This window comes from Cyclopterus lumpus, chromosome 4, assembly GCF_009769545.1.
Source record: "Cyclopterus lumpus isolate fCycLum1 chromosome 4, fCycLum1.pri, whole genome shotgun sequence".
Classification (NCBI taxonomy): Eukaryota; Metazoa; Chordata; class Actinopteri; order Perciformes; family Cyclopteridae; genus Cyclopterus; species Cyclopterus lumpus.
This window is the reverse complement of record NC_046969.1, coordinates 17,581,675-17,870,032: the sequence shown is the minus strand read 5'-3', so window position 1 is coordinate 17,870,032 and position 288,358 is coordinate 17,581,675. Positions and strand designations below refer to the sequence as shown.

The 288,358-nt window shown below is 40.5% G+C and overlaps 15 protein-coding genes across 27 annotated transcripts in view; 8 read left to right on the top strand and 7 right to left on the bottom strand.

Annotated features, from left to right (window-relative positions):
- Nucleotides 1–9,236, top strand: part of mcoln2 (mucolipin 2) — a 12,506-nt gene extending 3,270 nt beyond the window's left edge. For both annotated transcript variants that reach the window (XM_034530235.1, XM_034530236.1), the window contains 8 exons: nt 146–245; nt 734–846; nt 1,084–1,233; nt 2,174–2,275; nt 2,396–2,518; nt 4,462–4,668; nt 4,896–5,029; nt 8,779–9,236. In XM_034530235.1, the coding sequence (XP_034386126.1) occupies nt 146–245; nt 734–846; nt 1,084–1,233; nt 2,174–2,275; nt 2,396–2,518; nt 4,462–4,668; nt 4,896–5,029; nt 8,779–8,815 (966 nt within the window). In that variant the 3' untranslated portion in view covers nt 8,816–9,236. The remainder of the gene's footprint in view (nt 1–145; nt 246–733; nt 847–1,083; nt 1,234–2,173; nt 2,276–2,395; nt 2,519–4,461; nt 4,669–4,895; nt 5,030–8,778) is intronic.
- A 1,088-nt stretch (nt 9,237–10,324) lies between these two features.
- On the top strand, nt 10,325–16,492 carry lpar3 (lysophosphatidic acid receptor 3). 2 transcript variants are annotated; one of them, XM_034530238.1, is made up of 3 exons: nt 10,325–10,566; nt 11,223–11,977; nt 14,950–16,492. In XM_034530238.1, the coding sequence occupies exons 1-3, from the start codon at nt 10,340–10,342 to the stop codon at nt 15,276–15,278; spliced, it is 1,311 nt and encodes a 436-aa protein (XP_034386129.1). In that variant the 5' UTR covers nt 10,325–10,339; the 3' UTR covers nt 15,279–16,492. The 2 variants fall into 2 exon arrangements, with proteins under 2 accessions (XP_034386129.1, XP_034386130.1); XM_034530239.1 differs by lacking the exon at nt 10,325–10,566 and adding an exon at nt 10,642–10,748.
- A 2,222-nt stretch (nt 16,493–18,714) lies between these two features.
- LOC117729402 (atrial natriuretic peptide receptor 2-like) lies at nt 18,715–31,651 on the top strand. The gene is given in 24 exon segments (XM_034530413.1): nt 18,715–18,726; nt 18,841–18,886; nt 19,771–19,932; nt 20,244–20,382; nt 20,866–20,989; nt 21,775–21,879; nt 22,529–22,631; nt 23,179–23,324; nt 23,514–23,586; nt 23,890–24,022; nt 24,694–24,780; nt 24,859–25,002; nt 25,329–25,450; nt 25,637–25,781; nt 25,988–26,036; nt 26,121–26,228; nt 26,381–26,500; nt 26,703–26,796; nt 27,234–27,321; nt 27,482–27,621; nt 27,937–28,089; nt 28,489–28,587; nt 29,626–29,717; nt 30,583–31,651. Coding segments are annotated over 24 exon segments (2,595 nt in total). The 3' UTR covers nt 30,694–31,651.
- Nucleotides 31,652–31,872: 221 nt separating this feature from the next.
- Nucleotides 31,873–38,302, top strand: LOC117729594 (afadin- and alpha-actinin-binding protein-like). The gene is made up of 14 exons (XM_034530821.1): nt 31,873–31,946; nt 33,543–33,659; nt 34,033–34,199; nt 34,354–34,557; nt 34,709–34,819; nt 34,934–35,069; nt 35,207–35,282; nt 35,504–35,684; nt 35,962–36,109; nt 36,426–36,562; nt 36,891–37,064; nt 37,367–37,484; nt 37,776–37,923; nt 38,021–38,302. Exons 2-14 carry the CDS (start codon nt 33,641–33,643, stop codon nt 38,166–38,168), a joined length of 1,767 nt encoding a protein of 588 aa, XP_034386712.1. The 5' UTR covers nt 31,873–31,946; nt 33,543–33,640; the 3' UTR covers nt 38,169–38,302.
- Nucleotides 38,303–42,873: 4,571 nt separating this feature from the next.
- LOC117729203 (vitellogenin-2-like) lies at nt 42,874–49,795 on the bottom strand. Its single transcript, XM_034530061.1, is given in 26 exon segments — nt 42,874–43,020; nt 43,104–43,310; nt 43,396–43,542; nt 43,545–43,589; nt 43,674–44,146; nt 44,300–44,516; nt 44,604–44,754; nt 44,839–45,024; nt 45,126–45,219; nt 45,294–45,480; nt 45,583–45,702; nt 45,826–45,927; nt 46,240–46,364; nt 46,448–46,545; nt 46,638–46,855; nt 46,948–47,166; nt 47,261–47,386; nt 47,478–47,643; nt 47,720–47,877; nt 47,964–48,114; nt 48,217–48,365; nt 48,458–48,619; nt 48,708–48,959; nt 49,078–49,229; nt 49,349–49,369; nt 49,756–49,795. Coding segments are annotated over 26 exon segments (4,113 nt in total).
- A 6,870-nt stretch (nt 49,796–56,665) lies between these two features.
- Nucleotides 56,666–65,568, bottom strand: LOC117729202 (vitellogenin-2-like). Its single transcript, XM_034530060.1, is given in 38 exon segments — nt 56,666–56,814; nt 56,915–57,076; nt 57,233–57,398; nt 57,499–57,593; nt 57,694–57,788; nt 57,913–58,096; nt 58,188–58,317; nt 58,421–58,559; nt 58,691–58,833; nt 58,915–59,121; nt 59,207–59,275; nt 59,356–59,400; nt 59,485–59,921; nt 60,075–60,291; nt 60,374–60,524; nt 60,609–60,794; nt 60,896–60,989; nt 61,064–61,210; nt 61,213–61,249; nt 61,352–61,471; nt 61,594–61,695; nt 62,006–62,041; nt 62,043–62,131; nt 62,215–62,312; nt 62,405–62,622; nt 62,715–62,855; nt 62,857–62,934; nt 63,028–63,139; nt 63,232–63,414; nt 63,491–63,648; nt 63,733–63,883; nt 63,985–64,030; nt 64,033–64,132; nt 64,225–64,386; nt 64,475–64,726; nt 64,845–64,996; nt 65,116–65,136; nt 65,529–65,568. Coding segments are annotated over 38 exon segments (5,073 nt in total). The 3' UTR covers nt 56,666–56,704.
- A 5,021-nt stretch (nt 65,569–70,589) lies between these two features.
- Nucleotides 70,590–77,097, top strand: ctbs (chitobiase, di-N-acetyl-). The gene is made up of 7 exons (XM_034530066.1): nt 70,590–71,035; nt 72,438–72,576; nt 72,754–72,962; nt 73,164–73,335; nt 73,432–73,529; nt 74,432–74,593; nt 76,576–77,097. Exons 1-7 carry the CDS (start codon nt 70,922–70,924, stop codon nt 76,777–76,779), a joined length of 1,098 nt encoding a protein of 365 aa, XP_034385957.1. The 5' UTR covers nt 70,590–70,921; the 3' UTR covers nt 76,780–77,097.
- Nucleotides 77,098–78,140: 1,043 nt separating this feature from the next.
- spata1 (spermatogenesis associated 1) lies at nt 78,141–85,527 on the bottom strand. Its single transcript, XM_034530069.1, is given in 14 exon segments — nt 78,141–78,862; nt 80,347–80,445; nt 80,849–81,024; nt 81,331–81,456; nt 81,543–81,660; nt 81,787–81,847; nt 81,935–82,066; nt 82,454–82,763; nt 82,766–82,853; nt 83,217–83,273; nt 83,584–83,701; nt 84,143–84,249; nt 84,358–84,517; nt 85,413–85,527. Coding segments are annotated over 13 exon segments (1,602 nt in total). The 5' UTR covers nt 84,418–84,517; nt 85,413–85,527; the 3' UTR covers nt 78,141–78,712.
- Nucleotides 85,449–87,107, top strand: LOC117729206 (guanine nucleotide-binding protein G(I)/G(S)/G(O) subunit gamma-5-like). Its single transcript, XM_034530068.1, has 3 exons — nt 85,449–85,566; nt 85,709–85,888; nt 86,845–87,107. The coding sequence occupies exons 1-2, from the start codon at nt 85,486–85,488 to the stop codon at nt 85,832–85,834; spliced, it is 207 nt and encodes a 68-aa protein (XP_034385959.1). The 5' UTR covers nt 85,449–85,485; the 3' UTR covers nt 85,835–85,888; nt 86,845–87,107.
- Nucleotides 87,067–96,291, bottom strand: rpf1 (ribosome production factor 1 homolog). 4 transcript variants are annotated; one of them, XM_034530062.1, is made up of 15 exons: nt 96,114–96,291; nt 94,841–94,938; nt 94,585–94,744; nt 94,407–94,503; nt 94,147–94,305; nt 93,886–94,077; nt 90,921–91,297; nt 89,982–90,038; nt 89,747–89,827; nt 89,564–89,659; nt 89,105–89,258; nt 88,699–88,781; nt 88,204–88,385; nt 87,966–88,092; nt 87,067–87,751 (listed from the first exon to the last, which is right to left on the bottom strand). In XM_034530062.1, exons 1-15 carry the CDS (start codon nt 96,129–96,131, stop codon nt 87,710–87,712), a joined length of 1,923 nt encoding a protein of 640 aa, XP_034385953.1. In that variant the 5' UTR covers nt 96,132–96,291; the 3' UTR covers nt 87,067–87,709. The 4 variants fall into 4 exon arrangements, with proteins under 4 accessions (XP_034385953.1, XP_034385954.1, XP_034385955.1 ...); XM_034530063.1 differs by lacking the exons at nt 94,407–94,503; nt 94,841–94,938; nt 96,114–96,291 and having other exon boundaries at nt 94,585–94,701; XM_034530064.1 differs by lacking the exons at nt 94,147–94,305; nt 94,407–94,503; nt 94,841–94,938; nt 96,114–96,291 and having other exon boundaries at nt 94,585–94,690.
- A 1,207-nt stretch (nt 96,292–97,498) lies between these two features.
- On the bottom strand, nt 97,499–101,719 carry dnase2b (deoxyribonuclease II beta). The gene is made up of 6 exons (XM_034531628.1): nt 101,533–101,719; nt 101,187–101,361; nt 100,244–100,322; nt 99,768–99,929; nt 98,798–98,995; nt 97,499–98,128 (listed from the first exon to the last, which is right to left on the bottom strand). The coding sequence occupies exons 1-6, from the start codon at nt 101,640–101,642 to the stop codon at nt 97,794–97,796; spliced, it is 1,059 nt and encodes a 352-aa protein (XP_034387519.1). The 5' UTR covers nt 101,643–101,719; the 3' UTR covers nt 97,499–97,793.
- Nucleotides 101,720–102,962: 1,243 nt separating this feature from the next.
- uox (urate oxidase) lies at nt 102,963–106,935 on the top strand. The gene is made up of 8 exons (XM_034530949.1): nt 102,963–103,042; nt 103,473–103,685; nt 104,793–104,909; nt 105,105–105,183; nt 105,899–106,085; nt 106,322–106,445; nt 106,540–106,623; nt 106,703–106,935. The coding sequence occupies exons 1-8, from the start codon at nt 103,022–103,024 to the stop codon at nt 106,775–106,777; spliced, it is 900 nt and encodes a 299-aa protein (XP_034386840.1). The 5' UTR covers nt 102,963–103,021; the 3' UTR covers nt 106,778–106,935.
- Nucleotides 106,936–106,991: 56 nt separating this feature from the next.
- samd13 (sterile alpha motif domain containing 13) lies at nt 106,992–110,524 on the bottom strand. 3 transcript variants are annotated; one of them, XM_034531093.1, is made up of 5 exons: nt 109,481–110,524; nt 108,977–109,100; nt 108,192–108,234; nt 107,967–108,078; nt 106,992–107,892 (listed from the first exon to the last, which is right to left on the bottom strand). In XM_034531093.1, exons 2-5 carry the CDS (start codon nt 109,002–109,004, stop codon nt 107,749–107,751), a joined length of 327 nt encoding a protein of 108 aa, XP_034386984.1. In that variant the 5' UTR covers nt 109,005–109,100; nt 109,481–110,524; the 3' UTR covers nt 106,992–107,748. The 3 variants fall into 3 exon arrangements, with proteins under 3 accessions (XP_034386984.1, XP_034386985.1, XP_034386986.1); XM_034531094.1 differs by having other exon boundaries at nt 108,192–109,100; XM_034531095.1 differs by lacking the exon at nt 108,977–109,100.
- A 125-nt stretch (nt 110,525–110,649) lies between these two features.
- On the bottom strand, nt 110,650–124,424 carry prkacba (protein kinase, cAMP-dependent, catalytic, beta a). 4 transcript variants are annotated; one of them, XM_034531091.1, is made up of 11 exons: nt 124,305–124,424; nt 121,794–122,060; nt 118,333–118,394; nt 117,993–118,121; nt 116,692–116,790; nt 116,280–116,362; nt 115,913–116,039; nt 115,460–115,555; nt 114,542–114,664; nt 114,216–114,380; nt 110,650–113,134 (listed from the first exon to the last, which is right to left on the bottom strand). In XM_034531091.1, exons 2-11 carry the CDS (start codon nt 121,837–121,839, stop codon nt 113,009–113,011), a joined length of 1,056 nt encoding a protein of 351 aa, XP_034386982.1. In that variant the 5' UTR covers nt 121,840–122,060; nt 124,305–124,424; the 3' UTR covers nt 110,650–113,008. The 4 variants fall into 4 exon arrangements, with proteins under 4 accessions (XP_034386982.1, XP_034386983.1, XP_034386981.1 ...); XM_034531092.1 differs by lacking the exons at nt 121,794–122,060; nt 124,305–124,424 and adding exons at nt 119,096–119,104; nt 119,754–119,902; XM_034531090.1 differs by lacking the exon at nt 124,305–124,424 and having other exon boundaries at nt 121,794–122,200.
- On the top strand, nt 123,663–191,665 carry ttll7 (tubulin tyrosine ligase-like family, member 7). Of its 3 annotated transcripts, XM_034531086.1 has the most exons (22): nt 123,663–123,985; nt 129,836–130,208; nt 130,691–130,822; nt 132,813–132,934; nt 135,357–135,424; nt 135,693–135,851; nt 139,709–139,925; nt 141,717–141,881; nt 145,642–145,800; nt 155,341–155,435; nt 157,165–157,312; nt 158,441–158,514; nt 161,484–161,619; nt 169,146–169,232; nt 171,623–171,848; nt 173,703–173,998; nt 175,104–175,238; nt 178,913–178,993; nt 180,800–180,960; nt 183,232–183,405; nt 188,908–189,012; nt 189,865–191,665. In XM_034531086.1, the coding sequence occupies exons 2-21, from the start codon at nt 130,184–130,186 to the stop codon at nt 188,966–188,968; spliced, it is 2,721 nt and encodes a 906-aa protein (XP_034386977.1). In that variant the 5' UTR covers nt 123,663–123,985; nt 129,836–130,183; the 3' UTR covers nt 188,969–189,012; nt 189,865–191,665. The 3 variants fall into 3 exon arrangements, with proteins under 3 accessions (XP_034386977.1, XP_034386976.1, XP_034386978.1); XM_034531085.1 differs by lacking the exon at nt 188,908–189,012; XM_034531087.1 differs by lacking the exons at nt 183,232–183,405; nt 188,908–189,012; nt 189,865–191,665 and adding an exon at nt 181,438–181,893.
- The last annotated feature ends 96,693 nt before the right edge of the window (nt 191,666–288,358 follow it).

Sequence of the window (288,358 nt, the reverse complement as noted above, 5' to 3'; positions counted from 1 at the left end):
ATTCTAAATATGTTGAACATTTATAACCACCGATGTGGTGGGGGGGGGACAAAAAGTGACCCAAATAGTTATTGTTGAAACTCGACTGAAAAGACATTCTGTCATCATTTTACTAATCTTTTTTTCCTTCGGCCTTGTCTTCTAGATAACGTTTGACAACCAGTGTCACAGTGGGAAGGTGAAAATATTCCTGGACATAGACGCTCAGAGCTGTCCATGTCAAGACTGGAAGATATCTGGGACGGGTAAGGTGTAGTTGTCTAACTAATAAATATCTATTTAATAAATAAATAAATGCAAAATAATTAAAAACAACAAGAAGGAAAAAAGTTATTGTGGTCCAACCAGATTGACCTCAATGGGCCCTTTTATAAAACACAAGACCTATGTTAACATTGTTGGAGAGCAGGACCAGAGAAGGTGACTTTCTGACTATGCAGCTAATCCCCAAGTGTCAAAATATCTCAAGACTGCGTAGCGACCTGACGGTTTGGGGGCACTCTCTTAACCAATTTTGATTCATGATCCTTTGTGTAAAATTGAGTTTAAAGACACGGATCCAAAAAAGGTAAACATTTAAAATGTATCGTCGTATCTGTAATTCCGTGAGAACTTTTTCTAATAAACGTATAAACAAAAGTATGCTGTCAGCGAGGCGTCTTGCTGCAAACTGGTTATTGGTAATGTGAGTGTGAGGGAGTTGCGTAAAAGAAACACTTTGTTTCTGTTTCAGCTCAGAAGAACACACACTACCTGCTGGTGTTTGACAGCTTTGTCATTGCCGTTTGCCTCACATCGGCTGTGCTGTGCAGCCGCTCCATCGTACTGGCGGTCAGGCTACTTCAGGTCAGCTGCTCAGTCTCTGCTCGCACTGTATCAAATCATACTGGGAATTACATTTTTCTGCTCCCATCACTTTCCTTTTCTTCAGCCAAATATCACAATGATTACAATTTACTTTTTTATTGCAACATCTAGAATACTATCTATCTATCTGAGAGACCAGTATAATCATGTCTCAGTTGATCTGATACTGTGTTCATCTTTTTCTGTAAGAGACTGAATTTGAATTTGTATTTTTAGAGATTTTCCAGATTCTTCCATGAGAACTACAGTCGTAAAGTGGGTGAGGATGACCAGAATGAGTTTCTGAATGGCTGGTATGTGCTGGTCATTGTCAGCGATCTCTTGGCCATTATTGGCTCTATACTGAAGATGGAAATACAAGCGAAGGTAAACTAATCATGTTCTTCTTTCTTGGGGAGAAGGTTACTCTTTAGGACTCAACAAAATAGCATATGTCCGCATATATATATATAAAAAAAAATCACCTTTTTGATTTTATGTTCTGATTAATGAAGCAATTAAGAAAGTGTCTCCCAGTATGCTGCACTTTGGAATGAAAAGATTCAATGTAGTCGCTGTAAAGACTCGTTTATTTTTACCCTGCCTGAATGTCCTTTTTATAGCCACCATGTTGAGTGTTTACCCCAAGCTCAAGAATTTTTGTTCCAGAACAAACGAAGCTGGTCTCCTGTTGTTGAGGATAGCTTGTGGCTGTGATTTGGAAATGCACGTCATTAATGTCACTCATTCAACCTGTTCTTTTCCCACTTTAACCAGTCAACATGTTTGCTGCTGTTTGGAGTCTCTTCAGTCTTTTTTACATTCTTAAATGATAGCAAAATGTCCAAGTCCTTAATTTGTCAACTCAAACAGGGAAATTAAGAAATAAGTAATCCAACAACTCTGACTCCTTGCGAGGAAAAATTTACAATAAATAATCTTATTGGGTTGGTACTATATAGCAGATGCGGGGAACAAGATGTTTACACCAGTTTCCTACCTGAAATCTGGCGGAAGAGGGAAATAATTTTACTAAATGTATCTGCAGTGGAGGAAAGCTTAGATTGACTTACTTACTTGGTTTATGAGACAAAACCTTTCCATTGTCATTGTGTTTATAACCATAAACAACATAAAATGATCTACACAGTTCATGTCATGGTTCACCACAAACATTGTGCCTGTTACGATAAAATCCTTTTTATAATCATGTAGCTTTTAAGTTAACTTAAAACAACTTTTCCTGACTTATCTTAGTGAACCACATTCACGACTAGATACAAACTAATTTTAGTCGGGCTTGTGATTTTTCTCTCCCTTCCTGTAGAGTCTGACCAATTATGATGTGTGCAGTATCTTTCTGGGAACATCTACTTTATTGGTGTGGGTCGGCGTGATCAGGTACCTGGGATACTTCCAGAAATACAATGTGAGTCTATGAACGTTTTGGCTTTTTTTTTTTTTCAATGAAATGTCCTCACACATTCTTTCATGATTTGCTTGTGGCTTCACAATACTTTGTTTCCATACTTCCTGTTTGTGTTTTTAGGTATTGATTTTAACCATGAAAGCAGCCTTCCCCAAGGTCCTGCGTTTTTGCTGCTGTGCCGGTATGATCTACCTCGGCTACACCTTCTGCGGATGGATTGTACTGGGGCCATACCATGAGAAGGTAACCCTCTTAACTGGTTTGAGGAAGTGGAGGCCCAAGGGCCAGATATTAGAGAAGTGAGTTTATGGTGTGACAGTTGCTGCTGTGAAAATCTGACTATTGCTGTCAGAATTGTGGGAAATTAGGGGAACTATCGAGGCTCATTTCAGTGGCTTCGTCCCTTCCTGCAGAACTGCTGAAGTCGAGATAAAACTGTTCCTAAACATCATTACATTAGCTGAAACAGCATTTTGTGATTGAATACAACCTATGCTGTCTGACTCCAGTGAGAAATCTGGTAATTGCACAGACCTTTTTAAAAAAAAAAAGAAAAAGTTTTTATTAAATGTGTGGATTCATACTAGGAAATGTTGTATTTTTGTGTACTGTGTTAATGTAAATAAATATGTGGCATATGTGAAGAAATTATAGTTGATTATTTGCTATGATTCATATCAGCAACTTATCAGACTTGCTCCCATGGTTAATTAGCTTTTGAATTTCTGTCTCAATTTTAGGAATCTGATAAAATAGCTTCCTTTGTGCACAAACAACTTCATATCTTTGGTCCTTTTATCTTTTTGAACACACTGAAAATACAACCACTAGATGTCAGTAGATGTCATGTCAATGAACACATTCAGCTTCAATCAGACCAGCGTTCTGTCCTTGGGAACAAATGTTAACTTTGACACTTTCCCCACACAGACCCAATACTCACAGCCTTGTCTCTAATTGGGAAAGAAAACGCACTTTAAAGTGGATTTAGTTCCCTTTTTTTATCGGACAGTGTAAAGGTGATTGAAAAGGGGGATGACATGCGACAAAAGTCCTCAAGTAGAACACAAAACATTCCGGTGTTTTAACTGAAGTGGAGAATGTTTTATGCACTTTAAAAGAAGATAAACGGATGGTAATTGTTTTGTATGCTCTAGTCAACATATTTAAACTGGCGGCATTTGGAAAGTAGAGGCCTATAGCTTCAACTCTGACTATCACCGTAACTGGGATATCCTTAGATGGCAAGTGCCATCAGGGAAAATATGTGTTTAGCTGTCCTCGCCCGTTAAGATAAATTATTTACGGAAGTCCGAGCAGCAGTGGGCGTCTAAACAAGTCGGTGCTCGTACTGTAGTAGAGACAGATGTGAGATAGACTATCAGCCGCCCCCGAGCTAAGTAATGTCTTACTTACCAAATGGACATTTTTTTTAAGTTGATCTTAAAACTAAAAGTTCAAACTGTAAATAAGTAGTTGACTGATTTTAATTTTGTTAGGTCGGTTTACTTAAGGACCACATGCTTTTGACCAAATCGTATAATGCTTTAAAAAAAACAACTTTTGATTTGTCGCATTAATTGCACTTTCAGTGAAAGTGACTTGACTCGCAGAGCTGCTATACCGATACAGTTGAGGTAAACGTGTTTCAGGTCCTTGTTTTTCCAACGTTGCCGTCAAATGAGACTTGATCACAATATTTACGTTGCGGTGACGGGGGAGTCCCCCGTCGTGTGCCGTCAGCCCGTCCAGGATCCCTTGGTATTTACTGAAGGAATAAACAGAGTGTTTGTGTACTTAACATCCCACACGTCTCCGAGTGCTGGAATCCATATGGTCGCAGTGGGATCAGGATGTTGTATTTAGATAACATCACATTCTGGATGTTGCTCTCCCTTTTCAGCCATCTGTCTCTTTGCTCGTCTTTCCATCTTTGTCGGTCCACCTCCATCAAGAGTCACGCTTCATTTGGTCTTTTGCACCTCACTCTCCTTCGTTGTAACTCTGTAATGATCAAGATTTGTGTTGTGCTTCAGAACTACGGACAAAACATGCTCGTCCTAATATTCCTCAGATTTATCTTTTGTGTTATCTGTTATTAGTACGTACAACTTTACATTTATTTTACTTAACATTAGTATGTACAACTTTGCTCCAAACCAACGTCCCGTCTTCCATCTCCCTAGTTTGAGGGCCTGAGTCGTGTAGCGGAGTGCCTGTTCTCCCTCTTGAACGGCGACGACATGTTCACCACCTTCGCCCAGCTGAAGGACAAAAACACTTTGGTGTGGCTCTTTAGCCGGGCCTACCTCTACTCCTTTATCTCCCTGTTCGTCTACATGGTGCTGTCGCTCTTCATCGCCCTCATCACCGACGCCTATGAGACCATCAAGGTACATCTTGCTACGATGTAAAAGGGAGTTCAGTAACAGGAAATCCATGAGAAATATTTCACACTACTCTCCTCACAACAATGTAATTGTTTACAAGACCTAAACCTTCCCATGTGACAAATGCATAGGTAAATAAAGTATTAAGTGCTAAAATGTTCAACTCCGATGAGTGCCGTTTGGATGGTGTTTTTTTTATTGTTTGCATTTCAATGTGTTTTCACCAACAGAGGTTCCAAAGAGACGGCTTCCCGCTGACGGACCTGCAAAAGTTCCTCAGAGAGCAAAAAGATTTTCCTGTTGCAGAGGAGAGCAGTCAGACAGACGTCCACATCAGATACTCTGTGTTGTGCTGCTGCCAACGGTATGACGGTGTTACTGGGCTTTAATGATATTTATTCTTTACTCGCGCACATGCATTCACACCTGGAAGCAGCTTCTGTACAAATATGACTTCTCATCAAAGAAACATGAGCAATGTTATAGTTTATTTTTCAATAATGCCAATCGAACCGCATGGGTTAGAATTATTTAATTATAATGGTTACCTTTAGTTCCTTTTTTATGCTGCTGCAGGAACTTTTTTTAAATGTAACCATGCTTTTCATTATTAGATTTTGCTGGAAAAATATTTAGGGATGCTATTAATGTTGATTGTTGTTTTTGTCTGAGTAGTCCACAATGTCGAGGAGCAAAACCAAAAAATCTTCTGACTGATGGACTTGTTTGCTTGTGTAGGTCATATGGAGGCATCAGTATTACATTGAGACGTTTCACAACCAGTTAAAAGTTCCTTGTAGTAACTTTAAGTAAATCACTCACACTCAAACATTACACGTCACAAACATTTTTTAGCAGTTTGCTGACACCTTGTTGCTACAGCAAGACACCGTATTTGTCTAAACTTCCCTGTTTTCTGCTCATTCCTTTTCTATGAGCCAATCTCTATCATCAGCAGACTGGAGTTTCCTCCATGCTGTGGTTTGGCTCTGTCTTACGTGGTCTGAGAGCAATGAAATTAGTGGTGGGAGCTATGCGGACACACCCAATGATGGGCTGATTACAGGGAAACTGAGGTATTGCACTGGGAAGAACCCCCCACTCCACCCTCATCCACTCCCTTTCACCCCCCCCCCAGTCATCCCTCCCTTCTTGCTGTGTTGCCTCCCAGATAAACAGGCCACAGTTAGCAGTCAGTCAACTGAGCTGGAAAAGCTGGTTTTGTTAAAACACGCTGCTTAGTTTGAAAGAGTTATTTGGTGTGAGCATGATGTGTGGCGCAAGTTTAACTGCAACAAAACTGGTATATGCGTGTGTGTGGTTTTATTTTGTCATGCTGTGTCCTCTCTTTCTTCATCACTTCGGGTACTCCTTTCGTAAACGGATGATAAGTCTGAATATTGAGTTTCATTGTCACGTTTCATTTCACCATGTCCATTTTGAAGCTGCGGTGTAGAATTTATGCACAACTAAGTGCTTGTTGAAAAGTTGTTGCTTCCTGTTTCTACCAAGCTGAATGGTTAAAAGATGTACTACGCTGGTGTCTGTCTTGTGGTTCTGCATCCTTAGAGTTTCTAAATGTTTTTCCACATTTTAATAGATCACTCAATTCTCTGTTTTGGATTTGGGAAAGGCTTAACTTTTAAACAGACACCAGGTTTGATTTCTGTAGCCGTCGCCATCCTTCTACTTAAAAAAGCACAAGTCCATTTTATGACTGGGCAAAAAGAAAATGACACAAAAGCAACTACTGTAGTAATTTTGTACTACGATTACTTGCATACTGTAAGGAATGGTATACATGTTCCTCAAGGAAGACATTAATTAACATTCTGACAACATGATCTTTCCTGCATTCTCCACTGTCTGTCACTGAGCCGTCCGGATTTCCTGCTCTGATTGTACAATGACTCTGTAACTGAAACGTCCTTTAACACAGACAATGTGTAATCGTGCAAACGTAATGCTAGATTGACAGATTAATGTGCATCTTCTCTGTGGAGTTGAGCTTAAAACTACCAGAGTGGGCTGACTTGTCATTAGGAGAACTCTTGTCAAGTTACACACACTCTGTAAATGCACTCATTTGCAGCCTCTGAAATGGCCACTTTTTTTTTAGCCTCTTTCTCTCTCTGCTCGCAAAAATTAGATCAGCGTTCTCGGCTAACATGGTAATGCCTTTAGTGGATGAAATTTCATCTGCGTGCAATTAGCCTCTTCCTATACTGTTATCTTCTGCTGTGGTAAGTTATCTTGTTTGAAAAGCAAGGAGTCGCCCTTCGTTTGGATTTAAAACTTATTTGGAACCAATATATCCAGTTTGACATTGTGGCTCAAGAGTGTCTCAGCTTGCCACGAAGAGAGCGGACGCAGCTGTGGCTTGTACTTCTCTGCAGTGAGGTGGATAGGCCTGTCAACGGAGGCCAGCGCCACGGTGTCTTGTGCAAGTATAAACAAAGCTTTAGACCCAGATGAGGCTTTAGGCCGCTAGTTGGATAGCTCGCTCTTTAATCCCACCATGCTTTAACGCTACACTGGTTCCAGAAAATAAACCAAACAACGTTGTCAACAACCCGGCAATGTGCTTTCCTACCCTGTGGCAGGAGTGTGTAAATGAAGCACTATGTTGTTAAATGTGACTTATCGGACATTAATGTAGTGACGATGAGGCATGCAAAACGTCCTGAGCAAGCAGAAAGGGCATTAATCGCTGTTTTGACCTGTGGTTACACCAACCCTGAGAACCTTCTCATCGCAGTTGTGGACACTATGCGAGCCCATTATCTCTTTGAACCCACTGTTACAAAACCGGAGCTTCCACACTGGATTGATTGTGCAGGAGTTGGGTGTCTCGCTCCTTGACATGACTTTAGTTGTACTTTGTAGATCCTGGTGTTGCTGTAATCCTGCACAGCCACTTTCTAAGACAAGTACTTGTATTCAGAATTACCACTGTGCAATTTAGGAAAGCGTTCCCTGTGTTAGGATGGTAGTTGGACTCGGCAGGTTCATTGAGGAGTCAGGAGTATCCGCGTACTCCTGGATTAGGGATCCAGGCATCTGCTGCCATGCTGGTCTTTGGTGTATTTTCTTATCTGCTCGCCTTTTGATCTTGCAACCCGCACAGGCCAGAAGCTGCCCACCTTAAGGCAAGGAACAGATGATGAAGCTCAGGCTTTAGATGAGCTATGTGGAGACGCATAGGAGAGAAGGATGATGAAACCCGCACAGATGGACAGGGTTGCCACCTGAGTGGGTTCAAGAAATGAGCTGGGAATAAAGGAGGCCAAGTTTGTATACGGAAATTTGTTTACTAACTATGATGAGCAAGTTTGAAACCAATCCATCATAAAACAATTGAAGATTGTTGCTTTGACTGGCAATTTTTACTCTACTCCTATTTTATTTCTGTGTGTTGGACACATCTTCCTTGCTCTCTGTGAAATTCATTCACATCCTCAATGACTGCAACAGTTTGTGGAATGAGACTGGGGTCTGCAAACTCGGCAGTAAAATGTGCAGGTCATGAAAAAGGAAAAGAAATGTCTGATCTTTTACAGATCGGATGAAATGGGAACACATTTTGTCGTTTTCTCTTGAGGCAAACGGCTAAACACAAAAATGGTGACACGGCTGTCATTTTCAGTGTGCTTGTTTTGGGGGATTTATTCTCAGAATGGGTACAAGCACCAGAAAGTCTAACCTCCTCCTGCATCTCTTAGTTGTCTCTGTGTAACGGCCAGAGAATTTATTTTTTACTTTACTAGTGTGAATCATAGGACTCTACTATGATTATCTGTGGAGGAGATTATCTCAACAACAGTTTCAACATGTAGTAAATGTTTAGAAAAATATCACTGGTCTGAACAAGCAGCTGTGGGTCTCTAAATCTAACTTCCGGTGACCCTTGGATGCAACATCTCAAAGAAACGGGACCTTGAAGGTTCTACTATATAGGTCAATGTCACTGATGTGCAACTTACAAACTGTTGCGATATTTGCTTAAGAAGCCGTATTAATGGCCTTAAGTAGAAATAGCGTGTTTTGTTGTTGTTGTATATGTTGATGAGACAGTGGGTGTCTCACACTACTTTTTGGATCATCATGTTGCAGAATTCCAGAAATTGACGATGTTGTACTGATCAGCTGACAGCTGTTCCACCGCCAGAGAACCTTGATCAGGAAGGAGGATGCTGAAAACATGACCTTGCACCTCTGATGCCGACTTCGAGATCAAACCATCCATTGCAAAATCCTCAAAAGAGCAGCGTTACTGATTCTGAAGTGCAATATGAGAGAAACGCCTATCAAGGTCTCTCCCTAACATGAAACTGGAGCTGGAAATAACTGTTTCATAACTGTATCAACTGAAGCTCAGGATGCTGTTGACGTTTACTGGGCCTTCTGTAGCTTCTGTACATGCATTTATTTGCCAAATAACTGAATTCAGTGTGTTTTCTGCAATTGACTGGCTGCAAACACTGGTGCTATGCCACATTATGCCGTGCTAGATGTCATTTATTTGTCAAGTGTTGTCGTACAGATTGCAGTAAAGCTAATCTTTTCATTTGCCCATTGTGACTGTCTCCTTTCTATCCTGCAAGTGTACACATTCGGCTTTCCTTTTTTAACTTGAGTAAACAGCAGATCACAATATTAAATCGGCAGAACTTGATTGTTAAATTAACACATTTCTCATGAGCTCTGTAAAATATTTAGTGCTCTAAAGGTTTCTGCAAAACGCATTCACAGCTGAGAGTGAGTAAGATGACCAAACCACAACTACGGTGAGTCAGCTTTATGCGCAAATCTACAACAATTGTTGAAGTTGCGACAAGTCAGAGCACAACTGAGCACTGCTTTAATTTGATCCAATCAAAGGTGTTTTCTTAAATTGCACAACACGCTGGACAAAATTCAAGGAGTTGCCAACAAACAGTGGGCTACTTTTATTCTGTCATCCAAAACATCTTGATTGATTTCAGCCTGGCTATGACAAAATGCCTGAAGTAATGGTTGTTATATTTGTCCTATATAGCATTACGTGTGTGTGTGTGTGTATACTTTGTGTGTCTATAAATATATATCTCTTACTATTTATTTTTTTGTTATTTGATTATTTCAAGAGCAGCATTGTCACTCTATTTCCTTTCAACAGATCTGTTTAATGTAGATCAACAAATATTGCTTTCAACAGGACATGAGTTACAAATATAAATATGCTGTGTGCCATCTCAAACAAAACGCAAAGTTTTTTTTAAATCTTTTTTTAATGTACTATTGGAAGATCTGACCTTTGAGCCTTGAGAGGTTTAGAGGGTAAATCTCAGTTTGAACTCCTCACAACTCCATCTGAAACGTAACAAGACGAATTTAATTATTAAATCGTAAACCACAGGTTTAATATTTAACTGATACAATTTACGAGCGTATTTTAAAAAAAAAAGTAAATTATGTGGAATCAAAAATGAAAATAGCCAAATAAAGTCCAGATTTAACCACCCGGGTGAAGTAATAGTCTCCAGGTGACCGACATTGTGGCCTTCACGGTCTCCACAAAGTGCAGGAAACGGCCCGCGCGTTTCGATGTCGCCTCTTCACAGCCGCAGCCATGCAGTGTTTCGATCGGACGGGGAGCTCGCGGGGCCTCGTGCGGTCAAGCGGAGGAATTCGCATGCGAGACTGGGTGGCACACGCCCTCTACGTCACCGAGCCGAGGAGTCAAAGTGAAGACGCTCCACTTTTCTTCCTCCACTTCGTCCTACAGCCCTGCGCCGTCACCTCCCTCCCTCCACAGCTGCGGAGGCGCAATGTTGCAGCGGGGACATGCTCATTAACTCGGCACGGAAGATTTCGCAACTCGGAGCTCACTGACTCACCGCCGACAGCGCTTCGCCACAGGTAAGCTCACCTGGCCCGGTTGTTCTCTCAGGGAGCTCTTTGTCGGTCTTTTGTGATTCAACTTTGACTGTCGGGCGGAAGGATTTGCTTCTTCAGCTAGTGTTTGTGTCTCTTATCGGTCCCTCTCTGGGAATTTCTCATCCCTCCATTCTTCGCGTTTGTTGACTTCCCAACTCCGACAGGTAATAAAGGCTCCTCTCCTTGTCGAGGCATGGAGGAAACTACTTCAGCATGAATTGGCCAACGTTGGAGTCTTGTTTTACTGCGTGTCTGTAAAGTGTTTACCCAAATAAACGTTTGTAAAGGTAGAACATTCCCTTTTTTAACGTCACGATGGTCTTGTAAAACTTTAGTCACGGAGCTTACTGTGATTTCCGTTTTATTGCAAGTGAATGACTTTTGCCATGTGTACTTCTCCCTTTGGACTGGAGTCATTCAATATTGATCGGCTTTGGAAAAATGGGCACTTAAGGGCCAAATAAAGCATAGCAGTTTAGACTTTTAACCAATACAACTGGATATAAAATAAAATAAAAGGAGCATAGCCTCACATTCGAGAAGCAGGAAATGGGAACGTTTGTTGGAATAACCATTTATCAATACATTTTAGCTGTACAATCAATAAATAATTATGTTCTCTCATTGTCTTCCCACAGACTGGCCTCTAAAATGGACCAACAGAACTACAGCTGCCATTATAATGAGTCCATGGGCTTTTTCTACAACAACAGCGGCGCCAATGACAAATGGGACACAGCCCAGCTCATCCTGGTGCAGGTGGTGGGCTCTCTTTTCTGCTGTTTCATCCTGGTCTCCAACGCCATGGTCATAGCTGCTGTCATCACCAATAAGAGGTTTCACTACCCTTTCTACTATCTCCTTGCCAACCTCGCCGCCTCAGACTTCCTGGCGGGCATAGCGTACGTGTACCTGATGTTTAACACGGGTGAGGTGTCGCGGAAACTTACAGTTAAAGAATACTTCATCCGTCAAGGTATTCTGGACATCAGTCTTTCAGCCTCGCTGTCTAACCTGCTGGTAATAGCTCTGGAGCGCTACATCTCCGTCATGAACTGGAAAGTCCACAGCAACCTGACGAAGAGGAGGGTGACCCTGCTGATCGTGCTGGTGTGGGCCATCTCCATCTTCATGGGGGCCGTGCCGAGTCTGGGCTGGAACTGCATCTGCAACCTGAGTGACTGCTCCCAGCTGGCTCCTATCTTCAGCAGGAGCTACCTGATCTTCTGGTCCGTGTCTAACCTGGTGGTGTTCCTGGTGATGGTGGTCATCTACACAAGGATCTACACCTACGTCAAGAAGAAGACGGCGGTGCTCTCGCCACACACCAGCGGTTCCATTAACCGCAAGAGAACGCCCATCAAACTCATCAAGACGGTCATGGTTGTGCTCGGTAGGTGCTAACTATAGAAATTGTGTCTGTGCAGCATTATTAATATAGTGACTCAAAAGTGTTCCTGCGTTAGTCAGGTGTAAATGGGTCTGGTGTGCAGCTGTGTGTCCTTCGTTCAGGGTCACAAAGTCCAGGCAATTCACTGCTGAATACTGGACTGTAATCTGGTTTCCTGATATGAAGGAAAACCTTGAGCATAATAACACACACTCACACTTTCGGTAAATGTTTTGAGTGCTTGTGAGTGATATGAGGGAGTCTAATGAAAGAAAAGAGGAGTCGGCTATTATTTGCTACTATTTGCCTCCTTTAAGTCAACTTTTTCTATTGTCTAATTATTTGCTTAATAAACAATTTAGTTCAAATAATATGTATTGGGAGAGAAAATCAGTTAACATGATGTAAAGCGGGAAAATCAAATCCTCACATTTAAGATGCCCAAATCAAAGAATGTTTGGCATTGTTTGGCTAAAGGATTCCTTTAACAATTTAATAATTAATTATGAAGTTTTAGGGAATTTGTTTTCTGTTCATTGGCGAGACGATTAATTGACTTATTGTTGCAGCATACTCAGATCTTTCCCCAGAGTAAGGCAAGCTCAAAAAGGCTGACATTTCCTTCTTATGCATTTTCATCCCAGATGAGGCAGTCCGATATCCTAGCCTGGCTCTCTTTGTTTAGGTGTTGCAACAGGATACCCTGCAATAGAGGGACTGAACTCAAATACTCGTCGTCCCAGCAATTTTCCTATGAGAACAGAACAAAAGGACCAGAAAAGGGTGTTGGATGCATATTCTCATGCGAGTATAACAACAACCATCAAACTCTGAAACGGATGCGTTTTGGAAAGCACTGCAGGTCAGATGAGTTTAACGTCCTCAGGTTTTGTTTTTATACACTCTTCACACAGCCATCCAGATAGAAACTTGCATGAGATAGTTGTCGGGCCTTAGTCTGTCATTGTTCTTTGTTTCTTTGGGCACCCGGCTTGTTGCCTGGCCAGATGGTTTGATACAGTTTGCAGAGTAGGAGCTACTGTCCGCCTTTGCACACAGTGTGTTTCAGACTGCTGTGTAATTATCTCTCCCTGCAAGGACACTGCTCCTGAGCCTGTGTGACATACCATCCACACCACACTGGCCTTCAATGAACATCCCCTCCTCCTCCCCACCCATCCAGAAACAAGGAGGAAGAAAAATAACCTATACTTGAAGACTATCAATTGCTTTCAGATGCTTTGCAGAGTTTGTGTGCGCTTGTGGAAGTGTCGGCATACAAGTGTCATTCCCTGTTGAGATTGCTGTGACTTTGGAGTGAAACGTAAAACAAGGTGCTGCAAACATCACTCCTGCAACACCTGAGAGAGAGAGAGAGAGAGAAAGGAAGAGACTTTGAAGCCCTCTGAGGCATGTGGTCAGGTCCACGCGATATTTTATTCAGGAAAAGAACAGTAACTTCTGTAACTGAAAAGTAGTCTGCTCCGGTGGAACTGGTAACAGGACAAACCAGTTTAAAGAAGCTTATCCCACACATGCTTTGTCATACCAAGAGACAAATGAATAAGGGCATAAGTGTTGGAACGGTCGGACATTGTCACCGACACCTAAGAAGTTTACATTTGCACTTATTTAGTTTTTAGTTACATTTGTATTTCACTCTTCATACCACTAGTTTGGTCAAATATTATTTGTAGTATGTCTAACAACATTTGGGACCTGTTTAAGTGGAGCATTCAGATTTTGTTTTTCATTCTTTAATTGCAATCACCATCATCAAATGAACTTAGAAAAAGAACACATGCTTGAAATGTGTGTTTTTCCTCTCTGTCGTAGATTAAAGGGAAAGAAAGTCCACTTCAATACATGAAAAACTGCCAATAGGAGGTCATTAAAAAGGCCATTTAAATTCGGTTCACTTAATGTTAAACATGTGGAATATCAAAGATGAAGAAAAAGAGGAATGAGTTTGAATAGAAAAAAAATTTAATCTTTTGACTTTCGGGCATTTGAGCAATGACGAGCATAAAAACACTACCACCAGACCCTCTCTGTCTGTACATGTGAGAGGGAGCGAGAGCAGTACAGAACGGTGTTTGTTTTTGTTCTGCAGATTTATTGAGGTCGTAGAGATGCAGGTTGTGCAAACAAGTTGCTGCTTGTGGCGTCCTTTCAGATCCAGACATTTCTTCGCAGCTCTGTTTTGTGCCCAAACATGTTTGAAATGAGTGCTAATTGGCTGCTGCAGTGGCCCTGTGACCATCCGTATTATTTACCAAATGCACAGCATTTAGTATTCAACACTATAATGGCGTTGTTCTCCCAACCTGTTTCTACTTGTTGTGATGGTATTAGGTCAGTATTACTTTGCTGAAATGGAGCATTTTTAGGTATTTTAGCTTTATCAGTAGAAGTATATGAAACCATCAAATACACTTATTTAGTTTTGAATAGATTTGCATTTTTAATACCCATCTGAACAATCAGAAATCTCTTAGCAGCTCATCATTATCATTCAGATGCTGTAAAACGAATGCTGACTCAATTAAAAAAAATTGTCAGTCAACATATGTATTCAGCAACAATTTTGATGATAGATTCCTCTTTTTTTTTAATAAATTGTCATTTATCAAGGATAAACTGCCCACAATTCTCAGTTTCCAGATATCAAATATTATGGATTTCTGCACTGGAAATTGAATACTGATGATTCAATAATGATGATAATCATTAGTTCCTGCAAAAAAAAAAAAAACTTGCCCCAAGTAAGACATATTATCTCCATCATACAGACAGTTACTTAGCTTAGCATAAAGACAGGAAACGGCTAACCTGGCTCTTTCTAAAAATCTGCACCATTAAAGATCTAATTAACGCATTTAATCTTTCGTTATATATTTTTCCAGCAAATAAGATGCATTTGAGAAATGCATTCAAAAGCCTAAATGTGATTTGCTGTGTTTTTTTCCCTGAAGGGGCCTTTGTAATCTGCTGGACTCCTGGCCTGGTGGTTCTGCTCCTGGACGGCCTCAACTGTACGAGTTGTAACGTCATGAAATCAAAACGCTTGCTGCTGCTTCTGGCTGTACTCAACTCCGTCATGAACCCTTGCATCTACTCGTATAAGGACGAGGAAATGTGGACAACGTTAAAGAACCTCATGCGCTGCATCGGTAACGGCACACGACGGCAGCGGTCGACAAGGGCCAACGCCCGGCCGCTCAGCTCTGCTCAGGATACGGGCAACAGTCAGCCTCCCTCGGAGGAGACAAAACATGACGATCAGGACATAAACAAGACTTGAAAGTGGAACTTGTTCAGAAATTTTACCAGAACTTGTGTCCAGCTCTGACTGGAAGTTCCTTTTTATGAAGATGCAGATTGGTGTTGACTTCAAAGAGAAACCACACCAGTTGGTCTCCGGGCGGTGGCGGCGTCCGCTGATTTAAAGTACATTCTTGAAGAGACACTGCAGGCCGGCCTCTCCAGTGTAGAGCTGGTGAGATGGAGATAAGAGACTTTTATGCACGACTAATTCCCCTAATGGATGAAAATATGTTTTATTCAGGATTTTACAGTTTTTGGACAACACTCCGGAATTGTGCGATCCCTGTTGCCGTTTCATCCTGTTGTCTTCCTCATCACATCCCTGTGGGTTATTTAAACTTGGACAATTCTGTAAAGCAAGACAATAATCCTGTATGAAGTGCAGAGCAGTACATTTTTACTTTTACTTCCAAAAAAGGTAGAATCATGCTAAAGGTGGCTTAACTTTCTCCCGTTTATATACATTTGTGTACATCTTATTGTCTTTAGGTTTTCTTCCTTGTGTATCTTCTCAGGAAGTGAGTCTGTACTGGATAATCTACTGTAGTTAGGACATGTAAAGTGTTTGTAGTCGGGTACAATAAAACTGTAGGTTTGCTTGGGCAGGGCACAGTTTTTAAGACGGCCATTGAAAAATACTGTAAACTTCTGTAATGTATCTATGTACATCCTGTAAAAAGCTTATAAGAAGAGATGAGGTCATTTTAACTGTATAACAGCCATTGTGCGCAGCATGACCTGATTGTTTTGGCTATTTGCTATTTGCCATTTGTATTTCATTTGCAAAGCAGTTGGGCCTTGGGAACAGGGAACAGATGAAAGTATCCCTCCTTTCGTGTGCGATCCGTCATCTTTTATCAGTTCACCTTAAACAGCCTGCAGAACCTCATGGCGGTAAACTTGTTCTTCCTGTAGCATTTTTACACTTCCACTCGCTGAATGGCTGCTCACCTGAGCAGGGGTAGTAAAATGTTGCAACACACTGGATTCCTGTTGGAGTCTAAGCAATAGCCTGCATACCTGCAGGAATCAAAGGGGATATGACTGAATGACTGTAACTAGACACACACACACAGCACCCCCACCACCACCAACTCAGTTCAAATGACTCATATTCAACCTGCTGTAAAGTATTTATGACACTCCTGCTGTAAAAGACTTGACATCATTAAAGCTATTTTGTGTATTTTATGTTTTATCAAACCAAGATTATGCAACGCCATCACAGTTGAGTTGGACTTTCAAACTGTACATTTGTTTTGATTGTACATTACTTTTGTTAAGTAACAGCTTTTTGGAGTTAGTTTTTTTTCAAACATAATGCTCATGTCTGTTTTCTTAATTTCAGGGACATAATATAGAAACTGAACACAGGTTGATTTCACTAAAGAGCTTGCAACATTAGCCAAAAAAATAACCTTCAACACAATCGATCCTGATCCGATGTGAGGTCCTGGGACAGGGATGTCGTATGTGTACAGATTGTAAAGCCCCGTGAGGCAAATTTGTAATTTTTAATTTGCGAAATGTCAATTTCGCCACCACGAAGTTGAGGCGAAATTTTACAAACTTTCTTTACAAACATTCATGTTCCCCTCATCTTCTCACTTTTTCTCCAGTGCCATTATGAGCTCAAAACTTTACTTACTCCAATACTTTGGTTTATGTCAAAATATCTGCAAACTAATGCCATTTTGTCAGCTTCAGCTGTACATTGTGTCAATTAGCAAAGGTTAGCATGCTAACATGCTAAACCAAGAGGGTGAATATGGAATCACTTACACCTGCTTAACATTGGCACGCTAGTACACCTTATTACCACGCTAGAGAGGCTGCATGCTTTTTGAACGTCGCAAACCAAACCATGAGATTACTTGTAAATAACTTTCACTAACTGATAATACCTAGAGGTCTAAAAATAACATATTTTAGCGTAGGCCTACTAACAAAACAAAAACACAAAGGATTATGTGACGGCCCTTTTGCATGACTTGTACTGCAGTCAATCATTGATGAAGTACCGTTGCTTGAGATTTGTGGTGCTCAAGAGCTGCCACTTGAGAATGATTTCCTCTATTCAGGCCAATTAGTGGGTGACCTTTAGTTTCCATCAAGTCAGTTACATTATTGGCAAAAGAGCCGGAGATAAAGAGAATTTACTCTTAAGTGGGAGGAACAATATTGTCCTATTAATTAGACTGCAAAGTGTTTGCCGCAGTTAAAAATAACCACATTACAGCTTTTTAGGATTAATAGTAACCTGCCACTATTTAAAATGTCTGAAAGTCAACCATCAACATCTGTAAAATTGTTAAATGTTGAAGGCAAAATGAAGCTAAATACATTGAAACTTGAAAGCATGTTCAATAGGTTATAAACTGCACATTATGTGTATCAAGATGTCTTTTCAACATTTCTAATCACATGTTTAACTCCTTTTATGGTATAAAGTCCCACTCAGGATTTAATCCCCTGAACACAACCGGCCTCTTTTGACAGCAGAGGAACAGGTCCAACACTGTACACATGGCTCATAGAAAACTACTCAGGATACAAATGACATTTGTTTTTTGTTTTGGGTTGAGCTTCAACTTGATTAAAGTCGTGTCATTTCCATTAAGAACATGTTGTATTGTAGCGTGTACAACATGTTCTCAGTAGAGCCCTCTGCAGACCTGTCGTGACTGCTGCCTGCCCAAAAACATGAACTGTAAACTTGTGTGGTGTGGCAAGCCATTTTCTACAGCTGTGCTGTAATTATGCATTCTTGAAAAGCCAATTAAATTTCACAGATGTTCAAAAATGCTGTCTTTTGGTTTGGTCTTAATCTCAATGTAAACAGATATAGCCAGAGAAGGAACATTCTCATCAGTACACAGGGTATGCTGCTAAATAAATATCCTTTCGTAAAGTTTGAAGTTAATTCATTCATCGTTTCTCCGACAGTGTTCCCAGCTCAGTTTCAGCTGAACACAATGACACACTATTCTACCTGATAAATGGCAGCAAGGAGTTTGACTTCAGAAAAGAAAGGACAATGTTGACAGTTTAAGATATTGATATAAAGTGCTCCATCATTGTATTATATCTCAATTATAAATGGACAGCATTGGCATAGCACTATCACCCAATGTGTTTATTTCCCTCTCACTTACCAAATTACGCATGTGTTGAGTACTTATTCTTTGATCAGTTCCTGTTTGAAATCCTAAATATGATTTTTTGTTGTGGCTGCTTGTGTGAAGACAACATTTAACAAACACCTTTAAGGTAAGAAAATCAAAAGGTGATTTCTCTGCCACCTGTCACAGTCTACCTTTTAACACCACCTCAACAAAGACAATAAAACCCTTCCTGCATTGTAAGCGTATGCCTAAAATATAAAGTGTTTTAACATTGAAGCACCTACAGCCATGTCGGCCAGGGTTGAATGTTCAAATTAAATTGGAAAATTAAAAAAAGTAAATGCTACTAATTTAAGACAGTATAAATGCAGAATACTTCAAAAGTAGAAACAATGCTCGTTGTGGTGAGTTCAGGTGGATCAGAAACCTCTGGGGCCTTCTGAACTGTCGGACAGTGAAGGTGAGCTGAAGCATCTCGTGAACGATTATATGATCAAACTGTGATTGGAGAGCCTCTTCTGCTGATTGGGCAATTATGGACAAAGGAGAGGAGGTGGGCCTCAGGGATGATTAAAAAAAAAAAACATTTAGAGAAGGGTACTTCATTCGGTTGTGGGGTCTGCACACACACACACACACACACGCACACACACACACACACACAGATTTGGTCATTCACTCAGTCAGTTCAGAATAGGTCCAGTCACAACAGCAAACCTCCTCATGGCTCTACGGACAGCGGCATCTCTTTACCTGTGTTTCCTGCTGGTAAGTTCTCGCATGGTTTTAGGAAATATAACCCGACAACAGAATTAATTGCAGAGAGGAAATGTGGACAAAGAGCTGCAGTCGTTAAAGTTGACCCGTTGATGGACTGCACAATGATGTGAAATGAGAGCGGGGTTATACATTTTTCTTTTGACTGTATTTGATGCAGGAATACTGTGTAAACTGAGTGTGTGATGTTCACATTTCCCTTTACTGCGGGGGTACCCAGCTAGCTTTTGTTGTCTTGTCAGAAACACTTGTTGCTTTGGGCATGTGGTGGTGTGGTGTTTCTGTGTACTGCTGGGCTACTAGCTTTTTCTGGGCCTGAATTCCTTGATTATAGAATATTCTGTAATCAATCACGAATGAAAGATAATACTGTGACTTTTTTTTACATTTATTTTCCATAGTGCTTTTGCTCGTGATATTGATGTCAGCTGCTGTTTGATTTTTGCTCTTTATCATTTTGGTTAAAACAACAACAAAGCTTTGCAGAGCTGCGTTGTGTATTTAATTCATTAACATACTCACTTGAAGAGTCCCGCTTCACTGATCAAACACTTAACACACATTAAGCTTTTCAAACTTGTTTATACACACCAAAACATGCCACTACATTAAAAAAAACATCCTGTCTCTGCCTGCAGGGAGTACATTGCTGGCATGATCTGGACAACACTGAGTACGACTGTTGGCCGATCAACAGTCCAAATGATTTCAACATGATAAGCTGTGGCGGTACGTTTTTATGCATTTATATGTCTGTTTGGTTGAGTGGATCATTGCAGTTGAAACAGCTGATCTGTAGTTGCTTCGGGTGGTTTACGTGTGAGTATTTACTGTAAAATCAGATGCTTTTCCTCTTATGTCTGAGAAGGAAAGAGAACACATTTACTGTATTTGTCTGGAATTAATTACAGTGACTTAGTAGGTGGGGCTCAATAGAATGATGCAAACAAAGCACACAGTATCCTTTGGTATCCGCATGCATATGGACAGTGTTTGTTGAATATGTATGTTTAAGGTGACGAGCATGTGTGTTGTCGCAGGTCTGGAAATGGCCTGGGTGCAGCGACCTCCAGAGAAAGTAACCAACGGGGAAGAGTTCAACGTCTCGTACACGGTGACGGCCTCAGATTCATTCTACGAGTACGCAGTCAAGAACCAGATTTTCCAGTTCGGGTGAGTGTATTACATAAACACCTGGCATCCTAAAAGTCTGCCATGCCCTGAATGCACACACACACACACACACACGCACACACACACACACACACACACACACACACACACACACACACACACACACACACACAGTTGTTCAGACAATGCAGATATTGTATTACCTATTCCTGACTGTATCTGTGTAGGTCAATGTATTTTATCTTAATTGAGGCTACTTTCAATTTCACGTTTAAAGGGACAATTCACCCCAAAATTGTGGTGCTCAAACTCAACAGCAATATCTCTTTTCAGAAATCATGACCCTGTTAAGCAAGATAATCCACACTTTAAAGAAAGTAGTTCCGCCGTGTGTAGATTATCTTGAGTAACCGAATCATGATTTATGGTAAGAGATATTTCTGTTGAGTTTTTCAAATGTATTTCTTGAAGCACCATCTATTTGTGCTAGTTCATCTTTATTGTGTACCATCCCTTGTTCCCTCCCAGTAATGCGTCAGAGGCAAAGAGGTTCTGTCATGAACACGAGTGCCCGACAAACTGGAACAACGCCAATGAAATAAACTGCTGCGTGTACCACGCCAACGTCCACTCCTGTCCTCTCGGGCTCATGGTGGGTTCTTTGTAGTGGTTCCTGTAGTATAACACTGGTTTCATTTTTACCATCCACACTGTCATCACCTTCTCCTGTTCTCAACGTTATTCTAGCTTTAGTATTAAATGCAATGTATTTATCAGGAGTCTCAATTATTTTACATGGTATCTAATTATGTTGTATACTTTTTATTTAAGCATTTTACATTCTGTCAGACCCGTGTACCCAGACTTTCCTCACAATGTTATTACAATGTATTACAACAATGTATTACAATATAACTTGTATGTATCTTCTCATTGCGGCTCTTCATTGTACATATTGTGTATGATACTTTGGTGGAAATATAAAAACTCAAGAGACCATGTTTATTATTGCTGCATCAATTAAATAATTAATAATGTCATGCATCAGAGGATTAATTTGTCTCTCTGACTCAGCTTCCATCACAAACGTAGATATCATACCTTGTTTGATGCTTCTTCTAGATTTTCTTTCACGGCCCCCTGACTTCCAAATCTTGGTAAAGCTGCAACTTTTGTGTTGAATAAATTGAGATGTTTTCCCGAACATTGCCCATCCACCTTGCATGAAAGACATATAGCTAGAATTTTTAAAAAAAGCATGTAATTGAATGGTTTAAACGTTCCCAGAGCAGCAGAGACTCATGAGCTCTTTTAGTGAGCACACAATTTGTTAAATCAAATAACAGTTAAAATATCAGTACCTACACGTGAATGAACTGTCTGTAGGACGAGTTTTGGAATAAAACTTCTACAAACTGTTGTGTCGTCTCTTCACAGAAACAAGGGGGAATCTGTGGCCCGTGGATTCCTGACGACGGTAAAATTGTGACTCACACTGTCTCCAAGGCAGGAAAGATGTCCCAGAAATACTGGACTTCAAAGGTGAACCAACACAAACAAAAAGTATAGAGGCATTTTTTAACAAGTGTTCAGGTTTGGAGAACATTTCAAGTATTTTTTAGAGCCTCATGTCCTGTAATTACTTGCATATATTTAGTTATACATATTGGTTTTAACACACAGTCGCACAAAGAAAAGCCTCCTTTACTTTTTGCAATTCACTTCATTCAACTGCATTTTTTCACTGACAATAAAGTTTGCTCAACTTTGTTGTCTGATGGAGAATTCATCTTGGCAAAACATAAAAGACATGAGATCAAAAGGGACATATGCTTTGTGAAACCTGATGTCTGTTATGTCACGATACAACATAGCAGCCAGTTGTAACTACTTGTCAGTAGGAAATTAAAGAGTATAGAATTAAATCATATCATTAGAATATTATTGTAAACAATTCTTTGTACTGTTTACACATGCATCGACAGCTCTAATTGAAGTTCAGTTTGAAAGTTTAGTGTTTTCTATGTATGCATTTCATTTGATTTAGTGAGGGACGGTCAACCATCATTTTGTTGTTTAACAACCTAATAAAACAATCAATGTAAATTATATTGTGGAGACTTATTTTCATACTTACCAATATACAACCTAACACAGTACACTATTTATCGTGGTGTTTTCTCATATATAGGTGGTGCTGGTACATTTGGGAGTCACCTCCATCATTGCTCATATCAAAATGGGAAAAATGCATGCAGCACTGGAGTCCAAGGTGCTTGTTGTCAGTGCTCAAGGTCAGTCTGCTAAGTAGGCATTTGTTAATATGCTGAATCCTACACTGCGTGCTATAGTAAAACTATAGTAAAACTATATTGGTGGCAAATTACAATCTCCGGGATGTTGAGCAATATAAGTCACGTGAGTAAGAGCACGCCCTTGTTTACATCCTGAACTTCTACAGACACATGGGAAAATCTTGTGGTTGTGTGTGGTGTTGCAGTAAGAATACGCATAATGTCAAAAGAACCACTTCACTATCAGCTGAGTTACAATAATACACTTTTACACACATGTATCTGTATTCTTCCTGAAAACATCATGACCATCTGTACATTATAATTCAGTTAGTGGTAGAAGGTAACATTTAGCAGGAGACTAATTTAAGGACCGTTTTAAAGTACTTTCTATTTTTTTATTCTTAATTCTTCCACTACATTTTTCTGATATAGTAAGTTACTTTTCAAATTCAGACTGTGGTTTTCTGAATAACCAGAGCACATAATCTGCCGCTGAAATCAGTGGATGGACACCTCAAATATAAAACGTGTGATTGTGTTTCAGTGTGCGGGGACGACGTCTGCGAGCTGGAGGAGAACTGCCTGAACTGTCCTGCAGACTGCGGCATCTGCCCGATGTCCATCACCATCAAAGTGGCCATCGGGCTTCCAGTTGCTCTTTTCAGCAGCGGCTTCATCCTAACCATAGTGGTCAGTCCGTGCAACACACACACACTCTCACACACACACACACACACACACACACTCACACACACACACACACACACACACACACACACGCACGCGCACACACACACACGCACACACACACACACACACACACACACACAGGAGATGTTTCATGCACTAATGTTTATTATCTTAATGTCCTCTCTGCAGTGGCTCCAGTACCAGAAACAGAGGATGCTTTGGGATGAAAGCTGGATAATCACCTATAAGAGCATAATATTTGGTAAAAAGTGTATTGTTGTAGACATGAAACTTTGCTTGCATGAAAGCTTTAGATTTTCACTTTCATGTAAGACTTTAATATCCCTTTCTTTTTTCTTTAAAGCATAAAGAATATGTTTAATATGTTTGTGATGTCTGTTTTTTTTGGTGGGATTTTTATCCTCAAATTAAATGTTAATGTAAGTAAGAATGGGTCAGGCCTGGAGGTTATTTTGCCCTCCAATAAAGCATTTCTATACATTACCAAGAAAACAGTTTTACTCCTGACCTTGACCCTGAGTCTCTAACTGTCTGATGTGTGCAGGTAAAGTGTGCTGCACGGGCCTCTGCAGCACCATCAGTATGGAGCGCGTCAAAAGTATGTCGACCATCAGTCAAACAACTGATATGAGCGTGTTCACCAGAATCAACACTTCCTTCATCCAACCAGGCATCTAGTGAGAAACAGTTTATATAAATGTTCAGAAACATTCAACTAACAGAAATTGAATGTTCATTTTTAGACACACTGCCTCATTGTGTTACTCTTTTTCTGTACCGATCAATAAAATACAGGCTATACCATATGGATTAGCACTGCACAGTTCGGAGCTGTGTCTATTGTGTGATCAGATTAGACGTTATTGATCCCAGAAGGGACATTCACAGTCTGAAAGGTATTAAAACAGATAAAGTGAATATTTGTAAAAAAGAAGCCCAGTAGTGCAACTCAGCCACGATGTGTGAACTACAGTATATGGTATAAGTAAGAGTAATGTACATTTATATATATATGTATATATATATATATATATATATATATATATATATATATATATATATATACATATATATATATATAATAATAATATATAGGCACAATAATTACAATAGTGTTAATGTAGTATTGTCATATAAGTATGTAAAGTTAAACGGTAATATAGATATTGGACTTTTTTCTTCATTTCATTTATTGATCGTCAGTTCACTTCACACTATAATATGATATTCCTTCAAAGTTCATTATATTACTTTAATCTGTTGTTGACAAAATGCAAACGTTTATGACTGGTTCCTCTGTATGTCTCAAATATATGAGGTTCTAGTTGACTTGATGGTCTTCTTGCAGTGACGGGAGGACGGTGGCAGTGAAACACATCCAGAATAAACATTTTGCCCTCTCTAAAACCATAAGGAAGGAGGTGAAAGAAGTTAGGTAAGGAAAATATTTTTTTCTGACATAATACAATCTTGTCTCTCAAACTCCTTCAGCTTTATGTAATTGTTCATTTAGGCAACTGGATCACCCCAATCTATGCAAGTTCATTGGTGGTTCCATCGAGGTCCCCTACATCTGCATCATCACAGAGCACTGCCCAAAGGGAAGCCTGTCAGATGTCCTGCTGAATGAGGAAGTCCCCATCAACTGGGGCTTCAGGTGAGAATTTTTATACGTTCAACATTTTGCAGTATAGCAGTGGTGAAATGTAACTAAGTACCATTTGCTTTACAAGCACTGTACTGAAGTTCAAACTTTCTTTTCATTGTTATTTAAATAGTTCCACCTCCATCATCTACATCCTTCTTTTACATTTATGCCTAATAGTAGCCTAATAATTATATATTTTTGTTTTTTACTGAGTCAGACTCAACATTTCACACCACAATCACATAAAGGAAAACTTAAATATATAATTCCCCAATAGACCACAATGAAAAATACAAGTAAACAGTAACATCTGGAGTGTTTCTTTCCCCATGCAGACTTTCCTTTGCCACGGACATCACTCGCGGAATGTCGTACCTCCACCAGCACAGGATGTTTCATGGGAGACTTCACTCCAGAAACTGTGTTATTGATGACCGCTGGGTGTGCAAAATCTCAGGTAACAAAAGAAAAAACACAACTTTCACTCAACATCCACAGTTTAAATAACACTATGAAACAAAACATCTCCTTATCATTGCACTGCTTAGCACCTCCTACACCAGCAGCAATGTTGTTATCAAGGCAAAGTGAAAAACGATATTCTGCGTCACTGTACTCTCTGTTTTTCTGTATTTGGGGTCAGATTATGGGCTCACAGCCTACAGAAGAGAGGACTTTGAGGCCGTCAGTAATGGCTTCAATTGTGGGGATGTAAATCGTATATACTGTGCACCAGAGGTCCTGCTGGGAAACAGCTCCAATATGACGCCGGCAGCAGATGTCTACAGGTGTGTCTTGAGTGTCACAGTATAAGCAGTTCATTTAGAAGCAAACAGGAAAATGTGATACAGTTATCAAATGTGTGGAAATGTAGTTATGTTGGACATGCAACCATCTTCAAATATACATGAACAGTGTTGAATCTTTGCACAGGAAAATACACAGAAAATAATATCCACAATATCCTTTCTCCACTTTTCCCTCCTCTCCTCAGCTACTCCATGATCATGGTTGAGATTGCAACTCGCACCAACCTCATTTTAGTAAGCATGACGGCTTTCTGTTTAGATTAAAACCTTCAGCTTCCTTTTGATCTTAGTTTGGTAACCAGCAGATTTCTCTAACAGGACCAGGCTGAGGGAGTCAGGATGGATATTATGTGGCGCCCCCCTCTACCTGAAGTCAAAGCAGGGAAGGCAGACACTGACTGTCCCATTCAAGGAGATTACTGTGAGGTCGGTCTCATGTGCAGATGTTGCTTGAACTGTCTATCTCGAATAACTAGAAACACTTGGTAATGTTATATTGATATTATATGTCATAGGCATATGACTGTAAACACATTGGACAATGAGGTGTTGCTCTCTTCTCTTGAACACCTGAACAGCTTATTAAGAAGTGCTGGACTCATAACGCCACAATGAGGCCCACGTTTGAGCAGGTGAAGAAGATGCTCGATAAAATGAACCCACACAAAGTCAGCCCTGTTGACATGATGATGAACCTGGTAATAACCCACTGAAATATGGTAAAATAAATTGGAATAATGTTTAAAGATACATAGAATACCTTTACTAAATATAATGTGACATTATTTGGATTAACAGTAGAACTTCAAAGAGAAATGCTATGGAAAGAAATGTAAATGCCATTTGTGCCATCTGGATTGTTTTGAATTTCAGACACAAATAGAGTTTGTTTTATTGCAGATGGAGAATTACAGCAAACATCTGGAGGCCATAGTTGCCGAGAGAACACAGGACCTTCTTCAAGAGAAACAGAAGACGGATCAGCTGTTGTACAGTAAGTCAGGATAACAGTGAGGAGTGATTGGAAAGAGTTGCAAGGCTTCAATGATCCCAAAAAGAATCATACTATTGACTAAGTGTAGCTTTAAATCATCTCTTTGCAAAGATTACACTATATAGTACAAGCAGGATTAGATGTGTAGTTCACTATGTAAAGATGTAAAGGCTGATGAACAGTTAACTGAAATGTGCACATATACATTTATTATCTTCAACATATACAGTACATGCAGAAATGTAGCATATGGAAAGTCCCCTATAAGGCAAAGTTGTTAGGTTTAGTTGATCATTCATATGCGACGCAGTCAAATTTGGAAAGTGCCCGCTGCCATCTAGTGGTGCAGAAGCAGCACCTTCATCATTCCTACCCATTGTCTCAAAGACTATATTAGGGCATATTTTTACATATTAATTGGTGAAGTTCCTGTGTAGGTATGTTACCAAAACCGGTGGCTGATGACCTTCGCCAGGGTCGAACAACAGAGGCTCAGAGCTTCGCCAACGCCACCGTCTACTTCAGGTTTGTGTTGGGTACTTTAAACATGTTTCATTGAAGGTGATCTATTTAAATATATTTAATATTCTACATTGTTATGTACATTGTCATATGCATGCAACTTGTTCTGTTGTATACAGGTAGAACTGGAGATAACCAACATTGTCTTACTCCTCTGTGACAGCGATATTGTGGGCTTTACTCAGCTGTCTGGTGCCAGCACTCCCTACCAGGTGGTTGACTTCCTCAACAAGCTCTACACCACCTTTGATGACATCATTGACATTTACGACGTCTACAAAGTCGAAACAATTGGTGATGCTTGTAAGTACAGACAATAAACAGATGTTGAACTCCTAACAAAAAGTGATACATAATTTTAATAAAGAACTACCATTAATATACTACATATATATATATATATATATATATATATATATATAATATATAAATGATCTCAGCTTGAACATATGGAAAAATCTTTGTTAAAAGGCAGATACACAACTAACATTTATGATGTAGAAGGCAAAAAACAACAAGTGATCTACCATCTAATGTGTGTTTTGACATTTTATCAGTAATCTCTCTCTTCCTCTTCCTGTATTGTTTCTTGACATGGAATACTGGCTTATCTTCCAGACATGGTGGTGTCGGGGGTCCCTGAAGAAAATGGCATCAATCATGCCGGTGAGATAGCCAGCATGGCTCTTGATCTGGTCACTGTCTGCCACTCTTTCAAGATCCCTCATAAACCCAACACACAGCTGAAGATCCGTGCTGGCATCCACTCAGGTACTGTGGACATCTCACTTGTATTCAGCATCCGTTTATCCGACCGGTGCTTTGCTTTTCCCAGACGTTAACGTTTCAGATTGCTTTCGAAAGACACATTCACAGTTTTACAATGGTCCAAGGTCAGGTTGCAGAATGTGAGGGTAACCGTAAACATCTTTTGCATATTTGAGAAGCTAAATGTTAATTCAATTAAATGTAAATGCTGCTTGAATTGTTATACACGTTTTACTTTAAAAAGGTTTATTATTTCACAGCCAAAACCAAAGATATTATATTCCATTCGATAAGGTTTTTACACATCTGGTCAGAATAAAAAGGATAATGCATAATGCATTATTTTTGCAATACTTTTCCATTCTATGTCTCCTCAACTCTGACCCATCCATTTTCTGCCAGGACCTGTTGTGGCCGGTGTGGTTGGCACCAAAATGCCGCGCTACTGCCTGTTTGGGGACACTGTCAACACAGCATCACGCATGGAATCAACAAGTGAAGGTGAGGCTCAGATACACTGCTTTTCATCCAATTAATGTCTCAACATGGTATGGTTTGTCTCTGAGAAATAAATATCATGTATGTGCTGAACAACTGTGCTACATTACCCCGGCATGCTCTCTTAATATTGTGTCTCTAATATTGCTCTCACTGTGTCTGCAGTGTTGCTGCAACTGGCTTCAATAGCAGTTCAGGATGAGCTTTGGTCCGGTGGCCTTTGGCCTGCTGCTATCATGCCAAACACGGTTGTCTCTGTTAGCTCACCAGCACAGATTGGATAGTGTGACCTCGTAGCACCTGATCCTCTGCATTAAACTAGTGGGATCATGGCTAAGTACTGAGTGATAGGATCAGAAGTCAAAAACAAAAGTCTTAACTTCATAATACAAGCTCAAACTTAACCTGAAGAGCTTTTTGAGGAAAATTCAACTCAATTGGGTGAGGTTTGTGCACAGAGTGAAAGATGCTCTTTGCCTTTCACAATTTGCAGTCACAATTTAAGTCACCGTGTGAAAACATGGTCATATCTATGTTTTACTATGTTTACTCCTACTTCCATTTGCTGCTGTAATCCTTTACATTTCCCCACCGCAGGACTAATAAAGGAATATATTATCTTATATTATCTTATCTTTTATTTATCCTATGATTTACAAATTATGCCTGTGCAGTTTGTCGTACATAATTACAGACATGACTTCCAGATCTCATAGCCCTTTGTACTTATTTGTAGGTATATATTCTGTATATGCCAATCAAAACTACATTTTTATTATGGCATATGCCTTGCACACCAGAACATATGAGATACATAGATACAAAATATCCACTATATTCCATTAAATGTGTATGAATATGACTATAGTGATGACACAACATATAATACTGTAAATTGTATAGGATAGATAACCATAAATCCCATATTTCACAAAACACTTTCCAACACATTAATTGGTTGTGTAATACAAAACTATACAAACTATATAGATTTTTATAGATAAAAACTATTTAACTGGTTCTTAATAATTATGTCCATAGCTCTGAAGATCCAGGTGAGTGGTGCCACAGCTGACCTGCTTCACATGCTAAGAGGTTACATTCTGACATGCAGAGGAGCACTTGATGTGAAGGTAAGATTATATTTATTATATCTACACAGCATATTCTTCCTGTAGCTGTTGTATTGCTTTTATTTTTATTAGGAAGGAAGGCTGTAGTCATTGAACCTTGAATACTGACAGCTATTTATATTATTGTGTCCACTCCATTAGTATCAATCAGGGTAGGCTTGATGACAGAAACACTTCTCCGTATAATGCAATACAGTTCAAAAGCACCGCAAACAGAAGCCTCCAAAAGGACCATGAAGTTGAATCAACACCTTTGTAAAATAGTTTAAACAAAGACTGAACCTGTTAACCTTCATGCGAGCAGGAGCTGTTGCAGGACTGCTGTATCAGAGTGCTGTAGTTTTAGGTGCATGTGCAACCCACAGCATCTCTCTAATTAAACCTCACTATGATAATAAGCTTTGCTGCATAAAATGCTATTTCTAACTTCTTTGTGCTGTCATGGAGGTAACTGTTTCTTTTAAAAAGCCTAATTGATGCACCACCTTTAAAAAACGACAAGGGGCTGAGATTTGAAAAGATGACATGAAAGTTCCCTCCAGATGAAACATAAACTGGGTGTGTCTGGTATTTGCTTTGTTTTCGAGGAACCATCATTCAGTTCTACTGGCTTCTTTTCACATTGTAACCTAAGACCTCTTTTGGGGTGGTGCCAGTGTTATTATGTGGGAGGGGTTTACTTCATAGTCCCAAAGGAGAGGGTTGGCTGACACTTGTGATGACTTGCTAAGAGATGGCCTCAGCTGCTGCTCTCTGCCCCCCTTGAAACCCTAATGGCTTTATTTAAAATTCAAAGGCACACATGCTTTGCAATATGACTCTCTTCTCTTTCTCATTCACTCTCTCGTTTTTCTTGACCAAACAGGGAAAGGGAGAGATGACAACATGGTGGCTTGAAGCAAAGAGAGACGATTACACAGACCCACTGCTCAGAACTTCTGAATCCATAGGAGTCCTAGTGCCAGTTAGTGACTAGTTCAGAGCCTAAACCTTCCGTGTATGGAAACTAGTCAGGCTTTGTGTTGTGCAATTTAATTGTATCCAGTGAAGTATGTTTTGGTTAAATGTGCATATACAATTATAGGATGAACTAATAGTTTATCATTAATTTTAAATACCATAGTGCACTGTAAATCCAAAACAATATGCAGATAAACATGCCAGAGTTATGGAAATGCTATTTTTTATCACATAAGTTTTCTCTCAAATATAGCTTTCTTTTGATTAATTTAAAGTTAAGGAGATATTCACTGCCTGAAAATTAAGAAAAACCTTTCTTGCAATAGATAAATAAAAATATTTTTAGATAAAGATCTTAGATAAAGTAAATTTTAACATTTAAAACATTCTGACTAAGAACTGACATCTGAACAGTCCTTTTTCACAGGGAAATCAGAGGTGTAATTGATGCTATTTTTGTTTTGTTTTTGACAATTAGGGCCCCAGTATTGCACATGATTGCTCACTCACTTCTAAATTAAAATACTGAGCCATTGTTAATTGTATTAGTTTACATGTGCTGCAATTAAATATATAAATGTCTGTTGAGAGAAAAGGTCAATTGTCCCCATAATGGGTGTACCAGCACTTTGGAATCAAATCACAAGTGCATTCAAGCTACTTGTGATTTCCAAATAATGTTGTTTGCCTTGTTGATGCAGAATAGATTTGATACTATTATCTAAATAACAACCCTTTTACTTTTGTAAAATAAGAATGTGCAGTTGTCTGTACTAGTTTTTGTAAGGGGGTTGCTTACTGTGCCTGGCAATGAGTTATTTTACTGTGTTGTTCTTAAATTCAGTGATGTATAACTTTCACCGCTTAATGTGAGTTAATTAATTGAAACAATTAACATTTTTGAAGTCTTGCTCCGTACACATTCAAGTGACTGGTGTTTATTTTTACAGCATGATACATAGATCCTCTGCTTATTTCATCATACTGTCAAAAATTGAAAAATGTCATAATAAAAAAAAGTTTTGAAAAAAACAAAGATTTCTAGGCGTTCTTCATTAGTGTCAGTGTGTTTTAAACAATATAATTAGCATGATTAAATTGCCCTTAAAGTACTGGACAGACAAGAGCCAATCACGATGAACTGTGCTCGGTTGCTAGACAACGATCCGACCAATCAGCGTGCTGCTTGGTTTGCTTGCAGTCGCGTGTACTGTCGTTTGGACAGACTGGGTTAGGAACTGCTGAGCAATAATGAAAATGCAACGTTGAGTGAGTACTTAAAAATATGTTGGTCTTTACTTCTTCATGAATTTTAAACTTCTGCTTTCGTAACTAGTGAAGTTGTTTGGCTGAGAACGAGCCGCTCTTCTTCAATGCCACATTGGGCAGTTCACGTTTGGCGTTAGTTTAACACACACTGCTGCGTAAGGGACCTGCACGACCTTTATTTTGTTTTATATTATTAACGTTTACAAAATACGATTTGTTGACTGAATGGTGTCCTGGAAATAGCCAGTAACACATTATTATCCACATAACTTAGCTACGTTGTTTCATATTGTAGTGCCAATGTGTTACATAGGAAAGAAGAACAATAAACATATTTATAAAGGGTGGAGGAGGAATTAGGACAGCCAGAGGACAGACGCTGTTTTTAATTCTAGGTGGTTCGGTGGATGATACTCTTTCCAGACAACGACAGCAGGGTAAACAGGTTGTGGTCTATGGTGCTTATTTTCTTTTAATAAGCAAGGTAATATTCTCTGGCCACCGAAGTCTGTTTGTGCAACCTTGCAGGACTGTTGTATTAGATTGCATACGTTTCAGCTAGTTCTACATAAATACTGAGTCTAGGCAGATCAGTTCCTTGAGATCCCATCAAGTATGGTTCAGAAACTGGTCTTGAAATTAAACTCACTAAAATAAAAGGCATATTCTTATCTAAATGGCCCAGTGGGATCGCATACCTTAAATACATTCTGTAAATGATACTTAAATGTTTTCTTTGGGAGATTGTAGACTGGAAAATAGTTTGATCCAGGTAAAGGTTAACACTTGTTGAGTTGTCAGTCTAAGCAGCTCATAGGTTTGTTAAGCTGTGTGGCTCAAGGCTTGCCATCTGTCTGGCCAGGCTGATTAAGTATCACTAAAACCAAAGGGTAGGTCCCCGGAGTTAATGATGAGTCACAGCCTCCTACTGACTAAAATGTATGAAAAATCTAACTCTTAAAATATATATATATATATATATATATATATATATATATATATATATATATATATATATATATATAAATGTGTATGTTTTATTAATGCAGTTTCTGCTTCCACATAATTGTCCCTAAGAATGAGTTGTAGTAAATCATAGTAGTTTCCAGTAATATTGATATACTATTTGTAGAAAACGTAGGCATTCATACAGGAGGAGAATGTTTCTGATTGTGTAGTTCTGAAGAAAAATTGACATTATGTCTGTCTTGGATTAGTCTGATCAGCTGACGATAAGCACATGGAGCTAAGATGCTGTCCTGGTCCGCCTGTAACCTGTTAAATACTCCTGCAGTGACAATGGTGTAATGCAAAACATGCAACAAAAACATCAAGGTCAACATCACAATCATAATCCGCTTAAGACCTTCCAAATAAACACACATTTAAATATTTTAAATGTATCCATTGGGTGGCTACAAGTACACTACGTGATAACTGATTAACTCGTGGAGTTAGCTCTTGTGAATCTGCGGTCCTCACACTGTTATTTAGGTTGCAGTGTGTTTCCAGCCCTTATTGCTGCATGTATACTTCCATAGCCTTGTAATCTAGATTTTGTTGAATGGGCACTGCTAATCTGACCCTCTATTTCAGGAGCACAGACTGCGTAGGTCGATCTTGAGGCAAGCTTTGTGTATCATTCACATGCAGTAGACGATCCAGACACGGAGCCTGAAGGCTGCACTGCAACAATGCCAGAGTCCTCCCTTGGTGAGTTAAGATTTTGATCTTTATAACCCAGCAAATATGCACTGTGAATGAGACTGTTAAACAGTCGACTATTGTACTCAGAAGTTGTTCATTAACCCCTTCTACGTGTCTCAGAAACTGCACAATATTGTATAATGTCATTTGGACTTTCGTTCAGCATCCTCATTAGTTAGACTGAACTGAAGTACTGCAGTGTTCTGCCTTCAGCAGCTGTGTGCACGTTACTGTATCATTTTCTTTATCTTGTGCTCTGTATCAAACAGGTCAGACAAATGCTATTCTTGGTTTTTGTAACATCAATTCCTGTAATATTTTATTTTTCTTGTCCAGCATTAATAAATGAGCAAAACATCGTACTGCGCTTATTTGACAGGGTTTATTTCCCCAGAAGTCAAGGACACTTGCAGCAGCTCTGTTGAATGTAGATCGCCTCCCTTGATACAGTTTAGCCAATCATCGGTGCCGCTGCACAGAAACTACATTCTCAGTACCTTCTGCACAGAGCACAATGTGCAGGAATGTCTATCACACATCAATCAGGTTGGTAACCATACATGTCCCACTGACCTATTATGAGCATAGTTATTGCTATGTACATGCTTGCGGTTTAAGGCATACATTATGGCTGCAACATTCCTGGTTTGAGTTTAGTTGGTTTGGCTATTTTTCTTTTTTTCCTTCTCCCTTTTTACAGGAGGTGTCATCTCTTGGCCTCCCACCGGTTTGGACGGAGTCGAGCGGCAGCTCAGAGATGAATGTTATGGCTGTACTAAATTGCATGTACGACCTGATTCAGCTGCACCACAGGGGCCTCCGGACCCTGGAAAACATGGAAGTGGAACAGCTGAAGTCCAGCAGCAATGTGGATCACCTGCAGCGCACGAGCACTCAACTAAAAGTACAGTAACAATTAAACCCATCCCTCCTTATCAATATTGTATTGAAAAATATCAATAACATGTTTAACTAAAACTGAGGACCTCAACAGTTGCTTGTCATTACTGAAACTCATATTAAATGCCCATGTCCATGTTGTTCTGTTATCATAGGAGCAACTTGAACTGTCCAAAAGAGGGAACACAGGACTTCTTGAGAGAGAACGACAGCTGCATTTGAAAGTAAAGAGTTTGCAGAACTGCCTGAAAAATGAAAAAGATGAGGTACTTTCTCTGAACTTACTGGCACAGATAATGTTAAGTGAATTCACTCGCAGGTTTTTTGGTCTCAGGGGGATGAACATGACAATTCAAACTGTAAAAATGTCTTCCTGCAAGGTGCAAAAACTTCAGAACATAATTGCAAGTCGGGCCAGCCAGTACAATCATGAGATGAAAAGGAAAGAGAGAGAATTTACCAAACTGAAGGAGCGCTTGAATCAACTTCTGGTTGACAAAAAGGAGAAGAAGCAAGGTCAAAGAGAAAACCTCTCATCCTTTGCCCAAACATTTACCATTTAAAAAAATGTAACCAGCATCTTAACACAAAAGATTATAATGAATATGCCCTTTGAGACTCTTTTTTTCTACATTTGTCTTTCTTGCTTCCAGCTATTGATGTATTAAACAACATTGGAAGAGCTGATGGGAAGAGAAGCCTTTGGAAAACTCAAAAGACAGAAGCAAAGTAAGTTATTGTATAATATCTATTACCCCTGTCTCAAAAGACGTATGTGTATGTGTGTCAGCTATTTGATCTTTGTGACATAAATATTTAAGGATCATGGGCTTCAAACATGGTGGCACTGCTAAATACTGGATTTAACTGTAGCTTCAATTAATTTCCTCTGATGAGGTGTTCTGTTTATAACAAACATAAACGTAGATTGTTGTCTTTGTCATCTCAAGGCATGAGGGGGAGATGTATAAGACCCTGCTGAGCGACTATGACACCCGACAAAGGGAGATGCTGCTGGAAAATGCAGAGTTGAAGAAAGTGTTGCAGCAGATAAAAAAAGAAATGGTGTCCATTCTGAGTTTAAGGAAACCAATTCGGAAAGATGACAAACATCCAGATGCTGGCATTCAGGTAGGGAGAGTTGTTTTTCTCTTTTCTCTGATGCAACAGGCAGTTGTTTCTAAGTCATCTTTCTCAATTTGAATGATCTCTGATTCACTGTATTAAGACATTATACAATAGATCACTTACCAGGGTTATTAAACCACCTTTTCCCGTTTGCTCCCAGTATTTTAACATTAAATTCGGTGCAAAGTCATTGATTAAGCAGATAAACTAAATAACCACGGCAATGTGCAATACATTTGAAAGATGTGCTATTTAAAATGTGTTTTCATTTTATTGCCAGGCTGACTCGGAGGATGAAGAGCAAGTGTTTGATTCCAGTAAAGAAAGTGTCGGGCTGTTTAGTGTTCACGCCCGCGAGAAGCTGACCAACAGTATTCGCCTCCAGTGGAGAAGACTCAAGAGCCACGTTGAACGATTGGACAGCCAAGGTAGTCTATATGCAGCATGATGTCCCTGTTTGATCCTTATGCATGAAGGAATGTAAGGATTCCTCTATAACGCCATGAATGAGCTTCTGTACCGTTGATGTGGCAAAATAGAGTAAAGTCAGACAAGAACCTTGTGAGAAACTGGCCAAAGCTTACACAAATATGTATTTATACCAATATAGAAGCAACCAAAATACATGGACTTATTTTCCAATGACATTCCTCTCTGGATCAGTACTGTCTCTTAAAAACAATACATAGTTTTCCGAATATCATTTTTTAAAAATGTTTTGGACTCTCTGGGTTGTTTGTTGAGCCTCTTTAGCTCAGATGGGCGAGAACAAAACCGATGATGCCATATCCCGAGAGACTCATGAGGAGGAGATGGACAGACTGAAGCTGGAGATCCAGCCGTGCAAAGACTTCATTCAAACACAACAGCAGCTCCTGCAGGTCAGACTGACATTTGCCCTCCCGCTCATTTTAGAGTTCATTAGTTCAAGTGGCCAATGTTAGAAGTCCATGTCCCATTGCTGAGTGTCATATAATCAATAATCAATTTGAGTTAAAGATGATGAAACACCTGCTGGTTTTAAATATAAGTTGACCTCTAACATGGTAGCTTTAACTCGGGGTAACTCTTTCTCTCTTTTAGTTTTAACCAAGGATTGAATCCTTTGCATGTTAGAGGAAATATATTGTATTCCGTTTGTTGCAATCGTTAACACCTCTTTGGTTCAATTCTGGCGAAACAAATCATCCATATAATGTTTGCTTGTAGCAGCAGCTGAGCTCTCCATGTGATGAGGAGACCACATCCCTGTTGAGCAACTGCTACATGCTGCAGGAGAGAGAGCGCTTCAGAGAGGAGTGGAAGACCCTCGAGAAACAGAGGAATCTCTTCGAGAGGGAGAGGAGGAACTGCACTGAAGCAGCTATAAGGCTTAGCCATGAGGTGATTGATTAAACACATTTTTCCAGAATTGGTCTGAGATAGATATTAGGGAATACAACGCATTTTGCTCTTTGTGTAGAACAGCAGTGTGCCAAAATGACCAGTTTATATCCGTATGCTGATTTACTCCAACACATGAGAGACTTCACCAATTTCCCCTTCCCGCCTCAGTATCCATCTCTCCTCCACTTAAAGCGACTTTGAATTCTTGAAAAGCGCTATACAAATATTATCATCTCGTTTATTATTATTACTGTTTGACGATTGTTTTTGAGGTAACTTGTATCTGGTTTAACTTGCAGAGGAAGGCCTTTGAGGACGATCGAGCAGTGTGGCTCAAACACCAGTTTTTAAACTTGAGTCCATTTGCTGACTTAAGGAAACCACAGATGTCAAAGTCTAAAAGTTGTTTTTTAATATGTGAGTGTCTACCCAATTACATTGTACTGGCCTGGTTCACCTTTTGTCTTGATATTATTGATAATAATACTTTTAGGTTATCAATAGATTGAACAATGGGCTGATCCGATTCCTTTATACCACAACATTGATGCAGTTATGTTTAACTAAATACCTTCTCTTTTGACTTTGACTTTTGACTTACAGAATGGTTTTGTGTTATAACTTGTGTTTCCTACTTGTTTTTATTTATAACTATCAATAAGTCACTTTCCTGACAAGGATCAATACATTTTCATCTTATATTTGCAGCTGAAACAGAGTCAAGTGCATCGTCGGCTCCAGAGAAGCTCATCAAATGCCGGTCTGACACAACCTCCCCCACACCCAGATGTGTCCCCCTCACATCAGCATCAACAGCAGACATGCATCGCACAGTTTGCCTTGTGCCAGAAAAAAGGTATGTTGTCTTTATTTGCACAAACCATGACATGCCTGTAACGAATGCAGCTCTTGTTGTGTGTTACGAACTGTTTATGCTGATATTTTATTTCCAGATCAACCAAACCAAATGGAAAGACTGACCATGTTGAAGAATCAAGGCTTTTTTGTAATGGAAATGTTCCAGAGCAGCACGAACAGTGGAACAACCGTGAAGACCACAGCAGCCAAACACTCTTAATGGAAAGCACCTGCTCTATATGAAGCCAACATCTATAATAATTATTTTTAAACATTGGAAGATGTACTGTAAAATGAGTGAATAACTATTAACAGTTGAAGCTAAGCAAGAGTTCTGGTTGACTGATGGTTTGCTGTGCTGTGTGTGACTGAGAGAACATTTCATTGTTGTTTTTATTATCTTACGGTTTTATTTTTAGATTATGTGATACATTTATTTATGGGTTACTATAATTGTTGGTTTGGCAGTCATGTCTTATGTCTAGGATCTTAATCTGAGGCTAGTCATTTTTTGGCAATGAGGGTGCGCCAGAAAAGATTATGCATCCCCAATAATTTATGTTGCTTGGCAATCATGGTCGTTGTTGCACCTCAACTTATGTGGCTATTTATATCTCAACTTTTCAACTTTAGCTATCATATTAAACTTGTCCCCTGGCACAATGTTTTAGATTTTAATGGAGATTTAATGCTGCTATTACACTAAACGTAATAAGAAACTGGGTAAATAATGAAGTATTGTTCTGTAGTCTGATAACTGTTGCAGATACATTAGTGATGATTGATGTATGATGTTGCAGTTAAATGTGAAGAAAGGCTACAAACACAAGATCAATTAAATAATGTTTTATATTGACAACAATATCATTGATCATTATTCTCACAATTTTCTTTAAATTAATGTGTTTATTTTAGTGGCTTTATTTTGACAGATTATCCAAATTCCTAACACATTCATTATACAGTACATTCTTGAAACTCTCGCCATTTGACCTTTTATTGGCCTCTATTGGGAACAATTATTAGTTATTGATCAACAGAACCTGTCCCTGGCCTGTAACTGTCGACAGGACTGTTGAGTAAAGAGGTAAGTGCTGTAATAAATGTCTTTGTCATTTACTTTTGTGGTCTTGCAGTATTGGCAAATATTGTTGAAATTAGACATGGACATAATCACGATCATCATGAACAAGAATACAGTGAATGTTTACGATAACTTGTAATATATCATATTTGAGCTTTCCAGACCCCTTTTTTAAATTAATTTCAGATTTCATTACAGTTGGATTTCATAAAATGTACAACATAATGTTTTGACTCTTTTTATGGACAAAATATTGCTTAAAGAAGGAAGGGAATATTTTGTCCATAAATATGGTCTAAATATGAACGTTCAATCAACGTCTTCCAATGGTCGGTGAAAAACCATTCCCTTTTGAACCAATTTTAAATGGCTTTCACCGGTTGCAATAGTCATATTTTCAAGTGAGCTGTATCATTGAGGCTCATTTGAGGTCTAGGCCACATCATTACTTATGGATGAATTTACTTCTCTCCATTGCACCTTACTAATAACTCTGCTTCCTCCCCGGAGTCTTTGTGACTTCACGTCTCATAGGGTCCATTGGACCTGGCGGTGTCTGATGCTTCCTGCCTGGTGAGCCGGCCTCCCGCGTTGGCCCTGCTGATCGCCCCGCCCCCCCTTCTCTCTACCTCCTTCTGTTTCATTGATTGTGGAGGTCCATTCATACATTGTCATATTCATTGAATGTGTTTATGTAACTTTGTAATGCTGTTCATTCTGTACACATGACATCTATTGTATCTGTCCATCGGGGAGAGGGATCCTCCTCTGTTGCTCTCAGGAAGGTTTCTTCCCTTTTTTCCCAGTGAAAGGTTATTTTGGGGGAGTTTTTCCTGATCCGATGTGAGGTCCTGGGACAGGGATGTTGTTTGTGTACAGATTGTAAAGCCCTCTGAGGCAAATTTGTAATTTGTGATATTGGGCTATAAAAAATATACTGAATTTAATTGAATTGCATAATGTATGTCCGCAGCTATTACTTCTCTAATTTCAGTATTTGAGATTCATACCCTTGGAAAGTGTACAGAAATATGCATTTGAGATTCAAAGGTGACACGCACACACACACATACGCGCTGTGTGCATGTGTCATGGATACCATGGTGATTGGGGCACCAGGGTGAAGGGGCAGACTTGATCTTAAGACTGTGAGTAGATTTTGTCTAAAACTACATGTCAAAGCCCTGCTTTCCAGGTAAAACCGTGAGTCCAATCGGCAAAATATTATTATCATCAGAGACTCTGCCAAACTCCTTAATGTAATTTGTGTTGGCAAAAATGTGACCACGAGGGCACTTAACAACGTGGAGTTGTCGCTCCCCCACTTTTAGATGGTATTAGGTACTATGTCCCATCAGTGCTTCTGTGTTGTTGTTTTTTTTAAAGCCAAGCACACTGTCTCCTTTTTTCTTTGGAAGAGCAATGTGAAAGTGATAAGCAAGTCAAGACTTATTGTGGCTGCATCAGGAATAAGTACTTCAAAGAGTCAGCACCTTTGTTGATTAGCATCAAGTAATCTAGATTAGTGGGAAAGGTGGGACCTGTATCAAGTGAAACTGTGGATGCTTTTTAGCTTCTGCTTACCATGAACAGCTGTGGTAGCCACAGCAGCAGTGTACAGACTGAGCTCCATTGCAGCAGCAGTTGGCAGGATACGCCTCACTTCAGTGGCAAGCAATGGCCTAGCAAAGTGGAAGGAAGCAGCAGCAGGGCCTTGATGGCGTTCCAAACCATTACCTGAACAGAGGGACCAGTGACAAGCTATAGGGAAGAATTTATTACAACTATGTGTGAAGTTGTACTGAACAATTTGTTTTTAAATTTGTCTTGAGGTTGACAGATAGTGACTTGAATGTTATCACAATGGCCTGGTCCATCAAGACTTTGTCAATGTTAGCAAAGGCAATTTCTTAGACAGAGGCCAGAGGTGTGCTGGTGGGTAGAGCCTTCCACTGAGAGAGCCGTGGAAAAAGGCAACATACAATCCAACTTACTCGCCTGATGTGTTTTTTTCATGTGCCGTTGTATGCTATTCTATCCTGGTGTTTGCAACTTCTTTCTGTGTTATACTTACAGCCTTAATGACACGCTTCTACTTGGTGATCCGCTCAACATTGTCAATGAGTGCAGGGTTTTTCAGAAAAACCTCCTGGAGTCCCTCAGTTCTTACTCCAACCTGGAGAAAAGGTACAACGTACAACGATTATATACCTTAGAGTTGTCTTCCTTTTACCTCCAGAACATCAGCAGCAGCTCCAGCAAGGTATGCATGGGTCTTAGCAACAATAGATCTGGGCAGACTGGTGGCAGCATCATTGATGTAGAAAGCTTCTCTGCATCTGACATGGTTAAAGCGGGGCGGAGTTTGGAGATGTTTTTGAGATGATATAAGGAGATTTTGCACAGGTATTTTATATGGTCATTAAAGGCCAGGTGAGGGTCAAACCTAAATCCCAGATTAGTGACTGTGAAGGAAAAGGGTATGACTTGATCGTCAAAGGTGAGATGAGTTATGGAGGATGAAAGGTGTGGAAAGCCAACAAAGAGGACTTAGGTTTGCTACTGTCTAACTGGAGAAAGTTGTTGCTCATCCATGCCTTTATCTCCCCAAGACAGGCGGTGAAACATGACATGGCTGCAGTGGGGTTTGGGGCAGTTTTGATGTAAAGCTGTGTGTCGTCAGTATAACAGTGGAAGGACATCCTATGTTTGCTGATGACACGACTGAGGGGGAGCATGTAAATAATGAAGAGGATGGGACCGAGGACTGACCCTTGTGGAACACCGCAGGAGACCACTGTAACATGAACAGCACTGTAGCAGAGGTAGACTACCGAGACATTCAAAGTACATGGGGAAAGAAAGGGGCTGGTTATTTTGGGGGGATTTATCATCTTATAAAGCCATATTCTTCATAACTTTACAGTTTAGAGGTTTGCAACTTTTTGCCACCAAAAATGTTAAGAAATTTCAAAAAGTTTGTCAATGGAGAGATTGTGGAAGAAGAGGAACAATATGCTGGAAAGACACATTTAGGGTAGTATTGACAAGCTTGAATGGCTCAACCTGTTGGTTTTGGTTATTTCTTATTCATTTGTTTGACCTATGTTTCATTTCAACATGAATAAAAAAACCGACCTTAGTATAAATGATTTTTCAATTTGCTTTATTAACATTTAGTAACTGCCAATGTAAATAATACACAAGCAAACAGTTAAATGTACAGTTCAAAGAGGTAATCACAAAGACTTTGAATGAAACTAAAGGTACAACATAAATTGACTGAAGCCAGTGAGATTAAGCGCATTTAGTGGTACAGCGACAAGCCAGATGGGCGTCGGCTGTTTCTCTGAGGTCAATGCTCTTCTCAAAGATGCTGCTTAGTGTAGGAGATCTGGTCGGCCAAGTTGTCCCTGTACGGTTCCAGCTCAGTGGCAGTGTCTCCAAATGGCAAAGAAACAGGGATACTCACGCCAAGTTTAAACATTGTCCTCTGTAATATTGAAATAACAAAAGGATTAGTGTATATGCAAACGGTGTGACAAAGTATTATGCAGACATTTTCTGTGTGTAAATAATGGGCAATAAAACTGCACCTTTGGTGTCTTCAGAACAATATTCAGGGTTGTATCAGAAGCAGCAGCCACAGACAGTTGGATCTGCCTAGGAATATTTTTGGCCTTTGACAGGCTTACTCCCAATGACTTAGTGATGCGGGAAATGTGCTTAGAGATCCTAGGAATGCAAAAAACATTGTGTTTAGGGTTTTTTTTTATTTAAAAAAGGTGTGCTGAATATAAAAACGAAATCATGCCAAAAAGGTAATGTAGACACAAATGTTGCAATCAGCATAAGTTTGGCACATTACTCTTTTGCAATGCGCATCATGCTCTTTGGAAGTCTGTCCCAGGTAAGCTTCAGGCGGATTGCAGGATCTTTACTCACAAGACCAGTCTCAGCTGTGATCTCAGTATCGTATTCTTTGCACTCAATGCCCCAGGCAATCTTAGCCTAAGAGAAATTAAAATTAGAATTAAAATCTCAAGCGTCAGACAAATTTCTAACAACTGTTTCATCAAATCTTTTTTTTTTACCATCGCTTTGTGATCGCTCAGAATCACACCATCGGCACAGATTCTCCAGTTGTCATTCTCTTCCAGGTTGGCAAAAATGACCTGCACTCTGGCATCAGTTGTGTTAACGTAAGCTGCAATCTGGTATCCCTGGACCTTGCGGTCGACTCTCAGAGCACGTATGAGAATGGTCACAGCAGGAGCGACGGTATCAGAGAGGTACTTGGCCTTTAGTGAAAACCAGAGATTGATATTAATGAAAGTTTAAATTTCAAATACAACAGTTTGTAAATGTCTTGGTCTGATGACTGACCTTATTGTAGATTTTCTCGAAACTTTGGCGACTGCGACTGCTGGTGGAACGTTCTTTGGAGCGATTATTCTGCAAACATAGAAACCATACATTTAGCCTGCTTAAACATGTCATACACACTGTGGTTGTCTCATCAACTATATGATTACCTGCTTGATGTGGTTCTTGATGAACTTCATTTCATAGAGTTGTTGCTGCAATAGAAAAAATAGTAGATTAATTCGTACATTTTGGATTCTACAGTTTTGAAACAATATGTTCAGTTATAGCTGACTTACCTTGGACTTGGAGCTGGATGAGCTGGAGCTGGAGCTGGAGCTGGATGAGCTGGAGTTGGAAGATTTGCTGCTGGTTAATTGAGATGAACGGCTGCTTGAAGAACTGCTTGAAGAACTGCTTGAAGAACTGCTTGAAGTGTTAGCATTGACCTGCTTGCTATTACGGTGAGAGGAGGAGCTGGAGGAGGAGCTGGAGGAGGAGCTGGAGGAGGAGCTGGAGGAGGACTTGGATGAGGATGATCTAGAAGAAGAGCTGCTGGAGCCAGAGCTGAGAGAATGAGAGCTGCTGGAGCTGGATGAAGATGATGTGGTGTTCCTCGGACCAGATACCAGGATTTTCTTTAGTTTCATCAGCACGCTCTTGTCGTCAAGACGTTCTTCCTCACTCATGGTAATCACTTTGATGATCTTATCTGCTGCCTTTTCTCCAACCTGAAGCTCAATTTGAATATTCTCGATAGCTGGCCCATCAGCTGCAACCAAAGAGATTAAAAGATATGTTACTTTTTAGCATATTACAAAGGTACTTATAGAAGTAATTTAATGCCGTCTAATTTCTACAAGGCATCTGACGTGGCTTTTGAAAGGCAGTTAAAAGGAAGCCGCAACATCATCCATTAACTTGCCTGGTGAAACATCAATCATGATGGAATGTTTTCCAATCATGTGGTAGAGTGTGCAGTTTCTGATGAAAGCGATGTTGCTAGACTTAAGCTCAGTGCATGACTTGATACCAAAAGCTTTGCTTTCTGAACATATTTTCTTCTTGAGGTCTGAGGGACGTCTCAGTTCGCTGGAATTGTTACTTGACTGGCCAGCGGGAATGATTTCAGATGATGCTGACTGTAAAACAACAACAGAGATCACAACATTAATTTAGAAAAGGGTAAATGCTAATGTTGGAAAAAGTGGTCAGTGAATCAAACTCACCATGCTATTAGACAGAGAGGATGCCATCCTTGAAAACTTTGAGGTGATGGTCTCCCTTAACGCCTGTGATTCCAGTGCAGCTGGGATTATTGGTGTGTATTTGGCATTTGAGAGGTTTTCTACATTTCTTGCAACAGCAAAAGTATCAACACTGTTGGAAAAAGAAAAAGAATTAAAGAACAACATAATTTCAAACAAAATAGGTGATACATGTTACTTGTTGGCAAGTACATACAGTGCAGATACGATCTTTGTGACACCCGTAATAGGAAGGATCTGAAGCTTGAAGTTTCCCTTCATAATGTCAATTCTTGCTTCTAACTTTGCAGGCGTAGTTGAGTGAACTCTGGCTCTTAACATCAGAGAAGCCTGGATGAGAGCAGTATTCACTCCCATAACTGCGTAGGTATGCATGGAAACACTGCAAAGGACAAAACATATCAATTTGAAGGGTGATCTCCCCGAATACATTTCTGATGAGAAGAAACTTATTAATTGTCAAGTAAGCTACACCTGTATTACCTGGGGTTAATGGCAGCCTTAATGCTTATCTCAGACTTCAGAAGCTGGGCAACACGTGTGTCGGCAGACAGAGGTGGTGTTACACTTGCAGACACTGTGAAAACACATTATTAGCATTGGTATAAATCCTTTTGTCAGCAACATTTAAGCTACACAAGTGCAACTTACATTCAAGAGATGCAGCAACCACAGCAGCAGTATAGAAACTGAGCTCCATGGGCAGACCAACGGTGGTGGGAAGGATGCGACGAACCTCAGCCATCAAGAATGGATTAGAGTAATGGCTTTTGAAACCAGTCAGCACAGCATCTAAAGCCTCCTGGCCAAGAGTGCGAATTGCTGGTCCAGAGGCAAGCTGTAAGTACAAAATATCTTATAAGACATCAGATATTTAGTTTATAATACATGTATTTATTAGCAGTCACTTATACTAGAGTATAAAATGACATGGGTGTACCTGAAGAATATGGTTAATAAGGGTTTTGTCAATGTTGGCAAATGCAACTTCCTGTCCGAAGAACTTCATATATGCAGAGGCCAGGGGCTGGCTGGAAGGTTGAGCACTCCACTGAGAAAGCTGTGCGAAGAAGAAAAGCAATCGGAAACCTGCATTAAACTTCTATAAATAAAGAGTGCTTTGACCACATATTTTTTAAAGATTACAAATCTTTTCAGCATCAGAGTGATGCCTTATACTTACAGCCTTCATAACTTGTTTCATCTTGGTCAGCCTGTCAGCATTATCTGGACCCTCTTGGACTTTCAGAATGGCCTCCTGTATTCCCTCAGTTCTCACTCCAACCTGGAAAATGGAAAAACAAGTAAGTACTTTTAAAATTATTATGATGTTAAAGGTTTATATAGCCATAAGCTTGTGGCATTTATTGAAGGTGAATTTGAAATCATATCTAATGTTAAGATAACATTATGATTATTGCTTGGCATTGGTAAGCAGCCTGAGATGTGGACATTAACTCCAATGGCTAGCTAAATGTCCTTTTTGCTATTATGATTTGACACAGTGCATTCTGCAAAGGTGTAGAAGAATGTAAGGCACATGCCAGATATACAATAGCCTTTCATTGTGTTAGCTAGCTATGTAAGACATGATTACCTCAACAACATCAGCAAAAGTTCCTGCCAGATAGGTGCGAGCTTTGAGCACAATGGCTCTTGGCAAAACAGTTGCAACATCATTAATATAGAAGGCGGTGGCAGCAGCACCCGCCATCCAGGCATCTGCAGGGCAAAAAACAAGAACCGTCAAACCACATATTTTGATCCAAAATCTTTGATGATAAATGATCTTATGATGCTTTTACCGTGGTAGGAATCAAGATAGAGAGTTCTGCTGAAGCGATAGCTGAGTCTGTCCAATTTGGGACTGAGTAGCTTCATAGCAACGTTACAGGCAGCAGCACTGAAAGTAGGACATAAAAACATATTTGATTATTCGTGCTTGGATGTTTAAATGGCAAAATAATAATATTTGCAAAATGTTATAGTTCTTACACTGAGGCAAAGTAAGGAGTTGTGTTCCTGGTCATAGACTTCATGTAAGAGTAGACAAAGCTAGCGATCTGCAGATTGTTTTCATTCAAGGCGGCATTGGCAAGAGTAATCACCAGACCCATGGGCAGCTTGGTCTCAAACAATACAAGAGCAGCAACCATACGGAGTTCCGGGTTGAGAGTCTTGTCCATGAACAGCTGAATAGCCATAGTCTGGATCTAATTCACAAAAGATTGGATGTAAATAAAACTGCCCAAAATCCACCCATTCATTCTTAGTAATGTAAGGAATTCTAAAAATGTAGTCTCACCATCTTGGGCTCCCTCTTAGCAATGTTCCTCAGGGCCATAACAGCTTCAATCTGAACTCTGAGTGGCAGAACAGCAGTAGCACTTCCAGAGAGAGGCAGGAGCTTTGTGATTGGCTTCAGGCTGGAAGGATGTCCAGCATTTCCTATGACTTTGAGAGTGGCAATGAGCTTCTCGATGTCATTGCTGCTAGCAGCCTGGACAGCAAGTTCATGGAGAGGCTGTGGAAGGGAAAGAAAAACATTCATGTCACATGTCTCGGATGTTATAACTGAATTTAAAATATATAAAACACATGTAAAAAATGATACATACCCTCACAAGCTCAGCGGGGCAGGATGGGTTCTCTACACAGTATTTAGCAACCAGGGTGCCGTATCCTAGCATGACAATCTCACGCAGAATTGGGCTGTCTTGGATCTTTTGCTCCTTAGACAGGGTCTGAAAAGTGATCAAATAAATTCAGAATTGATGAGTATGCATCCCAGTTCTTACAACCTTACAAATGAAAAGAAAATTAATGCTGACTTGCCTCTACTAGCTTGATGGCCTCGAGGTCAACTGTCAGCTTGTGTAGAGATGCCAGCAGCGTTTTAGAAGATTCTGCAAGACTCAGCTCACCAGAAAGGAACTTCTCCTTTAGGAACCTCAGAGCAGTAGTAGTACCAATGGCAGGGACAATATTCAGGATCCAGCGTCTGGGAAGAAAATATTATTATATAATTGTATTATCCATGGCACATATTTTCCATAGCTCTTGAAAGTCGCAGTTACCTGAAATGGACTCTATTTTTGTACTGAGTCCAGAGGGTCTCCAAAATATCACATTTTGCCACACGCAGTAGCTGGAGGAGCTCAATGAACTTCAGAGGGGCATGTTTGTGGACTACGTCCACGTTGTGGGTCACCATGTGCTCCAGAAGCTCAACAACCTGTCAGGACAAAATATTCTTCAGCCTAAAGTTTGTTGGTACAAGATGAATTCAACAACAATCCGAGGGGTCATTTCATGAAGTACCTGAGCCTTGATATTGGTGATCTTCAGAAGCTGGATGGGTGTCTGGAGAAGCTCGCTGCCAAACTCGTACTGCACGGATCCACGGTGAAGATATTCACCTTTGACGGGATCCAATGGGGCTTTCTGAATATCCAGGAAGGTAAGGGATTGCCTGCAAATATACATAAGTGCTATCAATCTGCACAGTGACACTTGTGACAATTGTGCTGGTGATACTGGTATTGCACTCTTCTTTTAAATTTAAACTACATACTTAGACTCCATCTGGGCAGCACCATTCAAGATGTTGAAAGGTGAAACCTGCATGATCTCTGTACCAGATGCCTCCAAGATCAGAGCACCGGTGGCTGTTGGCTTGATGATGTAGTTAAAAGCAGCAGCTCCCTTCAGGCTCTGTCCTCTCTGCATTGAGAAGACCCAGTATCAACACACCAGCAGTGTCAAGGAGTATACTGTATTAGAGATTACAAAGCAAGAGGGGACTATGCACTTACAGCCTCACATTCAACGCATCTCTCTCCGTGAACCATGCCAATATCCTTCATGATTTTCTCCTGGCACTGGTTGAGGTCCTTACTCTTGGTCAACAGGATGCGGTCATCCTTTGCGTCCTCACTCATGGCATAGTGGGTCTTGCACACACCCTGTACTCCAGGCTAGTTCAGATAAATCCAAACACAGTTTGTCAGTTTAAGTATTGTGGCATTTTGTGAGTGGAACTCTAAGAATATGAGTTATTTGTACCTCTTGCAGATCATAGACATTTTGAGTCGTCTTGATGTTCAGCTGGAAAATGTTGAGGATTGCTCTTTGGAGATTCAGCACAGTTTCAGAGAGGCCAACCGGAGCAAACACCTTTCCAACAACACCGTTAGCATACTCAAACTTGATGGGTGTCAAGAGCTGAGCAGTCAGGGTTGTAGTAAGATTGGTAGCTGGGACGAAATCCTCTTTGGGCCAGATGCCACTGAACTCAAGGATTTCTGGGTCTACAAGCTATAAGGAAGAATGATACTTTGAATGAATTGAACGCTTGATTGTTTATACGCCACTCGTTATTCCAGTTCACTTAATATTAATTATAAGTAAGTTAAAACATTTAAATGGTCTTTACCTTCAGGATGAAGGTGTTACCAGAATCCGCACTGATCATGACTTTGCAACGGATTTTTACTCCAGCCCGTGCCAGACCCATCTCAGGCAGGCCACCCATAACAGTGGCCTCATATTTGTAGACATAGGTCTGTCCATTGGCAAACTCTGGAGCTACAATAATAGACAAAAAAACAAACTAGTTAATGCATTTACATTTCAATAACATTTTTAACAAAGACACTTTTTATATCTATATACCAGAATTATATTTTAACAGAATGACAACTTACCGAGGTTTACCTTGTGACACGCTACAAAATAGAAATAAAACGTTATTTCGGTGTTGATAAAGAACCAACAAGATATGTAGAAAACAAAGTTAAATGTTATCTTTTAAAGGCATCTTTTTTGTCAGACTGTATTTAACTGGAAAGACAGTTGGTGAGATTGAAAAACTCAATATTCTGTTCTATCATTGGTTGTATATATATCAACAGCATTATACTGCCAGCAAGTGCAGAAATAGTTTTCATAATAATAAAATATATTTTTGTCCTAATAAAACAATAACAGTAGATTGCAACCATGCACTAATGTTCTTCTGCTATTATCTCATTCTACAAAAAGTAAAGTTTCAGAACTTTAATTCAATTTTAGGTTAAGCTGATTTAGTTTAAATGCATAAAGATGTACTCACCCGCAAGGGTCAATGTGAGAGCTAGCAAAGGCACCCACATAGCTGCTGAATGTGAATAATGACAAGAAGAGGTCTCTATTTAAAGGGAAAACATTCTGGTGGAAAATGTATCATTAACTAAGTATCAGCCTTCATTGTCATGTATGTTACCTTGCCTGACCATGCAGATTAGACAAACAAAGTAAAACATGAAGGAAAAATGTCAGACAAGTTGTCTTAACCTGACTGCCTGACACAAACAGCTTGGTGTCCAAAATCCATAGTTTTCTCTTGTAGCGAAACCCATTTTGAAAGAAATAAAATGCTATTTTAAACTGTATTATTACCAACATGCTGTCAAAATGCACTTTCAAGTTCACATGGGAGGGCACAATGACTATGGCTGTTTGCTCACTATATTTGTTGTGGTCAGGGTGACCACTGACATCCATTTCAGCAGGTCCTGTGGGCTTTGTGCTCAACAGCTTTTAAACTGTAAAATGGTCTGAAAGTGTTATTGTATCAACCCAAGCTGTTTCTTTGATAATTTTCTAGTTAGTGTGGCTCTGTCTATTTCTTCAAAAATCCCACTTAAAAAGGTGCAATATGTGATGATTGTCCAGTACTCTAGTTTAAAACATTATCCAAACAAACTAATATTATAAACATAATATGAAAAGGTTACAGTGCTGACGTGTGTTGCAGAGGCCAGGGAGGACAGGGACTCAGTGGGAGAGCGGGTCGTTCCATCCACGGCCACGCTCGTTCACATGCGTTGTGCCATATGGTAAGACACCAAACGGCTCCTGTAGGCTGTATTAATTGGTATGTATGAAGGCAAGTCAATGTCAAAATCCGCGAGAATTAATGAGATCCACGCGCGCCTGTGTGTGTGTATAGAAGCAGGCCCGTAGAGATCACCCCCGCAGCCCCCGCACTGCGGGGGGGCCTCGCAGTGACAGGGGGCCTCGCATGGCAATTTTTTTTTTTAATCCAACACTAGCCAGCGCACTCGGCCGTAATTGCAGCTAAGTGTCGGCTGACTCGGCTGTGTTCCGGCTCGATGCGGCCAAATGTGAGCCACCTTTGGCACATTTCACTGTTGCCATGTCTGGCCCAGGTGTAGCTGTTACGGACATGGGCAGATTCTGTCTGAGACATGGCAACCGGTTTATTCGGTAATATTACATTACGTAATAACATTAAGATATCCCTCAAAGTTGTCTCTCTCATATAAAGCTACACAATAAAAAAAAGTATTTTAAACTGGCTTTATAAGTTTTAAATAATAGTTTGTAAAGGCAATAGTAACAGGCAACCACTAGGGCCTCCTGCTACACGGACTGGTGTTATTGTTGGGCCGCGGTGTATTCTGGGAGAACTACGAGGAAATTTCTCTTGAGGAAAAATGAAACGCACATTTAAAGTGGTGCCCAAAAGCGGCATTCAAAACAGAACATTTCTGAATTAAATGCCAAACTTCCCAAATTACAAGTCTTTTTCGACCAGCTGGTGAAGGATGCACTCATCTGCCAGAAGAGACAGGTATTGTACTGTTTGCTATAGCTAACATTACCACGTAGCTAACGTTATACTTTGACAGCTGTACTGCTCTGTCTATGTGTTGTGCTTGAAAATACATTAACCTTATTAAACCTATGCTCTCACTATACCCCCTGCGCCCATTATCGGACACGTTTCCTTAATTATCTCCACAACCACATCGTTGTTTACTTCATTTCACGTTGTACAACACTGCAACCCTTTTCAGAAGACAACGCCTCTGTACAAAATAATAAAAGTAACCGTTAAGTAAGAAAGGTAATTTTCCAAGCTAAAACTGATCAAAACATATCTCAGAAGCTCCATGTCACAAGAGAGGCTGTCAGGTCTGGCCATCCTTAGCATAGAGAATAAACGTGCGTGCAGTTTAGATGTAAAGAGCGTGGTTAAAGACTTTGCACACAGATTTGCTAAAAGACGCGCACATGTGTATTCAAATGCAAACCTGTAGAAAGTAGCCTACCGGTGTATCGACTATATGTAGGCATATTTGTTATGTTGTTGTAACATATGTTCTGTTTGAGCTGTTTGATAGCCTAGCATATGTTTTTGTTTCTGTTGGAATACATTTGTTCTCTGTTTGAGCTGTTTTTTCTGATTGAATAAATTTCCCTCAAAAGAAAAGCTTGGGTTCCTGTTTGTTTATCTTTGGATAATGACCGCCGGACAATACATTATCCCTTACATATGGGGGGGAGGGGGGGGGGGGGGGGGGGGGGGGGGCTCTCAGGGTTATTCTGCAGGGGGGCCTCATGTGTTACGGCACTGTATAGAAGTACCGCGCATGCAACTCAAACATGCGCGTGAAGTCCACGAGGAGAAAACACATGCTTTGAGGGTGAGCGGCGTCGCTGGTGCGACGACCTCTATTGCTGCTCTTCTGCTCGCAAGACGTTCACCCTTTTTCTTGTTGACAGTAAGTGTGCGGATCCAGTCAATCAATCAGCTTGCTGGACCATTTGATGCAGAGAGTTTATGTTCCTTAAAGACAGGTTTCCAAACCATGACACCAAAGAAAAAGATCAAATTGATTCAATAAAAGCCCGATAAAATAAGGTCATCGTGATTTTGTTGATGTGGAAGTGGGACAGTTTCCTTAAACAAAACAAACGCTGGTGCCCCGTCTTGCACACGACTTCACTGTTTGCTCTCGAAGTTCAGTTGGAGTCGATAATTGTCCAAGATATTTATAAGATTGTACACATTCCACAGTCTGACCCTTAATGCATATTACTTCATGTGTGTGGGCATGTCTTCTAAAATCAATGATCATATCTTTGGTTTTTGATATGTTTAATTGAAGATATGACTCCTCACACCACTTCACAAAGTCGTGGATGACCGGACCGTGGCTGGTCTCATTGTCCTGGAGCCGACTGACAATAACAGAATCATCTGCATACTTTAAAATGGTCCTATTATCATACATACTCTGTATCATACTCTTAGTTAAAAAGTCAAGAATCCAACCTACTAGACTATGACTTAATTGTTCTAAAAGCCTACTGGTTAAAATATGGGGTTGGATTGAGTTAAAAGCAGAGGAGAAATCAACAAATAAAAGTCTAACATGAGATCCATTTCCCTGCAGATGTTTAAAAATTAAATTAAACAAAGTGACTGCGGCATCCTCTACTCCTCTGTGTGGCCTATAAGCAAACTGCAGCGGATCAAGTGCTTGCTCAGTTTTCCTTAAAATTTCTGACTGCAGGATATGATGGATATCACTGCCGACGACTAGAATAGATTGATGGATTTTAAACCGCCACTAAACACTCCTTTTGCATATCTCAGTGGTAAATAATGTTCTTTTTACTCTACTACATCTCAGAGATAAATAATGTATGTTTTACTTCACTATATCTCAGAGGTAAATAATAACTGTATCGACACTAGAAACATACAATGATCTTATAGAATATGATGCACTGCTGTAGATTAAACTGAATAGTATGTAACGGAGTTAAAAACATGCAGCATACATGCAGTAATAATATGTATCCTAAAACATCAGATATCATAGTAAGACACTGACAGGGAACATTTTACTGCACGGGTAGTATTACGTTTGTCATGTCCAGAAAAGGTTTTGTGTCTTGTGTCCATGTTGTCTAGTGATTTCCTGTTTTATTTTGAAGATCAACTCTCCTCTTGTTTCAGGCAACTTGTTCCTTCCCCTGTGTGTTTCTCCTCTGGTCTGATTGTCTTCCTCGCTCCTGATTGTTTCCATCTGTGCCCTCACCCTGTGTATATATTGTCTGCGTCTCCCTTTGTCCTGTGCCAGTTCGTCTTGTTTCTTGTTCCCTAGAGTACCAGCCATGTCCATGGGTTTCCTCAGTCTCCAGGTCACGATTTTAAGTTACTTTTTTTCATGAAGATTTTCTGTTGGTTGGTTTTCCAGTTAATTAAAACTGAGATTTTTTGTTACCTTGCTTTTGAGTCGTGCATTTGGGTTCTGATCTTTGTTCGGTCGTGACAACGTTAAAGTCCTTAAAGTACATTTAGCTGATAATAACATACTTAATAAGGTTTGGAATGCAGGACTTTTACTAATTGGATAATTCCATTAGTATCGTATTACTACTTTTTACTGCAGTGAATGATCTAAATAACTTTTCATCCACTAATTACTTGTCAGTGATTTACTGTAAGTAAATTCTTGATCGTAGTGTATATAAAACGAAATGTTATCTTTTAACTTCTGTACACAAAACAGTAGGATTAAATATTATTTTAATTTAAATCAATCTGTGCAACTTGACTCCAGTTTTTATACAAAAGAAACTCACTCTGTATTTCAAAACACTATTACATGCTTTGTATTTCAATCAGCCTCTAAAACCATATCTAATTACAGCAATTAGCCACTCGGTTGGATGCGAGAAAAGACCATGTTATTTACATGTTTCAATGAGGAGAGGAGAGGCAGATTCACTGTTGAGTGAGGTTCCCGTATGTTCATGTGGCACCCTGGATATGTTAAGGGATAACATTGTTGTCAGAATTGTTGTTTTATATTGTGTTAGTACCTTGCCCATGCCATCCTTATTTTATGGTTATTATAACTTAAAAAACGCTTTGTGTTCCAATTTAGAACTAACCTGTTTCACCCAACTGCAGCTGCAGGGCGATGCTCATGTTCGCCAAACAGGTGGCAGTAGCGGGTTTTAGCATGACTGGCGCGGTAATTCTTGTCTAAAAGCAAGCAAGTTAGACCAGCGGCACACAGACAGTTAAGTTGTGACGCAGTTGTTAATAGACTGTCTTGGTGTGTTCACAGGTGAGAGAAGTACACACGCGCCATATAGATTCATGTTTCGCTTGCTTTTGCAGTGCTATGTTGTGATAGTTATTAGCTAAGTGTTTAGGACTGAAAGAGAAGACGGCTAACTAAGGCTAGCGCAATTAGCTAAATGATGCTAATCGCGAGCTAGCGTTTTAGCGCCATTGTAGCATCAGTAACCTGGCATTGCATTGTCCCATGTAATATTCCATACATGTTGTGTCCAGTGACAGATGTAAACAGTTGTGTGTGTGTGTGTGTGTGTGAGTGAGTGAGCATGTATAGTTTCAGGTTGTCTGTTCAAAATTAATGTAATTCTTGTCTAAAAGCAAGCAAGTTAGACCAGCGGCACACAGACAGTTAAGTTGTGACGCAGTTGTTAATAGACTGTCTTGGTGTGTTCACAGGCAATACAAGCATCTGAAATACTGAATAGCAACTGTCATCCTTCCGTGTGCAACATTCATTGTATGTACGTAGTGTCAGTTCACGACATTATGTACCTCCTGAGATGGAGTGGAGTACAAATAACATTATTAACCACCGAGGTGTAGTGGAGTAAATAGTACATTATTTACCACTGAGATACAGAGGAGTATAGTGTTTAGTGGCATATTGAAAATCACCTTTATATTGCCTACTACTAGCGTGATATCCAGCCAATCCAAAGATGTAGTGATATAATGGTGACTGGAATAAAAAGGCTAGTTTTAGGCCAATCTTAATAGAGTCCAGTGTCTGTGTTGGCCTCACGTCGTCAGGGAGACTGTTCCATAAACGCGGCGCTGCCGAGCAAAAGGCCTGGTCGCCCATGGTGCGGAGCTTGGTGTTGGGGACCCAGAGGAGCGAGCTGTTTGTGGATCTGAGGATGCGGGTGGAGGTTTGTGGAGTAATGAGTTCTTGTTGATACAGAGGTGCATTTCCATTTCTGCATTTATGGGTGAGTAGTAGGACTTTATAGTCAATCCGGAATGAGACAGGGAGCCAGTGGAGAATGGGTGTTATGTGCTCATATTTCCGGACTCATCAGAATCCAGGCAACGCTGTTTTGAATGCAATTGCAGTTTCTGGATGTTCTTGCCAGTGATTCCAGTGAAGAGGGAATTACAGTACTCCAGTCTAGAGGAGATAAAGGCGTGGACAAGCTTCTCTGCATCTAACATGGTTAAAGTGGGGCGGAGTTTTGAAATGTTTTTGAGATGATATAAGGAGGTTTTGCACAGGTATTTTATATGGTCATTGAAGGCCAGGTGAGGGTCAAACCTAAATCCCAGATTAGTGACTGTGAAGGAAAAGGGTATGACTTGATTGTCAAAGGTGAGATGAGTTATGGAAGATGACTGAACCTGGTGTGGAGTGCCAACAAGGAGGACTTAGGTTTGCTACTGTCTAACTGGAGAAAGTTGTTGCTCATCCATGCCTTTATCTCCCCAAGACAGGCGGTGAAACATGACATGGCTGCAGTGGGGTTTGGGGTAGTTTTGATGTAAAGCTATGTGTCGTCAGTATAACAGTGGAAGGACATCCTATGTTTGCTGATGACACGACTGAGGGGGAGCATGTAAATAATGAAGAGGATGGGACCGAGGACCGACCCTTGTGGAACACCGCAGGAGACCACTGTAACATGAACAGCACTGTAGCAGAGGTAGACTACCGAGACATTCAAAGTACATGGGGAAAGAAAGGGGCTGGTTATTTGGGGGGGATTTATCATCTTATAAAGCCATATTCTTCATAACATTACAGTTTAGAGGTTTGCACTTTTTGCCACCAAAAATGTTAAATTTCAAAAAGTTTGTCAATGGAGAGATTGTGGAAGAAGAGGAACAATATGCTGGAAAGACACATTTAGGGTAGTATTGACAAGCTTGAATGGCTCAACCTGTTGGTTTTGGTTATTTCTTATTCATTTGTTTGACCTATGTTTCATTTCAACATGAATAAAAAAAACAACCTCTTAGTATAAATGATTTTTTTTTTTTCAATTTGCTTTATTAACATTTAGTAACTGCCAATGTAAATAATACGCAAGCAAGCAGTTAAATGTACAGTTCAACAAGGTAATCACAAATACTTTGATGAAACTAAAGGTACAACATAAATTGACTGAAGCCAGTGAGATTAAGCGCATTGAGGGGTACAGCGACAAGCCAGATGGGCGTCGGCTGTTTCTCTGAGGTCAATGCTCTTCTCAAAGATGCTGCTTAGTTGTCTGCGGTTCAGGTTAGAATCTGAATAAATGGAGGGAGTAAAGCGATTAGGCACTGCTTAAGATAATAAGGTATTGGAAAATTCAGTTTTGTGAACCGGCTGTGATGTTTTGAGACTCACCAGCGGGCAGGCAGTGGTAGCCAACATTGACGGCGGTGGTCCTCACTGGCACGCAGCCGGGCAAGCAGCGCAGCACAGGTTCAACAGAGAAGCATTTAGACTTTTGGCCATAAACGATCACCTGCCTCTCCAGCTTCACAGATTCAAGCCTCATGTAACACTCTAAAAAAAGGGTGAAAAGTGAAGGTAGGCAGTGTAATTATACATATATTTACCTACTGCAGCAGTCTTTTATTAGTTTCTTGATATGATGCATTTTGCCATTCTGGATTGAAAATGATATTCTTATAGCAAAAGATGAAGCAGCTATTGTATTACCAGAGGCATCACGGCAGCTCGTTCCAGGCAGAACCCAGGAATGAGCGAAGCTGACGGCGTTATCGACCAGGCGTGTGTTGGGTGTTTGGAACTCCTGTCTGATTTCGCCATCAGCCTTTCCACAGAGTCCACAAATTTTTCCTCTCATCCAGTCCACAACACTAACCTGCAAAAACCTCAAACAGTTCAGCGTTTGCTCTATTTCCCGGAAGGAGATTAATAAATCTAAATAATCTAAAAGATAGTATTTGGATTTATTGTATTACCCTCAGTGTTTTCAGATCAATGTAGACCTCCTGGAGACCATAACAGGGAGCAAAGAGAGCGATACCGTCACCAAGCTTTTGAATGCTAATCTTGCCTAAAATGAATGAAAATACACAATTATGTTATTTGTTATCTTCAAAATATTGAAAAATTTGAGCATGAAAGTTAAATTTGAATTAGTAGAATAAAAAAACCTTGGGGATGGAGATATGGCAGGTTTCTGTATGGGATTACTAGACTGTTGAGCCTGACTATGATAGCATTATTCTGGGGATACAACTCCACTACACTGTTGGAAAACACAATTAAAATACATGTATTAAGATTCATTTCTAGATTTTTTTGTATTTCTTTCGAGGACAGTTCCTACAATTTACTTATAAATACTATTGTTATAAATGTATTGTTCTTACAGGTTTTCAATCTCGACATGGATCTGGTTCTGTTTCTTTACTTCATCCCTCTTCAGCATAACAATAAATTTAAGTTGTTCGGTGCAATCCTGAGCCAACACCTGGAAGCAAGACTGGGGCACCTCAACCCTTAATTCATTGTTGTTGAATGTGGTCAGCTTGTCTTTGACCATGGAGCACACAGCTGAAGTGGGAGAAAAATAAAAATCAGTAAGTTAACTATTTACTAATCCGCCTGACCATTTAGTAAAACCTGTTCCTTGAAATGTTTTCACCTGAATTAGCCTTGGTGAGCATGTAGGAGATCTGGTCGGCCAAGTTGTCCCTGTACGGTTCCAGCTCAGTGGCAGTGTCTCCAAATGGCAAAGAAACAGGGATACTCACGCCAAGTTTAAACATTGTCCTCTGTAATATTGAAAAAACAAAAGGATGAGTGTATATGCAAACGGTAAGACAAAGTATTATGCAGACATTTTCTGTGTGTAAATAATGGGCAATAAAACTGCACCTTTGGTGTCTTCAGAACAATATTCAGGGTTGTATCAGAAGCAGCAGCCACAGACAGTTGGATCTGCCTAGGAATATTTTTGGCCTTTGACAGGCTTACTCCCAATGACTTTGTGATGCGGGAAATGTACTTAGAGATCCTAGGAATGCAAAAAACATTGTGTTTAGGGTTTTTTTTTATTTCAAAAAGGTGTGCTGAATATAAAAACGAAATCATGCCAAAAAGGTAATGTAGACAAATGTTGCAATCAGCATAAGTTTGGCACATTACTCTTTTGCAATGCGCATCATGCTCTTTGGAAGTCTGTCCCAGGTAAGCTTCAGGCGGATTGCAGGATCTTTACTCACAAGACCAGTCTCAGCTGTGATCTCAGTATCGTATTCTTTGCACTCAATGCCCCAGGCAATCTTAGCCTAAGAGAAATTAAAATTAGAATTAAAATCTCAAGCGTCAGACAAATTTCTAACAACTTTCATCAAATCTTTTTTTTTTACCATCGCTTTGTGATCGCTCAGAATCACACCATCGGCACAGATTCTCCAGTTGTCATTCTCTTCCAGGTTGGCAAAAATGACCTGCACTCTGGCATCAGTTGTGTTAACGTAAGCTGCAATCTGGTATCCCTGGACCTTGCGGTCGACTCTCAGAGCACGTATGAGAATGGTCACAGCAGGAGCGACGGTATCAGAGAGGTACTTGGTCTTTAGTGAAAACCAGAGATTGATATTAATGAAAGTTTAAATTTCAAATACAACAGTTTGTAAATGTCTTGGTCTGATGACTGACCTTATTGTAGATTTTCTCGAAACTTTGGCGACTGCGACTGCTGGTGGAACGTTCTTTGGAGCGATTATTCTGCAAACATAGAAACCATACATTTAGCCTGCTTAAACATGTCATACACACTGTGGTTGTCTCATCAACTATATGATTACCTGCTTGATGTGGTTCTTGATGAACTTCATTTCAGAGAGTTGTTGCTGCAATAGAAAAAATAGTAGATTAATTCGTACATTTTGGATTCTACAGTTTTTAAACAATATGTTCAGTTATAGCTGACTTACCCTGGAGCTGGATGAGCTGGAGCTGGAGCTGGATGAGCTGGAGTTGGAAGATTTGCTGCTGGTTAATTGAGATGAACGGCTGCTTGAAGAACTGCTTGAAGAACTGCTTGAAGAACTGCTTGAAGTGTTAGCATTGACCTGCTTGCTATTACGGTGAGAGGAGGAGCTGGAGGAGGAGCTGGAGGAGGACTTGGATGAGGATGATCTAGAAGAAGAGCTGCTGGAGCCAGAGCTGAGAGAATGAGAGCTGCTGGAGCTGGATGAAGATGATGTGGTGTTCCTCGGACCAGATACCAGGATTTTCTTTAGTTTCATCAGCACGCTCTTGTCGTCAAGACGTTCTTCCTCACTCATGGTAATCACTTTGATGATCTTATCTGCTGCCTTTTCTCCAACCTGAAGCTCAATTTGAATATTCTCGATAGCTGGCCCATCAGCTGCAACCAAAGAGATTAAAAGATATGTTACTTTTTAGCATATTACAAAGGTACTTATAGAAGTAATTTAATGCCGTCTAATTTCTACAAGGCATCTGACGTGGCTTTTGAAAGGCAGTTAAAAGGAAGCCGCAACATCATCCATTAACTTGCCTGGTGAAACATCAATCATGATGGAATGTTTTCCAATCATGTGGTAGAGTGTGCAGTTTCTGATGAAAGCGATGTTGCTAGACTTAAGCTCAGTGCATGTCTTGATACCAAAAGCTTTGCTTTCTGAACATATTTTCTTCTTGAGGTCTGAGGGACGTCTCAGTTCGCTGGAATTGTTACTTGACTGGCCAGCGGGAATGATTTCAGATGATGCTGACTGTAAAACAACAGATCACAACATTAATTTAGAAAAGGGTAAATGCTAATGTTGGAAAAAGTGGTCAGTGAATCAAACTCACCATGCTATTAGACAGAGAGGATGCCATCCTTGAAAACTTTGAGGTGATGGTCTCCCTTAACGCCTGTGATTCCAGTGCAGCTGGGATTATTGGTGTGTATTTGGCATTTGAGAGGTTTTCTACATTTCTTGCAACAGCAAAAGTATCAACACTGTTGGAAAAAGAAAAAGAATTAAAGAACAACATAATTTCAAACAAAATAGGTGATACATGTTACTTGTTGGCAAGTACATACAGTGCAGATACGATCTTTGTGACACCCGTAATAGGAAGGATCTGAAGCTTGAAGTTTCCCTTCATAATGTCAATTCTTGCTTCTAACTTTGCAGGCGCAGTTGCGTGAACTCTGGCTCTTAACATCAGAGAAGCCTGGATGAGAGCAGTATTCACTCCCATAACTGCGTAGGTATGCATGGAAACACTGCAAAGGACAAAACATATCAATTTTAAGGGTGATCTCCCCGAATACATTTCTGATGAGAAGAAACTTATTAATTGTCAAGTAAGCTACACCTGTATTACCTGGGGTTAATGGCAGCCTTAATGCTTATCTCAGACTTCAGAAGCTGGGCAACACGTGTGTCGGCAGACAGAGGTGGTGTTACACTTGCAGACACTGTGAAAACACATTATTAGCATTGGTATAAATCCTTTTGTCAGCAACATTTAAGCTACACAAGTGCAACTTGCATTCAAGAGATGCAGCAACCACAGCAGCAGTATAGAAACTGAGCTCCATGGGCAGACCAACGGTGGTGGGAAGGATGCGACGAACCTCAGCCATCAAGAATGGATTAGAGTAATGGCTTTTGAAACCAGTCAGCACAGCATCTAAAGCTCCTGGCCAAGAGTGCGAATTGCTGGTCCAGAGGCAAGCTGTAAGTACAAAATATCTTATAAGACATCAGATATTTAGTTTATAATACATGTATTTATTAGCAGTCACTTATACTAGAGTAGAAAATGACATGGGTGTACCTGAAGAATATGGTTAATAAGGGTTTTGTCAATGTTGGCAAATGCAACTTCCTGTCCGAAGAACTTCATATATGCAGAGGCCAGGGGCTGGCTGGAAGGTTGAGCACTCCACTGAGAAAGCTGTGCGAAGAAGAAAAGCAATCGGAAACCTGCATTAAACTTCTATAAATAAAGAGTGCTTTGACCACATTTTTTTAAAGATTACAAATCTTTTCAGCATCAGAGTGATGCCTTATACTTACAGCCTTCATAACTTGTTTCATCTTGGTCAGCCTGTCAGCATTATCTGGACCCTCTTGGACTTTCAGAATGGCCTCCTGTATTCCCTCAGTTCTCACTCCAACCTGGAAAATGGAAAAACAAGTAAGTACTTTTAAAATTATTATGATAAAGGTTTATATAGCCATAAGCTTGTGGCATTTATTGAAGGTGAATTTGAAATCATATCTAATGTTAAGATAACATTATGATTATTGCTTGGCATTGGTAAGCAGCCTGAGATGTGGACATTAACTCCAATGGCTAGCTAAATGTCCTTTTTGCTATTATGATTTGACACAGTGCATTCTGCAAAAGGTGTAGAAGAATGTAAGGCACATGCCAGATATACAATAGCCTTTCATTGTGTTAGCTAGCTATGTAAGACATGATTACCTCAACAACATCAGCAAAAGTTCCTGCCAGATAGGTTGCGAGCTTTGAGCACAATGGCTCTTGGCAAAACAGTTGCAACATCATTAATATAGAAGGCGGTGGCAGCAGCACCCGCCATCCAGGCATCTGCAGGGCAAAAAACAAGAACCGTCAAACCACATATTTTGATCCAAAATCTTTGATGATAAATGATCTTATGATGCTTTTACCGTGGTAGGAATCAAGATAGAGAGTTCTGCTGAAGCGATAGCTGAGTCTGTCCAATTTGGGACTGAGTAGCTTCATAGCAACGTTACAGGCAGCAGCACTGAAAGTAGGACATAAAAACATATTTGATTATTCGTGCTTGGATGTTTAAATGGCAAAATAATAATATTTGCAAAATGTTATAGTTCTTACACTGAGGCAAAGTAAGGAGTTGTGTTCCTGGTCATAGACTTCATGTAAGAGTAGACAAAGCTAGCGATCTGCAGATTGTTTTCATTCAAGGCGGCATTGGCAAGAGTAATCACCAGACCCATGGGCAGCTTGGTCTCAAACAATACAAGAGCAGCAACCATACGGAGTTCCGGGTTGAGAGTCTTGTCCATGAACAGCTGAATAGCCATAGTCTGGATCTAATTCACAAAAGATTGGATGTAAATAAAACTGCCCAAAATCCACCCATTCATTCTTAGTAATGTAAGGAATTCTAAAAATGTAGTCTCACCATCTTGGGCTCCCTCTTAGCAATGTTCCTCAGGGCCATAACAGCTTCAATCTGAACTCTGAGTGGCAGAACAGCAGTAGCACTTCCAGAGAGAGGCAGGAGCTTTGTGATTGGCTTCAGGCTGGAAGGATGTCCAGCATTTTCCTATGACTTTGAGAGTGGCAATGAGCTTCTCGATGTCATTGCTGCTAGCAGCCTGGACAGCAAGTTCATGGAGAGGCTGTGGAAGGGAAAGAAAAACATTCATGTCACATGTCTCGGATGTTATAACTGAATTTAAAATATATAAAACACATGTAAAAATGATACATACCCTCACAAGCTCAGCGGGGCAGGATGGGTTCTCTACACAGTATTTAGCAACCAGGGTGCCGTATCCTAGCATGACAATCTCACGCAGAATTGGGCTGTCCTTGGATCTTTTGCTCCTTAGACAGGGTCTGAAAAGTGGTCAAATAAATTCAATTCAATTGATAAGTATGCATCCCAGTTCTTACAACCTTACAAATGAAAAGACAATTTATGCTGACTTGCCTCTACTAGCTTGATGGCCTCGAGGTCAACTGTCAGCTTGTGTAGAGATGCCAGCAGCGTTTTAGAAGATTCTGCAAGACTCAGCTCACCAGAAAGGAACTTCTCCTTTAGGAACCTCAGAGCAGTAGTAGTACCAATGGCAGGGACAATATTCAGGATCCAGCGTCTGGGAAGAAAATATTATTATATAATTGTATTATCCATGGCACATATTTTCCATAGCTCTTGAAAGTCGCAGTTACCTGAAATGGACTCTATTTTTGTACTGAGTCCAGAGGGTCTCCAAAATATCACATTTTGCCACACGCAGTAGCTGGAGGAGCTCAATGAACTTCAGAGGGGCATGTTTGTGGACTACGTCCACGTTGTGGGTCACCATGTGCTCCAGAAGCTCAACAACCTGTCAGGACAAATATTCTTCAGCCTAAAGTTTGTTGCTACAAGATGAATTCAACAACAATCCGAGGGTCATTTCATGAAGTACCTGAGCCTTGATATTGGTGATCTTCAGAAGCTGGATGGGTGTCTGGAGAAGCTCGCTGCCAAACTCGTACTGCACGGATCCACGGTGAAGATATTCACCTTTGACGGGATCCAATGGGGCTTTCTGAATATCCAGGAAGGTAAGGGATTGCCTGCAAATATACATAAGTGCTATCAATCTGCACAGTGACACTTGTGACAATTGTGCTGGTGATACTGTATTGCACTCTTCTTTTAAATTTAAACTACATACTTAGACTCCATCTGGGCAGCACCATTCAAGATGTTGAAAGGTGAACCTGCATGATCTCTGTACCAGATGCCTCCAAGATCAGAGCACCGGTGGCTGCTGGCTTGATGATGTAGTTAAAAGCAGCAGCTCCCTTCAGGCTCTGTCCTCTCTGCATTGAGAAAACCCAGTATCAACACACCAGCAGTGTCAAGGAGTATACTGTATTAGAGATTACAAAGCAAGAGGGGACTTTGCACTTACAGCCTCACATTCAACGCATCTCTCTCCGTGAACCATGCCAATATCCTTCATGATTTTCTCCTGGCACTGGTTGAGGTCCTTACTCTTGGTCAACATGATGCGGCCATCCTTTGCGTCCTCACTCATGGCATAGTGGGTCTTGCACACACCCTGTACTCCAGGCTAGTTCAGATAAATCCAAACACAGTTTGTCAGTTTAAGTATTGTGGCATTTTGTGAGTGGAACTCTATGAAAATGAGTTATTTGTACCTCTTGCAGATCATAGACATTTAGAGTCGTCTTGATGTTCAGCTGGAAAATGTTGAGGATTGCTCTTTGGAGATTCAGCACAGTTTCAGAGAGGCCAACCGGAGCAAACACCTTTCCAACAACACCGTTAGCATACTCAAACTTGATGGGTGTCAAGAGCTGAGCAGTCAGGGTTGTAGTAAGATTGGTAGCTGGGACGAAATCCTCTTTGGGCCAGATGCCACTGAACTCAAGGATTTCTGGGTCTACAAGCTATAAGGAAGAATGATACTTTGAATGAATTGAACGCTTGATTGTTTATACGCCACTCGTTATTCCAGTTCACTTAATATTAATTATAAGTAAGTTAAAACATTTAAATGGTCTTTACCTTCAGGATGAAGGTGTTACCAGAATCCGCACTGATCATGACTTTGCAACGGATTTTTACTCCAGCCCGTGCCAGACCCATCTCAGGCAGGCCACCCATAACAGTGGCCTCATATTTGTAGACATAGGTCTGTCCATTGGCAAACTCTGGAGCTACAATAATAGACAAAAAAACAAACTAGGGAATGCATTTACATTTCAATAAAAATTTTAACAAAGACACTTTTTATATCTATATACCAGAATTATATTTTAACAGAATGACAACTTACCGAGGTTTACCTGGTGACACGCTATAAAATAGAAATAAAACGTTATTTCGGTGTTGATAAAGAACCAACAAGATATGTGGGAAAAAAAGTTAAATGTTATTTTTAAAAGGCATCTTTTTTGCCAGACTATTTAACTGGAAAGACAGTTTGTGACATTGAAAAACTCAATATTCTGTTCTATCATTGGTTGTATATATATCAACAGCATTATACTGCCAGCAAGTGCAGAAATAGTTTTCATAATAATTACATTTATTTTTGTCCTAATAAAACAATAACAATAACAGTAGATTGCAACCATGCACTAATGTTCTTCTGCTATTATCTCATTCTACAAAAAGTAAAGTTTTCAGAACTTTAATTCAATTTTAGGTTAAGCTGATTTAGTTTTAAATGCATAAAGATGTACTCACCCGCAAGGGTCAATGTGAGAGCTAGCAAAGGCACCCACATAGCTGCTGAATGTGAATAATGACAAGAAGAGGTCTCTATTTAAAGGGAAAACATTCTGGTGGAAATGTATCATTAACTAAGTATCAGCCTTCATTGTCATGTATGTTACCTTGCCCTGACCATGCAGATTAGACAAACAAAGTAAAACATGAAGGAAAAATGTCAGACAAGTTGTCTTAACCTGACTGCCTGACACAAACAGCTTGGTGTCCAAAATCCATAGTTTTCTCTTGTAGCGAAACCCATTTTGAAAGAAATAAAATGCTATTTTAAACTGTATTACAGTACAGCACATTTATATACATACATACATATATGTTTAACCAATAATATATGTGTATATATATATAATTCATGTATGTATTCATGTGTAACGTATTATTCAATACATTTCAAAAAATTAAACCGTTTCAGTTTTTGAAACATCCACTTACTAAAAATCACATTATGATAAAAAACCTGTGAAATAACATATAATAAAAATGCCATCATAGAATGTTTTCTGTTGCATAAACCTGTTACCTTTACAATCTTTCATTAAAATGTCAGTGTGTTATGACCTGCAATTTTATCAGTCCTGTCAGCTTGAGCCAGGAATTGATGACTCTCCAAACAACAATCCAACATCTGTTTACTTAACTTTCACCCGCAGTGTTTCAAAATCATCATGGAAAATAAAATTGTCTCAAAATCAAGTCAATCGAATTAAGTCAATCCCCCCCAAAAAAAAGCTAGTTAATTATACATTTGGAGCAAATATAAGTGTGATGGTGATGACTTTTTTATATTTATTTACAAGTGCTTTTTTAATACTGTGTCAAAGAAAGAAGTTCAAACGATACTTCCCAGATAGCAAACGGACTCCGTTCCGGATCCGCCCAGGAGATATCATAAGCACCGTTCCGGATCCGCAAAACGGGTCCGGATCTGAGGCTAGATGCACAGCGGGACGGATCCGGAACGGGTGTGCGTCAAAGATCCGGACCAGATCCGGCCCGTAACCGTAATGGCTACGGGCCAAAGATCCAGACCAGATACGGCCCGTATCCCCCATATTCAATTTGGACCTGTTCATAAAACGGCTCATTTGGCCCAGATCATCCATTACTCAAAATAACTACAGAAAAATCTCAAACATATTTAAAAAGCATCAATGGAAAAAAGAAATGCAACCATAAATGATATCAAAAACAGTTTATTAAAAGGACAAACAATTATTTTTAGATGTGTACAGATTATATTCCATACACATTAGGTTTGTTCAGTGTGTGGGGGGGGGGGGGGGTATTTACAGCACACCTCCTGTCTGCTGCCAGGTTGAACCACCTAATAATAATAATAATACATTTTATTTGGAGGCGCCTTTCAAGTCACCTTACAATAAAATACAGGATAAAAGCATGAAAGATAGGAACAACATTAAAACAAGTGAAGTGCACAGGGTCCAGTTATAAAGAGTATGCCAGTTTGAACAGGTGAGTTTTGAGTTGAGACTTGAATGATGTGATGGAGTCTGATTGTCTTATGTGTGGGGGGAGGGAGTTCCAGAGCCTGGGTGCTGAGCAGCTGAAGGCTCGGGCACCCGTGGTACTGAGGCGTGACGTGGGAATGGTTAGCAGTCCAGAAGAGGATGAGCGGAGGGTGTGGGAGGGAGTGTATTCCTGAAGGAGGTCGTAGAGGTAAGTGGGGGCTAGATTGTGGAGAGCTTTATAGGTAAGGAGAAGGTTGTTGTAGTAGATGCGGAGTGATGTGGTCCGATGATTTGGTACAGGTGATGATCCGGGCGGCCGAGTTCTGAATGATTTGCAGTCTGTTGATGAGTTTGGTGGGGAGTCCGGTGAGGAGGGCATTGCAATAGTCGATGCGGGATGTAACAAATTTGTGGACCAGGATTTCGGTGCTAATGGTATGATTCAGGATCTCGTCGTCTGTGGTGTAAGATTCGTGTTCAAAGCTCCGGGTCCCGTGGCCGCAGGAAATTCAGGATTTGAGTTAAAGTTTAACAATATTTAATGGCAAAGATAATACTCATGTAGCGTTCACGATCGTGGGGCCAGAAAGGAGGAACTCTCCACAGACGGACTGCGGCTCCCAAGGAGCCACAGACCGGGGCTGTCTCAAGTCTCCAGACCAGTAGAACCATGTCTCCCCAAAACAAATGCTCGGTCGTTAGTATGGTCATGCAAATGAATTCACACCTAAAGGTTAGTTCCATTGGTCAGTTCAAAGGATGCCGCAGTTCTGTTCGCTAAGCCAATTAGTAAACAGGCGAGGTCAAAGCTCACACTTCCGGTCAAGGACAGGAAGTTCCCCATCAGAATAAAACCCTATTATCCTGCCTTCAAAATAAAAGCAACACATTAGGTTTCAATCGGCATCCATTTTAACTATTGTCTAAACAATAAAACATTCATTCATTCCCATGCATCATACAGTTAATAATTACATTTGTCATTAAAACAGAATAATAAAACAGTGATCCTCTCTTATGTTTCATAATACATTCCTCCAGAATATTCCTCATATCCCAAATTAATTATCATATCTTTCTTTATGTATTAATTTAAAACATAAACTTCTCTTATCTACATGTGCAAATATATATAAAATCCACTACAACCTAACAGTGGCCGCATGTGACCTGATTCTTTGTCAGCATCTGTAATCACACAAGCAGATACAAATCTCATGAATCCTAAGTGCAACATACAGCAAACATGCAGTCTAAAAGCTAGTGTTCCATACACTAAGATAGTGTTTTAATGGATTAAAACAAATCTGGTCATTATAGAACCATATCATTAAAGTTACTAGTTTTAGAAAGTTAAACATGTATACAATTCCCTCTCAAATGAGTCTGAGTTGCTGTGAAAACGTTTCCCTCCTAAAATGTGTTCATTAACATTTCTTACCTAAAATGCGGCGGGGGTCTTAAAAGTCTGAGGATGACATTGCAAATTGTCAAGTAATTCTGCTATTCAGAAAATACATTTTATTGGCAATGCATGTCTTAAAAGAATTGTCTTTTAAAATCAATGCATACATTATTTGACCATATGATAGTGCTTAATCTAGCAGCTTCATCCAGACGCAGCTCGAGGCTGTGTGGGCTATGGATGTTATGGACCCAGACACTAGGGTGTTTGATATTTTGACGTTTGTGGGACTTCCACAACAGAAATAGTGGTAATTTATTCCATGGTGGATATTTCATGCCATAAATGAACCATTAACCCCGCCCCCTCTCTAGCGCGTCTACAATAACCACAAATAGTCCAGCGAGTAAAAACTCACGGGAGTAAAGTAGTGCGAAAAGTCACAACCCTGAACACAGGCTGAACACTGCGTTAGCCGGAAAAACTGCCCAGACAGCTTTTTGTCCTTAACTTACAAGCTAAAGTTACCAACACACGTTTATTTACTGTCATACAACACCACACAGCTCAGCTGCCGGCCGCTGTCAGTCAAACATGCATCTGAGTCCGAAGCAAGAGTCAGCAATACTCCGGTACATTGTGTTAGTTGAGGTTAAGCCCGGTAGCAATGGCAAAAAATAGCAAAACAGTTATTAATAATAATATAACTACTAGACATAAAAGTACAAATAAACCCTGTTAGTTAATCAGCTATTGACAATTTAACTGCATTTCACAGGCAGGAACAGAGCAGCTTAGCTTTTCGCGCCCATTCAAGGCTAATGATGTTGGCCTAAGGCCCTAAGCTAACGTCTGCTAGTTAGCTTCGTCCAACTAGCAGACTAACAAATTAACTAACGAACTAACGGTGACATTACTTTTAGTCATCTAGTTTTTCCCCCTAGAATGTTCGAGAACACAGCATACGGGAAGAGGCTATTTTTTAATCATTATTTTTTATGAATATATATTTAAATAAAAAATAAAATAGTTTGCTTGCTTATTTTTGACACACCGCGAATGCATTGCATTATATATATATATATATATATATATATATATATATTTTTTTTTTTTTTTGGTATATATTTTTTAAATATATATTATATTGCACAGACATGTGCAATATATATATATATATATATATATATATATATATATATATATATATATATATATTATATTGCACAGACATGTGAAATATACCTGTGCAATATAAATACACCAGCAATATTCTGCTAAACAGTTACAGTGGGAGGCATCCGCCTGTTGTCCGCAGTTAATCCGCGGTTTGTTTTGCGTGATCTGGAGGCGGGGCGGATCCGGTGTACAGTAACGCATCTCAACGGTACAATACAGTTGTAGCACTGAAAATGTGTTGTGTAGTACTATCTTTCTAAAATGGACACTGAAGAAAGCCCATCGGATCTTCTTAATGTCTTTTTTTTAATGCTAAGCTATCATTATTTGTTTCATTGGCAACTTTTAAATGTCATCAATTGGAGCTTAGTTTTATTTAAACACGCAGGATTTAGCAAAAATGTGACCACATAGGTGCCTGTGTTATGTAAAAGGGCACCAATAGAGTGCTGCAGGAATGACATTTTGTAGACTAACCCGGAATTAAGCAACGAATGGTATTTCATATATCAATGCTAGTTCTCCTATTGGCAAACTTTTTATATGCCGAACAAACGTCTTGCTAATATAGATTTAAAGATGTTAAACTAGCAGGGCCAAAAATCAGGGTCTCCAAATTTCAGGACAAAAGAAAGGTGTGACTCATTTGGAAATGGTGTGTGGATTGATAACAGCAGATTGGCAAATATCTGCATAATGTAATTTAATGTTCTTTTGTTAACATCAGATGTTTACACAGCGAACAGACGTTTAGTTTTACAACAAATTGTTAACTGGGGCGTAGCTAACGTTAGTTTACAGATCTCACGAGAGTCTTTTGCTGAGAGTGAAAAGTCTTAAATAAAGTCAAATTTCTCAAGTCTGTCTGAAGAGGCACTTTTTTGTGTCCGAATGAAACACGCCTTACACGGAAACAGGAAACGGACTTGTCTCAGGCCGCCGTCTCCTTTCTCTACTGTTTTTGCTGTAGAGCTGTTAAAAATCCTGTGGGTGCGTGTAGATTACACTCCCCTGAAACAACATACCTCTGAAACCTGTCAATGTTTACACTCAGGTCACTTGCACTCAGAATGTTGATCATTTTATTCATGATTAATGGGGATTGAAATACATTTTCTATCTCACGACAATGTTTTGTTATGCGTTTGGTTACTAACGATCTCGCGCTGTACGTTAACTGGATGAAGATTAAACCACGTCAGCCTCCGTACAGGAATGACTAAACCAAAGTGATTTGTTTGCAGCTTGAAGTCCGGCTGGTCTGACCTCATTCTGTTCAAGGTGTTCCTGCAACCAAAATGTCGTACTTTCTTCTGTTTTTGTCGTCGACAATCCTGGTCTGCAGGGCTGCCGTGTGTCCGTGTGAGAAACCCGAGCTCTGTCAACAGATCCGCGAGGAGAGAGACTTTGAGGTAGTTAATGTCTGCTTGATGACACACGGCAATGGTGTTGCTCAACTTCCACCTGCAGCACACTGCTCACAATTTTACAGGATAATTTGCTTCGCAAACTTCCACCAATTTATAGCATATTTGATAGGCCACTAAAAGATTTAAAAGCTACAGTGGACTGAAATATGACAAAATACAACATATTGCTGTTAAGCTAAATGGACAGAAGTTCATGCTGGGTGCTATTTTACAATGGTATCATGTCACAAACCTCTGTTCATGGTTCTAATAAAATTTGATCTTATGATGGAAGTCTATAAAAGGTCATGCTTTGGGTTAGTGAGCATTAAAGTGGCATCTTCATCGACAGCACATTGCATTTATCACAGTAATGAGTAATAAATCCTGAGCTTACTATTCTTTCTATTGTAGGTTTCCTATTGGGACTGCTGCTCCTCTTTATCAGTGCAGGGTGTCTGTGTTGTTTTAAGGCCACGTGATGAATGAAATGGCTACCTTTTTTGGGCACACATGACTTCTGTTATATAAAAAGAGCCCTTTTGTAACTTTACAATCATCAATGTTTGATATTTGATTGTTGACAAACTTGTCTTGACCCTTCTCCAATTTGTCTCGACAAAAAACGGGGCAACTACTAACATTAATAACCTCGGTATCGTCCACTGTCACTCACTGATGTGGTTTATTGGCACGCGAAGCAACACAATCCCCTTCCAGGAAGTATGAGGTGGTGTTCTTCTCTAACTAGAACAGGCCAGAGAAGCAGAATATGTGGTGGTGTTGCTTGTTTTGCCTCAATTTACTTTACATTATTTTTCAATTATTGAATTTACTTTGCCCTCACATGTACTTTAGGCTGCATGTTTTCCAAAAATATAATGATATTATTTTGATCATGCGTTTCTTTCTGACCATGGGAACCTGGTTTCCAAATACTGGGTCATCTTAGGTCAGATTAGAAATAAACAGTACTGAGCTAACTCGGGTGAAATGGATGTGATTAGATGTTAGAGCCTGTTTCTGTTAGCAGCAACACATGTTATACACAGCATCGGTAGAAGAATGACCATTTATATATTTACTTTATCAAAAGCCAGTTTAATTTAGCAATTAAAAGTTTTAAATTCATCAGGAAATTGATCATTAAAATCAGGAATTGACCATTAAAAAATAAAGTTATTTGCGGTCACGATCTTCCGCTCTACTTTGTTTCTAATAGTTTGGAGTTCAGGATACAATTTATTGTGGTAGGATGTAGAAAAAGTACAGTCTGGCACTGGTACCTTTTTTGGGGGATTCATCAAATTGACAAATTACTGAAATATTTAGAAGGACATTAACAGAGTAGGAATAGGAGTGAACCTTACAGTCATCTATCTGTGTGGTTTCTGTGTTTTTAAAGGTGTTTGTGTTTGATGTGGGTGGAAAGAAATGGACGTCCTACAACTGGAGCATGGTGACGACAGTGGCGGCATTTGGAAAATATGATGCTGATCTCATGTGTTACGCTCACTCCAAAGGAGCACGGGTTGTACTTAAAGGTAGGAAGTCCTCCTATCATTGAGATATGTTGGTATAAATCCATCCAGTGAATGTTATCAGTGTGGAGAGCTTACATTGTTGATTAATTGAAGGCATTTAATCAATGTTGGCACTGTCAACATTCATCAATGCATAATTATCTCCACATCTCTCTCTTTCCTTGTTGGTGAGAAAAGGTGATGTTCACGTCCCCTACATTGTGGACCAATATAACAGGACGGCGTGGATAACAGAGAAGGTAAACCTGGCCAAGAGTCAATTTATGGATGGGATCAACATCGACATTGAACAAGCAGTGGAGGAGGGCTCCCCAGAGTACCATGCTTTGACACACCTGGTCAACGAGACCACTGAGGCCTTCCACGGTGCGATACCCGGCTCCCAGGTGAACACAGTATTTTGACATGGTCCTCTAATATAAACATGTAGCTTGGGTTAGCCTTCTTTTTCCCAAAAGACTCCTGGAAAACCCTCAAGTCCCTCCCTCGCCCTAAATAGGAATTAAGCAGGCATGAAAATGAATGATTGAAGTGCTGTACGCCTTCCATAACCTGCCGGGTTTTATTTGTCTTATCCCGATCTCAAGGTCTCATTTGATGTTGCCTGGTCACCAAATAATATCGACAAGCGCTATTATGATTACGTTACCATCGCTGAATCCTGTGACCTGCTGTTTGTGATGTCCTATGATGAACAGAGCCAGATCACAGGGAACTGCATTGCAATGGCAAATGCCCCACTCTCTCAAACATTGAATGGTTTGTTGTCCACTTTTTTGATTAATGCATGATGATACGTTATTTTACCAATGCCGACCTATTCCTCACCACTATATGCCTGTTTTTCTTTTTAAGGGTATGACCAGTTTTTGAGTCTGAAGATCGATCCAAAGAAGCTCGTCATGGGAGTGCCATGGTACGGCTATGACTACCCGTGCCTTAACTTTTCTCAGGTAAGAAATGCTCCTTTTTTAAAAGATATACAATTAAAATATTTGTTGTATTTTCCAGTAATCTATATTTTAAGTAAGGGTCCTCAGAGGACTTTGGTGACCCCCTGACTTTTCCTCTCGCAGGTTGACATTTTGGATTTTAGTGAAATTTGACATGAAATATATTTCCAGATATCCATGGTGCCCCGTCGATGGATGCTAATGACTTGAGTGATCATCGGCTTTTCCTCCATCGTCGCCTTAAGGTTGACTTCACTTTAAGTGAAATGTCTGGCACAGACTTTATTGTTCACCACAGGATGATTTTTAACAAGTGTGGTGATCTTTTAACTTTTCATCTTGCTCTATGTTCTGGTCAAAATGTCCATTTGTCAAACACTACTCATCACATGAGTCATCGTGAGCATGTTAGCATCGTGGATGTGGATTGCAGTTATTCATCCCAAATCATGACTGTAGACTCAGTCTTGTTTTTATTGTTTACAAATCCCATAAAAAGACTGAATCGAAGGAATGGCGATTAAAACAAATTAATGAAAGAAATGTTTATTCCGAGTCAATTGCGCGTATATCTTACTGCTGCTGTACCTTCTCACTGGAGCACTAAATCTGCAGCTCCAAATAGTATTATGTATTAAGAATTATTATTATATAAAGCCCTTTAATTGCGTTTTGTGTATAAAATACAGAAATATCGTAATTATTAATCTCTGAAGCTTTTCTCTTCTACCTGTAATGTATGAGCTTTCTTAAGTTTTTTTTTTTTGTTTTTTTTCATTGTTGAGGCAAAACAGCCTATTGCTATCATTTATTTACACTTATTTGGATTGTTGCAGTATATCATATGTTGTTCTGTCTGATCAGTCGCCACATATTTCCCTTAATGTCTGTTTCCATGCCAGGAGGGAGTATGTTTTATAGCCGAAGTTCCTTTCCGTGGAGCCCCCTGTAGTGATGCAGCTGGAACACAGAAAACATACGCGTGGATCATGAAGCAGGTCAACAACTCGATGTCCGGCAGGCTCTGGGACGACAAACAGCAAGCTCCTTACTTCAATTACAAGGTACATTGTCTTTATTATATAGTTTAAGTCTTGATGCTGCTTTAATTCGCTTAAAAGTATACAGCTACTTAATGTTTTATTGGTTAGCAAAGTGCTATTTCATGGATTCTTTGTCTTTCTTCCTAGTTCAAGCTTAACTTCCCCTCTTCTCGTCCTGCTTCATTACAAATCAACAAATAAAGCAAAGTTCATCCAGTCTGGTTATCCAGAGTGGGGGCATTCACATTATTTTGTCAGATTCATAAAGACGCACTATATACTACATGAACCTTTTCTGTTTTGGATGGATGTAGAAATGCCCGTAAGCATTTATTTGCATGCTGATGGTTGTGAAGATGTGCAATTTCACCAACTTTGTCACATGACACCCTCTGGTCGTTTGGTCGGTCCATATGCTCGTGACAATTGCTGGTTTTAATTAAATAAGAAGAAAAGCCTCTATTAATCTTTTAGAAGTAGAATGTATCAGAACTTGCATGTTTCATTAGATTTATTCTTAAAAGAAAAAATGGTCTCATTGGCTTTTGAGTCTTTTGTTATTTAAATATGAAATTATTAGGTTAACCAGGTAGAGTGCAGAGCTGATCGGAGGCTGTCCAACAGCACCAGAAAAGTTATTATGCTGTGACCATACCACAAATTCATCACATGTACTGTACCTATGAAGCCTTTTTGGTTTGAGATCTTTAAAGATTTATAATGAAGATATATATTTTTTTTACATTTTATACTAGACAATTATTAATATTTTTTTATATTATAAATAGAATGATGGCATTTTGTGACATTTTCATCAAACTAAAGTATGCAATTTATTTTAAATACATATTTATTTCATTTTATTTGCAGTCTATATTTTTAGGGCATGCTACACAAATTTTCTATTTTTTCGGACTATGGCATTTTTCTAAGACTTGACTAATGGTAATGATGATATTTCTTTGACATCTTTTTTAATATTTCTTAAAATACTATATTATGAGATCTTTCCTTGTTTTTTACATTTACCAGGATTTGTAATACTTTTTTTGACATACCACACTGACGTTTTTCAGGGCAAAATGACATTTTGTATGACGTTTTATTACATTTCCATGGCATATGGAGCTATTACCTTTTATTATGACATTTGTCAGAACATACTAGACATGACACTCAATACAACAACTTCTTATATTTTCATGGCACACTATCCTGTGACATTGTATTTATCCCATACTATACTGTGACTTTTTATGACATACTACAGTATATACCAGGTTTTTGTTTTATGCCACACTGCTATGACATTTGTTGTGAATTAATATACAATAACAACATGTATAACATACTTTTTATGACATACTAAACTTTTAATTGTTTTAACTTGTACAGGATGCTATTACATTTTTTTACTATATTTGTTATAACATACTATATGACGGGTTTTTTTTACGTCATACTAACTAAACTATGATATATGTTTTATTTCTTATGATACTATACCAAATCACAATAGGGGTTTTCAAAGTTGTACTGACTGCATGCTAATTTCGGGAGGCTGCATTTGATTGTGTGCCACACTGGAAAAGTGCACACATAAAACCAAACATCTTTTCCACCTCACCTCCATATAAAATGACTGAATTGTCCATCAGTAACTATCCTGACGACTCGAGCATTAATAACAGAACATAAGTCCTGCGAGCCTCACAAGGTGCCACCAGCTGCTATGCAACCATTCGCTTTCTCCAAGTTGTTCTATCAAATCTCAACGCTCACAGGTGAAATAGCGGTCATACAAGTATGTACGTACGTTTTCAGCTTTTGTGTATAACCGATATTACTCTTTCTAATAAACCTTGCATTGGGTTAGTCACACGGTTGATTCTCTTGTGGTTTGATCCCATGTCGTCTATGAATTATGTTGCATTGATCTTAAATCTATGGAAAGGGTCTGAGAAAGTATTGCATTTAACTTTAGGATTCCTGTTGTTCCTCAGGACCAGAAAGGACAGATTCATCAGGTTTGGTACGATGACCCACAGAGTATCTGTCCGAAGGCGGAGTCAGTGAAATCTAAAGGTTTGAGGGGCATTGGCATGTGGAATGGAAACATCTTGGACTACAGTGATGAACCGGTTGCCAAGCAGCAGACTGCAGGGATGTGGAATGCGCTCATAGGATGTGAGCTGGGATTCACTTGACACTGCTTGAGAAATGTACATGGGGCCCCTCCTGTTTGACAATGCATCCCTTCGTAGCAGTAAAGGGGTGGGGCTTCTCTCTGTCCAGGGATGCATACTTGCACTTCAGAGTTTATTGGGACTTTTATTGCTGTTGACGTTTACTGTAGTTACGTCGCAGACATTCCTCTGTGGGAACTGAATAAATGTATCCTTGAAAGTAAGAAAAAAAAACTATCTTTTTAATGTAACAGACAATATTTTTGATTGACAAATATTGAGCTTACTGAGATCTTTGCACTGTTATGCTTTTCATAAATAAAATATTTTTTGATCAATATGTAAGTTATTGAAGTTGAATTACCAGTTAGACATGTTTCAGGCTTTCCTCTTAACTAGTTTACGGCACCTGAGAAATTCGTAATGTCAAAGTTATCAACATTGCAGACAAATCAGATCACATCAAACATGAAGTAATATAAAATATATATATTGTAATATAAAATGTGGAAAAAGTAACATATATATGTACATTTTATTGTTTTATGGAATACTATACTATAACGTTACTTTGTTCCTGACGTAACATAGTATGACAGTTTATGACAAACTATACTAAGATAATTGTACGCATATTACTTTTGGACGACATTCTTTTATGACACTATAGTGAAATCTTTATTGCATACCATACCTTTCTGAAATACTAATATAATACATTTTGTATGACACTACTAATACTTTTTAATTGCATACTATACCATGACTTGTTGACTTTATGACATTTTTATGGCACACTAATCAATGAAATGTTTATATTTTTATGTTTATATCTTTCTTTCATGGCATACTATTCTAAGACCTTTTGTGACATTGCTTTAAGATGTACTTTGCTGTAGTTATACTATTTCTAATGACATTTCATAATGATATACTATACTTATGATACCTAAAATACAACTAAGGGATGTGTGGTGAGTACACAGGGTCCTCTTGTGTTCCTGCTGGTTGTTATTCTCCAATCAGGTCTGTGGCCCTGAAGAAAGAAATCACAGTGGGGCACATTCTATGGTAGGTTTTTATGATTTTCTTTTTTTTATGGCACACTATACCATTACTTTCTTTTGACTTTTTTCCTAATATACTATATGTCTTTTCATGACTTCTTTTTCTAAAATACCACATTATATTTCTATAGTATACCTTACTTACATTTTTTTCTGACGTGCTTAAAGGCATGCTGTACTATGGCTTCTCATTACATTTTTTCAACAAACTATCACTAAGAGATTAATTTATGGCCAAAAAACAGTAGCCTACCGTAAGATGTGACGTAACAAGTTACATTTTATCAAAAGTATTGAAGGGACAGAAGCCACATCTAATTATCAGCGTAATTTAATCGTTATTCATCCTCCTTTCTGGAATCCAACAAAGAGGTAAGTAATATCACGTTGAGCATAGAATTATATCTGCCCATCTAGTTACCACAATTTGAGACTTGAATGGCATGACTTTTTCTTTGGTGTTCCTCAAGATCTTGATATTTTGGAGTGATCTTTGATCTTTTTTAAAATGTAGCCCATAATCTGTGTAATAGGAATGTCCATCATATCTTCCATCTTAGCCCTTCTACACTGAAACAATGTATGTTAACTATTTAAGTCATTCTTTATTTTGTAGTTATGACTATAACAAAGCTGACACACGCTGCTGAGCATCTCAACATATACCGTTAACCTGCTATCTCACCCTAAAAATAGACAAAAACGGGTCTGTGGGTCTTTAGCTCACAGCACCTGAGAAATTCAGAATGAAAACAGTACCAACAAATTGACATGAAAAAAATAATAAAAGTACCACAATACTAAACTCAGCAGCATAACATCAAACAAATCCACTGCTGTCCAACCAAAGGGTTTTGGTTTATAGTCTTTAGTTTGTATGTACTGAATTAAATGGAGGTGCTTTGAACTTGTGGTCTGTCCCGTGTGGTCTTTCCGAAGCACAGAGATGACGTAGGACCAGGATGAGAGGACTGACTCTTCTTCTGGGCCAGCTCAGCCTTTAGGGCCTTCAGCTCCGTGGCAGCCTGTTTCCTCAACTATGCAGCCATTCATGAAAAAATGACATGGTTTGTTAATAAAAGTACACCAGATACCACCGGCATATCATATTGTATTTACCCAAGTGTACAGCACTGAAGTAGAATTTCAACTTTACTTGAGCCTTTCTATTTTAAGGAACTTTATACTTCTACATCTGAGATATGGAAGGAATAATGCCCGCTGAGGGATTATCAGGGATTATACCGAGGTCTTGGTGAATACTTGATTCTGATTGGCTGTAGGCTGTCTATTAATTTAATTCCTGAGAATGTACACATACTAAGTAGTTCCAGTTAGATGTCTGTTCACCGTTCTAAAACTATACGCTGGATACATTACGTGAAGAAAATTAATACATTTGAATATCTAATTAGAAATATAAGGAGTCCTTCAGTGCCTCATCCTCTGAATACAACACGACTATCTAGCCGTGTCATTGTCCCCTAATCAATATGAAGATTTTCACCAACAATTGAGAAGCCACGTTTACTGTCGACCACAACCTAATGTAGCGAGTTGAATAGCGAGCGGGATGTGAGAGACGATCGTAGTGGGTTCAGAGGGGCAGTGTAACTTACTTCTTGCAGCTTGTGTGTTACAGTTGCCACCCTGTGGTGCTCAGAGGATGAGGCACTGAAGGAATACACTCATTGTTGTAAATACGACATTAAAATGTATTTCTTCCTTTCAATGAAGGTAGCCAGCACATTATTACAGAATGAACCCAATCAGAATTGAGTGCTTAAACCCTTTCTTTCAACTAAAAAACATGTTTATGTGGAAGTGTTCTCGGGCAAAAATAAACTATTTCCAAAAAACTCTTAAATCAGCTGGAAAATGAATAGTCACAGAGCTAAAAGCTCATGCAAAGCTGACTTTTTAGAGATACGTGGTTCTCACAGGACAGAAACGCTTCAAACATATGATGATCCTCTAGACTATTACGCATTACTGGAGACAAAACTACCCAACAGTATATAAAGCAGAAGAAAATAGCATCTACAGCAGCATAATACAGCAGTTATATTAAAAAAAAACAATATAATTTCACTGCACAATGAGTACTTTTACTGTTGATACTTTAGGTAAATATTGCTGATCATACTTGCATATATTTACTTAAGTAAGCAAATGCAGGACTTTGACTTGTGGTGGAGTATATTCAAAGTGTGGCATTTAGGTGAAAGATCTGAACGATTCTTCCACCATCAAGCCTGAACAAAGGAACTAGTATTTTCTATTTAAAATAATTATATCTTTACTGTTCAAACATGCCAATTTGCGTTGTAGTCCTAACTAATTATGTGTCTCATAGTAAAGCATGTAGTTTTTTTAATAATACACATAATATTCATAGGATGTTGAAAAGGAACAAATGTGTGCTATTTTGCCATTTTTTCAGATATGCCTCTTGTACAACCACTACTTTTGTTTCCGAGGTTATAGACACATTTATATAGATTCATACAAACTCTGTTACCTTTATCTCTGTCACCAGCTTCATCTTAGCATCCTCTACCTTCCTCTTCAGGTTGTCAATCTCATGGCTCGCTGTCATGATCTGAATGATGAGCTCATTCTGAAATTCATGATCTTTCAATTAGTCATTTACCTGACTTTTATGAGAAAAAAATAAATAAAAAGAAACCCTGGTAGTTGCTGTCCAGCTTCAAAAACATGTGACTACTCTGGACAATTTGAGTCAAGGAGCCATTTGAGAGACCTTCTTCATAGCAGACATTTTGACATGTCATCGAAACAAAAGCCAGCTATTATGCATTCATAATTAAACCTTTGCTTTTCCTGCTACAGATTGAAATATATGCTGTGAAAAAGGTACTTTGGCAATTCAAAATATCACTGTGCATCTGATTTCTTTGGAAACTATGCAATATTTAGAGTTTAAATGTAGGGAATCTTCCAAACTCACACTGCGCCCACCTAGTCAAAACCGACATAAAAGACAAACATTTCACCTTCACCTTTATGGAAGATCTGCCCTGTCGTTGTGGCTTCCCTCTGTTATCTCTGGCCTGCAGCTGGTGCAAGAGTTTGTTGTAAAATGTCTCCAACTCCTGTCGGAGGTTTCTCAGATTTTCCTCCAATGGTGCTGTGGCCTTCTTGGTCTCAAAATATTTCTTTTTCCAACTGTCACGTGCTTTTTATTAATGAGAAAGGCATGAGGCGGATGGCGTTACTTTTGACAAATTTGACCTCTTCAAAAAATATAGGAATTCAATTTTTACTTCATTTCATGTCTTTAACATATTGTCAACTGCAATTAAAACAACAAGGGATTAGAATATTTACAATTAAATGTAAGTTAATTTTCTCTTTACAACAGTAATATATTACAGGTTTGTTGAAGCACATGAAGAACAATTAAATTCTGTTCTGTTCTGGGGTTCACAGACTGATGGCAAACTAAAGAACTTGTTATGATTGCCCGGATGCGATTGCTCACCTTGGTTCCTGCGATGTCTGTTTTGAGACAACAAATCTTTCCCTTTTCTCAGCAACTCTTGCCTTGTCCACTCCAGTTGCTTTCTCTCTTCCCTCACCAGCTTGATTTCCTCAATCAGTTGCTCTCCTTACAGTAACAAACATGTTAGTTGGGTAAGAAAAGAATAGTGAATGGCCATTAGTCCTTGGTATGTGGTCAAAGTGACAGCTTACTGTTTGTCTGAAAGACGGGAGAGGCCGTGGTCTTTTGAGTGACCACAGGGAAGACTCCACCTGGAGGGGGAGAGGTGAGAGCAACACACCGAGACAACCCAACTGGACGATCTGTCACCTTAAAACAAGCAAGAAATGCAACAATCTGATTATAAGGGACTGGTCTGTACTCATGTATAGACCCGCCTGCTGGCAGTGGAATTTCTACTAATGACTACACTAAGAAACTTAACGTATACACTACCACACTTGTTGGTTTAGTCCTGATGGAATTCAATGCATGGACATCTTTCGATTTGCCGAGCCTGCAGAAAGACACACCGTTACAGAAGCAGTAGTATGAGTATTCACAGCAGGGTACAAGTATGTCACTCGGTTATGCTGCACAGTACCCATCTGTGAGGGAGAAGCCTGAATCTCTGTCCTCCAGAGGCGCTCTGTTCTGCCTGTGGTACTGTTTCTTCTTTTTGCAGGTGTCTTTGTTCTCTGGCGATTCCTTCACCTGAGCTGAATCCGCTTCACGTCTGTTGTAAAGCTTGTAGATGTATATAACAACTGAATGTTAAAACCAGAGGATTAGTTTCAAAATGTCCTTGCTAAGAGGCCTGGTGGCAGATCCCTTTTCTCCCAATGCAACAAGTGCCTGGTAAACCAGATTATAAAATGGCAATGTCATTATCACATTAAAACTAATACAAACTTGCTAGCATGATTTATAAGTCTGAATTGCCATTTTCACATTTACCCTCAAGAATCACAAGAGGAGCGATAAGATCTGTTCTGAATATATCAGCAGCACTTTCTTTGAAATGACAAACTTTCATCACACAGGATAACAGGCTGCACATGTGTACATCTTCTAGAGCTTGTAATGCATTATTTGTTGCAGAGCAAAAGCTAACATATTGTACCTGTAATGTTGCCTATTATTCTGTGAAACGAGCTGTGTTGCCCTTTGAATATGAGGCTTCCTCGGGCAACATCCCTGATCAGCCCACTGCAACTGGTTCGAAGAGAGACCCCTCCTCTTCCATTTCTCCTTTCTGCCTCTGAAGAACTGTCGCTCTGCCTCATCTTTTCCTCCTCTTTCCTCTTCCAGGCTTGGAGTGGGGGTTGCGGATGGGAACACTGGGGGAATGAGGGGGAATTTAACAGGCTCTTTTCTTCCTGCTGGCAGGGTGAATGTCTCGGGAGGGTGGTAATGGGTCTGGTGGTCTGGGAGCTGCTGCTGGTGTCTGTGGTGAGCGACTGGGAGCAAACACTGCTGTCGATCTCCACAGTGGGAAGCAGGTAAAGCTCTGGCTGTGGGGCCTGCCGACAGGTGACAAGTGGGGCTTAACTGGTATCATCACGTACTGTAGAGCTACAAGGCTGAACAACAAATTAGACAGGTCATAGAGGAAATCACTTTAGTTCATCAAATCATTGAGGAAGAAATTAGCAAAGTAGATGGCATAACCAAATACAAAATTGAAAGCCATATAGTACACTCACACAAGTGAAGATGACCTCTTATTTGGGATAGCTATGATAGACATGGCAATACCATACTTTTGACTACCTTCTGTGTATGGTTTTTAGACTTTGAAAAGCTGAAATAATACTATTTTCTTGCCATTCTTAATAAATAAATAAATAAGAAAATAAATGCACATATGGAACATGGATTACTACATACATAGGGTGGAGCAACGTTTTCACTTTCAGATCCTTCTCCTGTTTGCTTTTGACCTGTAATAGCAAAGGATGTGTTTGTTGTGAGAAAGTTACACACACACACACACACACACACACACACACCACACACACACACACACACACACACACACACACACACACACACACACACACACACCACACACACACACACACACACACACACACACACACACACACACACACACACACACACACACAGAGAGAGAGTTTAGTGTTAACAGCTTGAATAGTGAACTTGTTAATCAAACTGTCTGCATTGTCTGCCTCTCGGTGAAACCCGACCAGCTTTAGAAAACCACAATAAACGGCCAGCTGCACTCACCAGAGCCAAACTGTGTCCCACACATTTGAGGAAGGAAAATCTTTCGAAGTGCCTCTCGGCGCCAAGAAGAGCTCCCAGCTCTCTCCTCAGAGTTTTCAGGGTGGTATCGGGATACACCCTGAGTGATGAAAAGGAGATTTGAGATAGCTGAACATAACACAAATGATGTTTTCACACTTCTTTTGCAATTTGACACCTTGTGAAGAACCCAGATAAAACTATCCAATCAGGGTGTCTGTGGATTTGAGTTACCTTTTAAAGTCAACACTATACAAAATAGTTGCTGAAAATATAAATATAACAGCTTTCACATGCTCACATGTAAATACCATACTCATATCAAGCTTTAAAAGCAAATATGACAAATTGAGAAAGAAACATTTAAAATAAAGTGCATTTACTTGCATAATGCACTGTGCTTTGAAAACATTGAGAACTGTATGGTTTAAATCTATGAAATAAGTATTGAATACATATTGTACTTTTCATGTCACTGGGTTTATCTGACAGAATTAGCTGATAACAACACTTGCTAATACATTTTTATTACATTTTTTACCTGATGAAGCCGGCAGATATGAAGCTCTCTATGGCTTCGGCAGGGACCTTGTTGAGCTTCACATTCCACTGGTCTTCTGGAACAAACAGCACATGGAGCTCCACAAACTAAACACATAAAACACGTCCATGGACACATTTCAGTCTGCATATTGGCATCATAAGTGAGTGACAGTCCATTGCAGTTCGTTAACAAAGACAATGACAATAACGTACCTTGCAACTGGCGGGTCTTCTGTCCTCGGGACATCTCATTGACTCACAACACAACTCCATTGTCAGAGCAAGGACACGCAGAGACACTTTAACAGGGTCAGTTCTGTCAGGTTGGTCCAGAGGAAGCCTCGTTTATTGGGGTACGAAGGCGTGGACTGCTCTGTAACAATTTGGTACAATCAAACACAGACAGTCGCCCAGTGGACTTTCTTTTATGAGAGTGCCAGCACTCGTTGCTCTGGTGCTGATGACAATTACTGCAGAGAGAAGCAGCTAATGCAATTTGTCTTCACCTAACATTGTTCTTACATTTGAATCTGTTATGCGGGTAAATAAAAAATGTAATATGCTTGCAGCGCAATCTCGGTATTTTATATTACGTTATTCATCCAGCAAAGGCGACATGTGATTTGTTTTAATCTTCGTTTTACTAGCAAGTTATATTTTGCTTTTATATTGCATTATATTTATTGCACCAAAAAAACCAATGTGCTTTGTAAACATCACAGAATACATTGATAACATTTAGGGTATGTCTAGAAATGTCTGGAGGTTTTCTTGTGAATAATTACGAAGTGTGCTTATGCTTTATTACCACTAGAGGTCACAATATATATTGGTATGATACTGCTTTCGTGCACCCTTGAAGTTGTCGTAATTATAAAGTTTACTGAGAAATTGTTTATTCTCCTCCAAAGCCCATTCGTGTTTTTGATATTAGGGTTACACAACATAAATAACCTGAACTATGTCAACAACTTTTGGAATATAAATCATCCAAAGCACAAATAATAGGAAAACCGCGCATTCCCCTTGCATTGCCCAGAATGTAGAGCTAAATACGTTAGTTTTATTAGATTTTTAAAAATTATTATTAGCTTTCATTTTTAACATGCTCATTTGGTGCAATTTCCATCTAAAAAACAACTTTAGGGGGTAACGGTCAACGTTACAACGCTACATTTTAAGAACACCCCTTGAAGGCAGCACCGGCGGACACTCCTGTAAAGAAAACCGGAAACTCTGTGATGAGGAAGAAGTAGTTGGGAACCCACCTTTCTAGCCCAATAGTGACTTAAAGTGTTAAAGTCGTCATCATAAAGACAACAGTCCTCCAAAACCGGAACAATGTCGGGATCATCCAGCGTCGTAGCGATGAAGAAAGTCGTCCAACAGCTCCGCCTGGAAGCTGGCATGCACAGAGTTAAGGTAACGTTCAGGGCGTGTTGTTTCATTCACCGCTCGCGTTTCTCGTTTTCATACAGATTGTATCACATCTGGGTTGCTTACAGAACAGCATATAACTTCCCAGGTCTCTTTTATTTGTCTGTGTGTCTCCCCTCTCCCGCAGGTGTCGCAGGCCGCAGCGGACCTGCAGCAGTTCTGCCTGCATCACGCCCAGCAGGACCCTCTGCTCACCGGCATGTCGTCCACCAACAACCCGTTCAGACCGCAGAAAGTCTGCTCCTTTCTCTAGCGCCGACACACCGACCGACCCTCCTCCGTTATATCACAGCACGTGTCCTCCTCTGTAAGATCCGTTTCGTTTCATTAATGGGTTCTCGTTCCCTTAAGTGTAGAAACACACCTAGTGCACTGAGGCGTCCTAATGAGAGATGCACCAATGGGTTATCAGCTGTGATCCCTAAAGCTCCTTTCGCCACAGATCACCGTGAACCCGTCCGTATCTACATGTATATCGAGATCAGTGATGGGTAGTGGTGTTAGTGATGGTTATGACGACATGGTGTGTAGCTAATGTCTTTCAACAAGTATTGGCTGCTTAACATGAACTTTTAGAGGTCGAGTTCCTGATGAGTCTGCCACTTTAAGAGAACCAAATAGCTGTTCAATTATCTTCATTTTTTTTTTTTTTTTAAATAATCAATATTTGGACATTTTGGAATTTCATTGTTTTTCTAAGCAAGTCCCTTAAGCTCATGTAAACAACCAGCTGTGGCGGAAAGTGACTAAGAACATGCACTTAAGTACTGCACTTTAGTACAATTGAGGTACGTGTACTTGAGTATGTACATTTTCAGCTACTGTATGCTTCTATTCTATGACAATTCATAGGGAAACATTGTATTTTTAAATACATCAATTTGATAAGTTGTTTATCCCACTAGCAACCAATTACTAACAGCATTGTCTTTACGAAAATAAGCAGTTGAGGCATATCTGAAAAGCACATGTTTTCCCCCTTTTTAAAAAAAACAAAATTAAATGTTGATCTACTCTGGACATTGCTATTGAAGTTAAGTAAACACATCAAGTTTACATTAACAGCCACATTGTAATACCGGGAAATATCTTTGGTAACAAGATACATCTCATTTACAGACAACTGATAGTTATGATCCACTCAAATGGCACGTAAAGGGTTCATGAATTCTACATTAAACTTGTTGGAACTCTGAGATGACATGTACAGTAGGGCATAAAAATGGTTGTTAGGTCTGACTAATGCGTGAAACATTTCTGCAGGTTTTGGACATTGTGTTGCCTTAATGGAACCGGACTGCAGGACCTGCGTTGTGGACTGAAATGGCTTAAAGGAGTACTTGTGAATTTGGGGACGAGCAACTACCGTTCTTCTCGAATCTCGAGTGGGCACGATATTAGTCCTAGAAGTAACTAACCCACATGTGCCTTTTGAATTGTACATTTTTCATTCCTGATTGAGAAACAAATTTCCACATTTTCAACTGGCAGCAACATGTTTTATTAAAATGAGTATATGCAATGTGTTCTGTGTCATCCATAATTATTTTTTTAAAGTCCCGTCAAATACAAAAGCTGCTGCACTGTAGACACGATTTGAACCATGTCATAATTTCCAGGAACTGTTGCACTTAAGTCACTGCTCTTTATCATTTGCACAGACCAGGGTGTAATAGGCCCACATGCACAGCAGTCTGTGACCCGGGCAGGTTCACAATGACTCCGATTCATTTTGGGCCACATTCATACAGTTTGTGTATATACATTTGTATTCAGGTTATTCAGATTCATGTAGAGCACCTGCATGTCTCCTCTCCGGGGTCTCCAAACTAACAGAGAGGGTAAAGTCCTTACGATGAGCTACAGGCTCCTGTCCCACTCATGGCCTGCAGATGCAGCTTTATAGAAGTGGTTTTCATAGTGAGTTTCAGCTTGGTGATATTTAAAAAAAAATCCAGTAATCGGTGTTGTCATCAAGTTTAGTTGAAAGGACAAGTGATAACTAGTCGTCCACAAAGAATCTGGATATCCACTCCAAAGTCCCTTTGTGGAAAGCCAAAAACTGCAGTAATATCTTTGATAATAAACCGTCCTTGCCTGACCACAAAAGATGGTTGTTATTTTGCATTTAAAGTTGGAACTTTCGTCTGCAGGCATCCATCTCATGGCGCTGGAAACAGAAGAAGTGTATTTTTTTTAAAGCTTTACAGAAAAAGCAACATATTAAAAAAATACTTCAAACATGTCACCGATGTGCAAAGCAATCTGTATGGTTATCGAACACCCTGGCACTAAAGAGCCAACCACATGTCCACGGACATTTAGGCAAACGTCAATAAACTTTAAGTGGTTGCATCATTACAGCTCTTCTCAAAAGAACTCACCTTCAGGACCCACTCGTACTCTCCAAACTTTGAATCAAAGGTGCCTTTCTGTAGAGAGCGGAGTTTGAGGGTGAAGCGAGGTCCCAGCTCTTGAATACCAACTTTCTTCTCATTCTTGAAGATGTATCTTGAGAAATCAGAACACACATTTATTAGACCATCTATATTTAAGATAAATAGTCTTCTGAAAAACGAGAAATATAATACAAGGCCGGTCAGAATTCAGTTCAATAATCACCTGTGAAATCTGAAAAAGACAAAGTCTCTCTGGTTGTGGAAGGTGGCGACCTGTCGACCCACAAACTGAGGGTCTTGTGGAAACAGGGCAGCAAACTGCCGGCCGATGCTGTGACCCAGCCGTGTGGTGAAGTTGTTGAGGATCACCTCTGGAAAGTGTTCAGTTGGATCTTTGCCACGTCTCTGCAAACGAGAAAATACTACAATTACGATGAGATCACATTACTTCTGTCATGGATACTAAACAGTGGCTTCATATATTAAATGGCAATATTGATGATAAAACTATTTGTAAGATATAGGCTTAAATGACACACAGCTAATCATGAAAACATTCACGCATTAATTGAGGTTGGATTGCAAAATTGACAAATCTACGATGAAGATTCTTAGATTTATTATTTCTATGAGATACATATAAAACAACAACTCTGTTACAAAAGTCTAATTTAATCAAAAAAGAGTCAGGGAATAGAATTGAAATTGATCAACTTGCCTTCATCTCCTTGCGTAGTCGAACATTGCTGATCTTGAAGTGTGCAGTCGGCCCATCAGGAAGATGACAGAGAACCAAACCATCTGAAAGTCAGGTTAAGGGAGCCGAATAGAGTTGGACTAGGTGACCTAGAACTTTGACACGCTCTCTGTGTCGAAGACTGTTAGTGCAGTCATTCCACTCATTTAAATACGTATTGCAACGAGTTTTCACCTTATAAAAGTGGTCTCTGAAGTTAGTGAGATTCAAAAGCGTTGTAAAAATTATATCACAATCGCATGGATTTAATTAAACACAGTCCTTATTAATTATCTAAATGACAGCAAAGTAATGAATACGGGAGAACAGTATACAGAGCATTGTGTATCATCCTCCCCTCTCCTGACACAGCTATCTTTGAGGATACTGGGCATTTTGCGATCCTCGTTGATGACCATTAGGTAGGTGAAGTTTCTGGCCAGGCACTGAGGAATGATCCTCTTCAGGGCCAAACCTCTTCTGTAGTACACATGGGCGTCCGGGATTACTGTGGCCAGCTGCTCACAAAACTTCACCGTCCTCTGCAAGACGAACATCAGAGAGCTATTAATGTTTCAGATGCTGTCTGAAAATTATGAGCGAGAAGAAGCCTCAGCAGACTCAAATTCAACACCACAGTAACATTTATACAGCATCTTTACAAATATCAATACACACACTAAATGTTAAAGTGCCTCAACATAAAACATAAAAAACAATTTAATGTCAAAAGCATTTCCCTCAAAAGCATCACTGCTGATATCTGATATTAATAAGGTGGCAGATTCTGGCAACTTCAATCCAATGCTGAATATAATGTGTATTTTGCAGAGCAGCAGCCACTTACCCCTCTTGGTCTGTCTGATGTTGTGATGAGCACTTTAGGGTTCGTCAACCCATTGAAGTAGGCAGAAAACTCATCAGTTCCCTCGTCAAATGCAATCTGTACACGAAAACACACACGTTAATGCAAATGCATTAAATATAGCCTGAGATGGTTCGAACAAGCTCGACCAAACTTGGTAAACACCTCTTCATCTTCTGGATCAACTGTAGTCTCGTCGTACACCCTCTGGTTCTCTATCGTCTTCGGCACCTCTTTTGGTGGCGCCTTCATGGGGGACAGAATAAAAGGAAAAAAATGAATGACCAATATTAATGTTGTTCAATGGTAAAACGTATTGAACTAAGAGGTCAGTTCATAAACTTTAGTCTTTGACTGATAATAGCAACATATGAGACAAGACACGAGTAAAACAACTCACCTTGTCACCTAAAGCTTTCCTTTCTTTTTTCTTCTTCTTCTTCAGCTGGATCTTTAGCTGAAATATGAAGACAGAAAAAAATATAAACACTGAAATGCCAGAGCATGTAACTTATATTTACGTTAGCACTGACATTTATAAGTCAGATATCACGCAGAAATGCAAAATATTCTTTGGTTCCAGTTTCTCAAATGTGATACGGTTCTGCTCTTGTCTGATGAATATCTTGGGTTTCAGATCTTTGGACAGGCAACACCAGCAACTCTTGTGCTCAAGTAAAGTTACCATCTTCTGATGATTTATGAATTGTGTAATTAAATTGAAATACATTATCATAAGATCGATCATTAATTAAAATAAGTGTTACTTGGAGCACTAAAAAATGTATTAAATGTATATGTTGATAATGTGTATTGTAACTGATAACTGCAGCTTTAAAGTAAAGGTTGTGGAGTAAGAAGTTTCATGTTTTCTTCTGAAATGTAGTAAAATACAAATACCTGAGATTTACATTGAAGTACAGTGCTTGAGTTTACAATGTACTTTGTTACCTTCCACCACTGATGATTAAAAACACCCAAAAAGTGAAATCAACATCTCTTAAAAAAGTAACGGTAAGTGTTTATAGCCTAATTAAGGGAGGATTTAAATCTGCTTTTAACCTGTGATGCTAGTAATGTACGTTTTTGTTTTGTTTCCTACTGTTGTAATCTCTCTCTATTGCTGTTATTGTTTTTAACATGTAAAGTGCCTTTGTGTAACTTTTAAAGCGCTATACAAATATAATGTACTATTAATATTATTATTATTACTATTTATAGCGTGACTGTTGCATCAAACTGCATTCACCTTAGTTTTAGCTCAGTGACGTAGGCTGTGGGTGTACCTCATACACCGGCAGCTAACGTGTAGTTGCCTTGCTCGTATATGGATATTTACCTTGCTTTTTTCCTGCTTGTATTTCACGAACATGGAGTGTCTTCGCTGTTTATTCTTGATTTCGGACACGTTGAAAGTTGGGGGGAAGGCAGCTTCTGCCTCGCTCTTCTCCATTTTAACCTCCTCCTTCGCCTCGGCTCCATCGGCTCCTCCATTTCCCCCCCGACTCCCACTCTTGTTCTTCGGCTTATTACTCTTATTTCTCTTCCATTTGCTGTCCTGACTCACGGAAACCTCTGTAATGTCCATCTTGGGTAGGCTGTATGTTTTGCCAAAATTATTTTCACGTGTGTGGAGCGAGCTTCCGGTTCGTGTGCTCACAATCGGAACCGGAAGTGACCCAATTGTGGTGGTCGAGGATGAAAATGTGGGGACACCTAGTGGCGAGGAGGAGAAAGAGCGGGAACAAACACTAACTGCAACACACCTTCAGGAACATTTAAACATGTATATTGACATAAATAGTTCCTCTAATAATGTATTGTGGGTGCTGCTTTGGGTCTGGAGACCTAGCGTTAGTTGTTAAGTACCAATGGGCATTAAAGCCCTTTTCCACTCAAACATGTTTGTTACTTTACTTCTCTTGGATGTTTGATCTTCACTGTGCAGAAAGATGTATGTATGAAAAGTATACACTTATCTGTTCAAGGGGGAACGTTTCTCTGTACAGCTTAAACCTACAGTAATTGTTTTATTGGCCACAAGAGGACAGTGGGAACCCTAATGTGGTAACAGTGAGTTTTTATAGATGTTTCCACTCAAAACTGCTGCTTATTGCTTTCCTGAAAACCAAACAACAAATTCAAGAAAGATCAATTATTTCAGACACTTAACTATCCATAAATCCTACATGTTCACCAAATATATATTATGATGCCAGAGTGTTATGTTACATTATGGCCAGAGTGTTTTGTTTTAAATGATTAAAGTTGATTAATCATCCTAGAAAACGTTGTAATTGGTCCAATCATTTTTGTTTATCCTGTCAACAATAAGCTTAGAGAGGGGGCATTATTTAAGAAATTAAACCGTTCTTTGTTCGACATACAAACCAAACAAATTAATACAGAGTGTTATCATAATGGGTGTATTAATTAATCCTTTAGGGGGGGAAAAATGGTCTGAGAGCTTGAGCTGGTGTTTGCGTTTACATGGTCCGTACCATTTAAACCATGTTCCCTGTTCGTATCAGCTAAGTCCAGTCACACATCACAATCACAATAAGGCAATAACACACTTTATATACTATTGAGCATGAAAATGTGCATAACTGATACAGTGCAATCCAGTTAAACGCCACCAATTTCAATCTCAGAAAACCTCAACATCTTTCTGACCAACCCTAATAGTATGCTGTAAGTGTCCTGCAAAAACAGTCAATGTTACACAACAGAATATCTCTCCAAGGATGTATTTGGGACATTTTAAACTGTTGACTATAATAATGGTCGCGTGATTAGGACCCAGCATTCTAAAAGTATGGTGGTGTGAACAGGAAGGTGTGGTATCACTGGGCAAAGATAGTTCTACTTTTTTTGTTTATTAACAAGTCCACTCATAAGCATTTAAGTAAAATGGCTCCTCTTAGCAGATATCTTTGCTCAATTTTCCCAATGTGACAATAAAGCATGAAAACAATAATAAAGATACCAATATTTTATTTATGTTTTACTTCACTTATGCCGGTAGTTTCAAGTTAAAGAATGTGCATCTAAAACGGGAACTAAATGATATGATCTCCATATGTTGCACGTTACTCTATAAGACATCCAAATAATATTACATTGTCTAAAATTCCATTAACAATATTTAGTTTTATTTCCAATATAGAATAACACTCACACTTCCCATTTAATATGATATTTACTTGTTTCTAATGATAAATATAATATATTAAACGATAAAAAATAAAGCATTTCAGTGTACGAATAATAATTAAAACAACATTAAAAATCAGATATTTGGTGTTACTTTTGCATAATTCTTAACCCTGTAAACGTTTTACTTACATCTTTGGGCATCTCTATTTTTCTGCGCTTACTGTGAGATCTTCACAGTGAAGTGTGCAAGTTGCTACTCCCCCATCACTGTTCAAATCAAAACCCACACCTCTCCCAGTTCACCTGCTTTCTTGTTACTCACTCACTAACTTCTCTGTACTGCAAATGATTCATTAATTCCAATTGATTTGTATTGTTAATGCCGAAGGCAATGACCAGTGCTATCTGGCTGCAGTCTTGTCTCTTAGCTTTTGGTAGTGCAGAAACACTTTTATTTACATTGCAATAAAGGGTTGTGCCTTTAAAGCTCTATAGAATGAGCATCAGAATTTGTAGGTGCTTGTTTACATGGTTCACACAATTTGATTATCTGATTGAAAGCCCTCGCAACTGCAAAGTTTTCAATGCATATTGCTCCTCCACCTCTTTTCTTCTGACTCCTTTCCCTGTTCATATCAGCAATGCAGGTCCAGTTACCATCAGGAGTTACACACCACTTGGAGTGATCTTGAGTAGACTTAAAGAACTTCCTCTTGGGGAGCTTTATTTCCTTCACATTGTTCACACAATAAGGGGTGCAGGTAGAAGGCAGTGGGTATTTCATCTTCCCCCAGCTCTTGGCATACAGATTATGCCTCAAGGACTTCACAATAAGGCCAGAGTAAAGATCTACAATAGTTTTGAAAACAAAACCAAACACAACACTGTTATCTTTGAAAATGAAGCGTAAACCCTGTACAAACAGACCATGGGCATACGATTTTAAAAATAGATTTTGTACATACACAAGAGAATATAACTACAAACAAAAAGTTATCATGTGCTGTTGTGTTGTTTTCACAGCAAGGAAAATTGTAAACGTCTTACTAATTTTGCTTTGTTAAAAACTCGTCGGGCTTATCCTCAACCTAATGAGAAATTCTAACACTTGAATCCTGTTTGATTGATTAATTGCAACTACTCACCATCGTTAAAACGACCGTATTTTGCATAGCTGGAAAATGTCTGTCCACCCATTGAAGTCAGCGTCTTCACACTATACCAGGGTTTCCTCTTCGGGTAGCCTTTTCTGTATGCAACACTTTGCAGCTCCTGGTGGAAGGTTTTTGGGATGTCATAGTCATATGAGTAACCGTGGATGTACCCCAGCTGCAATGCTGTGAATTCAAATTGAAGTTATTCTTTTTGGCATATAACTTGAATGAATGTAACCTGCATTAACCTACCTATATCTTTGAATGTCTTATAGGAGTAAGTCACACACATAAAAGTTTGAGCATTAATGTTTCCACTGTTTGGCCAGAAGTCTTTGTTGCGATATTCTGGAAATTTTGGTGTACTGTGTGAGAGCCAAACTCCTGTTCGCTTGTCCAACATAATGACTCCTTTAAGAAGAAGAACAGAAGAACAACAGAAACAGAGCTTTGTTACATCATGATATATTTGACTTTAAACTTAATAAAATGGATAACATGGCTGCAACCACCTTTACTGTGGCCAAATGATGCAGGAGCAGCAGATAATTGTCTTTTTGGAAGTTTTGGAGGTTGATCATTATAGAGCATGAATCCAAAGCCTTCAGTCTGCAACAAAACAACAGCAAACTGAATCCATGTGCAGATTAATCTCTGTGCAAGAGAGACACATGTCCTTTAATCCATCACCTTTCTGTCGTAGAAGTCAAAAAGAGGTTTCAAGGTGTTTGCCAGAGTACCAGATTTACTGTTGATTGCTTCTTTGCTGACTTTCCATCCGTTGGTGTTCTCATCCATGTACAGATACGACAAGCCATCCTCCCCGCTGGGGTATTTGTATACAATATACCTAATGACACAGAGATAAATATATTCTATCACATTTTCAGCTGACATCGAGAATAGGTGAAGATAGGAATTGCCACAATTCAACATTTCTACCAACCAGTCCACCTCCTTTCCGTTGTCATCCCTGCATTTCACATCCGATTCACACCCTTGAAAAAGGATCGCAACACTGAAGAGCAGCTCCATCAATGTTCGCTAAAACAATCAAACATAATCATGGACAATAATATTAGAAGGACAACAGTCTTATTTTCTCAGATTAATCACCAGTTGATGGTCTTTATTATCACATGGTGGTGAGTGTTGAGAAATATACAATTTTCGTGAATTTGATTTGGACAAATAGTCGACAAGGTATGATGAATTCAAAAGGGCACAAAGTCTTATTGAACTTAAAGATTATATAAATAAATATCCAGAGCTTTCAACTTTGTATCTTTGAGCCGAGACAGCGGTTACAATCTCACCCGTCATGATGTAACCAAAATTCAATACTTAGGTCACATGATGAAAATGTAATCAACATCACTCAATGGAGCAAACTCCGATTGCTGATGAAGGAAGTGTGGCTGAAAGCTCCATAAATAGCTTGTAGTTGGACCTTTTATATTGTTAAACTACTGTTCCTAAAGTCAAGACACTAAACACAACTGTAACACAGATGATGATTATCGTGTCAGTAAGGTTGGAAAACCCAAAGTTCACAAAACGAGCTCAAAGCTTCGTGGCATAAATTGCACAAGTCTGAACTATACAGGTGGGAACATCCTTCTACACAAAATAGTCCTCAATTCAGGTGTTGATGATAGTGGTGGAGATTTAGGATGCACCTGTATAAAAGATCTTTCTAAGGAGAATTGTAACTGGCACCACCATCAGGAATTATGATGTACAGTATTACAATTCATTTCAAGGCTCTTCAAATAATATTTTTTTCGAGGCAAGTTGGTGAGTTATCAGAGGGTTGTAAGAGTTTTGCATTTCTTTAAATGAACTTCCTAAACATAACTAGATTAAATCATTCCAATAGTGCAACTAGTATAAACAGGTCAATACCACATTTTAATTAGTTTAAGTCTGAGTAAACATCCTTTCATTCTAACAAAATGTAAATACAGTAATTTGATTATTTCCATTTTCTTTGTACATCTAGATTAGTATACAGAGGGAAATATATATATATATATATATATATATATATATATATATACATATATATATATATATACACACTTTTAATTCCACTGACTAGTTATCTTGATATTTCTTAGAATACATCTGAAACATGTGAAGCTGATCCTGTCGTTTTTATTTTAATATCTTAAATTTCAACTATTATTGTTTTTAGCATAATAAACTTATTTACTTACGTATCTAGCCATCGTCATTTCTCTTCACAGTCAACTGTTCATCCGCAAAGCTGTGCGTTATCTCGTTTTTACACGCAACTGACACTAACGTCTCTCATATTTCATTTGCTTCCTCATTTCTTGCTCAGACACGTCACTGCAGGCGATTCATTGTTGTTGTGACTCACAGCACAATGCTGATCGGCCTATTATAAACTGGGGACAACACAAGGGTAACACTGTCTTTTGAGTAATGTGCCCAGTTTGACTTGACGATGACAAGAGTAACATAATCAGACGGAGCACTAATATCATAGTTCAAGTATAAAGCGTCATAAATGTGCAGTAATTGACAATAACAAACTTTGAGGCATTGCTTGTTGTTGGATGGTAGGCTGCTTTTGGTTGCGTTTTGCATAACACTGTATGACTCAAAATTCGTAATAATTATAAAGTGTGCAACATTTGGAGACTGAAGAAGAGCCACCAGTGGGGCCACATAGTGAGACATGGTGGGAACAGCACGCAGCTAGTGAGAGAGGCAAGTTGAGAAAATAAAATCTCCTTCATTTTGAGTCAAACAGTGAACATTACAATTGGTGCTGGGGGGGGGGGGGGGGGGGGGTTGGATGATAATAGTAATTACAGGTTGTTACCTGTTCAGTTTCTCCTCTATCAGTGTCTTTGAACAAGACAGAATAAGACTGATGCCTTTCTTAATGTTAAGAATGTGACTGGATTCTAGAAAATTCTTGAAATGAGTTGACAAGCGTTGAAAACATGAATTAATCTTAACCCAGTTGCATAATTATTGGTTTGTTTAAAGGAAATAAGAACATTTAAGATGCAATAAAAGGCTAAATGCAAAGAGCAGTGTTGGTATGTCCACTAGAAAATACTACACGTACAGTGTTATTCAATAAGTTTAACCACAAGGAGACACTGTTTACCCAAAACAGTGGATACTTAAGTTATTCACCACGTGCATCCTCCTGACAAGGTAACAATGACATAGACATAATGTATGGCAAATGCATTCACAGTCTCCACCTGCTAAACATATAAACAACTTTTCTTTTTATGCAGAAACAGCCCACTCACACTTCTACTGACACACACCAGTACAACCTGATTGCAGGTGGTTACTGAAGGTTAACTGGAGAAGTTGGAAGTACCTGTTTAAGGGAAAGTCTGAGGCGGTAATGACGGAGGGGAATTTCATTGGAGGAGATGCTCTTTCACTTTCGCCACCCCAAGGTTTAACCCATTATCTTCAGGCCACCATTGTTCTTATACTATTAAAGTTTGAACATACTCAGAATGATTAGTATTTAATCTAGATTTGCTTTGAGTTCCTCAAAAAACATAAAAAGTAAAGAAATAAAGGTTGTTAATTAAAAACAGTGTTGTGATGCAAATGAATTCTATTTTTATATAAATGCGAGACAGTGATGACACAGGAAGACCATTTTGTTGCATATTAATTAATTACATTTTTTTGTCATATCATATAGCCAATGCAACTTTGTCAGCAGATTATCAAAGACCTGTTGCTATCATCCTCAAAAGCACATATACAGTTAAATACTATGCATGCCAGTTGCTTTAACATTGACAGGCTTCACCTCCACGGTTCGTCTCATAGATCTCAAACAAATTCAAGACAAATCCAGTCCCAATCATCTCATCTTTCTCTCTCGTTCAACAGCCAATGTACCAGTCCACGACCTGTCTGAAGGCCTTGTAAATTAAGGGGTTGAAGGTGCAGACCAGCCCCCCACCACGCCACATTTGGGCCCTCTCCCTGTTTAGGTCCCCCAGGCAGGTCACCTGGTCCTCGTAGGCCCGTGACACGCACCACTTTGAGTGGTCGCAGTGGGACTGGAACGGGACTGATCCCGGGAGCCGAATCCTCTTGATGTTCATGGCGTGTTTGGGCAAAGAGCAGTTGGAGGGAAGCTCGTGACCTTGTCTCTGCCAGGACTCCACCAGCAGGTCGGCATCCAGAGCCTGAGCCACCCAGCCTGTGTAGATGTCTGAATGAGTGCCAATTAGGGGGATAGAGAAGTTGCATCATTATGATGAAAAAAAGCATATTGAAAATTATGGGTATAGTAATCAATATAGTTTTTTGTTATCTATGCATTTGCTGTATTCTTTAGGGAGTAAATATATAAAACACAATGGCAACATTTTTAGACAAAACTAGGAATACAATATTTATAGTTGAACTTTAAATAAAATGTTCTTAAAAGTGTGATCATACGATGAGTCCAGGGATAAATATTCAAAATTAGCTATTATGTTTTACAGCACAAATATAACCTAATTGCTCAATCTTGCTCTAAAAATCCTTTAAACTGATCACAACTGTCCACACTAAGGCCATAAAATGGAATGAGGGTCACAAGTACAGGAGGTCATAACTCATTGTAGGGGTCACAGGCCAATAACGTTGGGAGCAGAGAATACTTTTAACTCCTTGGGTGTGGTGTGTTCATACGCTTCTGAGATCACCTGATAATAAGTGACTGTGACAGACAAGTGAAGTGTGCAAACAAGACAGTGGCAGAAATAAGGTTTTTGCAAAGTTGTCAAATTGTCAAAAAAGTAAAAAAGTGCAAAAAATACCTTTTTTTGCAATACATTTATATCTGCTTTTCTTTGTAATACAAATGACCAATAGTACACAAGGGAAATCTTACCATCCACAAAGTGTTCAGATTTGACGAAACTGACAAACTTGTCCCCTTGCAGTGAGAAAAGCTGCTCCACTCTCTTATCTGAGGCCAGAGGTGGTTTGGACCCCTCGCATAACTTGGCCAACTGCGGCACGTCGGCCATGAATGCAGCAGGTACAGAGCAGTTATAGAAGCGTGGGTAAAGGTACACCATCTGCTTTGCTGGAGAGGGAGGAGAGGGCATCACAAAGAAGAGAGATGGCGTGTGTTAGAAACTAAATGGTGCAAGATAGGAAGCATCTGTATAAAGATGGACAACGTTTCTAAAAGACACAAAGAATATTTCAGATTTTTTAAATAAAATGAACTTAAATTATTGTGTTGCTGATATACAATATGAAACCAATAACAACTTCAATAGATTCTGGTTGTACCCAACTATGTCCACAATCTCTGAAATATGGATGTTTTTCAAAGAAAACAACTGTTTCTCTTTTTATTAATTTTTTTAATTAGTCATGTATTTTCTTGTTTAAATGCTTTGTATTACAGATCCGTTACTAATTCCAAAATGTTGCGGGCTCACTTTAAGTAACCCTGAGGGGTCAGTATCATTGATAAAGTAAATCTTGTCAAAGAGAATTACTAAGATTTTTTTTTTTTTATCTTGCTGTGCGCTTACATGCATGTTAGTGGATTTCCCAACATGAGGACATATTACTGTCTGTTGTGAGTATATATGGTGGAGGTTTAAAGTTTCTGCATTTGTGTAAGTTGGACAATGATATTTGTTATAATTATTATAGGAGAGTAGACCCTTTGAGAAACTATTTTTAGGTTGGTGTACATTAAGTGATTTCTCTGTATTGAAGGCGCTGACATAAGTCTAGATCCCTCTTTGTGTAAATGTTACAGAATATAGATTTTTGTAAGTATGGGATGTGTTCAGAGAGGGAGTAAATCAGGCCCTGTTGCTTCATGAGCGCTCACCCACCGATACGGAGGAACTGGTCATAGTGGTAGGTCACGCAGAGAGCGGTCTGGCCATTGACTTTTCCAGAGGAGGGGTAGAGGTAGCCTCTCTCAGGGAATGACGGGAAATGGGGAATGCTGTGCGAAAGCCAGAAACCTTGAGAGCGGTCAAAGAGCAGCACCCCTGCAAGATGCACACAAACAACGCTCAGTGCACGTACAATGTCTCACACAACCATGTAACATGCAAACATCAAAGTTATGTCAAGGCAGTCATTAATCAAGAGTCAACAGCAGTTATCAGCCGGATGCTCTTTGCCCGTTTCCTCCCCCTGACAGCAAAAAAACATATTGATCTGTTCTTTTTTGCAAAATCATAGCATTGCATCATAGCTTGAATAGCAATGTGGAAATATATCTGTCATTAGGCAAAGGTATTGAGTGTTATCTTGTCATACAATCAAAATCAAATCAAAAACTTTTCTTTAAGCGCTGTACCTTTAGTGTGTCCGTATCCTTGAATATAATCCAGGATCGGTGGGCCATCATTGTAGAGTGCATACACTGAACTGTTAGACTGAGGGAAATACTTGTTTTAAGCATACAGCATAGGAGAGAAATACATTTGTGGATTTGTTTTGTCCAGTTATTTTGTATACAGCCCCTGCTGATTTCTTAAAGGAATAGTTTGGCATTTGGAAAATATATGTTGCACATGAGAGTTATTCTCTCGGTACAATATCTTTACAGTCAATATAAGGCAACTGCTACCAGAGTTAGCTTAGCTTAGCTCAGTACATATGGCGCTACAGCCCAGTCAGCAACTGACCAAAGGTATACATTCCTGTTTCTCTCTACTGGTTGTTTGGCAACCTCATAGCAATGATTTTTCTATCTTTTTTGTATGGTTCAAACTAAAGACATAACATATTAATCAGTGAGCTTTAGAGATATTTTGGTACCGTTGAACAGAGCCAGTTTATCAATTTCCAGTCTTTATGCTAAGCTAAGCTAAGCAGCCACTGACTGGGCTACAGCTTCAGAATTAGCCTATACAGACATTAGAGGGAAAACAATCTCCTCATCTAACTCTCAGCAAGAAAGTGAATAAACATATTTCCAAATATTGATTTATCAAAAGTAACATTTTTCTTTGTATATTAGTTTTTCTTAATTTGGTCTTGATTACTTTCTTGATCAGACCAGAGACTGATCTCCAAACACAATAATGTACAACTACATGAACACGATCAGCATGAGGAAGCACTGTGTTATTTATTTCATTTGGCTGAGGAAGTGTGTTTAATGTCCAGCTTAAGTTTGGTTCCCCAAAGGAAATAAAAGAGTGTCTACTCAGCAAGTGTATGGGCTCTGTCTCTTTCTTTCTATATACAGAAATCATTGAATAAAACCCACTGGAAGAACAGGGACATAATCTCACCTTGTAGGCTCTTCCCATGTAAATCTGGTTCAATGTGTTCCCCAGGGCTCCTTGACTGGTGTTAACCATGAATTTACTCAGCTGCCAGCTCCCCACTGAGGAGTCCAGGTACATGTAATCCACCCCACTGCCAATCTCGCCAATCTTATACCTGGGCAGTTTGTAGATGACAAACCTGCAGTGGAAGGAAAACAAAATACTACTTAATACTTTTTTGGGGGGTTATTTATTTAAAGAAGAAGACATCTTGGAAAAGATTTGATAAAAGGCATAGGACATTTCAAGCACCATAACTAAACATGTTGTGGTATAACTCTGCTGCAATGGTATCATCATATCAACTCACCAATCAACAGGCTCACCAGCTTCATTCTTACAAGAAATGTCAGTACTACACACGGTGCCACACAAAAATATGATAATAATCTGGAAGCAAAAACTTGAGCGTGTGGCCATACTGAACGACTCCTGCAGGCAAGTGAACAAAAAAGGGAATTTGCAATTTTCTGTTGGGTTGAGTGCTTTATGGTTGAGTAACGTTGAAAGTGAAAAGTACAGCTGCTGTAGATGCAAAGCAGGAAGTCATCAAATCTGATCACATGACAGGGGATGTTGAAGGGAAAGAGAATTTATAGGAGGGATATTAAACTAAATGTTTGGAGGCTTTCGCAGGCTCTTAATCTCTCTAAATAGCCTGAGTCTACTTACTGTACCTCTACTTATCCAGTGACAGATTTGGTATTTTTCCACATTGTTCTTCGCAAAGTGTGGCACGTGTTCACACCTGGGGGCTTCTCAGTGCAACCAGTCATCTTTTATTAGCGATGGGGCCGCTGATCACTCAACTGGAAACCATCTGGTGAAAGGACGCTTTCACCTTTTAAGAAAGAAATGAAATAAAACACTTTCATTTAACTTTCCATTCAGAGGCATCGCTTGAAGTAAACATTTAACTTAATAAAAAGTTGTGCAAGTTGTGCAGTTACCCTCATTATCTTTAAAATGAATTATTATTAAAAATAAGAAAAACACCAGAGAATAGTACAACATGTCAGTCAACAGTCAAATGGTAAATTATTGAAATGGTATCATGAAAGAGATTAAGCATTAAAAAAGAAAAGTTAAAAAAAAATCATGACACACGGTCGCTTCCAACACATAAAATTATAACTACCAGTATTATCTATGTTTTTAAATCTGTTATCACTTCTAGCATTAACCAACACGTCACTGAGTGCATACCAAAAAGTGTCTTATCATTTTTTAGATTCATTCATTCCCCTTTTTATACTAAATGTAGGCTGTGGTCACAAGCAAATATTGTAAATGAAATGAAAAGTTTATGAAATAAAAAAAAAAAAGTAAACAAAAATAAGTGAAAAGGGTCGTATATAATATTCTGATCATTAATATAGCATCAAACAACTATATACTGTGTAAATATATAGTATAGTAATGGCTATCTGTATCTAAAATAAAGCCCTTCTTTGAGTATGCTTACATCATATTTACATTTTCTTTTTTAACATATCATGGATCTTTATCATGGACATTTATTAAGTGGCGAAGCATCATGGCGTGGCGTCATGGACGTTGAGTTCTCTCTTCAATCCTGCATATGATTGTAATAAAGCAGGAGTGTGTGTGTCTGTGTGTGTTTATTTTATTTTACTATGTCTGAAAGAGTAACCATTCAGGTATAACAGGTAAAATGGGTTTAACGTCAAGATCTCTAAGAGCACCACCCTCTCTACAAAATCCTCCTCCATTGGGAGAGACACCGTGCTACAGGAACTGAGGACAGACAGACAGAAGGTAAAGGAAAGGAACATACCATGGCAGCGGCTTCAGATCAGGTAACTATTCATTACATAATACAGAACAAATTACATAATTCACATGAAATTTCATCATTAACTATTGTCAAAAAGTAAAATGTTTCTGTCAGTGCAGAATGGTTTATTGATTTCCAATTTCATATTATTCACAAATCCTCTAAATTAAATCTATAAAGCATATTTACTGTTTTTTCCTCCTTATTTATGCAAATTAAATGTCTTCATCAATGCACATTCACAGATTTTAAATGTACTTTAATAATGTTAGTACACACTCATAGACATATTAGCAAACTGTTCAAGTTAAACACATTATATTTATCTGTTAAAGGTAACAGATACATATGGGATGCTAAATCCTAAATGATGGAAAAGTGACAAAAAACACCCAGTTTACATCACTGGGAATGTCTGAAGATGTCAGTTATTTGTTTCTTTGTGTGCGCAGAATGTGGAGTTTGTGCGAACCGGCTACGGCAAGAACACAGTGAAGGTGCTGGTGATCAGGAGAGAAGGCAGCCGCCACTACATCATCGAGCTGAAAGCTGACGTGGAGCTCACACTCAAATCACGCAAGGATTATACAACTGGAGACAACTCAGACATCATCCCCACCGACACCATCAAGAACACCGTCCACGCCCTGGCCAAGCTCAAAGGGGTAGCACGTCCACTTTCTACTGATCACAACACCTGTATCACGATATCGACAACAATGTCTATCCTTAGAAAGTAATGGAGGGCAGTTTAACCAAAAGGGTAACGGTGTTAAAGAACGTTTTAAGGAATCGTATAAGACTGGGTTGTTATTAACATATTTTTCTGTCAGGATTTAGTTGCACATTTATTCATTAGGAACTTGATTCAGGATGTAATGCAAATAAGTTAAGAAGACGGTAAGATTAAACCCCTGATTGAGGATTTTGAATATTATGTACACAATATCTCAATAGGTTTTACTGGCCAAGGCTGAGCTCTCTCAGACAAGAGAAGGTAATGTTAATATCGCATGGTACATTTACGGAGGATATGTCACATTTTATTTGTTACAAGGACCATTTAGGACTATTATAGTAGATTGGAAGCTGCCAACGAACACAACTAGAGTTATAGAGCCAATTGTTCAGGGCCATTAGGAATGAGTGCAGCGGTGTTTTGAACGAGCTGGAGCATTTAAACTAGTGAGAAGGATTGTGCAGTAGTCGAGTAGTAAGTATCAAGTTGAACATTGTGTAATTGAGGAGTTATTTTAATTAAGTTGGAAATAATCGAGGCACTGGCTTTTTTCCCAGGGCCGAATATTGGCATATTGTCTTTTTTATAATTGAGAGAATAAAGTTAATTGTCATTCAGTTCTTAACAACCAGCTACCTCTAGTCTAGAGGTGAAAGTATTCATGTAAAACATGAAACATGGACATTCTCTTATTGCACCTTCAAGTGGTTAATTTCTATTTACTAAATGAATTTCATCAACATTTTTAATTTTAATTTACATTTTTTAACCTTTGTTAAACTGTGAGACTCCTACTGTGGTCATTCTTTCACATCACTATATTGATACTCAGTGACCCCTGACGACCTGCAGCACAAACACACACTGATCAAATAAAATCAAGGGTCAACAAACCCTGTTGATTATTTTAGGTCTCTAGTTAGGACTTTTGTTTTACTCAGAACTTCCTTTATATTCCCATTCATTTATGAGAATTGTTTGAGATATTATAATTTACAGTCTGTCACTCTTTACGCTATACTCGTCTGTTCAGGTGAAGACCATCGAGCAGTTTTCCCTGGAAATCTGTCTACATTTCCTAACCTCTTTCAACCATGTGCTGAGGGTCAAAGTTCACGTAGAGGAGGCTCCATGGAGACGGTTGGAGAAGGTAAAACACAGGGTTCAGTGACCAGTGCTGGATTCAAGAGTTCGGCAGATATTTTTCTGGTCAAAACGGAAAAAAGCACAATTGGAACAAATTATACACACATGCTTTTCCTGACATGTCACAACATCTGCCGCGTGTATCCTTCATTCAAGCTATTCAAGCATGGTTTTCACCCTTTTTGTTTGTCATTCTCAGAATGGGGTAAAACACGTTCACGCGTTTATCAACAGCCCAGAAGCTTGTCGCTTCTGTGATGCTGAACAGAATCTCAATGGTTAGCACAAACACACACAAACACGCACACACATGCAGTCAATGTAGTTGAATATGTATTTGCTTGTATGTCCATCTGTAGACACCATGGTTGTACTTGAAGAGGGTGTTAAGAGATTCAAGATTCAAGATTCAAGATTCAAGATTTGTATTTGCCATTTGTGCCTGGACCAACAGTCCAGACACATTGGAACTCTTATGCAGGGCTTTCCGAGACAACGTTTCAGAAATAACATTATAAGAAAGAAAAGAAAAATACAAAATGTAAAAGAGAACACTGTACAGAAGTGGTGATGTATACAGAGGGATGGTACTATGTACAAGGACAAGAGAGTTGCTAATATGTACAGTTTGGGGTACAGTTTTAAATGATATAGTTTTAAGTAATAAAATGGCACATATTGCACACAAGTGTAGTGAGGTAGTGTTGGGTTATTAAACATATTTCAGTGGGCTGAGATCGGTTGGAGCTATGCTGTGTTGGATAGGTTAGGATAATCTTCTGTGGCTTGAATGTGGTGTAAATAATAGTTAGAAAGGGATCTAAAACTAAAGCTGAGAACTTGGCATTGCTGCATATCATTAAAGCTGCTGACAAAAGGCTCCATTTTGTATTTCATACAGTCCAGGATGACCACTATTGTGGCACGTGTCTACTCTGCGCTACTCGTGCCATTGTGAACATGTTTCTGATATCTGTTTACTCTGTGCTCCAGGCATCCCCGTGGTTCACAGTGGGGTGAAGAACATGACGGTGCTGAAAACCACCCAGTCCGGGTTTGAGGGTTTCCACCGAGACCGCTTCACTACTCTGCAAGAGGCCAAGGACAGGTGTTTCTGCACCTCTGTGTATGCTAGGTGGCGCTATAACAAGCATCAGGATGTCGACTTTGATGCCGCATGGTAATTCAATCCTAAGAGACTTGTGAAGGAGACCACATCACTCTCTAAACATCTGAGGTGTAGTTATGCATGACGGAGCCTGTGACATTATCTGCCAAATAGGAGGAACATGTCATTTGATTCTGATTTCTGAACACAAAATGTACCGCCTCTTTCAATTGAAAGAGACAAGGGGGAAACAAATGAAATGACAACATTTCTTCATCTAACGATCATCACATGACCGCCCCTCGCAGGAAGTGTGTGAAGGAAACGATTATTGAGAAGTTTGCTGGCCCGTACGACTGTGGAGAGTTCTCACCCTCTGTGCAGAAGACCCTTTATGAAACACAGGTTATGGTCCTGGATAGAGTCCCTGAGGTAAGCACACACTTTTCAATAAACATGCACAGAACAACTTGTCAGCCACATACTTTATGGCCGATTACTTTTGCACATTTCTTTTGTCTTTTAGATCGATGAAATAGAGATGGTCATGCCCAACCAGCATTACATCACCATAGACATGACAAAAATGGGCCTCACCAACAAAGATGAAGTAAGTTCTATTATTCCAAGTAACCTTTCATGTTTTGTCGACATTGTTTGATTACTGACATGTAATATTCCCCGTAAAGGTTCTTCTTGCCTTGGATAACCCTTCAGGCAGCATCACGGGCACAGTGCGCAGGAAACAGAAAGCCAAGCTGTGAAGGCACCGACACCTCCAACAAATGCTGCCAATGTGATCCACATCTCCAGCTGAATAAACCACTTCATATAAGAGTCAATCTAATAGCGTAATATCTGAGAACAAAAAATGACCTATTCAATATTTTTGTCATAAATACAACTAAAATATTTCCTAAATATGAGCTTTTGATGATTTGAAGTAAATGAAATGAAATAAATGTACAGTTATTGTTCTTTTGTGAGAAAAGAGCACCATTTATTGCAAATCTTTGATTTAGATATTCAAACTCCAGTGTTATGTTGCACATATACATTGGTCATACACACTTCAATACAGTTGTCTTGGCAACAATTCGGAAAGCACCACAGGTAGGAACAAAATAATATATACACACTAGGCCTCATGCCTAGATAATATAGGTTTGCAGGAGCAAATAGGTTTTTGTTTGGCTCCTTGTTTCTTTGACAAAATGCTTCATTGTTACATGCTAATGACGTTTCATGGACTTATCTGCACAGTTTAGAGCATAAAAAATGATTTCAGGGCAAAACGTGATGTACCAGAATCATTTTCTGCATGTATCAAAGTGTTCAGGTACAACAACATTTTTCAACTATATATCATCTTATATACAAATACTTTTTTTTTTTTAAACCAGCATGGGTTAAATTCACTTTGCACACACGCGCAAACACATTTACTTACACACAAAAATCATACCTGCACAGCTTCTTTCAAATAATAACACACTCAAAAATAAAATACTTACAGTATCTCAAGCAGGAGAAATAAGAAGGGATGAAAGGGTAAACAGCTGACTGTGCTCCATGTGAAACCCAGTTTTGGAGTCTACGCATATAAAATCATACAGCATTCAAAATCTGTTAAGGTGCCACTGTGGCCAGAGGAGTCTTTGTGAAGTGGCAGCTAACCTGGGGTCTTCTGACGCGATGATTGTCACTGAGGTGGGTGTTGGGCTGGCCTGCGGTGCTACGAGGCGTTGCTCTTGAGGTGTTGAGTTTGCAGCGGCTTCACGTGATACTCATAGATTTTCAGTGCAGGGCCGAGTTTTATCGACAGTCCCGTCAGGACGTCGTTACGCGTCATTAGCAGCAGGGACTTGCCATCGATTTCCTGTCAAGTGGATGGAGAAGTATCAGACTGATATCTTTGTATATTTTCATCACAAGCAGGAAGAAAGCACCAACCTGATCCTGAAAAGCAGTGGCTTGCTCCTCGAACCCTGTTGCTTTGAAGTAATTGACGACGTCAGCGACCCCCCAGTTGGCAGGGTCCGGCAGCTGGCCGTTCTCCACTGGGCTGCACAGTCACAGTGAATGCATTCATCTTAATGTGCACGCACACTCAGCTGTTTAACACACTCTTTCAAATCTTTTCATAAACAATGTCTTAAGACTAATTGGATATGATACCTTTTGGTGTCAACAGAGCCATTTGCCTTGTCTTCCATGCCAGCTTGTAAGAAAATAAAAAAGGGGGGGGGGGGGAATAAATTAATACAATAATACTCTTCATCCAAACAGGCATTACACCATGCAGCAACTTCAAATCAATGTTCAATATTCTCCACAAAAATCACCTTAAACAGTGTGGAAAGCATTTCCTCAAATACAACATGTCTTCACAAAATCATCTCAACTAAAAGTCAGCTGTAAACTGCTATTGCTTGTTACAATTGCCACTATGACAGGTGTGAGAATAAATGATGTGTTACAATAAAAAAATGTTGTTAGTTGCCCCTACAAAACGGGGGGAAAAACAGTCATAATTTTCCCCAAAAATAACTTATTTTCCACAGTTGTTTTCGCATTAAGTGAAAACAACTGTCGAAGTAGCTCGCGAGTAAAAATGTATACAACTTTAATTTAATTAAATTTCACACAACCGTTGTATTTCAGACTTGCATGTTTCGTATCATAAAAAAAGCCATACACTAATTTGGATTTTGAGATATTATGAGTTTAAACAGTTCTCGATGAAGCCACCAAAGGATCTGAGGCGTTTAATTTAATGCTGCATCGGACAAATGGTCAAAGCAATTTAACTCGGACTAAAAGCTGAACAAGCTGAGGCTTCTCTCCAACAGATGCTCTGGATAGACTGCTGGTGGCCAGGGCAGCTTCTACTCTCATTGAGCCAATGCAGCTTTAAATTAAAGTACTAATCTAGCCACAGGAAGGCGAAATGAGTCGCGTACAATCTGTAACGTTGCAGTAATTTTTCATCAGATGTCTTCTCTCCGAGAGCTCAGTGGGTCGGCAGCTCGAACACCGTCATTGTTTCCCTTTCTTTCTCAGTCTGGCATTCGCTGGGTGTCTTCGCTGCAATAACATTAAATAAGTACAGGTGTTCAAACAGGTAAAAGAAAACGTTTTTAGCTAAACAAAGCTAAAGGGACAAAGCTAACGCTAGTATTGTGTCTGACAGCGGAGTGAGATGCACTGAATATAACGACCCGAAACTCACGTTGTTAGCTGGATTAAAAAAATAGCAGAATAACGTTGAATGCAACATTACATTGCTGTAACTGACACGCAACGCTACAGATAAAAAGTGAAAGGAGCAACACAGTACAGCACAATAATGAAATAACGTCACGCTAATATATTGAATCGCTGCCTCTTCGTATTTCGTATTAAGCTAACGGGGATAGTTAGCTGGGTTTGCTAATACAGAATTTAACGTTAACAGTTAACGTTACCTTATTTTAGGTGATTCCTGCCTGACAACAACAACAGGGCGTCCAAGCTATACAAGAACGTTGGATAACAAAAAAGTTTCCTAAACACTGAGATGTTTTACAAATGATTAAACGTCGGTATTCATTTGATAGAATCAAGATTTAATCAAGTAAAGGCAACTAGCCCTCTTCATCGGTTTAGCTTCCTTCGCCCACATGACAGCAGAGAATCATGGGAAGTGAAGTTTTTACAGTTTCAACGCCAGCATCCGTAGTTCGGCGTGATCCGGTCAGCACCTGCTGAAGTACATCACTGCAATTACTACACATACGATATTTTTCATCACATTGAATACCGACAATTTTAGTTATAATAAAAAGAATTTATTATAGTGACATATCCTTTATTACATAAAATCTGCTACAGCAAAGTATATTCCCCTTGCAAACACAAGTAAATATGGGTGGGAAAAAACATGTCAGCCTTCTAAATTATGTGAAAGATATCCCACAAACTAAATACAGACATTTCAGATTATTGATCCCATACTGGCATGTGTGACTAGCTACGGAGAACTCATAAACGGATTTCCTGGAGTGTGAAGTGGCACAAGGAAAAGTGCCATCATTTACATCAAGTATGACAAACATTATCACACACATGAGGGATACATAACACATAAGAGCTGTGGATTTCCTACACATTTTTGTGGGAAGATTTACACACAGGCAGTTTGGATTGAAACATGCTGAATTCCCAGGTGTAGTTTTCAAAGTTTGTCCAAATTAAAATGTCATAGATTCTGCAATTACATTCTGTTCACCCTTCAAACTGGGAAAATCATGTTGGATCCCCTTGACAAAAAAGTTTATTTCCAAAGTAATAAAATACAACAAAAAGGTTCAGAAAAATAAGAAAAAAAGTTAACCTAAAAGGCTACATTTGTAAATTAGCATGAGAGGCATCAATGTGTATCAACTGGTGAGCATTTTTTCATTTCTATAAATGTTTTATTTCTAATAAGGGCAAATTAAAAAGTGGTTCAAATAAATAACCCGATATATTCACTGTAAATTACACTTTTGAGTTAAAACATTTAAAATTTAATTTTATTAGATATCTCTAAAATAAATTAAAATAGTATATAAAACAGTTGCGCCTTTAGAAATGAAACCGGGGCTAAATCAAATGTCATCATGTGTTCAATTTCAGTTTTAATTCAGCCATAGCCAATAAAAATATACAACACATTAGTATCTTAAAAAGAAGAAAAAAAAACAAAAAGCATTCAGCCACCAAACCTTTTTCACATTTGGTTGTCTAAGATTGTTGAACTTGATTAAATTGCATTTTTCTCATCCAGACACTTGAGCACCATGTCAAATAATGATCTAAACTTCAGAAGACTTATTAAATTTAAAGACTGTCAACAATGCATTATTGTTTCCAACACTATGTGAAATGCAACACTTTGATTTCCCCACAACCCTGAGTGTCCGACCTGCAGAAATGACCTCAAACTCTCACCTCCCTGTGGACGGCAGGGACAAACTTCACTCGAGAATATCAACCGATCACAGAAGCAAGAGCAATCAGGTCTTTTCTGACTTTTGGAAGTTCAACAAGCGGACACCTTGGCCTTGTAGGTATTAAACCTTTTGACATACAAATTCTCTAATCGCCTGTCAAATACACATATCAATTAGTCACTCCATTTCAGCAGCAAGAACAGGCAATGTGTCCGAATTCAGGGGAATAGGTGGTGCTCTGTATAGAAAAATCCCTCATAAAACCTATATTTCACTTGAATTAAATATGTGTAGACAATAACTTAACAGAAGGAATTTCCAATGAAAATATTCTTCAAAAGTCACACTATTTTGACCTTATTCCCATTGAAAATCTGTAACAAGACAACAACATTTGCCTGTTAACGTCTTCTTACTGACCTGACTTAGCCTGAGCCATTTTGCGAGGAAGAGAGAGCAAATATTGCTTCATCACAGTGTACAAATTGGTTAAAAATGATGCAAAGAGACTACAAACTATAGTTGAGGTAAGTATGTTTCAACCAAGTGGTGACCAAGATGAATACTTTAAGGTTATGATATTTCAGTTATTATTTCATGGTTAATGGTTTAGTTTTGCTTCCATGGGATTATTTAGAGGAATATGTCACTCAGATAAAATCTAAGATCTAATGCATCAACATCCCAGGCTATGAAACTATTAAAAAAAGGTAACAAAACACAACAACTAAAAATATGGGGAAATCTTCAGGGCACTATTAGCTTGTTGTGACACTGCTATACAAATGTAACAAACATGCAAACGTAAAATTAAAAATAAAACAAATATGGCAGTTGCACATGTCTTCTCAGAGCACGGTGTAATTTACAAACACAAATCGGAAAGAAACCCAGAACGGACACAATATGTCCGTGTGACCAACACTGCTTCGCATCCACAGCAACATACTCTCAAGAAAACCTAACAAAGTGATCTTTCAGCAATTATGCCATGTCAATACAATTCATACATTGGACGTACCAAAAACAGAGGACCCCGTTGTGCGGAGTGAACACCTTTAGTTTTCCTTCCTTGTGAAACAAGAGTTGTCCCTGAAAAATATATATTCTCATTCCTTTCATTTAATTCCACACCCAGTCTGAGATGCGACTAGATATGGATAAAACAATGCTACAATTGAGCTAATACAGCACTGACAAGTTTCTGCTCTATAATAACACTTGTCACTGTTAATTCATCTCTTCAAGAACTGAATGTCTGGGTGCTAAAACTCAGAAACTTCAAGAAGCCATCAGTGTTGCTCTGCTTTCACTAAGCACCAGTTTCTTCGTTTGGAATTTGGTCATGCTATAACAACACAAAGTGTTTGAAGATTGTATGTCTCAAATACGTGTATATATATCTATATGCACAAACACACACACACACTTCTAGGTCATAAGGACACCAGAATGATGAATAATGGTTGATGTTAAAGTGTTCATGATTGAGGAATAATAAACTGAACCTTAAAACACACCCAGTCATGGAACAGACGAAATATAACTGGCAAGACTCATTATCAGAGATGCAAACCAAAACAATCCCTTCCATTTTCCCAAAGCTTAAATCACAATATGTGCAATACCAGCTAATACAATCATTCACTTTTGGTGCCATTTAAAAAAATGGGCATAAGATTAGTCTTCATGTTGCTTTCCAAATCATTATTTAAATCGAAATAAGGAGAAGGGAGCGGCGTACGGAAAAACTAAAAACAGAGGAAAGAAAGACAAAAGATGAGAACGTGGTCTAGTATTTTTTGTGTTGCAGCACAAGGGATGTCTGCATAATGTGCCCGTGTATAGGATAGTGCTTACTGCACGCAGGATCATGGCAAGAAGGACCTCATTCAGCTGTGTGGAATGAAGGAACGAGGCATTTGTTTTGAACACGCGATGGCCTCAGTTCCACCTTAACCCTCAGGAGAGTGCAAATATCCCGAAACGTGTGAGCCTGACGGGGCTCTTGCCCATTTACTAGAACTCAGCAAACTCTTTTGCACACTTTTCTGTTTGCGAGACACGAATGTCTTCCTCTTCGTAATCGTCAAAGTTGCTCGTGTCTCCCGGACCTCTGCACTTCGGCAAGAAGGGAGCTTCAACCTAAAAATGCAGAAGAAAGTAAGGAATTGTTTTCGGATTATTAATTCAAGTCTGGCAAACAATGGCTGGTGTTTATACATGGGATATTATGTTCTGTTAAAATACTAAACTTCATTAGTCCTTTAAATGATAAAGAGGGTTGTGTGCATTGGTGTGATGCCAACTGTCTCATTTTAAATGTGAGAAATATTTAGGAGGTGGTACGGGACCTTAAATTAGTGGGGGATCATAATCCGGTGTTCATACATGATGAACTAATATATCGGAGCTGACTTTAACCAAACCTGTCGTTTGGTTAAAGTCAGCGGTTTTCCAATATACCAGATATTCAGAACTTGTTATGATCTGATCAAGTGGTTACAAATTGACATTGGTTGACATCCTTTAAAAATCGGTGTTAATTTTATTAACGAAAACTATGACGAAATATGATCGCACACCTTTTTTTCCCCCCCAGGACTAACATTACACGAGGATGAAAAGTTACAGACTTTATTAAACACCAGTTGTGACAATATAAACATGAAATAGCGTTGACGAATAAAAAGATTAGTATAATGCATAATGTTTGTGAGTTAGGTGGTTGGCTAAATGTATATTTTTACTTATTCTCTTAACGTGTTGTTTTCAAATCAGATAATGACAAAGAAAAAAAATCTTAATTAAAATAACAAACAAAACTATTGGTTTTGGCTAGACATATAATATATATCAATATAATCTGATGACAAAAAAAAATCAGACTAAGACTAAAGAAAAAAACATTTTGAAAACATTTAACATTGATTAGAATGTTAACTACAACTGGACAAAAATGTTTTAAATGAGTTTAAAACTATGAAAAAAAGTAAATGTGACTCAAATTAAAAAGCATTTTCGGTCTAAAATAGTTTTCAAAATGGTGGTCCTAAAATTCAGTCATCATAAAATACATTCAGCAAATAGTGTTTTCACTGCCAAACCCATCATGGTTTGGCAGTTAAATCATTTGGTCCTTACTAAAGGACCAAATGATGGATAGTAATTTAGTCACTAAATGTTTCCGGGTTTACAATCATGTTATGACACAATGACTACCTACCTTTCTCTCATAGATGGCAATCCAGTCTGTTTGGGAGAACCACTTGTGATTTTTTATGTCATTCACACCATTCTTCAGGTTGCCAAATCTCTTGGTCAGGTCTACCTGGAGCAGGTTTCTCAGCAGATCCTTCAGGTCGGAGCTAAAGTGAGAAGGAAATCGTACCTACAGGAGCGAAAAATGGGAATTACCGAGCATGATCAACACAAAGACACACGCTATTCACCCATTTAATATAACTAACATATGGTTACAGTATACAAAAGAGCAATAAAAACACAGAATGGCAAGTTGATGGTGGTGATTATGTAACCATCTCTGCATACCTTGCCAGACACAATCTTTTCGTAGATCTGGATCGGCTGATCAGCGAAAAAGGGAGGGTAACCAGCAGCCATTTCATAGATGAGAACTCCAAGAGCCCACCAGTCCACAGCTTTGTTGTAGCCCTGGAGTCATGAACAGAAAAATAAATGTATAATTTTCATGCAAAAAAAAGCTTATTGTTTGTCTTGTCTATATGTTTAGGTTCATTGTACTGCAGCATTTATCTACCACACTTTATATCGATATCAGCAGGCAAAACCTTCAAAGACTGCAACTTATACAAAACACTGCTGCGGGGCTTTTAATCGTATTAAAGCCGGGCTCAGACTACAGGAGTTTCAAATCCTAAATGGTTTTGAAATCGGGTAGCATCACACACATAAGGAGAAACTTCACAGATGTGTTTCTCTCAAATCTCAAACATGCACACCATACAAAAAGATGTGAAAATAATGGTGCATCACATACTACAGGATATAACTGATATCACATGATATCATGGGGAAGCAGATGTGGGGCTTGAACCTTTACCGTTGCTTGGATACCCAGTCAGCTGTCTCTTGTCTCTCTATCATCCAGATTTTAACTCATATCCCCTCACATCCCCAGATACTCTGGGCCAAACATTGATAACGACCAAAGCCCCGGACAGGATTTCCCCTCCGATTGTATCCATTTAAACAAGTTATCCTGTTTTATATCTTGTACATGTTTTTAGATTTATTATTGCTTTGTTGTAAAGCACCTTGTAACTTGGTTTTGAAATATGCTATGCTATATAATTAAAGTTATTGTTATAAAATTGGGGTTACTATCCCTAAAATTCTGAACCTTTTTCTCTAAAAATAAATGTGAAGACCCTTCAAAGCTGAATGTCAAAACCTGTATTTGGGCTGTATTGGGCACAAAGGGTTCACCTTGCTGAGGATGATCTCTGGAGCCAGGTACTCAGGAGTTCCACACAATGTCCAGGTCCTGCCTTTTACTCTTTTGGCAAAGCCAAAGTCTGTGACCTGAAGAAAGAACAATGGGAGCATGATAAGAAAAGTAAAGACGTAAAAGGCAAAGTTCACATGTACTACACTACAACCCATGGCAGTCAACAGAAGCCTACATCTGTTCTTTTTTAGACATCCAACTCGGCTGAAACCAATTAAATGTGTCTTCTTGCTATTTTCTGTGTCACCTGGTTTTATATTCATAAGCAGTAGGTCCACATATTCTTTCTTGGTTGTTTTCAACTAGCAGGTGATGAATTTCTGATTAAACTTCTCAGTTAAAACTAATAGTTTACGAACATAACTTGTTAATGACTGATACCTTTGCATTTAGTTTACTTTTCTTTTATCAACTTTACACAGACTGTGTACCTGGATATAACCATGTTGATCTATGAGCAGGTTTTCAGGCTTCAGGTCTCTGTAGATGAGGTCTAAGGAGTGAAGGTACTCAAAGGTGAGTACTATCTGAGCTGCATAAAATCTTGCATGGTGTTCACTGAAAGAATGGAGGGTGGACAGTCAAGACATTGGTGTAATATATGAAGACGAGTCTCCTCTGAGTGAACAAGCAAACTCAATCATTTATTGTATAGCCCGAAAATAATGTCCTTCTTGAGCTATTCCATCCAGGACATTGACAGACCACAGTTAGCTAATTGATATCCAGTTATAAGTGGCCGATACAGCATTTTACAAAAAAAACCCACCTCAAACATAATTCAGATGTACACTATACCTGAACCTTCCAATACGTCTGAGGTGTGAGAACATCTCTCCACCGGGCACATATTCCATCACCATGTAGAGGTTTGAGTTGTCCTGTTAATCAAAGCAAGACATCTTTAAGCAGCTCCTGTACCAACTGATCGAACTTGCATATTAAATGGTAAGTGGTCTTCAAGTAGGGAAATAAAACATCACAAAAACAATAGTACATTATGTGGTTATCTTCTCGGTTGAAGTTGTTTTCAATTATAAACATAAAGTTGGCTGGTCCTTTTGAGATTAATACTATACTATCTGTAGCACATGTACACACACACTTCTGTCAGGTTAGCATTAGGATTCCTTGGTGAAAGATATTTAAAAAAACAACGATAATGTGGTAACCATATAGTTAGTTGCAAGAGGTGGTTGCCAGCATGTACCTTGAAAGCATACTCCAATCTGACAAGGAAGGGGAAAGAGACGGCCTGTAGTATCTTCTTCTCATTTAGTGTGTGTTCTATCTGCTTCAACTTTACTACCTGAAAAACACAAGACACAATGTAAGTACTACGGTTATATTGAGCGCAGCGTTTTCTTGATAACCGAGTATGTATGTATCATTTTCCCAAACGTAAATGAATAAATACTTTGAGAGTATGCCTGATTAAAAAGTCAATAACCACAAACAGGTGTTGCATGTTTGAGCTCAATTTAAAGAATGGCATTTTTATTTATGCGTTATATTTTATGTCTGTCCTCTCATGTCAGCTGCTGGCTTCCATTAATTTCAGTAAGGTGTGAAAAGCAACTTGCACTGTTCTCTTTAGTCTGTTGTTGAAGGTGTTATTAGTTTGAAACCCCCACCATGACATTCATCTGGTGCATTGATGAGTTGGTGGGAAGCTCCGACTTGAAAGTCAGGTGTTAAATGGCATTGCATCCACAAGCCATATTGTCAGACAACAATAAGCAAAAAGTAGACATGACAAAGGAATGTCCTAATTTGCTCGGTCCTTGAGTTTAAAAGTCTTACATTAACTCAATCCACAGTTTCAACTGCATTACCACACAATGATATAACACCTGGTCATGACTGTTACTGTGATGAATTACTCACTGCATCTCAAACAACGTAATTTGCATGCACTACTGAAATAGCTAAAAGGGAAAACAATGGCAACCTGTGATGCAGTAAATACACATTGGCAAACCTGTGCATGCATGGCATGCCTTGGAAAATAGTCAGCAGCAATGTGAAATGTTCATGCTTAGTAGTAGCATAGTAGTAGGATAAGAAAAACACATAATTAAATTCAAGACCCCTGTGATGGACTAATAAAAGTTCAGTGTGCAGACAAAAAAAAAAGCCAAGTGAGCAGACATCGATAGTAATAAATGTCTTTGAGCAATACAGCTGAAACCGAAAGTCAGGGCGCTTTACCTCTAAAGCCAACTGTGTGAAATTCAAGGAAACAGTGTACTGTTACATGAGGACACGCTAAACTCCTCCTACGACTCTCACATCAGCATTAAAAGATCAAAACTCTCATGTGAAGCGCCTCTGAGGTTTTCAACGATAACATGAGGAAAGGTTCAATTTCCTTTTACAAGATGTGCTGTATTTATGTAGTTACACTATTTGTCAAGCGTGCAGGAGTTTGCTTTTCACAGACTACCTGAATTTATGACCCTAGTTCTTATGAGATGGGTAAAGAGATTTCTTTAAAAGCCATGCACTTACTTTTTGTTTATCCAAGATCTTCATGGCGTAGAACTGATTTGTTTCTTTATGTTTGACAAGCATAACTCGCCCGAATGAACCAGTGCCCAGCGTCTTGAACCTGTCAAAGTCATCCAGGCCAGTTGTGCTCTGAGGAAACATTGGCAGTGGACGTGAAGACAGCAAACTGATGATTTAGATGCTTTATTTCAGCATGTACATTTGGTGTCAGTGCAGCTCTTATGTGGCATTTTGTCTCCACGAAGCTCTGAGTAAAAACACACAATCTGGGTGATGTTTGCACAATAAATGTCCTTTAGTGTCACAGTACAATTACGCAATCAGGTAGCAAACAACTTACCTGTGGTGGACACTCCCATTTTCTTAAAAAATCTTCTTTGGCTTTAGCTAAGAACTCTTTCACTATAAAAAGAGACAGATGTGGGTTTTAACAATCAGCCTTTTTGTACTCGCATAGTATCAGTTAACATGTTGAGGAAAATAAACTGGGGCACTTTAACGCGTTCGGGAAAATAAACCAAGGCAGTTCACATGTTGAGGGAAACAAATGCATTTTAAGGTCAAGCAAATGTCAAGTACCGAGGATGCAGGAATATACTTGACAAAACAACAAAACATAACCCCCCTCCCCCCCACACTCAAAAACACACGTCTAACCAGGGAATTTTAATTAATAAAGTGATGCAAAAGGCTCTTGTTGACTTTAAAGAATTGGCCAATTCAAATAAAAGCTATTCTGCATCCCTTTCAGGAGTAGATGCGAGTAAAGGAAGGAGACAGTAATACTGGGCGAAGAAAAAAAGATAAAATAGAGAACATAACTGAGGCTACAGTGCAGGCATTAGAAAGACATTGTGAAAGTCACAGCAGACATGAGATGTCCCAAGTCACAGAGTCATGGCAGGTATCTAATCTCTTGTTGGTGGTGCATTTGGTATGTGGTTGCTGATTTAAATGCATACCTGGCATTGAAGGACTATGTGGAAGCTGTATGTTAACAGACTACTAACTAACCCCAATCTTAGTAATACCTAGATGTGGTAGAAGTGTAGAATAAACGTTTTATCTGTGACTTAGGATGGCTCATGGAAAAATTAGCATACCAAAAGTCTCTACAGTTCACCAAGTGGTTTGCAGGAACATTCACCCACATGGATGGAAATGGTGGAGAAGAGAAAGAGAGGAAGAAACATTTATGAAGTGCTTAAAACAAGAACATTTGAGATTCAAGTGGTTTGAATGCAACACATAACAAAATGAAAAAAGAGGAGGACAACTACCAGAAGTTAAACATTATTCAAATAGTCTCCCTTGAAGTAACACAATAATTGATTGGAAGACACATTTCTTCAATGGACTATAATTGACTACTAAGCTAAAACCTATTAATAGTCAAGGGTTTTTAGTTGCTTACAATCAGCCAATAAGTGGATATTTCTGTTAATATGGGGTTGATTATTTACAGTAGGTAGCCTTTAATACTTAGACCTAACTTTCTTTTTCTTTCTTAGCAGTATTGCAGGAAGCTTTTACAATCTTTCAACAACATGTTTAAACTACAAATATCTGTCACATAGACTATACAACAGTGATTGAAAAGACATTGTGCAGAGCACACACAAATCACATTTCATACTTGAAAAACATCACACAAAAATGACAGGACAGAGATGATGCAAGCAACTGAAGCACCACAAATGGCCCGTTCTACAACGCTTATGTTACTAAATATCAAAGAAATACTCAAACTTAGAGCTTTACCAAACTTGTTTAAAGAGTTGTACCACATTAGACTAATACTCCACTTGGTGAAACTTAATCTAAATCAGTTTTCCGACACACAAAAAACTACAAACACAGGCTGACACTCGTCCGGTTTAGAGCTGCAGATGGCAGCCGTAACATTTTAAGTGTAAAAGCAACACGCCCAAGCACTTACTGAACTTATCCCACATGATGGTGAACTCAGATATATGAGGCACCTCACTCTCTTGTCCCCTCTGCTCTTGGCTACTCTTACGACATCTATGGAAAAGGCGACTGGCGAAGGATTGGTCCTTTCCCTGGGCCATTTTGAGACAAATTTCTTGCTGCGTGAGGGAAAAGGCTGACAGGCAAAAAATAACCGTTTTCAGACTGAAGACCAATGAGTGATACGAACTTCCTGTATGTAGTCAAGTGCATTGCAATGCTTGGCTAACCACATACAATTAAGCTTCCTGTTCAAGTCCTCCGCTTCAGTTCAAACGGCCAACTGCATATCTACTTTCTCTATGTGGTGTTAAAAACACTTATTGGTCTGAAATGCAAATGGTGGTGTTGTTGTTTTGACAAAAGGTGTATAAAGTAAGCAAAGCACACAAAAAGGCCAGCCTCTTATGGTTATGTCAAAATGTGTGGTGCATTCAGAGTGCTGATAAGGAAACTGGAGGCCTGCAACACCCACTCTCTGACTTAGAGCAAAATAATCTCCAGGTTATCGTGCTCTCTGGTGGTAAAGTTTAACTATGCAGTTCTTTAAAGAGCTTTCCCCTATGCTTAAAGTCACCCTGACGAACTGACCCTAATGCTGCACATTTGTTTCCATTTTTAATAGATAGTGTACTGGAAATGCAGGTTTGTTACAGGAATGTGTGCACTCTGAATTATTAAATATATCAAATGCAAACAGAAATATAAATGACAACAACAAAGTCTTAACAGCTTGTTTCTGTACCTGGCAGTTTGAGTCACACTATTATTGTACACACCTTTCAATGCCTCCCTGCAGAAACTACAGGTACCTTGAATAACAAGACTGCAAGGACTACTGCCAACCAGAAAGCAGGTCAAGATCAGTGCTCTCCGGACAGACAGTTTAGTGGATTAGTTTGGTCATTACTGACAAATGAACACTAAACACAACACAGTGGCCTCTGGCTATTGATTTTAAGTGATTGATGGAGCACTTCAGATTGAAAAATTGGTATTCAACAGGTGCAATTTGACTAGGACGGGAGCTACCTCTCCTTGATGTTATAGCACCAAGGCAACACATTAATGTCACTGCAAGAAAGCAGCAATCGAGGCATAGCATTTTGATTTACAGTAAACTTGTTGACAGCTGAGATGACCCATCAAGTAAATGGGGTTGGATAGAAAACCTTGCTAGCCATTTTGCAGCCCTTGTTTGGAAAACAAAGCATCACTAGACACCAAAAACACATTCACCACCATTATTGCCATCATTAGCCTGCTTTAACCAAATCAAGCAGCCATCTGGTCAACTTGTCTCTCAGCCCTATCAGGTACCTGTTGTTGTTGGCAGTGACTCGGCCTTGTGCCGCAACGTTATGGCTCTATGAAGCTGATATTCACTTTTTGGGGGGAAATTAAACATTGTGCTTGTATAACTTCAGTTACACGTTACAGAGTGGGCGAAAATAAAACCCTTCAAATCGTTGAGTCAAGCATCTCTTTGCATTCACTGCTGTGGGGAAACCTTCAACAGGATGGCGAGGACCTCACTGTCATTTGCTCAATTATTACTTTCAATAATTGTCTGTAAAGTGCCATCATCTGTGGCACTGTTACCAAGTGAGATAACCAAACAGGCACCACAACAATGGAGCTAACGAACCTAAACTGCCCGAACAAAGATGGTTCTTCTCTGCAGCCCATATTACTGTAACGTTGCTGTCTGCGACCACTGGACAACCACCGCTAAAGGCTGCACTCCAATGACTTTATGATATGCTAACGCTGTAGAATAGCCAACGCGAGCCGGCCAGAAGGCCAGCTGGATGATTTTCAGGTACTCACCGCTCTCTTGCTCGTTGCCTTTCTTGGCAGTCGCTGTGTTTCCCATCGTAGGAGGACGGGGCGATGCACAGCTGGCTAGGAGCGACGATGGTGGCGGTTAGCTAACAGGGTCCTCCGTTAGCTAGCTAACAAATTTCAGCTCGTGCCAGCTGGATGGCTAACAACAACATCAATGTCTTCTTTTTGTGTACAGAACCTCGACGTGACCCGCTAACCGCCCTGCTGGTCTCTATGCACAATGTCCTTTGCCGTTCAGGTATGCCTCCACTGGAATGAAAACATGATCCACACTTTTCACCTCTGTCTACTGTCGTCTTGTGCTGCGTTCACTTCATATGGGAATACCCACGGAGCAGACTTCAATGGGTGAAATGCTGCTTTCAAGTGCCGGTCGGTAATCGTAGATATATGTCACATGATTTATTATGTAACAGTTGTTTGTTATATTCATATTTGAACAATTAATTACATAGTATTCTCAATCACTTTGGTGGATGACCAGTGGTCACTCTGTGCTTAAAATATGCATCTCAAAACTATTATTACTATTATTGTTTTCTTGTCATTACTATGGTCACCCATTGATTCTCCATCAGACATCCCTTTTGGGTGGGCTTAAGTTTGTTGACAAGACAATTATCCTAAATATGAATCTACTTTGGGTCATTTTAGAAATAAGCATATTCATTAAAACATGTTACTCAGTCAGGGATGGATGAAAGCTATCCAGCCAATTAAAACAGTTAAGACTTTTGGACCACACACTTAAAGTGATGGAAACCTTTACATTTGCAAGTGTGAATTATGATTATTGTATTTCCTATGATTCATGAATGCAGCATTTTTGACAGAGCAGTTACAAACAAAGTCAAGTGTGTTTTGAAGAAAACATGCATACTTTAGTTGAGGACATGAAAAAAAAGAAAAGATGGGTGAATCCTTGTGATGAGATGCACAAGTGGTCATTGGAATCTTTTCAGTAGTAGACGCTTCAGTTTGAAGTAAAATGTTTGTGATATGTTATACAAATAAGATATATATATACAATTGAATAAAAAGTAAAATATAATTGTTGACCTTGCCCTCCCTTTAATTTACATCTGCAAGGCTGCCAGTTAGTTTGGTTAGAATTTAAATGTCTTAAGATGCCCCATGACTAACAGGCCCAAACCCCAAAGTAATCGTTTTAAAATCAATTATCTATTCAACAAAATGTCCCAGCACATCTATGAGGGATGAGGCAGGATACTTGGCCTAGTAACTTTAGTTTTTTTGCACTCTTTTCTTCTAATGCTTTTTTCGGGGACATAAAGTGCTATCTATTGTTTAACTCCATAGTTTTACCTCAATCCAACAACTGAAGGCGAAAAACAAAACTAAAGAAATGTCTTTGACTACAAAATACTGATGTTGTCATTAAATTAAAGATGATTAAAGTAATCAAATAATTTGCACAACCTCACGTCAATTAGCCTGAACTGATCTCTTGAAACAATGTACGTAATTCACAACATATAAGTTTGAAAGAAAGTGTCTGGGATAGTTTCAGGAATATTTCCAAGTTGTTACAGCGATAAATAGGTAACAATAACTGAATGGCACGGGCATGACCTCTGAGGGGGACGCACCCATAATCGATTGTTTTCTTTTAGCACCATGGTCAGCGACACAGTTGCTCCGTAGCTTCCCCGTGTTTGTATCAGCGCGTTGTGGAGGAAGAGCTGCACCGAAACCTACGATCAATAATTACCGAAACGGTGTACAACATATACCTCGCAGCTTTAGTAAGACTTGTGTTGTCACTCACAACTAGTTAAGAGTGCACAATAATATGCGCTGATTTAACATGTCCGCCCTACGGTACACTAAACGTCACATTGGTATCAGATTGAGAACGCAAACTTCAGCACTTCATTCAGTCCCCCCCCTCTCTCTGAGCGAATGGTTTAACCCATGGACTCGCTCCAGCACTCGCAGCGCACAATATGACTTAAAAGATACAGATTTTGTCAACCAACGTCCGTCTTCAATAGTAACGTCGTTACAAACCATGAACACTGTTGTATTCTATAAAACACTATTGGGACTGAACAGTTTAAAAAAAGAGAGAGACCCCAGTGTGTCACTTAACGGCGGCTGTGTCGGTCGGATGACACCAGCAAAAGAGCTGCACCGCCAGTGGAATAAATAAGGTAACGTGAACGGGCTACTTCGCCTTCGCTTCTCCATCCTTTGCTAGGTAGTGCGGCTAAGCTAACTGTACAGTAGCCCAGGGTCATTGCGTTTCCTTTTTAATATTAGACCGCATCTCATTCAGCTGCTTGCTATTTCATTTGGGAGCTGTGGTAAAAACGAAAGAGGCCGTAACGAAATGTCTGTAACGTTACATTTGATGGTAGCAATTTAACTGGATCGTTTTCTTGTGTGATCCTCCCACCTGACCTATACAAGTGGCTAGCAACCCAACGTTAGCTACTGCTTGCTAGCAACTTATTGATGTAAATAATTCACCTGCTTTTAGGCTTTGTGGCATTTCATTTGTGAGCGCGAGCGATTTCCTGGAAGACCCTGATACCCACGTTGCATGCGAGGTTTAAGACTACCAGCTTGGGCTAATCCAGAAACCCAGGCAAGACACGTTGAAGGGGAGGGCCTACTATTCTTTCAGTGGCCAGGATGATACCATGTTGACTGCCGTGCTGTGACAAGCACTGGTCCCCCTCGCTGCTCTTACAGCGTAGCTTCTTAGCTCAGGCTATATAGCTTTGCATGTAAAGCAGTCTGTCCTAACGTGGTCTGTTTTGTAGTCCAGTGTGCCACTTATACACCACATGCTGATAGAGCACCCTGGACCATTCCTAAAAAAGCAGACGTGTTACATAATAATTACAACATAACATATGATTTATAGATGGCATCATGCCTCCTGGACTTATCCCAGAGATCAGGCTGTTAAGAAGGATATGATATGTATGAGCTTTTTATTTTCATGCAGGCTGAATGAAGTTGGCATCCTGCAGTTTTGGGGTTAATATCGGATACTCAGTGCAGCACATTGCACCTACAATAACTGATCAATTAGGCTTGTTACATGCCATATGTACATCAGTTCACATTTCGTCTGTGTCAGCCGCTATGTTTCTTTCTTACACTTAGTTTAACTGCGGCCTTGAGTTCTCGCCTATCTAGTTCAGACCCTTGCTGCATTTGCCGACCATAAACCACTGACTGAAACCCAGTCTTATTTGGATATTATCAGACAGGATTAGGCACTCATCAAGGTGTTTGATTAACACGTGAACCCATAATCATATGTGGTTATGATACGTCTAAAAGCTTACTTTGAGTGCAGTGCTTTGTGTACATTGTTACAACTGTAACTTATTTGCTCCACTTTGTCTGACAGAAAATAAGTTCAGTCGAGATCAAACTTAATGTCGAACTTTAATTGCATTTTTGAAGGAGTGGTGGAATTTTTTGCCTGCATCATCGTAGATTATATCCAATAAAGTTAAGCTTATCGTTCAGCTGTTTGTTGGTGTATTTCAGTACCCCGTGGGCTGACTGCTCCCACACTTGTTCCTCCTCATATCTGGAAGAAGGCACAAAGCCAGAGTTGGGTCACTGTTTTGAGCTATTATTAGATCCACTGGCAATTTGAAACCAACTACTTTGCTTTGAGAGCAGCCCGCACAATCAGCTATCATTTTTTCTGTCTGGACAATGTGGTGATAACAGCTAAGTGGATGATATACATACTTCTTACAAAAGGGATCTTGCAAGCATACTGTATTATTTTTTAAGATCACATTAGCATAGTGCCTTTTAAATGTCAATAAATAGGATTTATACTTGTTTGATGACAAAAGCTATATTTTGTGCTTAAACCTTCTTTCGTTTACATTTGCTTTTCAATGTGTAATAGTACAACATGTCTCCATTCTTAGCCAGTGTTTCTGCCCTTTTGAATGGTTATACGTGCCCCGAGGTCCCTGCAGTGCTGTAAAGGCAAGACTGTGGAATACTGCATGTATAGAAAAGAACTGTGGACATAAGGCGGTGTTTCCCCAAGCCTCTCTATTGATTCTGTATTTGACATTCTCAAGATGTAGTTTCATGAAAGGAAGGGAGAACTTAAAACAAACCCTCCAGGGAAGTACCGCTGGTTGTTGAAGGTACTTGTTAATAGATGTGACACCGCCTGTCATGAATAAACAGTTTACTGCTTTGGTTCAGGGTTTCCTTTGGCACACTTTTTGTAAAGCTTTTTGTGCTGTCCTTTTGGATTTGCTTTTGGTATTAAAGGAAGTCACGGATTTATTTTTGAAGTACCATTGTTTTATGACAGTTGGATAATAACAGCGGGAACATTTCTTGGTAGAGTTTTGAATGCAAATTACTTTACTTCCTGATATTGTTCGAGTATTTGTTTATGATGTAGCCTAAATGCTGCAGAACAAACTAGTTATATTCCTGAGAGAGAGAGAGAGAGAGAACCATGATGGAAAGTTACGTGACACACACATATATAAGTTAATTAAGCGTAAATTCTGCATAACAACGCACTAAAAAGACAGACACGCTTTTGTCATACATTTAGGTCCTGTGAGTCACAGAGTGATGCAGATGAGCAGCATGAAGAGCTAACTCTCTACAATGAAGCCTTTCTGTGCTGTGTGAGGCAAGGGGGAAGTGCATGAGATCAGCATCCAGAGGAGTTCTGCCTGTTAAGCGCTGCTCTGCTATGGCGGCTCTCTGGCTCACTCTGTTGGAGAAAAAGGGTCATTGCATCAGAGAATTAACAGACTGTCAGTGAAAGGAACGTGATTAGGGAAGATTTAATATTTCACTGAAGGATTAGTTGTGTCGATGCTAGCAGTAAAGTATCTTGGATGCAAGTTTTAAAGTCAGAACCCACTTTGTGGACGTATTCACGTTGTCTTCCTCACAATTGATAGAAACGGCAAACAAGGAAAAGAAATGACAGCAGCTCACAGATCTTTCAGCATAATACAGTATACTATCAAGGATGTTGTCGTATTATCAATGTAATTGTTTTCATGTTAAACATACATGGTTTGTAATGTCTCTATGTAAATATTGCATCTTTTCTATTTTATTAGATAGGAAATAAGATTACTGCAGCAATAGGAAGGGTGTGGCGTGTGTCAATGACCACTGAGCTCAAATCAACTTTGTAACATCTCAACAGGATGCCCTGCATCACACGATCTGGTGTCTAGTTACACTGAACCTCCTCTTCTATCATGTGAATGCAAGTCAAACTAGGCCATCTTACAGCTGATAACCACCACTACCACGAAGACAAATGAGCAATACACGACAGAGCCTCTCTGCGGGGTCGACCATCAGTGGGCAACCAAAGTTCTTCCACCGTGACCTTGTACAGTTATGTAGTCATGCAAACAGGCTTCGATAGAAATCTGAAATCTAGAGGCGCCAAGGAAAAATTTTTATCACATTATGAGAGAGGACTTTTGAAATCTGAATTTCTAATGACAAATGTGCTTGTGTGCTTTATGCAAGCTTAATGCAAAATATGAGCACTTTGAACCTGAAGGTCTGAAACAATGATGTTAACATCATTAATAATTCTTAATAGACATAAATAAATAGAAATATTATAAAAAAACATTATTATTTTAATTAAGAATGTCTACTGTAGCTGACAAAACTGATATTCGATCTTGATCAAATAAAACACAAAAAAGAGCAATAAAAAGAATTGCGCCTTAAATTATGAATATCCATGATCCTGCAATATTGTCTCGAATGATCATAAATTAACATCACAGCCTTTGTCTGTGGTTTGTGTGCATTTTTTTCAGAGATTACTTGCATGAGATTATGCACGCGTCTTCTATTTGTACGTACGCGTTTGTTGGTGTTTCGTTGCATAATGTGTGCCTGTCAGATCCCCCTTTGTTCCTGAGGGATTACATGACACTGAGGTCCACTGCTCCTATAGACACAGTGTTCCAAGCCTCCCGTACAGAGAGGCAGTACACCACTGGGAGGTGGGGGCAGGTTGTTGTCAACAGCACAGCTTGCCTCACTTTATCTCCCTGACTCTTTGTTGTTGCTCTGCCCCTCTGTGCTGATCTCATTCCAGTCTCTGTCCTCTCCATGATCAATGTCTTGTGCTTACCACAGGTAGACCAAGAGGCTGGCAGTGAAGACTAGAATGATCAAGTAATGCGATTGGATGGTTTCCCCATTCTAATTTCTCCAGAGGATGCTGATCGAATCGATAGGGCTTTATCTCAAGTCAGCGTGTCTGCATTTCTTCTGATGTGCATTTGTGTACATGTAGACCAACAGGTGTGTGTCTCTGTGTGTATGGACAGTGAACATTGGGAGATAGAGAATGGGATTTTCAGTATAGTCTCACCACTAGAGGCTACTGTTGATCTGTGTACTGTAGATATAGCCTGGTATATATTACCGATGGTTTATATTTTATGCTGTTGTATCTTTTAGTATACTTCATGGACTGATATCCTGTATCTTATTGAGTCACACTTTTAATGTAGACATCTATCCATTCTTTTATTGGAATAATCTTCTTAAAATTGAAGTTATTTGCAAGAAAACAAAGATGAGAGTCTCATAGATACATATAACATTGCACACATGAGTTTATGGTAAACATCACTAGTTTCAAGTCTTCTTCAATACAGCGTGATGTTAATTTAGTAAATGATGGTCCCTTTTAGAGTAAAATAGACCATACAGCAGAATATGCTTTAGTGCAGGTTTACTGTGATTGACAGGTCGGCGAAGGCTAAATCGCTGAACTCGAGGCTGCATAACATTACATTACATTTAGTTTAGCTGACGCTTAAAAGTGACTTACAATCATTTTACATTCATACACCGTAGACACAGCTATGGGGAGCAATTCAGGGTTAAGTGTCTTGCTCAAGGACACATCGACTAGCTGGGATCGAACCGCTGATGCCCTGAATGAAAGACGGAGCTGCTCACTTCTTAGCCTACCCTTCTCTTTTGGGAAAATACAAAAATATATATTTTCTCCCTCCAACTGGACCTGTAGCTCTGCCATTTCTCCTCTAACATTAACCACTGTGAGTCACTCAGCGCTGACAGTCAGACCCCAAGGCATCAAACAAGAACTGCATTTAATTTGACAGCCTGTACATTATGAAGACTATCGCACATTCACACACATTACTTTTAATAAAAAGCCCTTCATTTATATTCAGGGCTACATTCAGGCTTAAGTCCCGGCAAAATGACGCCGTCTCTGAAAACGTGAGGAATCTAGAGCAACCTACCGTGACAAAAAAAACAACATGCAAACACCACACACAAAAGACTGGGACTCAAACATAGTCCTCTCTTGCTGTGATGCAACAGTGCTAATTAATGACTGAGTCACGATGCTTCCTTAGCCAGGTAAAAATGAACTGTTACTGGGTCTCTCAGTAATGGTTGATAACCCCCAAAAGTGGTTTGAAGACACACTCTTAGACAAACAATAACAAAATCTGGCTGATGACTGGTGTTAATTTCCCACATCACTTCATAGCCTGAAGCATCATTTCAATAAACCACTGTAAAGATGCCATCTGTTTGAATGAAGTGACCTCTCAGCCATACAACGAAACCCAGCTGGCACAAGCATCAGATACAATGAGATTCTGCAAACCCTTTACTTGACAACCACATTAATATTTCACACGGGTTCCATGGAATACCAATTAGTCCGGCGGATGTCACACAGCTTTAGATTATTTCATTAGTAGTACTACAGCGTCAGAGCTGTACAGAGCTCTCACTGAACTGTTACGCTTGGTGTCAGATTGACTGATGTAGCCTGTGATAGGACTGTGCTGCTGCTGTTGCTGCTGCTGCATTACATCAAAAGCATGTCCAATGCACTCCAGTCCAGTGAGAGCGTACAGATTCACAGTTTGCAGTGTCGTCAGCCTCTCAGCAGTCAGCCTACTACTACTGTTCTGCTGCTGTAAAATATCTTGTTTTCTTCTCTTTTACAGGCATTCCTATCCATCCCTCTGTCCACCACCCCCTCCTCCTCCTCTTGGGGCTGTAAAGAAGCTGGGGCTGTGTAGACCCTTGAGAGGCCCTGCCCGTCTCACTCTTCGCCACCACTGCTAACTCCCCTGCACACTCAGACTCTGCTGCTGCTCTTTATGTTGCTGAAAGGCACCAGGGAGACGCTCAGATGATCCATTGGGCCATCCTGAACCACATCGTCCATACAGCCCAAGACAGGGAAGACTAACTACTGCAAGTGTGAGAGACCCCTTGGAGGGTGCTGCGAGGCCCTCTTGCCAAGCTTGGCAGAAAGCTTGGCTTGCCCCTTCACTCCTCCAGTCCCTGAGATGCCCTCTCCTCCCAATGAAGGAGGTGAGTAAGAAAGGTCCAACTCTCTCGGGACATACAGGGTTATTCTGTTAGATGGTTAGTCACACACACACACACACACACACATACACGCACACACGCACACACACACACACACACACACACACACACACACACACACACACACACACACACACACACACACACACACACACACACACACACACACACACACACACACAGCCTCCTGCTCATATATGTACTTGACGTCATCAGTACTATTCTCTCTTGCATAGAGCCGCACACACATGCACATGAACACACACACAGATCATGATGCATGCAGCTACAGCAAACTTGACGCCTAATTCATTTACACCCTAGCACCATAAACATATCCCACTAAATTCCCTGCAGATGTGAGTAAAATATATTACAATACTCCAGCAACTCCTGCCCCCTCCCAGTCTGGAGCACAAGCTGTGACTGTATCCAGTGTTGTTTTATGCTGTCTTTTCCTCCAGAGGATCAAGGCACGTCCCCCGTGAACGGGCCATCTGTGGGCTCCTTCCAGAGCAGTGGGAAGAGGAAGGTGCGCAACAAAAAGAAGAAAGGCACCATCACCGCAAATGTGACTGGCACCAAATATGAGATTGGTACGGTATTCTATTTCTAATGATATAAAAACACAATCACAAATATACACAAATGTTGAATTAAAACAGGTTTAAAAAAAAAAAAAAGCAAAAAGAGGCATGTACACTTCAGAAATGTCCTTCTACAAAGACAAGACATCTTTTGATCATAGAGTTCGTCTTAATGGAGAACTAGTGCAGGATGAAAAGAGGCTTTCTTTGAGATGAGTGATAAAGCCCTTTCATCAATGTACATTATCCTCGTATTGATGTTTTTTGTTGGAAAAACAAGCGAGTTTCCTGAAATGGTTTAGCAGCAGTGTTATCGGTTGTAGCTTCAGTTGGAGTATTAGTATTTTCAGGTTACTGCTTACATATTAATGTTGAATGCACTGTAAACATTAATGAACACACATTAAATCCTAATTGTCCTGAAAAAGATTTTCAGACTTAGCTACATTGTGTATACTAAGCATGGACTACAACGCCTCAGATTTCAAGCATTTTAATTTATGTATTGATTTTTTTCATGAAAATTTCACGAGTTAGCAAGACCAACATTTTGGGTGGTCCTGCAGGTAAGATTACGGTCCTGTGACACAGTGATTTGCATATGAATTTTGGAAACAGCTCTCAGAATGGTTCAGTCAGTCCCTTAAAAACACAGCAAATCTAATCACAATGTTCTCAACAATAAAACAATCCACTGTAATTTTTTACTCCCGACAATAAAATCTAATTTGCTGTGGTGGATTGTTTGAAGGAGGCCGTTGTTATTTAATGTCTTAAATTAAACCTAATAGAGTTGCAGTCCAGCAACAGTTCACACAGAGACAGCTCGGCTTTACATGCAAACATAAATCTTTATTGAGGTAATTTAACTTGGCAGTGAGGTCTTTTTGAGAAGGGCACACAGCAGCATAGTAAGCACTCCTTACATGGTCAGTATAAGCCAGTGTGGCAGCACAGCTCTCAGGGGTGAGCTACAACCTATGAAATGAAGGAGTCAGCAGCAGAAAGTAGAAGTTGGGGGCTGCCCGGATCCTGTAGGTAGATGGGAGTCTAGCTGTGATTCAGTTTGCTTGCTGTGACGAGACCCTCACGGTGGCCATTCTGAGAGTAGTGCAGGGCTATTTTGAAGGAAAATTAACACTAAGGGCCAGATGGATGGCTCATTTTTGCTGTTACCTTTTTTTTCCAGCTGTCTTTTGTTGTTTCAGAATTGATAGTATTACAGGTAAAGGCTAAAGGTCAGGGAATATGGTGTTGGAAATTTGCTTTACACCCACTGAGAAGGGAATGTACACTCTAAGGATGTCTGTTACGTGAGATGTGCAAGAAAGGATTGATGATAGCTGTGTACTCAAAGACCCTACTGGTATCTGTAAGCATTGGCCTGCTGTGATGTAAACCCTACGTATTCCAGTTAGCAATACACTGTTAGCCTCTACCGACATTAGCAGATGGAGGAGGTTACATCGGAAACACCTTTTTTCCCATTCAAGTACCATCATGCAACATTAGGCAAGCCTTCTCCAGGTTTGTGAAGGCTTTCAAGAAATTAATTAATACCACGTTTCGTTTGGGCATATGAATTTTTCATTACCCACTGAATAATGAATAGTTGTTGGATTAATGTCCAAATGGGCTTGCCACCTATCTCTCATACTATGGGGTTTCCATTGGGATTTTAATGCATTACATACAATTAATTTATCTTTTTTGAAGAGAGGCATTACGATTGGTTGCTCTGCAACCATTCCATGAATGGTAAATATTGCTGCAAACTTTTTTGATCTATAATCTTCCGGACTCATTTATCTCTTAATGTATGTAAAAACAGAAATTACGCCAAGCGGAAAGTTTGAGTAAAACATTGATCTGTAAAGTGGAAATATTTGATGTGTGGGCCCCAATTCACATCTTGCTCTTATTTTGCATATATAGCAGTATTGTTACCATGCATATAAAGTTTAATGGAATAAAATCTAATGGGATTGTTTTTCCCCAGTTCGTATAGTCATCAACGAGGTGGACTTCATCAAGACCCGGGAAGATGACGAGACGGCCAACCTCATCTGGAGTGACTCGGCCGTGCAGCACGAGAAAATCGCTGAGCTCAGGAATTATCAGGTACACAACATGGCTACTCTGCCAAGTCAGCACACATTGTTCAGGGGCACCGTAGTCTCGAGGTTAGAGAAGCGAATAACGGCGTCAGATCCAATAGCTGCACTGAACAGAAAAAAAACAGGATCTTAACCTTCATAGTAGCTCCATTAAAGCTGCTCCATGGCCTGCAGCAAAGGCCATGATACTGATCAGCTCCCACTGGATGGGTGTCACTGTGGAAGTGAAAAGACTTGAGCAGCAGTTCAGAAAAAGAACGTGTGTTCAGATGATATTAAAGGTAAACCAAAAGTTAAAAACAAAAACACCTACCTATGATGTGTATATCACTGGTAAGGTGAGGAGGGGTTTTCCCAGAGGAATCCTGAAGAGAAAAAAAGAGCAAGAGATGCTTTAGAAATGAAACAGTGCAGTGCACCAGAATAAATGCATACAAAGGATTAAACAAACATGACAGCTACTGCAACCCTCCCATCCATAGATCATTTGATCTAAATGATCTTCCTGAAAAGAAAACCAAATCCCTTTGTTCAAAAACTCATTTGGTTGGAGTTGGATACAGGACACAATTTCCCACAGGTTCTTCAAAGTTATTACAGCACAAAGCATTTAAATAGGTTTATACACTCTTGTCTGATAGACCAGTGTGATGCAAGGTCTATTCCCAGATGTGATGAAATCTGAACTGTGGCACACATATTACAGGTGACGACAACAGAGCCTCACATATACTGCTGGCAGTGAGCTAATGCCATATGCCTGCCAAAGAGGTTTGACAAAAATTAAGAAAATAAATGATCTTTGTCATCGACTCTCTTAATAATTATCACTGAAGCTTATTTATTTGGCAAGTCATATCACTTCAAATAACTGACCCTGTGACATTTCAGTTCAAATAAGAATTATCAAAACAACACAATGTAGTTACCTCTGCCATAAAAAAAAAGAAAAGGTTTGCACACCACCCTGCCACATAATACTTGTATATATACTATTTCTACTTGTCTCCAGTAGAAATAAAATAATAGGTAAAGGAAAATATAAAGAGATTACAGCAGATCGATTTGAGATGGCATATAGAGACATTTGGGACAGAATAATAGTAAATGTCGGAATGAAATAAAATACAACAGAAATAAATGAAAAAGTGGAGATGGCTGGGAGACTGAATGCGCCCTACTGCGTTTCCTCAGACCGTGGGAGGTAAGAGGGAGACAGCAAATAGGAAAGAGGGAGAGGGAACAACAGAGCGTACGCAGAGACAGATAAGAAGATTGACAGGAGGACTTGACAAGTTGTGAGCAGCAGGGGGCGGGGGCAGGTTTCAGATGTCTCTCGTGATGTTGACGAGACGGGCCTGAACAAGGGCTGCTCTGAGTTCTGTGTGCTAGTCTGAAAATGATCCCACCTCTGTTTGACCTCCCTGTCCCGCTGACTGAACTTGCTGCTGCTCCCCCGCAGCTCCGAGCGTCAGCCATCCATCTTCCCGAGTGCTTATTTGATTAGACTGGGCACTAATGATCGATTAAATCACATGCTAGGAAGAGTATGGCTTGTTAGGACAGGGGCAGCCAGAGTTCAGCTACGTAGATTGAATATTACAAATACTGTAATGGCTTAACGTGTAGCAATGTGGCTCGTGTCCTCACATAGAACTGGTGATTTGCTGTCAATTGTTTTCACTCTCGTGCTGCTATGGTATTTCAGAAGATCATTTCTCAGTAGAAAAGTAGAAGTCCCTCAACAATTGGTTTTGATTTCCCTTCACAAGCCACGTCGTCTCGTGGCATTGGCATAATTGTGCAATCTTTTCCGAATCCCTAATTACGTCCGTCTCGTTTGGATAATAATCACGGGATCCTTTTATACTCTGAGTTCTTGTTTTTTTTTCCTGTGCGCTCTCTCTCTCTTTCTCTCTCTCTCTCTTTTAATTCTTTCCTTTTTTCCGTTTAGTGATGTACTGTGAGAGTTTGCTGTCAAGTTTCACTTCATATGAGCCTAATTAACGCCCCTGTTCAGGCTCATTTGGTCAAAGAATACAGAAAACCCAGAGATTTTCCTCTCCCTCCCACCCCCCTTTCGGTGCATTCAAAGCAATTCATTCAACTGTCACTGCAGGAGCTTGCGATGCAGAACCAATTACCTCGGCCCCTCGCAGTTGAGATTGATCTTTTTTTTTTCTCGCCTCTTCCCTCCCCAACCTTTAAAGTATAAAAAAGAAAACATGGTAAACTAAATAAGGGTTGAGAAAGGTCTCAGCGTCACCTTTTTGTTTTGAGTCCGTAATTGGGCATAAATGTCAGAACATTGTAAGCTCACTTCAGGTTGCTGCCTTTAATGTGCTCATTTTTATGAAGGGGTGGGGGTGGAATTGAGTGGCGTAATGGCCCTAACAACATTATTATGTCTGCCTGTCCCTCTGCAGAGAATTAACCATTTTCCTGGCATGGGCGAAATCTGCCGGAAAGACTGCCTAGCAAGAAACATGTCCAAGTAAGTTTTCAAATGAGATCACTTTGTTACAGTTTGAAAATGTGCAAAAACCAGAGCATTTAAAAGCTCAGTATATATCTGCGTGGCACAACTGGGTACTTGTATCACTCCACCATTACATGCCAAATAACTAGAAGATACTGCTTTAAAAACACGAAATTCATCTTTACTGTGAGAAGAAAAAAAATATATATATATATCATTTTGAAAAAGTGCAAATGCAAAATGTTGCTTTACTCCCACACTCACCCTTTCTGCGTTTCTCCAGAATGATCAAGTGCCAGCCTCAAGAGTACAGCTTCATACCCAAAACTTGGATCTTCCCTGCCGAGTACACTCAGTTTCAGAACTATGTCAAGGAGCTACGCAGGAAACGCAAGCAGAAGACCTTTATTGTCAAACCCGCCAACGGAGCCATGGGTCACGGGTAAGTCAGAGGCGAGCAAGTGCCCCAGAGCAATCTAACAAACTGTCTATAAGACTGACGGAGGCACGAAAGAGAAGGAGAGAGTGGCTGAAGCAGAGGATAGAAACTAAGCAAGATAGTGAGTACAGGAGGAAATATAGAACGAATAGATGACAAGCGCAACAAAACAAGGTAATAGGAGGTTTGTGACCCTGACATGAGTGTCTCTGGAAAAAGTATTATGGCTGGGAGAGGATGTGGGGAATCTCATTGTTGGCCTCACTGTCCTCGCTGGTCACACACTCCATTAATCAGAGGTTATCGTGCCGGTGGAGGACACACACACACACACACACGCACACACACACACACACACACACACACACACACACACACACACACACACACACACCACACACACACACACACATATACACGATCCCTGGCAGTTACTGTAGTTCCTTCCCTGAAGGTCTCTGCATGTGATTATTTGGATTCCTTATGAGGCAGAGGACAATCAGATGAGAAAATGGACCAGAATGGCTGTTGCAGGAGACTCTGCCTCACCATAGCATCTATTTATCAAAAGATGAGCAGGTTGTAGTACCTGAATGCATATTTCATACTTGCAGTCCCATGGGATTTGTGCAAATCTCAGGTTGTGATGTCACATTTCTATGGTATGTTTTTTATGTATGTATGTATGTAAGTCAATCATTATAGAATCTTTGTGACATGGCCTCTTTACTTTGACATGAACCAGTTTATTAGGTACACATGTAACCTCTAAAGCAATCAGATGTACAAATTCCAGCAATCAACACACCTTCAGTGAAGCTTAACGTGTGTAAATAGGGGCGGACAAAAACATTACAAAGCAAAGTTTACCAAAGGGTTGAATTGACTGCTCTCTGACACACTGTCAACAAAACTGAAAATTATAAGCCTGGGTGAGTGTGGGGGCGGTGTTGATTTTAAAGCTCTTTGCTTGTGGAGGAGATCTGTTGATTACAATCAGGACGGTCCCTTGGGAAATGGACAATTGGGCTTCTCTACTCAATCTACCACAAAACACTGACCAAGATTAGTGATTAAAAATAAATAAATGAATGGAACAGAAATGTTCTCCAACACAAGTATCCAAAATAATCCAAAAGTATCTCTAAAATAACCTGATTCTAATGTTCTATCGATGAGCCATAGCTAACTCATTTGACACTCACAAATGAATTCTACTAAGATACTGTGTGCAGGTCAATCATGCATTTACAGGACTAACATATAGTGGAACTGCTAAGGGGTTTCAAGTTGAAAGTTTCAGGTGTAGTTGGTTTAAAAATATATAAAATAAATGATAAAATAAAATACAGGACAAACTGTGGCTATTATAATTCGGCTAAAATGCAGGGTCCTCTGAATATAATTTGTTTTTATTTTGCACATTGCACAGAGCTCTCTTGAGCACTTCAGAATATGTTAAAATTGTTCAGATTGCGAAACATTTAATAAATATTCTTTTTGACTTGCTATTATTTAAAAATGTGATTCCTGAAGTGCATGTGTGAAGAAATACTAGAGTGCATTCCTCACTGGCACCAATAGGTGGGGATATTGAAGTGCAAATAGTGTTCCTCACCTCTCCCTCTCATTCTCTTTGAATTTGTCCGTTCTGGTATAATGTGAGCATTACTTCTAACTCCATGCTGCACTAAGCCCTTATTTATTAAAGAATAAAAAGGCAGCAAAGACTAAATTATAGCAATAGATAAAAAATATGAAAGATGATGAATTTAGCTCGACCACTCAACGACGAGCAGCTCACAAGATTAGATTTTTCTCCATTTTTTTTTGCATGGTGTGACGCGGCAGGAAATTAAGTTATATTTATACCCCCTGTAATTTATTTTTCCGTCGGCCAACTAAATTAAGTTATTGTTTGTGTCTGAAGCGCAGCTTGTTATAAGGGAAACTAAATAAAAACGCGTGCAGGGCTTAAAAAGGCGAGATCCCCTCCGGTGCTAAATTAAATACGCTGGGGAGAGTGGGCCGTGATTATCTGACACCCCATCAATCATGTTGTCTTCTCCTCAGCTACTCCTCCTTGACTAACCAATGCTGTTAACCCTGTCCTCATCATTCAGCTTGCTGTTTAAACAGGCCCTTCACAAAGTCGCTCAGCCTACTATCAGCTTGTCCCTGTCCCCTTCTATTCGATCACTGTGATAAGCAGAGCCACGACAAGCTTAGTTTAGTTGCCAGGAGCAAGTGGTGATCAGGAGTGGTTGATAAACCTGAGCGTAGCAACAACATTACAATGAGGCAGATCTAAGCTGAGAAACTTCTGAAGGGAGGACGGATGACCGAAGACCATAACCTGAGAGGCAATACCTGATCTCAGTCCAGATTCACACTAAGAAGCTCAACACCAGTGCTCCAGTTTCTCGCTTCATCAGAGTTAAACTAGGTGGATTCTTTTGTTGAATTACAACAACATAGACTGCACTGTTCCCAGGATGCTGTATGTTCTAGCTGTTTACAGAGCAGAATAACGTTTGGCCTCTGGTGGCTCTGTGCCACATTATCTTAATACCTCATACTGTACCTTTTCAACAATCAAGACTTTACATCTGAGCCAAATATTGTGTTTGTGTGTGGTGTGCCTGCTTGCATGTGTATACCGGAGCCTTGCAGGCTATGCGTGTAACCAATTTAGGCTAAGTCTGCCTTAACTATGAGTGATGGTGATATAGGTCAGTTGCGATGCTTGTACATAGTGGGAGATTGTTTAGAAACGACCCTTCACCCTCCCTGCACACATTCATGCACCCACGCACATATGAACACACTTTCACATTCACAAAGTTTAAAAAATATTGCCCCCTCAACCTCTTGTGCACGGCCACATGGATTCACATAAACTAACTCATTCTCGAGGCCAGCACGCAACGGTCTCCATATTATAAGGCCTGCATACTATAAGGCCTGCATACTATAAGGCCTGAGTGCCAGTGACATGAGCCGAAAGCAAATAAATTAGAGTTGAGGTTGAAACGGTGCACAATGTCTGCTCCCATTAGCCCGCACACAGCTAAAATACCCTGCTACAGCATTTGATGCACTGTGCCATTCAGACAGAGTGGCGTTTGACTTTAGGAAATCGCAACGCTCTCCAGATGCTTGTGGAATATTTCTCAAGACAAACCAGCATTGTATTGTACCTGTCTGTTTTTTTGTACATTTAATTTTCAAGAATTTTATTTAGATGGCCAAGTAATGAAGAGAGTAACAAAAGTTTTGGAACGTTAAATGCCCCTCAGAGCCAAACAGCTTGTCCTGCTCAAACTAGACTTACGGCATGCTGAGCACACTCATTTACATATGTTTTCGGTGAAGGCTCTGTTGAAGTGAAAGGTCATATCATAAATACCATCAGGGCACAATGGCTCTGACCCTCTCACTCTTAAGTGCTAAAAGTCTTCAGTGTAAATGTTAGAGTCCTTCCATGCTCAGTAAGGACATATCTTCTCCCTCTGATTGCATCTATTGCTCATTATACTTTTAGGAATGTGAAGGTTAACAGTCTCGCCATAAAAGGCAGACGTGGCACCCCAGTAATATGTCCTCAACTTTTCCCAATGATTTGAAATGAAATATGGTGTTAAAATCCATCAAATCTGTATACTGTTTGGCTAGATTTTTTTGCTTCAACGAGTATATAAGACGGTGCCAATATCATCAGTCATGTTCATGGTCCCTGCTATGCTGCCATTTATCATTTTTTTAATTATCTTTTTTGTCTTTACTATGCCATATTTTATTATCCTGCTGACGACACCCCAATTTCCCCCTGAGGATTAATAAAGTTTCTGTCTATCCAGGATCTCGCTTATCCGTAACTGTGAGAAGCTGCCAGCCCAGGAGCACTTTATCGTTCAGGAGTACCTGGACAAGCCCTTCCTGATGGAGGGCTATAAGTTTGACCTGCGCATCTACATCCTTGTCACTTCCTGCGACCCACTTCGCATTTTTCTCTACAATGACGGCCTGGTTCGCATGGGCACAGAGAAATACCATGCACCCAGTGAGGCCAACCTGGTGAGTCATGAACACTAATACTACTAATAATAAAGATGAGAACATTGATCTGTGTAGGCTTCCTCCTGTAGAATGAGGAAAACGCACACATGGTCTTATACACATACCTTGTAACTAATAACAGGACATGCATCTTTATCTGTGCACCATCTGTGCACAAGGCCAGTTTGATGAGTTGCAGACATACATTCAATTGTTCATAGATTTATATTGGAAAGTTCATACAGAACCAATGCACTACAGACAGATAGTCAAAGTAGATTCACAATGCTCTCCCAAGAACCGGAGCCATGGGCTTGTGGAAGTCATCATAATCAAATTAGACACACAAACACACAGGAGTACAGAGGTTGGGAAACACAGTGTAATCGCTGTATGATCACAAAATATGCATGTACTCATATAGTCAACAGTGCCCAGATGCAGACAACTGAAAAGGCTGATATTGTACACACACACACACACAATGGGCAGGCATACTGTATACCCACAGAGTGTAAATGTCCATATGCCAGATGTCTCCTCTAATATCAAGCCGCTCATATTTGCCTTGAGGTTCTGCACCTGCTGAAGCACAGTCTGTTGCTGATGATGAGATGCACGCACACACACACACACACACACACGCACACACACACACACACACACACACACACACACACACACACAGCTTCCTATCAAGTGCGATGCTTATCTACAATATGAGCACACACTCACATAGACATGCTGGACCCCTCTTCTGACACAACTGTGTATTGTCTTACCCGTTCTGGGACACATGACGGAATGAGTCGTGCCATGGAGATGGATGTCCAATCCCACAGAGAGTGGCTCCCAGACAGCCATCATGGGCTGGAGTAACCTCCGGTCACAGCGTTATTACCTTTGAGGCTAAGGACAAGGATGTATTGTCTTCAACTGTGAGGGATAGTGTTTAAAGAGACGGAAACAACAAGGGTTACACAATAGCTATTTATAATCAAGTGCTCATTTTAGCCATGCTCTGTTGGAACTATGGGGCTTGAGTGCTTGAGGTTTAGGTGATCTATGATTGTAAGCATGTTCTGCTGTTGCACTCATTATCTGTCTATCCCATAAGGGCGTGAGGAACCATTTTTAGAATAAAGCATTGGTAATTCCCATATAGCACCATTTCTTACCATCTTTAGTTGTTGCCAAGGGACACGTTTGTGATGTTTTTGTTTTTTTCCTTTATTCATGTCCTTATTACTTATGAGAAAATGTTTTACATTACAATGTAGGTATGTGCACTGTGGGGATAAAAGCATAAACACCCTTGAGGATTTTGTTTGCTGAGATGATTATCAGCACTGACAAAGGTATAATTACACTAAAGAGCACTTGTACAGGCACCACAGCTATTTAAGCACACTATACAGTTTATGTATTAAAATAACATTTCATTTTATCTACTATTGCACTTGCTTCAGTGGAGTAATTTGTCGCCATTAGATACTAGTTGTATTGGACAACTCTCAGCTAGAAATGCATCTAACTTTGAGCAGGAAGCAGGTCAACAAGAGCCTCATTTCTTCATCAGCTCAGTAAATAAAGGAATTCAAGGGAAATAAGAGACAGATTTGTTTTGCAACAATGACAAAACATGCCATCTGGTGTAAATACAATATGCTGGTGCTATCACATTTGATTTTGTATATCAGTGCTTATGAAAAATATGTAACGATCACAGACCTTTGACTAAGCAATCTAGCACATTTGGTCAAATTGTAGATATCCTATATGTTTTAATAAATTCTCCTAACTCCACAGAGCCAGCTCTACATGCATCTGACCAACTACTCAGTCAACAAACACAATGAGAACTTTGAGCGAGACGAGACGGTGGACAAAGGCAGTAAGAGGTCCATCAGTTGGTTCACCGAGTTCCTCCGTGCCAACGACTACGACGTGGCCAAGTTCTGGGGAGACGTCTCTGTACGTGGGTAGTCCACCCAACCACACACAAACACAACAAAACCTGATACATGCAGCCATATCGCGGCGGATGTGTACTTCCACTAATGCAGGGATGATAACAAAACACACACCGCAAATGCAAACAACACATGGATGCATCCGTCAGTGTCAGCGTACACTCATATATACACGCGCTCTTTCTACTAACCAACACACATTGCACAAGAACCAAAGCGGGCCAGCGAAAGGTTTGATCTGAATTGTTATGACAGTAATTCAGTGAGCTTCCGATCTTTGTTTAACTCCAGGAAGAGCTCGGTGAAAACATCATTCCAGGAGGATGCGCTTTCTCTATCAGCTCTTTCAAACACCTTTACCTCATACATTTTCTTTAATTAATGCCTCTCTGGACGATTCTTTTACGTCCTGTTCCTGATTCATTCTCTTTTTCTTTTTACTTTTACCCATCTATCATATCATATATATGCTCTTTGTCTTTCTGTTAGTACTCCTGTAGTTACACCTTTTCCGTTCTGTTTATAATAATAATCCATTTAATTTATATAGTGCTTTTCAAGATACTCAAAGACACTTTACATTATACACCGTATTTCACAGCTACGGGGAGCAATGCAGGGTTAAGTGTCTTGCTCAAGGACACATCGACTAGGGCAGGGATTGAACTACCAACCTCTTGATTAAAAGACGGGCATGCTAACCACTGACCCATATTCGGGGCGACTATGGGTCAGTTTATGTCCTTTTCTATTTCCTTCTTCTTGACCTTGACTTGATGGCCCTCTGTCAGTATTCATTTGGGGTGTCTTGTCTCTCAGTGATTGTTCTGTGTTTCATGTCTGTTCTCATGCTACAAGCGTTCAACCTCAAAATCAAATCCCATTGGTTATTATACTTTCCCCAAGGCAATCTTTTATTTCCTCTTTCCATCAGCTTTTACTTTTCTTTATGTTCATGTTGAACAAAGTGTTTTTTTTATTGTTGTTGGTTTTGTCGCTGGTGTTTTACCTGGGGCTTTAAGTTCTTCTTAGGCAGTGTTTCCTTTCCTTTATTCTCCACTCCTATCCATCTTCTGTAATCTCTCTATGTGCTCCATTTTGTCTGGGCATTAAAGTTCTCGTTCTTTTTTCAACTTTTCTTTCTTTTTCTCGCTTCAGTTTCTTTTTCTCACATCCTTCTTGCCTCTCAGCGACGCATCAGAGTGTCAACTTCTGCCTCAGCTAGATCATCCTCCTCTTCTCTTGCTCTCTCACCATTTCTGTCTCTGCTCTTTCCTCTGAAGTTGCACCACTTTGGTGTTAGTGCTGTCCGTTTGCACTCACACACTGTGTTTTGTTTCAACTCTGTATTTATGCGCTCCGCTCACTCTCCTCTCTCCTTTTCTTTTTATCTCTCCTTTTACATTTTGTTCCTGTCCAGACCGAGCAGGCTGCCCTGACTCTTCCCGCCAATGGTCATGGTCAGAGAGTCTGAGTCAGAGAGTTTGGGGCTTAAAAATATAGTGTATGTGTTTTGTTCCCATGTTTCTCTGATATCTCTTTCATATTGAGGTATTATTGATGTGCTGTATGGGGCAGAGTGTCCAAAGCAACGCCACAGCTTGTTTTATCTGTGTGTAATTTTGAGAGCAACATCTGACTACAAATGCTAATTATAGAGGCCACAGCGAGACCATCGTACCATTCTCCTGCATCCAGCAGTGTTACGGAGAAAACTGCAGGCCAGCAGCACTGCGTGGAGCTTGTCTGGTGATGGGAAGCGTAGTGTAGATGTTGTGTGTGTGTGTGTTTCTGTGTGTGTGTGTCATAGTGACAATGACATAGTTACACTTAGGAAGTCCACTCTGATGGAAGCTTTAGAGTGGACAATTTATTATGCCTTAATGCTCATTCTCTGATCCGGTAGGTCTTGATTCTATGGTGGACATTCAGAAACATTGGCGGTGACGCATATTTATGTCACTTGGAACAATATATTTTCATCATCTTTGTCCTATATAAATACCATATGAAAGGAAGTTTAGTTGCTTCAGAAAAGAGTTTTGATGAGTTCTGATAAATGTATGACAGAATAATATCTCCCTTTAGTGAATGACAAGAACAGTTGACACATAAATACATATTTCAACCTATTAAAGCCCTTTAGTATTCTTTCAGTTTAGTTTGACATGCTTTTCTTTGTCGTAAAAAGATATAATTTTTTACTTTTACACTGCCCGTAGTTTAAATATCCTGCTGCACAGGTGGGACTGATGCATTGTTTTGCAAGTCTCATTGTTTTGCAAGTCCCTAGTCAAGTCTTAAGTCAAGACAGGAAAGACCCAGGTCCTAAACTTTAAGTTTCAAATCAAGTGAAAATGCGCTCTTCACAAAATGTATTGCCTGTTCCGTCTGTGTCTGTATATTTTCAGCCCATCCATTCTATGTAAAAAAACATTGGTATCATTTTCTCCAACTGCCACACGGTAAGGTAGTGTTAGGTCTTCATGGTTCTCTCATGCGTCTTGATTTTACGCTGTTGGGTTGGTTCTAAGAAAGTGAAACTGGGGAATTAAGTGTCAACTTGATGGTAACGAATAGAGTTGCCGCTAGGTGATTCAGAAAATTATAGATTTTTGGCCCTAAAAAAATATCTAGCATACTTCTATGCTATAATCTTTGGCCTTTGGGGAAGAATTTTCAAGAGAAAAGATTCAAGTCCAAGTGAAGTCCCGATTAATTTATGTGAGAGTCTATGTGAGGGTCTTTTTGGGGGGGGGGTCTGAACTGGCTCTACTACACTGAGATAGAAAAATAAGTGATGCTACTAAAACGGAGACAATATAAATGCATAATTTATGCACACACAAAATATTTGTCGGGAAAACACACAAATAAATGGGTAAACTGGTTCAAAGAGGCTTATAAAACCATTTCAGGCCAAAGCTGAAAAAACACAGCCACACATGCACAGTGCTAGGCATTGGCCATTGCTGGGGGCTCAGGATAAGGAGGGAGGTGATGGGGGTAGGGACAAAGACACACATTCACACCAGCCAGTGCTGGGTAGTGGTAGTGGGAGCAGGTTGTCTGTGCTGTGCAGCCTGTGGGTCAGACGGGTGGATGGACGGACAAATTGATGGAGGTGTGTGAACGACAGACAGAAAAGGGATGGGGCTGCCGCCTTATCAGGCCAGGGCCAGACCACCATACCCCTCTCCTGCACCCAGCAGTCAGACTAGACTGGGCAAATGGCAGGCCAGCAGCACTGCGGGGGGCTTGACTGGTGAGGGTAAGCTTTGTGCATTGTATGTGTGTGTGTGTGTGTGTGTCAGAGTGAGCATGTTTATCCCAGCTGCACAGTGGGAGTAGGCAGGCAGGTAGAAGCCAGCAAACAAAATGTGTATGCACACACATGAACACAGGTCGGCGCCACTAGCCACACAGATGGACCACCACAACATTGGTGAAAGTCTGTGTGTGAGTAAAATTCAAAAGATTCTGTGCCATTAATACTTTATGTTTTTCCTCGGCTTTAAAAACTGACAGAGTATGTTTGAACTTTAAAGCAGATCTGTACATTACAGGTCTAGTATGTGTCATGATTACTCAATTGTCGGAGTTTTGTCTGCAGTCACAAGCTGCAATTAAAGCCAGACCTCTAAGTGCCTCGTTTTCAGTTAAAGAGGATCTTTAATCAGCTGCTAGAAAAAAGATTGCAGCCTATAGCTTTTTAGCTCAGCTTGGTGATTCTCTATCTCTTTGTGTTTGTATCCTGCCAGGAGCTGGTGGTGAAGACCATAATAGTGGCTGAGCCCCACGTGCTGCATGCCTATCGCATGTGTCGCCCCGGCCAGCCACCAGGGAGCGACAGCGTCTGCTTTGAGGTCCTGGGCTTTGACATCATCCTGGACCGCAAACTCAAACCGTGGCTACTGGAGGTACAACTCCGTATGTGTGTTTACGTGTGTGTGGCGTGTGTGAGAAACGATGTTAGTGTTTTCTCTTCTTTTTTTTTCTCTCGGAATTTCTACTCACCATTGGTGGCAACAACTTTTCAATAATTTTTTTTGCCGTACTAAAAAGAAGTGTATTTACTACATTTAATGGGACAGTATCATTTTATTATTTAAACATTTTAATTGTATTGGAGCATATTTTGTCAACATAAATAATATTTTTTAACTCAAAAACCTAATGAAAAATAATGAAAGCATAGTAGATTGACTTCTGTGTTCTAATATAATAATGCAATTGTATTTTAGGATGTGTATGTGTGTGTTCATCAGTCAAAGAGAGGAGGACTGCAGTCTGTGCAGTCTCACCTGTCTGTGCTGCTGCTAAAGTGACAGCGGCTCCTAAACTGAAGTAATGTGGCATCAGCGGGAGAGAGGGAGAAGTTGCCACGCACTGACAGAAAGCATAAACACACACTGATTTTGCTTACACATTTCCGTCCCTGGTGAACAGAAACACACACAAACATCCACACAGTCTCAAGTATGTATTTATGCACCTCCAAACACAACCAGAAGACACACACCCATGTAAAATCAAAAGGTATGTTCACAACCACAAACATGCGAACACAATTACATGGATGTGTGCATTCATACACACCCATGCATCCAAATAGAGATGCAGGCATACACAGCTGCATATAAGACAAGACAAAGAGCCCCTTTCCTCATCAAAAAGGTAAACATGCAGGGGAGAAAAATATAGGTCAGGACTTCAAGTTCACTAGCACGACACCCACTCCTCATTCTCTCAGTGTCAGTCTCTTAAAGTGTCAGTCACTCAGCAGATGGATTTGAGTTAATAGTCCACTCCAGGATTTCTGTCTCACCGGTCTGATGTCAGCCAGTCAGTTAAAGCTTGACCTAAATCCTTTAACCCAAAGTGGCTGCGCGCCTTTTCCCTCTTCTTTCCAACAAATTGACTCAAGGATGGGAAATGCCACTGGGATAATTGTTAGTTTTTTTCCCCATCATGACATAATTACCTGACTCTTTTTTGTGTGGTTGAGCAGTTGTACTATATGACAAAAAGGATGTACAAGAGAGAGCAAGATGATGGTGTTCCTTTTGACTGCTAGTGCTAGTGTGTGTGTGTGTGTACGAGACATGGCAAACAGCCGTGAATGCAGTTGTTCCACTCCAGCAGTAATGATCCCCTCTGTGCTACTAGCAGCGCTCTATAACTCTCATCAATTAACATCCCACACACACACACACACACACACACACACACACACACACACAACCCTGCTTCTCTTTCACGCAACATTTACAGCAACAATCATTTATTTCCATAAAACAGCTGATTAGTCAGGGGATACTTGCAAGCATCGAGACCCCTTCTCAAATCCTCACTACGGATGCTGTCAAGCCTGAAAATAACTTTATTACCTTCTTTTTAGCCTGTCGACGTTCATTCCTACTCTGCAGGGACACTGCGCACAGTGTGGCCCATAGGCCGGTTGCCAACAGTACCCCATGGCAAGCCCTCAGGTCAAAGTTTAATTTTTCAGCAAATCTCTTTGCAACACAAATGCATTTCACTGCATTTTAACATTTTTTATATTTAATTTCTTTCACCCCCTTGAATCGGAAAACTCTAAAAATGGAATTGGAACACAATATAGGTCTTACAGGTTTGTTTTGAATTCATGGACTTCAGCTCTCAGGTTTCCCTATGGGTGTCACTGTGAATTATGTGTGCCACGCCTCGTTGGGCCTTTACCCAGACTGCTGTTCCGACAATGTCTTCCACTCTTACTCTTTAAAATGTCAGAATTGGTTGTTGGACATGCAAACTCACAGCCAGGAAATGAAAGTTCAACCTGTGTAAACTCCAAGTCAGTCAGATACCTGAAAACTAAATGGTATCATATACAAGAACCTGTCAAATGACATTAATCCTGCCCTTTGTGTTTGTATTTTTGTCTGCCATTTTGTGTGTGTGGCTGGGGAGGCAACAGGAACGTGATTGCCTTTCACGTCCTCGAATTACACCTCCAGAAAGTAGCCACTGTTTTTTTTTTTAAGGTATTCAAATAGTGCAACTCCAAAACCGTGTGATTAGAGTACAACTCGCCTCTATTTCGCCTTTGCAAGAAAACCCCTGTGTAAGACACAATACAGCGACTCTTTGTAAGCAGACAAGCACAAAGAGAAATCATTGCAAATATACTGATAACGAATAGAGACACTCAAGAGGAACAACCCACAGACCAGCGCACACCTGCTAAATAGCTTGTCACAGGGGGGGAAAACAGAGATGGCAAGAGCGATGCTTCTCAAACCAAGGCCAGGCTTCAAACGGCACATTGTGCTCAGAGCAAGTATAGCTGGTGGAGAAGAAAAGGTAAAAAGAGAGAGAGAGAGAGACAGGCTTTTGTGTGATCCTTATCTTAATTCAGCAGTTTTCAACACAAGTTTTACCTCCTATTGACATTCAAAACATCAGCACTACATAGGCAGACACACACACACACATGCTCAAAAGGCGTAACTCGAGACGTTCAATTTCATTAAACCAGCCCAGACGGCATCTGTGTCTCGTATGGGAAAGGCATTTCATTGAGCCGTGATCCTCTCTTTACACACACACACACACACACACACACACACGGTCAGCTTAGACTGTGGTTTGTATTGTCAGTGCCAAAGCTTTTGCTTTAAGGGCTTCATTGAGTCTTTTCTTTGTCTTTTGAACTCAAAATAATAAATAGTAGCAAAACAAAAATACAATGGAAAACATAATCAATGCAGAAAGAAATACACATTTAGTTTAGCTCAGGAACTGCATCATGATACGTTTTTCTCATAAATCCTGCCTGCATGTGGAGGTCTTAAAATTGGGGTACATGGGTCAAAGAGAAGAGCAGTCATCTCAAAATCCAGTGTGTCATCAGGAGTGCATTTTACTCAATTGAAAATATAACAACGGGACAGCATTGTCACCCCTGCACCCCCTTCCTCTCTCAAGTTTATCCAGGGTGCATGTGCTGTAAGCCGCCGTGACAAATAATGTTAAATGGAGTGAGGAAAATGGAAAATAAAATGATTTAAGGTTTGAAAGGGTGATGGGCGAGGACAAGTAGAATATATATACACACACACACAAAATATTTCTTTAAATGCTCTATTCCTTGTATTGGAACAGAACCCGACAATGAGCACAATTAATTGTTCTCATGTTGTTGCTGATTGGCTGAAGGACGGGTGGATTGAGGCCCATCCTCATTACAGACTGACTTCATTTTATTTTAGGGGGAAAAAAGAAGCTACAGCGGGTGAACTCAAAATAAGAAGAAACAACTGTTTGTAGTGAGCACATATAATTACAAACGTGCCTGGTCTGTAAAAAGCTGTCTAGTGTCAGGCTCCAGCAGCTCAAATGCTGGTCGGCCTGCTCGTTAGAGCCACAGTCCTTGTGTGAGTGTGAGCGTGAGTGTGAGTGTGTGTGTGTGTGTGTGTGCGTGTGTGTGTGTATTTGGTCATTCTGATCTGACTACCAAACCAACTCCAGCCCACAACACATCTTTTTATCCAGTCGGAGAGGCATGGAGGAATCTCGCTAAAAACACAAAAACAGGCCAAATCAGTATGAAACGGATTGAAGTGAGGAGGAATAAAACCGTGTGTGCCAAGTTTCATGGTGTTTTTTTCGTTCCGGACTGAGATGCCATCGGACACGAAGCTTAGGCTGCTTGATTATTGATGGCTGCAACTTAACGACCATCTCCTCATCCATCTCTTTTCCTTCCTCCTTGCCTGCCCCTCTGTAGGACGGCTTGTGCAGAGTGATTGGCAGCTAATGAGGCGGGCATGGTTTGGTCAACCGTGGCACTGGTTTGTTTGCGTCTCAGTGTGTTTGTGCGCGTGTGTGTGAATGGGCATTTCGACAACAGACTGCAGCTGGACTGCTCCCCTAAGGGCCGCGATTCCTCACCCCGCCTCTCCCTCCCTTCACTCCTTCCTGCAACTTTCCTCTCTTTCTGTGCTTTGCCCTCAATTGTTTCAAGATGAGTTTGGTTTGCCTCTCCGTCCCTCAGAGCCAACATAAGCCAGACTTCCTTTTCTTTTGAGTGCAAGTGTATCTGTGTGTGTGTGCGTGTTTGTGTCGGGGGTGTGTTTGTGGGGAGTAATCTGCGCTGGCAAGTGTAAACAGATGCCACGATACACACATACACATTGAAACAAACACATGGATATACATTATACAACTTGCACATCTGCAAATGAATTACAACTGCTGAAAATACTATGAATGTCCTGTGTTGAATAAGTCGTGCCTCACACTTACAAAGGCTTTCAATTGAAATTCCGTTTCATCTGTGCAGAATTAAATTAAGATTTTATGTTCTAATAGCTTTCCATAAAAGTGTAAAAGAGTAGCCATTCAAAGTGTAACTGTTTTCCTCTGAGTTTTAGGAGAAGGATTTAGAGGTTAGTATGCCTTTCAGATATTTCCTCAGGAAATATGAGAAGTGTTTTCTAACCCCTACAACAGCCGAGTCGAACATTATTGTGTATTCAGGGTGATTAAGAAGGAATTTACTTGCTACCCATGCTCTCCAAATTTCATCCCCTCATGATTGAATTTTCAAGGGAGAAAAATGATAGAGGAAAATACATACAGTTTGATTTACTCAATTATCTTTCAGAGTTTCTCTTCCACCTGTCCACCTTTCATTCTCCTTTTGCCTTTGATTAATCTGTTGCACTTAGTGGGATTCATTCTTATTTAAATGTAGCTCAAAGGGGGTGTCTTTCTCCCTGTGATCCATAGGTGGCAGTAGTTACCTACGAGCCACTCTTTGGCTTATACAAGGTTTATTAAAGAATAATTAGAATGATGTATGGGACTGTCTGTCTCTATCCACATCCATTTTCCCCCAACATGACTATTTCATAGAATAAGTATCAAATTAGGAGCGCACAGGCCTCGTATGTGGGGCAGTTAAAAACACACCCCAACATTTAGTCATTTATCATCAGGCATGTATGGCAGCAGCAGTGACAGTGTGTGTATGTGTGTGTGTGTGTGTGTGTGTGTGTGTGTGTGTGTGCATGCATGTGATTGAGGGGGAAGTTATATATTGCATGTTTATGAGTGACATATGGAACTGTAGTGTGTGTGTGTGTAGTATGCTAGAGACTGTAAAGGGAGATATATACTCGTGCATATTTATGACAGACTGTCTGGAACCTGAGGTGTGTTTTGTTGTTATATTCTCCCATGTTTGTAAGTTGGTGTGTGCGTGTGCGCGGCTGTATATCTATGTCCACTTTTACCTTTTTGTGCACCTTCAAAGCACCTTTTGCTTTTTGTGGCTGTGTCAGATTGTATCTCTGTGTGTCTTCAAAGAAAGAAAAAAACCAGCAAGAAAAGCAACCCTCCCTGCACCCAGCCAGCCAGCCAGCCAGCCAGCCATCTAGCCAGTCAGTCAGACTGACTGGTGGCTAAGCTAAGCGTTGGCCCGCTCACTCCTAAGACCTTTACCAGCAGCTCAGCAGGCTCAGCTAGAGTTTCCCTGTCTCCGACTGGACCAATAAAAACGCCACAAAAAGAACAAAACAGTGATTGATAAGACGGCTGAAACAAGAGAGTGACTTAACATGGCGGCCAGCTGTCTGTCTTTCTGTCGCTCGGCTACTCATGCTCTCGCTCTCTCATTCCACCATTGTGCGGCAACAAACACTCCATTCTGACAGCGGTTGAACTGTGCCGATACCCTCGAGTGTGCGGGGCAGAATGGGAGGCTTGTCAAAGCAGTGGTTGTTTACACTCTGCCAGGAATAATAAGAGGGGGTCGTTTTTCTGAACCGATTAATCACGAGCAGCCCTCGCACTTGTCTGACGAGCTTTCCAGACACAGAATGGATGTCGATGGGGGGAAGCAATTTGTTGTGGAAAGAAAGCAGCTGATTGTTGTTGATCCATTGCTGTTGCTATGTTATTAGGGTTGGTGTGACACAGCAGAGGCCACATGCAAAATCTGTTTGATGCCCACATTTTCTACAATGAGTCATGATAGTCATAACGACGAATTGCTCGACAGAGTTGGATTCTAAATCGTTGTCATGCCATAGGACGAGCTGAGACTCAATTCTCTCGAGGGGAGACGAATGGGCAATGGCTACGTTGATAATTGTTTTATTGTGAGGGGGGGATTTTGCTGTATGGCTAGACTTAATAACTTTACTTGAGCAATACACCCCCCAGGGACCAAACATTATGAGACTGACCCTACATCTAAGCCAGAGGGTTAAGAGAATTCCCCACGTGGAAATGAATAAACTACATCAAATTAAATAAGGCAAGTACAATGTGCTAGTTGCACATCTACCTCTCTGTACTGTAGGGCCTGCGCTACAAATCAGTAGACAGGTTTCAGTTCACAGACAATTCAAACCAAATGGATAGTGGAACAAATAAATAATAAGCCCCCTCCCTCCTCCAAGCTTTATTTGCCTTCATAAACACTGGCAGGTTACTCATGTGTCTCAGTCACACACCTCCAGGTGCAGAAAATAAAAGAGCAGCATGCACTGTAAAGGGTATGTTCATGATTTACAGCTCATCCTCTGATCTTTGTATGTTTAACTGGGTGATCAGATGAGTATTAACCTGTCCTGTGAAAAATTACAGACTGATATGTCCTCCTACATGCTCATTCTGCTGTTTGGCCAATATTTGGGCTACATTGAAGCGATGCTGATGCTGAACCGAATCAAAGCATGAGAAAAAAGGAGTTTCTAATCTTTTCATCTGACATTTTTATTGAATGCGTCTTGGCGCAACCAAAGGCTCCTTTAAGACCCTGCCAGAGTCACTTAAGGAAATCAGAGTGGGGGTTTTGAGAGCCTGCAGGGGTTCATTAGGACCAGACTGGTCCAACTTCCTTTGCCAGAGAGGACAAGGAGAACACTGAAACACAGAGAAAGAATGAATAAGAGAGGTAAGGGAGAGCAAGTGGAGGGAGGGGAATGAGTGACCAGACAGATAACGGGTTGAGAGACAGGAAGACACAGAGTGGGAAGAGAAACTAACCAGAAGAAGAGGGCGAGTAGACGCGAGTAGACGGAGAGAGACGAATGATTGAGGGAGAGCAAAGAGAGACAGCGAGCGCTGCGATGCCAGTCTACTCTGTGACAGCTTGACACCACAAATCAAACTAAGAAATGGAGACAAGTAACGAGACAACCGTCGCCAGGATCACTGCCAGTCTGGCTGTTACCTATAGGCTACGGCGCTCTAAAGCCATACTCTTTTCATTGTGGCTGTCATATCAGGGCGTGCTAAATGAAAACAGACCTCTTCCCTCTGTTTCTTTTGTGGTGTTCTTTACGGAGGTACGGTACTGTAGGTTGAAGTGGAGCTCTGCCCTTCTCAGCACACAGAGGGATGTATGTCGAGTTCATTCTATAGAGTGAGAGAGTTGGATAGGGTCCCTGTTCCTCTTTTCCTCTGTGCACTGGAAGACATTCATCACCCACACCCCCGTCCTTCTGATAAATGGTTGCCGTTTAGAAAGACTTGCATGTGGTGCACACGGATTTACGAAGGCACGCCCATACAAACCCATGTCATGTTGGTGAAGATTTTGTATGTGACTTTTTGTATTTGTGGATCTATCCTATACACTAGTCAAAGAGACTCGGGCAGTGATGGCCCAAACGGCTCAGAAAAGGTTATACACTTGCTGCAGGTTAGCAAAGACAGCTACATCTGATCTACCAATATACGTTTTTATATCCTTGCTCTTATTCACCTATGCTGAGCTTCACACTGCTACATTCATTCAAACATGGAAGCCTCCCTGTACAACCATATTCATATTGTGGGAATTTGGGGTTTAAGTGTTTGACTGAAGGACAATTTAGGAGTAGCCGTTGATATAGGCATCAAATTTACTGATTTACTTAAGCCTGCCCAGAATTACTTAATTTTACGGCTGACTCAAATGAACAGTTTTTAACGCTCTTTTTTTGAATACCTGCCCCTCGGCTGGAAGCACAGTCAACCCTCTGGCTCTCTCAGTTCCTCAGACCCTGGTTGTGATGTAAATATCATCTTACAGCACAGCACTGCCACACAGCAGTAAGCACCTTTGTGTCAGGATTAGTAACGGCTAGAAATGTAGAAGAAAGGAAGAGAAAAAAAAAGATGGAGTTTCTGAGTGCTACCCCTACAACCTTTGTGACTCTTTGCACATCTCTGTAAAGGAGCTTTGAGGTTTTGTTCCTGATTTCCACCCAAATGTCTTTATAGTTCCAAATGGCCTGGTTTTGCACACCAATCTCTTTTCTCAGTATTATAGTTAGTTAGTTCCTGAGTGGTTCATGGAGTGGATTTATAACATGCTCTAAAACCTTTAATCGGCTCAATGTTGCTCTGTTTATGGAAAACAAATACTAGCTCCAGCTGCTGATTTCGGCAACTGATTTCGGATGGATTTCCAGCTATTTTTCTTTGATTGAAAATTATCTTGACTTTTTCACCAACGGATGCAGCCATGTTGGGTTATAGAACGCGAGTTCTACAACTCCACATGGGAGGCGGCAAGCTTCAGTCAGTATGGCCAAGGACACGGTATATTTCCACTAGAAAATAACCCCTGTGTCTTTGTACACTGTTCCAAATCTAATTAAAGAAATGCACCTTTATTGAAGCACATTACAAATCTAATGACATCAAAAGGTGCCAACCGTACTTGTGTTCCCAAATGAAAGAATAGAGTTTGAACGAAGTCGGGAGGAGACCTGACTTACCTCAACAATCAGGGTTTATTAACCTAAGCCAGCCTTTGGGAGAACAACTGTTGCATTGAAGTCACCTCATAGGAAGACACCATTTCAATCGCGGTTGCCTGTTCATTCATACTGGCTTTTGTTCCTCAAATCACAGGTGGCTTATTCTGTTCTCGCTCAGTTGACTCTCCCTCTGAGCTATCTCAATTGAATATGATGGGGTTGAGCCGAGCGCTGGTAAGTCACTGATGCTCACGAAGAGATTATTGGTGGCAGTGGTACGGATTGGTCTGGCAGAGCCTGGCATACTTAAATTACAGAGTCATGGGCCATTTGCTGTGGTTGACAGAAAAGGGCAAGGTCACTAATCTAGTGACAGTTTAACTTACACAATCTGCTCATAAGCATGCAGTCATACACACATAGACTATTCTTTATGCACGAGCATCGATACATCAGTGTCAGACAAGATTTATGCAAAGACTTAAGACTTCCAAAGTGTCCTTTAAAAAGACAAAACTCTCCCTTCTATCTCTTCCTGCCCTCTTCTCGCCTCTTCTTATTGTGGGAACAGATGTCTTTTTTCCAAACATGCTCTAAATCCTCTCCTGTAATTGCAAGGCATTTTTGTGTCTGCCGAGTGTTTGAAAGAGGAAAAAAAACGAGATGAAGTCGGAAAATATTCGTTGAATGTTTCTCTCCTCTCCTCTCCTCCAGATCAATCGAGCGCCGAGCTTTGGGACCGATCAGAAGATTGATTACGACGTGAAGAAAGGGGTGCTGCTTAATGCTTTCAAACTCCTCAACATTCGGTACTGTTCTCCACCATGGCCCTACACACACACACACACACACACACACACACACACACACACACACACACATGCACGTGCTTGTTGATAGACACACATGGATTGCATTTTTGGGCCCATTAAGTTTCATGTGCAGAGGCAGACAAAGCTCACGACACATTTTATTTTACAGGGCTCTGAATGTTTCAAGATTTCAATCGATTCTTTCAGGCTTCTTTATTTGGCAACCCTGACAACTTCGGAATGACTTTGATGCTCGGCACAATTTAGCCTTCATCTTGTTTTGTTTTCAATCTGATGAAACAGTAGTGACATTAGTCTGAAACTAGGAGGAGCTGTGGATCAACAACAATGTGCTGTACTTAACGGCTGCGGTAGATACAAAGACAGACAATGGCCAAGGTATAAAGCTATGCTACTACTGTGAGCTTTGTGCACCCTTTAATCAGACATGCTGTGTGTGTGAGACAGAAACAGGATAACAGTAAGTTCTGCTATCTGTATTTCAGAGTCGACACTTTTTTCCTGCTCTGTATATTTACATAAGCTTTTTCTTACTTTGCGGGTGTATTTGTTTGCCTGTTTACACTAGGTGATGCACACGGTCATTCCTGTTGTGTAATGTATTTTTTGTATATGCAGTGTGTGTGTGTGTGTGTGTGTGTGTGTGTGTGTGTGTGTGTGTGTGTGTTTGCTGGCATGCTTCTCTGTCCCCTGGCTACAGTGAGCCTGTCCATTGATTGATCATCGTACACCAGACCTCTGGATCTTTTTTTCTTCCTCTCTTTGTGCTTGTCCTCCTCTTACTGCTCTAAATATAGTCTCAACCCCTCTACAACTCACACACATGCACAAATGCAGCACACACAAAGATCAATTGATCAATTACCTGCCGCTCCACAGATCTAGTTTGGCCATGTGTGGTGCGGGGTGCATGAGAACGCACTCTCCCTGCTCCTGCCCGGCTTCAGTCGACACAAACAAATCTCTTCTCAAAATGATTTGTTTCATGGCTAATGTTTACCGTGTTCCCACAGATTAAACAGGGAGATTTGATTATTTCATGACGAATAAATCGTAGGAGGCCTTGATTGGTAGCGGGGAGGTATTTCCACTGGACAAACTGCTTATGTTCATGCTGGAGTGAATGAAGGCTTTGTTCTACCTCGCTCACTTTTTCCTTATATAGTAATGGCTTTACTTCCCAAAAGGGAGGGGTTGTGGTGTGTAGCGGTAAGGTCGACTCTTAACTCTGCTCACAACACCAACTGTATCAACGTGGGATCAATTCAGACCCGGCCGGGCATGGACATTGATAAACCTCAGCCCCCCAACGGCACTCAATATCCAATTTAAAGGGCCAGCGATTGACTAAAATGAATTGCCCTTTCTCCAGACCGCAATGGCCCACTTGTTCAGAATTAGCTGTCTGGTCCTGTTCATCCTGTGGTTGTCACTTTGTTTGTGCCTCGGCTCCATCTTTATCTCTGTTTTGTGCGGTATTTTCTATTCGTTCAACTACCACAATGGTGTGAAAAGGCAAATTGAGGTTAGTCCATCAGCTAGGGATGAGTATCAAGTATCAAAATTGAGACACAGTTGTCAGAGCTTTAAATGGGAAAACACCAAAAACACGCTTTAACTTTAACTGTATTCCTAATGCTGCTCCTCTCTTTCCTATGTTTTGAATGGCCTTTCTTTTGACTGTGCTTGTTCTATGTTGACCCAGAGCCAGTGATAAGAAACGTAACCTAGCCCAGCAAAAGGCAGAGGCTCAGCGACGGCTCTATGGACACGGCTCCATGAAGAAACTCTCGGCTGCCTCCTCAGACTGGGAGAAACAACGTCACACACTGGAGCGTAGGAGGGAAGAGCTGGTAAGACACAAGCTAATTATAAAACTAAAGCATTAGCTTTGAACCTCTCCAAAAAAGATTTGCTGAGCAAGACGACTTGACATTTATACATTCACATATATTCCCACCTGCGATCGGCCCAGTAAAACCACAATTCTCTCAGTTGGCAACTGACCAATGGCTGTGGAGCATCTGGGATGCTATAATCACATGCACAAGGTGGTGCATCTTGACTTAGGTCAATGGAGTTCAACTAAAACTCATACATTTCCCAAAATATACTTTCAAAACTAACCTGGCAACTAAAACAATGGCTGTACTGGCATACGCCCTGAACTTTTTAGGCCACACCAAAATGAGCATGAAATGTGGCTTAGCTTCAGAAATTCAGGGACAGGTGTTTATCAGAGATGTGTTCAGAGGTGTCATCAGAGACTATTAGTAAACAAGTCAATCAGTTTGTAAAAGGAAACTGAAATTCCTATATTGTAGGACGTGTTCACTTCAGTAAACAACCGTATAATGCATGTGTGTTTGTGGTAGGAAATTTTCTGATAAGGAAAGCCTGAGCAGAAATTTAGGTCCACTTACCTCAAACTCAATGTCAAGGTTGTTTGAGACAAGCATTCCATTTAATTAGTTTCTCTTTGAAATGAAGGAGTCAGGGAGCTTTTTTCATATATATGGGGGAAAGTGGCAGCTAGTACTTTAGGCATCCCGCGCTCTTTGATTAGCCTTTTGATCAGCCACGGCAGTAATCAGTGGGAATAAGAAAAGGTGGCGCAGAGGCACTATTTTAAAAAGAGGACAACCTTGTGTTGAGAGCTGGTATTGCTGAAGTGCAAGACTGGGATCAGGTCTGTTGAAGGCACATATCGCTCAGAGCTCAATGATACTGCATTGCCAGTATTGTAGTCAATCCCTCTTTAAGCTAAATTAGCCAACCGAGCACCACAATTATACCTTCCTTAATTATGAGGTATAGTTGGGTGAGACTACTTTTTTTCAAATGTATCTCCCTTCCTGCCTTCTCGTTTCTATGACTTTATTATTTCTCTATCCCCAATACAAGGTAAGTGGTGGGGGCGGTTACAGTGACTTTCACCTAAGAGATGAAGTAATTTTCCTTTGGTTTTCTCCTATTTCTAGAAAGAGCGACTGGCACAGGTCCGAAAGCAAATCTCTAGGGAGGAGCATGAAAAGCAACATCTGGGGAACTACAGGTATGGAAGAGGCAAACAGCCGGGGTGAGGGATCTGGGGGGTGGGATTACTATAGTATATAGTAGCTCTGCTTACATTTATGAGGTCATCTGCACAGCACTACGCTCTCAGGAGAATAAATAATGCTACTGCAGAGAGAACAAACAAAAGAGAACACCTAATGTTTTGAGGAAGCGAGGTGGAAGAAGATTATACAGTATGTATCAGTGGATATGTAAAAGTGAAAGGGTCAAATTAAATCAGAGGTATTGTGTCTAGGTCCAAACTGTCCTCTATTCACAATGTTTTCAGGGTTTCAGGAATACACATGGGCATGTGTACTTTGCCTGCCTACTGCAAGCCATTCTCCATCTCCTCTTTCCACCACACATATACTCTTTTCTCCTCTAACTCCAGCTGGGACTTTAGAAAACATTGAGCGTGTCAAATCTTAATAGTCACCTCACAGATGGAGCAGATCCATCTTAGAACATGACTCAGCAACACAAAGTTCAGATTTGCCGCGTATCCCTTCCAAATAGTTAACCCTCATGCCTCCCTCAGTTTCTCTTCCTACTCTTCATCCAACATGTACGCATGCACATTTCCAGTTCTTGATTTTCTTTCTCTCTCCCAGACACACACGCCTACACAATTGGCTCACGCACACACACACACACACACACACACACACACACACACACACACACACACACACACACACACACTTGCCCTTCTTGCTGCCTGCCCAAATCTAAGTGACTTCTTGACTCATCACTTGACTGAATGGATAGTCAGAATTCTGATCCCAGCCTGCATGAAGTGCTGTCACCTCCTTCCTCTTTTCAGACACACAGCCAGACAGTCAATCAGACAGGCTGAGGTCTGTCTGGAGCACCCCTAATAAAGACCTCTTAGCATTCAAATGGTTTCCCAGCGCTGCACTGGAGTCTGATTAACACACTGCTTCTCATTAGATGAGTTTGGGTAATGAACTTACTTACAATCTTTTATTAGATGAAACTTGCATCAGTTACAGACAAGCCGGGACCCGTGGCAACAGAAGACAGTGCAGCTGGTTGATGCTATTGTTGATGTCCATTTACACAGTTGGACTAGGGAGGCTTGAGAGACACAGCTGACCGAAACAAAGATAGATTTAAACTGATGTAAAAGGAATATGAATTTGTTTTAGTTTATAGCCGTGTTGGGAATATGTGGGAGGAAAATAAGACTCAGCGTGAACATTATACAGTATATAAAAGATCCTGCAGGTTCCCCCTCAAATAAAATGTCCATATGTTCAGAGATGGAGGGTGCCAAAAAGAGGGAGCTGGTAACACAGACTATTAAAGTGTTGAACTTTTGCTTTTCAGTCAAGTGTTTTATTTATTGAAAAGTTCTGGCTCTTTTCATATATTATTTTTAAATACAGTTTATCCCCCTGTTATGAAGAGATTTTCTTCCACATTTATTAGATTGTCTCTCAAGAGGAAGGAAGTAATCTGGTCTATGTACCTTTAAAGGTTGTTAAAAAGTTAGAAAATCTCATATATACAATAGTGTATATATGAGATTACCTTAAGGTAATAATGTGACAGGTTCATCTCAGGTCTCTCAACATTCAGCAGTTGCTTGATTTGAACTACATTAACTAAAGTGATGCATAGAATTGGGTCAACTTCTCATCCATATGGAAATCATGTACCCAGAACAGCTTCTCTGCATAAAGTTGTTTAATGGCAGATGGGGTTCTGTAAAAGTTTTAATGGTGAATTTGTGCAATGTTAAACTTTACTTGGCATTGCACTCTCACTAAAATGAACTGCCGATATGTGTGAATAACTTAGTAATAATGGCTTAATCAATATTTAAAAGATGGTGACAATGTTATGGTGCTGCATAAACATTACAGTCTACTTTGTGTCTTTGTGTTTAAAAAAAAGGAGGTCTGTACCTCAACTCCCTTCAACTTTAATGCACTGTTGATTCAAAAGGCCAACTTAGGAGGAGTCTGGCTCTAAATGTCTGTAAAGACGGCAAAATATTTCCCTCCTTCTAAACTCTGCACTGGCCAGTGCTTATTAAAACTGTCATTGCTTTGATTTGATGGCTAAAGATATGATATGGGGGAAGATTTGAGACGCACTATGAGGATAAGCAGGCAGAGGTTTGTACATTTTCCAAATCCCTTCAGGCCTACGATAAACACTGAGTATTGTTAAAATTAAGCAGAGCTCGGCAGAAGGTGTGTATGGGCTCATCAAAGTGCACATCACACTGAGGATGTATGCATGTGTACTTTATGTGTGTGAAACTGTTGTGCATTAATGCATTGCTCCTCGTGAAAAGACTGGTTTGAAGTTTGTACAGTTTCTTGCCTCAAGGTCTCCATTAATACTTCTTCACCTTTCTTTTGTCTCTCCATCATTTCCCACCTCTTATTGAAATACTTATAATTCTCCCCGCCTGTGTGTTTCCCGTCCTGCTTGCTATCTTTTTGTCCCTCTACCACGCTCACCTGCTGTGCCTCGACCTCTCTTCGCCTCACTCCCTCCACTCCTCCCTCTTCTTCCATCAATCTCACCCTCTCCTAATCTTTGTATTCCTTTTCTATTTCTTTCTTGCTCCTTGTCTTCATATTTTTATTTCTCAAACAACCTACTTTCTCCACTCTTTTATTACCCTTCTTTTTTCCCCTCTTTTTTATCCGTCATGGCTCCCTCCCTCCAAATTCTGTCACCACTCCTCCTCTCACCTCATATCCCTCTTTTGCTGAACCTCAATCCCCCTCGTCTGTTTCTTTCTCCCCACCCTCTCCTTTGTGAACACAACCTCTGTTTTCTCTATTTCATCATTCCTTCTCTCACCCTTCTCATCCCCTTACTCGCTGCACTGATGACCCTCCTCCTTTGCCTTTTCTTTCTACCTCCTTCTCCACTTCTCCCTCATTCTCCTTGCTTTTCTATCTCTGTCTCTGCGGCCTACAGACGTATTTACCCCCCAGACGACAAGCTGCTGTTGGAGAAGTATGAAAGCCTGCTCTCGGCCGCCTTTCAGACCTTCCTCGCCGGGCGAGCTGCCTCACTTCAAAAGGAAATGAATAATCCTCTGAAACGAATGAAGGCACGTACGTCGGTGGCAGACTGTCAGACACACACACAAACATCATAGAAACCTGCATAGACCCACACACAAACATATGCACACACTATGCAGACACTTGTGGACAAGCACATTCTAAAGAAAAGAAACACACATGCATTTCTATTAAGATTCTGCCCACAGAGACAAGAAAGGATGCGCAAATAATGCGGAAAGTGTGCCGCAGTCCTTCAGATTTGTTTGAACGTCTGACAGTATGTGCTTCTTCTTCTCTCTCTGCCTCGCTTTCCCACTGTCAGTCAGTCACTTTCTCTACACATATTTATTGTGCTTTGTACATGAGCTTTTAAATGCTTTTAAATCCCACAAAACAATCTCATTTTGGTTTCTTTACATTCAGACACTCTCTTGAGTTTCTTTTGTCCTCTTTCTGTGTCTTCCTGTCAAAGTTAGTGATGAAAAAACTTCAAGGTTGATTTCAGTAGTTTATTCATTAAGATTCAGGGATACACATTTGAACATATATATGAGAACACACATACACACACTAAGACATGAACTTGTTTGCATGGGGGTAGAAGTAATTGTAAGCATATAAATGTCAATACCAGAGATAATTCAGTTTTAGCTAAACCTTGAAGGTAAAGAAACAAAGGGACTTTGCAAATGAGAGAGGGAGAGTATGGAGTACAATTGATCTCAAAATGGTCTTCATTGATCAACAAATACAAATAAGCAATTACAAATGTGTACAAAGAATTGTGTGTAATTTGGGGCACTCAACAATTTGTGTTTCAATACACCCAAATGCCAAGCAAGAGAAGTTCATATCATATGAAAAGTTTATATCTGGACACAAATCCTCAATGTGTAATATTTGATCTCTAGTTCACTAAACAGGAGATCAGGTAAACTATAAATCTGTACGGAATATTTACATTAGTGTGTAGACGTTTGACACTATTTTCACGGTCTCCAGCTCAACACAGATCTACAAATGCATGCTGCGTTTAAGTGCGCGTAATTTCAAAGTTGTGAACATGTTTTTCCCTCAATTAGAACACATACATTTGCCAACAATATACTCTATACAGTAACCTATAAATATAAATCTATGGTTTAAATAAGCTACTGCTCGAACTTGTTCTTCTGCTGGGAAAACCATAGATATAGATTGATATTTAAAATCTCGATAGTTAGGCTATAATCGTCACTAGACTTTTAAAAGTGTGTTTGAACGAATGCACAGGGAGGAGATGTAATATGCAACTTTTGCAACTTTTATAGAAACAACCTTATCTCAAAAGCATATAGCCCCACACAGTTATTGCCTGTCAAAGAATCTCTGCAGATCATTTTTATAGAGATGTCAATCAAAAGATCAGGCGGCGTGGTACGACAGGCCGAGGTAAGTTTAATTAAGTCAACACAAAGAGATCTGGCTCTTGTTCAAAGTAGGAAAGGGGAGAGATAACACGAACAAAAATGTGCTATCTAATAACGTGATCATGAGTGGCAACTGCACGGCCATTATTAATGGACAGAGTGTGAGATACTAATCTTGGCAAGTTTTTGGAAAATAAAGGGTTTTTCTGAATTTGAATATGATTTTCAGCAGAACAGGGAAGAATGAAACTTGTTTTGAGTTACTTTTCTTGACAGACTTCAGGTGGGGTTGTTTGTGCTACTCAGCTTTGCTTTTTGGTTCGTCGCTGTCGTTGATAGCAGTGCACACACCGAGAGTGGAGACACAGACTTTAGCTCATTTATAGCCTGCATGATAAGCACTTAGTTTGAGTGCTATTGTTGCCAATTCAAGTTGTTCAAGTAGTGTATTTGCCTGCTTACAAAGCAAGATATCCTCTAAAATGTTTTGAAATTAGCTCCTCAATGTTTGCATTAGTGTCAAATTTATACATATACATATTATAGGTTTCTACCTTAACAATAATTAATGATTGTGTGATAAACCAAAACCTTTAACTATGTGCACCAGTCACAGCGCTTTAGCCTACAACCCTGGTGAGATCAATAATCATAATCAATATTAATTATAATCATCATCATCAATAGTCATAATCTGACGTGCATTGCATGTTTGGATAGTTTTTCCTGGGGCCGGAGGTCATTTGCCAGCGTGCCATCAACATATCTGTCACGTCTGATGACATTGTACCCACAAGACTCATGTTTGATGCCTTTGTGGCTTCACAGGGCCATGAATTTAAATACAGTCAGGGCCATATGCATTTGGACTGTCACACAATTTTTCTAATTTTGCCGATTTACATGACTGCAATGGATTTTAAATAAAGTAGTCAATATGTGGCAATAACTGTTTAGGAATTGCAGCTATTTTTACACAGTCCCGACATTGTCATAGGTTCAGAAGTAATTGGACAAACTAACATGATAGTGAATATAATGATCATTTCTTTATATTTGGAGGAAAATCCTTTGTAGTCAATGATTGCCTGATGTTTTAAATCCATAGTTATCACCAAACGTTGAGTTTTCCTCCCTTGACATGCTTTGCCTTTACTAGAGCCTCCTTCAGTTGCTGCTTTTTTGTGGGTCTTTCTGCCTTCAGTTCTATCTTAAGTAAATGAAAAGCATGCTCTCTTGGGTTGAGATCATGTGACTGACTTGGCCATTGAAGAATATTCCATTTATTTGCCTTGAGAAGCTCTAGGGCTGTTTTCACAGTATGTTTTGGGTCATTATCCATCTGTACTGAGAAGCGCCATCCAATTGGTTTTGCAGCATTTGGCTGAATCTGAGTTGATAGTATCGCCCTAAGCACCTCAACACTCATCCTGCTACTTCTATCAGCCGTGACATCATCAATGAACACCAGTGGCCCAGTTCCACTGGCAGCCATACAGGTCCATGCCACAGCACTGCCTCCACCATGTTAACCAGATGATGTGGTTTGCTTCGGGCCAGGAGCCGTTCCTTTCCTTCTCTACACTTTTCTCTTCCCATCATTCTGCTACGAGTTCATCTTGGTTTCATCTTCCAAAGAACCTTCATCTAAAACTGATCAGGCTTATTCAGCCATGTGTTCTGGCAAAGTCTAATCTGGCCTTCCTGTTCTTCAGTGTTACCAGTGGTTTGTTCCTTGTTGTAAATCTTCTGTATTCAGATTCCTGAAGGCATCTCTTGATTGTAGACTTTGACAAAGACACGCCTCCCTCTTCCAGAGTATTCTTGACCTCAGCATTTAATCTTATCAAGGGTTTTTCTTCACCAAGGAAATAATTCTGCTACGTCTACTTTACATGTCTTTCGTGGTCTTCCGGCCTTTTGGTGTTGCTGAGCTTGCCAGTACATTCCTTCTTTTTAGGAATGTACCAAACTGTTGATTTGGTCAATCCTAATGTTTCTGCTATCTGCCAGATAGGTTTGTGTAGTTTGTCAGCCTTTTAATGGCCTCCTTCACTTGCATTGGTCCTCATGCTGAGAGTTCCCTGGACCAGCTACCAAATGCAAATTCAGCATTTTGAATCCTCTCCAGACCTTTTTATCTGCTTAATTTGTCATGAAATAACAAGGGAACAGGCCACACCTGGTCATCAAACCATTTTGGAATTGTCCAATTACTATTTAGCCTCTAAAAATGTGGGGGACTGTGTACAAATGGTTAATACTATAGTTGTGTTACATACAGCTGAAAGTCTACACTTCAACCACATATTGTCATTTCAAATCTGTGTAAAGAGAAAAATAAGAAAAATGGTGTCACAGTCCAAATACTTATGGCTCTGACTGTATGACATGGATTGTCACACTATGAAAGAAAATAAAACGTGTGCACTGCAGAGCTTGGCTTCAATGCTGTGCTAAAGACAACCCACCCACTGGTTACGCTGCTTTCTACAGGGTTTGCATCACTCTTCTCCCCACTATCATTACTAACAGGTATGCATCACATTGTTAGTTCTGTTGTTAGCTATCTGTGTTTTTCCGCCCACTCAGCTGATGTATTCACATTCTTCCATTTTTCTCACATGGACACTGAAAATACAAAAGTTGCAGGTGCTTGCTCAGCTGGCCTGTAGCATATCATACAATATCAGAAGTACACAAACTGCATGTATTGTGTGGGAGCACTTCACAGCCAGAGGTGTGAATATTCACTGGTTATTTATTCAACAAATCAAAAGCATGCATCTAAATGTATTGCATTCTCAATTGTCTAGATTACTGCAGATGGCTACTTTTTCATCCATTAATACAGGCAGTCAGAAAAATCTCAATTACCTTTTTATTCGGGAAATCATTAAATAATCAGAATACAACAACAGACTATAATGGAAAAAGCTGCATCTTTTCAATATCAGAATCTGTGTGACCCTCCTATAGTGCGTTATAGTGTACTTAATTAAAGTTGTCACATAGCAGCTCTAAGACAGGCTCTTCCTCAGGCTAAAATGCCGACGGCATTTTACGCTGCATAAATTATACATGTAGAATTTAGTTAGTAAGTTTGTTGCTTTTTCTTACTCAAAGCTCTTCTTCACTTACTTAATTTAGGTCACCGCATCTCCGGACAGAACAACATCTGCAGTTGAATTTCTGCCTGCATCCACATTTGTTTCAGCCTCACATTGTTGAAACTGAGCAGCTAATATCGGTGGAGACAGCAACAAGTTAGCGGACTGCCGAGTGTGTCACTCAGCTCCGCGCTCACAAAGCTTCGCCCTCGGTGGAACACAGAGGTCAAAGGAGAGGAGAAAAAAAGGACAGAGGAATGAATAAATGACAGCAAAACGCAGTAAAGGCTTTCACCGAGCTGAAAGGAAATGAAATAACCCTGCTGCGGACAACTCAAAATGGACTTCCATTAGTTGATAGGGAAGAGGTAAATAGGAAGAAAACATGAGCTGCATAGGAGCTGCTGATTAATTTGCAGGTCAGGCAGAATTAACAACACATCATTGAGGCCAAGTACCTGAACCCAACACCAACCAGTACAGCCCGTTCCTGCTCCAAATACGGCAGCTTGGTCCGTGGCGCTTCACATCAAAATATGACGCTCCATTTGACCAAATTTATTGCGGGAATAAAGGAAGACGTCAGCTGACGTGGTATAAAGAGCGAGGGAGGAGGACGAGATCTAAATATGGGTCAAAAAACAGAAAAAGCTTGTTAAACCAAAAGTCAATGTTTACGTATTTTAAGTTATGTACGCAAGTTACATCACATACGTATTGTAGCCGATTTAACGACGTGGCAAACATACTTATTGCAACCCAGACTAAAATCTTTACCGAAACCTAACCAAGGAGTTTTGTTTCCTAAATCGAACCAAGTTATTTCCTGCGAACACAGAATTTTATTTTGAAAATACATTGTTTCGCATGTAACAAGCGGAAATTGACAAATGCAAAACTGACTCTAGAGGGATATGTAGAGCGTCATTGAAGCTTTGGGCAACTGAGAAAGTTGCTGTATTTGACGGTTTGGGAGGGAGAACGTGTTGGCCAGTATCATCATATGCACTTCAGTTCATCCTGCAGCTCCAACCAGTGCCACCTACAGGCAAAAACAGTAATAGTAGCAGTTCAACTACTGTATTGACATGAAATGATTGTTAGAACTGTATTTGTACAGCTGCTGTTTGTTATGTAAGATTTTTTTTTAAATCTGAACATATGTTGCACTCTACTGAACAGTGAAAGTATAAGAGTCTCTACAAAGCTTATCCTCCATGCTTTGAAGAAGAAATAAGAGAGGTCCTCAGGTTTTTTGTTATTTGTCTAAAAGAATAAGCCCAATTTTACCTAAAAGTTTTCTTCTGGCTCAGGGGTATGTTCTTTTTAAAAAAAAAATCTCCTACCAAGATGAGACAGAGTCATCTGTCAAACAGCCAAGAAATATGAAGACAGAGAATGTCACGGTAGAAGCTGCCAGCAATAGAGAAAAATTACTGCTTTTGAATAAAATGGGATAGAAATACAAACGCTTGCTGGACAGGACGACACACTTTGCGGTGCCAGAGAAGAACTTTGTTTGAACAATATAGTTTATGAGCTCCGACGATAGCAAAGTACTGGAACAGGCAGCTACATATTATATAGACTAACACAGACAGAGGGTATGAGCTATTTAATTTATAAAGTGATCATTAAATATCATAATCTAGGAAAGTTGGGAAATGCTTATTAGTGATTTCTGAATAAGAGCTCTCCTCAATCTGTGGTAGACTCACTATGTTATAAAGAAATGTACTAAAGAGAAAGTACGTAACTTTCAGTTAATATGTAATGTAAAATATATCAAAACACTAATGTAATCTGCTTTGGAGCATTAAGACGCCTACGATACGTATGCGACGTAACTTGCGTACATAACTTATTGAACATTGAGTTTTAGTTTAACAAGCTCTTCCTATGTTTTATTTTAACTTGCATCCATACACCTCGTCCTCCTTCCTAAATTCTTCAAAGCAAGGCAAAAGTCTGTTTTTACTTATCAAGTTAAATATACATAAACATTTCAAATTTAGCGGTTAGCTCCTCAGGATGACTTTTACAAACAATTTATGCACAATATGCTTCAGCATCTTATCCCATAATATATAACTGAGCACAAAGATTTATTTTCTTTGTATATCTGCTGAGGTTCATATAAGCAGCTGCAATCTTAGGGACGACCGCTGCAGTAGGCTGCTGACACATTTTCAACATATAAGCCACTTTACTTTGTACTGCAAATATGAAATACTTAACAATCATCATAAATACACAACAGTTTAAAATATGAAGAATTAACACTTCTACATCTGACACTAACTGTCTGATCTGACTGCAACAAGGCAAAGCATATCCCAACCCTGTTCAGGCTGACTCACTTACAAGTTCACACCGTCGCACACATACACACTTGCATAGCCACATAAAAGTATAAACTAACAAGACACACATCAGTAAGGCATCGTTTAGAAAAAGTCAAAAGCTCATACAAAATAAACGTATCTGAGCCCATGATGTGTATTTTAATACTTCCAGATGTGAAATTATGCCACTGTACACATATGTATACACACACAGATGTTTAAGCACAAACACACCAACACAGAGAGCCAGAGCACGGTGACCCCAGAAAGCAGTTTGATGGCTAATCTGAGAGAAAACACTTTTCAATTGTATTTGAGTGTCGAGTGGGAGCTTTTGATGTCCCGAAACGTAAAGCAACATTAATCACCTTTGCTTGCATTTCAGCTCCGGCCAAATGGCCAAGGCCCCAGCTTACTGCCTTTTTCATATTCAGCCTCTAAGCGCTGCCAAATAGCCACGCATGTGCAGCCAGGGCCTTTTTTCTAACCCCCAGAGAAGGTGCATAGGCCTGTTAAGTCAAACTTTTTCAATTAAAGTTTCTTAATTTCTCACAACTCATTTTGACTTCAGAGTAATTGGAGGTATAAAACATCAAATCATTTTGATTATCAGTGTATCATCAAGATTAAACTACCTTGGCAGTATGTTCTTCATGTTACATAAATCATAACCGTATTCTAATCCACCCTGTGTGTTGTTGTGTAGGAGGAGGACATCTTGGATCTGCTGGAGCAATGTGAACTGGACGACGAGAAGCTGATGGGCAAATCCTCCAGGCAACGAGGCCCCAAGGTGGGTGAGAGTGATGGAGAGGGACAGAGACACACTAAGAGGGAGGAGGGACAAAGAGGGCCACATGCCTCAAGGGAACTACAAAAAAGTGCAAAGGAGAGTGAAAGAGAGAGGGACATGGGAGGCAGGTAGGCAGATGCCTGAAGCTAACGCCCACAGAAAGCATATACGACGTGATTCCTTAAAATAAAGACGGGAGTAGCGGGTTAGGTGAGAAAGAAAAGAATCAGAAAAAGGCCCAAAGAAAAGAACCAACTCCCCTGGGGGACAGCTGTCAGGCTTTCTCTCGCGCTCTCAACGTGCTATCTTTCTTTTTGTCTGTCTGTCTATCTCCCTCCCTCTCTTTCTCTCTCTCCCTCTGTCACATATACCTCTACGCCCCCTCGATTTCCCACGACAGCACATTACTCCCTCCATCACCTTGCTTCACTCCCCTCCCTTCACATCTTCATCCCTATTCTCTCTCTCTCTCTCTCTCTCTCTCTCTCTGCACATCTACATCCATCCCTCACTCGAAGCTTAAATTGGCTGGAACACTCAAATAGTGTGTTAGGGACTCGACAGCGCAGCATTAGAGAGGCCTTAGCTGGAATGAGGACTTGTTCAGACACAATCACTGTTGTCCAAATTAATTTGGACCCCGTCAGTTTCAATGTTGCCGAGTGTGCTGAGAGAGACACTGAGAGCGGGGCAAAGAAAGAGCTGTGACGGATGGATTCGCTCCTTGGGGTGTAGCTCGCAAGCCATCTGGTGAAACTCAACCAGCGAGAAGAGAGGAGTGAGGCAAAGGGATTAGAGACAGGATTTTGAGGGAAGGAAGGGCCGCTAAGGTTTGCTATTGCTGAGGAAATGTTCAGACGCAGAGGACAAGTGGTAGCAAGAGATGGGAGAAGCAGTGAAAGCGAGCAAGCGCCTTTAAGTTGTCCTTCTCCTCTTATTTAGTCGTTTCATTTATTGGCTTTTTGAGTCCTACTTTTGTACTTATGATATTCACCGTATCACATTTGTTCCTCGTGGTGTCCTCAGCTGACCATTCGGCTTGAATACACTCAGCTGCTCTCACTCCCTCATCCAAAGTTTCTCTCTGCGGCTCTCCTCATCTGTTCAGTGTCTGGCCCTCTCTCTTTGTCTTGCTCTCTTGTGTTTATCCACTGTGTGTTCCTGTCCCCTTTTCACTCTCCAACCGTATGCTCATTGTCCCTTTCTCTCGCTCTCTTTCTCTCTCTCTCTCTCTCTCTGTGCTCATTTCCGTTCTCCCCGTCTATTCAATGCCTCATCTCTTTCTCTCCCTGCTCCAATACTCAGATTCACCTTGTACTCCTCTTTATTTCTCTCCCCATCAATCTGATGTTCCCATCTTCCCTTTTATTCTCCTCTCATGTATTTAATCTCTCTGTCTCGATCCTCCTCTATCACTCACCCACAGAGCTACCCAGCGGTGACTGTGTAAGCCCTGTGATCACTTCCTGCCCATTAATTTGGGTGGCCTGACAGCACTGCCCGAGCTAAACGTTGAATAACAGATGTATACATGCTTTATTAATGCTATCAGTACCCTTCCAGGATGTGAAATAGACAAGGCTCAACTTAATGAACTCCGAATGAAAAAAGAAACGTGAATGTGTTTTGGGTTTAAGGGCGAAGTAGATCATAACTTTACATGTGCAGAAGTCAGCCACTTGTGCGTCACTCACTAAGATTAAAAGTTTTGGTGGAGAGTTTCAGAATTAAATCCGAAGTTGACTTTTCTTGTTATATTAACATTTCATATATAAAGTTTGACTTTGAATTGAACTTTTACATATCGACCCATCAGGTCAAATGTGTTCACGGTGACACTCATACTGACAGCCGTGCTTATAAAGGAGTGCATGTGTAATTGTGCGTCTGTGCATAATGAGCCTGCAAGCAAATATACACTTGTGTGGGCACGTGGGCTCGCCGAGTCACCACCAGGTCTCCCAGTGACAGATGGTAATGGACTGAGGGTAAAGGGAGGCTCAGGGAGGCTGACAACATCTCAATGTATTTATGTACAAGTGTGTGTGTGTGTGTGTGTGTGTGTGTGTGTGTGTGTGTGTGTGTGTGTGTGGGTGTGTATGTTCACTGTTGTACTTATGTCCTTGTGAGAGGTTGTTTGAGTTTTAGACTTTGGAAGGAAGACATTTGTCCCAAAGGAGGTCATTTTGGATGGTGCACAGCTAGGAATTGAATGCAGTCACGTGAGTTTGTGTGTGTGTGTTTGTGTGTGAGAGAGAGGAACATCATATATGAATGATCATGTCTGTTTCATCTGTGTATGTGTGCACAAATGAATATAATCTACCAAACCTGTGTGTACGTCTTATGTGTATTGGCCTTACGTGTCTCTATCTGTTTGTCCCTGCCAGCCCATGACCGCGATGCCAGAATGCAGTCAGACACCAAGACGTCAACGACCGGACTACCTGGCCGACTTTACCAGCGGCAGCAGCGCCGATAACACCTGCTCTTCCTCAGACGAAGAAGAAGAGGAGCGGAGGAAAGCGGAAGGAGGAGGAGGCGCAGATAAGAGGGAGAAGAAAGTTTCTTACGACCTTGGGGAGAGCAAGGAGAAGAACTTGGCTGAGCGCTCAGGTAAAGCTGCGAGATGGTTAAAAGTGTCGAAGAATGTCTTCATTAGGAAGCCAGAGCGCAGGCGTTTGACAGGAACTTTCTTTCCTGCAATCTTTCTTTCTGGCTATGTTTGCTTTCTCGTTTACTTCGTTTCTTTTTTAGCTGGAACCTTCCATCTGATTGCAACGGTTAGCTTAATTGCAAAAACAAACTTGTTCGTCAGATGTTTTAAGTTTCAGCTTTTGTGTCCCTATTTCGATCCTATCTGAATATAGCAGAGAACAAAGTGCAGACAGGAGCGATAGCAAGTGTGACTGTTTATAATGATGGTATAAGGAAATTGGATTCCATTGTGTGATGCTACACGCACACGACATAGACTGCAGCCTGGTACACTTTCCACGTTATACAGTTTGAAAAATATTCATAGTTGTACAGGATACATTTCCATATACATGCGCATGCACAGACACTTTTTTAAATACAAACGCTTAGAGTTTTGCTTTGATCAGTACCTTCAGCTCACACGGGCACATACTCTCCAGCAGCAGCAGCATGGGGCAGGTTGTGATGATGTGAGCCAGCAGGAGGGACAATACAGATGTTTATCAGCCCACCAGTATTTATGTTCCTATTTAATGTGATAAAATGGTAGTAGGTCTTTGGATTTTAATTAAAGTGGAAGCACGGTGATCATAGTTTGTGACTCGGGAAAAGTGCCTTTTTGTAGCTGAGTTTTTAAGTTAAGGAGGTTCCTGCAGCTTTATACTCCAGCTAGACACACACACACACATGATGAAGCACTGAAAAGCACTCGAGGGAAGAAAAGCACCGTAAACAGTGCAGTTACACTGAATGGAAGGTGACGGCAGAGAAGAAGGAATTTGATTGAAAGAAAAAAGACCTCTATCGTTGTTTACCTTGAAAACACCTTGAGTTTAATGCTGAAATATTCCTGTTTTCTTATAGTGAGAGCGATAAGTCCCAAGTATTCCGACCAATTCGCACAAGTCACAAAGATCAACTCACTTTCAGTTCTCTGAAGTGAGAAAGGGGGCACCTTTCATTGCAGTCTATGTGCCAACCTTGGAAAGAAGAAATTCTCCAGTTGCATTGTGCGCGGACAGTTTTACTGTTCAATAGAAAGAACCCTTGCTTGATGAGCTCATTCTATTTGTCACAAAATAAGAGAAAACGCCATGAAAAAGCACAACTTTTGGATCTTTGTGTGTGTGTGCAGAGAAACACTGCCAAGCCCGACTCCTTACCAAGTCACCAAAGGGTTGATGGACTAAGCCCCATAACACTTTAATTCGGCAAAATATCCAAACCTCGGACAGTTCAACAGTCCCACAAACACACATATAATCACTTGTATGGCAACCTAATGTCAGACATACACAAACTGCACTAATAGACAACACACACTAATATACTGGCTGGTAGACAATCTGGAGGAGTTTCAAGGGTGACAGAGAGTGTTAGTGTAGGTTTTCAGCTTTATTCTGTGTGTGTGTGTGTGTGTGTTTGTGTGTGTGTGTGTGTCTAAGAGAGAGCTGGGCTGCTCTTTAATCCATCCCCAAACCAGACAGGACTACTGTAAAAGTTCTGGTTTCAACTACACATGCTGCGGTTGTTAACACACACACACACACATACAGAGCTACCGAGCCAGCGTGCCAGAGCACTGCAGCAATGGGAGTTTTAAAGCTACACTTCATCTCCAAAGCCACCGGGCAACGGATAGAAAGCAGAGAGGAGAGCTTGACAGTGACTGGGGCACTGAGACAGGATCAGGGAAGAAAATAAATTGAAACGTAACAGTGAGTCAGTGTTCCTCCCCCCTCCCTGTCCCTCTCTTCTGTTTTTCTGCAGGTCGCATGCACTGGAAACCTCCAATCAAGTCACCCAAAACCAGCCCTGCTCCCTCTGCTTCCCCAACACTTTCTGGTCCAATCAGGCGCTCCATCTCCTGCCCGCGCTCCATCGCCTCCCTCTCATCGCCCAATGAGGTGCGGGCGTTGTCCTCCAAGCCTTCTCCCACAGTTCCCATGGCCACTCCCCTTGTCAGGCCGAGCTCCGCCACGCTGCGCTCTCACTCTCTGAGCCGGAGCGGCTCCGCCCACCGCGTGCCTCACAGCAACAGCCTGGGGACCATCCACTCCATTTTAGTAAGATACTCGAAACTCACACAAAGTAGAATGTACCTCTTTACAATTCAGAACGTGTCAGATAAGTTGTCAATCCATGAAAACTATATGAAATTCATTTTCAAATAGTCAAGCTGTCATTTTGCTCAATGGGGCAATCCTCTCCTGATCCACTACTCCAAGTGGGTTGAAGTAAACAATCAAGAATGACTTTCAAATTCTATTTCACCAAAGTCTGATGCACAAATGTACCTCTGCCATCGTTGCTTTTCTCCTCCTGTGGCATATATTGTATCCTGGCCCACTAGGAATCTCCTAAGCAACTTCCTGGATACTGTATAAGCCGACTGTAACCTTCTATTATGTTGCCATCTGTTGCTTTCCGCCTGCCTCCTCCATTCCGCTTCCTTCTTTACAAGTATGCTGGTAACCTTTGCAAACAGTGGGACAAAATGAAATGGAGCAGAATAATTAACATTGAGAATAGAACTAAGTGGAAAACCTTTGAAATGGAAAAGGCCATAGACTGCACCGGTTGTATGCTTGTATCCTGACACACATGTATACCAAATGACAGGAGCATTTCCTTATTTTTAAACCTTCTTGGTATCGGAATAACACCTAAACGCTGGTTAAGAAAATCTCATATTTACCAGTGAGTGCTTTGCTCTAGCAATAATTAAATGGTATTAAATGAGGGTTCATGATGCATATTGCTGAAACTGCTCTGTGCTAACTGCTATGTGAACAAAATAATGATCTGTAACTATACTGGTGGCAGCAGGATCACAAATTAATAAGCACTCTGGATAAAAATGGCCGTTCATAATAATGACTACTATTGATAACACATTACACCCTGCTCACATTGTTGTTTTGACATGTTAACAAGCACTCATATGTGACACCACCCTAATACTCTCTTGTGCCATAAATAAGGATTGTTAAAAAGTCAATTTGCCTAATTGATATGTAATTCATAACTAAAGTAATCATTTCTTGCAACCCTTTCAAGTTATTACATGCTTAATTGTAATGTGTATCTCTAGACTCAGCTGGTTTCTCTTGCCGTGTGTGTGCGTGTGCGTGTGCGTGTGCGTGTGTGTGTGTGTGTGTGCGTGTGTAGGGCGATCCGCTGATAAACCTGAGGAGTAAAGAGCAGGAAGCTGAGTTGGTGCGTCAGACTCTGGCTGCGCTCACCGCCATGAGGATCAGGTTTCCGGGCAAAACCGAGGAGGAGGCTGAGGCTGTGCTGGATGAGGTGTGTGCACTATTTCTATTCTATGTGTGTGTGCATTCACTTATACAATAATATAATGTATTAATGAATTTTTTCTTTTGTGAAAAACATTATTCAGATTCAGAGGCAGAAACTAAAAAATAAAAAAATAAAAAATGGAACAAAGTAGGATAAGAAAAAGACAAAGAGAAAGAAAGAGAGAGTGAACATGGATTATTACAAGTGTACACGAAATACAGAGCCACTGTTTTCCCAGAGCCCCCTCTGGGGCCAGGTGTGGTCACTCTGCAGCCTAACTAAAAGTGACCTCCTTGTTTCCCTCCACAATAGCCTGTCCGCTCTGGCTTAGCTCCCATTGTCTCCCAACCCCAGTGACAACGTGTCGGTCAGTTTGCTGCCCCACACTATTCCCCACTGCTTCTTTGTATTAATCAGTGTCTCCTCTATTTCAGGCCACATCTCTGTGTCCTTCCATTTTGTGTGTTTTTTACTGTGTTTTATTGCAAAAGCTTTTGCTTAAATTTATGTTTTTGTAAGACACTACTGTACTGTACAAACGATAGAAGAATAAGCTCCTATGGCTGACTAATATCCTCGGGTTATGGATACATTCATCATGTACTTTTGGAAGCAGGATGTCCAAGAATTCAACAATTAGTTAATTTGCTGCTATAAGCAGCCATGACACCTGCTTTATGGAACCACAACTTACTTGCTCTATTACGGGCCATACAAATCAGTTTAGGTTTACCACATTTATTCTCCAAACGTCCTTATTTAGTTTATGTACTTTATTTAATTACAGTTATAAAGACAGGAAATGGATATTGCATTTTGTCAAAGCATAAAAAATGAGGGGGAAAAAATCCAAAAGGGAGACAGAGGGTAACCTTCAACTCACACCAGAAGCAACACATCAGCGGCACAAACGTACTTTGAAATCGTTCATCCGTCCGGTCCACATTGACTCTGACCTCCGCTACGGCCGTCGCTGTGCTTGGAACCAGCTGTCTGTTCGGCAACGCAGCTCCCGTGTTGCTGGAAGGACAGCAGCCGGCCAGGGTGTCTTCACCAGGCAGACTAATGATAGAAATACTACCAAAACAACGTGTTCAATGGATATAATAATTATTTCTCAATTGGCTACATAAAAAAAGAAAAATATATTGTTTATTTATGTCACATGCCGGACAAAAGGTCAGTAGTCCCTCTATCACATGGCCACCAGCCAATTCAAATAGCGTTATGGCTACAAGCCTTGCAATCCTTTGTTGCTCTGTGTACAATGATGCATTCAAAAAAAGGCAGCCGTTTGACTGACAAAAGTATTCTGGAGCTTCTCGACTGATGATTCGCTTGATTAGTTTAGGGGGCCTTAACATCTTAACATGCACATTCTTGCACTCACCACTTCCACAAGAACTGATAATATGTTACTAGATGTGTTGCAACATTGATTTAATTATGAGCATTTACAATTCTGGTAAGTTCAAACGTATGCATGCATTTGTTATGATTAAGGTTAAGTCTGTGCACCAAGTAAATGCTCATACAATGTCCTCACGAGAACAGCAACAAAAAAAATTTGTGTGTGCCTGACATCTGGGTGTGTCTGGGTCGTGAGAGATAATTAGCACCACACCTGTACTGTTAACAAACCCTAATGAGAGCGCCATGGAAACACAGATGAGCAACTGCACCTGTATTGTTCACTTCTTGCCTCAGGAGAGAAAGGAATGTTCACTTGGCATGAAAACAACCTTTGGCAATTCATGTTTTCCATGTTACAGTTAAGGTCTAATTGGGCTAAAAATGTGTTTATATCCGAGTAATTGCCTCTTTTATCTTTCACTCAAAAACCTTTTTTATTTTTTTGTCGCAGTTTAAAGGTGAAATGTATGGAGTGTGTTTTGTTGTGCTTTAATTGAGGGTAATCTGTGTACCCTCAATTGTACAAAACAAATGGGACAAAAGGTTGTACATCTTACGAGACTAAGTTCATATGTTTTTTTTGAGAGGGAATACCAAACAAGCAAACAAGTAACTTTCTGGTAAGCAAACAAAATTGTTCACTGTACACCTTACCTCTGTTTCTGTGAATCCTCGTGATTGTTTGTGTGTGTGTGTGTGTGTGTGTGTGTGTGTGTGTGTGTGTGTGTGTGTGTGTGTGTGTGTGTGTGTGAGTAAACATAAAGTTTGCACTGGAGCCTCCCGATGGGAGCACTGTTTGCAGGGGATGTAACATGCTACGTGAGAGGTTTATGTGCACCACTGGGGAGATGTCGACTAAGTCAACAGAGCAACAATAGCAGTGCCTGTAGGTCCACTGATGTTGGCACTAGGAGCAAGTGCATGGGAATATCCTGCACAGCTTTTGAGCATAACTACACATGCCCCAAGGATTCTTCACACCTGCAAAACATCTGCTGAAGAACCAAAGATCACGACTTGACTTTTCTATTATCCCCGAGTTGTGCTATGAAAACAAGTCTGCTACCGACAAGCACTGTGTTATCTCAATGCTCATTGCCACATTTTAGATATCAGTCTGAAAATGACATCACGTTTTTTGTTCACATTAAGGGCAGGCCACTTGAAGCTAATTACCATTTCTATCTTATTTTATTTTTTTACATGGCTCAGATGTCAATAAAAGTATTCATATTCTAGTAAAAGGAGAAAAGGGTTTTGCATTTAAACATCCAAACCATGCATAAGAAATTAAATTGAAATGATGCTTTTTATGCCTCATCATCATGAAGCATGAGATTTGACAGACTTTTGTGAGATCAAATTAACAGTAGTTTTGAAAAATTGGCAAGAAATAGAGGTGATTGCAGAACTACTCTCCTTACCCACTGACGACACACAAAAAAAAGTGCTACAGTAAACAATCTCTCCCCCCTTACATTATATTTCCAGTGTTGCCTAGTATCACATGCCAGATGCCAAATATTGCATAAGCATTGCAGCTATATCCGTCAGGGTCCTGTCATGTTCGAACATGGAACTTTTCAATAACGTTCGACTTGTATGTGAAAGCCGAAGATGCAATAATGTTAACAGATGGATGAACTGAGCAATGTGACATATTCCATGTCAGAGTTGAAGTGTGAAAGACAGTCTGCTCGGATTATTGTGTGACGATCAGAATGAGCTCGAGACTTTGTTCGTACATCTTTATAGTTTTATTAATTTTATACTTGTATTGTGGGTTTCTACTGGAACATGTTTACACGTCGCTTTAAGACAAATGTTTGGATGTGACATAGGAAGGGGAGTCAAATCTGAATAGCTTGTTTAATCTCATGTTTTCTGACCCATGTAGTCCGCAAAAAAAATGAAAGTTTGAGAGTTTATAGGTTGGCCGGCACTCCAGATACCCAAATGCACGTGCACAAGTACTGAACACGTGTTTATGTAATTTAAATACTAAAGGGGCAATATTATACTTTAAATACTGCCCTGGATGAATACTGTGGTAACACAAGGTTTTGATAGAGGACTGCTGGGAAGTAGACCTGCAGATGTGTTGATTGTATTCAAAATGACACCTTTAAAATACTCTGAGTGTGTTTTTAATGTGTTACTTGATTCTAATTCTTCTTCTTAGAGAATTCTGGATTAACACACGTTTTTGGGCATGTTCAAAATATATTGTGTAACTGTTTTAACCGCTGGCTTTTCTTCCACAGATCCTGGACAACTGGAAATACCATAAATCAAAAGTGGCCTCCTATTGGTTAGTGAAGCTGGACTCTACCAAACAACGAAAGGTGAGTCTAATGCTGGAACCAGATCACAGATATCTGAGCCAATTTATGAATGACTTTCCCCTTAATAATTTTTGTTTGTCTTTGGTTGCTACTGATGCTCAGCAGAATATCTGTCTAAAGTTTTACATCCGCTTCAAGATACGTATAGGGCAACTTGATTATTTCAGACCTGGATCAGAGGTCACTGCTTCCTCAGCGGACTAGATCATAACCCCAACGATATACAATTCAACTAAGAAGAGAAGTTGAGAGTTGTAGCCTATTGGCTTGAAGGAAAGGCGAGTGGAAATGTGGCCTTAAACTGCAGTGATTAACATGTTCCCAACCACACAGAAAGAAAAGTGAGTGAGAAAACTCGAGAAGTTTCAGCTAGTTATTAATGCCTAATTAATTTATAAAAAACAGTTAGATTCAGAGATTATTGTCAGATATAATACATTTTCACATGTATCTTCTGGGCCAGATTTATCTTTTGACACCTGTCCAAGTTTCCTGCCTGCACCCTTGGATCCCAGCCTATACTGTCACCCTGTATAGAATGGCCGTTGTTAAAACCGGTGAATATGACAAAATGTCACCGCTTCTGCCCATTCCTTTGAATCCTTTTGAAAAACTTTTAAAGTACGAAAATAATCCCCAAATCAAGCTTCAGAGGGGAAAAAAAGAAGCAAAAAGACACGCATGAAGATCATTATCATGTCAGACAGTGACACCAAATAGGATGTAAACAAAACAGGAGAGGGGACAAGACGGGAAATGCCATCCACTAGGCGTGTCAGTAATGATGTGATCTCTCAGCCGCTGCTTTCTGCACAACTCTTCTTGGCTGTGTTGTTGGCTGTGGCGGTGCGAGCCGATGTTTTATTTGGAGTGGAGCAGCCTAATGAGCAGCAGGCAGAGGTCAGGAATGTAGCGCCCACCGCTCTGCCATCTGATTACCATACCAACACATATCTGTGTGTGTGTGTGTTTACTCATCTATCAGTTTGTCGGAGTGTGTATGCGTGTGTATGCGTGTGTATGCGTGTGTCTCGCTCGCCTCATATTGGAAATATTCCCTCTTCGCATCACACGCACACACAGTCAGACGGGAACGTCAGTAATGAGGAGCGAGGAATCAAAGTAGAAGAGCCACAGTGTTGCACTCTGAGAGGGGTGAAAAGGGAAAGAATAGGGGAGGAAGAGAAGGCAGTGAGGTGGGTAGGGATGGGAATACGGAGAGGGGAAGATGGAAGGCTGGCGCAGGTGTCCTCAGACCGCCTGGGAACTTCTGACACCTTCTCTCCAAGACTGACATCGGTGCAGCAATTAGTCCTTTCCCCTGCCTGCCCCAGACTTTTTTTTTTTGTCCTCCTTCTACCACAGTCACACACACACACACACACACACACACAGGCTGTATGTCTGTGCATGCTTTACCAGGCATGAGCAGGTAAACCTGCACAAATCCTCATTACATGTGTTTAATGTTTGATTAAATAATGTTTCAGGATGTGGTGGTGCATTTACAATATGTGTGGATGTCCCAGTGTGTGCGCATGCATCCGGCTGTTTATTCATTAAAGCAAGCTTGCTCTCTGTTACTGAGTGAATGCATTAGCCTCTGTGATTGCAAATGTTACGGTAAGATTTAAAAAAAAGAGAGAGAGAAATCGTACAGTTGGAATGAATGCCAACTCACGCATCTCAATTAGAAATGCTGTCACCTTTCGTCTCACAAGAGTAATTTCCTTTATTTATTCTTGATTTAAGTTGTTGGTCTCTCGTTTCCTCCCTTATTGCGCTCTCTCTTTCTCTGTCACTCAGGTGTTGGACATTGTTCGTACGAATGTACGCTCAGTGCTGCAGCGGATCTGGAGGGAGCCGGATGTAGAAAGTCTCCACGTCTACCGGCTCTTTAACCGCGTCTTCATCCGGCTCCTCTGGAGTCACGGCCAGGGCCTGTGGAACTGCTTCTCCAACACTGGGTAGGCCAGTCTTTGGAAGGTTATGAGCTGGGTTTGGATGAGGATGGAAAGGCTGTGAGGTGCTTGAAACGAATAGTATGTCAGGGTTCAACCACAATGGCAAAAAGCCTTTCATCATAGATTAAGTACATGCAAGACATTTTCATAATTTGACTTTAATTGGTAACTTAAACCAAAACCAACTAACCAAGAAAAAAACAAATCAAATCAAAAGAGATGTTGAAAATGTGCCCAGAGCATCAGAAAGTACTCCCTTGAATGAACAGAGATGTTCATGGACACTAATTATTCTACCCAACACAGACAAGTGATCACACTGCAGGCGAATTATTGCTCTATTCATTGCATAACGCCACTCTTCCCTCTCCATAACTAGAAGTTCACGCTCCTCGCAATCTCTCAATGTCCTTAAGCCCAGTGTTCGTCAATATATATAATTTTCAGTGACAGCAGAGACAATTTGCCATTTTTATTCAGTATGACGAGGGAAGCAACTGCAGCTGAATGACAGAGAATGAGTGACAGACCGACCAGACCCCGCTGCACTTTCCTGAAAGCTCTTGGGGATGAAAGAAACATGCTCCCGAGGGAGACTGGGTGCAAATTAAGGTCACAAATCTGGGCTGTTAATCAGGGCTTTTTCACAGGTGAGAGCAAGAAAAGGAGAGGGGAGGAATGGAAGCAGGAAGGAGGTGAATGAAGGCCTCTCAGTTCTTTTAGTATGGTGTGCTATCAGATACTTTGAAGTTTTCGTTTGGCTTCTTTATATTTATTTATCCTACTTTTTTGATGCGACAGTCAGTGGCTTCCTACAAGATGAGTCACTGCAGTGAACCAACCAAGCCAACCTGATCCTGTTCCTATAGAAACCCCCAAAACAGCAGACACACAAACACACAAACACACGTACACACATACACACAAACACACATTCACACATACACACAAACACACGTACACACATACACACATACACACAAACACACAAACACACATACACACATACACACAAACACACATTCACACATACACACAAACACACATACACACACAACTAATGTTTGGCTTTCTTAAACACACATTTTGCTTCCTATAAAGACAAGAATGGTTTCCATACAATTATTTCTTACGCACGCACGTACACAGACACACACGCACACACACACACACACACACACACACACACACACCTCACATTCAGACAGCTGTTGCGCCGGTAGCTTTTCATCTCGTCTGTGATGGAGGTGTGACCTTCTTGTATCTCCACCTCTCCATATTCTTTACAGTTTAGTTGCTCAGTGGCCGTGTTTCCCCCGACACAGAGGGCTCAGAGGGCTCAGAGGGTGTAACTGAAGTCTCTGCTCACACCCTCACCTCCTTGGCAGTCGTAACTGAGGGAGAGTGAAAAAGGCAGTGAGCGGGTGATAGAGATGAAGGGGACGATAAGCAGAAGGCAAGAAGGACCCTGAGACTGAGAAAAAGAGAGGAGATTGATTGAAAATCAGACATTGTAGAAATAAAATTGGGTGGAGGGGTAGATGGATGGAAGGATTAGCCTAGCCTAGCCTCAGCTACCCCCAGCACGCTGCGCCCGTGAGAATGCTCGCCTACCGTCTGGCCAAGGCCCAAACATGGATGAACCCAACAGGGGGGCTCGATGTCACGCAGCGACAGAGAAGCAGTGCACCTCGAAAAGCACACTCCAAATCAGACTGCCCGCCCCCTCCCTCGCTGTCTCTTGTTTGATATTTTATCTAAGGGACTTAACAACAATCAAACGGCCTGGCAGCTATTGTGGGCGATGAATTCAACAGGCTTTGAAAATGACTTAGAGAAAGAGAATGGAAAAAAACAACTCCGTTTTGAACCCTTTCAGAGGAAGCACCCCCGACCTCCTAAGAAGTGAAAGGGGGTAGACATCAAACGTACCCCCCTGGGTTGTGTGTCTCAGTTGTTGAAGCTCCCTCACAGTCAGGGTATGTCCAGGGTTTTAAAGGGGGTTAACTGTACTTGGATTTGTTTCAACCTTCCTCCCTGTGTGCCTTCCTGCATGTCTGAGGAAGTGTTTATGCAAATGCGTACGCACACGTGTACAGGCCAAACTGTTTTAAGAATATATGAATGAATGTGAATGAATACACATGATACACATGTACTGTGTACTCGTGCATGCTGATGAATACATGGTGATGATTATCTTGAACTACTAACTTTATTTGAGTGTGTGTGTGTGTGTGTGTGTGTGTGTGTGCCCTCTTGTTTGCGCTCCAGTTCATCGTGGGAGACCATCTTCAGTAAGAGCAGCGAGGTGGTGTTACCCCAGGAGCTGCTGTGCTGCCGCCGGCTGGTCCAGCTGTGCCGAGACTGCCTGCTGGTCGTCTACAAGTTTGTCTCAGAGTCCCGTGGCTCTTTGACCGGACTCAGCCCGGAGTGGGACGACACCAGGTGAGAAGGACACCCAACCCTTCAATGACTTCCCCATGAGGTCTTTATTTTTGAAAGATTCTTCTAGCTTCACTGCTGTAATAGAAACTTCAATACACTATAGGGGGGCTCCATAAGATTCAACGACACTATGGGATTCAAGAGTCTACTGGGAGGTTCCAGGTTAAAGCTGTTCTAGATGTGGAAAGGTCATTCGTCTCATTGTCTTCAGAACCATAAATACATTATTTTCATGGCTTATATTGTCCTGGTTGACAGATTAAATTAGTGCACCGTCATAGTAGTATCAAAACACTAAAAAACCACAACACACAACATATCAGGGGAAGGAAGCGCACCAGGATATTGAACCTGCGTTAAGATTTACAGATTGACATCCTTGCTGATGGGAATATATATTTTGGTGTGTTCCTCCGATTGATATTTAGGTCCAGGTGGAAATTGTTTTTTTGAAAGCAGGTTAGTTATAAACTTCGTTAAAACTCCCTTTAGAAAGTTCTGGGGGCAAAAAACTAAATTGAGTAAATAAATGAACACACTTTGACACACTGTGAAGAAACTTTGATTTGAAAATCTCAACAGCAATCACCTTTAAAGCTCTCTCAGGAAACAGTTCCCCTCTCTCCTCCATGGAGACTTAGAGCCATCATCTTTATCAAATAACCCCGATAAAACAAACAAAAAATCTGCCTCATTCTATTTTTAAGGTTGATCCCCGCAGGAGACAGCAGCTCAGGTTTGGAGTGAGGGAACTTTTAAAGCACATATGCTTTGGGCTGGCAGACAGTGAGAGAGGGGGGTGGAGAGAGGGAGTGTGCTGTTAACAGGAAATAATGGCCCACAGATTAGCGCTCAGGTTAGCCCGGGGCCCCCCGTGGCCTGCTTAATTCAATTAGAGCCCAGATGAGCCTGTGCAACAAATGACCTTACGAGAGAGAGAGAGAGAGAGAGAGAGCTCTTTTTTTTCCTGGGGCCTCGCTTTACATGATTCATAACTCTTGCGCATATTTTAACAGGCTATCACTTTGTGCCTCTAGTATTAAAACCTCTGCTGTTAAAAGAAGTTTTTAAAAAGTATTTGGGGTTTGTGTACAGTGGTAGAGCCACTTGTGTGTTGACTAAACTGACATTGTTGCTATTGATTTTAAGTTAAGGCTGTAACTGGATTGAATAAGTCTAGCAGACCCATAAGGACACATTGGTGTACCCATATGTTTGCAGTTGGTGTCCTTGAGAGTCCATGTAAGCGTGCCTTGGTGTATCTCTCCTTATTTCTTCTGTCTATATATGTCTGTGTAAAAAAGCTTACCATTTGCTGCTGGACCAGCCTCTACCCATGGCTCTACCCCTGCTGCTGTCGCTGTCGCTTCTTCCTCCTCCTCCTCCTCCTCCTCCGTCTCTTCGCCCCTCGACGCAGGTCTCTGCTTGGTTTAGTTCTGCTAAACCCCCCCCCCCCCCCCCCCCCCATCTTCCAGCACCGCCCCTGTTCCGCTGCTTCCCACCACCTCACCGCTGTAACAAAGGCTTGGTCCCACCTGCCCAATGATGGTTGCTTTAGCTGCACAACCAACAGTCTAGCATGGTCTCCTCTCCTTTCCCTCTCTAAAATTCAAATAAGTGGTGTTTGGATTGACTTAAACATGACAATCGGATGTGTTTCACACGATCTGATGCCCAAAACTATAAACAATACATTTGAAAGGAAGGAGGAGATAGGAGAAGAAAGCATCCTAAGACTGTTAAGAGCACTGTTTGTCCACACCGCAACCATTCGGCCAGTTTGCTGTACCTCACCAGCCAATCACCCTGCTGCCACATGCTTAACTATGCCTTTCGTTTATCAAGAGCATCTTACACTGAGTGCATTTTCAATATGAGTGGCCTCAGTGGAAGCTGAGCACCTCACCTGCGCTGCATCAGTGCCATGATCAGCCTCAGCACCGCTCTTTTTCTCATCACAAGAAGACAGAAAAAGGCTTGACTTGCATCGTGTGGTTTGCAGTTTCACAACACACACGGTTCACATCGCTCCATCAGGCACGCAGGAAGCAGTCGCAACCCGCCGCCACTTCAGATAGAAGAGAAGCAATTAGGATTATTTCCTCATTAATATAAGCTTTCTATGAGAGGGTAAACTGTCTGCGTGTGAGAGTGGGTGTGCGTGTTCATGCCCGTGTCATATGACTGTTAGGCAACGATTATCGGTCCCTCAATGTTTTACACTGAAACTGGCCTCAAACTATTTATCTCGTACTGTGTCCACAAACATTTAAAGGATACATTCTATTTGTCCATTTCCAATTTCTTAAAGTTTTTTTTCGAATTTCATATTTACTATAATTGACTAGACTTCCTCTTTTCACCACCGTCCCAAAGTCGGTGTAAACCGTGAACATTTTAAAATGTTATCCTTTAACTTTGTTATTGTCATCTATCGTGGGTTATTTACATAAAAACTCACAATTCAAACAACTAGTAAATAAATGATTGAATTTTAATTAAAATACTTGCTTTGATTGAAAAAGTATTAGTAATATAAAAAACTACATTTTACAAGAATACAACTGAACACATCATGATAGCATTATAATTGACCTGACGGTGCGAGGGAGAGGGAGACCGTGTGCTGTCGGCAGACCAGCCGGTCACTGTGGTGACTCTGAGCGGCATGTATGGGAATTCATTGAGAACAACGAGTGTCTCAATAAGTTAGTTGTTCCAAATGTTTTAAAGGTGGTTCCTGCACGGCTTATTTTGGACTTGAAGTTGTGATAAATTGTGAACTTTATGTCTTCTTCGCTTGCTGGGTGTGGCCGGTTACTGTCTGTGTCGCTGTGTGCTGACGTAAAGCTACACGCACAAGTGTAAATATAATCGGCAACAAATTGGAAACATGATACTGACCGGCCAGCCACCGGTCATGTGAACCGGCCGTTCAGCTGAAAAGAGTCCGGTGTCGATCGGCAACTAATCTCTAATTCTATTTGAAACAATACTCTAATGCCCATATGCACTGTGCCTGCAAAGAGGACTGTGCATTTCCTCCCCCATGTCTCACATTGGAATGTATTGTAAAGTTGCAAATAAATGATTTAATAATAAAACAATAATTAGGTTTATTTTATCCGGTCAACATCACAACTTCGCTGAACTAAACTAAATGTCAGACAAAACTAGTGGAGAAATAGTAGGTCAAGAAATTATTTCTATGAGATGACCAGCTACTAACACAACTATTAATGACACCTGAATACGGTGTGTGACATTCCTCAAAGACTCAAGTGGACAGATAATTGACGGTTTCCAGTTCAATAAGTTATCTGGAAGAACAGTTTGGCAAACCTCCACATTCTGACTACTTGAACCACTTCACACATTAAAATCAAACATCATACATTCAGGCACATCTGCACTAACAAACTCAATATCCACACATTCTCTTGTGCATGTACACACACATACATGGCACATACACTCGCAAAGCTCTTGGCAGCCTTTGGCACACGTCAAAGGAGGTCTGTAGGTTGGGGTCATTGGGGTCTCCATTGTTGACCACACCTGCCCGCTCTTGTTCAAGCCTCCTTCCTCTGTTGAGTGCCCTGAACAGGTATGTCAACAGCCCCATTGGTCAAAGCAAAGTCCTTCAGTCTGTGTGGGCAGATGAGAGGAAGTAGGCAAATAGCTCCACTAATGACTTTCTCGTTAAGCCTGGAATTACTGTCACTACCCAAAGACAATTTCCCCATGATGACAAAAGTTTCAGATTCTATTACCTTTCATCTGTCTGAAAAGTGTGGCAGTAATTAGGGTTAATTGGGGTGTTGAGCTGAATATGGGCTGCAGATAACCTTCAAGGCTCTTTGTACCTCTTGGTTTATGATTGCGTCAGCTATCGCCGCAGTCTTTCCCTCCATCCTTAGTCCTGGCATTTTGTTTTTGTCTGGTCTCCTCTTAATCCGCTGTGGCAGTTGCATCTCGATGGAGGACTAAAGAGCAGCGCGGAAGGCCTGTCAGGAGCAACAGCGGTGGATTGTAGCTTTGCATGTCAGGAGCGGAGCAGGAGAGTATCTTTCCGTCTCCCTGTCAACTGATGGATTGAAGCAAAGCACAAGTGCATGAACAAGCCTCCCCCTGGCTTTCAAGCATGCACGTTGTTACGGTCTTCTTCATGATCAAAAGGAGGACGAACCTGGAAGATACCGAATGTGAATCCAATTAAATATAGCCTGCAGAGGCAGCGGCCGTTTGGACGTGAGAGGCCCTCCTACCCCACCCCACTTTCTATAAGCAGAATATTCTCAAAGTGAATACCAGAGGATCTCTGAAGAACACACACTCGGGCCCCCAATGGATGTTCAATATTTGATTTTCTTTCATTCTTTTTTTTTTCAACTGTCATTTCCATGCCTGGGCTTCTGAGTTTTTAGCCAAAGCCTTATGAAAAAAAAAGAGGACAAAAATTTAATAAAAATCACACCACAAACCCATGAACAGATTCCCAATGGATGAATACGGTGAATCAAATAGAGGCAGGCGATGGAATAAAGGTGCCGAGCAGGGGAAAGAAAAACATAACAAATGTAGATAGAAATGGAAACAAGGGGGACACAAAATCATGGTATGGAATCACTAAATGTAACCTTGAAGACTGCACTTGAAGTAAATATGAAATGCCCACCTGCTCTCTTGGGTTTGAGTGGAGGAGTTTCGGAAGTGCCGGACTGAGCCCTTGTTCACCAAGTCCAGTCAGATCCGAGGAGGATGTGCTGGAGGGATACCCACGGCCCACTTGAAGCCGCTTCAAGGACACTCTCGTTGGACTAAATGAAGTTAATTTGGATCTGTTCTAACTCTCCTGAGTCTGGCGCTGCGTTGAAGCGGGCGCCCTTAGCGACATGTGCTTTTTTTTCTCTTTCCGGTCGACTTTAAAAGAAACCGCTCAGCTAATTTGTCCAAGAGCTATTTCCCAAGGAGAGAGAGCTGTCAGAGGGAGAAAAAAAAGTATGCTATCTCTGCACCAGCTTAAAAGAAGATATCATTTCTTCCCCCTGTGATCCTCCGCCCCACTGGCGCCGTTTTGATTAGATTGTCACATCTTAAACACTTCCACGGGGACCATTTCTTTTGTCCCTTGTACTCTTTCAACTGAACGAGTATTAGATGTATTTTTTATTAGCTAAAGATCCTTGCTGCGAGAGTGGCAAAAAAGGTCACATCATGTATAACATCACAATATGACAAGTGTGCTGCAAAGGCCCATAAATGGAAGTCATTCTTCCAACTGCTCAGTCTGGAAGAATTCAAACCTCCCCTGTCTCATGTCTTCTGAACAGTACCCCAACATTTGCATAACCTTCAGTTAACCTTGCCCACGATTTGATCATCTCATCTGACATTGCTCTGACAAACCATATCTGACTCATTTCCAGTAGCTAAGGAGGATGGGAGAAGGGTTCAGCCCCTCCTTACTCTATCTCAACCTGACGCTGGTCTCATTCTCAGGTACTGGAACGCTGTTAGCAGGAGCTGCTTCACTGCTCTGTCTCGGTGGAAGGTGTCATAGAAAAGTCTTAGAAAAGTACTGACGCATCTCCCTCGGAATGATAGGTGAGGATTTTCTGTTCATGATACCAAAAATTAAAAAAGGTAAAAGTTGAAAAGTTCAGTTGCCCTGAAAGGATCTGCTTCAATTAGTATACGGTCAATGATTTATTGACCGTATACTAATTACTAATTACTGCTTATAACCTAATCAAACAGGACTCTGACTGAGAGTTTAGATTTGGTTCATTACATAAAATTAGAGCTGGAATGAATAATCGATATCTCAATCCAATTAATTGTGTTCTATTTTGATAATTGAGTAATCAAAATAGTTGCTGTTAATCCCTGACGATAACGCCACACAATTGCTGTTTCCACATTTCGAATATGAGGATGTGATGCTTTTCTTTGCCATACATGAAAGTAAACTGAATATATTTTTGTTTTTTGACTGTTGGTCAAACAGGACATCTCATCACCTTGGTGTGTGGGAGGAATTATAACCATCACTTTGCATTATTTTCGGGCATTTTATAGACAAAATGGTTAACTGAGTAATCCCCAAAAATGTAAAACGTCAGATGCAGCAGCCCGACACAAAATAACCTGGATCATATGAATCTCACAATTCCAGCCTCAATCTTTTCTCGTTTTCAAGGGGAGGGTGATGTCAATCTTGATGATGTCAATCTTGAAATCACCAAGCTATTATTAAAATTGAATTGAAATTGAAATGGAGATGGACGTAAAATGGTAGAATGGTAGAAATATGTGAAAAGTGTGCAATGTGTAATCTCAGTCCCGAGCACTGATGCGCCCTGACCTCTAAATTGTGACCTATGCATATCTAATCCTCTCATTATGTTCATCCTTTCCCCTAATCCCTCCGTCCCTCGCTCGTGTCCGTCTGTCCAGGTATCTGCTGCCAGTGACCTCCCAGTTCATCATGAAGTGGCCTTCGTCCAGCTTTGGCCGCATCTCTTCGACAGTGCCACGGTCACGCAGCCTTTTCGCCGCCAGGATGGGCCACTTCTGAGGCCACCGCGGCAACCCTGGCTCCCTACACCTTGCCTTTTGACCTCAACCTCCCTCCTCTGACTCTCCCCCAGCCAAACTCCGATCTCAGCAAGTCTGTTACAGATCTGAAGTCGAGGCAGCTCTGGAAACCAGCCGGAGCCTCAACCCGGGTCACTTCCCCCTGTGGGAGACCAACAAAGAAGAGCCAGATGATTATGGATTGCTAAAGGGCCTTGTTTATTTTAGATTAGCCTGGACCGGCCTAGACCAGCAGACCACCGGTACCCTCAAGCCCCACCTTTAGCCCCAGTAACACCAGACAATGGGTTTGTAATTGCTGTATTATACCTACTCAATGTACAGTTACAAGTCATGGTACTGTAAAAGTAAAACAAATAACAAATACTTAACAATGCAAGGATTATTTATTTATATACTTACTTATTTTGTAAGGTATTCCAGAATGCAGTGAATGCTGATGCAGAATGCGAATATGGAATGATCAACAAACTTGTTTGATGTATGGATGTAAAAAAAAAGAAGAAGAAAAAAAAAGTTATTTTAGTTATTTTACATCTGAATTTAATTGTTTTCATAATTTATATCGGCGGCTTTTTGTTTGTAAATGTTTTAACGGTCACTTTATGTTCCAATTTTTACAATGGAGAGATTGTGCCCAGAGAATTCAAAATGTTTTTGAATTAGCAAACGTCTGAAAGCTAATGCTTCATGTTTTACCTGAGTGGTATTGAGTGCAGCATTATTAAGCAACACAATGTTTAGAGTTTCAATGTAGCTCTTCGCCTCTGAAAGAATGAGCTAACTTTGACGCCTCAGAGCAAAGAGCCAAACTTAAGTCTTAGGAGAGCACCCAGTTCCTAATATGCACTTTGCAGTATGTCACAGAAAGAGAAAGTGGGTGCACATAACAGTAGTGGTTGCATGCCTAGAGTTTTAGTCCCTCACCCAGATGAGGAGGAGCTGCGTTTGGAAAATACTTGAAGTTTTGTGTCGTTGTTTTTTTTTCTTTCATAATTGTGTCTTTGTAGCGGCTTCACGAAGAAGAATACACTTCACTTTTAGATTTGTAGTCTGGAGTACGCATGTGTCAAAGATAATAAGGACGTGTCACATCACTTTCAGATTGTGTGGCATGTTGATCGACTCGGATCGTCAGCTCAAATGTTCTGTACTGTGACGGCAGCGGTTTCCCTGTGTCGAGCAGCCTTTTCTCCCACCGCACGGTCGGTACAGTTGCCGGGGCGATCATGGATGTGCCAATAATAAGCACACGTACTTCATGTGTTCAGTTGGGTTTTAGTTAGGTTTAATATGTCATGAATCCCTGTAGGACCTCAGTCAAATGTGATATTAAATGTTGATAGGGAGAAACGCAGCGTTATACGTTTAGTAGTTTTCTTGGCTCTGTGTACTACCCAATGAGATGACACTGGACTTAAAGATGGCGTGTGCGATACAGTACGCTGTGCATTTTATACATCAACCCTGACTAACAAGTGTTGCAGCAATGCTGTGCTAAATCTGCTCACATTTAATTCCCATACACTGAACATCACTGCACAATGCCAAATATTTTTATTTTGCCTGATTTTATTTGTGTTATTTAAGAGTAGTACTTTTTCATTGAAGGTATGATATTTTTAATTTTACATAGCAATAAAATGTTTAAACAAACACATTTCCTCTTTTTGTCATTTGTTTTGTTCAGTGGTCCCCAACGTCTTTTTAACATTTTACAAGTGCAGACGATCTTCAATGTTTTTTTTCTTTTATTTATCCTCTACAAAAAACGCTTTTATGTTTTATGGAGTAGAATGATCTTGTAAGAATAATAGAAAAGTGCCAAAATAAAAGATATTGCTTTTCCTAAAAACAATAATTAAGATTGTGAATACATTTTCAAAGGATTGTATGGATCCTAAATGTATGTTTTGTTTATTTCTGTGGAAATATAACTGCCGCTTCGAACAAGTTGACTTGAGAGCCAAAAGTAAAACAAAGTTGTTGTGTCTGTGTCCTCAGTGGTCAAGTTGCCATTTAGTGTGGAAAAAAAGGGATAAATGAGTGTGACGGCTTCACTTGTCTTACCAATCCCAAGTGCTCGGCATCCAAAGGAGGCGGCTTCACTTACAGTGTCTCTCCATCTGCCTGCAGAATACATGGCTACCGCGTGACAAGTGACAACTCACGTGACAACTCACGTAACTTCTTTATGCTATGACAAATGATTCATCACTTCACATGGTTGTCTGTCTGAGTCGCACTCCACTCGACTATGAAATATAAGTTGTGCAACAAAACGTCGTTTTCCACTTCTCTTATAGAGTAACTGCAGAACGTGTGGTGAGCCTCACACACAACATACGTACTCTCTTCAAGTCTCGAAACCCAAATACACAACAGAGCTGCTCCATAAGTAAAGATGCAAACTCCTTATAAATACTATAAGTTCTAATCTAGACAGATCTGGTCACCACGTGTGGTTGGGGGAAACCAGGCGGTGGGCATTACACTTCCGCATGTTGTCGCGGGCCGCTTGAGAGCAGTGCAGCGTGGCAACCGTGAGCTAAGCAGTGGGGAACGCTACGTGCACTAAAATGCATTAAATGGCACGTGCGGTCGGCCAGGCCGGGTCAAAAGAGCACAGAAAAGCTCTGATGCAACACACACTGATCAGGTAGACATAACTCCACCATCTCTTTACATCTCGACGGCAATTTATATTGTTTAAATAAATCATAATGGCCATGATGAAAGTGTATTTCTGCTGCGTTCAAATGTTATGTTACAATTCTGAAATTGAAATTGAAACTTCAATAATCTCCGGGGATATTTTATTTTAACAATAATTAGCTAAAATAGTATCTATAGAAGTAGGAGCTGTGAAGCAAATACTGGACCAAATCAATCAAGCGGAACCAATTAAACACATTGAATTTAAGTGCCGTCGATCTCTGATGGGTATAGCATTTCCTGTCCACCGGATATCTGCTACTCGAGCAGCTCTCTGGCTTTCTGGGTCAGCCTCTGAGTGATATCACATTTCACAAGAGGCCCCCGGTGGACAGGTGACACTCCTGAACTGTCACTGTCCTCCGAAATGAGAGTGCGTACCCAGCAGCCCTTGCTTGGTAAAGCCACCCTGCACGGGTAATCGTTTGTGCTCACACGCCTACTCTCAAGAAGAACAAAGTCAGTTTTATTTAGACCTGTAAAAGCCACACGGCCTCCAGGTTCTTGTGGCCTTTCCATTCCTCTTTCCTTCCCTCTTTCTGTCAGCAGAAAAGGTGCAGGGCCGTGACCTTGAGGCTCTCCTGCCTCCGCATTGGCCGCGGCCCCTGCAACCAGACTACAGCAGAGGCTGACAGTCTGGCACTGTGACCCCTGCGAGCTGTCCAAAAATATCTCCCCTAGCAACAGAGCTGCGTCGTACTGTCCTGACCTTTCCACTCGTCACTCTCCGAGGCCCCATCCCATCAATTGCTCCCTCCCTCTCTCCCCTACCTGAGCGTGGTCCAGGCAGCTTGGCGGCCAGTGTCCAGCCTTTTCTTTTCACAACGCCCAGATGACCCAGTTTCAGGGCCCTGAGCCGACCTCTCCAGCTTTGAGAGTAAAAAAAGCATCTGGGAGCTGTGAGAGAGGTGGATGGTTCAGATGAGATAAGGAAGCAGAGACACACACACACACACACACACGCACACACAAGCTCACGCAGCAAACACAGATGGCCAGGCCTAAAAAAACACAGCTTTTTTGTGTGCTCTTAATCCACTATTTCAAATGACACAGAGGGAAAAGAGCAGTGTGATTTGTTCTGTAATTATGACTGAGTGGGGTGTCCAGAGGTTTCGGCTGCCCTTCTTTTTTCTTTCTACCGAAGCTTTAAAAATGGAGCCTGTAGTAGTTTGTGTGCTTTCAAAAGTGACCTTTCTTATCAGACAAATATTGCCTGTGTATGAAACAGTGAGTGTGTGGGTGTAGGATTATGTATCTCTCCTACCCACTCAGTGTGTTCTGTACTGTACTGTGCTGTGTTGTGTGTGTGTGTGTGTGTGTGTGTGTGTGTGTGGCATGTTCACATATGTTGACTGCTGTGTATTATTAGTTTTCCAGGCCTCCCACCTGCCTCTGTGTCCTAGTATTTGTGTGTTTTATGTGTATTCTCAAAGGGACGCGTTCAATGACACCCGCTGCAATACATTATCTGTCGGCCTCGTTTACAACATCTTTGCTCTCAGCAGGGGTCCTGCCTGTAACTGACACATACACCAGCAGATAAACACATGCACACTGAGGAGCCTGGATGGTCTTCACTCGTCCCACACACACATGTATGTTTACTATGCAACACATTTTAATTTAATGTATTTAACCAAAATGTATTTCATTTCAATGATTTTAGCCTGAATGTGAATAAAGTCCACTAATTCATTAGGAGATCAGCATGAAATTAATCAAATTTGTTTTTAACTTTTTTTTTTAGAGCTGAAACAATCGGTCGCTGAAGCAATGAGCTGACTGACAGAAATCAATCTGCAGCTTCTTTGATAATCAATTAAGTTTTGCTTTTCAATCAAATATGGATAAAAAGCTGGTTCCAGGATCTCAAACGTGAAGATTTTATGCTTTTCTTTGTTAAATACAACCGGAAGCTGAATATCATTTTGGCTTTTGGACTGTTTTTCGGCCCAAACAAGACATTAGAATATTGTGCCTCCTCTTCGGGCTCTGGGAAATGATTGTGAACATTTCAATATAATCTGACATTTTGTAGACTAAACAATTCATTAAAAAGATAATTACAGATTAATCAATATAAAAAATAATAGTTAGTTGCAGCTCTATTCTTATTTGTGTTTCTATTTAAATTATTTGTCTTAAGACCAGTTGAGAATGTTTGTCCAAAATTTACATAAATTGATTAATCAAATTACAAGTGTGATGTAAACAAACAAGGCGCAGTTGAAAAAAGTGCATAATTCCCTGTGGTAGTTCACACGCACGCACACTCACACACTCACACACTCACACACTCACACACACACTCTCGAGGAAACTGCAGGATATGGAGCTAATTCAAGGTGAGATGTGTTTATTCAAGTAGAGGTCATCACGTTTTTGTCTTTCTTCAACAAGCACAAAAGGCTACATTAATCAACAAAAAACTCGGAAATGTTGCATTGTGTGTCACGGAAAAGAATAATCTTTCATTATTTTGTTTCATGGCCAAACATGCACACATTCCCACACACACACACACCATTGTTTCTCCGTCTCCATACCCTTGGTTTGCCCTTTTTGAATATTAATGGTAAGCTGATGTTTATTTGGTTTGCCTGAGTCCTCCAATGTTTCCTCTCTGATTCACCCATCAGCCATCTTGTTGTTGTTGTTGTTGTTGTTGTTGGTTTTTGTTTCCTCCATTTACCAGGGGGAGGGTAGTGCTAAGCGTGTATACTTTTTCAGCTCAGCTTTGTTTCACATTCACATATTAACACACTTCTACACCTGGGAGTTGTGCAGTGACGGCTGGCTGTCGGCTGCAGAGCGGTCACATGACTCTCAGCGTGGTTGCTTGAAGAGGGCAGAAGTTCCTCGTTCAGTTTCGCTGACACATTTGTACACACGCTCACACGTATATGTTTTAACCAGTGACCTTCTACCCATAAACCCACTTCACTAACCGTTATGGACCCGTCGTCCCCGACTGGCCAAACTTCTACGCAGAGCCGCTGAATCATTACACTGCACCACTTCCAAATGTTAACCTTGGTTTCAACACTCAAGGAGCCCACTGTACTTTGTTCCAGCCACGGGGGGTTATAGATGAGCACAGTTCTGCATATGGCCATCATTCACAGCCCCGGGCTCCCCCTGAGTGTGTGTAACAAATGGAGCCGAGCAGCAAAGGTATTAATGTGAAGGAACGAGCCATGTGGTGGAAGTACAGCAGGAAGTCACTTTCTCTCCCATCTGGCCCCTAACAAGATGGAGAGGAGCAGGCAGGTGTGAGCGGTGGTCTGCACCTCCGCTGACTGTATTAGCACTTCTGATGGGAGAAAAGAGAGGAGGACAATCCTCGGCGTAGGCTGTCACTCTCTCTCCATCGCCTCTCTCGTACGTCTCCTCGCCTCCTCTGTGATCACCGCTCTCTGTCCCTCACTCTGCAGCGAGTGGGAGAGGGGAGACTCAAAATGAGAATAAATGAGGTGTGTGGAAGGCATCCGGGCAGCATGCCGGTTAGTGTGCGTGTGTGCGTGTGTGCGTGCACCTGCCTCCTATCGGGTTCAGATCGCTTCGTCTAGCTGCAGTGGCAGGCCGTGGAGCCAAAAGACCGTCCGGGGACTTTCACTCCACTTGCTGCTGAGCGCCCCGGGGGATGGATTGAGCCTTGCAGGCTGGGATATTATCAATACAGTCCCTCCAGGCAGACTGGGAGACAGGAGACGGAGCCACTGACTCACTCTGCCTATTACTCTACTGCTGAGCGTCAACGCTTGGTGGTGAAAGGGTGGGGGGCAGCTGGTTTGACTGGAGCCTCTGCCAACCAGACCTCCATGTTTGCCTCATCCTTAACTGCTCAGTCCTTCTCACTCGCCTCCTCTTTGTTTGTTTCCTTCTTCTCGAGCGTCCAATTTACTGTCCCTTCTCTGGCCTTCCTACGACTCTAACAGATGTCTTTATAATTGTCACACCGTGATTATCTGCTCTTTTCTTACTCATTCCCGTGCCTTTGAAGGTGCCAAGGTGCACCCCACTCTCACAGTGTGCTGCCTACTCCTGTAATTACACATGTCCTGCTCTTTTTAAGAGTGTCACTCCTCTGCATTTCAAATCTCCATCTCTACTTTGTTTCACAGTTGTTTCATATTCCATTTGTGTAATGAGGAGGTTGACCTTGCACTTCTGAAAATTGCTTATAGTTGAAGCCGTCCACGTGTGGAACGGAAGCCAAAGAACTCATCATAAGAGTTCTTTGGAAAATGGTTTGCTGTGATCTTTTTTAGACACATATTTAGAATCTTTAGTCTGCTCCAAAATCTTCACCAACAGAGGGAGATTCATATGTGAATGGCTGAAAACACATATTTCAGCAGGAATAAATATATAAAATAAGGACCCAATTAAGATTTAAGGGTAAAAGATGCATAACTTACTGAGATACTGTCTTATGTGCAACTTGTGGTCATTTTCTTAGCTTACACCTCGTTGCTGCCGACTTCACGAATGCCAAATCATTCCCAATCTTCCCTTTAACTGTGATGATTCACAGGGACAGATCTTTGGCCGATCTGCTCTCAGCGCCTGCACGAAGGAAACTGGAGAAACCCTCAACAGAAACCACAGCTCAGTCTCTGGAGCCAGAAGCCATTTTGAATCCCCTCAGATGGATTAAACAGCCATAACTGTGACATCATCTTCTTCGAAAACAAGAGGATTGTAAAAATGGTGACCCTGCGAACCCTCTTAAAACTGGAAGGTTTTTCCCCTCCTAGGTCGGCAATCCCTTTTGCCTTTGTGACTCCACTTCCCGTGTCTCTGTTACGGCTCCCCAGTTCCATTTTGTCCGGGACATCATCCTGCAACAATAAGCCGGACACAGGTCACCGGTGTTAATGACCCCTCCGGTGATCCTTAGGGTGTGCAGGTCCTCTCCAGTAAAGTGAAGACAAACATGGCTGGGGTGGTAAATATCCCAGAGTGACTCACAAAAAGAGTTTTTCTCCTGCTGCTCATGTCTAACAGAGTGTGATCCAAAAATATTGTCTATATATAGGCTCAGAATGTGACATATACATATATATATATTTATATATATATATATATGTCACATTCTGAGCCTGATGTGTTAGTTTGTATAACTTCTTTTATAGCGTGGACATGTCGTGGTGTTCTGTTAGATTAAATGCAGGACTTTCTTTTAAACTGGGGAGGCTGAATAGCTCGGCTTGGGGAGATTAGACTCCCCAGATTTAGCGAGAGATGTGTGTGTCAGATGTGTTGTGTGTGCAATTTTTTTTGCGTGTTTGTATATGTGTGTGTATTGTGTATTTAGGCAAATCAGTTTGTTTGTGTTTCACTGGCAGTGTGGTAATTTTGCATGAAATCACTTTAGTAAATATAGCTGTTATCTTGTTCCCATTATGTCTCAGAAAGCCAGTCTTTTAAAGCCTGACATTTTAAATATATCCACCCAAAGAAGAGGCGCACCACTCAAGGTCCCTCAAAACTCTGTTTCCTTTCACCGCTGGTAAAACTCAAGTCGCAGCTGCTCGAAATACTTCTGAAGTTAAGGTGGTACATCAAAGTAGCTTACGTAAATGGATGACTAAAAAAACAAACTTTCTTTCAAATGTAAGGCTGACGTTAATTACCCAAGGTACTCAATGGGTGCAAATTGTTCTAGAGTCTCTGCAGTTTTTCAGCGACTGAACAAGCTCAGTTTTCGATAATTAGTGGAGCATTCTCACAGCCACTGAAACTGGAAATAATTGGCTTCTCAGACTGTGTCTGCAGCTCCCGGCTTGTACAGCTTCATCTTTGAACCTGATGCTTTGCCTGCGCTACGTCACGACAATAATAATTGACATTATCACCATGAAACAGCATGCGTGTTGAACACCTAAAATGTTCAGTACAATTACATAAAAACAGGTTGCGATTTGCGGGCGAGAAGGCTTTATATATCCAGCTGAATTATACCGTCCCCCCTCGTAGTAATAATGCTACTTCACCAAAAGACCTTATAAAATAGAGAAAATAATGTTGTATTATTTTAGACACACCGGGCACAAAACCAAATCGCCCAGGGTCATACAGTGTGTGTGTGTGTGTGCGTGTGCGTGTGTGTGTGTGCGGCAAAGCACACATGGCAAAATCCCCTTTGTGGTAGTCCCTGTTACAGTAGGTGTCACCGGTACCAGGCTATTTGAAGTTTATAAATAAGCATGCCTGATCGAGCTATCCATGTTAATGAAAGGGTGAATTCATTCTGGCATATTAAAATATCATTTCAGCTTTTGATTTGTTGAGCAGGATTGCATCTCCTATGTGTCCGCATGAAGAAAGGACAAGGCAAGAGAGTGAACATGTATTGCTACTTGAAGAATTATATAATAATCATTTAAATGATTTAAATATTCCTGCAAATGCAGTGGTTAACTCCAAGTTCCATATTTCCATTGCTTCCTATGCCCAAGAGATTGATCATTTGGTTCGTTGGTCATTCATTCTGTTTAGTTGAAATCTACTGAAAAGAAATTTAGGTCATGAACAGCATTTTTGATTTTTCTTTTTAATCTCCACATTCAAGGGGGCTCAATGTAGCTATCAGTATAATAACCATCTACTTATATTACAACACCAACAACAAACAACACTGGAGCAGTGTGCAATATTTCAGCCTTCAAATTAACTGTCACACACAGTGAAACTTATAATTAAGATGAAAAATTAAAAATGTGAATATTTTCTTTTACACCAGTTATTTAGTGACACGACAGCTTAGTGAGAGCAAGTGAAAATGCAACACATGAGAGAGTATTAAAGGATAAGAAGGCGATATTCTACATTTTTGTCAACTAATCCTGTGAGAAGACCGAAACCAACAAAGATTTGATCCTATATTAAGTATTTTCCGTGCAAAGCCTGATGTAGCTTATTCCTCTTTGCCATAGAGCTTAAAAACATACTGTTGCACCCTCATTACCATGAACACTGATTTTTACCATCCTGCTGTCTAAATACTGACTCGCACACCAAATATGTTTCATTGCGCAGTTGAAAATAGTACTCAACAAATTCACTATTTAGCTACTATTCAGTGTTTGAGTAACGCTTGTTAGAAACTACAGAGCCCTGCTGCTTTAGTAAGTTACTTAAGTATGTTTTTATGAAAAAGAAAGTATATGTTCATGACCCATTTTAAAGATTTACATCTTCAGGGGGAACCCATCAGACAGTATTGAGACATGGACTTAGACATTGTTGGTTTGGGTCTTTACACCGGATGTGTGACAATAAACAAACTAATTAACACTAGGCGTATTCTTTAAGGTACGGCTAAGCAAGTGTCAAGCATTCCTCTTGACAACCTTGCACTGTTCTTTTAAAGAAAAGTACAAGTACTGTATATTGTAGCCGTAGGTTTAAAGGAACACTGGAGACGAGAAGGTGTTTAAATCTACTTGGTAATTTAGGAATCCACATGGATACAATGTCAGGCTAATAGGCAAGAGTGTCAGAACTATAGCCTAGGGGTCCAGAGCGAGCCTCTACCAGCTGTAGGTTCAGATTTCTTGCGCAAATCTGTCACTAGAGGATGAATGACCGGATTTACAACCTATTTCTGTTCCGTCATCGAGGAATATATGTACTTGGGCTATGGGCTGTGCAGCTCTAGGAAGTGATTGGCCTGGTTTTAGGAACTTGCTGCATCAAACAGACTGCAAGTCCTCCCATCTCCAATGCAGCACATAACTTCTAATGCAGATGAGCAAAGGGTTTAAAGGGAAACATTTCCACTTGATATTAAAATGAGCATTCCTTTGCTGTGCAATAATTTCAAAGGATTTAAACGCTACCGATCACCAGGGTTTTTCAAGGGCTTCAAACTCCCTCGATGGCAAAAAGCAAAGAGAGAGAACTGCCTTGAACTCTGCTCTTCAAATATATACGACGATGGATAATCTCAATCCTCTTCTTTTGTTTTATGCTTGTGAATGACCAACTGCAGTCGTTTCACTATTTAAGGAAAAAGAGAGTTTTCTGAGAAAGACACAGAGACAAATAGTTGGCTTTCTCTGACAGACAGACCGAGAGACAGATGGGTAGCAAAAGATTGTTTTGGGGGCGGGGGGAGTAAACACGCCAATACACAAGTAAAAAGCATGACTAGTACGCTGATGATGATGCCAGCACCAGCATAAAACCCCACTTTGGTGTGTCATGCAAAATTAAGCTGTGTGAGTATCTCCATCCTCAAATTCAGAGCAAATCTCTGTAACCCGGACTAACGAGTTTACGGAGCTCAAACCGTCCAAATGTAAGCTGCTGCCATGGCGACGTCCCTCCACGCTGCATCCACTTTCTTCACAGTGAAAGGATCATGCATTTCTACCAGCTGGAGGACGGCTGCCACGTGTCATGTTGTGTGTTCGTGTTGGTTGACGTGTTGCATTGTGTACTGAGCATGTTGCTGACCTTCCAGTGTCAGTCCAATTAGGAAACTTGTGGGAGGGAGTGGCAGTGACAGATAGACACAATGGTTTAAAAAGCTGTAGTCAAAGTCATTAAAAGTTATTGTGAAGGTACAGGGGGAAGTTTTCACACTTGTAAAACTCCTCCCGAACAACCGCACCCGATACACCAGCATCGTGTTGTTTACCTCTCATCAGTCGAGCATTACAGGCCCCATAGCTGCAACGGTAACCCGATGCAGAAACAGGTTGAATCAATCAGAAAACAGGCCGTCTCTACTTCACGATTCTGGGAGAGATATCAGCCACAATGTTGCGTGCATTGTCGTGCATACGTGCAGACCACTTGAGTGTCTCCACCACATCGATTAGTTTAGCTGTCAGTTGCCACGGTTTCAGGCAGTGTGTCGCTAGCACGGTGCAAAATTAGCGATGGTTGAGAGAGCGTGCGTGTGTGTGTGTGTGTGTGTGACGATAAGTATGACGTTGGCAGAAATGTTACAGCTTTAAATGTAGCAGTGCAGTGAGTTTACAATTACATGTTTCAATGGAGTTCCTGTGTCTTGCGTTGCAGCCGGCTACTGATTCAAGTGAGTGGGGTTAGCCCCAAAGTTAGCAACGGCTCCGGCGCACTTAAGGTGGGCCGACCTTTAAGTTGGACAATCGATGCATCCCTTGTGTATATTGTTATTAAGGACACATTTCTGGACACAAGTGTTACACAGTGGAAGCACCTTCTGCTATAGGTCTGGAATTATTATTGATCACTGTCCATTTTTGTGAGAAATTATGCTTTTGCAATCAGTTTGGTAGGTCTGATATGGCTCTGAACACTAAGACACCAATGAGCCTCAAACATTCATCCAAATACACCCCTTAATCTATGTCAGGTTTCATGTCAAGCATACACTTGAGCTACTGCGAAACTTCTTTTCTGAAAATTTCTCGAGAGATAGAAGTTAAATCCTTCACTACTTCTCAGACAAAACTTTAAACCACCACCTAAACCTCCAAGAGCTCCGACACAGTGGAAGCATGTGACTACTGTCTTGCCTGTGGCTTCATATTATAAATATATGTGTGCCTCGACGTGTGATCGTGTGTGTGTGTATGCGTGTGTACTGAATTTGCAAGTTGAGTGTGTATGCTGTGTCACTGTATTTCTGTCTGTTTCAGTGAGAACAACGTGCCCTCTCAGAAAGTGGATGAGCCTGAGGGGCCCGTAGGGGTTGGTAAAAATAGCCCCGAGGCTGATTAGGAGCAAGGCGGCGGGGGGATTTTAAGAACCTGCTCATTACAGCACCTGTAAGGCCTCTTCAAGTAGCCCTTCTGCAGGAGCCCAGCTGCTCACGTCTGCCAAGAGCTGTTCGCCATGCACGTAAACTCCACTCGCGCATCCTCCAGGGGCGGGACATCACAATGCAAGACGACGACAATGGTGGGTAAAAACTCTGGCCTCAATACATCCCACAACAAAAATAAGTAACTTCATCTATACTAAAATGGTGTGCCGCTTGAATTGTTAATAACATCCTCATTTCGCCATTACCATTCTCCATATGGAACAGGAAAGTTTTTACGTTCAACCTTCAAATTAAAGACGAGCTAGATCGGATTCTACTCCATTTCCCGTATGTAAGCCATAAACGGTGCAACGCTGAGGAAAGGTTTATGGCCGACTGCATTCCCTGCACCCCTAAATGAAAAACTGACATAGTTTAGAAAAAATTAATGACTTACCACTCCTTTAAAACAATAACACAAACAGCTCAACCATGGTTGATTAAAGTTGTCCTCTATAAAGGGTATACAAACTCCCCGAGAGCAGTGCTTGCCGCCGTTATTGAACTAGCAATCTGTGGGGTCTGAAGAGGGTACGCCCCTCTGTCAAGGTACTGCTATGAAGTCTCAGCCTGCCCTGACCCCGGTTGACTCCCACCAGCCCTCCTGCTGGGACAGTAAAACAAACGAACCCCCCATAGACAGGCTGTTTAGAAATGTGCTACTCTCGGAAGGACAGAGAGAAAGACAGATACAGTAAGAAACCAGAAAGGCACTATGAGAGCTGCTTTTAGCAGTGATTACAAATGGGATCAAACTATTCTTGTTTCACTAAATATCAAAAATGTTTTATAAAAAAGCCAGACGAGAAAAACACAGAGCAGACACCCCCCCCCCCTCCCCAGTGCTTGAATTAAACCACTTTGTAACAACAACAATTCATCGTGATTCTGCTTCTGATGTTTGGACATCGGTTGATGTCGGCTCCGTTTGAGAAATAGCTGGATATTTGGTTCCTGGCACAGGTTTTGGCAAACAGCTGGGTTTGGATTCAGTTCAGGATGCGGTGGACTATTTGACGCTGCTGCCATGTTTTCTGCTGTTTGTCTGTTGTTTTTACTCCAAGCATTAAAATGTTTCTTTTAATTACCCAATCCATGTGCCATGTCCATGTCCACATACTCTCTGAAAAAAAGGCTTAAGTGGTAGATTATTTCTTGCTTGATCAAAATAGCAAATTGCACACGTCACAGATATATAAGTAGTATCACGTTTCTTGTTATTGTGACAACACCTTGATAGTGTTGCTCATCTATATTGTTTTGTGCAATACTCTATTATTAGTTTGAATGTGTTGATGTCTAAATATAATGATGTGTAAGTCACAGAAGTCACGGTTCGGTTCAGTGTCAGAGATGGACCGAATCCTCTTGCTGGGGACTGAGGTAGCTTTTTGCTCACTTCCAACTTGAAAATAAGGAACATTTCTTCTGTACACTTTCCACAAAAGGGTCACAACAGGCTGTAAGACCGAAAAGCATCTCTTATGCCGAACTTCTTTTCATTAATTTTGAGGAGGGTTTTTAATAATTGGGTGATGCAGTCAAATGTGCATGTCGGTGGTCTTTCCATAATTTACAACACACTTGCCAAAATTTGACCAACTCACACGCCGATATTCTTGTTGTGCTTATCTCAGCACATGTAGCTAAAAGTGTCCCGGCGGAAAATTGCTTGTGGACTTTGGTTGTGCATTACGTGCGACCGCGTGCCCTGGAAGGAAGGTGACCCAACCCCCCCCCCCCGTGGCGTGACAGTCCAGTCCGAATACAAGAACCGCTACACACTCGCTAAAGAGATGGAATACACTGTGATATTGTCCTAGGAAGTTGTACTGGAAAGCATTAGAAAAGGGCATATATATGTATATTTTCTATAGATTCATATGTTTACAAACATTTGTATTCATAATGAAATGGAGGTCGCCTGCGCCTGTTGCTCTCATCCAACACTCAGATTTACATTTCAATAGCCACACAATCATGAATGAAACCTGCCCAGTAAATTACAGTCATCTTCTGAGTGCTAGCGACAAACCTCCGTATGTACGCACACGTATGTGAAAGGTACAAATACAAATATTATGCACCTCCTCGCCCACAAATGTCAAGCACAATCTTTCCATCCGTCAATTCACCAGCCTTTAATCTTTTGTATCCTTTCTTTCTGCACCTCCCCCCCCCCCCCACCCCACCCCACCCTCCACCCAAACACACACACACACACACACACACTCCAGCCACAGCTGTAGGTTTTCACCTAATCCCACTGTCCTCTCGTGTTATAACAGCTCTGAACTCGAGCCCTCAGAGAGAGGGGGATCGCCCACACCGTGTTTTCACAGAGCACAGCATCTGGGCCTGTGGACGTCACTCCTACAGTGTCCTGTTTGGGGTCAAGGACATGTTGGGGGATCGAAAAAAGAGTCAACATATATCACTTGTTAAAGATAATATGGTTCGGGTGAAGTGGATGAATGAATGATCACGTGACAGATTATTTTGAGAATATTTCATGCTCTGGGAGGCATCTTGTAGGTTTCCTTTTTGAGTTTTAGAAATCCCACCTTCATTTCCACTGAGTGAATATTAGTTGCTTTTCATGTTCAGCTACACAATAAACCTAAAAGGAATCAGGAAGTGCATATTGCAGTAATTAATTTCTGTCTTGTTGATCTTCGCAGCTTATACTCTGTTTCACCCCCCCACCCCCCCCCCACCCCCCCTTCTTCCCTTCTCTCGCCTCTCTCTTTTCCTCCACAGTTTATCTTCATCTCCTTATTCATCGCCTCCTCCATCTCTCTCTCCCTCCTGGATCACAGCCCTCCTGACCTGCTGTGTCCAGAGCACACAAACATATTTCCTGTGATGTCTGCCAGCTGCCTGGCTAAGCCTGGCTCACCCTAGATCAGCCATGGCTCCGGCTTTTCCTGTTGGCCACTGCTGAACCGGCCAGCCTCGCTGAAACAATCATATGGTCCCAAGCCTTTTCCAGGCATTTCCTGGGTCACCTGAGCAGCGTACAGCCCCTCCCTCTCCTACATCCTCCCGCTCCCCGCCCCTCGCTGGCTCTTCCTGCCTGGTTTGTAAGGTCCTGAGAGGGGTCAGAGTGGCCTGGTGCGCAAGTGGGAGCCATACTGAGGATATTTATTATTTCATTTAAGTCCTCCCTTTGCTCTGGAGAGTAGAGGGACCACTGATGTCTAACAGAGGTTGAAGGATAGTTCACAAGGTGACCATGTGAACTGTTGAACCCCAGAAGCAAGGCTGTGTGTGTGTGTGTGTGTTTTTATATTCTGTGTGAATGTGTGTTTGTGAGAGTATAGGGCTCTTAAAAAGGCCCCCTGAAGAGTTTAGCAACCATGAGTTTAGGTGACATGATAAATTCATAGGAGCGCACGTGAACGAGCGGCCACACACAAACACAGACACACACATGGTCACAGCTGTGCAATTTGGGAGAGGGATGTGTAGTACTGTTTAAGTAATTGCATCATTTATTTTATGTTGTTTGGCAACAGTAACATCGACACCTTTACGCCCACTCTGTCCCCACAATGTTATTAAAAGGGAAATAGCAGTCACATTAAACCCGGGTCTTATTTTCGTAGTTTTTGCAATCGATCCTATCTGTAATAAAACGTTTACACTCACAAATTTAATTGCGGAGATCTGGGAACATGGTGATATAGTTAAAAAAAACAGTTCCAGGGGGCAAGAAGCATGAGCAATCAGATGATCAGAGTGGTTTTAATAAAGCTCCCTGGATAAACATACTGTACTTATTAGGAAGGGGAAAGTCTTCTATCCTAAAAATACATCACAGTTTAGGCTGGAATTAAAGCTTAATGTGTGAACCCAGGGTTTTATGGGTAAACCCAGGTCGCTTGCCTACTACCTGTTATTTGTTCTTTTGGACCTTGTGAAGAGAAGTAGCCACGTTCCAAGATCTCAGCAATTACTTTGGTAAGTTCAGTGTTGTCATAACCTCTAAACCACAGAAACCAAACATAAGACCAAAGTCACAAACCAAAAAGTGTTCTCCTTCGTTAATCTCAACTCTTATTTAAAAGACTAATAAGCAGGGTCTGTGGCTCAATCATTACAAACTCATGCTGTGCAGCTGTGAATCGTCCAAACCCACAGAAATTTCATTTTAATTGTAGCTGAGTTTCAAAGTTTCCAAAGATACCAAATATGTCGGGCTGAGCTTTGGTGACGTGTCTTTTGGCGATGCATCAGCTATCTTAAAAAAAAGTGCACATGATAATGGTGCGGATGTAAAAAAAAGAGTCTTGAGTTTGAATATTTGAGTTGTCAAGTATATATAAGTATCAATACATATTGATACTGAAACGATCATAATCATTTTCCGCAGAATCGATGCACTACCATCTCTGCTGTGTGTTCTCTCTTCTCTCAGACCAGTTCACACACTCACCGCTATTTATCTTTTTTTTATTAAAATCTAAAAAGTTATGTCCTCAATGGTGTGTTGAATAGATAGTTGTCAAGGTATTGTATCAAAGTTATGAATGCGTGACAACCCACACACTATATGTGTGTGTGCGTGTGTTTCAATTGTTCGGCAATACAAGGAAAGAACTGTGAAAGGAGATTTAACATAGATTGTGTATTATATGTATAAAGGCACTTACGCCTTTATACATATAATACACAATCTTCGAATGTGTGGTTGACAAAAACAGGTATATCTTCAGTGTACATCTCATTGTGTGTGTGTGTGTGTGTGTGTGTGTGTGTGTGTGTATGTGCGTGTGCGTGTCAGTTTCATCATGTGTGTCTGCAGTTTAAACTGAGGTTTAACCTGTTAGGGGAACTTTCAATGCGGTGTGGCCAATATCAGCTTCTTCCCCAAAGCCAAATGGAGGCTGATTGGGGAGCCGGAGCCCGACAAACCAAAGCGGCCCAGAGTCCTAACATCATTATCAGGCTGAGAGAGGCAATAAAGCCGAGTCTTGGGAGATTAAGGCCAGAGCACAAACCCACTGCTTTCAGGTCCGTGCATGTGAACTTTTGGTCCAGTCTTGTACGACGACATGATAGATGATTTCGTCTTGAGGCTGCATGTGAACTCATCCTGGTTTTCATCGCCTAGAGAACCCACTGATACATTTATATGTCACTGCTTATTGCGAGTGCGTGCTACAACCCAGCGACAAAAGAGAGGACTTTTCACAAGTGTGACTACAGGCTTTAATGTCAGATTGTAACTTGTCAGCGTGGATGTAAGCCGCCTCAGTGCCAAGATGCAACAGATGAAGGTATCGCTTAGCGGAACAAGACAGCGACGAGTCCCATCTGCAACCAGTTGCTCCTGGGGAGGAATGAGATTAATGATTTTCCAAACATGATGAATGGCTGAGATCGGCGATGACAGGCTTTGAGTGACGGGTTACAGGTGTAGACCCTCCCAATTTGCAAAAAACTCTTAAACTCAAACCCGACAGTCACTCCCCTCTTTTCTTCTTCTGAGGAAACAAGTGCGACAGCCGCTCTTGTCCGCCAGCGCCTTTTCTCTGCAGCCAGCCGCGACGGCGTTCCCCCCGCCTGAGGTTATTAGGAAATGCATGACCTCTGCCCCCGTGTAATAAACACGGTTAGCAATGTCTGTGAAGTCGGGCCGTCGGTAGTCACCAGCTGAATCCCTGGGACTTTGCTGCTTGTTTGCTGCACTCACTCTTTGTCAAGCAGAGAAACAGTTAAGCTGTCACACATCAGAGAAGGAGGGGCCTTCAGTGCAACACAGTACCAGTTGGCCTGATTGTTGGGAAGAAAAAGGGAAATCAAAGGGCTGCAAAAACAGCTGCAGACGGGGTTAGAGTTACAAAATAAAGATGACGAGGACCAGGCCTGCAGGCTGTGATCATTTGTGGGAGACGGACTGTCGAAGTTTACAGCCATTACAGGCGGGCTGGTATTCGGGTTTTGACAAGACGTCACCTTTCACTAACTTCTGCCATCAACATTGCTTCTGATCCGGAGTGGCATCAAAAGTGAGGCGACGACTGAGAATACGCTGAAGCCGTATTCATGCGCTCTGTCATTTCATTTAACGTCGTTCCTCACTGCAAAAGAAACCACTGTTTTGACTTCCCTCTTTTGCTCCTGAGTGTAACATTTCTTTACGGCCGGTGTGGGCTGTTTGATAGGTTGCTTGTATGCAGGGCGAGCGGCGAAGGGCTTTCAGTATCTCACTATTCCTTTTCATTTTGATTCTTACGGTCCAGTCGGATTTAAAATCCATTCTAAATCCCAAATTATTCTGGATGCTGACTTCTTGCTGTTGGCTATATTGTATTGCATTTCCAGTAAATATCACAAAGTTAAACCTGTTTTCTATTTAAAAAAATACAAACACCTGAAGACAGCAGGTATTACTCACCCGTTATTTAAATTGTTACGCCTCCAATCTTATCTCGAGTGCACAGCTGATAGGTACATGTTTGTTTACATGATGCACCGCATGCTGTTAGGACGCAGTGTCTCTCTCTCTCTCTCTCTGTGTCCAATTTCTCTGCCATCATTACGAATGTCGTTGAATTATTCCTCGTTCAGATTGACCTAATCCTACATATTTATTTTAGTTAATGAGAATGGTGATGTTGGACTCCCGTCATGCGGTGCATTCTGTGCGCGTGAGGCAGTCAGCCTGGGTAGTGCTGCTTTTCACAATGAAATCTGAATATTATAATGCAATATCTGTTCTTTTGTTAAACAAACACAAAACGTTTTGTTTTAAAATGTGACTTTTGGAAGTTGTGAATGGATTCAAAATCTTAGAAGAAGCTTTATTCTAACATTAATACACTTTTTCCCCCATCCCTACTTAAAGGCTGAAACTAATGATATCAAATTGTTTCACGGTACATTTTCTATTGATCAACTAATTGATTCATAATTTCCGCTCAAGTTTTACTGCCCTTGATGTCAAATCTATTTATATTCATCTCAGATGTTGCTCTCCTTTATACATGGAGCTAAATGAGCACACACTTTTTAGTTTATCTTCAATCGATGCAAAAGGTGTAATTTGTGAAGGCTTGAAAAATGTCATGGTACTTTGCATAATATACAAAAATATGATGAACACTTGGAGCACTATGAAATAAAACTGCACACAAACATATGTCTAAGTTCCTGTTGGTTGGGCACCTTCACATGAACCTGTATCTCAATGTAAGTTAGTGACTTAGTGGGAGTAACTGTTGCGTGACTGATGTATTCATCTACTTATTAAAGAGAAAACACTTCTAAAGGAAAGGCCAGTCCGTGGCACACGTGGTGGATGCTGCCGTATATTAACTTGTGAGGATAGAAGTCAAGAAGAGCTCCAGGTTAAAAAGAGCAGAGAAAAGTCTGGGGACAGGAGAGATGAAGGGATCAGGTAAAAGTGAAACGGCTGTTCTCCTCCGATGATATCTCATTTCTCACGATCCTCTACACATGCAGCACTTTTTCCTCCTATAGTCCAAACACACAGGCCTGAATCCCACCACTCTGTAAATGGACCTGACCACTTTTGATATCACGTCTTCTTTTTCTTCTTCCCCCGGAAGGTCTTCAGTTTCTCTCGGCTGCCACGCCGTCTCTTCTCTGTGAAGCCCTGCAGCAGGCCGAGGCTGCTCAGTAACTCCTTGGGAGACTTTCTGTCTCACAACCGGAGATGCAGAGTGTTCATGCGGCCGCAACACAAGATCACATTGCCGAAGCCGTTATAAGCGCAACCGTTCTATATGGCCAAAGGTTGTTGAACAAGAAAGCCGGTGCTTCTCTCCTACGTTCCCTCCCTTTTCTCTTTCTGTCTGCTTTTCTGCATTGGTAAAGACCAGCGGACAGTGAGTTATATGGCAGGGAATTACACAGAAATGTCTATTCCTCTTACGTGAGAGGATAAACTTGTGGAAAGTAGGACGTCGGTGATCAGAAAAGCCCCCGCCCAACTCTTAAAAAGAAAAAAAAAGAAAAATAAGAAGAGGCAGCGGTCACCTTGGATACAGCGAACCTCCAATTTTATTTTGCAATAACACAAACGCATATGGACACAGGCACACACACACCTGCAGACACAAACACTCTTAAGCACAAAGACTCTCTCTCTCTCTTCTGCACGCACACACACACACACACATATGCACACACACCGACTGGGAGGCTTTACAGCGTGCCCACCTCGGATGTCCAACCTCGCTGCTCATGAAATCTGGCTGTCACGCGTCCGCTTGACAGGTATCCTTGACAAAGCAAATCCCCATCTATATGCAGCATGGCAGGCGGGGGAGGGGGGGTCCTTGTCAAACGCTAATGCCAGGGACACTTTAGAGGCTGTTGCCCTCTGTGGCTATTTTTATAAACATTATATCTGTTTGTAGAGCAGTACTAGAGCGAGCCAGCTGGTGGCGGTGTCTGCACTTGCTTCATCAATCACTACCTTTCGCTGTTCCCTCCCTCTGCCCTCTCTTCTTGTTATTCATTAAAGCGCCTCAGAATAATAAGTCCCCAAGAAACTGGGAACATGTGATGAAGTCGTAGTTAATAATGTATACGCCCCCCCCCCCCTCCCTCCATCTTTTTATCCCCACTTCTCCCTCTGCCTCCCTCCCTTAACTCTCTCCCCATTCAACCCCCTTCCAACACAAAACGGCATGCTCCACCACGCTCCATGCGCCCATGCCCTTGCGGTGAATGGGGGTAAACACGCATTAATATATTTAAATTATATCTGAAGAAAAAAATAAATGACGACAACGACGCCGACGTAAACGGACCCATTTGAACGCCTCGAGAACACAACTCCCTTCACACTTCCGCAACACCTCTTTAATTGCGCCGTCTTAATGTGTCGGTGAACCCCAACACCGGCTCCACGATGGGCGCGTGGACACGTTGTATATTTGGTCTGTTGCGGTTGTCCCATAGAGACGTCCGACACGGACGGAAAGGAAGCTCAGACAATCTCTGCTGCACAGTCTGCGGAGGGAGATTCAGGACGCTGTGATCCGTTTGAGGGGCCCCGCGTTGCCGCTCTGTGACGCTGCCGCGGTGACTTAGTGCGCGTGCGCTCCAATCCCACGTTGACCGCTGGACACTTTGAGTCTCACGTCAGATCACTGCGCGACTCCACGCGCAACATCAGACAGAGTCAACGAACACGGGCGGAACGCGCGTTTAAACCATCAAAGCCACCGTATGTGTTACCGTCTCTACACTCTCTTTCTCCATTTTCTCTGCAGGAAATGAGACCTGAATCCTAAACACATCCGGGGTTTTAATCAGCATTCAGGCCCCGTGGTGCGCGAGGGGGGGGGGGCAGACCCAGGGATTGTCCTCTCTGTCTGAGTCAGATTCCATACATATTGTACCGATGCCATCGGGATCATCACACACTCAATCTGTACCTACAGGCCGCTGCTTTCCCCCACGAGCAGGCCTTAAGGGAGATGCCCTTTCATCGGCACAAATGGAAACAACAGGGACGTCATTGTTCTGCATTGGCGGCTCAAATTTTTTGAAGCGCAAGAATCGATAGCGTAGCTCCGGAGTATTTTTTTTATTTTTTATAAAATGAGCTGAGTAATGCATACTGCTCATGACACTGTCACGGGAAATGGAGGATAATACTGTGTACACTGTGGAAAAGCAGGCTCAGGAGAATCCAAATCGATTTAATTCAATTTGGGCCAGTCTGTCTTATTTCAAGGTGTTTTTTTTTTTTTTTTTTCACTCAAGAGGGCAAGAAAAAGAGAATCTGGACAAAGTCTCTCTTACACTCTCGCCTGCTTCCCAGCTTTATTTGTCCTGGAAAGAAGGGACTTAGGTTACAGGATAAATTATTTATTTAAACAATTTACTGTATCCTTCATGCTTCTCTCTCATTCTCTCTCACTCTCTCTGTCTCTCATAAGCTCCAGATGCAAATGTGACTGTGTCCCTTCCCTATAAATAGCAGCCGCCAGAGGGTTTCTTCCAGGAGTCAGCCACAGTTTCTCTACCGTACCAAAATAACCAGGGGAGGGGAGAGTGTGAGAGCAACACTGTGGCAATACAGACATTCACATTCAGTCAGAAATACTCTATCAGCATAGAGATAAGTAAGGGGGGGGGGGATTAAGAGGGAGAAAAAAGGAAGAAGTTTTGAGTGATTCGTCAGCATGACCTGGAGGAGGCTTCTGATAGGACGCCTGCCTGTTGGTGCTCTGTCTTTATTGGCTGTTGCAACGTGCCCCAGTTTGGTGTATCTTCCCTTCATGGTTGGAGACTTGAGTTTAATGAATCTCACAACTGTCCATGGTGTTGATAATAGGAACTTCCCAATTATGCTTAAAATTATGGTCTTGTGTATTGAAGTGTTGTAAATACAGTGTCTTGCAGCGTTATTGGCACCCTGATGACAAGCTAAGGAGAGGCACATTTAGAAAATAGGGAATATAGTGTATCTTCTTTAGTTGTGATTGCTTTGTCAATTTATTTGAATATAATATAATTGGCACTTTCTCTTCTTTTTTTTTCTTTTAAAATGTGTCGATCATTACTCAACTGTTCATTGTGATTGTGTCTGTTGAGTGTCTGTTGAGTGTCTGTCACGTTTTTCATGCAGCTTCATTGTAAGTCAGAGGGTTTTCAGGAGTACGGAGCAGCGACTACACGTCTGAATGAAGGATTCAGAGGGAGAATGAGAACCACCACCAGTAACTGCCTCACTGTGACCAAGACACAAACACAGATGGTTTGTTTGTCTTAAAGATTTTTAAGTGAGAACCTCTTTTTTTCCTGTCTCACATTATTGCCATATTTGGTGATGAAAATCAATTAAATTACTACAATATTTAGTACTACATATTTGGTGATGAAAATCAATTAAATTACTACAATATTTAGTACTACATATTTGGTGATGAAAATCAATTAAATTACTACAATATTGAGTACTACATATTTGGTGATAAAAATCAATTAAATTACTACAATATTTAGTACTAAAGCAGTAAAAATAAATGGTAAGAGTACATCTAAAGCTTAAATGCAGAAACAGAGACTACAGATATCTAGTTATGTTTAAAGGTATAAAGAAAAATAAGGTTAATTTGATAAAAACAAATCATTTGGCATATTTCTTAGAAGCTTCAATTACTGCTCATCATAAATCAGGACAAAATAACATAATTTACCCAATTTCCTGAGTGTAGTGAGAGTAGCTGTATTTATCTGTATTCATTTTCTTTACCAAAAGTTACTAATGTAGTTGAAATATTTACTAATTTAATTTAATTTCATATTTTTTTTTTTTACATACGGTTGATTAGAAATTTATTAATAACCAAATGCGAATGTGTGACACTTTTTTGTCAGCAAATGCAATTCTAAGTTGCTGTTTAAAAAAACAGCAACAATCCAAATTGTTCTGGTTTTCTTTGTGAATTAAACTAGTTTAGACGCTTCTACTTCTTCCACCTCAAATGTTCACGATAAATAAATGTATAATATTTGTTGAGACTTCAAAAATTAAATACAACAGCACTCAAGTGAGAATTTAAAAGGAGATTCATTTGGATCTTTGCCTGGAGGATGGAGAAACGGCAACGCAGACTTCTTGTCTTGTGAAAACTCTCGTGGAGGATCTGAGTGAATGTGGCACAAACCCTCTAAATACGTGCTCCCTCTTTCAGTTTTAATTCAGTGGCACAACACAAGCAAACACACATAAATATCATGCAGGTACACAGATGCACACAGTCCCTGCCTCTCTGTCCTCATTAGGGAGGCTGCATTGTTTCACAGCTGATTGTGAAGACTGCACAAAGTGATCCTGTTGAAGTCTTTATTTTCCATCCCAGCTAACTAATCAATTTGATATCCCTCCCCCCCCCCCCATATGTCTATCCCCGCCTCTTTCTCTCTGTCTCTCTTCCTAAAAGCCTGACACAGAGCCAGGAGTGAGGCAAACACCCATGGAAATCATTTCAATAAAGACTGCCATCATATATCCGTGGTGCTAACACTGTGATAGCAGGATTCATTGCAATTCAATTAACTAAAAGGAATAGCCGATTGGAAACGTCTCTCCCTGATGATATTCGCTTTACTCGCCAAGCTTATCGTAACTCCCCCCCCTCCAAAAAAAGACAAATGTGTGAGAAAACCCTGCTTTTCAAGCGAAAAAAAGTTTTTTATGAAAATATGCATGTATGTGTGTTGTCGTTTTGGGGATGTCGCAGGCATGTGATTGCACAAGTTTATTCATACATTCAAATCTGTGTTAGAGTGCTAGTAAAGAAATGAACTATGTAGGGTCACTTCCATGAAGTACAGTTGGAGAAATGAGGATGAAAAAGTGTGAAGAAAATAAATCCAAAATGCACACAAAGCCATTTTGCTCGCGTAACCAGAAGGCAGCCATGCACATCCTTAAACACGGACTATACTGCACAATCTAAATAATCTCCTGCCCCTCGTTACTTAATGTATTCAGTCAAACCAACCTGAATTGCATTCCCTGTGAATGATATCACTGTTGAAAATGCATGAACACTTGTTCACAGGCCCAACCTTTCAGAGCCTGCAGTGGCTCTTCCCTGAAGAGGCTGTACTCTTGAATTGTTTATCTCTCTCTCTCTCTCTATCTCTCTCTCCAATTCCCACAACAGGACACAGGCGTGAGACCCGTGTCGCCAAGGAGTCAAGCCGCCTGAGTCCTGAGACAACGGCCTATAATCCAGTGGTGTTTTCAAAGCAAGATGAAGGGGCAATGGGGTGCACACAAGTGCAGCTTTTAGTGGAGCAGCTAAGCTATGGTAAAATATTTGGAACCAGCAGAGCCTGGATTTAGCTTCTGAAACAGAACGCTCCACTCCACTATGCGCCATTTCTAGAGTGTGTGAATATATGGATGACTTTTGTCAAATTGGGTTTGTGTTCATTTCAAGTATTTTGCCTGTTAGGGGGAATGTAAGGAAAGTCCACACGAAGAGATGCAATTTTGACATTGACAAAAAATAAAACTTGACACACGAAGAACAAGACCTCCTGGTTTTATCAAAATTATAAATATAATTTTAAAAATCTTACTGCAAATGAATGAAAAGAATTATACAAAGAAATACAATTATTCTGTCGTCATGTAATGATATACAGATATGTATTTAAATTGTATTTAAAAAAATTTTTTTTACGACTCCTACTATCACTAGCTTAAAAATACTGTGTCCTTAGCGCAATAATATTAATAATAATAATAATAATAATAATAATAGGGATAATAATAATACTTTTGGTTTCTGCAAAATCTTTGTTTTCTCTTTATTCCACAGGGAAACTAAACTAAATGGACATCAAAATCCATTTTGCCCACAGAGTGTTGCTGTGTGCTCGCTGCCTGCCATTTGCAGGCCTCTGAAGCTCCATTAGCTGGCTTGGTGAGCTCCAGCTATGGTACCTCACGGGACGGCAAATAACAGCCTTGCTGAAGGCTCTTTGAGAATGACCGATTGTACATTTGTGGGAGAAAGCCCACCGCCGAAAAAAGAATTCCATTGTGATTGTCCACATTCATTGAAACTAAGGCTCATTCTTTCCCCTTTTTGACTTCCGCGCCATATTTGCAAGTGATGAAATTGAGATTGTGAACTCCAAAGGATATTTCTGTGAAGGGGTGGGTGATATTTATCTCTTTGGGTCTGTTTACCTTTTTCACCAGCAGGAATATTAACAGGAATCCAACATTTAGTGCTGCAGTAATCCCAGTGATTAAGACCTGCTGACAGTTGAAGGTAAAGTTTATTGTTACTCTGGGACCCAGGGTGCGCTGCCATATTAAAAACCGTCTCTGCATGCAGAGCTGGCCGTGAAAGCAGACACAAGAGACGAGGCGAGATCAAAGGGCTGCCCAGTGAGGATCTCACCACTACAGTGGTACTGTTCAGCTGGGGAATGTGTGTTTATGTGTGTGTGTGCTGTGTGAGCGGCTCTGTACTGTAATATAGACTCAGTTGGAAACAAAATAGCACTGTGTGAGCAAGAACGTTGAGGGAAATTAAGATGTAGATAAAATATGACCTTCAGTTGTTCATATAAAGACATCACAACCGAGAATGTATAAATACATGAATACAAAAAATAAAAGGCTTTGAAAATATCTAATTTGTCAAAATCTTCATACGCTTTATGTTTTTTAGGCATACGATAATGCAGTTTACCTTTCATGTCACAATAAATTGGTGAGTAAACTATATTTTGATAACAAATATGGTGCAAATTCTAAAGGGTTTTGGTTATTCGAGTACATTTTCTGTGCATGTACAAAAACAAAAACTGTTTCAAAATACTCAGACAAGATGCACCTGAATTTTACATTACCCAAGAAAATAGTTTAAAAAAGAACAAAATTACTGGTTTGAGGGCACAAAAACAAGACTCACACACACAATACATTCTAACTGCACATTGAAAATAAAAAAACCTGCAGCATCCATTTTTTTTGGGCTCTCCCACATGACGTCCAATCAGATGCTTAGGTTGGAAGATGAAAATGTCACTTTTCCTGCAGGCAGCCCCCAGGCATGTCATTAGGAAAGGAATTTGATGCCCTGTAAAAGCGCTTGGAACTATCAAGTGCAAAAAAAGTGAAAACTCATCAGTTTTCTCCAAATTTCACCGTGTCCTTGACTCAAGTGTCCGTGGAAGAGAGAGAGAGAAACAGAGAGGGCCTATAGGATTAGGCCTTTAGGTGTCACTGTACTTTCAAGAATCCATCCTGCCCCCTCACACAAACACATGCACTCACACACTGTAACAAAATGGTGTCACGTTGGGGCATCTATTGTTCAAGAACGCTGGGTTTAGCTTTCCGTCTGTCGTAGCAGCACAGAGAGGGCCCTGTGCTCCACTGAGTTCCCCTCTCCAGGGACGGGTGATTAATGACCGAAGCAACAACTTTGGAGCTTTTTACAAAATCAAATTTCTCACCGAGACGTCAATACTGACCAACTTTGACTGCCACAGAGTTTTGTTGTCCGCAGTGAGCACATTTAGCTCTTTTTTTTATTTTTTTTAAATGTCAACTTCATTCCCTTTTCTTTTCTTTTTTTTTTTTTTTTAAAACAGCAAAATGTTCAGCATTACCTCAACTGCAGGGAGTGCTGGACATATAGGTGTAATTGCGACAAATTATACTGACGTTTACTAGTAATATACCTTGTAATTCCATTCTCGCAGAGTTAAATGCCTTTTTGAAAATGCAAAGGGAAAGTAGGAAAAAAACAAGAGAAGAAAAGAGGTTTTTCAAAGTCTCAACATTACACATTCAACACTGCAAGAACAAAGCCCTGCCATAAATACATCCATATGCTCTCTGTTTGTGGCTACGCATATTTCTATTCATGGAAAAACATGCGGTTTTATGCTGAAAGACTTACTATTCAGAAAATAACCTTTGTAGATGAGAAGATTTGAAACTGTTTTTTCCCTCCGTTCCTCCCTGCTTCTCCCTTATTCTGTGCTTCCTCTGTCTCTCTTTCTCGCAGCATTATTTTACTGCTGTATCACTCCAGATTTAAATCTTCCGCCTTTGCTGCATTCAAGACTTATCAGCCCTCCCATTGATATGTTGTTAATATTAAGACAAAACTCTGCCAACAAGATGACAGGAACAATCACAGGGCCTGGGAAACAGCGACGACAAACACAACTCCGATGACTACGAATACCTCCGTAAACACATGCTAATAAGCACAGACTGTTTGGAGTTGGTGATCTGGGAAGCGGGAGAGGCAGACTTACTTAACCGGGGTCTCTAAAAAACAAATTTGAGTATTTATTTGTTGGAGCCGCTCATGTTGAGGAAATGTCACCTCCTGCGGCGGCTGCTGTTGTCATGGTGTCCTCACCTCGTTAGAATTCGTACAGGCCACTCTTTGTGTTGCGAAGAGCACCCTGTGAAAGCTGCAAATGGCGCCGAAGCAACCGTACAAGTCTCACCGGAGAATGTTACAAATATAACGAGAGGTTACTAGTTCTGGGCAGGATGGACATGCATGCACTGCTCGACATGCTTGATAAACATGCACGTCTTGCCCACAGTGTATTGGATGCATCTGGCAAGGTAATTACGTGAATGAACGTTTTCACCCTTCCCGACTGGCTTTTTGCATCACGATTGCAATGTTTTCTTTGCCTGCTGAGGTGAAACGAACACTTCTGACAAGATTTGGGGAAAGTGAGGACATTCTGCTCTTCCCTGCTCTGTTTGGGATTTTGGTACAAGCCCTCAAAAACATTCAGCGAAGATGCAGCAAGCAGGAACAGAGGTTTTCTCCCTTTGCATCCTATCTCTGCCTCCCTCCTTTTCCCATTTTCTTTTCTCTCTTTCTACTTTATGCTGGTTGGAAATTAGCTGGAAGACAAAGAAGCCATGTGTTGCGACACGGCATGCTTACTGTACCGGTGGGGTTAGGATTTCCGGTGCACAACCTTCCAGGCATGGCTACACAGGTAATTAAAACTCATTTGGATTCTTTCTACATCTCTGCTGACAGGGCTGTTAGGGGCGAGCCTTTAGGGGACAAAGGTAGCTTGGCACGTTTTATGGGGTAGATGGCCAATGTGACTCCAACTGAGCATGTGCGAGAGAGAAAGAGGTAAGGAAGTGCGAAAGAATATGGATGCTCAATGAGGTGTCTGTGTGTGTCTGTGTGTGTGTGTGTGTGTGTGAATAGAGTTGTCAGGAGAGTTTAGGGGGCAGTGTGTTTAAGCAGAGATAGGCAGCAGTCTGTACAGGAGGCTTTGGGACCTACATTGAGGAGGGAAGGGGTGATAAACAGAGAAAAGGAGTAAGAGACAGGGCAAGCAGAGGAGAGAGGAGAAGCCAGGGTTTGGGGAATGAGAAACAGAGAAAGGAGTATGTGATAAAGAGGTGAGAGAGATATAGGTGGAAGAAAGAATGAAAGACAGAAGGAGGGAGGGGGAGAGTAGAAATCCTAAAAGAAGAAAATGGAAACGGACAAAAAAGCGTTGGGTTTCAAATCCAGCGCTCCCGACAGTGGCATGCCAGATGACCTTGGGCATGTCACGCTGCCATCTGTTCCCTCTGTCTGGCCTGTCATCATACCTCTAACTCCAGTTAAAACATGACATTCCAGCTTCCTTACACACCAAGGGGCAGCCCGTCATCACCCCGAGTGAGCGAGATAGAGAGACACAGACAGAAAGAAAGAGAGAGAGAGAGGGAGAGGGAGAGGGAGAGGGAGTCGATGGAGGACTCATGACACGGAGGAAGGGGAGAGCGAGAGATACAGTACGGGCAAGAAAGGGAGTGACCTTTTCTCCAACAGCCCATCTTTATGAGCTGATATTGTTATCAATGTATTACTCCCTGGATGGCCACTAGAGCTACAATAACGCCATTGAACCGACAGTCCATCATCATAGGACAAAGAGGGGCGCTAACTCTGACATCCTATGGGGCATTGGGTTGCAACTGATTGCACTCATAAATGAGCATGGCTCTCATAAAATCATGTGGTAACTGCTTAGCGGTGCACAGGGTGATGGCTTTTGTTATCAACAGCTCGAGTGGCACGCAGGCTGCCTGTTTGTTGTAGCGTCCGGGTGGCCGGGTCGTGTTTTCAGATGTGAAGTTAATCATGCATCCATTGAAATGTGTTATTGCAGCACAGATGATGGGAGAAAGAGGGAGGCACTTACATTATATTTATTTCCCCCAATTTCTTTTTGCATTTATTTCATAGTTTATTTTGACACAAGATTTTTCCCCAACAAAATGTGTTCCTCTTATTTTATTTGTTTAACTCTCTTCTGAGGGATTAGCTTTTCTTTCTTTTGAGTGGGCTGTGCTCTGTGCTTGAATTAAGATTTGGAAAGGACAGATCTCTGATGGGTTTTCGATCTTAGCAGAGGCAGCGGACCACGTTATAACCATGAATACATGTACATTGTTCTTTATACTTGCCAATAAATACTCCTCAATTGTTCATGATATGGGCTCGGCGTGTGCAAGGATAACACCTTAAGGTTGCCTCCAGAACATGAAACGCTCTGTAGCAAATTTAGAAAAATATAAAAAAGAAATATCAAGGAATATCAAGGGAGACTCCAGGACTCGGATGTTTCTCTTCTGCCCTTGGATAACTTTCCTTGCATAAAAATTAGCAACTACTATCCCCTATAGCTTGAGAGTGGTTCATATTCCCAAATATTGATGGAGTTGGTGTGGGCCACTGCATTAACTTTTTGAGATATTAAAAACTGGAACCCAGCGTTTTTTCAGTTCATAATACTTTTCACCGGAGGGCCAAAATTATTAGTCCGTTTTAATGAGCCAATATTGGCCAATTTCCAATGCCCTTAAGCAGACCTTTTGGGGCTGTGCAATGACAGACGTAGTCATATTTACCAAGAGATGGAGGGATTTAGATTTTCATGATGGTTAATCGTTGCGGTGATCTATGTGCCGAGCAGGAAGCTCCTCTACCCCAAATATATTTTGAATTTGTCAAGAGACTGAGAGGAACTCAGGGATCAAGCTTCTTAATGTATTGATGGTATTAGCCCTGAGTCTGTGAGATTAAGCCTCTCACAGCACTGGCGCCTGCTTCGGTGTGAGCAGCACTGGCCCATTAACTTCACACAGGTGGTTTTCTTAGGGGGATGGAGGGGATGCAACCCGCTAAATGATCACACTGCCATGAATATGGAGGATGTTTGGCCTACTAGCCTTCTTTGGGGATTCCAAAACAAACCAGAGAGAGGAAGTGAGCGGAGAAGAGACGGAGAGAAACCTGGTATTTGGGTCAAGGAAAAACCTTTTCTGAAGAAAATAAAAAAAAAAAATAATCCCTTCTACCGCAAGCTACTTAAATCATTATTGAGCTCTTTTCAGGGCAACGTTTTACTTCCACCCTTAATGTATTCACTTTCAGTTCCCTACAAAGCATCCCTGTTCACTTATTGCTGCCAAGTGAGGTGAGGGGATGTGCTGACGTTAGAGAACAACCTATAGTGGAAAGCATCGTGGGACAATGCCAATCACCAGAAAGATAAAGACACCTCTGAGAGAGTTCCCCACCAATTATGAATGGAATATTTACATTTTAGGTTGCAGGTTGAAAATTACAATCTCTGTAGCTTTCACATTTCCCCTTGCATAACCTCATGCCCTGCCAAACTATAGCATACTTTCCTCGCAGTCACACTGTGTGGATTAGGGGAGGTAATTCTACAAAGACCATGTCCTGCGCTCTCCTCCTCATCCTTCAGTGACTGATACTTAAGGGAAGTGGGACCTTGACCCACTCCTGACTTAGGGAAATTGCTGTGACCTCTCTATGCTTTTGGGAGGAAGCCAGACCTTGCACATCTACACGCCGGGGTGCTGTGGCGGCCTCATATGACCCCAAGGACCTCTAGCATGTGCTACCCCCTTTGGCCCTTTATTCACAAACAGACACACGCACACGTAGCTCCTGCTGGATGGATTGGGTTACCCCTTAAAAAACGATGGCTGCCTCTGTTTTGCATCCTCTCCCCGTTTTCATCCTGGGAGCTGAGGAATGTCCCAGTCATTAACACCAGCAGCCTGCCTGTACCAGCAGCTAAAAGGTCTGCATTCATGAGCGCCATCCTGGAAACCAGATGTGCTTGTGCTGTGAGAATGCGTGTGTATTTGTGTGCATGTGTTTATGCAGTGGCTGGAGTGAAATTCCAAGTGTTTAGCAGCAGCAGATCAGGCCATGTGTGTGCCTGAGGCCCCAGGGCCTGAGTGGTGCACAGGTCACCTCAGAAAAAGTAGAGGTGGAGCTGGAGGATCACACACACACACACACACTTCTACACACTCTTGGGAAAACAGCTATGTGCATTAAACATTTCATCTGACTAATATGAACCTCCCAAAAAGGGTTGCAGACTGGATGACCTTGCTTTGTATTTATTTCCAGCATTTGCTTCATATTTTTCAAATACAGAGGAAAAAAAAAGACAAATTCTAAAAAACATATTTCCCCACTTTCCCAAACGGTATCTAGACTTGCAGTTATCTTCAGTTTTGAGATGTCCCTCGCTAAGAAACCAACAATAAAATAGTTTCTAATGAAAACTAGTGCTGGGTCTGTGATTATATGACGCAATCAAAGACATTGTTCGTGAAGACACATTGTTGATGAGATTTTCAAACATAACATTTTAATAGGGTGGCAACAGAAGTCTGAGCAGCAAATATCTTGATACTATGTTTAATTTGTTGGAAATCTTCAAATACCTATGCCTTTATTTTGACTGTATGTGAAATACAATTCTAACACTTTGGTCACCCTATCAGACATTTCTTTGTATTCATTTGTTTTTATTGGCCTCCCCAGGGTGTGTAATGTTTATCATTTCCAAGCATTATGATTCCCCTTAATTTAGTCTGCTGGAGTCAACAGGGTAATCTTCACTAGCTAAATATCATACCTGGGAAATACAACTTAAACACAGTATACGACATCTTGAAATACTGTTAACAGCACTAATTAAGGAGTTTTAATTATTATCTTTAATTCACTTTTCCCACACATATTCAAAGGCAGAAGATATCAAATGCTGCCAAATAATCTTTGCCACCCACAGAAAAACAAAAACACTGCCAGACCTAAAACAAAATTGAAAATACATTTAATACGTTTCAGAGTCAATTAGTTTCTTCCAGTGGGAGCCTTGCTAACATTGAGCAGAACAGTCCCATTTTGAAGTGGCAATCCATTTTGGCTAAGTGATGTCATGCAGCCTGTCAGGTTAGTCTGTGTGAAGCAGTGGGCCTATTCCTCATCTCAGCGGCCGCTCGCTCACGGTTGGGACAAACGACATTTCTTCTCATTTGGAAGGAAATAACGGGGCCAGAAGCTGCGCTGGCAGCCAAACAAAAACTGCGCCCAAGAGCTACACTCAACCAAGGACGCCAGCAAGCCTTTGTTTGTGTTTTATTCTTTCTCCCTTTTTTTGTAATACTAAACAAGCTTTGTAGCTGTGCTCTGATATTACTGGGGTTATTTCACTTTCTGAGTTGCTATGAGTAGTTCCAAACTGCCAATGTGTTCACGGCAAATGGGCGGTTATTTCTAATCGGCACCACAAAAACAGTAGCGGGGACTTTGGTTGGGGAATAGCAAACCCCGTAGTCCATTTAGGTCGGCACAGTCACGTATCTATTCCCTCTTTTCCAATTTTCATGATCCGCTCACAGAAATCCTTATGCCAGAGACAGCTTCATTATTAGCCTGCATTGCACAGAGCTCAATAGCAGGATATTGCATAGAGAAGTATAACAGCTGAGCAGTTTGAGTTGGGCAGCTGGGCATGCAGGTATTATAATTGTGTACGTCCCTGTACAGTAGGCTGTGTTACTTCTCTGACAAGTTTGAGGTAACGTTTCTTTGAAATCACTCTGCGTGCTTAAACTTTGAGATGCTGCTGATGTGATTTTACATAACATTTTGCTCGAATTATAAACCACTTATGTCATTCCTGATTGCCACTCTACACACTTTCATTCAAACCTTCATTGAAACTGGCAAATGTATCAAACATGGATTGTGAGAATTAAATAAATAACATCAGCAGAGCATTCTTTTTCTGCTGCACACTTTTAAAAATAATTACCCGCTAAGAAAGCCACGGCTGCTTGGTAGCATCTACCAAAATACAAGTTTTACCAAAGAAAATTAAAAAATGTTTTTTCTCTTATCTTGAGAATAATTCAAATACAATTAATACATGATAGCTTTTGCATCCATCGCCACATTTGTGGAGTACAATGCCTCTGTGTTATCCAACATCTAAATGGCCATTAGCTGCACTAACCCAATTAACGGAACAAGATCTAACACAGCCTCCCATTGTCCTTCCATCACAGGAAACAGTCGAGGTTTGCTGCATTCTGATCAAATGTATTGGATGGTGATTAATGACTGCACTCCCACTATGTTGACAGGCTGTAACCGCTTTAAAATTCAGCCCCACAGTGGCGCTACACATATTTATCTGTGTAACTGACACTAGAATGAATGAATTGGGCAATAGCTCCATCACCAACCTGACTACCTTTACCCAAATCTTTTCCCCAAATGAACAATAGGAGTGAGATGCTGTCAGGCCCATGTTCCCTCCTTGACATGCCACATTTGTGCATCGGGAATAATGACCAGGCAAAAAATATTAGAAACCTAGCAGCAAATTGCTTAAAGGTCGTTTTAATTATACGGATGGGCTGTCGAGCAGTCACGCTTGACTGAAAATAGAAACAAATGATGTAATGGTTGAATGAAGAAGTACTATCGCCTGTAGCATGGTGCACACCACCACAGGAAGCTCCCGTGCGAGATGACAAAGTATAGAAAATCTATGAGAAATATATTCTCTCCAAAGATTCGGACCCAGAGAATTTTCTCACACTTGCTCTGGGAATATAAATAAATAAAAAAAGGCCAAAAGTTCTGAGGGAGTCGTTAAAATCTGAGGCAAGTGGGTGAAATGGATTAAATGCACAGTGGGAGAGAATGTCCGTGTATGTGGGTCATTTTCTTGGCCTCAAACATGTTTTATATACAGTTCTCTCTACTCAAAACATGTGGGCGCCGCAGCCATAATGCTGCGCGAGACATTTTTCCGACGAACGAGAACACAAGCTTATGAACATGACTTAGAAGCTTACATACATGAGCGAAAGAAACACACAAGGAATGGCATGCATTTTTTTTTTCAAAGATTAAAATGTGTAGGGGTTCAGTAAATCCTAATAAGAAAATGAAACCCAGGCTGAAATAAAAGGAGACGAGCAGGGACCAGAGCAACACAGCAAGACCGAGAGAAACAGATGAACAGAAAAGCAGGAGGAAGAGAGAAAGAGAGATCTCTGCCCGTGAGGTGTATTTAAATTATCCCCATTTGAAAAAAGAGAAAAGTTTGAAGCACTTATCAAGCCATAAATCTCTGGCCCAGGAATTAAAAAAAGTAAAAAAGAAATAACAAACACCAAACGCCAAACGTCATGCTGCTTTGAATGTCTGCCGTCTTTCCCCCACACCGCAGGAGTTCAAAAGAATAATAACTTTGCTCTCACTCATCACCACCCAGAGAAGCGTTAGGGCAGCTCATAATATTTTTTTTTTTTTTTGCCTTCTTCTTCTTTTTTTTAATTAGTAACTCTAATCTGATCATTAGGGACTGAACAAATCTGCATAGCTCCAATACGACTGTGAACCAGACTAGCAATTCAAGTGACGGCGGTGTCGTAGTTAGAGAACACATCTGTCTGATGACACCTTGACTAGATTACATGCTGTGACCAGAAGGCAAAAGAGATGTTAATTGAGAAACATTGTGTGGGATGGGAAAACGTGTGCACGGAATTATTCAGGATCAATATGTACCATCTTAAATATAGGTGTTCTAGTTTAGCTCGCAAGAGGAACACGCTCGAAAACACGGGCTGATATTCAGGGTGAATATAGGTTAGAACCTCTCCCCTCGCTGGATGCAATACATCTTGCATCCTTCGAAGTATTTTGTCGAAAAGAAATATCAGAAGTCTAAAAGAAAGTCCACTTAAAGACGGTCGAGAGACAGTGAGAGCAATAGTCAGAAGGGAAGAGGATGGATAGTGGTGGAGCAGTGGAGTGGTACTGTAAGGCCACTGATGGAGAACAGATGGAAGAAGCAGGGGGTTGTGATTAGTGCTACACGGGGACCGGGCTTCCGCAGTGCTTAGTGTCTAGTGTGGTTGGCCCTTAGGCGGCGTCCTCACCACTCATTTCTCTCCCATGGTACCACCGTTACTGGCCAGAGAATCCCAGCATGCCTGCCTGGTCTTCCATCCTCTCAGCACTGTGCAACACCGAATCCATTTCTCGACATTCTCGTTTTGGCATAAACAAGACGTCCTGTTGGCATGAAAGTGTCCCTCAAGGAATTACACGGCTGGTCTCATCGTTTTAAATCTCCTCCGTGCTGGACGAGTGCAGAATTTACTCAGAGATTGTATTCATTATGATGCTGTGCGTTTGTCATGTTATTACCACTGATATTGCCTTTGTTTTGCATTTTTATGTATCCATTTATTTTATTATTATTAGAATAATTTTTTCCACATCCGACTCAGTGGTGAACCCCCTGGCAGCTTCAATTCAACCATCACTCAGCGCAGAACAATTTCAGCCTCAGCCGGCCGAATTAGTGTAACTTGAGCTGCTGCAGATTGTAATCAAAGCGAAAATAATGAGTGCAGGACAAAGACCGGCGCTATTACTCTAGCTGGCTTAACATTTCTCTCCCTTAGGTTTTTTTTATTATTTTTTATGCTCTCTCTTTTGGTCTCCCTTTCCTCCCTCAGAGTCCAGAGAAACACAAACAAACGGCAGAACAGTGGAGATAAAAAGGGAAAAGGATGCAAGCAAGGCTGGTAAGGACTTAACACAGGGAGGTAGCGAGTGGGGCAGCGGGCCTGCACCAGCCTCCACAGCCGGGGACGCAAATGAACTAATCACCTCAGGGGATTCTTCTCAGCTTACTTAAACAACCAGCAAGTTAAACACACATGCTTCACAGCCATTGCAGCGTAGGACTGTGTGTGTGTGTGTGTGTCTGTGTGTGTGTGTGTGTGTGTGTGTGTGTGTGCGTGTGTGAATGTGGGTATGTGAGCATTTGTGACCTGCTGCCCAACTGACTGAGGCAAGCAGCAGGCCGTCACAATAAGACGGCATCTGTTCCAGCAAATCCTGGCATAGGCAGAGACAGTTAGTGAGATGAACTGGGAGGGAAGTCGGAGCCCGGGATGAGATCAGTGTTCGGTGGTCCCCATTTGAGGTTTTCTGATTGTTTTTCTTTACAATAATACAGGGAAACTAAATGATATGTGACTGCAATTTGTTAAGAAAACATGGGGCCTGCTGCAAATTAGGCATGCTGCAGTACTTCCACCTCTTTTGCCATGTGAATATAAGTGGCTTTGGGATGTGACGAGGAGAGAACCCAAAAGGAAAACATGTTTTGTTTTGCTTTGTGCTCGCCTTTTATTTTTGCTACTTAACATTTTTAAGATGTCACCGATTTTAAATGTGTGTCCCAAAAAGTTCCTTCTCCTTTGTACTATTAGCTACACCAAGAGATGTGCAAAAGTAATTGAAAAACAAAAAATAAACAAAATGATTAAACCAACCAACAGTTGCCACTTTCATATATAGAAAAATCAAAGACACCTACCAATTCTGCCATCTTTCCTGCATTGTAGTATTTTGTACAAAAGATGGCAAAACATCCCATCTGAATGATTCCACTCCCACTATCCAGCACTCTTCTCTCAGAGCTACTGTTTGACAATACTCTGAGGCAGGCACAGAGCGTGCTGCTCAACCAACATGTAAGGAATTCTGTAAATTTCACACCTTGCTGCCTGCCAAAAAACCCCGGGCCCAGATTCTGTGTTTTTGGCCTCTTGAGTCTCATTCCAATCCCCCCACCCCCCCCCTATGACTATGTCCCTGCTGCATCCCTGTTTGGACGCAGCTCCCAGAAAACATCTTGAGGTCACTGACTACGGGCTCACTTCATACAAGACAGAACAAGCTCAGATCTGTGGCACTCTGCAATCTGCATTATGCCCAGAGAAACCACGAGGAAACCAATTACAAGACATGACTAAAAGACAAACAGCAGTGAAAAAAAAAAAGAAAAGGGGAAAGAAAAAGAATCAAAGCAATGTGGAATCTAGAGCCACTGTGAGGAAATATTCCTGTGTTCTTCTATCAGAAATTACATGTGTTATCATATGGTATATGTGGAGGTACTGGCTCTTATACAAGTTGTATTAGTGAACAAGGCCTTATCGCAGAGCATCCAGTGTGCACATACAGTAGGTCCCTGATGAGTTGTCATCTGCTGGACTAAGCTGCATTTTCTTCCCTTTTTGTTTCTGTCTCTTGTGATGACATCGCTCTAACAGAGAAATCATGGAAATGTTTTGCCAAGAGAAACACAGAACCTCCCCTTTAATTCTATCTGGCCAGCATTTACTTTAGAGATGAGCTGCAGACTGCTGACACTATCAGGGATTGTTATGCATTTTGATGTTCCAATGCCTAGAGGGGCAGAGGAAATGTATTGATGGGAAATAAAGGTCCCGAGTCAAGTAATTTATAGGTCCTTCTCTTTCCCATATGGGAAAAAAGTTAAGTGAATCTCAATAAGCAGTGGTGTGTAGAGTTTCCCTACCGCATGCTTCTGTGAGTCTTTACAAATGCCTATGTTGGATACGTAGAATACATATTCTGCAATAAATGTAATGAAAACAGCAAGCTAATCGTTTTGGGATTTAATTAAATTGGGTGCAATTTAATGGGTAAATAAAACAGTTTATACAATAATTAGCGTGTCAATGAGTGTGTGCTGTGTGAGAAAAAACAACAAGAAGAAAGGGACATATGAAGGGAAAAAAAGATTTGCGGTTTTTATACTATAAGGGTGTATGCATTTGTGTGCACAGTTTATTTTTGCATCTCTTTTTTTGTCTATCCACTACTAAATTGAAATAAATACCAAGTCTTTCCAACCAAGCTTCAAGATTATTTGCCTTTTTACAGCATATGCATTTTCCTACTGTACAATTTTCAAGCACAAGGAAACCACTAAACATGGCATCCCACAATTAAATTACTTCTCTATTTCCTAGTCATTGGGGAGTTAATAGCTGGGTATAGGTTACCATTACATGTTTTGTGACATATTTATTGTGCCACTTGCTGCAAAAAACACATCAGTGCTTTAAACCCGGAGGGTCGCCAAGCCACGGGTACAACATTGTATATTGTAATTATTCTTATTATTTTTACATGCTAAAAAAGGGCAAATTAAGCTAAATCTGAGCCACTTTAAAATATATTTGTACATTATATTTTACCAATCAAAATATAGATGGGAGAAATGTTTAAAAAAATATGATCTGTATATACACAATGTTGCCAAATGGCCAAATGGTAATTGTTTAGATTCTTTTTTAATTTTTTGTTGGTCATTTCACAAACCTTCCCGGTTTCATCTGGACGACAGCAGCATCTTGTTAAGGCAGCCAGTGGGCTCCAATCAGGAGCTGGATTTGTTTTGCACCATCCCAGTAATTAACTGATTGATAATTTCTGGGTTGGTTTCCCTTAATTACAGGCCTGATTGTAAATGAACATGGTGATCCAGTGAATTGGAGGCGACCTACACAACGTGGAACACCTCTTCCAGATTTCTGCCATGTCTGGTCACCGCCCACACTCTGTTGGCTGCCTGAATGACGATGAAGAAATCTTCCCCTGCCTGGCCCCCTTTACCACACTTATATTATCCTCTTAGAGGATACAAGGCAAGCTGGAATTTATTTTACCGTCGAAACTTTATGTATAATTATATACTGTTAAAGGTTACAATTTACATGTTTGTAATTCAAAAGTAATTCATGTATTTAGCAACATTATCTACACACCCTATACTATGTAGGCTACATAACAAATGTTTTGCAGACAGGCATTGTCATTTGTATGAAAGCATAACGAATAAATAACACAAGTGATGAAAAAGAAAAGGATTATTTTTAACTCAGTAAATCTCTGTGCAGGCACAGCCTGAGATGGAGTGACATTGTTTCAACAGGGGGAGCCGCCCTGCTGTCATGGACTGGTGCTTTAACAAGACAACATGACGTTCTGTCTAACAGGTAAATGCAGAGTGTGTGTGTGTGTGTGTTTGTTGGGGGAGGTTTGGCCTGTTTAAAGAGAGCTCAGCTGGTTGGCTGTACAGATTCAGGCACATCCTTGAAGCCGTCTCGTCTTTGTGTGATTTGAGGGGAGCACTAGCACATGTTTGTCTAAACTGAATTTAATGTATTTGGCAAAAATAAGCCACGGACCTTTACAAAAAATTAGCATAAAATAGCCATGTTACATTTTCATGGGATGCTAAATTTCCAAGAGTTGAAATAGCCCAATGACTTAATGTAACAGCTCAGAGAACTATGACTGTGTCACAGGAGAAGAGCTTTACATTATAGTTTCACTTGGCATGTTTAAGGAGTAGTGGGAATGCAAGTGATGTACATAGACACCGTGGTCTAAGGGGATGGCAGGTTGAATATGAGCCCGACAGATGATTGAAGGAGTTCAAGAGTCACGCTGCCATGTGGAGGAGTTTTTGGCAGCAGCTGCAATCAAGGCCTTTATGGCGGCCATTACTCCCAGCTGATGGAGAAAGCGGAACCTCCTCATTATGACTGGCTGACAGGGATCAAGGCCAGTAAAACCTCCACACCCTCTGAGATACCCGTGACCCAGTTGCTCACCTTCCAGTGACATCAACACCAAGACAAGTGGGAAAGATTAGGGAGGAAAAACAAAAATAAAGATGGCCTTCTCCACACACTCCTCTCTGAGTGTTACCTCTTAATCCCCATAAATGAGAAGGCAACATTGTTTTTAATAGCTGGTTATAAAATATCAGGATTGTGGTACTTGTGGGGCTTCTTTTGTCTGGAGATTGCTACTTGGCAAAGCACCGAGGAGCTATGCTTCACAGGATTTTCTTGTCTCTTTATTTCAACATCTCCTGGAAAGGTATGTGGAAAATCTTTTGATAAACAGAGCTGAGGGGGGGAAAAAACTGAAATTCAGAACTGGATAGTGTACAGTGAAGCATATGTCTGCAATTCAGCTTTAAGTCCGGATGAAGTCACAATGGAGTTGTGTTTACGGTATCATCAACATTGGAGCATGCCTTGGCAGCACTTGCACAATTGCAGAACTATCACACAATCTGTTTGCATGCCGAAGTGTTTTTCTGTATCTGAGCAAGGGGACATTTTCCAAATGATTTTATTGTCTAAAATAATGAATGAAGAGCTAATGAAGATTTCAGGCAGTCTATATATAGTGTATCTTTCAACTGTTGAGTTTAATGGAGTGGGCATTTTTGTATGACAGTTGTCCCAAATGTCAAATATGTAAGACAATTCTGAAATAGGAAAAGCTTTTTTCAACAACACAGCAGGGACAAAATACATTTACTGTAAACCTGTATCTCCGTGAGCTGTTGAATCTCTAAAGTGAAAAAAACCCAACTTCCATCGCCTCTCTTTTCTATGAGAGACCATCACTATTTTCCACAGTGCCTCACCGCCCAAACTGCTCTCTCAACATAGAAATGAGTACAGTGAGTCTGAGCAGAGGTGTTTGGCCTCTGTACACAGTGAGGTATACTAAACATCTATTACTGCATTCAATCACAGATGAATATCAATTAAATGTATCAAGATTTATGTGGTATATTTTTCCGACTGACATATACAATTAATTTACAATAATCTGTTTTAAAATGTATTTTTGTATCATTTTATATATATAGCATTTATTAGTCATGTGAAATTAGAAAATAAAATGTATGTGTCACGTAAGGTGACATCTTATTATTATTATTATTTTCCCATACATTATTTACAATAGTAATGCGCAGTTAAAAAATATCAGATTTATTAAAAGCACTCCATGTTAAACAAAATGTATAAGATTTGATTTGACATGCGCAAAAAGCGCCAATAAAACAAAACCAGCCCCTCCCTCCCCCAAAAAAATCCCTTAATTTTGTATTCATAACATTAAATCCGAGCAAACAGTCATAGGTTAAGTCTCGGTCAACATGCTCTCCTTTCAGCATTAACAAAATCAACAGTAAATTATACATGAGAAGCAAGCTTCAACCTAACCCATTAAAAAACACCCTAACCTGCAGGTCAGGCAGCACACAGCAATAACAGAATCGACCATCACACCTTTCCTCTTCATGTCAACTCAGATAATAAGGGCCTCGGCTGGGGGCACGACATGAACACATTCTGATACTGCGGCGGAACAAAAGTGGGGCCACTGAGCGTCCCTGTCAAGTGCCAAAGAATAGAAATACAGTCGTTGAATAGCCATGCAGCCAAATCCAGCACCACTGTGCCCTCAGACAATGGGTGCAGTGCTAATCCCCCTTCATGGGGTCTGCATCCCCTGTCATGCCCAGTGGTGATCCATGCTGAGACGCTGCGTTGGTGACTGACACCTAGACAATGGCGGCGTCCCGGGCCGCCGTTGGGCCTGTGTGCTCTGCACTGCTGTGCATGGAATCTGCAATGGGGGGAATAAAAGAGATGAGCAATGTGTTAAACAATAAGCTGCCTGGGTGCCGGGACCCCCGTCAAGAGGCTCGGTGTGGCCACCCATCAAAAACCCTTGAGCCCAGCATTCGAGGCTAGCAGACAGTCCAGCCCACGGCCACCTCCTCCGCCATCCACCCCTACCAGTCTGGTGTCTGGGCCTGGCCTGCTCCTCCGTCCTCTGCTCTGCTCTGCTGGACCTGACAGCTGTTACAGGGGGAAGGTTATTCACTCAGCGCATCTCTTCATAGACACACACAATGACCCCATAGCCCCCGCCTGTCTAGCCAACCAGCTCTTACGCTCCGCGACCAACAGACAAGGTGGAGAAAACGAGCTGACGGTGTCACTCGTCCGCCACTTGCATTTCACGCTACATATGCGCCGGGAGACGGCTCTTTTTCGCCCCCAAATAACTGCGCGGACTGAAATACACCGCTTTTTTCTTTTTCTTTTACAAGTCGAAGGCAAGATGGCAGAAAAATAGGTCAAACACCACGCGGATGTGGTTAACCTGAAAATGGCTGCTGTCGAGGGCGTGTTCATCACAATGGAGGGCTGCAATAGCGCCGAGCGGAGACGGGTGGCGCTCTTACTGTACTTACAATTCATCTCATAAACACAATTTGGTTTGTGAATACTAAGACAATATGCTAATTCATTTACTCCAGAATTAAAAGAAATTATTAATAATAATGTTAATATCTAAAGTTGATATACAAGTAGCTGGGGAGATGCATTAAACATAACAAAGAGAAATACAATTTTCAAACATAATTCCCAGGTTTTACAAATTTGTTTTCTTTTTTTTAAAATATATTATTTAGCATCCATCCCATCGTTTGTATTTGAACATGTTTCCTTGTGAGGGGAAGTTTTCTTTACATACTTTAACTTAGATCTTTGTTGCTAATTCACTGTGACAAGACCAACCAGCCTGTTATAAAGATAAAAACATGCAAGGCCAGTTTTCTGTTTCCTTCTTCCTGATATTTATATTTGTTTTTTTCAGTCACGCTGCAGGATTAATGCTGCTAATTCAGGTATTCTGTTATTTTCTATTTGTATTCCTAGCCTTGGATGGGCTACCATAGCCTTCATTATCTTTAATGCATTTCATCCCAGCTCACTGGAATTGTTTCACGTGCAGTGTACTCACAATGATCTATCTTTTGTGAAGTCTTTTAGTGCCTGGTATTGAGTTTCTTGGTATTTACAGATAAGAAAGGAGATGTATTTATGGTATGGCACAGTAGTTGATATGTCTGTGCTGTGCTGATGTGGTGTACAGTTTGCTAATTGGAAAATAATGAGGGTAATAATGGCTAACCACTCATTAAAATTCATCTGTTGAGCCTGTTTATTTCAGTTTAGTACTGAGCGTTAATGAAATGACATGGAGAAGGAAGATATTAGAATATTATCTAATTATATTGACACACTTAAAAGCTGCTGTTGGTGTGCAACCTGAATATTGTTATACTTAATGAGCATGTAATAAATCCCACATTGTGACTGTACCATGCTGGCTCAAGATACATTGATATAACACTATTTACAATGCAAAGTACATACAAACTAGTAAAAAGCTGTTTACGGTTTCTCACACACATACTTAATGTCATATATATGTAAATACAAATTGCATACAGGATGTAATGGGAGTAATGCCTATTCTACATTTGTACTTTTCTCTAATTTACAGACTTATATGCATACATATGTTCACACGAGCATGCAGTATAAACGTGTATGAACACGTGTGTTTAGATAGAACAGGTATTCAATATTAGAGGGGATTCATAAATTAACTCACTGTAAAATACTACTCAACACATTGCTAGAAAATCCTCTTTCATCACAATTTATATGTAACTGAAGAAGGAACAAATACCCCTAAAAGAGCAAAAAGCAGGAATTACATTTTAATACCATATTCCATAATTTGCATAATGGTGTCATTTTCACAGAATGAACAATGCAACTTGTGCCGTCATTCTAATGAAAAAAAAAGCCCTAAACTGGCAAAAGGCCCAACAGCCAGGAAGCAAAACAGAAGGAAACAACTCTGCCTCACTCAGCCTGTGTCGCGGTAGATCTAGTGAGAGCAATTCCCGCGAGCTCCCCTCCCTGTTGCCCACTGAAAGCCGAATGATCGGCATTAATAAATACACGACAGGCTAGATAATCATACTTGCTCGAAGTAATGTTGAAAAAATTGTTTTAGAGCACTGCAAGTTGTTGTTTATGGGACCTAGAGTCGGCTCCCCTCGACCCACAAGGTTCTGGGCCACAAACTAGTTTCTATTCAGCCGTTCCAACACCGTTTACTGCTCCTACGTATTTAAATGACAATATATATGTTGGGCACCAGTGTATCAAGAGCGCACCGCGAGCAGAAGTAATACAATATCGAGAATTTGCCTAGCGCCTAAAGAATATTTGCAACCATCTTTGCCAGGTGATCATCATCATCTCACACACACACACAGACACACACACACACACACACACACACACACACACACACACACACACACACACACACACACAGACACACACACTGCTCTCTCTGCCTCCACTGTCAGTTGACCTTGCCGCAGGACATCGATAGGACAGCCTATCAGCCTTCTCCCCACTGCCAAAGACACGTAGACCTGTTTATCACCTAATTGACTCTCAGAGGAATGCCAAGATTGACAGTGTCGCTCCAACATCACTTAAGTCCTTTTTAGCCAAGCAACCACCGCATGCCGTCACCTGTTAATAATACATCACGGCAGACTTACTTGACTGATAAGTCAAACACAGCCCAGAGTAAAATCGTTACGTTAGAAGCCAATCACGTCTTCTTATTTGAGGGGATGACTTTCTCGGTCACTTCTGACCAGTTCCATTTCATATCTACGACCCAAAGACCCAGAAGCGACGGCGTTTCGGCGAGGCGAGAGGGACCAAACCGACACAAGTCTGGGGCTTCACTTGTTTTGTATTCCCTCCAGTCGCGATCAAATGAAGCAGCGCTAATTTCGTCTCGCATAGAAAGACAATTATGGAGGGCCGCCGCTGCCATCGGTTGACAGAAGTGTTGAGATAACATATATTGTACAGCGTATTTATTATGCGTTGACGGATGGGGAGACAGACTGGAGTTGTTATAACAACTCTAAACAGAAACGACGGGATTGATTGAGACTAATTGACAGCATGAGAAAGCAGTGGTGGGAAAAAAACCAAAACAAACTGGGTGATGTATTTAATTTCTCACCCCGTGCCACTTACTTGTCATCACCTGACAGGGAGCAACTTTTATTTTGGCGATACACGCTGTGCATTTGACATCTCTCCGAAAGCCCAGCCTGCCTCTCGTGATGGCAGAGAATGGGGTAAAAGGGCATCGGGGGGGATAGTGCGAGCCAAGATGGCCCTTGTCCTCATCTGTCGGAGATTATTTCGTGGGTCGCGACTGCCGCGCTGGCGGTTTGTCATGCGCCACTTGCTGTGATGTCACCAGGGCCACCATGGCAGATCTTTGGCCAGCTGGGTGCCGTCACCGAGCCTCATCACGTCTCAACTAAGCAGTCCGTTACTTTTTACAACCCTGCAGGAGGAACGATATTTATAGAGCTGCATAGTTACATGACCAGCGACGATATTGGAAAAAAATAGTTGCTAGGGTCTGCTCTGAAACAGGTAAACAATTTACCCCGGGCTCCCGGACAAAACTCCAAAAGAGGACGAGTTAATCAAGGCTTAAATGAATAAGTAAGCTCCACACACTTGTTTGATATCCCTGTACTCTTTGTCTTTGCTAAAAAGGGTCTTGGATTGTAGTCTAAGTTAGCAAAAAGTCTGCTTCTGTGTTGAATTCATTCAGTATCACTTGAGGCAAATCAAAGCTTTCTTCTCTTCCATCATTCGATACCTGTGTTTTCTCAGTGCCTGACAAAAGAAAACAGTGTTTTTCATCCTGAAATTATTGTCGGGGCAGAGAATCTTTGCAGGGGCTGCTCTTGCATGTCTGGAGCCTGGTGAACATGTGACGGATCTCCAGCATGCATCTTCATAAAAGGAGCGATCCGAAGCAGAAGAGAACGATCAAGACCTGCAGACATGACTGTCGAGGTGCCAAAAGGCTTTATTAATTCTCTTAGCCAGCGTAGTTGAGCTGTGCTTTACTTCAAACATGCACAGAGACAGAGGACTCACCTGGGGAGAAGAAAGGTTGTCTGCATCTGAGAGAATCGGATTTCCACCCTCTTGTATCCATCTCCTTAAGCCATCACTTATTGAGGAAATCCTCCTCACTGCCCAAAGTACTTCAGCTCATTATGTGCTAATGATCTGTCTGCTTTTTCAAAGTGTCCACTTTGATTACACAAGTACAGACACAAACTTCTTGCACAGAACACAGTTGAGGTACATAGGAATGAGTTTTCACTCGTGGCAAAGCACAAGCTTCTCAGTGGGAAGCAGAGCTGGAATATAGCCGAAGAACATTTGAACAAGATCTTCAAAAGAGCCACAAGATTAACCCTTTTCCTGTGATGGAAGGATTGTAAAATATGTAAAGGTAACCTGCTGAGTCATCCACTTCAACACGCATACACACACATACACGCAACGCACTCACAGCTGAAAATACGAGCCTGGCCGAGTGTAATTCCTCCCCTTCACTTCTGATGTTGTTTGCTCTACTCCAGTAAGTTGTTACAATGGCACACTAAAAGTTGCCTTGCGACACTAGAGTGAGTGTGTGTGTGTGTGTGTGTGTGTGTGTGTGTGTGTATCTGTGTGTGTGCGTGTGTTGCTAGTGTGGAGGTGTGAGTGTCCGTTGGAAGGGTAGGGGGTAATCTCATTCTCCTTTTCAATCTGGTAATTAACTTGACAGCATGACAAATGGACACGACCAGCCGTCTGCCTCCATAAGACACAAATATGCCGTATTACACGCTTCTATGTGGGATTCCACTCGGCAAAAAAAATAAAAATACATTAGAGAATAGCCACTCAAATGTAATCAGGTTGAGTAGAGTTATGTCTGATATTTAGAGGCGCATGCGTGTTTGAAAGAGCCAATGAGAACAAGAGACGGTACAAATGAATGTGTGCAAACCAACACGTTCTCACACCGCTGCTGAGCTTCAAACTGCGACGCTCCACGTGCCCCTCTAGCGTCGGTTTTGCACGGCTCCGTGACGGCATGTAAATATAGGATCGTAACATTCAAAATAAACTTCCGTCTTCACAAGTGGTTAGATTCAGGCACAAAAAGAAAACGCGGTCAACGTTACACGACTAGCAAGTTACTCACATGGCGTGAACAACGGCCACCCGGCCCGAACGCCCCGTTTGTTTGACACGCTGAATTAGTGCACACGCACTCAGGACGATGATCCTGGTCATTTGACAGCAGTCCTCTCTTTTACGTCTACACTTTGGCTCTCCCTGTTCGGCCTAATGGCACAGAGGAGTCGACCTGTCTAAGTAGAGCACACTGTATATCACTGCTCTGTCTCTCCCTCCCCTCTACTCTCCATCCCCTACCACCATTAATCCAGCCCTCTATCTTGAATACCTGATTTGGCTGAGAGCTTTGCACTTCACTGCGCTGCTGCCTGTTCCTGAGTCTTAGTGCATGGTGGTTCGCAGTGCACCAACTTAAAAACACATACGCATTATTGGAGACTTATCCAATTACAAACACGCATATACACACAGTATACACGTAGAAGCTCTAAAAGCATGGGCTGACCTGTGGTGGCTTTCTGTCTATAAGCCAATATGGTGTCTCATTTATATCCCATTTTGGGGCCCTGTAACACACAGTAGTTGCTGTGTCACCTGTTTGGGGTGTCACGATAAATTAGACATGAAAACTCGAGGTAGCTAATGTAATGTGCAGCTCTACATTAAATAAAACTGAATCATAGCATCCAGAGACAGCATCTCCTGATAATGGAATGCATCAGATATCATCTGGAAGGAATATTTTTTTGAGAGCATTAGAACAAAATAAATACATAAAATAATCCCTTCCTGGGAATGTAACCAGGCGTGCTCCGGTTACTGATATTTACACAGTACAAAATAATAACAATGCTAATGTCAATAGAAACACAATAATGTCACAATCTGATTACGAAGCCTGTGTGTGTATGGCGAGTAGTAAATTAAATTTGAAATTTGAGAACTTGCCGCTGTCTGTAATGTATTATGGTGGGGCCTGGGTGGTGGAGGTGGTGGGGGTAGAATCTAATAAACCCGCCAAAATATTTTAAAATGCATATTTGCCTGAGATAAGGTGGAGACTGTCCTTTCTTCTAAAGTAATTATGAGATTTTATTCATTTCTGTCATTAGTCAAACTGACAGCCGGTCCCTGCAGGCTGGACTTGTCCCATTCTCCTTTCCTTCTCACCTATCTGGGAAGGAACCTCATAATGAATGTTTACAACACACAGGTAACAGAGTAAATATTGGACTCATCAATTATAGAGGGCGGGGGGACCGGCAATCAAATCCCATGATTATTGTTACCGTCGGGGGCAACATGAGCCCTGACGGTAGCTGGCGGTCACACATGTCGCACAGTGCAAGAACGGACACAAACACAGACATAAAAAACACATGCACAGAGACAGATAATACGACCAAAACACACACACACACACACACACGCGCACACACACACACACACACACACACACACACACACACACACACACACACACACACACACACACACACACACACGCACACACAGACACACATGGCCCTCTTACCATGTCATGTTGTGGAGCTGTCTCACCCACACCAGATAGGGCATAAAGGGAGCTTGTTAACATTGTGTTCGGGGAACAGGAGAGAGAAAACAAAGGAAAGGGAGAGAAAATACATTTAAATAATTCCGTTATCATCAAGGGCAGTTGCTCTCAAAAGGTGAAACAAATTTATATGGTTTACATTTCGAAAATAGAGGCATGAATATGTATTACCTTCACTGTTTCTGGGTGAGCAATGATTACTTTAAAAAATAAATGACAAACAATGGGCTTTGGTTCCTTTGTAGCCCTTTTGCTGAAAAACTTTATCAACGAGCTGGAGAAAAATAGCTTGTGTTGCTATTGTCACTGACCCACAGAAGTGTGTGTGTGTGTGTGTGTTTTCTTTTGCCTCATAACAGTCTAGAGACTTCATTTGTGTGGCGCTCAAAAAGAACTGCATGTGTCGGCATGGCGACTTGGACTCCCTCTCTCCAACTTTGTGCTGATGTCTACGCCTATCGTGTTTTGACAGCACCTCTCTCCCGCTATTCCACATTTTGGACAGCAGGACCCACGGCTCAGAGACGGTAAACTGACACCATATCCCAATTTCCCCAAAACTCCCTCATTAAAGCAAAGGATTGCTGATGGGGCTTTGAAACCAGCCGTTGGTTCAGGAAAGGTGGGGATAGTTGCACGGGCGCTCCCCCCCTGTCCCCGTGGCTTTTTTGCTTGGTCAATTATAATTTTCCAGCTTGAGCAAGACCTGCAGGTGCTTACAGACACTGATAGCAACGGCATTTGTACAATTTTGTTTTTTTCGCTCCCCAAACGCAATGAACATGTCTTGCAGAATTCCTTTTGCAGGCTAAGTGTCCCCTAGCATCTGTTTCGGCCTCTGAAGAAAGCTGAAGGGAGTTGGGAGCGGAGCAGGTGTCGGCAGTATGTAAACCTTATCACTATGTTCCTCCGCTGTTTGGGCCTTGATCAGACGGCTGCTACTCTACTCGACACACAGCTGATTAGAAGAGGGGGGTCATTAATATGTAATTACACAAAACCGAGTATTCACACACTAATACAAAAAGCTACAGCACTGGCATCACTGCAGCATACACTCAAACTCCCCCTCCCAGAGGGACCAATCTATGTGTTCACGTTGAACACCTGTTACCTACTGTGCATGCATTGCATAGTCTGAGTCGCATACCAGGAAGAGGAGTGAAATTACACCATCACTTTAGGTTAATGTATCCTAAAAAAGAAAAAAACAAGATTGTCATCCACGTTTTTGAAAAAAAGTTGGTCTGTTATGGACACATTTGTGAATTAACTGGAGGCACACTGTGGATGGCCATAATGACTCCATATTAGAATAGTGGTACAGCTGTGCTTCAGCCATTGAGTTTGCGAAGCTGCCAAGGGCTGGGAACACAAACTCTCGCACACACATGCATGCAAAGCATGCTAATAAATTGCCCTGACACACCCTTTGGCAGCAGCACAACCCACCACAACCACATCCCCATTGCCCACAACCAGTCAGAGTCCTAATTTAGCCGTGTTTAAAAGTGAGACATAGACTCCCCCACGCAGACTCCATTTCCAAATCAGGAAGCAAGGAGCTGGGAAAAGAAGGACGATTGTCATACAGTAGGTTGGAGGATCTGGAAGTTGGATTAAACTCTTTGCACTTTTGGAAAGCTCATTTGGCCTGAACTCGCTGGGTGAGGCTCAGAAACGGCTGCAAGATATCACATTTAAAGACGTGCACACAGACCAGACTGTATGGGATAAAAGCAACGCAGCAGAGAGCACATACACATTTGGCTTTCTTCAGTTTGACAACTCTGCAAAAGGAAGAAAACTAATAGCACCGTACCGCTTATAAACATTAAGATAAATTGGCAGTCTTTCAAGACTTCCACGTGCAAGAAGCCAGATGGCTGATGTTTATCAAAATGGAAGCAGCAGTGGTGTAAAGCCGTTGCCCCTCCGTTTTTGCCAGCGCCTGCACCTCCGCTGTCCGCATGCTTTACTGCCCTCCTGATCACCCTCCACATGCTCATTGTAGTTTTTGATGCAATGTATTGTAGAAATCGGGATTAGAGCGCACACTTTTTTCGTCGCAGGCGTTCATGGTTTTGCACTTAAAAAAATAACGAATGTAGCTGTGAGGAATGAAAATAGGGAGCCTGAGAGTGAAGTCTATTTGTTTTTGGTTTTGGAAGCTAAGTACAACACACACCACACACCTACCCAATGACTGAAAGGGTTCTTTATTGGACAATGCTACAAGCACCGTTTTAAGCATCCTCAGGACTGTGTCAGTGTGAGAGTGTTGCTCAGAATAAATGAGAAAAAAAGGTGTGACTCAGGAAAGCTACCATTCCACAAGCATTACCAGCAGAGATCTGTCACTTTCCTGTTAGTGGTGTGTTACTCTCACACTTGTCAGTCCAGCAGGGAGACTGACTGCGAAGCGAAGCCTCACATAGCTGGTAGGGGGATACAGATCGTAATTCCCTCCTCCTTGACTCAATGCCAAATTAAGTGTCCATGTTAACTCACATTTGCTTGTAAACCGTGAGTGCATTTAAACGCACAGGGATGTTCGGCTAGATCTCTGCATTAACCATGGGGGAGTACATAAAATGAGAATACACAATGGGAAGCTGGAAGGCATTACTTTTAATTAATTCAACAAAGGTTGTAAGTTATCTTGCATTTTTTGAGACCAAAAAGTCACATCATCACCAGTCTACTTTGGTGCACAAACAGCGTTTACACCTGTTGTCACTGGCCCTACATCTGTGACGTCACACAGCATTGTTAGAGTGGAGCGGGGCAGCGCAGTTAGAGGCATTAACCCCCGGGGGTGTAAAACTGAAGTGAAACTGGTGAGGCGTGAGGCTAACCTGAACGAAGTCTGCTTGAATTGAGATTCATATCTTATTTTTCTCAGGCTTTCAGTCTCACATACACACACACACACACACACACACACACACACACACACACACACACACACACGCTGCACTTCTCCATTATGGCATATAGTATGTCAATGTATGGGTGACGGTGCTCATGGGGACATTTTTACTAAATTGTTAAGTGTCCCGGGTGCAACTGTTCTAGCCAGAAAAAGTTAACGAGAAAGGAGGTCATTGGATCACCCCTCATTCTTCAGCCCTGACAGTCTCTTTAAGGCAGTATGGAAGACGTCCATCCTTCCGAGACTTCAGTTTTGACAGACTCATTAGAGAGCACACACACACCACTTCTCTCTATCTTCCCATTAATGTCCCTTCCTCTCAATGCTGTCCATGGTGTCAATAAGAACTTAACAGAGTCATGTCAAATGTCAAGTGACACAACTAGATTGAAGGCTTATTTGAAGGCTCACGCTGTCTTGAAAAGTGGAATTATAAAGCATGAACAGACACACACACATTTTGTTACCTTTCTCAATTTATTTAAAGTGACAGCTGGGTAAGTAACACCACCAGGAGCGTGGACACCACGATGAGATCCAGACCTCATGGGCTCCATCATGTCTAATAAGTTTATCATTAATTACAGCCCTCTGGGACGTGTATTCTTGAATTAATTAGTCTTCAACAACTCAGGGCTCAGTAAATGTTAGAAAAAACAACTTACTTATTAACAAGGCGCAGTGGCCTGTCTCTCATTTGCTGTTTCTTTGCTTTACATTTCTCTGTAGACATCCCTGTCTGGTTCACCGTCATCAATCTGCCCACTGGCTTGCCTTCAGAAAAAGTCCCCTGTGATCACAGCAGCATGGCTGGCAATGTTATCTGACAATGTAACAAAGTAGTATTCGATAACATGTGAATTGTTCCATCTTTCGAAAATGTCAGCCCACTGACAGAAAGAAAAGAGGGGCCAGTCACTTTGGCCTTTAAATCAAATATTTAGCTCCTTGTGGGGAGGAAACCTTGTTTGTCTTTTTGAAAATGACTCCATCATAATAACAAAAGGAGGAAGTGAGACTACCACACACTAACACAGAAACGCACTTAAAGAGTGAGAGGAAACAGAACAAGGAGCACCAGAAAAGACCATTTTCATGCCAGCAACCTAAAGCTGGATAAAGTCAACTGTGTTCAAGATGGGACAGTTTATGTGTGCTATAGTTCAGTGTACAGAAAATAACATGAACAATAGATTGGTCAGAACGTTGATTTCCGGTGGGGAAACTCCTTGCCACAAACAAATTAACAATTATTCTGCAAGGTGCTTTTGATAAAATATAAACACCAAAACAACAGATTCTGTGAACAAAAGAGATTACGCAAAAGGAATGTGTGCGATCAGTCAACTAGTCCATTAAATATTGCTCCCCTCACTAGTCAGGACTAGAAATATTGTTTGAACCTATAATTATTTGAACGTAGAGCTTTAAATGACATATGAACAACAGCTCTGCTCTGAAGTCATCAGCCGCTCCTGACCCCTCCGGGCCCCCCGTACATGTCCCCCCAGCATGTCCCTGGCATCCCTTAGAAGTGATGGTGCGTCCCTATTTAAATGGTTGATAACTTACCACATATTTGAGAGACCCTTGTCAGCAATAACCATTACCTACCATGTAGAGCTGTTAAGTGTGTGCAGTTGGATTATTGTACCTATAACTCTACTGCAGTCCATTTATTTACTGGCCTTCAGTCCTCATTTTAGAATAATTTGTTCGAGGCTTTTAGTGATTTTTTTTAGCTGGCCTTACACTGTTTTGCTTGGAAAAACCGCAGCTGCTGCAGGCCATCGCTGAAAAGTGAGGCTAACCAGAGACCTACTTCAGCGGGATAGCTAACTGCTTTGGATATTGTTTTTGTAAGGTTTTGACCGAATGCTGAATACTCCCAGGAAACAAGGTGAAGGTCCTCGTGCTGTGCAGAATTCAGAAACTCAAGAGAATGTATCATGTCAAGAAAACCTTTGAGTTCATTCAAAAGCAAAATCGTTTTGCATCAAGCGAACATAAAAGCATTTGGTTATATACCTGTTTCATTACCTATCTATTTATACCTGTGTGTATATATAATATATACACACACATACACACACACACACACTGCGCTAAGGTTTAGTATTACAATCATAATAGTCCAACAAAACTACCTATTTTCACTTCATATGAACAACCCATTCAACCATTTTTTTTCCCACAGGGAAGTTTGACATTTGTCCAAAGATTGTCCATCCTGACAGAGGTGGGGTAGAAGGAGAAAACAGACATGTATCACTGTGTTCAACAAAGAGAAACCCTGGCAGAAACAAGTATTTCAAGGGGAGAATAATAATGGTGAAAAAGATGGAAAGTCATATGTGAAAGTTTCCTTCCTCACCTCTGTTCAGCCCCAGAACTTGGGGCGATCGCCCGCTGAATTCATGCTCGGTCAACTTTGGATCACGTCTGTCCTTTAAAAAACCAGCATGCCAAACATGGCTATCAGCTTTCCTTCAGCTGCTGTCTATCAATGTCGCTGGATCAACAATGCAGAACCCTGTCTGACTCCCTGCTCCCGTGCTGCACCCCTTCCACCTCCCTCTGCAAACACACTCAGAGTATTGTGAAGGGCAAGTTGTGAACTCAGGTGCAGTGTAGTTGACTTGTGTATTTTTGTGTTTTTTTGTAACACGCAAAAACACACATCAATATGAGTATTCTGCTGCGAAATATCGCAGGACTGTCAAGAGACAGATTATGGCTGATGCAGCTTGGTGCTGCTCAGCTAGCCGCTCGCTCTCTCTCAGTCTGTTGCAGGCGCACACTTGATCATTGTATGTCTTCCTAATGCAAAGCACTGTTTTCTTTAAATTGCAGGTACAAATAAAAATTACAATACAGGATCAGGGGTAGGGGTAATATTCTAATTGTTTACTATTTTTTTATACTAGTTTAGTATTAGATTTTTAAAATAATTTTAAGAAAAATTTAATATTCCCTGATAATAAAAGCAGGGCGCAAAACCGTGGTAATAAAAACATTTGTTTTTTTTTCAGTCAAGGAACCACATCGCAAACTCAACAATAACTCACAATAATCTGTGATTCAACACAAGCAGTTACATTATGTGCCTTTTCTCTGTTGTCACACTGACACGGTGACAGTTGGGGACGGTCCTTAATAGCCTCAGTGTGTAACTACGGTAACGTGTTAGGAGTGACCTCGCAAAACAACCTGAAATGAACACAGAAAGATCATGAAAGAAAATGCGTTTGTAACTTTCAGGGCAATCGCCTTGCTCACAGAACATCCTTACCCAAATAACATCACTTGAGAAGCAAGTGAGTTTTAGAGTTTTTTTCTCATAAATGTATTGCTTAAAATCTTGCAGAATTGTGAGTTTTCTTCTTGTAAATTTGCCAATTTAATCTCAGAAATTCAATGTTTTTTTCCGAGCTGCAATGTTGTATCAAAACCAAATATACCTAAAATATATACAGTATATATATATTTTTGCATGCAAACATAGCAAAGAGTTGTTTATTAGGAACATCCAGATAAAACGTACGCAATCTAAAAATATACAACAGCTCTGCAATGAATGCTATACTTTCATGTGGGTTAGACATATAGTTTTTCAAGGTCAGTTTTGAAGCATTTAGTGATGCTGTTGAATTATATTGGTTTATTTTCATCTCTAACTCGAGTCAACTCTAAATGAGATTCAAATCCAACCGCCTTACACCTTCTATCACGAAGCACATTATTCTGTTATATCAACGCATGTCTTGTCACAGAAAGTAAAAACGGATCCAGATCGCCCACTTTGAAGGCAGCACTGTCAGCCTAACCAACGCAGACATGACAAACACACATTTCTTCACACTTGAGAATGTGGTTAATATATTATATTATATACACTCCTCAAAGGGAATCTGCATTCTGATGAGTTCTTCTTACTCTCCCTTTTCCAAACTTTGCTCCCCTTCGCCACCCGAAAAACACACAAAACATTTTCTTCCCTGTCTTGATTATGAAAATGTAATCAACTCATTCTGACCTTGACCCTTCTGTCCTTACAGTTTTTGAGCAACAGCGGAATGCAAAAAAAACTAATTAAAAGATAGCCCAAGCCCTTAATTTTTCTCTACAATGCACACTTTTTGAACATGAACTCTTAATCTAGGGAGGAAAATGTAACATTGCAACAAAAACAGCAGTACCAGAATTAATTTGTCTACAGTAATCACAAAGATTCAAAGCATTGGACAGGTATACTCTTTCCATTTTGTGGAGAATAAAAAATTACAGCACTGCTGCTCAATTATGGCTAAAGTCATAATCACAATTATTTGGGTCAATATTGAGGTCACGATTATTTCCTGCATTTAGAACGAAAATCTTGAGGCCTAAATTTTCAAATGAAATGCATGAATCTGGTTTACTTTAAAACAGAATTAAGAAGCTATCTATCAATCTATGAAGAACATTGTTCTCTAGTAATCAATGTAATTATGAACACAATGGTTGTATGGATATGAAAAGGTACATGTCTCACCCGACAAGAATAGTAAGCAAGACTGGATCTGATGGACCAATGAGGCGGGAGGCCCGTCCTTCCTTGGCAGCGAGAACCAGGAGGCGAGGACTGCCTGGGAAGAGGACCCATGCGGGGATCCGCTCAGGTCCCATGCGGGGATCCGCTCAGGTCCCATGCGGGGATCCGCCCAAACCGAGCAGCCGTCCCAAACCCGCCAAGCGGGATGAAACTGCACTGGATTTATAACACAAGACAAAAAGATTAGATTAGATTAGAAAACTTTATTAATCCCCAGTGGAGAAACTCATTTGCCACTAAACATTCGTACTGACAACAATAGACACCGTGCACAGAACACAACAGACAAGTAACACACAAAAAAAGAACGTCATTGCAAAATGTAGCCCGCGCAATCATCGTTTTATGTCATATATCTTATTTTCATGATCATTGGAAGCCAAAATGATAATTTGACAGCCCTCGCAAGGCCACAGAAGTAACAGAACAGGGAACATGACACGCAGTGTGATCAATTAGCCTTGTTTCCAGTATGCAGTGAGAACATCAACAGAGCAGTTACATGACTGTGTTGAATTTAGTGACATGATTAACATTGGACATTAAGTTGTTTTGTCACATTCCCAAATAATGAAGATATACAAGAGAAGTACAAAATAAATCTGTTTTCAAACCACCCTACTCGGTCACTGTCCACTTTGTAGTGAATGTCAGCCACAGTGTTACTTTATAAACTCTTTTATTGGCGAGGTGATTTGGATTTGAAACTTGTGGTGTGAGAAAAACACACGTCTCTCGTCTGGATGCTCAAAAGTAATTTGACTGCCCTTCATACCATGGGAACCCAAACACTCATATCAAAGTTGAAATTGGCAGCTGGGAATAAAGGGGCCATCACTGTGACCCCACACCCCCACCATCTCCTATTTTGCAGAAACACCTCTCAGTTTCACTTAGAGTGCAACTCCTATAAAATATGGACTCAATCATCACCCAGGGCGACAGGCCAATATGTTGGACGCCATTCTCACCGGAGAGAAGCCCCGGTTCCTCAACGACCCATAACAATACCCTCCAAAAAACAAGAGAATTCTAAAGGGACGGCATTTAAGAGGGGAGCTGACTCTCTTCAAAGCATTTATTACACTTTTACATTAAATCTCAGCTTGAGTGTCAGATGAGTTTCCAGCCGTCTCCCGACACACCGAGACACTGTGCCGTAAAGAATAAGAGGGGGAGTGAGAGAGACTGCATAGGTGTCACAACAGAAGAAAAAAAAGAAAGGGCCGAAAAGAAATGAAGCTAGCAACCTTTTTTATTGCCAGCACACTGGCACACTCCACCATCTCCATTAAATGGGACTGTGCAGAAGACTTATCCCTCTGTCCATTCTCGGGTGAAGGCATTCTGCCCAAGCTCAAGCATGTTATTTTACACTTAATTGCAACTGTCAGCAGCAGCTAACATCAGTTCTGAAAGAACAGTAATGTGGCATGACTACGAAATAAACTCCTCTCTGCCCATCCTTTGAAGGACATCTGTAAGGCTATTAACATACTGTATGGTAAGCAGTGGAGCCTAGCAAGCGGCTGGAAGTATAGCACCAGCAGTGCCACCTTTGAAAAAGACAAACACAATATATTGCTTGCGCTGACGAGGGATGGTAGGTGCACAGAGAAGCATGTGTAGTAGTTAATGGTATGTCACTGATGGGGAGAAGAGGTCAGACCAAACAACTGCACAGGGAAGCACACCGCCTCACAGTAAACACACTCCCCCCACAACAAAGCCTAGTGCATGTCATCATTTTAGAGAGTATGGAATATATTCACTGGTGGCCAGAATGCCCACAGCTGAGCATGGTCAACAAATAAAATAAAAAAAGAGAGCCTCAGTGAAGCCATAAATAAAATCTGCTGGCTGGTCTTTTTTCTCTCCTTTCATCAACCACTGTGTTATGTACATCTTGCCTTTGAAAATGAGGAACAACAAAGTTAAGAAAAAAATGAATAAAAGGAGAGTGTGCACCCAAACATATTCCCTCTGCTGCTACATCATTTACTACGAGAACAGGAAGCAGGGGATAAACTTCAGTTACTTCCCCTGAATACTGCACACTGAAAGGAGCTGAAGCAAAGCTCTGCTGTGTAGTAAATGTGTCTGTGTCAAAATATGAATTCCATCCCTGCATGAAGAATGATTTAAGTCTAATATTCTCTTAGTTGCAGTCAGTCAGTCAGTCACCATCGTGCAGAGGGGAAAACGGTGGGCGTTGCAACCCTGTAAAGAACAATGGCCTTATTATATGCCCTGATTTCCCAGGGTTCCATATTTCCCTCCTCTGATGACTCCAAATGACATCGCCACCCGTGTCATGTGTTTAGTCACGGTTGAAGTCTTCATTTACTGCTTAAGCATTTTAACAATGACTGTCCATCTGTGGGATTTCACTCATTAGCACATTTGCTTTCACAGAGACAGAGAGAATGTGTGGAGAGATCCTGAAGTCTACAATAGAGAGAGTGTGACTTTTGTCTTGTCAAGATGGATGAAACAGTATCCCACAAGAAAGCCTCCACCAGTTCTCTTTTCTCCCACAGCGGCGCCAGAATAAGATCAGATAATGCAATGTGTCATTCCCAAACTATTTCTGCTACTTTAACTTAGCTTTTGAAAACACTAACAATCGTACAACCTCACATATGAGCACCAGACATTGAGGTCCTTCAACACTGTGTAGCATGGAGCTGACACTCACTCGCTTTTTTTTGGTTACAATGTCATTATTTCATCAAAGGTGATCTTGAGCTCTCGCATTTTAGATCAAATAAGTGTTAATTGTGTTGGAGGCCTTGTCATCAACTTTCAGAAGTGTCAATAACTACTCAGCTCTTCCCTGCTGTTTCTTTGCTTTATTTTCCTCTCTTAATTTCCAGGTCGCAATGGGAAACTAAAACACACACACACACACACACACACACACACACACACACACACACACACACACACACACACACACTACGAGATGTTTAACACGTGTCTCAACAGAGCTGCTAAACTGATAATCCCGAGTGCTCCTAGTTTATCAGCTACTCCCCTGAGTTATCACTTGCGTCATGTTTCTGTCCCGTCATGGTGGATGGTTACATTTCACATTGCTAAAACTATTTGGCTTAAAATGTTGCTCTGCTTTTTAAATTCAACATATATGTTATGTACTGAAAACGAATGTATGTAATATGTATTAAAAGAAAGGAAATGTATTATTCTGGCTGTTAAAGAATACGCTTGGTTGGTTATTTATTTATTATTTTCGGACACTGCATTTGTGCCTGTCAGAAGCAACTGGAATCAACTCAACAAATGTACCAGTATGTTGTCTCTGCAGTGCACATATCAACAAGGAGCCCAGTAAACAAAGCCATTTAAATTAACTTCACATTGGCGTACTTGTTGTACCGAGATATTCAACACCTCTGGCTTCAAACTACAGGACGGCAGTGCATACAACTGTGTGCCATTGTTTAGCTGCCAGCGTCGCATAGCAACACCAGTCACATTTCTTTCTGTGCAACGTTTTGAGGCTGCTTGTATTATTTACACAGCCTTCTTGTTCCATTTGCATTTGAAAGGAGGACCACTAACATCCTGTTTGTCAAAAATCTAGTCTGTCTAAAATGCCAGAAAACAACAGGAGTTTGTGACCCTATAGGTACATGTTAGAAAAAAAGGAACATTTAAAAACAACATATTTTGAGAGAAACTTTCCCATGAGCCATAATTTCAAGCTAAAAGCTAAAAAAACGTGAACATGTTGCGATCTCAAAAGATATCAATAACGCATACACATTATTGGGAATACAGAGTAGATGCAAATTCTGTCCTAAAAACGGTCTGTATCTACTTATAAATATCTACAACTGACCGATGAGGAGGAGGTAAACATATATGAATATTATTTGCAATACATTTTTCTTTAACTGATATTCTCTTCCTGCTGAGATCAGTAATGCTACACAACTGCATGCCTTGAGGACTTAAACATTTCCAGACCGACTTGTAACTTGTCTTCTCAAAGTGTGGAGGTGGATCACGATTCCTGTCTCGGTCGCTTGTTTCTCCTCCCAGAGGAGGCCGATGACTTCCTCAGCAGCGAAGCGTCCTGCTGCACTCGGTTACTGCAGGCCATCTGGCCTCCATTCAAAGCCTCACAGGCAGAGGAGAGTCTCTTCCAGAGGGCCTGTACTGCACAATGTGCAACAGCCATGTCTTAATATCATTAAACAGGACGAGGGCTTCTCCAGCTTCATGCCGGGGCAAAATAAAGTGTTAAAATACCTGGACAAACACAGTCGACTTCGTCGTGTATGTAGAGGAATTAACAAGAAATTAGAGACGGGAAGACTTAATTAAATAGTGTGTTAAGAAGTCTGTCAGTGACAAGCGTCATTTGTTTTAACAATAACTTCAGAGGCCCACTATTACTGCGAAGAATTCATGACAACACGTGAACATGACACAAAGTTTACAATACTGCCAAATTATAGGTCAATAAACACAGTGTAACTGATTGTAGGTTTCTCTGAAAGAGAAGATGGAGGGCGCGCTGATGGTCGACATGAACTGGCTGGCAGCACATTCACAAGCACATGTACTTCTCATTGTCTGAGGCAGCCACATGCTGATAAGTTCTTGGATTGCACTCCGGTTCAGGTGAACCACAAAAGCCTTCCTTCCGCTGTTCTCCAAACTCCCACAGTGAAATGAGAAGACCAGTAGGCGGTTGAAATACAAGGAGGAATTCTGGGAAAGACACGTAGCAACAAGACCAGAGAGACTATTTCTTATCAATCTGTCATGTCTGCTTGGAGTGTAATATGTGGACGCGACAGTTAATGTTTTGAGCCTGTACTTTTATGGATGATGTTGTATCGAACCACTTTATAATTAAGGTGTTTTGTTATTTTGACAACGTGGGGGACAGTTCTTAAGTTTGTATTGTGACATTGTTCAAATCAAGGTAGTCTTTGGTGTATTATTATTAGGGCTGCAAATAATGTTTATTTTTGTTATTGATTATTTTGCCGATTATTTCTCTGATTCATTGATTAATATTTTGGTCTATGAAATGCACCAAAATCCCAATTAATCACAGTTAATATATATATAAATGTCTAGCAAAAAAATATATTTAAAAATATTACATTTATATTTAGTTTATGGAACCAGGTAATGTGTTTTGTTGTCTTTGAATGAAAAACAATCCATTATTAAAATAGTTAATCTCTATGTGTCGATCAACTGATTTTATTATTATCATCAGTTAATTCAATGAACAACAGGATGAATGGAAATGATCAATGTTTAGCTTTTTTTCAACTGAATTACATTTAACGTTCACTTCCCTGCCCACAACACTATTTCCACAGACTTTAACAGTGATGTATTGCCCAGATGTCAGGAACATAAACCTAAAGCGCTCTACCTTGGGGTTTATAAAATCTCTTGTTTACACGTGAACTTGTGGTTGGACTAAATGCATATCCCATACAATCCTGTTAAAATACATCATATCTCCAGAGAGGAGTGTGAGTCCAATTTCTCAAACATTCTCCATCCTCCACTCCTCTTATCGCTATCATCAAAAGAAAACACCTCTTTTATGGTAGTGTATGGAATAGTCATTTTTAGGCTTCCTCAATTCTGAGAGGTAAGCCCTTTCTGCGTGGACTGAGGCAACGAGAGATCAAGACAATTTGTAGCCGCGGAATCGCACATACAAGACTCTCCAAAAAAAAAAAGAGTTATTGTATTCGAAGAACAGAAAACCGAGGGGAGAGAGAATCGCATAAGAGACTCCCTTTCAAACAAAATGTACCATTCTTCTTCATCTCCTTTCAAAAGTCATGATGGTAGTAACGCACACAAAAAAGCACAGCACTAACAATGGCTGCAAAGACGACAAGAGAAAGCAACTGTGGATGTAAATAATGCACAATTTAATATTCTTAAGAAAATCCGTCCTTCAAATGTTTCAGTTTTCATTTCAAACTTCATTAGGCACACCTGTGTAGGGATGAGTGACTTGAATGTCTAGCTTGTGTAGAAGTGGGAAATAAAACCTCAAACATTGTTACAATTAAAATTAATTAATTATTTTCGCAAAAAACAACGTTCACTGAAGAAATATGACTTTCCTTATCTGTGATATATGTGTTTCTTTACAAAAAGTAAGGTTGAGTGATTGTAGTTCCCATTTCTTTGCCAGAGTAATTGTGACAGGAAATGTTCACTTCTATGCCTACCTGAGCACTTTTGTTCTCGGGATGGTACAATACCAGAAATGTAGTGGTCAATGCCAATAACAGTGTATACAGTATACAAATATTTGCATAATGAAAACATCTCCTTCAAAAATGTCTTCATTCAAGATTCTTGCCCAAAACTACATTACATTGAACACATTATAAGGTTAAAAATGACTCACGTCCACTATTTTTTACTGAACACGGCCTGAACATCTGACAATGTTAATCAATGGCACCTCCCGATAATGTTAGCCATTAGCTACGCGCAGGACTATGTTGCCAACTGGCTACTAATAGCCAACTTAATCTAAAATAGGGTTCATCCAATGGATTAATAAAAACACAATTTGCTATCTTCCCGGAATAAATGGCATGATTATGGTTTCGATCACTGAATAGAAAAACGAGTACCGTTAGAGTATCATAATTTTGGCATTGACTAAGTACTTAGTAGTATTGGTTCTCAGTTCCATATTTATTTGTGCTATAACTTTCACATTCTATTGATATAACATGCAGTTTCCATAATCTCTGTGTATGTATAAACATATGTTCATACATACACGTATATCTACTGTATATCTTCTTTGACTTAATGTAATTCAGTTTTCCTTTTTATTTCTTCCTTTAGTGATACTCAATTTCACTGTCCAATCCTGTGTTGTATAAAGACAATAATGCTGAAGATGCATTTAATGCAAATAGAACAACTTGATGTTGAAGACATCCGAACAGAATAAAAGCACATAGTTAATTAGAAGCTAGCAGAAAGGACATTCCTAATTCTCATATACAGATATAGGATTTGCTTCAGGTTTTTCTTTTTTTCCCCAGCGGAATACCTTTATGACTACATTGTATGGCTAGATGAAAACTTATTTGACAAATTACCTTTGCCCTGACGTTTCTCCACAAAAGTGTAACCATTATTTTACTGTAATGAACCTTCAAAGACTCACAGTTTCAGCTTAGTGTCTACCCTTTAGCTTCCTACAAATACAACATTCTCCTTGAGAGGCATCGTAAGGGTAAATAAGTAAATACAACCTTTCTGAATTCATGAACCAATTTGTTTAGCTTTAACAGATTATCTTGCAGGAGTAATTCCATAGGTGTACATAGCTGTTGTAATTGGAGAAGATAATGTCTTTCAAGCAGGAGCATGTGGAACAATCACATGCGGCAAACATAATGCTGCTTAGATATACACAGTTTCTTGTATGTACTATATTGAAACATCACAATTAAATCCAATGGAGGGGAAATGCATTTTTAAATAGTGCTTTGTGTCAAACTTTTTGGTTCCCACACATTCTCAATTTGTATAATAAGGGCATACACCGAGCTTTTGAAAAGAGGAAATAGTTGCTCAAACAAACAGAAGGAACACATTGAATAGCAGTGGGAACAATCAACAAGAACATGGGCTTTGGTCCATGGACCATAAATGTATTGAAGTAGGGAGTGTGGTATCAAGCTCACCATGGCCGATTACATAGCTTAATGGTCTTGGCTTTACCTCGTGTTTTACAAGCCCAAATGGTCCCAGTGGTCTGATAAATCATCGGCATATCGAGTCAGAATGCTCCAATGAACTGTTACCATTCCCAGGTTCCTGACTAAGGGAGCAGACCACATAGCAGCCAATGTAAATAACCCTTTATACCGCATTGTATGTTCTCCTGTATTTCTTTTGAGACTTGTGATACATAGTTGTCAGCTTGAAATTGCGTGTCTTTTTGATGGAATCAGGGTCTCAAACAGCCGATTAAAAAGGCATGATGGTTCCGCTCTGAATCTTTAATAAAGCACAATACATTGCCAAGAAAACATCCACCACACCACAGGTGGTCTGCGTGGGGGAATGAAGATGTGAAAAGGTTACAACTGACAACTGGACACATTGCTTTTTATGTGTCTTTCTATATGCTCCTCTCATACCCAGAATATGTGAACAATGTGTGCTGCAGGTATTTCAGGTGTTATTATTGGCTACATTTAAATCTGTTTTAAATGAGGGAATATTTAAGGACTCAAACAAAACAATATTATGACATACTGAACCGTTAGCCAAGCTTTGTTGAATAAAAGCCAATTTTTCACACAGAAAATTACCTTAACAAAGGATAACAAAGCTCATCATATCCACAAGGAAGCAAGCTGGTAACTATAGTACAGCACTGTCTATTAATATCAGAGAGTAAATCCCTTTCTCTGTCTTTGTAAATGTACAATGGACAGTGAAACACCATGCACAAAAAGTACCTTCAATCCAGATCTTTGTTCTTCTCTTATAAACGACGTTGTATTTGAAAGATATATGACACTGTTCTTCATACACCAAACCAAAAAGCTATCTATATTTTATAATTAGACTTGAATATGAAACTACTGTTTGTATATCTTTCCATCGTAATAATCTAATACTATTTTCACAACAATGAAAATAAACAAAAATGTTGCTCAACCACATGACTGTGCTCAATAGCGCATTTTAAAGAACTTTTTTATTTAAAAATATACTGCGAAAGGTTCGTCATAGCATGGTGTGTGCCGGTGCAAGTTCACTGAAGCTTTTACATTAGAACAATGCAAATGTGAGCTGTGTGTGATAGAGGCCATCCCTGCGAAGCCACTCGGTAAACTAATGGATCAAAGTTGCTGCTTAAACAAACGGTTTTAAACCTAACATAATTAAATATAGCAATTTAAAAAGGCAGATTCCTGCAAAAGAACACACAGCGTTCAATGTTAAACTTAAGAGATGTGAATTTAAAGCATACATTCAAGAATCTGATAACACGTCGAAGAACCGAAATTAGTAGAGCTGCACCGATCAATTTGCGCTAAGCAGCTTATAATATATAATTAAAAATACTAAAGTCATATATTTCAATAAAAAAACTAATTATGCATTTCCTAATCATTTGAATTGCGTGTCTTTATGCAAAAATCCAAGATAGAAGATGATAACAAAGTGAAGGGATAACACTTTAAACCCTCACTTCGAGAGGGTTTAAATCCTTTTTCAGGAAGGTGGTGAAAACATTTCGCCTGCAGGTTTGCTGCATTTAAAGGGCTCAGAAAATTACAATCGGTGCGTCTCTACAAACTAGTACATCAACATTATGAATGGATATGTAAACTTCTGGTTCATGGCTCATACACACACACAACCAGAAGGCACACATATGAAAAAGCCAAAGCCAAATATAACAAAGCCCAAATAAGACTGCTTAATGTTTTCTACATAGAGAATATGTTATGTTATGTAAGAGTCACCTACTTGACATGCTCTAAGAGGATTAATAAGTTATGAGTCATTGAAAAACTGTGAATCATCACTTTTAGAGGCCTGTTACTCTAATTACTTTCAGGACTTCAATAAACAGTAAATAGTAAAACTATAAAAGGCCTTGACAATAAAAGTAAAAATGACACTTTCCACATGAAGCCTCGTCAGTGACAACATTGTGTTATTGTCTGTGATGTGTTCAAGTGGCATCAATTCAACACCAATCTCATAAACGGAGGACTTTCGATTATATACCAAACACGCAGGAATCAGCTTCAATTGCCAAACTAAATACAAATAAGTGTCCATATTAAGCTATAAAAACTTGAGTAAATACTATATTAAAATTGTAGACACACCTCCAAACTGCTGTGTGTGGCGTTCCCTTCTCACTCACTGTTATAACTTTATTAAAAACAACAATAAACAACCAACAACTAACTCTCTTAAAGAGGGCGACACTGTGGCACACAATCATTTATATACATTCATTTATAAAACTAATAATTGTACTTTAAAATAGAGAAAAGAGAGATGGAGGATGAAGAAAGTCATGTCTGGTGTTTTTTTTTGTAAAAACAAAACAAAAAAACAACACAGCCACAGTTATACGTCACCTCAACACAAAATGTGTTGGAATACCGAGAGTGCCATTACGACCGTTGGATTCAAAGCCCTGAGTAGCAGCAGTGAAAATGCGAAGCTAAATGGTCAGCCATCAATTGAAGAGACATTTGCCCGAGGCACTGCACATGGCGGAAAAAGCAAGCAGTGGAGCGACATTACGAACACAATAACAATCTTCTATTTTGTTTATTGCGCTGATACAACTATCTTAAAATGCAATGTTTTGAAAAGAAAGTTTTGTGGCATGTCTAATTTATTTATTTTTAAGTGTTTAGTTTACTATGTACCATTATGCACAATAGCAATTGTGCATTCTTGCATTCTGGTTTCTTCATATAATGTATATTTTGACTGTAGAACAAGCGATTGTGAAATTATAAATAAGCCCTGTCGTGCCAAAATACTGTGAAACCTTCAGAATCTTGAAAAAAAAAAGTATAATACACATGTTTGGTCGTACCGCCCAGCACTATGACTCTGTGTAAAGGTATTCTATGCATTTGTAAATTTATGTGAGGAGCTTTTTTTTTTTAAAAGGTAAGGATAATGAATTAAGAATATTCGTATGAAGTTACTGTGAGGAGGACAAGGAATCAATTTCCAGCCACGATGATAATACTTCACAATACAGCCCATTGCACACAGCTTGATCTCATGGATGTGAACACAGTTAAAATATAAAAAGCTTATGTGATGAGCCACAATAGGGCCCTTGGATAGTGCAGGTATTTTACATCTCTGGATATCATTTGATATGGATTAGCAGCCATGCAGAACCTTTAGAGGTCACCAGTCCCTCCACTGCACCATTCAGCCAAAGTCAGATGTGAACTCCATTGCTGGCAGCTAACTTCAAAGGGTTTTAGAGTCAAGGAAAGGGATTTAAAGACAACCACGATTCCGCTTCAAGCGCCAGTCGTGTACATGGAAAGTTCCCCAGCAGAAAGCAGTATGAAATGTAAGCCTCCAGTTAAGATGCCTTTTGTTACTATATGGACTGCCTGAGCTTGAGATGACTCACCCTTATTTGGAAGTTTGGCATTTACCTTATATTGCATCCTATTCTTCCCATGCACACTCAGAGAGTAAATGTGTTTTTAATACATATTTCAAAGAGCTTTGTAAAGTGAGAGAAAAGAAAGATAAACAATAATTAAGACTTTGTGTAAAACACAGGCACAAACAAAGCTATAATGACTATAAAAGCACAAGTTAAAATGCTAGTGAAAACAAGTGTGTTTTAAAGAACATAAAAACATTATCATATTGGTGGAGGAAGCAAAGTAACATACATTTGCAGTATGGCCAAAGGCAAAGAAAGCAGAAAATGTGCAGTCTAATTCTCTTTTTTGAGCTTAAATCTTAGAGAATCAAGACCAATTTTAATGATATGTAATTAAGGCCTAAACAAATTTTCCCCAACGGATACGATTAATGGGGAACTTATTACAGCCTATGGCACCCAAGGGGGTAATACATTCATACTAATCTCATGGCTGTCAGCCTAGGGGCTTCATTGCAATTGAAATGCCTTCATATTAGGGCAAGAGTAGGCAGAAGGTAGAGAGTCCTGGGAATTAAAATTAGAGGTCCGATATATTTGCAGCACAGTTACTTATAAAGTCAAAGCAAATGACAGTCGGGAGCTACACAACAACATCTAATAGCTGCATTATAATTATATGTACCATGCCGGGGAAAAACTAGTGTTTGACAAAGAGAACAAAAAGGTTAAGTATGTTTGTTAAGGGTCATTTTAGCTCCATATTGCTGCACATAAAAGCAACCACAGATGAAGACACTGATAACAGTAAGCAACACATATTACTGGAAACAGAGCTGCTGTCTTGTGCGTTTTTTGTGTCTGTGTCTGTGTCTGTGTGTTTGACTTGGAATGTGGAAATGGGAGTACCGGGCAAGGCTATAAGAAACCCAAGGACAGACAGAATCACAACAGCAACTGAGGCTGGGCAGTTTAGGAGCGCTACATTCCATATAATGATTATGTATCACTGGTGTATGACAAATCACCACTTTTGGCATTGTGGTTGCATTAATTGCTTGCACACAACCAGCTCCATTACTCTAGCTGGGCGGAGTTAAAAGCGTGCAAATAAAAAGTGCCTCTCAAATCTTTCAGTCTGCAGACAAACTGGAGACAGTGGCATTGACAAAAAAGTTAATGTCAGAAGAGGGCCAGTGATTGATGACTCCTTACCTGAAAGCTTCGAGTGTATCTATAGCACAGAAACATTCTTCACATGGAGAACAGAGCACAAAGATGATAATCGGATATTGAGGCTAAATGGTTTGCATGTTTAATATTGGATTCTGCGGGTAAATCGAGGCAGAGGCAGCTCAAACGAGAATGTCCAGGATCTTCATCCGCAAATGCAAATCCATTATTACTCGACAATAACAACATCAGGTGGTCACTTAAGACACGTTGAAAATGTCTTTATTTCTAGTTTATCAGAAGCCCACATTTAATAGCGATGATCATCAAATCCATAGTTCACTGCCTGTGTTAAAATGGAAGAAAACACTTTAGTTTAATAACCCCTGGGTGAGGGAGATCTCAATTCAAAAGTGCAATAATTGGGATCATTTTTCTTTAAGCTAGCTTAAAGTCATTCAAACATTCCCTGACTGTGGTGTCGGCAGTGGTTGGCAAAAAAATATGTTGATGGTTTTCACAGATTAAATACAATTATAAAAAGGGTGTCCTTAGGGCTAATGAGAAATGGCATTCACTGAGCCCATGCCAGTGACCGGATGCTTATTTAACAGAGTTGTCGATTATTATTTTTTATCCTTTTCTGACATTGAATCACCCAAAAGAGTTTTCAGGCTCTTTGAGCGTTGTACATTTTTTTAATTAAATGGCATGTGATGATTACTTCAAAGAGAAAAATATGTTTGAATTAACATACGTGCCGTAATATGTTGCTATGTTCTATGACTTTTGCCCAAAATTGTATTTGTTTCATTCTTAGTCAGAAAGTGAGCAACATAAGATCAAAATAAAACATCAGCACTCACAACACTACTCTAAAATGTGTTGTAAGTACTTGTATATTGTCTGAAAAGAAAGTGGTATCGGTGCATCCTTACTCACAGCTGGAAATTACTACACATCCATGGGTAACACAAACTATGCCATAGCAGATTGTTGCTCTACAAAAGTCTCTGGAAAGTTTCAAAACTCAACGAATCAGATCCTTCAAAGAGTCTCTGTGTTTGAGTAACTGTATACACTCCGCCTCTAGTTAATGGTAACTTAAAACAATAGTTCAACAGAATAAGTACTACAGAGCTTACAGTGTTGAATATAACCCGGCCAATTAACCTCTGCGTAAATGTTTCCTCCTGCTCAATGAGCATTTGCAAAATCCCTCCATACATCCTGTTGTTGTTTGCATTATTGTCAGAAATGTTCCATTTCCAACGCAGAGAAAAACTGCCCACATTATTAACAAACAAATTGCCCCTAAGTTCCGCATGAAGGCTGGAGAGTAGATGCATATGGTTTAGTCGGCCTCCTAAACATCAAGCTAATGGGCTAAATCGCTTTGCAGATTGAATGACCAGCTTTATGTCTAGGAAGAGAAAATATACTATATGGATGAGATGATGCGGGAGAAGTGTATTCAAATCTGTCAGAGCTACCATTACACATGTAATAATACTATTATATAGATAAAGTTTACTGAGAACAGAAAATGCTATAGCATCAGTTTTTATGTACGAGTATTGTTTCTAGGCTCAACCAGAGGGAATACTGTCCAAGTTTTTAAATAATAGGAAACACACACACACACACACACACACACACACACACACTACTAAGGAATGAAAATATCTGCTGAGGGCTTCATGTATACTTCAGTGTGTTGGTGTAATCCTCTGAGAATTGCCTGTGGAGGTGGAGCAACATCGGAGGCACACTGGGATGATACTGTATATCCTCACTTCTTGACTGGCCTTATTGCCTAAGATGGAGCCTAGTAAGATGAGAACTGCAAATGTGAGGCGTGTTTGGTGTTATCTGATTGCTCGGAGATGTGGAGAAGAGAAAAGAGAGGATATGTTTTGTTTTCATAGGCGTGACTTTTTGTGGTAGGTGAACCTCCCAGAGCTTGACAAGGGGATCAACACCAAGGCGCCATCTTCCAAAACAAATAATGAATACGACTCTCCAAAAGTCACATTATTATTAGTGTGTCCAGCAACATATGCTTTCAGTCTCGTGAGTCCATACTCGTACAAGCAAAGGTATTGAGAATAATCAAGAGGCATCCTCTGGTGGTTACAACACAATTCTCAAACAGCTTTGTCTGTGGGTGAAGGGACATGCTGGCTTTTCCATCGCTAATGTGTTTTCCACTGCCTTTGTGACAGACCCAGCATCTGTGTCAAATTATGCCCACAAAAGCAAAGCAGTAGCGGCGGAGGCATTGTATTTAAGATGGAGGTTTACTTGCCAAAGCACTTTGCATATTCCCATGAAGCCTGTAGAGTGAACCCTGCAGCCGACGCAAGCCCAATCAGAAAACACCTAATAACATTCACTGACAGTAATCAGAAGGATATGTTGCAATCACTGCTACACAGCAAGAGTCCTGCTCGCAGGAAACCGCATGAAGTCTAGCTATCGCACAGCAAGGAGCTCACCCTCCACTGTCAAAATCAATGCTTTTTGACTTACTTATTAATAAACATGGCCAATTAAGATGCAGAAACTATTTGCCAACACTTTGTAACAAGTTTCTCTTAAACAGTATCCTAACATTGCAATTGTTGTAACACATTTTATCACAATATAATATTAATCATATAATAATAACAATCATCTAATATAATATATAATATCATTAGACAATATCTAATCCTTATTTAATCATTTTTATGACAACAATGCCAAAGTGGAAGAACATTTATAAAGTTAACAAACTCATTCCTGAATGCCTGAGTTTTGGGGGGTATCATCATTTTATTGTATTTTGTCGTGTAAATTCCCTGTTTCACGGTCACTTATTTTTGTGGATTAGGTGATCAAACAATTTCAGGGAGGCGGGGAAAACATGATAAATGTTAGTTTTTCACTATTGTGTCTGACTCTTGGGAATGTTTGTCCCCAAGCTGTAACTTTAAACTCTATCACTTAATATTTCCAAGCAGTCTCCCCAAGGCGAGGAGCGGTAATAAACACACAGGTACCGGCCAAGGCAGCAGCGCTTTATAAGCCGTCTGCCTTTCTATTCAGGGAGACAGGCTCATCTGTCTCTCACCAGATCCTATTCGAGTGCCAGCAGAGAAGAATAACAAGCACTTAAGTATTTTCTTCTGCTTGACCCATGACATCTGGCTCCCAGGCTGAAACGAAGGCAAAGAAGAGGGAGATCTCAAGGCCAGAACAAAACATTGTTCTGTCAGCACAATGGTTGTCTGAGAAGTCCCTGGCTTGTCAGCATGAAGTTAGGGAGCTGATGATGTTGCCACTACTTTAAGGGAGATGAAGGATGACTGTTTTTTGTCAGGCAATCTTTTAACCCTGAGCTGTAGACTTTTAGGATGTGCTCACTGATTTCCAGTTTTGGTGGCATTACAATGCACACTGGGTAACTGTAAAAGAACATTATATTGTAATTCTGCTGTGTAGTCATAATCAGCTGTCGCTGCAGAATCATTAACGAAGGTCTTCTCCTATGCATGTAAAATAACGAAAATCAAAGCCATTGTTTGTTTTAAATGATGCTTTACAAGTCAATAGAAGATGTACGGTGTAATATCAAATGCAGCTTTAAAAAGGGAGCTGCGTTTATAAGCATGGTGTTAAATTTACAACATAGCATTTCTTTGCACGAGATGCTTTTGATTACACATCTGTCATTTTCAGTGAGGATTAAAAACCCCAATTAAAGGTAAATGAGGCAAATCAGTGCTGTGTAATGTTTTTCCAATGTGTGAAATCTGTCAGCAACAGAGATGGTACAGCAACACAGATTGTTATGATTCATTCTCAGAAGATAATCGCTATAGTATGTCTTACTTTTAATAATTTACTTTATTTGATATATTTTGAATGGTGGAAGCAATTCAATTATATTATATTCAAGAAACATGTGGACAGAAAAAGCATTTGGAATGATTGAGCTTGATTATATGGTATTCGGGTTTTGGGCTTTATATTATTGCAAGCTGTGTCACACATACTCCGATGCACAACAAACATATGACAACACACAAATTCATGACACATGCCAACTTGTTTCACATGGCAATGTCTAGAGATGTGTTCAAGAAGAAAGTCCTATACATTACAGATCATGATCAGAACGAGTGGTTCAAAAAATATGTTGTCTAGTTTTTTACCGTGGTTGCATCAAAAACTACAGGTCACAAAGAATTGGTCCTAGAAAAAATAATAATTTATGGCAGAAATCTTTTTAGTAATATGGAAAGCTTTTGGGGCAAATCCCCACAGTACCTGCCATGCTTGTAACCGTCACAGGCAGGACTCGTGTGCAGATGCTAGTGATGTCACAGTATGACAATACATCTGGGCAATACACACTGGCTGCGCCACGTACCGTTGTGTCATTAGACGCCAGCAGCACACACTCGACACAGCATGCAGACAGAATAATAATCGCTGCATAATAACCAGGATTTCTGCATCAAGGGAGCAAACGTGATAAAATTACTATTATTTTGGAGCGTTGATGCATGTTGACTGGGAGGTAAGGAGGGTGGCGTATCTTAATGCGGTGACATGCATCAACCCGAAATGACACACGTCATGACGCCAAGAGAAATCAGACGGCGCAGGTGTTTTGACACTTGTCATACACTGCCCGGGTGCGTCGCCCCTTAGAGGTAGCCAAAGTACTACAGAATTTCTTGAGATTGTTATACTGCAAAATGAAGCCACAGACAAAATCCAGTTTGACCGACACTAAGGATAGGTCGAGCTTCTCTACTTAACTGGCCACTATTATCACGGGTAAGTCAGACCACTTTGTCTCATTTCAGTGGTTGCCCTAAAATGGGTAAATTACACCAAGGACTGAGATTATTATCGGCCCTGTCTAGAACAGTCATTGAAGGCAAAAGGGAAGGCCCCATTTCAAATGCTGGACATGTTATCATTAATCTCCAGGGAGAGAGTGGGAGAGGCAAATGAAACTGAAGTTAGGAAAGGAGATGGTGAGAGGTAGAAATAAGACGCTCTCATTTTTTCATTTCATTCCAGTCCATTTCACAAACATCCACATTTGAAATGTAGGACGAAGGCATGAGTTCAGAGTATCCACATTAGGAATGCACTGTAGATACATGAGATCATAAAAAGATGGGCAGCGGCTGGGGAGAAACCATTGTCAGCAACAGTAGAATTTATACTGAAAGCAGTTCCATTGTTCTGTGAAAACAAGAGGTGAGGTGAGGGTGACATTATGTGGATGTGATTGTTAGTACATTGGAGCATGCATGCGAGGGAGAGTTTTTTTTTTCGTACATTTGCGTAATGTGGTACATTTCTGTCAGGCAGCTGGAGAACACGCCATCGCCTGCTGTCATTGCCTCTTTCTGCTGCCATTCTCCTTGTGCACTGGAAAGTTTTGATGCATTTTTAATTCCAGTGGTTACCATGGAAATGCAGGGTGGTGGGGAGGGGGGGTTATATACGCTGCCCTGTGAAAGACAGGTGCATGGCGGAGACCCAAAGTGACAGGAGTTGAAACACATTCAAATGTTTTACCAACTGCCAGGGGCCAGAAGGAAGGTCAAAGCATTGATATTCTTTCGTAGTGAACCTCCATTACAACAAACAAACGTCTGTCTAATTGCCAATTGATATACAAACATAAAACTATTCCCTTTCTAGAGTGGAATTACATACAATAATCTGGCGCTTTACTTAATCAGTGAAAAGCACATTACTTTTGGTCAGTAATGCAGCTCCTACTGATATACCATATCAGCTTGGCAAGTACAGACATTTAAAAGACAAGCTTGACTTTCAAAAGTGCATGGAGCTACAAAATCGGACAAACTAAAAATTGTTCTGAATATTTGCATCACATGGGCCCTAACTTTTGTGTGAAGTGTATAATTGCTGTTCTTTGTTTCATTGATTTGTCAAATTCACACCCTTGAGCACTTGAATGCACCATGAATCATCTCAATATATTTTGAGTAGTGAGATAAATGACCAGGTTCAAAGGTCATTGATTGTAAGGCAGGGAGTGTGAGGATACAACTGCAAGGGCAGAGGAACATAACCGACACTCTGCTTCTTCGCCTTGGCCTTGGGTTGCTGTGATATTGGCTTTAGCAGTGCACTGTTATAAAGATATGTCTCCATGAGAAATGCATGTGTCTGGGAAAAAACATTCCTTTGGGTCCTCCAAGAGCCGAAACAACAACCCTGTTTCTGACGAGGAGGCAGACCCGAGTGTCACTGCAAAATGTACAGTTTTCCCATTTCCTTTTCAGTTTGTATTTTTCGAATCTGCTCCAGAACTATTGTCATTGACTAGTTGAGTATTTGTTTTGGTCATGCGCCAACAGGATCCAAACTGTGTCTGAGAAAAAGCATTACCAAGGAGGACAAAGCACAATCCACTAAGCCTCAAGGGTCCCTCAGGCCATATTTTAAGGAGGCTAGAGGGGGAATATAGTCATGTGTATACTCCGCTTGTATCTCCTATGTCTTCCACTGGTTGGAAATGACTGACTAGATGCTAATAAGCTTGCTCTGTCATGCTTAGACTGTCAGACCTGGTGCAACTGCATGTTAAGATAAAGAGCCTATGTTTCGTAATGCCAAATCCCAAAAGGTCCTAGATCTCCCTCGAGTTTTAGCATATGAATGAGCATAAGTAATGCAAATATATTTCCAAAAAACTTTCCCCGTCCTTCTTTCCTTCTCTCAGACTATCGGAGAAACTTCTACCTAAACATAAATCCATCTACGCTCCAAGCTGGTGTTTCTGCCTGGAGATAGCTTTTGTTCATGGCTGGCTGGCCTTTCATTTTGTGGTTGGTGATTGGCAGTGTCCAGCGGGCCAGTTCCTTGAAGACTCCCCCTGTACTGTCTAGAGAGGTCCTCTGCTATTGATTTCCTGCTTGCGCTCGCTGCTTGACCTGCCAATCAATGGTCAGAACAGTGGGATGTCATTGGGAGCAACTTGACGACGTGTGATGCTTGGCAGACATGTAACTGATGACACTGAACCAGCAAAACATATTAGGGAGAGAGCGAGGGAACGAGACAGCCAGCAGACGAAGGCATACCCCAGCCTCGTCTTTGTCAGAGATAGAAAAAGTAAAGTTAATCTTAAATTAAAAAGCAATGAGGTGGTTATACATTTGGGGGTTGGGGGGTCCTTTGAAATCCAATCACTCCAAGTGAATCACCTCACGCCAGGCAATGATTTAGTCGTGGTTATTTTCTTTTTCTGTAAAGTGCAAGCAAGTGTGACTTACTGTACTCATTCGATCCAAGTAACAAGTGATTAGCTGTGAAGAATAAATCTTCACAGAAATTCATTTGAACTGTGAACAGTGGAGTGGAAACTATTGAGAAACATCACACTCCCAGGGTTTTGCTGCGTGATTTTCGAGATGGCCTCGAGGGGCGGACCAGAATAAATAAATAACATTTTCTTCAAAGGACCACGGTGTGTGGAACTACTCTTTCTAATTCAGTGATTTTGTGGCCACTCAGAGCGCTCATTGGGTGACAGCGGACTTCATGAGACACAAGTAAATTCCTGTAACATTGATTAAAAAACTTGGGACTGCAACATAAATTCGCTCACACAAAAACATTTGTTTTCCTTCTTAGTTTGAGTTTTATTTTTTCCCTTTCATTGGCAACCAGAGCTGGACTTACAACTCAATCTGAATTAGGGGAATTCAAACCTTTGATTTTGTTTCTGGAGACAACATGCCACATTACTCTTATATTAAATCAATGTCCCCTCCAAACTTTCAGATTCAGCAAAGCAGACCTTGCTAGTGAGGATGGCTGTCAGTTTCAATGTGACCGACACAAGGCAGATACAGTATAATGATACAGTAGTGAAGTTAAGTGTGTAAGAATGACACTAAAACAGGACCCCAAAAAACAACAACAAAGAAATAAAAATCTTATTCTAAAGTCTGAATTGCTACTTTACCCACTGAGAATGAAAAATGATATACACATGAGGCCCAGATAATGTGAGTGAATATATAAAATGTCCTTACAAATGATCTAATTGCAACCAGCATTCTAAGGATTTTTTAAACCTGCTGTTGTTATTTTTGCCCTCAAGGAGATGATTCACTGAACAAATGAAATGTTCCAAATACCTTTAATCCCACTTGGTTTTAAGATGTGGTCAATCAGAATCCAAGCAATATTTACTGCTACATTTTAAATGTGCAATTGATGTTTCAACAAAGCATCTCTTAAAACAGTTATAATTAATCAACATTATAAGTTATAGAACTTAAAAAGTTGTAATTGTATCGCAGCGGAAATTCTTAAAAGTAATGCCTACATTACGCTCATGTTTCTATGAGTTTTGAACAATTCAGTATAATTTAAACTCTAACTGATGTTGTCGCTAATTACCTTCTGACATAGTTAACAGAGTTAAGCAAGAAAACATAATCAATTTTTCATCAGCTTGTTGTTGTAATGGTTGCTTCTCCCCATTAATGTGTCCCGCTCTAATCCTTATGGACCAGTCAGCATGAAATATATATCGCCATAAATACTTTAATGTTGTGTTGATGTCTGCTTCGCTCCCCACAGTTCTAGAAACATCACCCTTTAAATTAGTCAAACAAGGATTTTTAACCTACACTAAATAAAAACAATGTTTAATAATTGCAAACGGTAACATCCAGATATTGCACTGTGTTCATTTTCTCACCATTGAGATATTATTTCCTTCTAATAAGCACAGCAAACTTGTGACACTCTGTTCTCTATAAGCAATTTTAAACTTTTTTTTTTAATAACTTTGCAAGTCTGGCCGAGGCCGACGTTCAGCTGATACAATGCTATTTTGTTGTCAAGGGTACTGGTGTCAGCAGAATCAAAACGTGCCGGCTGTGGAGCGAGCATCAAGTTGTCTGCAAAGGAAACACTTTACCCACAGCTTCTCTGACAGTTATGAGAAACCGCCATTAGTGCATTATGCATAATTGTACACGCACTACTATCAAGTGTCAGGGAAAGACAACGGGCGTAGCAGCTCTCTGTCGACTATGGCACATTTGTTATTGTGAACCATCAGCATTTCTCTATGGAAATGGAGTTGCTACAAAGGGCCATTTTCCAATCTGCTGCCATGAAATCACTCTACCTGCACTGGTAATGACTAACCTTGGAAGAGAATTTCCACTCAATTTATTTTCATGAAAGACAACAGAAGGGGAAATACACAAATATCTGTCCTGGACAAAGTTTATAAATGAAGATTCATATTCTTTATATTCTTAAATATGCAGACTACACTGTATGTGCACTGCCTGTCTTAGTAATGATGGATTGCCTATAATATAACAGTAAATACATTTTTTACAGTGCTCATTACTTAGGTAATGTGTATATAAAGTTTTTTTTTCTGGAGTTGCATTTTACTACAAGAGAAAATATAACAATCGTTCTGCATGTGTCTTAATAGCTGCATAGCTTATTGAGTGCATGTGGAGAATGTACACACACAACACACACACAGACACACACACATACACACACACACACACACACACACACATACAGTACACACGCACGCGCACACACACTTAGTGTATGGATGACTCATCTTCAGGTTATCAAGGTTATGATGAATGTACTCCCTCCCCACATTTCTTAGTCTTTTTGATCAGGTTTTTTCTGGTTTCTTTGATCAACTGCTTATCATCAGTGATTGGCCACGATGTGTACTTGACAGTCCAGTGTGTGATTAGACAAGGATAGAGAGGCAGAGCAGAATGTGGAGCTGCAGGGCTGCGGGGCACCCTTCCCATCAAGACGTGCTCCGCTGTAATTAGACATTAGCACTCAGCAGGAAGCCTGCTAACATGAGCCGAACCCCGATTAGAATGATTATCAGAGATAATTCACTTTAATAAGTACATAACAGACCACCGGACTCACACAAGTAGAGGTACAACTGGATGCTTTTGTAATTACTGCTAAATTGGTGCATGCAGGGCAGCTGATTGTAATGCATGTTTCTAAAAGAGTGAAACAACCTCTGCATTTAATCCAAATTATTAACATCCTACATTTAAAAAAATGTCTGCCTCGCATTAAATATATTAAGGTTGATTATTTTACCAATGTATTTATTCATTTTTCAAAGATTTTACTTGCACTATTGTACATGTTTTAATTGTTCAAATAACAACAGTGGAATTAAATATGGCAAATGCAAAAATAAATCCAATACCGGTATTGTAAGCAAACCTTTTATAAAGATACATAAAGGGCAGATTGAGCGAAATCCATATCCGGAGAGATAAAGACTACAAATGTTATATTCTGGTGAAAGTGCATTCAGCTTGACACGGTAAAAATGTTCACAATATTATGGGAAAGAGTTTCTTTGTTGGAAAGAAAAGAAACCTGTCTCCCCAAATGGCCACCTCAGAGATAGTGCTCTTTAATATCAGAGACAGCTAAGCGTAGCTTGAAGCTACTGACATTGACAAGCCAGGCCTGTGGGGACCAGAGGAGATAAGCGTGGCACACAGACAAATACAACACTTGACTTTTCCTGCTCGTCAGCTACTGTTGCACAGGGATTACAAAGTCAATGGCTGTTCTTCTATTTGAATACAATATCTATTTAGGGGTATAGGAAAAAGAAAAACATTCCACTCCCACTAGAGTGGGATCAATCATCAACTAATTTTACTGGACTGCTCATGTGAGACACAGTTGGGAGTCCAGGCTCCCCAGACGGGCCTTAGTGTGCTGGGCTGCTGCTCTGAAACGCTGCATTAGGGTCTGCAGGCATGATTAAACTGTTTGTGTTTTACAGCACACACCTCTATGTGTACACACACACACACACACACACACACACACACACACAGACAGAGTAAAATATGAAAGCTGCTAAAATATAACATAGTACAAATAATAGGTTAGTGGCTATCTCGCAAATAATGTAAAACCATTAAAACTTTTTTTTAAAGTCAAGGATTATTTATAACACTGCATTCGCCACTTTCAGAAGTTCTTGTTACAAAAAAACTAAAATAAAGTTAAAAGCAGAAAAGGAAACACTGTATCGGAAGAATTCTTCACCTGCAAGTTGTTAGATTTGTCGTGCGTCCTCCCAGTCCATCTCTCCCCAGCAGCAGCATCTGATGCTTCCTGTAAGGACACCTCACAACGGGGTCTCCCCAGGGAGCCGATGATACCCACTGCCAAATATCTTTCTGTTCCTCGCTCCTACATGTTGGGTCACGACCGCGCTATCATACTCTCATATATGTGACTTCCCATGGGCCCAACACTTTCTTACCTCGTGGTTTGAGTACATATATCTTGTGCAAAATGTTATGGCTCTAAATTAAATTTATAAGCATTTTGAGGAAGTTGCGCTAGTGGACATTAACCCCGCCGATTTCCCCACAGACGTAAAAATCAATTGGAGCCAAGCACCGGAAAGGAGTCCGTGAGTGTGTGTGTGTGTGTGTGTGTGTGTGTGTGTGTGTGTGTGTGTGTGTGTGCGTTTCATTGGGGGCCCATGATAAAATGTCAACTAAACCTGTCCATGTGACATTTGACTCCACAAGGTGTTTGAGTAGCTTGTCTTTCTCCATGTTTCAGTGAAAATGAAATCTTTCCACTCAATTATGCCAGCAGCAGTGAGCGCCCTGACACTCCGAGGGACCCACAGCGTCTCAGATGCTGACATGTAATTCCTTGCTCCCTCATACATACACATATCTGAATACATAGACAGCGCTTTGGGTGTGCCCGTAAAACCATGAAATGTGCAACTCGGGCGCATTGGTTGAAGCAGTGGCGTGTGCAGAAACCACAGAGGCCCCAGAGTTCCATCACGTTTGTATGGTGCTAATGAGTCAGTACTCCCGTACTCTACACTTCGTACTCCCCATTGATGAAAACAATTACAAAGCGGCAGAATAGTCTTTAATGTTAGATAGGCGAGAGAAAATGCGTCTATATTTGCATCCTCCAGTACTATTCTGCTGTCGGTCTATTGCAATTTATTCTCTTTGTATGCAGATCGTACTTTCAAAGATTCTGTTAATCTCATTTCACATCATTCTGTGCACCCAGTCTTGTTAATTTTGATGTGAATTCCTAAGGGGAAATATTGCTTCGCTTTGAGTGGAGACGCAACTGTTGAAAAGTTCATCTTTGGGAATAAGAAGGAACCGAAGAATAAACTGCTCGGAAACGATGAGCGAGAATATATTACTTTTCATTTTGACAGCTTCTCTTGGATTAACTTGACTTGAAAACAATCGTATGAGCCGGCTGCAAACGTTTTCAGCCTATATGTCTAAGAAAATGTCTGTTACCAGCTGCAGCTGTCAAACTGTTATACAAGTCAATAGATGTAGTGGAATTCCTGTCGAGGTGAAAGGAAAAGGTGAGATGAGCAACAGGACACATTCTAGAACTTTTTAAAGCTGGTATATTCTCATATAAAAGAGGTTATCATAATGTTGCTGTTCTAGCCTAGACTCTATGAAACTGATTATATATATGATTAGATTACGTGTTTAACCGCATTACAAATGCAAACAAAACAATGACGCCAATCAAACATTTATAAAAGTTTCAAGGATGCAAAGAAAAATGTTTTCAAACTATTATCAACCAATTTATGAAAACAGATACCAGGAAGTGTCTTTGTTGAGAAAATGATTTTTTTCAACATATTTGTGGCAGAACAAGTTTGTCCAGAATGCAACAGAAAAATAACTCAAGCACAACATTTGGTGAAATAAAGATTGAGCCGGATGTCAATTATAATAACATGGTTATGCTTTTATAATTAATTATAATTCTTACTATTATTATTATTAGTAGTAGTAATACTAATATTATTTTTTGTATTACTGTTGTTGTTTAAAGAGATGCACCAATTGATTGGCTGCCAATCGAAATCCGGCTAGTTTCCAGCTGATCTGCCATGACCAGTGACTGTCAAAAAATATGACATATGAAACTGATGGTGTGTGGAAGTTCTTCAACAAAAAAAAGAGTCAAGAATAAGCCATAGGGGAACAACCTTAAAAACATTTGGAGCAACTTTGTCAAAATAGAAGAAAAATATAGCAAATTCTATGTTTTGGAAAACCTCAATGCAGCACAAATCCTAAAGTTGACCTGGAGATGCCGAGGATAATGCACTTTTGATACCGGTGTCAGAGGATCTGTTCCCAGGAAAGTATTAACTTACATTTAGGGGTGTTGAAACATTTTAAAATACTTGCTTGTTCTTTTCTATGATATTTTGCAAGATGTAGAGTCTTCACATCAAATATTATGGTTCAATGTCAAAGGGGGGCAAACACTACAATAGGCATTAGCCGTACTGTAGTTTGTTCAGTATTGAAAGCCATCTGGCAAGTGATGAACCTGACATACAGCTGAGCATGGAGGAACATCCATATCTCACTATGTGTATTCTATTGCAGGGTGGTCATATTGTTAAGCTTTAACTGTTGTCTGTGAATTTAAATGTGAACTGGGCACGTTCTTGGGCATTTATGTTAATGTTTTCCCTTACATTATTCTAGATTTTCTGATTGGCATAGGTTTCGTGACACAACTTGATATGAGCACATGAGTTTACATTTATGGATACTGTACAAAAAGTGTACATGTTATCCATAACCTGATAATGGAATACAACACAGATATAACTGCACAAAGTTTACTTGATTTTATACAGCTGTATGAGTGTATTATTGTTTCTCTCTCTACTGTCATTAAATGGACAACTCCTCAAATGGTGCAGTTTTCTCCAGGTTTAAATATTTGATATATTCCTATAATGTTTCATTCATGTTCTGTATCTCATTCTTGTTACAACGTCATTTTTTTCTCCACGGGGATCAATACGGTTTTGCATTGCAATATCAGATTCATCTGATTAGATTCATAATATTTGGCTTACTGTTAACGGACCATTATGCCGTCACCACTGCAAGAAGCGAGTGAAATTAGATACGATTCTGAATTAATATAGCCATTCTGTGAATAATCATATTCTAATGTGCCATTAAACACAACTGTGGGAATGCACCACATTTCTCTTTTCAGGAGGAAAAGGCCTTTCTTTTCAAAAGTTGTCGAACATAGAAGTCATGCCACAGGTCCAGGAGGGCCAGTCCAAGTCATGTCGTACACCATGTCTCCACAGGCTGCATAGCGAAAGCAGCCCATTAGCAGAGCAGCAGCTTCAGTCCTGTGTCCACACAGGATGCATTCGGCCACAGCGCTGTGTGTAGGTCACCTGTGATAGGCAGTGCTCTGAGCCCAGTACACAATCACTACACAGCACTTGTAGTGTAAAACAGAAGAAAATGGGCTTGAGGCGTGAACATTTAAGTCATCGTTTTGCACATTTTGTGTGAGTGAAATGGTGTAAATGCTGTAGCAGGGACTCTGAAGACAGCTGTACTGAAAAAATAGAAGCGCATGTACTCCTCCTGTGTGGTCGAGCTCTTAGGCCCCAAAAGCAAGCACGTCTTTGTCAAGACATTTTCTTTTTCTCTCCGAGTGGTATTTTTACATGCCTTAATGTGTGAGTGAACTGTTGAGAACAAAGGGTTGGCATGATCACCTGTTGACCAACATCGATAAGCATTGGCTACTACAATGTCCAGCAAAATATAGTAATGACACAAAAAGTGTGTTGGGAGTCTATTCATATGGCGAGCTTACCGTTAATATGGAAGAGACTGTGTTTCACGAACTGCGGTACCCCCAAATCCCCATTGAGATGCATATTCTAAATGCGCTGTATAGATGTCAAAAGAAAGATCCTAAAACCTAAATATTGTGAGCATATCCTTTATCTCTTCATCGGAAAATTATATTTTATTTATTGAGTGTCCTATGTTGGTCCTAATCTGTGTTATAGGCCTATTGATTACCAAACCAAGATCTAATTAAATACTTTTTTTTTTTTACAAGTCGCAAGACAAGTCTGTCTTCGTGAAGTCATGCCCCTAATTTTAGCAAACTGATTCTGACTCGTACATTTAACAGCACTTGTAAGACCAAAATGGCCAGCAGAGTGTACAAACAAGGACATGACAGCATTTCTGTCATATTTTAGGGTGTGAAAATCATACCGAAATAGCAAAGAAATAAAAAGGTGAGGGGGCTCTTAAAAGGCTGTTGAGGGGACGCAGCGTTCACTGACAGCAAGGGAGAGAGAGGATGAGGTTGACAGATATAATGTTGTCACCTCACACTCTCAAAACGTGATGTCCTCCCCAGGTGATTGGTTTGATGCCAGTCTTGTATCACTCTTTCACTGAGATGAAGACATGCATCCCCTGACCCACACCTTTCATTATCCCTGGCCTAAAGTTTCAAAGTCTAATAACTTTCATGCATTCCTTTAATTCACAATGTATTGACACTCATCTGCCGCCAACTCCGCACATCATTTCAAAACTTCCTCATACCCCTTATATAACCTTATATAACCTTATGTATGTATGTATGCCAGTGTGACAAGAAGTTGAGTTGCACTGGAAAGGCCAAGTGACAGTAGTTTAATTAAAGTATCAGGGCTTTTTGTGCCTCATATGGCAACTTCATCTGTGTCGTAGGGAGCAGGTAGTTAGCTCCTTTATCCAGAGGCAGTCAATTTGACCTGTTAACAGATGGCTTTCATCCCCCACCTGGTGTTATTGTTCACTGACGGCAGCAGGTGTCTAAAATCATTCTCATGAATTATCCCATAATATGCATTGAAATAACAGGACTAAAATATAATGACACCGGTCTCATCGTCATGCAAATGAAATGGCCCAGTACATTTTCATATTTCATAGCAGAATGTATTGTAAAACAGAGAAATCAAGATCTGCACTCAAGCACTAACACACGACTCACTTAGGCTTCATTCGGCAAGTCCGTCTGTCAATCCCATTCGAATGAAACTGCAGTTTGCTCCTCATCTACAAATGATTGTATTTCATATTGACACTCTGTGGAGGATTTTGAGATCTCGCAGATGGAAATGGGACAATCACCACAACGTACATCTCACTCGTTCGCTCTAATTCCCCCCAAAACCAGCTCGCACATTACAGTATTACAACGTATGCAGGCATACACCACTCACATTGCATGCCCATCGCCCACACCGTCCTGTGACACCGACTGCCAACGCTTGTGATTCTGCCGGACACTCTGTAATGTTTCAGAAGCGCCCCGACAGCGGCTTTCGGCTCTGCTTTGCTACAAATAGGTACCTTTCTTTTTAAATGTCCAGTATATTCAGGCAGACCAGTGTTGTCACAAGTGTATTGCATGAAATAGAAGATAGACAAATTAAATGAGTAACTGTAGTAAGAGATATTTTATAGGAAATAGGAATCCAAGCAGGAATGAAAACAGCAGTGAATGAAAGAAAGATTCCAACAGGATGTCCACATTGCTGTTTGTCTGCTAGATGTGGAAGTAAATGATTGGGGACAGTATTTAATAAGCCAATTTACTATCGAGTTCCAGCAGGTTCATAAGGTTTTTTGCATTTTTAAATGTTTCCAAATATACAGATAAAAGCGTGCTAGACATTTGTTTAAGCATTTTCCCCCCAAAAAAAGCCTTTTCAACCCTCACCGGCACATCTAATATATTTTGCTTAACAAAGGTGACAGAGGGAAGCAAAGTGAGAAATGACTCATATGTTTAACATTATTTAATTTCTCCACCAAAGTCCAACAAGAACCAAGTGGTTTGAGAGTTTATACAGTGGGCCCTGCTGTCATTTCTGTGTACCATAGCAAGACAGAGCAAATGCAGAACAAATAAAAATCAAAGTCTTCCAATTGATATGCATTAGATGTTTTCCCACTGTTCCGATAGAGATGCCTCTCCAAACAGTCGTTTTGGAGATAACGGGCAGGGCTGGCTGTGTTTGCTGGAGTGGTGGAACAGCAGCAGGGGACGGAAGGTCACCGTATTGATATGAAACTTGACAGGTCTTGTCCTGCTATTGCTTTTACTATCCAAGACAATGTAGATCCACTGAAAGAAAGATAGCTACAGAGAGAAAGAGGGAGGAAGAGAAAGAGAGGGAAATGTTGGCAGCATGTGTTAGCAGCTAATGGACTGCTACAGTGTGTGTGTGCGTGTGTGTGTGTGTGTGTGTGTGTGTGTGTGTCTTCGCAGAACGATGGGGACTTGGTGCAGGACTGATGAGATGCTTCAGGGATAATGCCAGGCGCAGAGTTGATATGTGATTTGGGAGAAGGCTTTATGCAATTTTTTACTCATTATTCTTAATCACATACTTCAGCGTTTTCTTCACACTCCCCTTCCTCTCACCACCACTATCCTCGCCCCCCACCCCACCCACCGCTCCCATTCTTTCTGCCGCCTTCTCATATCCTCAGTCTGGAGGCTGACAGTGACAAATAGAGGAACACCACAGCAGTATCTCCACACGACTGGAGGGACACATTATTACAGGTTATTTTCCTCTTCTTTTCAAAAGCCATGCTTATTCATATGGGACTGCAGAATATACAAAGGCTTTCATTCCGAGATGCTTAATGTCAGTTTATGGATAACACATTGTTAGCCCCCGTTCATTGCTCAGTATTTCCACATGGCTGCATCTGGTTAATATCTACTTTGTGAGCAGAGTTCTTAAGATGGCTCGTAACTTAACTAATGGCGAGTTTGACTTTCACAACATTAAATATCATGTTCAACTGGTTGCTACTGAGCAAGGCAACCGGATCATGTTCAACATAGGAGCTTTTATAATGTGGAACAGTTGTTTACAAGAAAGAAACACACTTCTTCTGTTTCATTCAAGTGACACTCCAACATTCACACTCCATGTTTGCAAGCTTTCAAACCACTTGTTCATACGTCTGAATACAAAATGACTAGTATGATTCATTACTAATATATTGCACTCATCTGCCATTCATTTAGCACTCATGCAACAGGAAGAGTTCAAATGATTAAACCCAAAGGGTTAATTCCATTATATGAATTATGAGTGGGGTGATCATAGTTCTTCAGTTTCAAATTATTCTCTCTGCACGACTGTCTGGCAGCTTGGCGGCTTAAATAGTCGGTTTGGTGAAAAGAATACTTCATAACAAATGTTATTCAGTTATTCACAATAAACTTCCCTCAGTGGGCCAGTCAGGGGTAAAGGACAAGTCTGTATTCCTAGGTGTAGGCCCCATCAGGGGAATAACTCATAAACATGTCATCTCTTCTTCAGGGAAAGCGGCTCGCAGCCGAAATGCCACGCTAGGCAGAGAACTAGTGGACTGCATAATTTCCTTCGCTACAACTGACACCTTTTCCATATGTAGGCACTAGACTGGGCTTAAGTGTGATGGCTATGCATCATTATGTCTTGGAAATGGAGGGTGCAAAAGTGCACTAGCAGTGGCTGGCTTACATCTGACAGTTGGCCTTGTTTTACATTAGTCACATCAATTCAAATCCTTTCTCTCGACAGAGTTGGAGATCAAGTGCCAAAGACTTCAGTAACCGAGGGAAATAAATCATGAGTCAAAGACTGCTTTTATTTAAAAATGCTTTACAGCTGCTTGTTTGAAATATTCCCTTGTCAATAATAATAATTTCCCTTTTTGAAAACATAAACCCTGTTTTCATAGTGAATAGTGTTTGCAGAAATGACAAAAACCTATTAAGCCATGCAGAGAGTTTTGATTTTAAGGTCAGTCACTGTGAAATGTAGAAGTAGGATGAAGACTTTTTCTTTTAATGCTTCACTCATCATCACTACAATAATATCCGAAGATTTTATATAATTTCCTTTACTTTTGAAAGATGAACGAACATGAAATGTTGGCTGTATTGTAACCATCCTTTATTTCCCCCTCTTTTGCAGCTGGGAGCACCGCCTGACTAATTTGACTCAACGGGTGTTACCTTTGGGAAGTTAATTCAAACACATTTCAGTTCAATTCAATCTAAATCAATAATGTTGTACAACTTCTTTCATTGCACATGAGGAAATGCACCACAGACTTTCAGCAAAAGCTGTCATCACAGTCACTTCAAAAGCTGTGAAATTTCCCTTGCTTCACAACGTCTCCGTAGTGCAAATAACCAACCCATGTTATAAACTACTTATCAAATATTGATCTTTTAAATAAAGTAATGTTGTGCACACCTCCTATTGTTTTAGAACACAATGAAGAACTTGTTTTATACCATGTATAATAAGTTACTTTCTCTATGAGAGACAAATACAGGATGGTGTTTACGGGACTGTTCATTAAGCTACCTCACATTAGTCTAAAGAGGTCTTTGTCTTTCAGGGCTTGATCACATTAATCTTTATTACCACTCATGCTTTTATATCTCTAATACAAATGTCATTACAGATGGCAGCCACTACAAATAATAGGTGGCTACCAGAGCCTTATCAACAGGTAGGTGAACCAAGCAAAGCCTGTTGACGAATAACAGTTTTCTGGTTAACTCATTTATCTTGCAGTGAGGAATTGTCCCCAGAGATCGATTCCTTATGCAGGCTGAGAATATTCCGGCTTTACTGTGGGAGATATAATAGCCAATTTTTAGACTGCAGCACTGAGCGAGTTTATTTCCCAGGACACAGATTTCAGACTCAACGATTGCACATTGTCCATTAGTGTGACATGGAAGCCCGACAACGGCAATGTTAACCAACATCTGACATGGGTACTCATTCTACTCCACCTTATGGTAATATGCTGACATGCTAACTTTTTAGCACTACTGTGTCAGTACTTCAGTGCCAATTTAGTAGTTAAATAATTAAATCTCTTGCAAACATTGGCCGCTACAATTGATCAAAGGCTGGTTCATTTTGTGCATTAATTACTGCTGAGGTAATGAAATGGCCCATCAGTCTCCTCATAAACCAGTAAACAGTGGTGCAAAAGAAACCATCCTTCAGGCACAGGCGTGATTATGTTAAAGCTCTGTTCATCATTGGGCCCATGCTCCTTGCCACTTTACTTTTCTCTCACTTGCTTAAATGTTTACCACCAGGAAGATGTTTTATTTATTAGTTTTGTCATAAAGTTCTGTTTCACATATATCTGGTCGCTCATGCATGCAGTACGAGTGTTGAAATTAGCATCTCATTACTTGCCATAATTAGGCCAATGACGGCCAGATGTTGTTGATGTTGGGCGTGTGGAGGCAGATAGCTGGTTCTAGCTTTTCATTATGATCAATTAGTACTTTATAAGAAAGCTTTACTGCTGGCTTGAATTAAAGCGACTTGATGAGTGATATAGCAGACGAACACAAACAAGTTTGCCCGCTTTGTTGACTCGCTGCAGTGTTGTGTATTCAGGGTCAAATAAGTTCCGTGCTAATGAAGTCTTATATCAGTTATCTAAAATCAGATTTTGTATGTCAGAGAGTAAAAAACAATATATTTGTAACCCTCCAGCATGATGATGTTCATGGCTGCCGGGCAACGTGATATGGATTCTTCAATGAGACTTTTTCTTTTAATCACAGCGAATTACTATGTCTAGCAATCCTATAGCCGTGTGTTGGATAATTCCATGTACCACAACAGAGAAACAGGAAAAATCCAAAATAGTTTCCATCTTTGCCTGTTTTACTGTTAGCTCAGAGTGTAGGTAAGCTGTATTAAAAGTCAGGTTTTCTTTAATCCTACAATGAATATATCACTGAAGGAAAAATTCACAAATGGAGAAATACTCAATTTGTTGAGTAGCTCACTTTGTCATTCAGATATTCTTCAGGAAATCACAATCGTCATTCTTCAAGCCTAAATGTTTTGTGATGGAATATATTACGAGAATTAAATTTAAAAATGTTAAGATCAGGGTCAGCAGGGCTCAGTAATTGCACACTACGACGATATATACTATGAAATAAAATTACTTTGTCATTATTCACAGATTTTGCCATATCTTTACAATCCATAGTACTGCTATATCAGGCCATTGCAGTACATTAAGACTGTAACATGTACTCAACCTACTTTTTTGAGAAAATTGTACTTGTACATGCGTCCAAACAATTAAAAGAAAAACAATAAGATTTTTGAAGTACAAATAGACCTCCTGTTGTTGAAGGTCTGGATTCTGGTCAATGCTTGTCACTAAAATGAGAAAAGCTGGTCCACCTTAAACTTGTTAAAAGGTCAGTCCTCCTTAAGTCAGCTTGAGTTGAACTTGTCATCAATCTGAGGAAGTTTCTTGATCTTTCAGGTATTCAACATGTTGGATTTGGCATTTTAAGTATTTCTATCCATAACAAGCTAGAGTTATGGATACCAATACCAATTGTATTTTATTGTATTGTATATATTGTAAACATGTTTGCTGCTGCTTCAAAAAAATGTCCCCCTGGGGATGAATAAAGTACATATCTAATCTAATATAATACCTTTTCAAGAATAATATCTATATCATAATTATACAACGTGCAAGAGGATTTTGGCAACATAAACCACTGCTCTTAACGGCAGATAGTGGAGTAATGAAGTCAACCGTTTTAATTGCATTATTTTAGTTGTTTAACTGCCGATACAGTGACCACAATGCGATTGTGTAACTGTTTTGTTCCTCCCACAAAAGACAGAAGTAACCTGGAGTCAGTCAGACAGCTTTTAAACTTCATGAATTGTCACGTCTTTTCCATTAAGCCATGCAAATCTACCATCATCTGACGCTAAACTTGACAGATGAGGATGAAATGAAGTGTGTCAAAGGCAGTTACAGTGATCTCATTCAAAATGCATTTCTCTGATAGGACTTATTTCAGTAATATATCACATCTTACTCCTTAACTTTTCATTTGTTTGTGCTACATCTAATATCATGTGCCATTGACAATGGCAGCAAAACAGTGCAAAACTAATGACTTGGCTGGCATTCATCTTAAATGTGATTAGCAACAGCAGAGTGCTTCTTTTCTCAAATGCTGCTCTTTGCCCACTCTAAGGGCCATTCCTGCTCGGTCTGTACAATACTGACCATGGTGTATCTATTATTAAGCCAATTTGTCTCAGAAGGCCGTTGTCCTTCTCATCATATTCAAATCAACGTTATTATGGAGGCTTAAAATGAACAATAACTACGGTTTACAGTCAGTGCTGATAGATAGTATTGAGCTATACAAACAAACCTTTGATTACAAGGCGCATACGTTTTGAGATGCATCCAAATATAGATCATTATATCTGCACCGAATAACGCAATTCAAGTACCCTAATCTTCCAATTATTTAATATAAATGCAAATTCTTATGGTTAAAGTGACATTGCTCTGTCAGAGTTATGCTATTATCACTGTCAGCTGCAGTGGATGCTTCTAATATCCAGTGTCCTCTGGAGGGATATTGGTCGCATTGCTCTCTGTGTGCTTAAGTGTGGCTGAAAGGCAGTTCCCTAGTCATTCAGAAAGGAGTGAGATATAAAGGGCACATATCACCTTTTCAAAAGCTCACATTCAACCTGTGTTATTCTGCTCAAAGCTTTGAATTGTAATGGAAATCCTTGCTTTCTCCCTTATGAAACAAACTTTTCCCTCTTGTGAGGAAACACGAATACTGCATGACATACTGGATATAGAGTACGAAATCCAAGTTTCTTTTTCAGAAAATTGAATGGGTATGGTCAGCTGTGGGGCCTCCCATGGACAATTACAGAATGATAAATACCCTCATCTAGAGAACATGTCAATTATCAGTAGACTCAGCAGCAGTGATGTTGGTCCTCCTGGCATGATAAAGATCTAACATTAATAAGGTATGCTTATCTCTGAAAAGACAGACACCGATTGATTTTTTGAGAGAAGCCTGGAAGAAAGGGAACAATATATTATTTAAACAGAAACATATTCCACAAAAGAGAAATGTAATGAAGTACACCAAAGAAAGAATAGACATACGACTGCATTATATTAGAGTTCAGTGCCTGCCGGGCATCTAATGTTTCTCATCCATCAACTCCTGCTCCTGTGCCTCCCCTAGCTCTAAACATAACCCAAGGAACATTAATAGATACTTAGAAACATTAAATGAGACCCCGGGTCACTGCCTCTGTGTGTTGGCAACAACAACACTTTGAACAGATTTTTAAGTTTGAGGACTTCTAATTAGTCTCCAGAGCTCCTTCTGTGTTCTTACTCTCATCATATAATATTGGTTTGCTGAACAATAAGGCTAACCAACGGGTGCATGGGAAACTAATGAGCCATTTTAGGTAAAAGGGAAGGGAAATTGGCTCTAGATGGTATTATGTTTTGACAGGCAGTAGGAAAAGGAGATCAAATGTAGAGACACTTTAAAAAATAAAACAAAAAGAGCGGTCGCTCTTTTTTGTTGTTGGTATTTCAGTTCCTCAAATACTATTCAATTTATCTCTGAGCTGTGGATGGAAACAGTGGATGAGGCAGTCATCACTCTATTGACATTTCAAGACCAATTTTAAGCTTGTAATAAGGAGAAGCCAGAGGAAATGTGCTTCAAGGCAGGGATCGTAATGATCAAAATGAAATGTTTGTCCACTGAAATCAATAGCATCCGGGTTCCTGGAAATTGCTATTAAAGATCCCCATCGATTGGGCAGCAGCTCAGTGACCGAGCAACTGGTCTTTCAGACCTACAAAAATGGTGAATTATATTATTACATTGAAATATAAATCAAGCTAGAACTGTGTTTTTGGTCAGGCCCTGTGTAAGCTGTAATCTACCTGCATCTAAATAATCATGTCCACACAAGTAAATATATGTTTTTCACAACAATTTGAACTGTTAAGTCATGGAAAAAAACATAAGAAAGCACTTCCTTTATTTTGAACAGGGGATTTGTGCATCTGCCTTTCACTGTTTTGTTGTGTATCACAGCAGGATAGATTTACATTTAACAATAATTATTTTTTATTTCACTTTTGAGAGCAGAAAATGCCTCACCAAAAAAATGTGGGATCAAACTAATAATTATTTTAACGATTAATCTGCTCATTATCTTCTAGATTCATAAATTAAAACATGACAGAACTTTAATTATCCCAAGGGAAATTCCAGCAGTTCCAGTACAAGGTAGAATAAAGTCTGAATAAAAATATCTATATAAACACTAAATAACACATGTTTGGTGTATAACACCACTATTTCCCAGAGGTGAAAGATGACACTGTCAAATGGTTTGGTTAAATATCATACAGTTTATGGAAAAGAAAAGGGTCGGATCCTCACATTTCAGAGACTGGAAGCAAATGGGAATTTTTTACTTTTCTCGCTGGAAAAATTACTGAAAAAATGGATCAATCATAAATATACAGATTAATCTTCTGAAAGTAGAATTGTGGTTTCAGCTCTACTTTTAATGGACTTTTCATGACTGATGTCTGTGATTAAAAGTATTTGTAGATATGTCCTGATTCTTCCTTTCAGCACAATGTCCCATGACGGTTGTCATGACTCAATTATGAAATTGTCAGTGTGGTTCTGCATACATAAGTAGGCTGAATATATTGCAACCAGTACTAGACGGTGGGGTGTGATTCCTAGTGGGACCAGTCGGGCCAAGAGAAAAAGTGCATTTATTCTTGGTACTTTTAGCTCTCTTAGGAAAAATGCCCTCTAAATATGTTAAATATAGATTCACTGTTTTTTCTTGTGGAAAGTTTTGTGCACAACTGAATAAAATAGAAGCAAAGCATGTGAAATTGTTTCCCTCCACAAGCTGATAAACTATCATTTTTTAAATAAATATTTGAGATGCAACCACTTCAACTGTTGAAACCCAGAATGTTGTGACGCCTTGCCTAAACTTTCCTCTAGCAGCACCATATCAATCCTTCTACCATTTCTACAACTTGCTGATCTGTGCCTTAATCGGCTCTGCTGTGGCGCACATGCTTCTTCGATGACATCTGTATGTCATCATTTAATATCCATTATATTTCCTAATAGAAAGGCATTGGCAGCTTATTTCCTGACTCGTGTTACTTCCGCTGGGCAGAAAATTGGTGAAGTTGGAAGGAACTGTTCTCATCAGTGTGGAAACTTTTTCTCAACAGGGTATTGTATCTCAGTAAATCCCTGAAGTTAATGACCGCTGTGCCACAGAGGGTTGCTCTGTTTTACACCAGATGCTAGATTTTTGGAATTCCCCAGATTCTAATGTGCACCAGAAAAGCAGTTTTCCAGCTCGAGTACCAGGCAGCATGTAGCATCTCATTAGCTCCGGTCACTGATCGAGTGTGACAGACATGAAATCTGACACATGCTGCAGACCTCCACCATACATTTCATCTGGTTTCCCATAATGTTTGAAAAGTGGCTTTCTGCATTTGTAATTGTTTTTCTTCCATGATGTTTGCTTCAAATATGTCCTGTCTTGTTGTTCTATAAGTTTTTTTTTTTATCTATGAAAGAGATGTTTTGAGATCTTTCACAGATGACAAAGTTTCAACTCAAGCAATTTAGCCACAAATGTAACCGCTCTGAAACCACAAGAGTATCTTTATTCTGACTTTATCCTTTGCCCCATGTGCTGCGTGTTTTTGTGTAAATGCTTAATGTGTCACAGGCCTCTTATAATGTATTTACATGCATTACATTTTATTTGGTCTTACTTTTTAGAATACTATTCTAAAAATCTACAGTATTCTAAAAACTAAGACAAAAAAAAGGTGACAAGTCACCTTTAGTGATAAAAAAACTTTTAACAAGTTAAACTACTGCAGCACATGACACTCACATCCACACACACACACACACACACAAGCTGACTATAACACTGCAGCCAACTGGCCCTTGAGCGCCACTGCGAGTGGGCCACAGAGTGGGCTCTACTTTCTCTGCTCTTTTCCCTTTGCCTTCGCCCCCTCAGCACTGACAGCTGCTTCCTAACGAAGCCCACTCTCTTCCACACCGACCCTGTGATAATGAGGCTCTGCCCAGAACTACAGGCAACCAGGGAGCAATGTCAACAGCTCGGAGCTGACCTTCTGAACGGGCTTGCTTCACCTCGTTCAACGAGAGAGCAAAAGCTGCACCTCATTGTTTGGGTGCAGAGCAGATCCTTGCCTCGGGGAATTGCTCATGTCCAATACTAAAACTGAGTTGAGACCGTGTAGAGGCTTCATGTGCATACATATGTGCGTATTCATGAATGTGCCAGTGAGAGTGCTCATGTCGACAAGCCCACACACACACACACACAATATAGAAGAAAATGATTAGTGATATGTCCATGTCACAGAATTTTAACAGTGGTAAATGTGGTGGTAAATGTGGTCAATGTTTTACTACAAGTTTAAACATACCAGAGAATCAGAAGACTTCGTCTGCATACTATTTTGTATCAACAATGAATACATCAAACCAGTACTGGCAGAAAGGAACCAACCAGTGGCAAACATCTCCATTGAGTAAAACCTGTTGCATTGTTTATACATAAATAGTAAAAACAGACACTATGAAAGTCATCCTTCATTAATTGTGCATCTCCTGTGCAGGACACTGCAGATGATTCCTGTTAATGTTTCCCAAAACTACCAAAGTTATATATTTAAAAAAAGACTCCTTCTAGCGCCTAATAGTTGAAAAAAGAAACTTGAATTATGAAGTTTCTCTTGAGATGGTGCAGCTGTAGCAAGTATGTAATAAAAATTGGGACCTCAGTGGCTTCATGGACAAAACATTAACAGGAAAACAGAAAACACACAGCATGTGACATATTGTAAGTATATCTTTCCAATGCATCCCTTAGTGGCGGAGACCCTTTAAAAGACCAGTCAGTGTTTGCTTTAGTAGTAACACAAACCCAACATTAATCACACTGGATAAGCTCTGCAATCGACAACAGACACCCTCGGTAATGAATAAGTCAACTAATCTGTGCCAGCTTACAAACTAGAATAAGAGCAGCCGAGGGATAACTGCACAGAAAATAGAGTAAATAAGGATTTTCAACTGAGCAGTGTGTCTGGTGAAATGAAAGTCTCACCAAACTCTGTGCTACTTTTATAGAATTAATTGACTCAGTCAGTGTACAAAAAGAAAATAATTCAAGGAAAAGTTAGGAATCTACCAACAACAAAACCATGTCCTGCTAAAGTTTGGTGACAGTTTATTTTTAAAAACACCACAAGTTTAGTCAATTAAACCAACAACGACAACGTATACTGAAAACATGTTGCTAGCCTCTATTTCTGGCTTTCCACTCAAAGCTGCTATAGCAGCTGACTTTAAAATATACCCCAAAAAATGTCAGTGAAACGTTCTGGCACACACATTAAATAACTACACAAGCACAGGAATTTATAGAAAGGCTTATAGGCTGTTGAAAAGGAAGGAATAACCACACCACTGCACGAAACAAGGACACGGAGACCAAACCAGAAGCATCAACATGGAATGCACAATGAAATCTAGCATCAACACATTGGAGAAAGCAAAGTCCCTCAAATACCCAACGCACACCCGTCTTATCACATCCAATATTCAGCACCACTGACAACCACACTCATGACAAAGTGTGGTAAAGCAGACAGATGCAGATGTGGGAATACATATCAAGCACAACAGAAGCGCAACATTACCAGGGAAAAGCATTGAAGTAAAAAATTAAATCAAATTTAAAAAAAGATTTACTTACCATTAAAACAGCTGCAGGCGTTGAGTGATGGTTCCAGTCAGCGCACTTCCTGGGAAGGTCTCCGAATGCCAGCTGCACTAGCAGGGCCTTCAGTGTGGCGTGGCTCATCGAAGTTCAATGTAAAAGTTGTTTTCCAATCACTTAATCCATTATGATGGTGTCCACTGGCGTCACTCCATTGTGCATTTCGTTCTTGAAAGATGACCGGGTTACTTTGTAGGTGCTGTTCGGTTTACCAACAATCCTCCAGATGGATCTTGTAGAGGTTCACAGGTGCAGCCCGCGGGTTTACGGGCTACACCTGTGTTTTAGCGTCTCTGGCCCCAATAACGTGATGCGTCCATAATCATATAATGCATCATAATCTTAATGTCATATTTTTTGGGAAGATTAATCTTCAACTCAACGCAGCCAATTGACGCGCGGTTTCCACACTTTGACTTCCTGTCACGTCAGGAAACTGAGTGGATGAAATTGTTCATTTTGAATTTCCTGTCTGGCGTTCTGCCCCGTATTAATTACGAATATTGTTGTATATGTGTGTACTTTATTGGGCAAGTAGTTGCTTATCCAGGTGCAGTGCCCCTTTGGACCTTAATACTTTATTTACTGTGTTAGCTTAATGATACTTATTATAGAAATTAATAGGGTTTTGAAACTTTCCAAAATCATAGAGTAGTGGTCCCCAACCACCATCGTTTTATTTTGAACAATTATCGGATACATCCATTTGTGCCTCTTGACACATGTCAAGATGCTCATCTTGACATGTGATATGTTTCCCCAAAAATAAAGTCTGCAAGCGAGTACAAATGAGTTAAAAAAAAGGGACTTTGAGGGTGCTCTCGCTAGTACGGGGCTAGCATAGTCATTGAGTACCAAGAGCACTAGCGCAGAGACACCAAAGGTGTTGTCTGTCATGACGCTCTAGCTAGTACGAAGCTACCACAGTGTGGTAGCTAATGTAGCGCTAGCACAGCCACCATAGGAGCGAAGAGGACTGGGCCTCCTCTTTGCTGATAGGTGTGTCTGTCATGGCGTTCTTGTTGGCACAGTTCTTGCTGGTTAGTACAGCCCTAGGTGGCTGTGGTTAGCACAGCAGCTAGACAGAGGTGGGGATGCTTCCTATTTGAGGAGTGCCAATTTGACTCAAGTTGTTAGCTTGGGGGACCAAATTAATGAATGTTCTCC

What these genes read in the sequence shown, in the direction of transcription:
- dnase2b (XM_034531628.1), bottom strand. Translation starts at nt 101,642, where the DNA reads ATGGCCACACGCTCAAGTTTTTGCTTCCAGATTATTATCATATTTTTG. An exon ending in AGGATACGGACACACTAAAG is followed by an intron (nt 99,930 to 100,243) that starts GTACAGCGCTTA and finishes TGCATCTTGCAG; the next exon opens with GGGTGCTGCTCTTTGACCGC. An exon ending in ATCTGAACACTTTGTGGATG is followed by an intron (nt 98,129 to 98,797) that starts GTAAGATTTCCC and finishes GCACTCATTCAG; the next exon opens with ACATCTACACAGGCTGGGTG.
- LOC117729206 (XM_034530068.1), top strand. Translation starts at nt 85,486, where the DNA reads ATGTCGGGATCATCCAGCGTCGTAGCGATGAAGAAAGTCGTCCAACAG. An exon ending in CTGGCATGCACAGAGTTAAG is followed by an intron (nt 85,567 to 85,708) that starts GTAACGTTCAGG and finishes CCTCTCCCGCAG; the next exon opens with GTGTCGCAGGCCGCAGCGGA.
- prkacba (XM_034531089.1), bottom strand. Translation starts at nt 120,064, where the DNA reads ATGGCCCAGGGAAAGGACCAATCCTTCGCCAGTCGCCTTTTCCATAGA. An exon ending in CAGAGATCATCCTCAGCAAG is followed by an intron (nt 114,665 to 115,459) that starts GTGAACCCTTTG and finishes TCATGACTCCAG; the next exon opens with GGCTACAACAAAGCTGTGGA. An exon ending in AAAAGATTGTGTCTGGCAAG is followed by an intron (nt 114,381 to 114,541) that starts GTATGCAGAGAT and finishes TCGCTCCTGTAG; the next exon opens with GTACGATTTCCTTCTCACTT.
- ctbs (XM_034530066.1), top strand. Translation starts at nt 70,922, where the DNA reads ATGTCGTACTTTCTTCTGTTTTTGTCGTCGACAATCCTGGTCTGCAGG. An exon ending in GCGAGGAGAGAGACTTTGAG is followed by an intron (nt 71,036 to 72,437) that starts GTAGTTAATGTC and finishes GTGTTTTTAAAG; the next exon opens with GTGTTTGTGTTTGATGTGGG. An exon ending in ACTCTCTCAAACATTGAATG is followed by an intron (nt 73,336 to 73,431) that starts GTTTGTTGTCCA and finishes TTTCTTTTTAAG; the next exon opens with GGTATGACCAGTTTTTGAGT.
- uox (XM_034530949.1), top strand. Translation starts at nt 103,022, where the DNA reads ATGGCAGCGGCTTCAGATCAG. An exon ending in TGGCAGCGGCTTCAGATCAG is followed by an intron (nt 103,043 to 103,472) that starts GTAACTATTCAT and finishes TTGTGTGCGCAG; the next exon opens with AATGTGGAGTTTGTGCGAAC. An exon ending in TGCTGAACAGAATCTCAATG is followed by an intron (nt 105,184 to 105,898) that starts GTTAGCACAAAC and finishes TCTGTGCTCCAG; the next exon opens with GCATCCCCGTGGTTCACAGT.
- lpar3 (XM_034530238.1), top strand. Translation starts at nt 10,340, where the DNA reads ATGCGAGACTGGGTGGCACACGCCCTCTACGTCACCGAGCCGAGGAGT. An exon ending in CCGACAGCGCTTCGCCACAG is followed by an intron (nt 10,567 to 11,222) that starts GTAAGCTCACCT and finishes GTCTTCCCACAG; the next exon opens with ACTGGCCTCTAAAATGGACC. An exon ending in GACGGTCATGGTTGTGCTCG is followed by an intron (nt 11,978 to 14,949) that starts GTAGGTGCTAAC and finishes TTTTCCCTGAAG; the next exon opens with GGGCCTTTGTAATCTGCTGG.
- samd13 (XM_034531093.1), bottom strand. Translation starts at nt 109,004, where the DNA reads ATGAAAAATTACTGCAACGTTACAGATT. An exon ending in TTACTGCAACGTTACAGATT is followed by an intron (nt 108,235 to 108,976) that starts GTACGCGACTCA and finishes TTTTCTTACAAG; the next exon opens with CTGGCATGGAAGACAAGGCA. An exon ending in CCACTGCTTTTCAGGATCAG is followed by an intron (nt 107,893 to 107,966) that starts GTTGGTGCTTTC and finishes TCCACTTGACAG; the next exon opens with GAAATCGATGGCAAGTCCCT.
- ttll7 (XM_034531085.1), top strand. Translation starts at nt 130,184, where the DNA reads ATGCCCTCTCCTCCCAATGAAGGAG. An exon ending in ATCCTCTGAAACGAATGAAG is followed by an intron (nt 161,620 to 169,145) that starts GCACGTACGTCG and finishes GTTGTTGTGTAG; the next exon opens with GAGGAGGACATCTTGGATCT. An exon ending in CTGAGGCTGTGCTGGATGAG is followed by an intron (nt 175,239 to 178,912) that starts GTGTGTGCACTA and finishes TTTCTTCCACAG; the next exon opens with ATCCTGGACAACTGGAAATA.
- LOC117729594 (XM_034530821.1), top strand. An exon ending in TGAACGATTGGACAGCCAAG is followed by an intron (nt 36,110 to 36,425) that starts GTAGTCTATATG and finishes TTGTTTGTTGAG; the next exon opens with CCTCTTTAGCTCAGATGGGC. An exon ending in TGCCTTGTGCCAGAAAAAAG is followed by an intron (nt 37,924 to 38,020) that starts GTATGTTGTCTT and finishes TTTTATTTCCAG; the next exon opens with ATCAACCAAACCAAATGGAA.
- rpf1 (XM_034530062.1), bottom strand. An exon ending in TTGATCCAGAAGATGAAGAG is followed by an intron (nt 89,660 to 89,746) that starts GTGTTTACCAAG and finishes TTTCGTGTACAG; the next exon opens with ATTGCATTTGACGAGGGAAC. An exon ending in GTCTTTTTCAGATTTCACAG is followed by an intron (nt 88,093 to 88,203) that starts GTGATTATTGAA and finishes TGATTTCTCAAG; the next exon opens with ATACATCTTCAAGAATGAGA.